Source organism: Natator depressus, chromosome 17 (genome assembly GCF_965152275.1).
Source record: "Natator depressus isolate rNatDep1 chromosome 17, rNatDep2.hap1, whole genome shotgun sequence".
Taxonomy (NCBI): Eukaryota; Metazoa; Chordata; order Testudines; family Cheloniidae; genus Natator; species Natator depressus.
This window is the reverse complement of record NC_134250.1, coordinates 1,731,508-1,966,224: the sequence shown is the minus strand read 5'-3', so window position 1 is coordinate 1,966,224 and position 234,717 is coordinate 1,731,508. Positions and strand designations below refer to the sequence as shown.

Here is a 234,717-nt window from a genome sequence, read left to right as displayed (position 1 = left end):
GACGACAGGAACATGGTCTAAAACAGAGCTTGCAGGTGCAGAGAACAGGACCCCTCAGCTGGGTCCATTTTGGAGGGCAGTGAGCCAGACAACCACGTCTGCACTTCACTCCATGTCCTAGCCAGCCTCCAAACTGAAAACTCCCTCCAGCCCCTCCTCCTCTGGGCTTTGTTCCTTTCCCAGGCCAGGAGGTCACCTGATTCCTTTGTTCTCCAACCCTTTAGCTCTCACCTTGCAGGGGGGAAGGGTCCAGGCCATCAGTTGCCAGGAAACAGGGTGTCGGCCATTCTCTGTGTCCAGACCCCTGCACACACCTGCCCTCTAGGGCTCTGCAGTGATCATACACCCTTACCCCACCACCTAGATACTTAAGAACTGCATAAGGGAAATTGAGGCACCCCCACAATATTCGGAGGAACCATTAAGAACAGTCCCACTTCATCACAGCCTGTGAGGCGTGGAAGGGTGAACATGAAGAAATCTAGTGAGTCCCATGCAGGGCCCTGGGACAGCGGGGAGGGAATTAGTATGAGCCCCGGCAGCCCGCCCAGGCTCGCGCTCTGAAACAATTTGATTTATTTAGATCTCGCCGATATTCTAGGCTGCATTTATAAACGTCAACACAGAAAATGAAAGGGCCGGCTCCCACTCCTGGCTGAGGAGATTCCTCCATCCTCAGCAGCAGATAAAGTTTTCTCCTGGTCTTGATTTATAGGGGCTGATACCATCGAGACGTGCGGGAAAGCCAGGAAAAAACTAAAGCCAAGGCAGAAAAAACCCTAAACAAGCGAGAGCAAGAGGGAGATTTATGAGAAAGGTTGGGAAATATATTTAAAAGAACCCCCCAGCCATGAGTCTGCGTGGCCGGAAGCCCTGCACTAACTGTGCAAGAAATGAATCCAGCCCAGCGCCCTCCCAAACAGTCCCGGGCTCACCGAGGTGCAGGGAAGAGCCACAAGCCTCCAGCGTTTGGGAACCGAGCCACTAGAGCACTGGCGATTTACTCCTGGCCAGCACGCGGGGGTGTTTTGGGCCAGACTCTCAGCCTGCAGCTTGCTAGCACCAGGGCAGAAGTAGGTAATGTGTGGCTTGGCACACCCTGTTTCTCGCTGGGGCAGTGGGGTCTGAAGGGAAAAGTGCAGAGTGTGTGAACCTGAGTCCCTGCGGTGTGTAGCCGGCTGCACCTGTGTGAGTGAGTGTGAAATGCTGCTGCAGCGAATTCCCCATTGCTCACACAGGGTGAGATGTTGTACCCTGGGGGCAGGCAGTGTTACCCAGGCCAGGTGCAGGACAGTGGGGAGGAAGCATGGGCCACTGGTTAGGGCCCTAGCCTAGGGAGACCTAGCTTCAATTTCCTGCTCTGCCACAGACTCCCTATGCGCCCTTGGGCTAGTCACTTAGCCTCCCTGTGCCTCAGTTTCCCCTCTGTACAATGGGGATGATTGCCTGGCTGTGCCTCACAGGGGTGTTGGAGTTGCTTTGATACCGTGGTGCTGGGGGCCAGAGAAATACAACACCTCACCTGCTGGGGTTGTGCCGGTAAGGAAGGTGTGCCACACTGGGCAGGAGGCTGCAGCTCTCCAGCCTAGATCACAAGCCCAGGGGGCCTGACTTTGCCAGAGTCTGTCTCCCCAGTGAAATTCCCATGCGCCCTGGACAGAGCCTGCCCATCAGCCCTGCTCCTCCCACCCCCAAACAGACCTGGTGTCACAGCTTCTGGGGCTGAGGCAGGCACATGCCTGCAGAGAGACACCCCCGAGGGAAGCCCAGGGCCGGGGTTACCAACACCAATGGGAATCAAGGCCCAAACTCCTGCCAAGGTCCGACGAGCCCTGGCTGGCTTCTCGCCCACCTCCACGGCCAATCTAAACTCCCTCCAGACAGAGAGAATACTGACATTAGTAGGAGCGTTGCCAGCAGATTGAGGGACGTGATTATTCCCCTCTATTCGGCATTGGTGAGGCCACATCTGGACTATTGCATCCAGTTTTGGGGCCCCCACTTCAGAAAGGATGTGGACAAATTGGAGAGAGTCCAGCGGAGGGCAACAAAAATGATCAGGGGGCTGGGGCACATGACTTATGAGAAGAGGCTGAGGGAACTGGGATTGTTTCGTCTGCAGAAGAGAAGAATGAGGGGGGATTTGATAGCTGCTTTCAACTACCTGAGAGGTGGTTCCAAAGAGGATGGTTCTAGACTATTCTCAGTGGTAGAAGATGACAGGACAAGGAGTAATGGTCTCAAGTTGCAGTGGGGGAGGTCTAGGTTGGATATTAGGAAACACTATTTCACTAGGAGGGTGGTGAAGCCCTGGAATGCGTTACCTAGGGAGGTGGTGGGATCTCCTTCCTGAGAGGTCTTTAAGGCCCAGCTTGACAAAGTCCTGGCTGGGATGATTTCGTTGGGGTTGGTCCTGCTTTGAGCAGGGGGTTGGACTAGGTGACCTCCTGAGGTCTCTTCCAACCCTGATCGTCTACGATTCTATGACTGTCCTGTAAATCTCCAGAAAGGGCTGGAGTCAGGGCCCTGTCCAGCTACCCAAACAGGGCAGTTCCTGGGGCCAGAGCCGATCTCTGTCGAAACGGGTTGGATCCGCGGCTCCACTCAGGTACTCCTGACAGTCTGCTGCCCTGTCCCATGCCTGGGTTCTGCCCACTGGCTATAACTGGCCTTAGCGCTAGCCTGTGCCTGGCCCAGGGCCAGCTCCACTGTGAGCTGGCTGGCCCGGCACATGCAGACGTTTAATACTTCTGAACACGTAATAACTGTGATTGCCTTTATTAGAGAATTTAATGAAAAATGGAGGGGGGGCGGGGAGTTTGAAACCCTGGCCTGTGAAAAGCAGCTAATAAGATTTGCCCGAAGTGTGGAGAAGAGAGAAAGAAAAGGGGGAGAAAGCACATTAGGAACCAGATAATGAGATAAATGAAAGACCGCGGGGAGGATAATTTCTGCAGATGACTTGCTGGGTGGTTGTAAAAATGTTAATTTGCTGATCTCTCCCCCACTCCCGCTGCCTGACGCTGGGTGGTTCCTCCGGTTCCTGGCCTTGCCTCTTGTCCGGGATCCAGCTGCTTTCAGCCAGAGGCTCCAGATGTGATGAGCCCGGGATCCTCCTGGTGCTATATTAAGGAGTCCCCTAAAAACAGCCTGGCACCTGCTGCCCCGTGGGAACTTGCTGATTTCAGTGGATTTGTGCCGATGGCATCAGTGCGCGGGCCTGAGGCTGGACTCGCCTTGCTCCAGGAGCTGCGGGGGGGTCCGCAGGCAGGGAGCCCCGTCCACTGCCCTTGCCTGTGGATTACGTGAGGCTCTGAAACGCCCGTCTGTGGCTTCCTGCGGCCAGCTCTGGCAGAAGGGCTGTGGGGACGCGGTGGGCAGGGTCCCGGGCGGCTGCGCCAAGCTGCCTCCAGGAGGATCTGGCTCAGAAGACCCGGGCTGGGCAGTGAGTGTGACCAAAGCTTTGGGGAAGGGGCCGGAGCAGATTCCTGAGGTACAAAGTGGGGGCGGGGAGAAGAGAGCTGCAGCCTGGCGGTCGCTGGGACCAAAGGGAAGAGCCTGGTGCCCTGCCATGGAGAGTCACAGCAGCCAGGTGGGGCCTCCTCCCCCGACGCCGCCTCCTGTGGGGACAGGGGAGCCCTGAGGACCCGGCTCCCCACCAAGCGGGTACAGGGCAGGCAGTCGCAGGCCGGCTCCCGCCCCAAGGCTGCGCAGCAGCTGGGAATTGCAGCTCTGCGGCCCCCCAGCTCAAGCCGCCAGCCGGGGGCCCCTCAGCAGCACCTTTGTGCGGAGCAGAGACCGACCCAGCTCAGTGCACACAGAGCCTGGCTCTGGCTGCTGTCCGCACCCAGCTGGGCGCCCTGGGGGGGTGTGGCTCACTCCTGCCTGCCAGGGGGCTGCCCCCCAAGCAGGGCCACGCCTGGGCTGCATGACACGGAGGCCTCGCGCTTAATTTGCAGGGCACTTGCTAACGCCTGTGAACGTGCGCCACGGAGAACCCCTTGTGCAGTCTCCTTAGTGGGCGACCCCCCAAACCCACCAGGCCCCAGCATGCCCTGAGCCTGGCTCCCTGGAGCAGGGCATGTTGGGAGCTGTAGTTCCTGCAAGCTGCACATCGAGGACAGGCTCAAGGCCCTGCGCAGCCCGTGGGGCGCGACCAATCTGGGGTGTCCCTGCAGAGGCTGTGCTCTCCCCGAGTTGCTCCTGGTCACCCTGGGGCTGCCAGGCTCCTGGGGGAGACGCTGCAAATCGCCAAGTGGATTTTAATTTTGTTCCTGGTGGTTTAATTGTAGGAAGGAAGAGGGGGGGGTGAGGAAAGTCATTTTCCCTGTGTTTACACATCAACATCTTAATAACCACCCATTCCAAGGAGTCAGCTAGGAAACATAATTGAACAGCAAATGAACGGCTGTTTACCCCGCGCCGGCGTGGCTTGCGAGATGTTTTACTGTGTTCAGAAATTTGCCTTTAAGTAATTTTCCAATTTGTATTGCTGACCATGTGCGGGTTTAATTGCCAAGAGGGGAGAGGGAGTTCTGCTCTGTGCAAAGGCATCGGCTCCTCGCACTTGTGCTGAATCCCTGATCGGAGAATCCCCACACGCCCGGGAGCCGGAGGTGCGCGGGCGTATTGCCAACGACACACTTTTAGCATGGGCCTCAGTAGTTTTTGCATTTCTTCAGGTCCCACCTATTGGGCTCAGGGGACTGAGGTCAGGCTCTCAGCTGGTCTTAAGGCATGTTTCTAGCCCGCGTGGTTGCGGAGAGAAGCTGCGAACCCTAAAGGCTCTGAAACACGGACAATGACAAAGCGCTCCCCCGTCCCCCATCTATTCGCTTTTAAAAATCTCTTGATACTTAGCTAATCTGGCGGGTTTTGAGGCCTGCCTCCAGAGCGCATGTCTGGGCAGGAAAGGACGTTTGCCTCTGAGGAGCTCTCCAGGCCACACGCCCGCCGGGCGGGAGCGGGACGAAGGCTGATGGTGCTTGGGGCCAGCCCAGCGCAGAGGGTCGGTGTCACCGGCTGTGTGGTGCAGCGTGTGTACATCTCGCGCACACACACGCAGGTTCGTGAGGGGGGCAGTGCAGGGGCCAGCCGCGTGCTGGGGTGTGAGGCCGGTGGGGGCGTCCCCTCGTGGCCCGGGGGAGTGGAGGCAATGCCCCTTAGTGCGGGTTCTTGCCCTGCCTACAGTGAAGGGGTGAGCACACCTGGGTGTGGTGCGAGGGTGCTGCCTTGTGCGCTGTGCTTTGCCCCAGAACACACCCTGACAGCTGATCCTCCCAGCTGCCGCCCACAGCCCCGCCTCCCGGCCCACCAGCGGGGCACGTGCAGCCGAGTGACCGCTGGGCGCGGGTGCTGGTGCGGCTCTGAAGGAGCTGGGCTGTGATGCAGGATGGAGGAGGAAGGGGGAGGAAGAAGCTGATCCCCAGGAAGCCTCTGCCTCTTCCCAGCCACCCGGCACCCTAAAGCCCCCCTCGGCAGCCACGCGCCACTCCCCTTCCTGCGCTGATTGTATTTACACGTGGCTCGGAGGCTGCGAACTCCTCAGTGGGCCCCGACCAGCCGCCCCGGGCCGCGCTGGCGTTCTGGTTACAGCGCCTGTCGGCCGCGGGTACTTTGCCGCTTTCTCTTTGCGCCCTTGAAACTGAACAGCTAATTGAGCCCCAGTTTTCTCTGCTTTGATGTGAGCTGAGCGGGGCCCGCTTGGGACCTTCCGCCGCACGAGGGGTGAAATTCCAGCTCCGAGCGCGCAGGCTCCCGTGCGAGCGTGTGCGTGTGTGTTCACGTGTGTGTGTGTGCATGCCATGGCATTCTGCTCCCCGAGGCAGGCCACCTGGCCCGGGTGTTTGGCGCCTACGGGCTGAAGACTCTCCCGCCAAGCTGGCTCTTTGCCTTCCTCTGCCTGCCCCCAGGTTTGCAGTAACACTTGCAAATGAGGCCACTCTGGTCTCTCCTCGGCAAGGCAGCTGATTTGATCCTAATGGCATTCTGGCGCCCTTCCCCTGCATCACCTGCTTTGCAGCTGTGGTATTTTTAGCTTGGCTCTGCCCTAGCCCTCTCCAGCCCCTCCGAATGGCCTCCAAAGAGGTGCCAGAGGGATAACCGGCGACCCTGGAAATATCTGCTTCTGGGGGCCATCCCCATTCTGGCAGGCTGTGTTTGCTCCCTGTGAGATGGATGGGCTGTCTGCAGCACAGGGACGTGCGTTGCCTAGCCACACCGGCTGTGATGGACAGGCCCAGCAGTGCATGTTAGTACTGCGGAGTGCAGCACTGCGGGTGCTGGTGTCCCCTGGGTGCAGGCCACAGGCCGTGCTGGACCTGCCTGGGGTCTTGGTCCCACTCTGGGGGGTTTGCTGAATACGCCTGGCACTGAGCAGCCTGAGGGGGTGTAGGAGGAAGAGAGCCTGAGACATTAGCCCTTGTATCAAAGGCCTGGTATGAGGCTGGACCTCCTCACAGAATGTGGCAAGAACAGGGCTGACATTGCAGAAATGCAGATTCCTAAGAAGTGCTAGTCACAGAGCACTCACGCAAACACATCCCGCTAGCCAGGATGATACAGACACATTCCCCAAGGATAACAGGAACACACTGACCCCTCCTCAAAGATAAGATCAGGATGACAGTATGTAATAGAGATGTTTTGATTGAACCAGCATGTACAAGATGACGGGTGATAACTAGCCACCCCAGGGGGCAGTAACTAACTATGTCAGAGGGGTAGTACTAGCTTGTTTGTATTGGGGTATAAAGAGGTATTTCAGAGGGAGTATCTTTGGCCTTAGGGAGGAACGGAAAGTCCCGCCGTTCACTGAGCTGGTCCATTGCTTTCGGCATACATGTATTAGTGGTCTGGTAGAGTCTGTGGGATACTAGTACTGTGCTTTGTCGACAGTAAAGCTGGCTGGGTGCCTTCGTCCCTTAACGGATCTTGTGGTCATTGGGCGGTTCGCTCGAGGTCTGCTGTTCCAGCTGTTTGCGCAGGGCCGGGGCGGCACACAGAAGGAACACATACATGCAGCCAAACATCAATCAACATCTACCCCCAGCAGGCATGCTGGCCAGAGGACCTGGCACGTGCAGGCCCCTTCTCAGCCAGCCTTGGAGCCCTTGGGGAGCCAGCAGTGTGTTCTTGGGCAGCTCACATCTCCCCATGCAACAGCCCTGCTCAGATCCAATTCGGAGAACACCACAAACACCTGCTGGCTTCTCCTCGCCAGCCTCTACCCAGCAAGGAGCACACTCCCAGTTACACCCAGGGAAACTGAGGCACAGAGACACCAAGTTACTTGCAGAGGGTATAGAGATTCATAGATTCCAAGACCAGAAGGGCCCACTCTGATCATCCCATCTGAGCCCCTGTGTAGTACAGAGACCTGCCTGCGATAATTCCCAGCTCTCTTTGAACAGCAGTCGGTCTGGATTTAAAGCTTGCCAGGGATGCAGATTTCCCCCACAGCCCTTGATCAGTTGTTCCAATGGTTAATTACCTGCGCTGTTAACAATTTACACCTTCATTTCTGTCTGAATTTGTCTAGCATCAGGTTCCAGCCGCTGGTTCGAGTCAGACCTGTCTCTGCTGGGCTAAAGAACCCGTTATTAAATCTTTGTCTCCCAGTAGGCACTTGTAGGCTGGGATCAGGTCACAGCCCTTTGCTATGAGCTCCCTGCATCTGTCACCATATGGCAGGGCTGCTAATCCTTCACTCATTCTCATGGCTCTTCTCCAACCCCTCTCAAATTTACCCACTGCCCCCTTGAATCATGGACACTGGACCTGGGCACAGGATTCCAGCAGCGGGTGCGCCAGTGCCATGTGCGAAAATAACCTCCCCTGCTCCTACTCGAAATTCCCCTGTTTACGCACCCTGGTGTCGCACCGGGGCTCCGGGTTGGCAGCTTGGCGCACCTGGCTCCCAGCTCTGGGCTCAGACCACAGGCCAGGGCTCGTCCTCGTGTGTCTGAGGAGCTGCTGTGTGAGGGGACGAGCCGCACGAGAGCCATGTGGCAGCAGGTATGTCTGCATGGCAGGAAAGCCCTGCAGCAATGAGTCGCCAGCCCAGGCTCCAGCCCCGGGCTCCCGCTAACGAGCGCTATGTAGGTGTTTGGGCTCAGGCTGGAAATCGGGCTCTGAAAGCCCCCGCCCGAGCCTGAGCATCTACACAGGTATTTTTAGCCCCAGGCTGCAGCCCCAGACGTGGCACCTTGCTGCCTTCTTTTGCTGGTTGGACATGCCCAGAGCCAAGAAGGAAGATTCCACGTCTACCGTATCTCCTGCCATCTCCCACAGCCACTTCAAACCTCTTCTTCCACGACCAACTCCATCCGATTAGCCGAGGGCCGGGATTACAGCGCTTGAGCCGCAGCATCTCCCACCTCTGCTCTGTCACCGCTCTGGTGAGGGAGGAACAGGCTTGCTTGGGTTCTGGGTCGCTTGATGTGCTGTTGGCTGCTGGGCTAGACTGTGCCACAGGTCCCTGGCACTAGCTTTTCCAGAGGGAGCCCAGGTGCCGGGGCTAGGGCAGGACTGGGTGCTAGCCTGCCTGGGTTCTGTTCATAGCCTTGCCACTGATTCATTGCATGTGGAAATCGCTCATGTCTCTGCAGGATGATGAGGCCGAGACTCTGGCCTTGGGCTAACCATCTTCACCAGGGAAAGGACCCTAAAGGCACTTTGCAAATGCTACTCAGCCAGGGCAAGTCCCAGCTCACTGGGTTTTTTGAGAAGCTCCTTGCTTTCCCATGGGGATAAAGACTGGGCCAGTTGATTCTGAGCCTGGCTGGGAAATGGTGCTATTTTATTTGTATTGGGTTCATTTATTTATCTGTTTGTTTGCAAGGTTCTAGCCACTGACACCAATTGATGTTCAAAGCAGCTCACATTTGTGCTTCAGTTCTGGCCTTATTCTGTCACCTGAATTATGTTGCATTCAAAGGGAACGGGGCGGGGTAAAAACCCCCTGGGTGAGCTTGCAAATGGAAAGGTGACTGATAATCTAGCGATGAAAAGAATAATGAAAGATTAGAGCGAGTGGGTGGTATAAATGTAACGGAAAATTGTTTTCAATAAATTTTCCCTTTCCCTCCCCACTGTTTTGTTGTCTGCTCTTGTTAGGGCCCTTACAAGGGGCTGCTTGTAACTCTCACATTTTATCTATGAAAGCACATTTGTCTGCAGATTAGCAAAGCATGCAGTTTGTTTCACGGGAAGCATTTTTTTCTGTTGCAATTTATTATGTCCATAAAATATTTTGTAGCCCTTTTTTTTTTCCTTCCAGGAGCAAACAGTTTGATTTAGGGCCCTACAGAGTTTAAAGTAACTTTATGTGGTTAGCTATGACACTATAATTTGGGGGGTAGTAAGAACTGTTTAATTTTGCAGACACACAAATCCGGAGGTCCTTGAAGCCAAGCGCTTTGGCGTCTGTGCAGTGTACGTGTGGGGGTTGTTCTTTCTTTTTGATTTAAAAAAATGAAAAGATTGCATCTCATTGGTGCAATGAATAATACATTTAAAGGGTTTTGCAAGCTGTGTTTGATCCCCAGCATATTCCCCTGTGCCAGAGAGAGGGCTTCAGCATGCAGCTGTCAACAGTTTGCTTTGTGAATGATTCTTTTTTATTTTGCAAATAACAGTAATAATAATATAGAAATACAGAAGAGTCAGAGTAAGCAAAGGCCTCCGGGGAGGTGCAGGCATGGTGGCCAGCGCTCAGAGGGGTTTAAAGAACGGAGAAGAGAGCAGCTCCGGGAACGGATCATTGGCTCACAACCCCTGCTCCCCTGACTGATAGATCTGGTGTTTTGGAAAACTGCCCCCAAATGGCTGTTGATGTGAGAGTTTGGTGGTGGAGGGGAAGGAGCTGAGTGGCTGGAGGGGGAGGCAGTCGATGTGCAGCTAAGAGGGAAGCCATGAGAGCGGGTGCAAATGTGCAAGAGAAGCTTTGAGTGCGGGTGGAAGACTCCCGTGTCCAAGGCGCCAGATCCTAGCCTTGTACTGTGGGCACCTCTGCACAGCGAGTGCTGGAGTGAGTGCCGCACAGGTAAGCACACCTGGGCTAGCTTTACTGTAGCTGGCGTGGCAGTGAGGACATGGCCTCGCCCCCCAGTACAAGCCTGTCAGGGATCCTTTGTTCTTGACAAATCCATGCTGCCTGTTACTTATCACCATACCGTCTTCTAGGTGCTTGCAAATTGATTGCTTAATTATTTGTCCATTATCTTTCCGGGTACTGAAGTTACAGTGGCCTCTGCAAATCAAGGTTACGCTTTTCTCTGAGCAAAGCTTGTACTCCACCATGTCTTCCAGAGAAGTTTGCAGCTTCATCAAATGCACAAGCAGCCACCTCTTTGGGGTTCAATTTACAAGCATTTAACTCTTCTAAACTGAGGGCTGGGGAAAAGCCAAGAAGTGCAGAGGAGCACGTGGTTCAGGCAGAGACATCCCTTGGGGGAGGATCAAATGAAAAAAAAATCCCATTCAATTACATCATGTAATGGCAGACAGCTAAAAAGTGACAAGTTTTTAAAGTGTTTATATACCAATGCTAGAAGTCTAAATAATAAGATGGGTGAACTAGAGTGCCTCGTATTAAATGAGGATATGGATGTAATAGGCATTGGTGAAACTTGGTGGAATGAGGATAATCAATGGGACACAGTAATACCAGGGTACAAAATCTATCAGAAGGACAGAACTGGTTGTGCTGGTGGGAGAGTGGCACTAGATGTGAAAGAAAGCGTAGAATCAAATGAAGTAAAAATCTTAAATGAACCAAACTGTACCATAGAATCTCTACGGACAGTAATTCCGTGCTCGGATAATAAGAATATAGCAGTAGGGACATATTACCGACCACCTGACCAGGATGGTGCTAGTGACTGTGAAATGCTCAGGGAGATTAGAGAGGCTCTAAAAATAAAAAACTCAATAATAATGGGGGATTTGGACTATCCCCATATTGACTGGTGTCACGGAGTCCCCGGGCGATGCTCTGGAACTGCTCCCTACGAAGCCAGGCAGGACTCTGGGGAAGTCTCCTCTCTGGGAGCAGCCTGTCTGCAGGACACACAGCTCACCCAGCTTCCACCTTCCTGGGTCTGACCTCGGAGCATTCAGCATCCTCCGTGCACCTCCCACAGCCGGTCCGCCCAGGCAGGGTCCTGGGGAAGCCAGAGGGTCCTGCCCCCCAACTCCGCAGTCAGACGGGACTCTCAGCCAGCCAGGAAAACAGAGGTTTATTAGACGACAGGAACATGGTCTAACACAGAGCTTGTAGGTGCAGAGAACAGGACCTCTCAGCTGGGTCCATTTTGGGGGGCAGTGAGCCAGACAACCACGTCTGCCCTTCACTCCATGTCTCCAGCCAGCCCCAAACTGAAACTCCCTCCAGCCCCTCCTCCTCTGGGCTTTGTCCCTTTCCTGGGCCAGGAGGTCACCGGATTCCTTTGTTCTCTAACCCTTTAGCTCTCACCTTGCAGGGGGGAAGGGCCAGGCCATCAGTTGCCAGGAGACAGAGTGCCGGTCATTCTCTGTGTCCAGACCCCTGCACGCACCTGCCCTCTAGGGCTCTGCAAGGATCATACACCCTTATCCCATCACCTAGATACTTAAGAACTGCCTAGGGGAAACTGAGGCACCCCCGCACTATTCAGAGGAAACATTAAGAACAGTCCCACTTTGTCACAACTGGGTACGTCACCTCAGGACAGGATGCAGAGATAAAGTTTCTTGACACCTTAAATGCCTGCTTCTCGGAGCAGCTAGTCCTGGAACCCACAAGAGGAGAGGCAATTCTTGATTTAGTCCTAAGTGGGGCACAGGATCTGTTCCAAGAGGTGATTATAGCTGGATCCCTCGGTAATAGTGAACATAATATAATTCAATTTAACAACCCTGTGGCAGGGAAAACACCCCAGCGGCCCAACACTGTCAGATTTAATTTCAGAAACGGGGAACTACACAAAAATGAGGAGTTTCAGAGTAGCAGCCGTGTTAGTCTGTATCCGCAAAAAGAAAAGGAGGACTTGTGGCACCTTCGAGACTAACGTTTATTTGAGCATAAGCTTTTGTGAGCTACAGGTCACTTCATCGGATGCATTCAGTGGAAAATACAGTGGGGAGATTTATATACAGAGAGAACATGAAACAATGGGTGTGACCATACACACTGTAAGGAGAGTGATCACTTCAGGTGAGCTATTACCAGCAGGAGAGCGGGGGTGGGGGAACCTTTTGTAGTGATAATCAAGGTGGGCCATTTCCAGCAGTTGACAAGAACGTCTGAGGAACAGTGAGGGGTGGGGAGGGAAAATAAACATGGGGAAATAGTTTTACTTTGTGTAATGACCCATCCACTCCCAGTCTCTATTCAAGCCTAAGTTAATTGTATCCAGTTTGCAAATTAATTCCAATTCAGCAGTCTCTCATTCGAGTCTGTTTCTGAAGTTTTTTTGCTGAAGAATTGCAACTTTTAGGTCTGTAAGCGAGTGACCAGAGAGATTGAAGTGTTCTCCGACTGGTTTTTGAATGTTATAATTCTTGACATCTGATTTGTGTCCATTCATTCTTTTACGTAGAGACTGTCCAGTTTGGCCAATGTACATGGCAGAGGGGCATTGCTGGCACGTGATGGCATATATCACATTGGTAGATGTGCAGGTGAACGAGCCTCTGATAGTGTGGCTGATGTGATTAGGCCCTATGATGGTGTCCCCTGAATAGATATGTGGACACAGTTGGCAACAGACTTTGTTGCAAGGATAGGTTCCTGGGTTAGTGGTTCTGTTGTGTGGTGTGTGGTTGCTGGTGAGTATTTGCTTGTGATGGGTCGTCCTTCAGGATAGGTTGTAGATCATTGTAGATCACTCTCACAGATCTTGGGAGACAGGCCAGTCCTTGCTTACAGACAGCCCCCCAACCTGAAACAAGTACTCACCAGCAATCACACAACAAAAACACTAACCCAGGAACCTATCCTTGCAACAAAGCCCATTGCCAACTGTGTCCACATATCTATTCAGGGGACACCATCATATGGCCTAATCACATCAGCCACAGTATCAGAGGCTCCTTCACCTGCACATCTACCAATGTGATCTATGCCATCATGTGCCAGCAATGCCCCTCTGCCATGTACATTGGTCAAACTGGACAGTCTCTACGTAAAAGAATAAATGGACACAAATCAGACGTCAAGAATTATAACATTCAAAAACCAGTCGGAGAACACTTCAATCTCTCTGGTCACTCGCTTATAGACCTAAAAGTTGCAATTCTTCAGCAAAAAAACTTCAGAAACAGACTCGAATGAGAGACTGCTGAATTGGAATTAATTTGCAAACTGGATACAATTAACTTAGGCTTGAATAGAGACTGGGAGTGGATGGGTCATTACACAAAGTAAAACTATTTCCCCATGTTTATTTTCCCTCCCCACCCCCCACTGTTCCTCAGATGTTCTTGTCAACTGCTGGAAATGGCCCACCTTGATTATCACTACAAAAGGTTCCCCCACCCCCGCTCTCCTGCTGGTAATAGCTCATCTTAACTGATCACTCTCCTTACAGTGTGTATGGTGACACCCATTTTTTCATGTTCTGTGTGTATGTAAATCTCCCCACTGTATTTTCCACTGCATGCATCCGATGAAGTGGGTTTTAGCCCACGAAAGCTTATGCTCAAATACATTGGTTAGTCTCTAAGGTGCCACAAGTCCTCCTGTTCTTTTTGAAAAATGAGGAGGTTAGTTAAAGAGAAGTTAAAAGGTTCAGCACCAGAAGTGAAATCCCTGCAAGCTGCATGGAAGTTTTTTAAAGACCCCATAATAGAGGCTCAACTTAAATGTATACCCCAAATTTAAAAACATAGTACAAACCGAAAAAGAGCCACCATGGCTAAACAACAAAGTAAAAGAAGCAATGAGAGGCAAAAAGGTATCCTTTAAAAAGTGAAAGTTAAATCCTAGTGAGGAAAATAGAAAGGAGCATAAACTCTGACAAATGAAGTGTAAAAATACAATCAGGAAGGCCAAAAATGAATGTGAAGAACAGCTAGCCAAAGACTCAAAAAGAATAGCAAAAAAATTGTTACATACATCAGAAGCAGGAAGCCAGCTAAACAACCAATGGGGCCACTGGACGATCGAGATGCTAAAGGAGCACTCAAGGGTGATAAGACCATTGGAGAGAAACTAAATGAATTCTTTGCATCAGTCTTCACAGCTGAGGATGTGAGGGAGATTCCCAAACCTGAGCTATTCTTTTTAGGTGACAAATCTGAGGAACTGTCCCACATTTGAGGTGTCATTAGAGGAGGTTTTGGAACAAATTGATAAACTAAACAGTAATAAGTCACCAGGACCAGATGGCACTCACCCAAGAGTTCTGAAGGAACTCAGATGTGAAATTGCAGAACGACTAACTGTAGTCTGTAATCTATCATTTAAATCAGCTTCTGTACCAAACGACTGGAGGATAGCTAATGTGACGCCAAGTTATAAAAAGGGCTCCAGAGGTGATCCCGGCAATTACAGGCCAGTAGGCTGACTTTAGTACCAGGCAGACTGGTTGAAACTATACTCAAGAACGAAATTGTCAGACACATACATGAACATAATTTGTTGGGGAAGAGTCAACATGGATTGTGTAAAGAGAAATCAGGCCTCACCAATCTGCTAGAATTCTTTGAGGGGGTCAGCAAGCATGTGGACAAGGGGGACCCAGTGGATATAGCGTACTTAGATTTTCAGAAAGCCTTTGACAAGATCCCTCACCAAAGGCTCTTAAGCAAAGTAAGCTGTCACGGGATAAGAGGGAAGGTGCTCTCATGCATTGGTAACTGGTTTAAAGACAGGCATCAAAGGGTAGGAATAAATGGTCAGTTTTCAGAATGGAGAGAGGTAAATAGTGGTGTCCCCCAGGGGTTTGTACTGGGACCAGTCCTAGTCAACATATTCATAAATGATCTGGAAAAAGGGGTAACCAGTGAGGTGGCAAAATTTGCAGATGATATAAAACTACTCAAGATAGTTAGACTGCGAAGAGCTACAAAAGGATCTCACAAAACTGAGTGACTGGGCAACCAAATGGCAGATGAAATTCAAAGTTGATAAATGCAAAATAATGCACATTGGAAAACATAATCCCAACTATACATATAAAATGATGGGGTCTAAATTAGCTGTTACTCCAAGATCTCTTTCTTGAGTGGTCATCGTGGAGAGTTCTCTGAAAACATCCACTCAATGTGCAAAATATCCTATTGCCTCTGTATAAATCCATGGAACGTCCACACCTTGAATACTGTGTGTAGATGTGGTCGCTCCATCTCAAAAAAGATAGATTGGAATTGGAAAAGGTTCAGAAAAGGGCAACAAAAATGATTAGGGGTATGGAACAGCTGCCATATGAGGAGAGATTAATAAGACTGGGACTTTTCAGCTTGGAAAAGAGATGACTAAGGGGAGATATGATAGGTCTATAAAATCATGACTGGTGTGGAGAAAGTAAATAAGGAAGTGTTATTTACTTCTCATAACACAAGAACTAGGGGTCACCAAATGAAATTAACAGGCAGCAGGTTTAAAACAAACAAAAGGAAGTATTTCTTCACACAACACACAGTCAACCTGTGGAACTCCTTGCCAGAGGATGTTGTGAAGGCCAAGACTATAACAGGGTTTAAAAAAGAACTAGATAAGTTCATGGAGAATAGGTCCATCAATGGCTATTAGTCAGGAAGGGCAGGGATGGTGTCCCTCGCCTCTGTTTGCCAGAGCTGGGAATGGGCAACAGGGGATGGATCACTGGATGATTCCCTCTTCTGCTCATTCCCTCTGGGGCACCTAGCACTGGCCACTGTCGGAAGATAGGATACTGGGCAAGATGAACCTTTGGTCTGACCTGTTCTTATGTGGGTGTGAGAGATGCAGCCAATGTGTCTTCTATAACCTGAACATCTAGAAATTCATCTGCTGGCCTACCACTGACATCAAGATAACGTACGCAACGACTTAATTTTCTGAATGCGGTGAGAGAGTTCTGCACTTTTTCAGCGGCAGAGTTGTCGCACCGCATGCTTCCCACCAGGCAGCTGAGTTTCTTGCAGAAAGAGAGCGAGCGTTTGCTGGTCTTGGTTGGAACCAGTGTCCAACTTCAGCATTAGCAGATGACAATGCGCTTACCATTGGCCTCCAGTTTCTAGCATGTGGGCTCTCTTGCTTAAATAGGAAGTATGATGCCGCTGCCGTGTTTGTTCACGTAAATTATGCTGGGTCTCCAGCATTCTTAACAGCCTCATCAAGTACTTCTAAAATGGGCTTGGACAGTGACTGGTTTACAAGGCTTTCTGCATGTTGAAGCAGTCCAGAGGCTTGGTGTTTCGCAGCCTTTTCACATAGTTTGTCAGCATTGGCTTTGCTGCTCGGTCTGGCCAACGAAGCTCCTCCAGCATAGCAGTGGGAAGCTTTCCTTCTTCATAAGCTTTTTTTGGAAGAAGTGCACCAGTTGCCATCTTTGTAACTTCAATAAATGGAAGGCATTTGACCAGCAAACGTAGGAAACGGCCTTCCGGTTGTAGTAGGTAGCTGTATTTGTGCGTCAATTCCGTGAACCTTCAGATGACACGTTGGTTTCCTCTTGGCCCTTGGTATGTTCTTCATCTTGGTTGGTTTGACCATGGGCGAGTCGGGGGGAATGAGAGACTTCAGGGGGGTGTAGGGAAATCCCTGGTCCTGCTGGAGTATTGTGGGCACCACACTTTGGGACACGTGGATAAATTGGAGAAAGTCCAGAGACGAGCAAGAAAAATGATAAAAGGTCTAGAAAACATGACCCATGAGGCCAGAGTGAAAAACCTGGGTTTGTTTAGTCTGGAGAAGAGAAGACTGAGGAGGCACATAAGTTTTCAAGTACATAAATTAATTGTTGTTCTTAACCTCTGAGGACAGGACAAGAAGCAATGGGCTTAAATTGCAGCAAGGGAGGTTTAGGTTGGACATTAGGAAAAACTTCCTAACTGTCAGGGTGGTTAAGCACTGGAACAAACTACCTAGGGAGGCTGTGAATTCTCCATCATTGAGGATTTTTAAGAGCAGGTTAGATAAACACTGGTCAGGGATGGTCTAGATAATACTTAGTCCTGCCATGAGTGCAGGGGACTGGACTAGATGACCTCTCGAGGTCCCTTCCAGTTCTATCGTTCTATGATTCTGTGACCGGCAGCAGTGCCAGCTGTCGGTGGGGTGGGGTGGGGGGGCACACGGGTGGCTTCGCTCTAGGAGTGGCTTTGCTCTTTAGGCTGGGGTTTGCCAAGCCACCAACAGAATTTGGGTGCTGTGTTCTCAGCACCAGCCCCTGTGCTCAGAGAGGGAACAGGCCCCCAAAATCATGAGATTTACACTGTAAGGCTTTGTAAATTACTACTGGCAAGCTAAAAGAAAAGGAGGACTTGTGGCACCTTAGAGACTAACGAATTTATTTCAGCATAAGCTTTCGTGAGCTACAGCCCACTTCATCGGATGCATGCAGTGGAAAATACAGTGGGGAGATTTTATATACACAGAAAGAAAAGGAGTACTTGTGGCACCTTAGAGACTAACCAATTTATTTGAGCATAAGCTGTAGCTCACGAAAGCTCATGCTCAAATATGTAGGAAAAGGAAATACGAGCATTATTGACAGGGTTAAAGCAGGTAAATCTACAGACACAAATGGTTACAATCTTAAGTTTCAAAAGGTAATTGAAGCTTCTGTGATAAGCAAGCTCTACGTGCCCCTTGGGGCTTACCCAGGCTGAGCATTGGGGGTCAGTTGCTTACGCCTAGTAATCTTTGCTCCCCAGAGTCCAAGCTGCATAAAGATTCAGTTTCTCCTTATTAGAGGGTTTTTTATTCCCTTCCCCCCTTCTTCTCTGAGCAGCAAACAGAGCTGATGAGAGGAATTCCCTTGCAAGACTCATCTTCCTGTGCGAGGGAGGGGAGGGATGACAAAGTCTTTTGTTCTCTTTAACGTTCCGCTCTAGCCCGTCTGGTGTCAATGGCCTTTCCTTGTCTGGCCAGCACTTCACACTAGTTAATGGCTCCCCCCGCCTGGTGATTCACACACAGAGGCTTGCAAGGCAAGTGCTCCAGTATTACCTGGCAGCCTGGGATGCAGCTGCTGTAAGTGAGGGGAATGCGCACCGCAGCTGACAGTCTAAACACTCAGCACACTCCGAGCATCCTACATCCTACTGCAACAGCACTAATGCACAGGTGAGCCAGCCTGATTCCAGCTCTTGAAGGGGGCTGTAGCTCACGAAGGCTTATGCTCAAATAAATTGGTTAGTCTCTAAGGTGCCACAAGGCCTCCTTTTCTTTTTGCGAATACAGACTAACACGGCTGTTACTCTGAAACCTGAGCTCTGTAGGTGTCCGTGTTCAGCTGAGACACGGGCACCTTGGCATGAGCCGGCACCTGGCTGCCAGCATCACAACTGCCACAGTTGTTGGTTGGTTACCCACCTGGTACGTAATTTTGTCGGTGTGGGGGTGTTCTTTTATTAAAACACTATTTATTGTTTGGCACTCAAGTGCTCCTGCAGAAGGTTACTTTGTGATGATGACGATTTTATAATAAATTTATTTACAATCCGTGTCGGGTTCTTTTTGTTTGGCTATGGCTGGTGGAGATTTTCACATTTTCAAGCTTCTCTGCAGCCATGAAAGCTAGAAACTTTCTCTTTTTTCAATGCAAGCCAAGTTTCTCAGGTAATACCATGATTCCAGCCACCGGGGCCTTTAAGAACACCCCAAAAAATCACTACACACAGGAAAAAGTCACAAGAGTCAGCAGCAGGGGTTCTCATTTAAAACAGACGGTAACAGAGAGCCCAGGTCCGCCTCCCCTTCCCCACCGTCTTGGCAATCTTCTCCTTGATATTAGAGCTGATGATAACCCCCCCGGGATTTATCACCTCGGGGGGGGGGGAAGTCACTGAACGTTCCCACGGCACATTAGGTCAGCGGAAAACAATTGTTTGATCTTTTTTTTAAATGGAGTTTTTATTTAAAAAAACCCACTGGATAAATGAGTCAAAAATGAGAGCAGTTCGGTTTTGGATAAAAAGCTGGCATGTGGTCCATGTCCAAAGCTATATTTTTTCTTTTGTCCAAAAAGCCCCTCTCCCAGCTCTGTTTACTAGATGAGAGGGTGCGTGGGCGGAAGGCATTTACCTAAGTGCAGACCTACAGCACAAGACCTAGGCTTTAGCCCTCTGGGATCCAACTTAGTTGGTGCCTAGGCCTTGTGGGACTTAATTATTGCCGGGGTCTTGGCACAAGGGGGAATTTCCCCCTGGACAACTGGGACGATGGGGAGCAGAACCGCGCTGGTCAAAAGGCGGTCGCACGGCCTGGGAAAGCGACTGTCAAGGCCCAAGGCAGGACAGAAGGGATTGTTCCTGACCCGGATCCATGCCAGTAACCAACCTCTGGCCACCCCAGGCGTGGGCTACCTGCGTGGGATCCCACGGGACTTGTCTACCATTTATTTGCGGGTCCCTTGTTTGGCTCCATCTCATGCCTGTCCTCTCACATTTCTTATTGAGGATGTGTTTGGTGGTGGCACCTCAGAGCCCCAGTCCTGTGCCAGGAGCCTGCTGGGCAAGGCACTGGCTAAACACAAAGGCACCTGGTCTCTTCTTTACCTGTGTTTCCAGGGTTGAAATTCCCCGGCCGGCTTCTGCCAGCCTCCAGTCCTCCTTTACCAAGAGGGTGGGCCAGTCCATTTTGCTGGGGCAATGCTGTTGCTAACGGAGGTTTGGGCTTGCGGGCAATTGGCAGCAGCTGTGGTCTTTCTCTCCCCTACCCCCTCGCTACCTGAAGCCTTGTGGGGAATCCAGTGCAGCCACCGGGAGGGACCTTCCTGCGGCCGGGGTTACTTAGGGAAGGAGCTGATGCTCACGGGGAATAGCTTAGGGGCGACGGGGGCTGGGGAAGGCAAGGTGCCTCTCATGCCGTCTCGAGGGGTGTTCATGCCTCGTGGGCCCTGGGCTGTCCGTATGGCACGCCCAGCAGCCTTTGCTCACGCTCTGGGTGCAGCTGTGTTGGCTACAAGCTGCTGGAGCAAGGGTGGCGGGGAAGGCAGTCCCTCCAAAGCAAGCAGCTGCCCTGGGCTCTGGCTCAGCCTACGGAAGGTGGCTTCCACCTGGGTGGGACAGGCAGGGCAGATCTCGCTCCGTGCGGTTCCTCCCAGCCCTCTGGCAAGGGGGTTCGGCATGGTGCTGTCTGCAGGCTCTGAGGGTCCAGCTCCCCATGTCTGCGGGATGCCCCACGCTTCGGCCTGGTCTGGGCACTCTGCCAGTCACCTGAGGGCCGGGCCAGGACACGTCTTGGTGACTCTCCTGTGGGACATCAGCGCCACTCGGGAATCCAGGGCTGATCCTGTGGGGCCCAGGCTCCCTGCACTCCCGGGGGCCAGGTAGAGCTGCGGGGGGGGGGAGGGGGGGCGGGTGCTTGCCCAATCTGAACTCCGTTTGATTCAGTCCTTTCCTTGGGCCCCTGCCTTCCCCCGACCACCCTTTGGGGCAGGTCGAGAAGCAGAGCTCCCTCCAAGCCAGGTTTCTGCACAGAGTCAGACACGTGACGCTCAGCCATAGCAGTGAGGTGTTCCCAGAGAAGACCCGACTGTCGGAGTTTGGGGCAGGGGGGAAAAGGTGTCAAGCCTCAGCCGAGGAGCGACAGGGAAGTGGGCTCTTCACACCACTCAGCACATACCCTTCCCTGTGTTTCCCTTCCCTTCTTTTCCCCCCCTCTCTCGGTCTCCTTTTCATCAGGCTGTTTCCCTGCTTTGCGCTGATTTATTTTACAATCAGCCTGTGTCTGTAAATGCACTGCCCCATGTCACAAATATAAAATTTAATGAGCACTTGAGAACATAACGCTTTCTCCTTGCTTGGCAAAGGCACTATGTCAAATCAATGAAAGGGCTGCTTGTAAGAAGCTGAACTTTGCCCTTGATTAAGGTCCAGGAGATGAGGATGATTTCACTGCACCAGCCGAGGAGCTGCACTGCACTGGACAGCCGGCACTTCACTTTTCATCTTGCCTTTAATCAGCCACTAATCTTTTCATTCAGCCACTGGAGGAACCTTCCAGCCGTTGAGACGTTCCCCGCTCCCTTGTGTTCCTTATTCAGGGTTTGTGCTTCTTGGTGTAAAAGGTGCTTTGTCTCGGGCCTTGCAGGCAGCTAGCCCCTCCCTGCATCACAGGGCACTGGCAGGTTGTAATGGGCCAGTGGCACCCCGCCCTGCTATGGGTGCTGATCACATTGGGGAGTGTCCTGTGGGGGCGCCTCAGGCAGGGGGCTTGGTATAAGGGAGAGGATCCAGATGGTGGGCTGAGCAGTCTGGAGGGAGGAGCTCGGGGAGCAGCGTTCCTGGGGCGAGAGCTTGGGTTGGATCCTGTGTATCATTCGGCACACTGAGCCACGGGCCGGGGGTAAGTGCTGATCTGCTGCAGGGGAGCCACCGGCTCGGGTGGCTCTGGGAACTCCTTGCCTCAGGTTTCCTGGGCCCTCTGTGGCCCCTGAAGTTGGGGGGTGATGAGGGTGGGGCCCTCATGGGGCTGCCCCCAGAGACCAGCCAGCTTTCCTGGATGCTTCCTGGAGTGCTGCTTAAGATGCCGCCCCTCCACAGCAGCAGGGTGGCCGTGGCACCCCTGGCCGCACGTGTGAGGGAGGGTCAGGCCCGCTTGCCCGTGAGCTGGCTGTCACAGCTGGGGGGAGCCCTTGCTCTGGAAATCCCTTCAGCTAGCACGTGTCTCCCCACCCGCCAGTCACCATGGGGGAGGGGGCCCCAGCACACCTGCCGGGGCCAGGGGACACTGCTTTTATCCTCACTATAATTCTTCAGTGGCTTAACTGGCAGCTGGATTTAAGGCTTTTCATCGCTCGCCGGAATAAAATCGCCACCTCTGGGCAGCCCAGGGCGCGGGATATTTATGCCTCTCTCCTGCGCTGCTCCCATAAAAACTGACTCCCCACGGGAGGGGAGAAATGCTGGGTGGTCTCCTCCCCATTTGTCACAGCTGGAGCCATTCCCTCTGCTCCCAGGGTTCACCCCGATTGCAGCAAGTCAGGGAGCGTCTCTCCGCTCAACCCGCTCCGGGCACGGCAGCTGCCAGCTGCAGCCTGGCAGGGTATTTTAGCAGCTGGCTGACCTGGGGGGCACAGAGCCGTGTAGCCCAGCTCTGTTGGCAGGGAGCCCCCCTTTTTCTCCCTCCTGCCTGCAGCATGCGACGCACCCGCCTGGGTCAGGGCTGCAGCGAGGTGCGTGGCTCAGCCGTGGCACGGGGAACCGGCTAGCTGTCTGCATGAGCGGGGAGGAGACAGCGATGGGCAGAGACAGCGAACTGGAGGAGGGGAAAAGGGCAGCGAGAGGAAATGGAGCACAAGGAAGGCGACAGCACGAAGGTGTGGGGGCAGGTGGGAAGCAGGCCAAGGCAGTGCAGGCTAGAGAGAGATGAGAGAGAGCACAGGAGGAGGGGCTGAGGATGCCAGGCCTGGCCCTTCTCCTTCACCCGCCCGAAGCTGGGGCAGGAGTGAGCTGAGATCATGTCTCTTGCTGGGGCTCTCACTTCCCTGCCAAGGCTGCACTGCCCAGGGGCCCAGCCTAGACGATGCAGACCCCCAGAAGAGCTGGACGGTGAGCCAGGCCAGGCAGCAAGACCCCTGCTGTCCTGCCCCCCCACTCCCAGTGCGCTTGGCTCCCTCACACCCTGGGCCCATTGTGCCAAAGCTAACTGGCAGGGGCTTGTTGCCCAGGGTGCCGGCCGACCCGTCGATTCCAAGGCCAGAAGGGAGCACTGTGATCACCTTGTCCGACCCCCCTGGATAGCAGGGGCCAGAGACCTGCCCCGACGGCATTCCTAGGGCAGAGCTGTTAGACCAACATCCAGGCTGGGCTGAGAGATTGTCCGGGATGGAGACTCCACCACGGCCCTTGATCAATGGTCCCAGTACTTAATTACTCCTAAGGTTAAAAATGTCCGTCTTCCTTCCAGGCTGAATGTCTTCAGCGTCCAGCCACTGGGTCCTGTCAGACCTCTCTCTGCTGGGCTGATGAGCCCAGTAGCAAATATCTGCTCCCCAGGTTGGTACTTACAGATGGGGATCAAGCCACCCTGTAACCTGCTCTGTGTCCAGCTCAATAGACTGAGCTCCTGGAGTCTCTCACGGGAAGGCCCAGGCCTGCCCAGCCGCACCACACGAGGGCAGCCGGCTGCCTGGGTCCCTCAGACCCTCCAGCAGCTCCCTCAGATGGTGAAACGAGGCAGCGGGCTGACTGGAGCGCTGGGCTTGAAGGCCATGCCCAGGCGTGATGGTGGCGGAGGCGGCCTGCGTTGTGCATTGTGTTCTAGCAGGGTGTCCCTCGTCACTAGCCGCACCAAGGGGGTTCCAAGGCAACTGGGGCAGAACCATAGTTCGTGAGTCGGTGCCTCCCTCCAATCCCACCCAGCCTTGGGCACGGACGCAGGCTGCCCTGGTGGGCTGCCCTCCCCTGCATGGGGTACAGACAGTGCAGCCCCGTGCTGTGAGCCCGGCAGCCCTTGTGAACGGAGCATTGCACCGTCTCGCTCTCATCGCCTCGTGGCTCCCTTCGGAACTCCGGGGCCCGGGCGACGCTGCCACGGGAGTTACCGGCCTCGCTGAGCTTCGCTTTCCTCTTGCCTGTGACTCGGAAAGGGGGCCGCCGATAAGCTGACGGCCCGGGGGGCATGCGGCGTGCATCCATAGACAGCTGGGGTCTGGGGCTGGAGCCCTCCCCTCTCTGCAGCAGCCAGGGAATGTGCTTCGGGCCCAGGACAGCTCAGTGCGGGGAGGTCTGCGAAGGTCGGGAGCAGTTCTGGAATTCAGCGGAAGTCAGTGCTAGGGATTAGCCAGCCTCGTTTGCTAAACCTCGCTGCCCTCCCCAGTCCCTTACCCTGCATGGCACCAGCCCGAGGTCATGGCACCCGGAGTCCCAGCTGGGGCTGCCCAGGCTGGGCAGCGGGGGGCATGCGATGCCTGGGCTTTCTGGACACAGCCAGCCGCTGTGCCCTGCTCAGCACAAGCTGGGGTTTGCAATGGCGCACTTTGCAACCGTGCTAGAGACAGGGCCGTGCTGCACAACTCCCAGGTCTTGGTGCCTGGGGGCATGGGAGCCAGGGTCGGGTTTGTCTCGTTGTTGAGGGTGGCCAGTCACAGCGCTGGGATCCAGCTCGCAGGGCCCGCAGAGCTGGGGCAGGTTTGGAGCAGGGGTGGGGGGTGGACGTGATCAGGCCAAGGGCATGGGCCACATGTGGTCTCTGCACCCATGGGCCCCCTCCCCTCATCCACTGAGCAGCAATGGGGGGCTGTGTGGTGTGGGGGGGGCTGCTGCCGGGTAGCTCTGTGCCCACGGGGTGAGGACAGGCTGCTGACCCGCGTGGGGCAGAACGGGGCTGCTGGCTTTAAAGTCCCAGCAGGTGCCAGCGAGAGTGGAAGTGTTTAAGGCTGGTGCTGACGAGAGCCGTGCGCCGTGGCAGCAGGTGGCTGATACATGATACGGGGAGCGGGAGAGTTGCCAAAAACGACATTTATTGGGAGGTTTTTAAAAAAGCCCCAACCTCCAGCACGGACAGTTATTCCCTAAGAAAGGGAGCTGGAGCAAGGCAACGAACGCGCGCTCGGAGCCGCTGCTTGGCAGGAACCGTACTGGGCCGCAATTTGGGCCAGTTGTGTTCTTTCAGCAGCTGGGTATGTATATTTCTGTGCATCCTCTGTGTGTGTGGGTACGTAGGAGTGTGCGTGCAGTGCCTGCGTGTGTGACTCTGTGCACATGCAGTGTATGCACGTCTACACACATGTGTGCATGGGCTGTGTCTGGGTGTGTGTGTGCAGCAGTGTGTACGAATGCCTGTGTGCATGTGTGTGCTGTATCTGTGTGTGCGTGGCTGTGTGCACACGTGTGCATGGGCTGTGTCTGGGTGTGTGTGCGCGTGTGTGCTGGGTCTACGTGTGCACGCAGCGGTGTGTGTGTGTGTGACTGTGTTAACTACGTGCCGTGTGACTGGAGAACACAGAGCCTAAAGCGCTGATTAGCAGTGAACGGGGCAAGCCAGCCAGTGCAGAGGGCTCCCTTGTAATGAGATTGGGAGGCTGGAGGGGAGCTTTGCCCGGATTTGGGAGATGCCGACAATAACACACAGAACCTGCAGGTTGTTTTTTTTTATTACTTGACAGCTAATTAGAAGAATTAATTTGCTTGGGCTTTTGCAGTTTAAAAGACATTATTTACTGGTTAATTGTTGTTATTACAAAATGTTAAATATCATTTATTTTGCCCCCCTGACTGCTAATCTCCCGGTAATTTATTAGGTAGCACGGAGCCTTAATCACGTTCGTAAGGCAGGGAAAGTCCCGAACCATGACGGGAGGAGGCGGGAATTACCAGCCCCGCCAGGCACAGAGCTGGGCCCTGCTGCAGGCAGGGAATGGAATTTGTGCGAATGCTTAAAATAAAAAGATTCCGATAAGATAAAAGGAAAGCGAGAGAGGAAGCACAGGGGAACTCGAGAGCATCAGCTTGAAGAGCTGCCTGAGGAATGCAGCCCTTGCCAGCATGGCGGGCACAGGGTCCTGCCTCTGCCAGCAGCTGGCAGGAGGTTCTCGGAGGAATCCGCCAGTGGCAAATGTGGGCTAATCTGCCCCCCACATGCGATCCTATCCTGATCTCTGATAGTTATTAGCTATTTAGAGCCGCTTGCAGCCCCAGCCATGGCCTAGGCCCAGTGTGCACGGTGCTGTACACACACAGGACCAAGAGTCCGGGGAGCCTGAGGACGCTCCCAGGACAACAGGGAGCCTGAGGAAGCAATGAGCCAATTCCACTCAGCACGATGGGTGGTGTCGCAGCGCCCCAGCTGCCGAGGCAGAGATGGGCGTATGTCCGGATGCAGGAGGTTTCATGTGTATGTTAGCAGTAACTGTGAGAACTCTGCCTGTCCTTGCTCTCCACCTCCCTTGGAACTGTGCTTGGCCTCGCGCCGTGTGGATTTGCTTACTCCTCCGCCGAGAGAGCGCAGGGGGTGACCGCCCCGATCCCCCCAGGAGCCCAGCCATTGGGTGCTGCTGAGCTCGCAGTGTCCCGGTGGGAGCGGCTGGGCGCAGAGCCGTTGAAAATCTGGCCCTGTTCCTTTTGCACCTGCTCTGCACAGGTGTCGCCGACCCCACCGGGCCGGGCTGAATCAGGGCTCTTGACTGTCTTGCCGACTACAGCCGTCCTTGGCCTTTGACGACATGGAAAGTCCTTAACCGTCGCATTGATGGTGGCTCCTGGCAGCTGCAGCTTCACCTTCTGCGCCTCTCCCCGTCGGCTCGGGACCCATATGTCCCAGCTCGTTCCCGGGACTTTGCTCAGGCCCAGGGCTCTGCATCTGGGACAGCAAAGGGTTCGTTCACTTGCTGACTGAAACCTCCTTCCAGTGCAGCTACTTTCACAGCAGGGTCACCGCACCGGGCTGCTGGCTGTGGAAAAGCAGGCAGTGAGCTGGGCTGGGTCAGAGGGAGGCGACTCCCAGCTGAGACCCACTCAGCCCAGGGGCCGCCTGGGCATCACCCATGGAGACGCTAGCTACGGCCTGCAACGGTGCCTGTCTTGGGGCCTGGTGGCAGTAACGGGGGACACACACGCACACAGGCAGCGAGCCCAGGGCCTGTGTGGAGATGCCAGATGCAGGTCAAGCCCCCGCGACTGTTGGGTCCCCAGCAAACTGACTCGGGAAGGGTGGGTGGTGCAGGGCAGAGGGGAGGGGGTATCAGGAGGGGCAGCATTAGAGCACCTGAACCTTATAGCCTCCCCTATGCCACAGGCTGCTGCAGTCAACTGGCCACGTGCCGGGGAGAGCGGCCAGGTAGCCGGCCGGCTCTGCCCTGCGGGTCCCACGCGCCTGCACCAGTTCAGTGACATTGGAAGTGGGGTGCATCTACACTGCACAGCACTGATGTAAGTGCCTGTAACGATGCTGCCTCTGGGAGTATCAATTCAGGACAAATTCCTCAGAGCAGGGCAGTCACAGCCCAAAGCTGGGCTTCCTTTACTGTTAAGGCAAACCAAACCAGCCAGACAGAGAGGACTTCGGTCTCACCCCACTGGCTAACCACAAGTCACACAAGCAATTCCCACAGACACCCCAGTTTCCCAGTATCACCACCAGGGCCACTCGTTGTGGGGACAAATGGTTATGAAAACCAATACCCCAGTAAAAGAAAAATGGTTCTCTCCACCCCAAAGGACCGAGCCCCAGACCCAGGTCAATATACAAACAGATCTTACCCACAAATCACACTGTTGCCAATCCTTTAGAATCTAAAAATCTAAAGGTTTATTCATAAAAAGAAAGAAATAGAGATGAGAGCTAAAACTGGTGAAATGGAATCACTGACACAGAGCAATGGCAAAGTTCTTGGTTCAGGCTTGTAGCAGTGATGGAATAAACGGCAGGTTCAAATCAAGTCTTTGGAGAACATCCCCAGCTGGGATGGGTCTGTCAGTCCTTTGTGTAGAGCTTCCATTTGTAGCAAAGTCCCTCCAGAGATAAGAAGCAGGATTGAAGACAAAATGGAGGGGTTTCGAGGGCCTTTTGTATCCTCTGCCATGTGGAAGGAGACCCCCCTTGTTCTTACTGTGGAAAATCACAGTAGCAGGATGGAGTTTGGAGTCACAGGGGCAAGTCACATGTCCATGCATGACTCAGTTCCTTACAGGAAGCGCAGCCGTTGCTCACCTGCTACCTTGAACGTTCCCAGGAAGACTGGATTGGAGTCTCCCAAGGTCCATTGTCAGTTAAGTGTTTCTTGATTAGGCACTTCATCTGCAAATTCCTTTCTCAAGAAGCTGACCAAATGCTTCACTTTCCTACCCCCGTCCCCCCCTTCCTCAGACCTTCTTGTTAAACCCTGGATTTGTGCTGGAAATGTCCCACCTTGATTATCATACACATTGTAAGGAGAGTGGTCACTTTAGATAAGCTATTACCAGCAGGAGAGTGGGGTGGGGGGAGAGAAAACCTTTTGTAGTGATAAACACCCATTTTTTCATGATTTGTGTGCATAAAAATAAACATCTTCTGTATTTTCCACAGTGTGCGTCCGAGGAAGTGAGCTGTAGCTCACGAAAGCTCATGCTCCAATACATTGGTTAGTCTCTAAGGTGCCACAAGTCCTCCTTTTCTTTTTGCGAATACAGACTAACACGGCTGCTACTCTGATACTTGGAATCAAACACATTGAGATACAAGTACATAGCAAATATTCATAATTTCAACTACAAAATTGATACCTGCACACAGGCAGGATAATCACAACCAGCAGACCCTGACCTTTCCATAGACACCTCACGGGACCTCCTTCGTACAAGATTTGGTGCAACTATAGGACCTTGGTTGCCACAGTGATCTATACGGTCACAGTTCATGGCAGTACTGTCACAGTGCCACCACTGGGAGTTATTTCCATCAAGGAAGGTCTGGAGACCCATGCGTGGACACATGGCGCGTTCTCGTCGACATAAGGGTCAGACTGGTGCAAATCTGGGATGGAAGCTGGGATCTGAGGATAAAAGCTGGGATCGCCGCAAGAGCCGATTTTGCTGCCTTTGCTGGGCTGCCAGTGCGGTGTGAGTCCTGCAGACACAAGGCACTTTAGTCCCATGATCAGTCTCCTTGGACACAATGGGCCGGCTAGCATGTCTAATGCCAGGCACGTGGGAGTGTGGGCAGGCCTCAGGCCGTCTTTGTTCCTTTGCAAAGGGCCCTGGATGCACTCGGGAATCAGCCCCAGCATGAGAGGAGAACACAGGGACATTTTTCAAATTTACATCTCTACACACACTCTTTAAAACCTCTTTCTATTCCCCCAGCCCCCGCAGCGCGGCTCATGATTCACGACCTCCTGGTTTATCAACACATTTTATGCTAAAGAATTGCTTTCAAGCTGAAGCTGCTCTCCAGCTCCCACTGGGTTTACAGGCTTTTACTAAAAAAGTTTTTAGGTATTTAAAACGCAGTTTATAATTGATCAGACAGTGCCGCTGCAGCCCCCAGCCCCCACGGAAGCTTGCCTGTGGGCACAGGTGGGCAGTCCCTCTGGAAGCCCAAGGCAGGAGGTGTTCTGCTGGGGCAGAGGGCAGGAAGGGGAGAGCAGAGAGAAGAGGGGGTTTCTAAGTGAGAAATCAGTTCTCCCTTCAGATGAAGAAACTCATTTCAAATCCCACTGCTCTGGGAATCAGGAGAATTGTGCTGGAAGTGAATGCAACAGGAGTTGCTGCTAAATACTCGGAGTCAAATGCTTCGATTGTACCAGGCACAAACGAGAACGGGGCGGGGCACCTTCTCTCCCTTGCTGCGTCTGAGCAGAGCGCCTGGCTGGCTAGCTGAAGGTATGGTCTTAGTAGGCGCACACGGGTCCCGACGCATCCCAGCTTTGCCCCATCCTCTCCCAGCACCGCCAGCCACACAGAGTCAGCTGGACTCGGGCACGATCCTGGGCCTGGGCATGAAGGGGCTTTTCCCGGATCAAGGCTCATCTGTTCCGCCTAGGCTGGTGCCTCTCAGGCCATCAGGCTGCTTGGTCTGTGTGTGAGGCGGCAGAGGGGCTCGAACAGTGCTGGATCCGTCTGCCCTTCGTCTCCAAAGCAATTAACGAGAAGACACACATGGCTGCTGTTCCCTGCTGTCCCCCACCTGCCCCCTGTATCGCTTGCGAGCCCGAGACACGGCTTCCTTTCCCCAGTGGTCAGCCTTTTCCTTCCCTTTTAATTAACTGAGCTCTGCGCCCTGGACAACAAAACGTTGCCTGGAAATTTAATCTCTGCAGCGTTCAGCTGGTTACCTAGAAAATAGGCAAGAATGTGCAATTACCACAGCTGTTGCGGACAAGATGTGCTGGTCTCACGGCTCCTTTCATCCCATCTCCCGCCCGGAGAGGGATTGCTGCCTGGCCAGAGTGCGGCTCTGCTCCCCCGGGTGAGGAAGCTGCATAGCCTGTGAGCCGGGCCACCAGAAATCAGCGGGGTGGGCTTCAAGGCCCTTCTCTCTGATAGCACGTGGCCTCCTTCTCCCAGCTCTGACAGGCCAAGTGATGCTAATCAGTGCATTTCTGTGCCGACACCTGCAGTGCTGGAGTGCTGAGAAGGGCGGCCGCCCAGTGGGCAGGCCCCGGGTACTGGGGCTCCTACCAGCCCCTCCTGTCTGCGGAGCACGGACAGTGCAGCAAAGCACCTCTGTTACGGCTGCACCATTGCAAACCCTGAGCTGCAAGCATGGCGCCCTGGCCATAGGAAGTTGCGGCTGGGGAGATCAAGTGGGTGAGGAGCTGCAAGGGGCAAGGACCCTGGGGAGGAGGTGGGAGGTCTGACCCCACATTGCACTGAGATCTAGGATCTGATCTCTACTAGTCGACCAGCGCATGGCTGCTGGCTGGAGGCCCCTAGATGCCAGATCCCCAGGTGTATGGGGGCAGTTAGTTGCATGTGCGTTGCAGGGGGCTCGGTAGCACACAGGCCGTGGGATGTTACTGGGGGGTGTCTTCAGTGGAATGTGTCACAGCATCAGCCCCCAGAGCCCTGGGGCCCGTCATGCTAGCAGCTCAATACACGTGCAATCAGCAAGCAGGCCCCCACTCAGCTAAGTCTCCGTTTGCACCTGCTGATTGCACGCGTATTCATCGCCAAGGAAGGGCCCTGGGAACCGACAACCGCTCTCCACACACCGTGGGCAGCGGCAGCGAGAACTATCCCAGGGCTTAGGGGGAGAGGCCTCCCTCGGGTCCCCCGGTAGGAGCCACACTGAGCTGCTTTCTCTTTGGGGCTGGCCCTGGGCTGGGCTCAGCACCCTGCACAAGCCGTCCCGCTCCATTAAGGCGAGTGCCTTCCCTGCGTTCGACGGTGTGAATAATTCACCGGTTTCCCTGGGTTTGATCATGCTTCTTGCGGGAGCCAGCTCTTTGAACGGCCTGTACCTGCTACAGCTTTTCACTTGGAGCATGAAGAATAATTAATTATCCATGAAATGTTAAATGACAAAAATGAATCCTCTGCACACAATAGATTGTGCCCGGAAAGCCCAGCTTCGCTGCCTCTGACTAATTCAGGGGGAGCTGGGTGCCCCGTGCACCCCTGAGCCCTGCGTGGGGCTGGGGGTGGAGGGGGCTGTGTCATGGCGCTCGGTGCACACACCGGCTAACACACTAGAAGATATGAAATTAACATGGCCCACGTTAAATGGCTTAAAAGCTGGCTAACCGGTATAGGCGTGTAAACGGGACTCATCACGGAGAGGGAGTGTTTCTATCGGGGTCCTGCAGGGATCGGCTCTTGGCCCTTTGCCATTTAACCATTTTATCAAAGACCTGGAAGAAAACATAAAATTGTCACTGATCCAGTTTGCAGATGACACAGAAATTGGGGGAGTGGTAACAATGAAGAGGACAGGTCACTGATAAGGAGAGCTGGACCACTGCGTAAACTGGGTGCAAACAAACCATATGCTTTTAATACAGCTAAATGCAAGTGTTCCCATCTAGGACCAAAGAAGGCAGGCCGGGCTTACAGGGTGCGGGACTCTAGCCTGGGACTGGAGAAGCTTTGGGGGTCATGAGATACTCAGCTGAACGTGAGCTCCCGGTGCAACATTGTGACCAAAAAAGTGAATGTGATCCTGGGCTGTAGAAAGAGGGGAAGCTCGGGTAGGAGCAGAGAGGTGTGGCCCTGCTGCGACCGCTGCTGGAATCCTGGGTCCACCTGCCTTTGAGTGATCGATTCAGCTCTTTGCGTCTATTTAGCTTAACACAGAGAAGGTTCAGGGGTGACTTGATCCCTGTCTAGAAGTACCCGTATGGGGAGCAGATATTTGATACTGGGCTCTGCAATCCAGCAGAGAGAGCTCGAACCCGATCCCGTGGCTGGAAGTTGAAGTGAGACACATTCAGACTGGCAATAAGATGTGCATCACCCACCGGAACAGCTTACCCAGGGCCAGGGTGGATTCTCCACCGCTGACACTCTGTGCAGTGAAGATTGACTGCTGTTTCAGAGACCTGCTCTAGGGATTACATGGGGCAGGTCTCTGACCCGTGCTACACAGGGGGGCAGAGTAGGTGGTCACCGTGCTCCTTCTGGCCTGGAATCCAGGAATCTCTGCATGGAGCCAGGCTCTCCCTCTCCCCCGGGGCCTTGGTTAGCAGCTCGCACCCCGCTGCGGTTAACCATGTAAGACCGGCCTGAGCCAGACACCTCGCCTCCCCCACGCTGCTGTCGGGTGCTCTGCTGAAGTAGCCGGAAGGCTGGGCACACCAGGCAGGGTGCTTGCTGGTGCTAGCCCACGGCCCAGCTGCCTCCCCACTGGCATCCCAGAAGTCTCTGCCCAAAGAAAACCAACCTCCTCCGAAGGAAACTTTGTCTGGGAAGCCAGTTCTCGCGCTCCTGGAGGGCTGACAGTAACGAACGAGCCGCGCTCCCAGCGGCAGCTGCAATCTGCTCGGGTTTATTTCTTTCCTTAGTCCTCTCTGCAGCCCTGGCTGGGACGGGCGTCCTGGGCTAGCCCTGCCGAACAGCTGGGGGCCAAAAGCTGCAGCGTGAGAGGCAGGACTCGGTCGGAGGAAGGGGGGCGGGTGGGAGGGGATAGGGGATGTGGGGAGGACCAGGCCCCTAACCGCAAAGGTTTGTGAGTGAGCCTGTACCTGTTCGCTGTGTGTGAGTGATACGGGGTGAGCTTGGGTTACTACGCCCCTCTGGCAGGGGGGAAACGGAGGCACAGAGCCTGTTGGCCAGTAGCCCTGCTAGCGCCCGGCAGGTGACATTGGAAATGATTCCAGACCTGGCGACCAACCGGCTGCATATCAGAGCCATGCCAGGCCCCGGCGAGCTGGCTTGTACGTAGGCTGCCTGCCTCTCCTCCTCCCCCCAACCCCCCCAAGCATGGGGCTAGGGGTGTGTGCTGCACCCCAGCTGGGGAAGTGGCTTTGCTGAGTGGAGCAAGGGCCTTTCAGGGCAGCCGCGTGCAAACCAGGGCACGCTGGAGATGGGGACTGAGCCAGGAGCTCGGTACACAAGGGCTAGCAGAGCAGGAGGGAGCAGCCCCCCACCAGTAACACCGCAGGCCTCACCCCCTGCCCTGCCTCACCCTAAGGCCAGCCTGGCAGCCTGCACCCCTGAGCTAGAGGGCTCTGGCACTGAACCTGCTTCCTTAGGTGAAGGTGCCAGCTGGCTGGGCACCTTGTGGCTCCAGGGGAGGCTGCGGCTGGCATTGCGGAGGCAACGTGACCATGCCTCGATGCTGTTAGCAGGCCTTGGCATGACTTGAAGGGGCATTTTGCCTTCTCATATGGAGACTTCGCTGCCTGTCACGGACTCACAGGATCGGGGCTATGCCCCAGCTTTTAAACAGTCAAAACTTTGGAGGAACCCTTCAGCGTGCCAGAAGAGGAAGACTTTCTGAAGAGGAAGGCATCTGTAACCGCTCCAGTCCTGGCTGGTGGCTTGGCGAGGCGGGTGCTGAGAGACGAGCACGTTGGCAGGGACACGGTGAATGTGTCTGCAGTGTGCAGGAGAAGGTCAGTGACAGGGCTGCGTGGGGGGGGGTTAATGAGGCTGTTCCATGCCCAAGTCGCTATGAAGCATCTCCTGCCCACCAAGCCCCCTCTGCAGTGCTGCACCCGATGCTGGGGGAGAGACCCCGGCACCTGCCAGCTACCTCCAGAGAAGCAGAATGGGAGAAAGCTGGGGAGCCCCGCAGCTCCCTGGTCAGCCCAAGGCCCTCGCTGCACAGCCCCCTCCTCAGATGGCAGATCTCTGGGGCCGGCCTTGGGAATGACAGTCAGGGTGTTTGAGATCAGATGGGCACTCCTACAAGGCAGAGGTGGGAGCCCCTCTCCCCAGGGGATGTGCCCCTCCCTGTAACCTCAGAGAAAGAGGCTGTTAGGGACCAGCTCCCTGGCCGGCAGTGAGCTCTGAACCCCATCTCCTTTCTCCTGCTGTGCCCCATGCCCACGGCGCTGCCCGCAGCCCTCTGTGCCAGCCTCAAGTCCCAGCCTCTTTGCTAGCAACTGGGCATGGCTGCCGATAAATTCAGAGAGCGAGAGAGAGACAAGCTGGAGGGGAAAAAAACCCTGGCCTCCTTTGTCCCCGCGTGTTCCTCTTGACCCTGGTTTAAATTAACTGGAAGTGATTTTCATGGCAGCAAGAAATCAGTTTCCTAAAGAAGCGTGTGAGGGTCAGGAGAGGCCTGCCATGCTGCACTGTAAAAATGAAATACTCGCAGCGCTGGCCCAGCCAGATTGATGGCCCTGTCTGAGCTGGGAGGAAAACAGCGCTGGGCTGAACGTCCCGGCTCTGGAGAGATTCAAAACTAGGATATAGGGAGAGCCTGTGTGTGTTTGTGTTGAGTGCTGTGTGTGTCTTTGTATGTTGGTGCAGGCTGTGTGTGTTGGTGCAGGTGTGTGTCTGTGTCTTGGTGCAGGCTGTGTGTGTTTCTGTGTGTTGGTGTTATCTAGGTGTGTTGGTGCAAGCTGTGTGTGTTGGTGTTTGGGTGTGTTGATGCAGGCTGTGTGTGTGTGTGTGTGTGTGTTGGTGCAGGCTGTGTGTTGGTGTTGTCTGCCGTGTGCATGTATGGGTGTTGATGCAGGGGGTGGGTGTGTGTGATGCAGGGGGTGTGTGTGTGTGCGTGTGTGATGCAGGGAGTGTGTGTGTGTAATATTTGATAAAAATTCTAGTTCCATCTACTCTCTGCCCCGTTTGGAAGCATTTCCCTCCGTGGCCGGCTCAGCCGTGATGTCACAAGTACCCTGGGGCGGCTCTCAGCGCCCGCTCGGGCATTGCATTGTGTCAGCCAGCAACGGGGGAGGAACTCAAAGCGGTAGAATGATGGTGCCTGGCAGCGAGGGAAGCATGTGCCCTGCAATTCTGTTCATTTCATGATCAGCAAACATGGGGCTACCTGCTGAATGTTTCCAAGAACAGCTGCTGGAGCCCTGATATTTATCGGAAAGTGGCTCTGAGACGCTGGCATTGTGCAGTTCCACGTCCATTATCCCTCAGCGGCTCCTGCTCAAATTTGCCCAAATTACAAGCAAAAAGCTGTTTCTTTCTCTAGCTGCCAGCCCTTCAGGCTCCTCCCAGATCTGTGGGAGCTCACGCTGGGCACTGGCTGGCTCACGCCTCATCACCAGGAAGGAAGATTTTGCAACTGAAGCTTAATTAACAATTCTCCCAGTGATGAGCGAGCTAGAGCCAGCCCAGCCCAGGACCTTCTCCCTCAGCTGGGCTGGCTCCGTAGGGCCACCAGGAGAGAGAAGGAGAAAACCCTGAATTCGGTCACTGGGGAAAGCAGATCTGACTCCGGACACACACAACAGCTGTGGGTCAGCTGCCTTGCCCCCGTGTGCTCATTTAAACTTGCGCAATGTCGGTGCCAAGTGCCAGAAGGGAGAATTCATTGACTGTGTGGGGTGGGCCTCAGAGACTGGTTTGCTCAGGGTTTGCATATTGCACCAAGGATCTTAATTAGCAACAGCTCCAGTGGAGAGGGAAGGGGTGTGGCCAGCGGTGGGGCATGGAGTCAGGCCCTGTGTGCAGCCCTGCCCAGGCCTTGCTGCCTGTGGGAAAGGGCTCCCTCCCGGCCGGGCCGCAGAGCTGAGCTGCACTTGGGGATGCCAGCTCCCGTACTGCTGCCCCCAGGCACTCAGCAATCAGGAGCTGGGACTCCCCCAGATCAGGTGAGTTTTAAATTATTCCTTGGCCTTGCGGTTTGTGAGCTGGGCAGGGCCACATTTCCAGCATATCCCGCAGCGGCAGGGCTAGATGTGAAATGGCTTCTTAGAAGCTGTTTCTCCTGCGGTCCCAGGGCTCCAGGAGCTGGGGCTTTCGGCAGGCATCAGCTGTCACGAGGCTCCCAGTACAGCTGTGTGAGTTGGCAACACTGACCACGTGCCTTCGGAAGAGCTCCCACCCTGCACTGGGCTGTGCAAAACTCAGGGGGCAGGGAACTGCAAAATGAATTCTTGGGCCAGATCCCCGGCTGGTGTAAACTGGAGTAACTCCACTGACGTCAAAGAGCCAGGTCTTTGGCTGCTGCTAAGCAGCATTACTGAGGCCAGGGGAGAGAGAAGGTAATTGCTTTTACTGGCCTGGCTTCAGCTGGTGAGAGACGAGCTTTGGAGGCATGCAGAGCTCTTCCCTGAGGCTGGGCATGGGGGTCCAAGGTGGAGCAGATTGGGTAGCCAGGAGTTCACACATGTTGCCCGAGCCCATTCAAGGTTAACACTCAGCCGGCATAGGAGAAAGGGGGGTCAGAGGGCTAAGATTGTTGTAATGAGCCATAAATCCAGGGGCTTTACTGAGGCCCTGCTTTTTAGTGTCTAGCTGAGCTATGAATCCCAGCGCCCCGGCCTGTCTTTGGCAGGGTTCCTCTGAGGACGAGGATAAATTGGCCCCGGAGTCCCAGGCTGACTTACACCCCTAGGGGTTCCAGCGAGCTGCACACACGGGCTAATCAAAACAGCCTGATGACGGAAGGAAACTACGCCAGAACTGCCAAAATTCGAAGCCGCTCGCTGGCCTGGCGTGCTCACATCACTCCAAACAAGGGCTGGCCTCCTCTGGAACTTACATGGCATAGCTAGGTTTCTCGGGGCGTGAAAAATCCAAATCCCAAGAGCCGTGGCTAGACTGACCTAACCCTGGTGTAGACAGTGCTAGGTCAGCAGAAGAATTCCTCCACAAACCTCGCTGCTGCCTCTCGTGGGGGTGGATTAACTGCAGCGACAGGAGACCCCTCCCATCGGCCTAGGTAGTGTCTACACTGACATCTGCAGCGTGCCAGCTCGTGGGGACAAGCCTGTAAACCAAGATCGATTTCCCCTGCTCGGTGCGACTTGTCGTGTATTTACATTGATTGTCCGGATTGCAGGAGGGCTGTCTACCGGGGGTGTCTGCTACTGATCCGCACAAGCCTTTGATTCCCCCCAAATACATTGATGTATCCAGCTGCAGAGCCCCCAGGTTTGAGAGTCAGTGAGGGGGAGGAGTTGTGCGAGTTGGTTCACATGTCACTGCTGCTTAATGTGATGCTGGGTTTTCCCGGATGTCTGTGAACGTCCCACTTTGAGCCCCATTAGCGTTCCCGGGCTCTGCCCGTCACTGGGAGCCGCTGGGTGACCTGTGGCCCATGGGCAGCGCCTGGCAGCTTGGTCCACTGGACTCCCTTTTCCTTCCCAGGGGTGCTGGGACAGCCCTAGGGAGATGGCCCGGGGCATGGCAGGTCTGCTACTCCCCACGCCCACTGAGCTGGCATGATGGGGGAAGGGAGCAGTAGCTTATTCCCCATGGGAGGGGATTGGGTGGGACCTGGCACACTTCTCTGGGGCTCCCCTGTGGCAACACCCTTTACACAGAGCCAGGGGGCAGGCTCCAGCTAGCCCCTAATGAGCCATTGAGCCGCTGACTCGGTTGCTTGTGCCATGGGTCCCGTGTGTGTGTGTGTGTGTGTTCGGGCTGCTGCAAACTGGTGCAGTTCTGCAAAGTCAGTGCTGGGGAGCGGCCCCACAGACTGTTGCCTCTGTGTGTGTGCGCGTGTGCGTTTGCGTGTGTGTGTGTGTGTGTGTGTGCGGGTGACACCCTGCCAGCATGTTCCCTAGCCGGACTCGAAGCTCTAGGTGCTCCTGTGGTGCACACAATGAACGGACCTGGCAAAATGAATCATTGTACCAGCCAGACAAGACGGAGGGGCCAAACGGGCTGCCCTCCCAAGGCCTGGGTGCACACAGAACCCACCAGTAACTGCCAGGCAAAACCAGGGCCTTGGGTCCCACTTACGCCATTCCTGGCCGCTTAGGAAGTCAGACCCTGCGTCACTCAGAAAAGCCCTGGCATTTCCAGAGTTCGTCCTGCCCTCAGGAGCTGCATCTGGAGGGGCTTAGGGCATTACATTACCGTCTGAGCTTGACTTTAAACAGAAGCAAAATAATAATATTTAACCACCCGATGCACTGGGAGTTCCCAAGCTGAGTCCTGTGTGCTCAGCGTCTCTTTCCGTCCAACCTGATAACCAAGGTAACTGAGATCGTCTCTCTGACGAGGTCTCAGCTTCCAGTTCCTGCACTGTCTTTCTGGGTCTGCTCAGCAAGCCTGCTCTGATCTGTGGTTTTGGCTACCTATCTGCAGTGCTCCGAGCCCCTGTGGCATCAGAAATAAACTGCCTAATCCATGTGGAGGAGAAGCATCTCAGGACATTTATTAGCAAACAAATATGCAGCAGGTGAGCTGATGGATTTTTCTCATGCTCCCTCATACAGGCAGCATGGTTCCTGCCACCTTTATAGGGCCAGAGTTGAAGCAGTAAATAAAAGGATTGTTTCCCATTTCCACGTGCTTCTCTAATGAGTTAAGACCTCAGCGAGCTTTGGAAGAGTTGAAGCCAAGCACAGGATGCTCAATGTCTGTTTTGGGGACTGGGGCGGAGGGGAGTTGGTTGATCACCAGTTTGATGATGATTTGACAAGAGGAGAATTTGAATTTTCTGTCCCTTTCTCTGCACGTTTCCCCCCGGCCCTGGCTGCCGAGGAAGGGGGAAGTTTGCAGATGAGTGAGGCTAGCTTGACGTCAGTGGGCGGTGCTGGACAGTACAGGGGCTGTGACTCAACGGGCTGTAATTATCCAGGAGGGGGGAGTACTAAAAGACCCATCGGGAAGCCTTTTCGACAGCTGCTTATTATGCCCGCAAGAGACGAGAGAGCTCTTCCTTTGCTGGAGCTGCTGGGCCAGCAAACGTGTTTCGGAGCCTGGCAGAGCTCCCATCTCCACATGGCTCGGCTTCCGCCTCGCTCCCCTCCTCGCTCTCGAGCACACAAAGAGCAACAGGGCACGTTCGCTCCAAATTACTTGTATTTAGTCTGCTCGAAGCCAGCCGACGCGAAGCCCCCCGTGCCCCCACGGCCGGTCTGTGCTGCTGCCCGGGGTAGCACGGGGGAAGCAAAGCAGAGCAGCGAGCTTGCCAGACAGGGCCCAGCTCTGACAGGAACCCGGGCCTTTGGCTATGAACCGGGCTCCAGCTCCTCGGGTTCCTCCATTGCAGCCCCTGTCTGGCATCTCCGACTTCACTGCTGGCTGCCGCAGGAATGCTCTCTGCTGGCACAAACCCGGACTGGAGGAGGAGGAACCCGCTGCTCCTGCCAGGCCCCAGGCCCTGAGTGGCCATGCGGGTGGTGCCTTGCTTGGCAGAGCTGAGCGCTAACCCCGGCGGCTGGCCCTCGATGCTCCCGTCCCCACAAACCTGGGCTGGCTCAAACGGCGCACGGCACGGCTGCATGAGGCCTGGCAGGGCCGCCTGGACACTGTGCTTCTTGGCGTCTGTTGGATGAAGCTGGAGGAGCCGTGCTGCCGGACCGTAGTGCTGGTTCAATTCAGAGCAGCCGGCTGCGTGGGATCCCCATGGAGACAGAAAGGGCTGACACGTCGTAGGTTAGTGCTACTAAGCGGCTGGTGGCACAGACGTTCATGCGACAGGCAGGCAGCTGCTCCCCTGTGGCTAGGACGGCTCCGGCAAGAGCCTGCTCAGTGGCTGGAATGGGCACCGATCCGCCGCAGCAGCCTGGACCATCGTGCCATGCCCTAGGAATTCACAGACTTGGGGGGCCAGCTGCCCTTCTCCGGGCTTGCCTGGGGACAGGTCCTGCAATGCTGCGGGATGCAGCCAGCCCTGCAGTGAGCTACCCCGGCACTCCCTGTGGGCTGTGCTCGCACCTGGGGCCTGACTAAAACTCACCCAAGCGGAGGCAGCTGCAGGCCTTGGTGGCTGGATCCTGGGGCAGAGGAGGCAGGAGTTTGTGTAGCCGTCAGCAGCTGGGAAGAAATCCAGCCGGGTCAGACCCCCTGACTGGGCATGAAGAGACAGGGGAAGGGGTCTGCTCTGCTGCACCGCCCTGGAGGCCATAAGGAGCATCATGCGGTTGCTCTGGCCAGTCCAGACTCACACAAGGCAATGCTAGCTAGGGCTGCCATGTGCCCCGCTTCTCCCAGGATTGTCCCTTCTTTGAGTAGCTGTCCTGGGACGGTGCTCAGGTGCTCACAACACATGGCCAGCTGGCCACTGCTGTGGGCTCCGGATCATCCCGCATGGCCCCTTGTTTGGACCTCAAGGGGTGGCAGCCCTTGCACTAGATCAGTGGCAGAGAGACAATCCAAGCCGATCGGCTCAGCGTTTATCTCCTTCCTGATTGCGTCCTTGCCCACCTTCACCCGGCTTCGGGGTGACGTGGGCGGTGCTTGGCTCCCCAACGCCCTGGATGGCATCTCTGCTCAGAATTAAATCTGCACAGCTGATAACTCGCTGAGCCTGGGTTAGTGCTTGAAAGGGCATTTTTCAGAGCTGCAATTTCCCCTCGTATCTCTGGGATGGGAACGAGAATTATACTGGATGGCTCGGATTGAGGTCAGCCCCGGCAGCTTGCTGAAGCACTGACAATATCCCTCTCATCTGCACCAGAGCAAATGCTCTGCACAGAAAGTTGTCAGCAAAGGAGGGGAGATGACGGGAGAACTGCTGCCAATCTGAGCTGTGAATGCCAGGAGAAGAGCGGTCATGACAACAGCCTCTCTCACATCCAATCAAGTGTCAGCCCAGAGATGTGGGACTTTGAGGCTCCTGGAAAGCTCTAATGATCTGAGCTGAGCCCCTTGGCGAGGCCCATTATTCCGTGAGAGGGACGGGGGATTGGATTTCATATCTTTTAACAAGATTGCTTGAATCCGTAACACTTGACAACTTGGTAGAAATAGCCATGTACTTCAGAACCCTGAAATTACCTTTCAGATTTAGCTCCTCAGAGCAGCTGGCATTCCAGCCCGTGGACCCAGCCCTGGGCTTGGGCTTTTCTGCCTCCCATGGTTTCGCAGGAGGAGGTCCCTCGAGCAGCAGCTTTCTCATTTTCCTAAGAGCACTGGGGCCCAGGCATCAGGCCCTTTGTCTCTTGACACGTAACACGAGTGGAAGAAGTTTTTTAGCTGGCTGGATTACCTAAACCCCTTCTCTGATGCTGACCTGCCATCCTGAAAGCTCTCCCGCTCCTAAGTTAATGGGCCCTCTTCCCTTTCCCTAAGTATTTTGCAGATATTGACACGCCTGTGAAGCAGGGAGGACTATTAGCTGGAGTTTATGGACAGGGAAACTGAGGCACATAAGGGTTCTGACTTGCCCAAGATCCTATAGCAGGCAGGGCTGAGATCAGAATGCAGGAATTCTTGGCACTCTGTCCCTACTTCCTGCCAAAGGCACCCAGAGGCAACTGAAATAAATCATGAACATACATTAATTGTCCAGGTCCACTCCTCCTCTGCGTCTGCCCTTCGACATCTGGCTTAGCTCACCAGTTCTCCACAGCAGGCACATTGTGTGTCTGTTCATTGTGTCTTGTCAGCACTTATTCAATAATAATTAATAATAATAGAGTACCCTGGCTTCATCTGTTTTGTGTCACTGACAAACTCCAGCCCTGCATGGCTCTTCCTCTGGATCATTGATTTCCTTCGTGGGTCAGACCAGCTCCAATGCAGATCCTGGTGAGACACCAGCACTCAGCTCCCTCTAACCCAATCTACTGCCTCTGACAGATGTCTTCTATCTTTGGTACCCATGGCAGGTCCCTATTGATTGCAGCAGCCTGCCTGTCTGATACTTAGTGACCTTGTAGATTACCTTTATTCTGTGGTGCTGCGAAGTGCACGACAATGAATGTTTTCCTGCCTCCCAGAAGCTCTTTGCTCCTGTGTTTCTAAATATTCTGCCATGAATGTCTTACTTGTTAATGGTGACATGCAAAGGGAATACACAGCTGGGCTAAAAGGCGGCCAGCGGGGTGGGGATGGGGAATTTCTGCTTCTTTTCACATTACACACTCAGGTCAAGCTGGTGCCTGGACTCACAAGAGCTTGCTGCCTGTTACGGTGACTGAATGGTGAGTAGCTGAGAGAGGAGGTAATGTTGAAACCTCTTGGCTTTTAAACATGTGTTCAACTCTGAGGCCTAATGAACACTTCAGAAAAATGATTTCTTTGCTAACGATTCATCTTCCAGCCCGGCCCCTGAACTGCCAGAACTTGCACACACACAGAGACCCGTAGGCACCCGCCAGCAACACGAGGGACCAGTTTAGCCTCCCTGGTATTTCAAAGGTTAAAAGAAGGTTTGAGGCCGAAAGGGAGGAACCTTTCGGGGTGTTTTAAATGATACTCAAAGGAGGCCATAAGTCCTTTGCAGGGCTTCTTTTAGCAGAGCCTCCTCCCCGCCCTGTGACTCGGCTGTAAATTTCTGGGTCTGTCCCTTGCTCCTGCCCCATTTCCCACCTGCATTCAGGCTGACCCAGCTGCTGTTTCCAGGATGGAAGGGAAGGAGGGAAATTAAAATCTCTCGGCATCTGTTAAACCTGTGGGCCCGGTTCTCTCTCGTCCTGTGCCTTGTACAGCCATTGACTCCAGTGCAAAGCACGTGGGACTCACCTTGCATGAGCCAGTGATGGTGTGAAGTGCAAGGCGTGGAGAGTCAGGCCCTGTGTTTTGGCTAAAGCTCCCCCTCTGTCCCCACTGATGGCCGTGGACACGTGAATGCACCCAATGGCCTGATTTTGGGACGAGCCACCCACTCCCCCTCTCTGCGCTGCCTGGATCCTGCTGGGCACAGGGCCCCCGCAGAGGGTCCAGCTCCGCCCCCTCCTGTCCCAAGGCGACTTGACTTCCAGCCGCGCCTCGTCTCTTTTGCCAGGGCTGGGAGCCCCGGGTGTCACTTCTGCAGCATCTCCGGATGCACCTGAAGTGCCTTTGCAGTTTGCCCTTTGGTTCCCCCCCCCCCGCCTCCGCCCGGGTGTTTCGGGGCTCACCAGGGCTGCCCTCCTGCACGCACTGTGGCCAGCCGTCATGGAGGCTTCAGCGGGCAGCCAAGCAGCAGCCCTGAGACCCTCCCCTGGCTGCATCTTTTTTTTCGGATCCATTGTAAACCAGGCTTCCTAATCTGGCATTTTCCACCCTGAGGGGGCCCCCCTACCTCCCTTCTCGCCCTTGGCCAGCTCCTTTGATGTACCCCCTACGCTCAGTTGGTGCTTGGTGCTTGGCAGCCCCTCCTGGGCCCGGTGTTCTAACAGCACAGCTGGGCCCCGCCTTACATTTTCCATTTGCCCAAAGGTCAAAAATCGCCCAAGCAAGAACCTCCTGCCAGCTTCTGCCTGAGTCTCGGGTCAGCAGGCTTACACTGGCATTTGAAAGAATGAGGCTGAAGTGAAGAACCACCCGCCAAAAGGAGCCTTCGATACCTGTTGGGACCCAGAACTCTGGGGCTGCCTGAGCGCATGCAGCTGTGTGAGACAAGCCATGGGGAAAGGATGCGGTTTTCAATTAAATTCAGTCCTCAGCTTGTCATGCACTTCAGATAAATGCAAACACACGGAGACACTGTCTCACATCCACACACCTCCAGCAGGCTCCAAAGGGGCTGATTATTCGTCTGCGAGTTTATTTGCTGCTTTGTTTGTTGAGCTGTATTTGCATTCAGCTATCATTTCTCTTCCCATCCTTCCCTTCAATAAAGCTTTGACAGTACCTGCAAATCAGGTGTTTGCTTTATTTTAAAATCAACATCTATTTTTAAAGGAGTCCCCCCCTCATTAAGAGGCCAAGTATGTGCCTTGCAAAGTGCCAAGCATCTTAAAGTTATTTGAATATCATAATATTAGAAAGTTCAATTTGGCTTCAAACTGCACATCTTCTGAGTCCTTTCAGAAGCGTTACTGCATTAAACATTTATAGAGCGACTGAGGATCAAAGTTTCAAATTTAGCATTGAAAGTGCTTTGCAGATGTGTGCTGGGTGCCTAGCCTGCAATGAAAAGAAGCAGAAACTCAGCTGTCCATGGAGGCTCCCGCATCTAAGCTGGTTGGGGCTTTCAAGACAGTTGCTTTTTTGTCACTTAAAATGGTAACTGAGAATCCAGTGTTACGTGGAGCCCTGGTCTGCTCTCCCCTCACCTATTGTAGGCTTACTGCAAATGGCTCGGCATTGCCTAGGCGAGCAAGAGCTAGCGTTGTCTTGTCTGTACGTGTATTTCAAAAACAGAGGCTACTTCCTCTCACTCCGAATCAGGTGTGATTTAGAACTGCCCCAGGCTAGAGCAGTGTTCTCCTGCTCTCACTGGGAACATGTGTGTACCAGCAATGTCAGAGCGGGAGTGGAAATAAGTGGCCAGAGCCAAGTGTGTATGCCACTACGAATGAGGTGCAGGAATCCAGTGGGGGGGAATTCCCCTGGTGCCAAAGCCAGGAGGGTTCAAGCAGTGCAAAGCGGGAGCTCAGTGCCTTCAGGGCCGTCATGCTGACATACACCGGGAGCAAGAGGGTCAGTCTTCCTAGGGAGCTCTAAATGCCCTCCGAGTCCTAGCCATCCGAGGGGCAAGTGCTAGGCAAGGATGTTGGAAAGAATCGTTTCCCTTTCATCCCAGCGTTTCTAGCCCATGCTCAGCGGGGACAGGGGAGGGACGGGCAGGCCCTGCCTACTGGGCAAGGCTGCTCTGCTTCTTAAGAGACTCATGCTTTGCAGCAAGCGGATTCCGCCCTAGGATCTCGCAGCTTAGGGCGCCCCGCGGAGGGCTGGCAGCAGCCGGGTGCGTAGGCTTTGGTCGCAGCAGCAGGTTCCAGTGTGGAAGTGCAGCCTCTGTGGGCGAAAGGCCAGTGCAGTGCTCCTCATGAAGGCCCATGGCCCACCTCCCCCCGGCCACGCTGCTGCAGGACCAAGCCCTGGCCCCAGGTACATGGAACGGCTCCTTCCCCGGCCTATCGCTGTGTTCCTGGGGGCAGGGACAGGCCAGAGGGCACAGAGGACGTCCCCCCGGGGTTTCGGAGCCTGCACAAAGACAAGGCCGGCTGGACTCTGGCTAAGGGGGTATTTCCCTAAACAAACAGCTGGCTCTTGATTTTAATGATTTTATTTACTACATTCAAAAATGTCCAGCTAGCAGCCCGGAGCAGCTCTGGGCTAACTCCAAACGCCATCTGTCTGCTGCCGGCAGTTCCTTCTGTCCCCTTCACATCCCGGCTCTCCCCACAGCAGGAGGCCCGCATGCACTGGGAGAGAGGAGAAAGCCCCAGCCGGGGCCAAGAGGCCGGACCCAGGCTGTCTCTGAATGGAGTAAACATTCAATCTCCCGGCTCTCCAGGGGCGGGCCCGGCGGCTGGTTTTGCCCCAGGAGAAGGCAGGGCTGACAGATGGGGGCGGGGGGGCCAAGCACGGGGCTGCCCTTCCTCCGGGCTAGAAAATGACACCTGGGCAACTCTTTGGAGCCACATAAAGACTATTTAGGGATGGGTGGGGGAGGGGCCATCCTCGTCCATCTGCTTGACTGGCACCCAGAGCAATGAACCTTGTGCGGGTCTCAGGTCAGCAGGAAGGAGACGTGGGCTGGGGGGGGACAGGGAGCCCGGGAAGGGCTGACCCCCCCGAAGGAGCCCGGCTCTCTGCGGTCCCTCGCTGAAATCCCTGTCCCGGGCCGGCAGCTCGGGCCGGGCGCGGGGCTCGGGGCGGAGGCGGCTGCCTGCAGCCGCGGCGTCTCCCCAGCGCGAAGTGACCGGCCGCGTCACCCCGCGGCGGGAGTCCGCAGCAGCCTCCCCGCGCCGCCCGGGCGTGCGCCCCGCAACTCGCCGCCAACTTTGCCGGGTGTGCGGGACGCGGGGGCTGGCAGCGCCCTGTGACGCCGGGGGGCAGGTCCGGGGCCGGCGCGCTGCCCCCGCCCCCCCCAGCCCGGCGCAGCGGGGAGGAACCAGCCCCCCTCCCCCGGAGCGGAGGCCGGGCGTCCCCGCAGGATTGGCGGGGCGCGCTACTCGCAGCGTTACGGTAGGAGCCGCTCGCCGGAGCCGACGCCGGGCGCTCTCCGCGGTGCTGACGGGCAGCGCCGGGTGCGGGCGCCGCGCCAGGACCGGAGCCGCCCGGCTGCCTCCGCCGCAGCTGAGCGCGGGGAGCGCGGATTGCAGCGCCGAGCGACCGGCCATGGGCGCCGCGCCGGGGGCTCCAGCCCGCGGGCTCGCCGGCTGCCTGCTGCTCGCCGCGCTGCTCCAGGGCCAGGCTCGAGGTAAGAGCTCGCTCCGCGCCCGGCCCGCGGCGGGAGGGGGCCCCCAACTCTCCGCGGGGCCCCGCTGCCCCCCGTCCCGGGCCGCCGGCCTGGGGCTCGCCCCGGGTCCCCCGCAGCCCGGGCGGCCGGTCCCAGCCCCGGCTCTGCTGCCTGGCGCCCGCCGCTGGGCTCGGGGCTCCGCGCGGCGCGGCCCGGCCGGGGCTGCGGATCCGCCCGAGCCGGAGGGGTCCCCGCGGGCCCGGCCACTCCCGGCCAGCGCGGCGCCTTGCGCCAAACTTTGCCAAGTTGCGCTCTCCCGTCAACGCGGCTGCCGGGCTCCCCGGGAAGCCTCTGCCCCGCGGAGCCCGCTGGCCAGGAGCAGCCGCTCCGCTCCCCGGCGGCAGGGCAGCCGGGCCCCCTGGCACGGACTAATCCCGCCCAGGCGCTGCCGAGGAGCCGGCCCGGGCTGGGGGCGCCGGGGCTGGGGTCCGTGCACCGGGCCGGGCTTCACTCTGGGGACGCCCGGCTCTGGGGCCCCCGGTCCTGGCGGGGGCGGGTAAGACCCGGCGGAAGTTCGGAGACTGGCGTGTTTGAGGGGCTAGACCCACCAGCTCGCTCGCGGGGCTCTGGGGTGGGGAGCGGGCGGGGGACTTCGCCTCCCTACCGGGACGCAGCCGCGCCCGGCTCGGGAAGAGGCGTCAGGGGAGCGGCTCTGGCAGCCCGCTGCCCGCCCGCCTGTGTGCGGCTCTCTCGGGCGCCGGGTGCATGGGGCAGGGGGTCTCGGGCACGGAGCCGCCGGAGCGCGGGGCTGGGCTTAGCGGATCCTTTGGGCGTCAGTTGCCGAGGGTCTGTAATTCCTACGCGGGGTCCCGCCTCGGCTGCGACCCCCCTGGCCCGAGCCGTGGGGGGATGAGGCGGGCCCGGCGCCCCTGCCCATCGGTTTCCAGTCTCTCTCCCCAGCAGCCCCGCCGTTCCCTACAGAGCCCGGCGCGGCTGCTCTAGCGCCCGCTCCGAATGACTGGAGCTGCCCGTGTAAACGCGTGTGAGTCTGCTCTGCCTTTGGCCGCCCCGTTACCCCTCCTGGCACGACGCTCGCTGCTGGCTGAAGCGCTTTGGTAGCGCTGCAAACGGGAGTAGCCTGCCCGGGGGAGGGACGGAGCTGGTTTACACCGAGCCTCCTCCGACCAGGGGGAAACCGGCTTCCGCACGAACCGCCTCGCTGAAGCGGGTGTTTCTGGACGCGGTTCCCGCAGCACCGCCCGCCCTCTGCTAACCGCGGGGCTGCCAGGCACCCACTGCTGCCGCCTTCGCCGCCTCCTTTGCTTCGGCTTCCTTCGACTGTCGCCGAAGGACGGGTCCTGCTGCGCCCCTGGCCGGTGCGCTCTGGTGCCCCGGTGCCTGCGCCCGCCCGGCTCTGCGCTCCCCACCGCTCCGGGTGCGCCTCAGCCCAAGGGCAGCCGCGGGCCCAGGGCCGGGAGGGGGCGAAGCCGCAGTAGTGTTTTGTACGGACCAGCCGCTGACCTAAGATGCTTGTTTGCCCCCCAGAGCCACCCCCATGCGCTGCTTCGTGCCGGTTTGCCTGGCCTGGCTGATTAGCTGGCCCTGTAGGTAACCTGGGCAAGGGCTGGGTGGCTGGTGCACCAGGCAGTGGCTGATTGAGAGGAAGCCTGGCTCTGTTCTGTGCCTGGCCTGGCTCTTCCCAATCCCTGGTATTAATAGAATCACAAGCTCCCATGCTAGGGACGATCAAAAGAAAAATCCCCACCAGAGCCGGTAATACACCTTCCCTGGAGCCTTTTCCTCCCGGGGGGAGCTCTCCTGAAGGAGCCTCCCCTGGCTGCCCCTGCTGCTTAGATGTTCGCTAGCTTTTTTCTTTTCACATCCATTTATGCCCACTAGGGTTAGGGCAAGGGACAGCCCCCCCCAACCCCCGGGTGCTGCTGTGACGCCCTTGGGTGCCAGTGGTGCTTCTGGGGCATCAGAAGCATGTGGGAATCCCCCATCCTGTGGGAATCTCCCCCATCCTGCTGCAATGGCCCCTTGCTCTGTGGCCTCCGTGTCCCAGGAGGCCAAGCACAGCCCAGGCCATTGCAAACGTCACTGGGGGCACAGAGCTTTGATTAACGCCAGGCGTCCCAGTCGCCCTCCCATCTCCTCTCTGCTCGCAGGCTCTGGCTCCTCTCCAGAGGATGGACATGCAGCGCTGTGGGGAAGGCAGACCCATAGACTGGTTACCAATCGCCCTGCGTTGCTCACTGCTGATTCTCCGAGCAGCTGGACTGGTCCCAAGTCTGAGGCCTGGCCGGGGCTCCTTTCCCAGGGAGCCACGCTGGGCCGGTCGCACACGGGGCCGGATGTCACTGGGGAGGCCGGAGTTACCGTTTTGGCAAGGACAGGCAAGAGGGAGGAAGGAAGGCCGTATTTCCTTCAACAGGCTGCACCGGTGTCGTGGCACATGGTCAGGTCTCTCTGGGTAGCTCACCAAGGGAAACACTTCTAGCTCGCTGGGCCTGATCCAAAGCCCAGGGAAGCAATCAGAGTCTCTCCACGGGCCCTTGTTCGTGTGGTGAGCCACGTCATCTGACTCGAATGGTGAGCTGGCCCCGTGTTTCCCCACTGCCCCCGCCTAGAGCAGAGGGCACCCAGGGCCATGGGAGAATGCTGCTGGGGTTGGACCTGCTTCATGCTGGCTGCAGCGTGCTCTCCCAATTGCTTGGGAAGGCTCTCTCCCCTACCCTGCCTGCATCTCCAGCGAGCTGACAGGCCCCTGGGGTTTTCCTTAATTGCCACATTGTCTGACATGCCCTTAAATCTGCAGTGCTCCTGTAGGCTCATTGCTCTGGGTATTTCTGGATTGATTTCTCTGTGACTTGGAGATTTGCTTCTCTCCTTGCTCGGGGACTGATCTCATAGCGCACATGAGTCAGAACACTTGTTTGCTAGAGAGAGCCTTGGCTCAATAATTCTCCCCAAATACTCCCCTATTAGGCTGATATTAGGCTGGCATTACTCAGAGTGCTCCAGTGCTTCCCTGCATGGAAATGCAGAAGCCATCTTGAAAAACATGTCAAGCTTTTTGCTGGTGCTTTAATTGCAAGCTACAGGCCAAGGAGCTGAGTGTCTCGGGCTCCTCACGCTCCTGCGTCCAGGTGGGAGGAGGCAGGGGAGCCTGAGGGCAGCAGTGGGCCATCCTTGGGGAGCGAGGGTGACTGCCAGGTGAACCTCTTTGTTAACCAGAGGTCGCTGCGAGCTAGCCAGAGGAAAAGCAAACAGCAGCCAGCTTCCCTTGGGTGCTGGAGGTAGAGGGAACATGAGCTGCTAAGTGTCAAACTCTTTTTTTTTCCCCCTTCCAAAACCGGTGGTGCATGTCCTGAACTCTCCCTGAAATGGAGATGCCTGGGGAAAAACCAGCCCACCTTAGCTGAGCCGGCCGTGTTTGCTCCATCTCTGCTTTGCTGGGCTGGAGGCAGCCAGATGGCAATAGGAATGACACCCTGAGCGGGAGAGGGATGCTCTAAGGGGGAGTCCTCCGTGTCAGGCAGGAGGATTTCAGCGGAAAGGAGGTTCTCGGCGCCCGTTGGATGGCAGGGGGAGGGAGGCTAGGCTTTCAGGCTGCATCGCTCTGCACACCGAGTGCAGGGAAATTACAGTTTTCCAAATATATGCGGTTTAGCTGAGGCTGCGGGAGGCTGTAATTAAACTTGCTGAGGGCTGGATGAGCGTGTTTGCACCTCCCCTGTGGAGGAGGATTTGTATGTGAGTGATGGACCTTCCTCTGCATCACTGGCAGGGCTGGGGGGTGGGCCCGGGGTGCCTCAAACAACGGGGGCTGGGGGAACGTGGACACCGTTGGAATTGTGCTGAGGAGCTGGGCCCGGGGCGGAAGACCCGAGGGCTGCGGCAGCTAATGGTTCAACCCGGAGCAGGGCTGGCACAGCCTTTCCTGCAGCCCGGATGCTGTGCACCCCACTCAGTGCAGGGGCCCTGGAGGGCGCTCTGTTAGTGGGGCCCAGTTAATGGAGTTTGTACTGTGGGATGTTCCCACTCTGCATATGCTGTGAGCAGCTCCTCCGAAGAGTAGAAATGGGATATTTGGGTCCCACTGGCTTCTTAGGGTCTTTTTTTTTTTTTTTTTTTTTTTAATGATGGTGACTGGTGCTGAGGTCCTGGCAGGAACGTGGGCTGCGATTTCTAACTCCCATCCCGCTGATCTCTGGAGGGCAGTTGTGTTTCCCAGCGACCTCGAGCGGCATGGCAGGGAGCTGCCGGGGCCCCGTTGGCTTGGTGGGTAATTGCTTGCAGAGAGCAAGCTATTTCCGTAGTGCAGTACAATCGCTTACAGTACATCTCTCCCCTCGGATTTATGGGTAGAGGGGCTCCGTTGTCACTTTAAGACTTGTTTGCATTGTTCAGGGCCTCCCTGCCCCAGCAGAGCTCGCTGGTGGAGGGCAAGGCATTGAGCAAGTGTGGTTAATAGTGGAGGGGCACGGAGAAGCCGTATCGAGCAGTTACATAAAGCGCCATATGTTGTCGGCAGTAATTCAGCCTCGTAAGCAATGCGAAGACGTCGACGTTGCTGGCTGGCAAACATGCAGCTGTTGCCCACAATGCTTTGCATGGTGGTGTTCTGGGGGAATGTCGTCATCGCTGGAGTTCGCAGCCGGGGAGTGTTCGCTGGAGCTGGGAGGTTAATTCATTTCCCATCTGTAGTTGGGTGCCTCAAATCTGCCTCCTCAAGCAGCTGGGGGGAATGGGGGAGATGGGCTGAGTTTCAGAACCGTCTGAAGCACTTGGCTGGGTCAATATTGAAATGTTAGGCCTGTCCCGGTGTGTCTCTGGAGCACCTCCATGGGAATCAGTGCGGTTTCAAAGCTGGTTTAAGACTCCGGGACCATAGGCCTAGGGCCCCAGCCCCTGGAGTCAGGTGAGCAGCACAGGGCCTCAGCTTCCTTTTTTTAAATAACAAGCTCTTGTGGTTGTGGAGAAAAGCTCAAACCCATGTGCTGCATGTAACCGACACAGCAAGGTCTGCCAGTGTCTGCAGAGAGCCTGAACCAATTGCTCTGAGAGGCGTCGCCCACTCCATTCAGTTCAGTGGGAATCCACGCCAAGAGCTGCTGTTCTGGGGGGCCTCAGCAGCATGATCCCAGCTGTGGCCCAGCCCCCATCCATGCAGCTAAATCCAGCAGCCAGGGTCAGTACTGGGGAACGCTCTGACTGCCACTCCTAGGCCTTAGGAGGGGGGCCCATGCTGCTGCCCCAGCCACCACCCTGAAGGTTGGACTCTCCCTGCACCGCGCTGGGAGCCTGGCGGGTAAAGGGTGCAGCATGCTCTGGGCTGCAGAGGGGATGGGGAGACCAGCACTGAACCTGGCTGGGGCCTGGCATCCCCCCTCTGACCCTGGGCTCCCCAGCTTAGTGCTCTGCCCTGGCCCAGCTCGCCTACAGCCAGTGGCCACTGCCTGTGGGAGGCTCAGCCATGCCGCATGGCCAGAGGGGAAATGGTTCCTTAATCCTTTCCCAGCTGAGAGGGAGGAGCTGCTGTGTGAGGTGCCAGCAAGGAGATGCCACATCCCGCTCTTTTAGGCTCGGCAGTGGGGGCATCTCTCCTTTGGAGCGGGCCAGGCTGGTTTCTGGGGCGCGGTCTAAGAGGATGGTGCTGCATGGGCTAGACTGGAACCATCCCCAAGCTAGAGCCAGCTCCCCACACCCTAAGGCTGGGATCTGGGGAGAGGCCCTGCAGCTCCCTGCTCTGGCCTGGCCCAGCTTCTCTGGGCCCCTCTCTTGCGTGGTGGCGGAGGAGGCCGGGCTGGGGGCACCGTGGTGCTCTGGCACTGGGGAGCTGGTAAAGGCCAGGCTGATCATTCAGCTGTGCCCCATTTCCATGGCTCAGCACTTGCGACCACATTCCCTGTAGCCAGCGAGATCCTGCACCGGTGCAGCGCCAGCCCGGCGGCAGGGGCCTGGGCAGGCCTCAGCAACGCTCTTGCCATAATTGCAAGGCAGGAGGCTGCCTCACTGTGCCTGCTGTGTCAGTGTAATGATTTTTAATGAGCAATTACCTTTAGTCATTCTCCTAATTTCTGAATATCAATAAAGTTAATTAAACTCTGCATGTGTGTTTCTTCTGAGCAGCAAGCAGATGAAAGGTAGGGAGGCGCACCGGCGAGAGGCGCCTCCGGCTCCAGGGCTGACAGCCTCTTCCTGAGCAGGACGGGGGTGGGATTGGAGTGGAGAGGGGGGCAGCCCTCCTGCTCCCCTCCCTGTGCTGCGGCCCCAGCGGGAGCTGAGCAGTGCTTAGTTTGTAAGGAAAGAGGCGCACATTAAGCACTGGGACTCAGCAAGGGGGCTCGCGCTGGGGACGGAGCGCCCTCCAAGTCATGCATCGCTTGGAGCTGGCTTCACGGCAGCGTGGCCATGACCGGCTGTTGGGTCCCCCCTGCCGTCTCCTTGCCTGGGCTGAGGGGGCACGAGGCTGGCACAGGAAGAGCAAAGCTGGGAGCTGCTGGTGCTGAGTTTGAATGGTGCCCCCCCGGGCTGTGTCTCTACTCGTGTGGGCTGCTCCTCGGGGTACGCGCTGCTCTTCAGGGCCCCCTGCTCGCTTGCCTAGGGCCGCGCCATTGCCCCAGCAGAGAGCAGGGCAAGAAACGCTGCCCCATTGTGGTGACACGCCAGCCCCAGGCCTGCAGAGGCACCATGTGGCGGGAGCATGGAGGAGGGGGTCAAGTGTCCCCCCCCCCAATTGGTCTGCCAGGGCTGGGGAGGGAGAGGGACTGTGTCCTTCTCTCCCTGCGCCTCCCCCTGGCACGTTCACCGCTCTCCTGGCAGCCAGGTGGGGAGCAGGATAGAGCCAAGGCTCTACCCTAGAGTGGGGTCTTGGGGCACCAGCTGGGCTGTGGCTTCCGTCAGACTCTGACCCCGGGGTGCCCTGGTGATGGCCCGGAGCTGACGGTGGCCACAGGCTCCTTACATCAGAAAGGCCATTGGTGCTTGCTGAATAATCCCAGAGGATTAGGGTGGATCAGTTTTGGGGGAGGGGAAGGCTGGGTGTGCAGGGGGTGGCAGGCTGGGATTGGGGGCGCTGGCAGAGCTGTGTGAGGGAGGAGCTTAGGGCTGGGCTAGCAGGGGCTGTGGGTCAGGACTGAGGGGCACCGGCAGAGCTGGGGTGGGAGCCCAGGGCTGGGCTAGCAGGGGGTTGCGGGTGGCTGTAAATCAGAAGCTTATGGGAAAGGAAGGGATAAGCTCAGTGCTGCAACCTCCACCCCCACTCCCCTGCACTGTCCCTGAGGCACCTTTCCTGGCTGGGATTCTGCTCCAACAGAGGCTGCCCCTTCTGGGCATCCTGGAGCAGGTGACTCCTGCTCCAGCCAGGCTCCTCTCGATCAGGAGGTTCCCAGTGTCCCCGGGAGACGGTCAGGCCCAGCCCGTGCTGTAGCCAGCAGGGATGAGGAGGATCTCTGATCTGCAGCCTGGATCTGAGGCTGCTCGTGTCTGGGCCAGTGCGTGCAGCTCTAGCCCGGCCTTGCTGTTCTCCGGCCCACAGGGACCCTGTGCTTCTGAAGGAATCGCGTCCAACCTGGGGCAGCCGCCAGTGAAATGTGACCCCTGGCGAGGCCTTGCAGAGCCGCCTTCAGACCTGCTGGCCCTGCCACGGTTCCTGGAGAGCCCTGGAGCAGAGCCCACCCAGGGAGCGTGAGGCCGGTGCCTCCCAGAGCACACAGGGCCGAGCGCTCCCCTTCTCTGGCTCAGGGGTACCGATGTTGACATGCGAGAAGGGTAGAGCCCAGCTGGCCTCTCCCTGCCAGTTGGCAAAAGCCAGCTCTGACCCGGGAGCCCCGCTGGCCCTGGCTGGAGCCGCTGTGGACCCAGCAGCACCTCCTCTGCGCCATTACGGGGAGGGACACAGATGCCCAAGACATGGGGAGGCATGGTCAGGCCCATCCCCGAGGGTGAGCTGTGGCATGTGCCCTCCCTCTGAGCAGGGTGCGGCGCTGGGGGGCATCCTGCCAAGCGAGCGGGGCTGTCTGTGATTTTTCAGCACTGCTGGCCCCGGGGCATGGTCTGGGCCTGCACTCCGGTGTCTGGCTCTCCCGGGGGCAGAGATGCAGGTGGTGGGAGCATGAACTCCCCCTCGGTCCCCGGTTCCAAAAGCAGCGCTAACGGCATCCCACCTCCCTCAGGGGGGCGAGACGAGGCACAAGGGCCCCAGCACCGGGCCCAGGCCACACTGGCCAGCGCAGAGCCGGGGCTGGAGGCAAGCCTGGGTGTAATGGATGGGGAGAAAGTTCCCTCTCCTGGAGCCAGGAGAAGAGGATAATTTAGCCTCCAATCAATTCTTTAAATGCACACAATTGAAAGATTGCCTTTGAAAGCTGCCTATAAACAGTGCGGTAATGGATTCCTCTCGAGTAACAGGCAGCCGACACGTAAACTTACCATGCAAGGGTCCCTGGGCAGCCTTCACAGCTGAGCTTCTGAAATAAAAGCAATGAAGTGAAGCTGGGCTCGCGGCCCCAGCCCTGGCAGGCTGAGCAAAGCGAGCGAGGGAGCCCTCGCAATGAGCTGTGGAGCTGCACGCCAGCCCCGGGTCTGTGGCAGCCTGGTTGGGGTCCCTCAAAGGGCCTGGCCCTGCTGGCCTCGGCAGAGCTCCCCAGCTCACCCCAGGATGGACAGCAGCTGGCTTTGGCTAGTGGCCTCTGCACTTGCAGCCATGGGCTGCCCTCCATCCAGCCCCTCTGCGGGGAGATCTCAAAGCCCTTTAAACACTGGACACAGCAGCCACCTGATACTCTGGTGCAGCCACCCAGAATCCTTCAGATGGAAGCAAATTGCAAGGATCCTGCAGGTTGTCCCTGCCGGCCTTCTCCATTGGCACCTGCCCACTGGGGGGCGAGTGACTGGCAGCTAACTATGCCAGTAGGCTGGAGCCCCTATGGGAGCGACACATGGGTAGGGGGGTGCAGTTGTCACCTGGGTCAGGATGAAGGGGGAGATGCGATGAGCCCTCTGAGTGGGGGGACGCAGTGGGAAGTTGTCCAGTTGACAGTAAATTGCATAGGAGCTTGAGGCAAAATTCTTACGTGGTCTAAACCCTACTGCTCAGTAGTGGGCGTGGACTGGGGGAGTGGCAGTGCCAGGGGGCTCCAGGGGCACTCGTGTTTCCCCTCAGTGGATCGGCAAGGGCATCTGCTCTTTGCTTCCCACGCTCCGGCCGTTGCCTCTCTGGGCAGACCCACTGACCGGGGCAGTTTCCTGCCTTCACTGTATTTCCCGGCATCGTTTGCCCAAGGACACAGGCCGGCTTTCACCTTGGAGACGGGTAGCAGGTGTAATTGCGACAGTTAGAAGGTACATGCTGCTCTTCCAGTGAAGCCTGCTTTGTTCTGAAGATAAAAGTACCAGAGAGACAATATATTACAACAGCGAAAGAGCCTCCCCACATGCTAATGACCTTACCGGAGATCCCCCCACCCCTAACACGGAGCCGTCTGTTCAAATCCCCTCCCAAGGGTCCCTTGTGGGGGTTACAAGTTTATCGCAGCTTCAGCTCAGAGCTAGCCCACTCATCACCTGTTAGGTCCACCCTTTAGACAGGTGGGGGTCTCTGGGCTAGATTTCCAGGTGCAGGTAATTTGTAGCTAATGGGTTTTTTCTCCCCTGGGGGTAGCTTGAAAAGGGAGGATTGTAAGTGGAAATCGACTTCAGGGGTATTGTTCCCAAAAGTCCTTTGAAGTTCCTAATCCAGGCAGAGATTGCATTAGCCAGTCTCCTAGAACAGGTACATCCAGCCAGCGCCACCCAAGAGACACATCGGTTGCTCCGATGCTGCACTCTATTGAATTAAATTCCTTCGGACATGCAGGTTATTGTCAGTCTGTCCCTGGAGGCACAGTGAGGCTCGTTCCGTCGCCTCTGAAACCCCCAGCCCAGACTAAGTTGAGCAGGCCCAATTCCAGCGCAGGGCGTTGGAGAGCTTGCTCCAGGGCTGCCAGATCTAACCCCCCACGCAGGGATCTCCTGTACCATCGCAGCAAACCCATCGCCCCGCCCCTGTCACGTCTCCCAAAGTGCACAGAGCCCAGGGCTGGGGCAGTTCCTGGCACAGTGTGATGTGCTTCCCCAGGGTGCAACCTGGAGCTGGGGTACCGCTGAGCCCTCTGTCTCACCCGCCTGGGCTCAGCAATAGCCCAGTTCCCGGTGGCACCTGGGGAGGTCCATCACACGGAGTCACTCCTTTCCTTCCGGCCCATTGCCTCGTGCTCTCCGCATGAGGCTGGGCTCCAAAGGGGTCAGCCCACGCAGTGCTGGTGAAATGGCCCAGACTTACAGTCCCGCAGAATAGGAACAAGGTGAGGTTCCCCACCACCTGTGAATGTCTCAGCTCCTCTCCCGGAGCGACCTCTTCTACTGGCCAGCTGGGAGCTAGGGACTCACTCGGTCCTTGCCCTTCCTGTTCCTCCGGGCATCCTGAGAGCTGGTACAGATCCCCCAGGCAGCCACCCCATGCTGCTCTGGGGGAGCGGCTGGGGCAGGAGGAGCTGGTGAGCTAGCGGTGAAAGGGTCCCCAGTCCCCGAGCTGCAGCAAGTCCCCCATCTCCACTCTCTGCTCAGCACACAGAGGTGAAGCGGTAGGGGGGGCCGGGCACCTGCTGTCACAGGGTCCCCGGGCGATGCTCTGGGACTGCTCCCCACGAAACCAGGCAGGACTCTGGGGAAGTCTCTCTTGTCTCCCGGGCAAGAAGCTCGCACAGCTTCCACCTTTCTGGGTCTGACCTCGGAGCATTCAGCATCCTCTGCCCCTCCGTGCACTTCCCACAGCGAGTCCGCCCAGGCGGGGTCCTGGGGAAGCCAGAGGGTCCTGCCCCCCAACTCCGCAGTCAGATGGGACTCTCAGCCAGGCAGTAAAACAGCGGTTTATTAGATGACAGGAACATGGTCTAAAACAGAGCTTGTAGGTGCAGAGAACAGGACCTCTCAGCCGGGTCCATTTTGGGGGGTAGTGAGCCAGACAACCACATCTGCACTTCACTCCATGTCCCCAGCCAGCCCCAAACTGACTCCCCCTCCAGCCCCTCCTCCTCTGGGCTTTGTCCCTTTCCCGGGCCAGGAGGTCAGCTGATTCCTTTGTTCTCCAACCCTTTGGCTCTCACCTTGCAGGGGAAGGGCCCAGGCCATCAGTTGCCAGAAGACCGAGTGTCGGCCATTTATGTACACTGGCCTTTTGCTCTGCAACAATTACACCCCCTTATCCCACCACCTAGAGACTTAAGAAATGCATAGGGGAAACTGAGGCACCCCTACAGTATTCCGAGGAAACATTAAGAACAGTCCCACTTCGTCACACCGCCGGCCCCGTGCCTGGGAAGTGAGAATGCCCGCTCTGCAGCTCCCCCGTGGCTGGTGGGTGGGTCTCGGGAAAGCAGCTGGGGGCGCAGGCGAGGTCTCTGTTTGTTTAGATTAAGGCTGCATTCAATTGCAGGCCCACTGAAGGAGCATTAAGACCCGGCCTACATGCTGCAAGTTCCAGTGGGCATTCTGGCATATATAATTTAAATCTAGTAATGAGATGTGCTGAAGGTTTAAAATATTAATCAGCAGCGAGATGGCTGTGACCCAGGGAAAATGGAGTGAGATTGTTGAAATTCAAGATCAGATGTAGCTGGGTGACCTCTCCATAGTGAATTCTTCTCTTCCCTCACTCTGCCTGTGATAAGGATTTCTCTGCCCGGGCTGCCTCCTGCCCGCCCAGGTGCTGTGTTTTGGGAAGCCCTGGGCTAGAGCTGCGAGGCGAGCTGGACAGCCGAGGGGAAGGCGCTCGGCGAAATGCAGCTGCTCTTCCTTCCCTCGGTTCTCCGCGGCCTCTCGGGCTGGGCCTGCAGCGGGGAATGGCGTCCCTTGGCCCAGCCTGGCCGAGTCAGTGCGCTTGCACCAGCCCTGCTGCACCCAGCTGAGGATGGTGGCACGTCTGCCCCGCAGCCGCTCCAGCGCGCTCCTCCCCCCTCCCCACTGCAGTGGCCTCTGGCGACCCTCCCCGGCTCCAGGAGCGCTGCACTGTGGGGCTAGCTGCCCAGGCCCTGGGAGCGTAAGCCAAGCCTGGCACGCGGCGTAGGCCATGCGGGGGGTTACGGGCACTGTCGGGCGCGAACAGGAAACATCTCTCCTCTCTCGTGTAGACGAGGCCTTCCCAGCCACTGGCTGGCCGTGCGGCTTTGTCTAGGAGCCAGGAGCACCTGCTGTAAACCGAGTGTCCCTGCAGCAGGCAGTGTGCCCTGGTGGTGAGAGCCTGTGTTCGTGCTCCGCCGCTGACTGGCTGGGTGACCTTGAGCAAGTCTCCCCTTGCGGCCAGGGGTGAGGAGCAATCGCTGTCTGTCATGGACTCACCCATCTCTGGTGTTCCCGGTGCAAGGGGTGCGTGGCAGGAGGGGGCAGAGCTGTGCTGTGTACTCTGCATATTCAGTTGTTCCTTCGAGATGAGGTCCTCTTCCCAAGAGCACTTCAGGGGCGTTTCTGTCCTGTCCCGGCTCGTCGTTTGCTTTCAGTTGAATCCAAAACAGACTTGAATTGATCCCGGAGGGCACGGGAGGTCAGGGGATTTTAGCCAGCAAGGGAGGAGGCTTCCAGTGGCCAACGCCAGGCAGGGGGAATCCCAACGTGGGTCTGGTTCCCCGGTGCACTGAGCTGAGCCTGTGGGGCTGCTGGGTCCCAAACGAAACACCTCCATTCCCGCTCTGCTGTTGTAGGGCTCTGGCCCACACCCCAGCAGCGCCCCAAGGTGAGAGTTCGCCAGGTGCAGGGATCTAATATCCGTTTAAAACTCCTTGCACGCGACTGCCTGAACTCAAGGAATAGATAATCCCCACTTGCAAATGAAATATCGAAGATTCTGGCAGCTGCTGCTTGCGCTGCCCGTCCAGGCACGCTCAGACAGCACGGGTGCCAGATGGAGCCTGCCAGGCCAGCTCGGGGGCAGCAGAGGGCACAGGGATGCCAGGGGAGGGGAGAGATGACTTTAACGTGTACGTCTATTGCTAGGGCTCCTGCAGAATATGGGTGTTTAATGGCTCCAGAATCAAACTGACTGAGTGGTCCTTTAATGTACGTCCTATACAAATAGAAAGTGGGGATCCTGGACTGCGCAGGGTGCTGTGTTTGCAATCAGTAGGCAAGTGACTCAGACTCCGGATTGAGGCTGGAACGGGAAGTACGTTTGGATCTGTGGTCTCGTTTCCTTTCCCGAGCACAGAATGCCCTGCCCCATATCTGCCCCTGTGCACCATGGCACACCAGGCTGGTGCCCACCGAGCCCAGCTTCCCCAGCTCTCCATGGAGGTGCCAGGCCCTGGGTGTGTCTTTTCCTTCCCCTGCTGGCTCCTGCGGGTGGCTGAGCAGGGCTCCGGAGCTGCCTCCCAAGGACTGGGTTACCCCATGGTGCTGGGAAAGGGCACCGGACTGATGGAAGGGCCTACAGGGAGAGGCAGGGAACGTGCAGCTGCATGGACTCCCCCAGAGCCCCAAACCCTTCCCGCGTGCCGAGCTGGTCAGGGCAGGCTCTTGCTCCATGCCAGCTACCTGGGAGCCTCTCCTCGCTCTGCCAGCTCCCGTGTCTCTGCTTTAAGACAGGGGTCACTTCTTAATTGCCTGAAGCCAAGTAAGGGCACAGCATCCAAATCCCAGTTAGTGCTGAGGGCCAAGTCCTACCGTGCTGGTTACAGGCCCCTGGCAGCAGGGGCAGGGGCTGGCAGGTGTCCCCCTAGCTCTGCAGCCCCCTCCTGAGAGCAAAGGGAACCCCCCTCCTGCACTCTGCAGGGGGAGGCCGTGGAGCGGGGGGCTTGGATGTGCTGGCAGGGGAGGCTGGGTTCTGACTCCCAGGCCATGTGAGTAACTTGCCACACACGGCGAAGGAGTCGCGGCTGCAGGGGAAGAGGACAGCTGAGCAGCCGAACATGGAAAGGGAACAAGCAGATCTCACACGCTTAACACAACTGGATTTCAATTATTGTGAGTGTCACAGAGAGAGCAGGGGGGCGGGGAGCCTGCTAAAGGGCAAAACGGCTTTGCTCTCGTCCTTGCTGGCTGGCGAGGCGCTAAGAGCGGGCGAGTCTGCAGTTGCGACATGCGCTGGATCCTACCCCAGCCGCCGGGGATGGCAGCTTGACATGCCCTGCAGGCAGCCAGGCGCCCAGCTCGAGGCTGGCTGACTGCCAGCTCCCCTGCCGTGCTGGCAATGAAGGGCACCGTGCCCCTTGCAGAATCGCAGCTGCTGGCCATGCGCCTGGGGGCAGGTAGGGGGTGAGCTGCCCCCGGAGCTGGGGTACAGGTGGGGCTCCAGGCTGGCTGCCTCTGGAGGCTCCCCGTGCGCTGCCCCCCTGCGGATTATCCCTGGGCTGCCGTTCCCATGGAGACCGGCTCCCTCCATGCGCCGTCTCCCCATCCAAGGCCAGCCTGGGCTCCGCGCCACGAGGCAACAGCCAAGTGCCAAGTCAGCGGGTGCCTGGCTGGGCAGGGAGCGTGCTGGGCCTCACTTCTCGCCCTGGGCTCCTCGGCCGTGCCTGGCCAGGGCCCTGCGCCGCCCAGCTCGGGCTCTCCACAGCACCACACGCGCTCGCTAGGCAGGGTGAGCGAACCCCAGGCTGGGCATGCCCTGGGCGGGCTCCCCGCGAACGCTGGCCTGCCAGCGTGTGGCCCATCTTTCCTCCTGCCCTGACCAAGCATCTCCCTCCCCTCAGCCCTGCTGGGCCAGGCCTGGCCGCGGGGCAGGGGTTGGCCAGTTGGAGCCTGCAGCACCGCCAGGGCATGGTGGCACAGAGCTGGTGGTATGTCCCTTGCATGTTACCCAGAGGTGCTAATGCTTTCTCCGCTCCTGTGGCTGCTTGGGCAGGGCCCCCTTGCACAGACAGACGCTGTGATCGTGTGGCCCTGCCCTCCCGCCAGAGTCTTCCTCATAGCCACCCTGCCCCCATCTCCTTCCCTTGTGCACCCCCCAAATGCTGCCACGTCTGCACGGAGATCCCCTCTGGCTGCCAGCCAGCGGCTCGGGGTCTGCAGCGCAGCGGGCGCTGGCAGTGATCTATCGCCTTCTTGACCAGCCTAAAGTAAATCAGCAGCATCTGCAAGTGGAGGGTGGCGCAAACCCCCGGTGGGCTCAACCCACTCCTCGGTGGGGACCCAGCCGGAGCGGCCCCGGTGGCGGCTCTGCGTTGGAGCCTCTCTTTAGACATGGCTCCTGCCCAGGAGAACTGGATCGGATTGTACCAGCCCTGATTGTGCCCCCAGCCAGCTCCAGGAGCCCCCCATCATGGGGGCAAGCAGCACGGCCGCAACTCAGACGTCATGTTCACCACTCCACAGCCCGGGGGAGCTGAGTCAGGCAGGAGATGGGGAGCAGCCAGGAGGGGGCATCCGACAGGGCACGGAGCCCACCCGGCTGGGTACCAACCGCGGGACAGACCGGGCACGATGCCTCAACAGGCGCCGGAGTCATGCCTTCAACATAAATAGCTTGGGACCAGGTTGAGTCCTGGTGTAAAGGGGGTGCAGCTCTAGCCTCCCCAGTGGGGCTCAGGGCTTGGCTGGCACCATTGCCCCGAGTTGGGTGTGCGTACTGGACCTGGTGCCATGGGGCCCTGAGCCCACACTGCCAACACCCTGGTCTCTGAATTCAGGGGCAGTGGGAGACCCCCCAAGGCTGGTGAGGCTGGAATGGTGCTGGGGGAGCCCGGGGGTGTGGAATTGTGACTCCCCCCTGGCCTGGGGGAAGCAGGAACAGCCAGCGGATGAGGGCAAACCAAACCTGCCCCAAACCACAGGTCCTTGGAGGGCCTGGAGAGCTTGCCTTCCAGCCCCCATGCGTGGGTCCCTGCTTCCTGCACAGCCTGCATGCTAAGCCCAGGGCACCGCAGGGACTGCGGCTACAGCAGCCCTGTGAATGCTGGGCGTGGCGTGGCCCCGGAGGGGAAGGGGGCCAGCGCAGTGGTCTGGAAGCCACTCTCCCCGCTTGCTGGCTCCGTATGCTCCCCGGCTGCTGGGCCACCAAAAGGGGGGGGAGGGAATGATCCAGGCTTTCTCCGGAAACTCTTGGATGCTTTGGAAGCAGAGTTACTGGGGAGTCTAAATTCTCTTCCCTGCTTGACAGGCCTTGTTCAGCTGTGGACAGGAGGGCAGGAACCCCCGGCACAGCAGCCCAGGAGCTGGGATGAGAGGCTCTCCTGAGTGCGGCTGGGTTTGCCAAGGAGTTGCATGCGTGTGTGTGTGTACATGGGTCCAGGGCACAATGGGGCCCTGATCCCATACTGGGGCCCCCAGGTGCTCGGCAAAGAATAACAGTGATTGGGGCATATTGCCGGGAGGCCGTTATCTGATGGATTAAACCAAGAGCCTGGACCCAGCTGCCTGAGCAGGCCAAGGCGCTGACGGAGAAGGATGGGCCCAGCTGGGAGCAGGGGGGGTTCTAACCCGCCATACTGTGTGGAGTGAGACCCCCCCGGGCCATGCCACGCGGCTGTGTGGCGTCCCCGCACGCTCGGCTCCAGGGCCACGCTGGCACGCCTCGGGGGGGCATGGGCCTTGCAGGGCAGGGCGGTGGCTGCTGTGTGGAAGGGAGGCTAGGCACAGCTGATGACCAACTGTGGTCTCTTGCTGCGTGGCAGAGGGCGAGTGGCAGCTGAGTGCCCTCAGGCAGAGGGGGAATGGTGCCTGGCCAGGCCTGCTCCCGCTCTGCAGCCCCTGGTATCTTTGGTTTCTCTCCATCCACCCACCTGGGCTCTTTCGACAGCCCACGGGCCTTGTGGACGGTTGCTTTGCCCCTGGCTGGAGACAGCTTTCTCCTGCAGGTGAGCCCCATGGGCCCCTGCACATGTCCTCGCCCCTCTGTGTCATAGGGCCCCGGGGAGTGCAGTCACAAGCGCTGGGACAGGAGGTGCTGGGGTGTGCCCAGCATTACCCAGCCCCGGTGACGCACGTGGCTAGGTACAGGATGGGAGGCATGGCAGAGCGGCCGGGCCTCGGCTCCAAGGAAATCTTGACCCTAGGGAACCACCCCAGCTGGCTGCTGGGCTGGGGCTGGCCAGGGAGGGCCGTTGCATGGGGTGGCGTGGAAGCACCAGAGCTGGGGTCTCGGGTCTCCTTGGCAGACGAGGGTTGGTGAAGTGGCGGGGCAGAGCAGAATCGCCCTGGAGCCCCAGCCGCGCTCAGTGCTGCCTGTCTCTCTGCGTCAGGCCACGCTGCAGGGCACCCCCCTTCCCCTCTCCTGCTTTGCCACCGTGTTTGCAAACAGTGGGGCCCCGGGGAGTGCTCGCCGCGCTCGCAATCCACTGCAGTGAGCCAGTTAGCGACGGCAGCAGCTCTGGTGGCTCGTCACACACACACCTTGGGGAACATGATACGGATCCCGCGCTGCCAGCAGCCGTCCTGACACCCGCCGGGCCTTCCCGTGCCCCGTCCGCATCCCGGGCACCTGGCCACACGGGCAGCAGGGGCTGCTTGTTGTTAGAGCACCCAGCCGGCAACTGGGGGGAAGAAACTTCCTGCCCACCCCAGCTGGGGAAACTGAGGCCCAGGATGGCCATGCTGTGAGCTTGTGGCGGAGCTGGGAGTAGAGCCCAGGAGCCCTCAACCCCCCTCCCCTCATTCTAGCCCAGCACAGCTGAGACTAGAAACCATGTCCCTTGTTCCACCCACTACTGAGCAGTCCCCCACTCCGCTTTTCCAACAGCCCCTTCCCATGCAGCGAGGTTCTCTGTGCTCGTGGCACCACGTGGGCTGCCCCCAGGGCTCACCCTGGCCAGCAAACATCTCCAGCTCCCCGGCCACACTGCTAGTGTGCTCGCTCACACCTTTCCAGCATCCCCTCATGCAGACAAGCCGCTGGCACGGCTCTAGCATCTCCTGCCTGGCTGCCAGCCTCCCGCCTTGGGCACTGCAGTAAAGGCCACTGAGCTCTGAGCAGAGCCCACACGGGGGGAGAGCTCAACCAGCTGCTGCCCATGGGCACAGAGCCCGCCCAGTAACCTGCCCTCTTGTGTGCCTCCCCTGCTAGATGGCTTCTAACTTCACGCACTGGTGTCTGCAAGCTGCCCCCTAACCTGCGGGGCCGTGGGGGCCTGCAACCCACACTGCAGCTCGCCCCGCGTGTCCGGCCTGTGCCTCTCCCCTTGCAAGGGCAGGCAGGAGCCATCGCTGCTGCTCATGCCCAGCCTCAGCTGCCAGTCAGCTCCGACGTGAAATGAGATGTGATCGCAGCAAGCGAGCGGGGAAGAAAGCTGCTTTTGTTCCCCGTAGCAGGGCTTTGGGTGCTGAACGCTGCAGGATTTCAGCCAAGGCGCAGGCTCAGCAAGCCCCCCGCTCCGCTTGCTGCTGCGTGCTCGGGAGATCAGATGCGCTAGGGAAGCAGATCGGATGGGGCAGCTCTGTGCTGCCTGCCTGGCCCTGCTTCCCCCAGGGGGAGGTCATGCTGGGTTCCAGGGCTCCGGTGCCTGGGGAGGTTGGAGCGGGAGTGTGGCTGCAAATATAAATATTCGGCATCTGAGCTCCCATCTGTTCTCCTGGCACTGGGAGCTGGCCAGATGCTGTGCAAAGGTGTCTCAGAACAGGCATGGGCATGAGCCCAACTCCTTCCCAGGCCCCCTTCCTGGCAGTTCGACCCTTCTGTCTGGCAGGGACCTGCGCAGGCCGCTGCTGAGGGGAGCTCCTGTTTGGCATGTGGGTACGTGGTGCCGGGAAATGATACGCTAGCCAGCCAATCAGGGAACCGAAATATTGCCATGTGACTCTGGCAGCCAATTGCCCACCTCGCTCAGCGAATGACCAGGCATGAACAGCTGTTTGGGAGCGACCCCTCCCTCACGACAGACGTTGTATTTTCATGACACACCGGCCAAGCGAGCGTGAGCGAGCGGGTCCGTCCGGGCCCTGCCAGGCCACGCGCGCCGAGGGACCCTTGGGTGCTGGGTAGCTGGACTCACTTCACCACCACGGGGCCCTGAGGCTTGGCAGCTGCCAGAGAGTCCTTCTGCCCTGGGCACTCTCAGGGAGCGGTGGTTTTGTGCTAGGCGGGCAGCGTAGAGCCAGCCTGGGCGTCCTCCCCACTCCTAGGGCGCGGGAGTGAGGGATCCCCACCAATGGACTCTGCTTGGCCTCCCACGTGGTTCATGGGCCCCGGGGCAGTTGCCCTGTGTCTCTTACGGGATAGGCACCCTAATGCTCTGAGGAATGGCAGAGACCTGCACTGCGCTGGCAGGCCGCCTGGTCCCCCTCGCTGGCTAATGCAGGCTCCTTTCTCACGCCAGTGTCTCCACCGCTTTGGTCGACTCTGCCGATCGGGTTCCATCCCCTCTCGCAGTGTGGGACGCAGTGCTCTGCCAGGCGCCCAGCCCCGCGGCTCGCTCTGCTCGCGGGAGCTCTCCTGCCTGCCAGCCCCAGCCAGTGCACGGGGTCTCCGGGTCTGAGCACTAATCCCCATGGAGCAGAGCCGGGGGTGGCTTTTCCAGCTGTGGCTGGACCGTGTCAGGCTGGAAAGTTGCGTGGAAGCCCCTTGGCGGGGTTATCAGCTGGCGTCTCCCACGTGGGTGCGAAGAGGATTGCATTAGGTCGCCGTTCAGCCATGCCGCGCACTCCTTTGTTTTAATGTCTCTTGTAGCTGCTTATTTTCCCCTTCCCCAAATCCAATCAGGCGCTGGCTCCAGCTCATCCCGAGCACAAATTGCAGGAGGTCACGGCCGCGCTGCCTGCAATGAGAAGAGAGAGGGGTTGTTTCAAGTGACGCTGGTCTGGGGAGAAAATGCCACTGCAAGCCTGGCTGGCTCCTTTTGTGTGCGCCTGGTGATGACTCCCGGGTCTGAAATAGCAGCCGGCATGTCATTTATCATCCCCGCTGCTCAGGGAAATTGCTGTACAAATGCATTAGCTCCGGCGGGAGAGCGGGGAATCAGGATTAGACGGACACAGGGTGGGGCCACCGGGGGAGCTGGGAATGGGGGTGGGGGGAGCCACTGCGGCTGGTGCTTTGGGGGTCTAGGCCTGAGGTTCTGGCATGAGCAGGATCTGCCAGGCAGGCTGGGCATGGGCAGCCTAGGACAGCGGTGGGGGAGGGACGTGGAGAAAGGCAGCTAGGTGAATGCTGCTTTCATAGGAGCTGGCCCTGCCCAGCACCCCTGCCCCTCCGTACTGCCAGCCCCTCAGCCCCCGGAGGGGGCGCAGGACAAGCCCAGCAGGCCTCTCCCATTCTCCAGGTGCCCTCGGGTAGCAAATCGCCTGCCCTGGGCTGCGCCCCCGGCACGTCAGGCTGAGACAGCAGCAAGGCAAGGGCACAGCTGGGCTGGGAGAAGGTGGCAGGGTGAAGTCTTGCCCCCTCCCCCTCCCATGGCCTCTCCTAGGGGGATGCTCCCTGGGGCTCAGCCCTGTCAAGCAGGTTGTAGCTGGGGTTGGGGGAGGCATTCCCAACCTACCCTGGCCAAGTGCCAGCGTCCTCTGCCCAGCCAGGCTGCACTGGTGCACTAGTTGCAAACGGCTCTGAGCTGAGCCAGCCCATGGGGCCGTGGAGGTCGGGGCTTTCCCAGGAATGGCCGGGGCCCATGGGGTCACTGGGCTGGCTGGAGGCAGGCATGGGGTCACTGGGCAGGGCTGGAGCGCTGTGTCGCCCCTGGGTTCCGATGCTCCCTGTCACAGCGGCAGTTCCCGGCAGCCCCCCCCCCACTGCCTGGCCCCCCATCTGCTGGGAGTCACTCGGCTCCTCCCGGTTTTTATTTGCCGAGTGACCCAGAAAGTTCAGTCCCCTCCTGTCCCCCACTCGGTGGTGGCAGCCCCTCCCCAGTGGGCGTCTCGGAGGGGGTCTGCAGGCGCCCCGGCGTGGCGTGGGCGCGGGCGCGGGCGGCTGTAACAGGACAGCTCCATTACGGCTACATGGCTGTAATTTCCAAACATTGCAGCGGGTATGTCAGCCGTCATTTGTCATCGCTGTAGTTCTCCTCGATGCTCGAGGGAGCCTATTGAGACGACATGTGACACGTGTCAGTGGGTAAGTGACTGTTCAATTCAAGGAGAATCGCAAGACACACAAGGGCAAACGCTTCCTTGCGCGCGCCGGAAGGAATATTAAACCGGCGCGGCCTCCCGGAGCTCCGGCGCTGGAGGCGATGCCAGGCCAGCCCCTGGGTACCACCCCCAGGCCCCCTCCCTGCACGGGGCTGGGCGGGAGTGGCACGTGGATTGCTCCCTCCATGAGTGCGGGATCGCAGTGCCAGGCTCCCCGCTGGGACCAGAACAGTGCTGCAAAGAGGAGCTGTGGCAAGGGGCTGAGACCGGGGCGGGGGCAGCTCCGGGCATCTGACCCAAGGGACAGGCTCAGCAGAGGGCAGACCCAGGAGAGCTGCCTCGCACCCAGAGCAGCTGGCAGGAACCCCCGGCGGCAGCAGGGTATGTGTCCGAGGGGGGATCACTGCTAAACAGGAGCTGCCACATTCCCAGAACCCACCCCAGCTACCTGCTGGCACACTGCCCCACCCGGCAGCACCCCGGCAGGGTCCGTGGGCACTGCTCCCTAGGGCACAGGCATGCAGGGGAGGGAGGCACAGAATATGGGGGCAGAGTCCTCTGTGCAGGACGGGATCTAGGCCCAAGCTAGCTCCCTCCAGCCCCAAGAGCCCAAGGTGCTGCCTGGCTTTGTGTGACCCAGCCCTGCGGGGAGGGGGCAGCCCCCAGCATGGCCCAGAGAGGCAGGGAGGGGACTGGCCCACGTGGGGACATCCCAGAGGGGTGGGGCTGAGCCTGCCTGGCACCAGCCCTGCCTGCTGGTGCCCCCAGCCCTCGTGCCAGACACTGCAGGCTGTCTGCTTGAGTAAGACCAGCTTCTCCAAACTTGTTGCAAGAATTAAAGCTTCGTCGTTCCTGTCCTGTCCTGTCTCTCGTTAGCTCCCGTTGCTGGAGGGCTCCTGTCTGTTCTCATTAGTGCGCCGAATGCTCCTCCATCGCCTGGCAGGGTTGGGCCCCCTGTGCTTGTCCTGCTGTTGGGCCCGTTGATGCCAGTCCTGCTGCCCTGCAGCAGCCAGCACCGGGCACAATTTTGCATAAATTGTAATTAGGGATTTGTTTGGGTCTTTTTCTTTATGACGTGTCTCTACAGCATGACATGGACCTTGCAGAGAGCGGCACCGGCCTGGGGCGCTGGGAGCAGCCGGGGTGGGGGGGCATGGAGGGGAGCAGCGTGGCCATGTTTTATTTATAGTGACCTTTTTCAGGGCCCAGCTTCACCGCCCGCTCCCCACCTGGATTCATCAGCCCATCAGGCTGCTGCACTCGCAGCTTGCCTGATGGAAGCCAGGTGTGACAGAGCAGCCATGAGGGGCAAGCACCAGCCAGGTGGGGCTGGGGAGTGACAGCTCGGTGGGCCTGTGATCCCGGCTGCCCAGGCCCCCTCACTGCACGCCGCGGGCACCAAGACCACATCCCTCCTCCTGCCTCTTTTGCTACCCTCGACAGAGATGCCAGCCAGCCACCAGTGCTGGCTCTGGGGATTGACCCGGCAGCCCCAGAACAGGAAACAGGAGGTGCCGTGGTGCGTGTGGAGGGAGGGGCTCAGATCTGTGTTTGCCCAGCCAGCCCCTCGCCCAGTAGCTGTGTTGGTTTCCACCTTGCTCTCCCAGCGCACTCTGCACCTTGCTGCTCCTGGAGTGTATAAAGCAGAGTCCCTGTGCTCTGGCCTGGGGCTTCACCCTACCCTGCCCTCTCTGCCTCTCCTTGCGCAGGGCCAGGACCAGCTGGGTGCAGATGATGTGAACTGGCTCCCTGGATCCCCAAGAGAGGGGAGTGGGGCCGTCTCCCCAGGGCCAGGGCAGAGAGAACACGTGTAGCCCCTGAGGGGCAGGATGTGGTGGAAGGTGTCATCGGGAGCAGGCAGTGGGGGACACGGAGAGCGACTCTCCTGCTCACAGGAGCGGCCTGAAGCACAGAAACCCCAGGGGCCCAGGCTGCAGCCGTAACCACATCCCCGCATGCTTCCGGGCCTGGGGTGCAGGGGCCGGGCCTGGGGGTGCAGTGGCCAGGCCAGTGCGCTGTGCAGAGGCAGCCCCTTGTGCTGCATGTCGGCTCCCCATGCATTGAGCACGTAGAGCTTTCAGTGCTGACCGGCGGTAGCGGGTGTGAGCTGCGGGGGCACCTGCCCGCGGAACCAGCTCCTTTCCTGGCACAGCAAAGTCCAGTTTGCGGCCATTCCTTGCAGGATTAATTTGCATACTGTGGCTGTGACGAAGTGGGACTGTTCTTAATGTTTCCTCTGCACACTATAGGGGTGCCTCAGTTTCCCCTATGCATCTCTTAAGTCTCTAGGTGGTGGGATAAGGGGGTGTAATTGTTGCAGAGCAAAGGGTCAGGGTACATAAATGGCCGACACTGTCTCCTGGCAACTGATGGCCTGGGCCCTTCCCCCCTGCAAGGTGAGAGCTAAAGGGTTGGAGAACAAAGGAATCCGGTGACCTCCTGGCCCGGGAAAGGGACAAAGCCCAGAGGAGGAGGGGCTGGAGAGAGTTTCAGTTTGGGGCTGGCTGGGGACATGGAGTGAAGGGCAGACATGGTTGTCTGGTTCACTGCCCCCCAAAATGGATCCAGCTGAGGGGTCCTGTTCTCTGTACCTACAAGCTCTGGTTTAGACCATGTTCCTGTCGTCTAATAAACCTTCTGTTTTACTGGCTGGCTGAGAGTCCCGTCTGACTGTGGAGTTGGGGGGCAGGACCCTCTGGCTTCCCCAGGACCCCGCCTGGGCAGACTCGCTGTGGGAAGCGCACGGAGAGGCAGAGGAAGCTGAATGCTCCGAGGCCAGACCCAGGAAGGTGGAAGCCGTGTGAGCTGTGTGTCCTGCAGACAGGCTGCTCACAGAAAGGAGACTTCCCCAGAGTCCTGCCTGGCTTCGTATGGAGCACCTCCAGGGCATCGCCCAGGGACTCTGGGACAGTGGCCCATAATGCATTGCTAACTTGGCACCATGGTTCACTCCAGCTGGGGGGCCAGACCCATGGTGCTGCCTGGAGGCGCCCCAGTGCGTGCAGCAGGGACAGAGGCTTTCCAGCCGGGGCAACCAGCCCCCTGCCCCTGCTCTCAGCTCCATGCTGGTTCTGGCCACACAACGTGTCCGTGCTGATGGAGAACAAGAGCTGACCCAGAACACGACTCACTGTCACATTCCCATCATGTCTCTCCGCTGTCAGCCTTCCCGGCCCCAGGGGCCGTGGCGCATGCAGGACGGACCTTGGTGGCTGGCAGTGGGGGGTGGGGGGAGGCTCTCCATCCCCAGCTTGACTCTGTTCCTGAGAACTTCTCAAACCTCAGAAATTCTCACCCTTCCCAAAGTCAGGCTGCGGGTTGTGGGCAGGGCAGTATCTCACCAGGCCCATAAAGCAAACAACCCGGGCGTGCGATAGCCCCCGTGCACCACCGACTGTGCCCCTCCAAGCGAGCTCTCCGTGCCTCCATGGGCCACCCGCCTGCATCCCCAGCCTCCTTGCTCTGAGCTTTGCAGCCAACACAGTGAAAGGTCATTCCAGACATTGGAGCCGGGGGATAGACCAAGGAGCGTCCTCCCCCATCCGATCACACAGGCTTCCCTGCAGGATGGGACAGCTGTGTGGGGATTGGGGTGGGGGTGCCCCATGGAGGTGTCCGGCATGGGTCCTCCACGGGCTCTGCAGGGGGTTGGTGCATCTTGCAGGTGTTTGCTGGTCCTGGGGGCTGTTGCCATGGTCCTGAGGTTGATTGACCGGAGCAGGGGGGCTCTGATCTGCAGAGTGATGGCTGGCATGGTCCTGGCCAGGCTGCAGGGAGTTGCTTTGGCAGCCGACCAGCCAGCCCACTCTCTGTGCCTGCCCTCTGCCCAGGGCCGCTTGCTCACTCTAATTGCCTCATTTTCATGGCAGCCAGCGCCCGGCCTCCTGCACAGACAGGGGCTGTTCGTGGGGAGGTTAATGAGTGAGGATTGGGCAAGGCTCCTGCCAGCCAGGGCTTTAGACAATTACAAAGAAAACCAAAGGTCCCCTCTGCTGGCTGGGGTCGCGGGTGGCACAGAGAGCTCAGCCAGCACTGAGTGACAGCACGTCCCTCCTCCCCACATGTCACGGAGTCCCTGGGCGATGCTCTGGAACTGCTCCCCATGAAGCCAGTCAGGACTCTGGGGCAGTCGCCTTTCCGTGAGCAGCCTGTCTGCAGGACACACAGCTCACACAGCTTCCACCTTCCTGGGTCTGACCTCGGAGCATTCAGCATCCTCTGCCCCTCCGTGTGCTTCCCACAGCGAGTCCGCCCAGGCGGGGCTCCTGGGGAAGCCAGAGGGTCCTGCACCCCAAATTCGCAGACAGACGTGACTCTCAGCCAGCCAGTAAAACAGAGGTTTATTAGACGACAGGAACATGGTCTAAAACAGAGCTTGCAGGTGCAGAGAACAAGACCCCTCAGCTGGGTCCATTCTGGGGGGCAGTGAGCCAGACAACCACGTCTGCCCTTCACTCCATGTCCCAGCCAGCCCCAAACTGAAACTCCCTCCAGCCCCTCCTCCTCTGGGCTTTGTTCCTTTCCCGGGCCAGGAGGTCACCTGATTCCTTTGTTCTCCAACCCTTTAGCTCTCACCTTGCAGGGGGGAAGGGCCAGGCCATCAGTGGCCAGGAAACAGGGTGTCGGCCATTCTCTGTGTCCAGACTCCTGCACACACATGCCCTCTAGGGCTCTGCAATGATCATACACCCTTATCGCACCACCTAGATACTTAAGAACTGCCTAGGGGAAACTGAGGCACCCCCACACTATTCAGAGGAAACATTAAGAACAGTCCCACTTCGTCACACCACAGCATGTGGGAGAGGCCCCAGGATTGCTGCAATGCAGCCACCTCTGGGGCACAGCACAGCAGCCAGCGTAGGGCAGGGAGCAATGTGCAGAGGGAGCTCGTGCCAGAGAGATGCTGAAGGTCAAACCAACCCTGGGGCTCAGTCGAGCCTTCTTCCCCCTGGCCCCCCCCAGGGCTGCCTGCTCCAGCAGGCCCCAGGAGTGCAGAGCAACAGTCGCTGGGCCCCGGCTGGCACGCACGCTGCCCGGGGTGGCATGCAGCCCCTGTCTCTCTCGCTTTGCCAGGCACTAGGTTATTGCTTTGTGCATGGCACGATGTCGATTGATCACGATCCCAGCTGCTGTTTGTTTATTTTTTACACTAGACACTATTGATTTCTGCTGGGAACCCCCCGGCTTGCCTGCCCACGCCCCGCTGCACCCTCCCTTCACCTGCTGCACACAGCACAGAGAGGCTCATGCTCCAGCAGCCCCAGCGTCGTGTGTTGTTGAGAGACTGGCGCTCGGGAAGTTTGCTGGGAGGGATTAGGCCCCCAGACCAGCTGCTCCGCTGGCAGCATGTGGTGTGTGCCAAGCGCCGGACAGGCTGCTGACAGCCAGGCTGCAGTGCCCTCCCCAGGAGCCTGCCCCTCCGCACAGCTCCCCTGTGGGCTCACCAGGGTGGGCGTTTCCTGGGGCCATGCCCAGCGCCGGGGGCGGGCTCAGCTCCAGGATGCCCCTTGCAATCCAGGGCCAGCCCAGGAGAGCCCCGCCAGCAGGGAGCCAACTCCCAGCCCCGCGTGAGGTGCCTGTCCGGCCCAGGGGAGGGGGAGCTGTCAGGGACCTGTGTGCGAACGTGCCCTGTAGTAGCCTGCACACACGCACCACGGGGTTCTGCTGGTGGGCTGAGTCCTCCTTCGCGCTTGTCCCATGACAGCACAAGCAAGGGGAGCTGGGCCAGCTAGTGGTTAGCAAAATGGACAGGGAGTCAGGACTCCTGGGTTCTCTCTCTGGCTCCCTGTGTGACCTAAGGCTGGTCCCGTCCCCGCGCTGTGCTCAGGGTGTGGGCGGCGATGGTGCGGCCTGTGGGATCAGCAGTGAGGGCACTGGCTGTGAAGCTGGCACTAGAGGAAGGGGAAGGCAACGGGCTCTGGGCGGTGTCAGTATAAACGCCCACTGTCGGCAGCGGGGATGTGCCCGGGTGGGAAGAGGCTTTCTGGGCCTGGTAGGAATTTCCTTTTAGCAGCATTTGCACTGGCCCCTACAACACCTCCGCCTGGCACTTAGCTGGCGCCGCCCTCCACAGGACGTCAGTTGCCCTGGATGGTAGCTGGAGAGAGCATCGTCTTTACCCCTTTGAGTTGAATCCCACCTGACTGCTTGGGTGCCGGGTGTGGGGCTGGCTGCCAGGCACCTCATAGGGCCAGCATCCATTGGGCCGGGAGGGGGGGACCTGGCTCATGGCTGGCATATCACATGGCACCCCACCTTGCCACTGCTGCCTGGAGCCCTGGGCGGTGCAGCCATTGTCCCCTGGTGAGTGTGGCCAAGTGCCTCAATGATTTGTTTCAGAGTAGCAGCCGTGTTAGTCTGTATCCGCAAAAAGAAAAGGCCCCGAGAACTCCCCACCGGTGGGCAGGACTCCCTGTGCGTGGCCAGAAGGCAGTTCGTTCCCACCCTCTCTGTGCAGCTGCTGGCCCCAGGCCGGGGTTCAGGGGTCCCGGCACTCCAGCAAGCCCGGGGTTTTCCTGGGGCGCGTGGGAGCTGAGCCCTCTGCCAGGCTCAGTGGCGAGCAGCGTGGCGTCAGCTCTGGGGGTGCTGGCACTGCCATGTTGCCGCAGCACCAGGTCTGCACGCAGGAGGCAGCTGCCACCTCCCCTGGCACTGCCGGCTGTGCCCAGCCTGGGGAGCGAACAGGGTGGGTGGTGGCCGTGCCGCAGCCTGGGAGAGAATGGGGGGAGCATCCAAAGTGAGTGCTGCATTGCAGGGGAGCAGCTGCTGGTTGCACAGGGGGCAGATATCCCTCCTCTTCCGGAGCCAGGCGCAGGAGCCGGGCTGGGGGCTCTGAGCCCCTCCCGTGCTCCGCTGGGGGGCACCGCTTTGGGAGCTTCCGCGGCCTCGTAACCATCTCTTGTGCTGTGAAGGTGCTGAGCCCCTGCATCCCCAGCCCAGCCCCCAGCTGCTTATTCCTGGGCTGGTAATAGGAGCACGGCGGGAGTGTTTCCAATGTGCCCAGCACAGCTTCAGGAGCGGCACCTGGCAGCGCTAGGCCCATCGTTCTCGGGGACCTGGCTCCTGCAGAGCCTTCCCCTCGGCCCCAGACCTCCCCTGCTTGGCCCGGGGCAGCGTCGCACCCAGCCCCATGGCAGGTGTGCTGGGAGCCCCCCTGGAGCCCAGGGCACTGGGGGCACCACAGCCTGGCAGAGGCGATCCCTCTCGCTCTCTCTCCTGGCTTTGCCGAGCAGACGAGCCTCCTTCAGCAGAAGCCAGAGTGCTGACTTATGTGCGATTAGCTGCCGTGCAGGGCTGATCTGCCAGTGCTTGTTACCAGCTCAGTGCCTAATCCCGCAGTCTAAAGGGCCTTCCGCTAACAAGCAGCCGCGCTGCCGGATCCCTGTCTCCAGCAGCTCCGCATCTGATCTGTTTTCCTGAGGCAGAATCTCTTCCACCCCCTGCCCCACCACCCACTCGCCCCGCTGCTGGCGTGGTCTCTCCTTCCACTCACTTGTTCCCCAGCCAGGGGGGTGCAGAGCCGAATGGGGGGAGTGTGGAGCTCAGGGCCTGGCTCAGGTTCTGTCCCCAGCTCTGGGGAGGGAGCAGAGTCTGGTGGGGTGGAGCAGGGGGGTTGGGAGCAGGACTCCTGGGTTCTATCCCCTGCTCCGGGTGGGGAATGGGGTCTGGTGGGTTGGAGCAGGGGGGTTGGGAGCAGGACTCCTGGGTTCTGTCCCCCGCTCCGGGTGGGGAATGGGGTCTGGTGGGTTGGAGCAGGGGGGTTGGGAGCAGGACTCCTGGTTTCTATCCCCCGCTCCGGGTGGGGAATGGGGTCTGGTGGGTTGGAGCAGGGGGGTTGGGAGCAGGACTCCTGGGTTCCGTACCACCGACTCGCTACGCGGTGTCAGGCACATGACTCCTCTGTGCCTGTTTCGTCACCGTGGGATCCCACAGCTTTGCGCATGAGGTTTATTCTGTGCTGAGGCACAGCGCTCTCCCTGGAGCCGCTGGCAGGGGGACGTTAGCCCAGCCAGCCCCACCCCGGCACAGCACTCTCCACCCGCCTGGCAGACCCGGGCACCAGGCGCCTCCTGCGGCTCATGGCTGTTCTCAGTGGTAGGTGGGAAGATGAGTGTGGAAGGCTCATGGTGCCCAGCAAACCTCCGGGGGAGAGACACGCCACTGGGCAAAGAGGGTGCCTTTAGCCCAGCCCCCTGGCTGTGCGGAGACCCAGCGCTGGATCGCCCCCCAGCTTCCCCCTTCCAGCTAGTGCTGTGTCCGGCCCAGGGCGTGTGGGGCGCTGTCACGGAGTCCCCGGGCGATGCTCTGGAACTGCTCCCCATGAAGCCAGTCAGGACTCTGGGGAAGTCTCCTTTCTGTGAGCAGCCTGTCTGCAGGACACACAGCTCACACAGCTTCCACCTTCCTGGGTCTGACCTCGGAGCATTCAGCATCCTCTGCCCCTCCGTGCGCTTCCCCCAGCGAGTCCGCTCAGGCGGGGCTCCTGGGGAAGCCAGAGGGTCCTGCACCCCAACTCCCCAGTCAGACGTGACTCTCAGCCAGCCAGTAAAACAGAGGTTTATTAGACGACAGGAACATGGTCTAAACCAGAGCTTGCAGGTGCAGAGAACAGGACCCCTCAGCTGGGTCCATTTTGGAGGGCAGTGAGCCAGACAACCACGTCTGCCCTTCACTCCATGTCCTAGCCAGCCCCAAACTGAAACTCCCTCCAGCCCCCCCTCCTCTGGGCTTTGTTCCTTTCCCAGGCCAGGAGGTCACCTGACTCCTTTGTTCTCCAACCCTTTAGCTCTCACCTTGCAGGGGGGAAGGGTCCAGGCCATCAGTTGCCAGGAAACAGGGTGTCGGCCATTCTCTGTGTCCAGACCCCTGCACACACCTGCCCTCTAGGGCTCTGCAGTGATCATACACCCTTACCCCACCACCTAGATACTTAAGAACTGCATAAGGGAAATTGAGGCACCCCCACAATATTCGGAGGAACCATTACGAACAGTCCCACTTCGTCACATCTCTCCCCCCTTCGAGATCGAACTGAGTTGGGTCACTTTAGGCGGTGACCTGGGGAAGTTCGAAGCCACCAACGTTCCCATGGATGCCCCAGCGTCTCTGCCATTCCTTGGTAGGAGTTACACCAGGCCCTTCCAGTTTCACGCCCTCCCGTAGGTCGGGGGTGGTCGATAGCACTCGCAGGCCGCATGTGGGAAGGTTTCTGCGGCCCGCCCTTTGGCCACCCCAAAACCCCAGGGGGTCAAACTTGGATTGGGTCTTCTCCCCAACAAGCTGGCCAAACACAGCCACTTGGTTATAGGACTGTTTAAGTTTCTTAACAGCTTTCACTCCATCTGAGACCTTCTCAAAGCTCTCCACACTGGGTCTTTCAACAGGACAGTCAGTGGATCCATTCACAACAGAAAATTTCTGGCTGTTAGGAACTGAAACTTTCTTGATTAAATCACTTTCACACCCTTCAGTTGCAGTAAACTGCTTGCAAAGACTCCATGAGGATTCCTTTCCCTAGGGCTTTTCTATGCAACAATTCACCCCTCCCAGAAATTCTGCTCTTACCCTCTTTACCTAGGGCTTGCTCTAGAGGAACACATTCCTGAGCAACAACAGACTCTTTCTGGGTCTCCCTTACATCCAGAATTACCTATGGCCCGTCCGGTGGATTCCTACACAATCCCCTTTCAGGCAAACTGACAGACTTCCTAGATAAATGGTCAGAAGCCTTCTCCTTCCCTTTGCCACACACAAGTTCAGGAATCTTTTCCTTCTTGCTACAGGTTTCCACACCCTCCATAGGTAACACAATCACATCACCTTCACGCTCTCCTTGTGCCCTGGCTAGGATCTCACCCTGATTAGACAGAGTTGCGACACCCTTTCCCACAACACACTAGCAACAGACAAAATACAAGCACCAGAATTGTCTGGTCTCTGGGATTCTACATAGACCCTAACTGGATGCGACCTAGTTACAGGGCCATTTTCCTGAGCAGACCCAAACTTAGGACCCTTCCCTTCCTGGGCTTTAGCTGAATCCAGAACCAACTCTGAGACAACTGCACGACCCTCAACCAGCACAGGCTGAAAGGCCCCTTCTGTCTGCTCCACAGACAAAGAAGAGCCGGACACACTTTCTCCCTTCCCAGACACACAGCTTGGGACCTCTCTCCCCTTGTCCCAGCACACAAGGCTGGTCACAGACACCTGCTTGGAGATCAGGGTAGCTCCCTCCATAGGCAAGTCAATACCCCTGGCAGACACAGGCACATTTCCTTCCCTGTCCAAATTCTCCACCCAGCTAACAGGTAAGGTCCAGGGACACTCATCTTCCACTCTCCTCTCCTTCTCGCCCTGCTGACTAGACACAGCCATCAGCTCACAAGGCTGCCTAGGCTCATCCAAACTTTCCTTACCGAGCACCTTGCCACTCCCCACAGATCCCCTGCCCTGCCTGTGTCTCCCCCCACTCAGCTGGGGTCTCAGCTCCCACTGTGCTCAGCGCTGCCCTTGCTGTGCCAGTGGGGGTAGGCAGCGAGCTCCCTGCTTTCCTCACAGCATCAGAGCCAACGTGAGCCCCCTTTCCGGTGTGCAAGGGGGGCGGGGAGCATCTCTCTGTCCCACCCAGCCCCAGGGGTCTGGTTACAGGCAGGCAGGTAGCCTGAGCCTAGCCGCTCCTCCCTGCTGCCAGCCAGGTCATCTGCATTTTCACTGACCATTTCCCTCTCCGCCGATTGGTTCCCTGGATTCAAATTCAAACCCTTGGCAGTTACAGGAGCAGGGCCTGGATCCTGCCCCAAAGAGACACAGTCACCCCACAACAGGGTCTCGCAGCTGGTATCCTGGAGAACCCCAACAACCAGCCAGCCCCACCCCTCCTGGGTCTGCCCAGGGATATGGGCCATAGGCAGGGCGAGGGGCTTCGTCCCTGGGACCCTCACCCAGCTCACACAGCCCCTCAGCATCTGAGGCTGCACCACCAGGAGCCTGACAACAGTTCTCTCTGTCCCAGGATCTCGCCCCCCCCAGGAATGTCTCCCCATTGACCATCACCTTCCGCTCCCACTGGGGGTCCGAGGGGCCGGGCCCCAGGAAACTCCACACAGACATATAGGCTGGGGTCAGGAGTGGGAGCCTGTCCACCTCCCCACCCATCTGGCTGATGGAGTCTATGGCCTTGGGACCCAGCAAGGGAGCTAGACACCGGGGCTTTTCCGCAGGGTCCCCCTGGTTCAAATCTCCAGCCTGCTCAAAGGCAGTGAGGTGGCATCCACATCCCCCCCTCCTTAACCAGGGGCAGCAATTGAGTCTCGAGGTTCCCTGGCCAGTTCTGCAGCTGCTGCTTCTGCAGCTCTTTCTCGGACTCTCGCTGTCTCTCACAGTCCTCTTGCTCTCTCGGACTCAGCTCCAATCCCGTCCGTCTCCGATCCCCCGATGGGGAACCTGATCATGAAGACCCTCGTCTGGTCGGGGACAGGAGTCTTGGCGATGCCTGGCTACTACTCCAGCTGCTCCCAGATCCTGCTATAGCCCCATTTGGGGTCAGGAATCTGTCCCTTAGAGCGGTCACCCTCCTCCAGCTGCACGATGAACTGTGCTTTGGTGAACTTTCCAATGCTCAACCCTCTCTTTCTGCACAGGGTTACAATGTCCTTCTTAAGGAGATGGTGACAGGCCATCACTCTGCTCTTCCCAAGTTGTTGTGGACTCACAGGCCTGTGTGCTCTCAGCTCCCCACGGTTTCCAGGGAGAACCCCTAGTGTGCCAGCCCTTCTCGAGGTCACCACCTCTTTGCCAGGGTCGAGCTGCAGACTCCTCCGCCCCTGGGACCACTCGCTGCAATCCCCAGGGGGACCCTGTTACTGCAGAAGTCCTTCTCTCTGGTCACACACTTCCAGGAGTTAACCGCCCCCTGAAACCGTCTCTCTCTGAATCTTCAGCACGCCTGGTCCCCGTCAATCCCCCTTCCTTTTACTGCTCCCCCGTCACTTACTGCAGGAAGCGCCGTCCATGGGGTGCAGTACATCCCACCGCTGCCACCAGTTGTCACGGAGTCCCCGGGCGATGCTCTGGAACTGCTCCCCATGAAGCCAGTCAGGACTCTGGGGAAGTCTCCTTTCTGTGAGCAGCCTGTCTGCAGGACACACAGCTCACACAGCTTCCACCTTCCTGGGTCTGACCTCGGAGCATTCAGCATCCTCTGCCCCTCCGTGCGCTTCCCCCAGCGAGTCCGCTCAGGCGGGGCTCCTGGGGAAGCCAGAGGGTCCTGCACCCCAACTCCCCAGTCAGACGTGACTCTCAGCCAGCCAGTAAAACAGAGGTTTATTAGACGACAGGAACATGGTCTAAACCAGAGCTTGCAGGTGCAGAGAACAGGACCCCTCAGCTGGGTCCATTTTGGAGGGCAGTGAGCCAGACAACCACGTCTGCCCTTCACTCCATGTCCTAGCCAGCCCCAAACTGAAACTCCCTCCAGCCCCCCCTCCTCTGGGCTTTGTTCCTTTCCCAGGCCAGGAGGTCACCTGACTCCTTTGTTCTCCAACCCTTTAGCTCTCACCTTGCAGGGGGGAAGGGTCCAGGCCATCAGTTGCCAGGAAACAGGGTGTCGGCCATTCTCTGTGTCCAGACCCCTGCACACACCTGCCCTCTAGGGCTCTGCAGTGATCATACACCCTTACCCCACCACCTAGATACTTAAGAACTGCATAAGGGAAATTGAGGCACCCCCACAATATTCGGAGGAACCATTACGAACAGTCCCACTTCGTCACAGGCGCCCTGTGGGGCGCTGAGCCCAGGAGCTGCACTGGGCAACGTTGCAGGCAGGTGAGCATCAGGGCAGAGACCAGGCCTCTCCTTTCTGCTCAGCGCCCGCAGGGTTACCCGCGGGCCGGGTTGCACTGACTCCAGTGGGATGCAAGCATGTGCCCAGCTGCGGCAGAAGGGGCGTGGGAGGGGGCTGGGACCCAGCCTGCGCCGGGCATGAGGGTGGGGGCAGGGCAGGCCAGTCGGTGCCCAGGGGCCTTCTGCATTGACAGCACCCGCAGGGTACCTGGTGCAGCCCGGTGCAGCCCCACTCTCTGGTCTTGCCTTGCCTGAGCCCAGCGTGTTGCTCCGGGCGTGGTGGGAAACGGGGGCGTTTCTCAGGGCTGCGTGGAAGCGTTTGGTACTCGCTCCAGGACTGCCCAGCAATCCACGGGCAGCGGGAGCGGAGCAGGGGCGCTACCGAGCGATGGCTCTTCCTGCAGAGCCTTCTTTGGTATTAACCAAAATATTCGGCTGCCTACGTCCCACCCCCGCAGGGGCTCCCCCAGCCCAGCGTTACATAATCGGCGCCTGGCTGGCCCCGTGTCTCTGCGGCAGCCTCTGGTACACAGGAGCCGGCGCGATGAGGTTGCAGGGGTCGCGGAGTGAATCTCTCCTGATGGGGTATTATTAGCATTTCAATTTATTTACACGTTTTGCTGGAGCACAAAACACCCATTGAGAAGTTATATCTCATTATCAGAGCCAGCCAGCGAGCAGCAGGAGCAGAGTGATCGCAGCCGTTTAGAGCGGTGAGGAGAAATAACCCACTCGGAGAGAGCTGAGCCGAGCAGCCAGCTGGTTCCGGAGCCGGGGGCAGCATCCGCGGGGTGGAGCACCAGAGCCCTCTCCCTCCCTAGGGCTGGCACCGCCAGGACAGCACCAGTGCACCCTGCTGCCCGCTCTGCCAGTCTGTCCCCTGCCCTGGGGAGATGGGCCATGCAGCTGGCACCCCTCTGTTGGCACTGGTCTCTGCACAGCCGCTCCATGGCTGCTGCTGGGCTCCAAGACCCCAAGGGACACGGCCTTGTTTTCTGCCCATCTCCCCCGGGTTTGGTGATACCCCGTGCAGGGCTGTGGCCACACAGCTCTCTGAGCCTGGGGTCACTGCTGGATGCCCGGCCCGGGACAGGCAAGTTCCCAGAAGCTTTTGCAGGTGGCTGAGTCCCGTGGGGCCACTCAGGGCCCGGTGACAAAGGGGAATCTGCGTTGGCAGGCTGTGTTCACGAGCACGCCAGGCCAGGGGGCTGAGGGCATCTCTTCCCCATAGATCCCACCCCCTGGAGAGGGGAGCCGTTGCAGGCAGCAGTTAATGAGCCGGTGTAGGGCTTGGGCTGGAGTGCTAATCCCCTATTAAAACCTAAAAGGGATTCTGGCGCCCTTCAGTATAAACTCATTAACTTTTATGGTATAATAAATGGATCCTATTAAAAAATAATTCCAGTCGTGCTGGGTACAAGTTAACCTCTTAGAACTTCTGCAGCGAGGCGTATTTCTCCCTGCTCAGGCGGGGAGGCGGGGAGCAGGCCCTCTCCCGTCCACTACTGTGCAGCGAGGCTCCTCTGGCGCTTTGGGGACACGCCCGTAGGGCCGCCTGCCGGCCCCAGGGGCGCGTCCCCGCCCCCCCGTCCTGGAGGCTGCAGGTCAGGGCTCCCTCCAGCTGCTACCCAGCCCTGCTCTACGTGCACATGGTGCTGGGGGCCAGCGTGCCAGCAGGTGGCCTCCGGACACCTGGGTTCATAGGGGGCCTTGCCATGGGTAAGGAGAACACCTGGTGCCATCCAGTGGGTTAATGATAAAGTAGGAAGGGACGTAAATCTGGCTGTACCAGGGCAGGAAATGGCCCTGCACCGGCTGCTCCTCATGTCTCCTCTGACAGAACTGGCTGTGTCAGGGCCGGGGCTGGGTGGGGCTGGCGAGTCCTGTGATTCCCAGAAGGGCCTGGAATAACAAATGAAAACGGGGACCTGGGGGGACCTTGACGCGCCCTGGCCTAGGGAGACGTTCTCCACAGCCAGCATCTCCTGCAAGTCCTGAGTACTGTGGGTTGAGGGGCGTTAGCTGGGGTGAGGGAGAGTGGGATTAAGATAGCACGAGGTGCTGAAGGACGGCATTGGGCGGGGGGGCCTGGGGCTGTGATAGTGGGGATGGGGTTGTGGGTCAGGAGTAAGGGGCACATGCAAAGCTTCGGGGCGGGGAGCCTTTTGCTGGCAGCCCCCACCCACCCTCTGAGCACCAAATTCAGCAGGACTCAGGAACTGGAGCAGTAACCTTTTCCCCAATCTTTGAAGCTCAAGCCTCTTCCTAGTCCCTTCAACAGTCACCTGGGGATTCATCCTTGAAGGGCCCTGCCCTTGGTAGCGTTCAGTATAATTACCTGCTAATTGGCATTTTCGTGTCATCAGTGCGGGGCGGAAGCACTCCGCCAGGGCGTGCCCTGTGCCGTGCGCCGCGTGCCGGGCCCAGAGCAAGGGGGCACCTGAGCCTGCGGCAGGGCCCTCGGAACATGGCTGATCCCTGCTGGGCACGTCCTTGGCTCTCTCCGTCCCACCTAGGGATGCCCTCCCCGGGAGCTGAACTCTGCTGCAGCCGTTAGCTGGCATCTCCTGCTCCCCTCTGGCACGTGGCACAATGGCTCCCCGCCACGCCCACCCTGGTGTGCATCTGCCGCGTCCCTGGTGCTGCCAGGCCTGAGGGAGCTGCGCTGGGCAGTGAGGGGGCAGGAAGTGGCTGAAGGCTGCCTGCTCACTCTGGCCTGGGGGTGAAGGGTGCGGGAGCTCCCCCCGACGTGGCGCCAGGAGCTCCCAGCACCAGCGTTAGCTCCTCTAGCAAGCCTCTTCATCCTCCCGGAGTTGGCATTCAACGCTCCCGACCGGTGTTAACACCCTCACTGGTGTGCCTCAGTCACTGCCCCGCACCGGGGACCTGAGCGCCACAGCGCGCCACCCTGCATCCCTACTGCCGCCCTGAGCAGGGCAGCTGCACTCCCCTCCGAACGACCCAACCCAGGCGGGCCCAAGGGGCAGGCGAGAGATCGCTGAAGACAGGCCCTGAGGCCTGGCGAGGGCCCATCTCACCCCGAGCCGCTGGCCCTGTGTGAGAGGGGCCGGGCTGACCTGGGGCTCAGGCAGACAGTGCAATGTGGTTGTGACCCCCTTTAGCGCGTGAGGAATGCCCTTCCTGTTGGGAAAATCAAGTGTTCTCCACTCCCCAAACCAATCTCCCTCCTTGTCTGGAAAGAGGAAACAATTCAGCCACCGTTTACGTAGGCCCTACAATAAGTCTAGTGTTGGGTGCTCTCCGGGCAGCACTGGTGTCGCCAGTGACCACACGGCTGAGCTGTGATGTCTTCTGTAACGGGGGAAGGGGCATTCTGAGAGCTCTGCCCCCCCACCCCTGGTAAGGTGGGGGAGGGCATGTGTGGGAGCCGTCCCCAGGAAATGGGGTCACACGGCAGCTCTTGGGGCACAAGCGGTGGTGGGGAGGAGACGCAGGGAGAGCGAATTCGCCAGGGAGCCATGTTCAATGGCTCATTAGGACTGATGAAAGCCTTTTCTCATTTAGTCTAAATACTTTAAATGGCTTCACACATAGGTTATTTGCATAGCTTAGGAGATAATGTGCAGGGAGGGCCGGTAATGAGGCTGCGGTGCTGGCAGGAGGGGAGCGCGCCTGCCACAGAGCCGTACGGGCTGCCCTGCCCACCCTGCCCCCTGCGGCTGGCCCGGAGCGCAGGCCTGCTCTCCTAAGGTCCCAGCTCCTGGAGTCAGGTGACGGGGGGAAACCTCGGCTGGCATTTCGGAAAAGAGTGCGTTTCCAGCCCTAGTGCTGGAGGACAGCTGCTGGGAACAGGCCCTGAGGCACCAACCCAGGAGCAAAGAACCAGATGTGGTTAGAGTTAAAATCTCCTGACATCAGGGCCTAGCTCAGGATCTGTGCAGGTGAGGGCTGGTGGTGCCGGGTAGGAGCGGAGGGCAGGTCAGCCCATTAAGAGCCCCAGCTGCTGGAATAGGCTATTTGAAGACATGGGCATAGTTTGGGGAGGGCAGGGGGCGTTGACCCCCCCAACTGCAAGCGTTGGGCACATGTGGAATTTGCTCCCCCATGTGTGGCCCCATTGGCCGGACTGGAGCTGCCCCCGCAAATATAGAAGTCAAATGAGGCCTATGTTTGAAGGCCGCTGCTCCCCTGGGGCTCCTCTGGAGGGGTCGGAGGGGAGCGAGGTAGAAAGCCCTGTGTGAAGTGTCGGCCCAGCTGCGTTCCAGCGGCCCAGAGCTGTGTGTGTGTCCATGTGTCCCAGTCTGTGCCGGGGTCCACCGAGCTGCACCAGACCCAGCTCTGCCCACAACAGATGCCCTGGACATCAAGCTGGAGGGTGGCTGGGCTGTGGCGGGGCTGCGAGCGAGCAGGAGGGTGGTGGGGCCATGGCGGGGGCTGGGAGCGAGCAGGGGGGCGGCGGGACCATGGCGGGGCTGGGAGCGAGCAGGAGGGTGACTGTCACCCTGGCGTGGCTGCAAGCGAGCAGGAGGGCGGCGGGGCCGTGGCAGGGCTGGGAGCGAGCAGGAGGACGGCGCGGCCGTGGCGGGGGCTGGGAGCGGGCAGGAGGGCGGCGGGGCCGTGGCGGGAGCTGGGAGCGAGCAGGAGGGCGGCGCAGCCGTGGCGGGGGCTGCGAGCGAGCAGGAGGGCGGCGGGGCCGTGGCGGGGGCTGGGAGCGAGCAGGAGGGCGGCGGGGCCGTGGCGGGGGCTGCAAGCGAGCAGGAGGGCGGCGGGGCCGTGGCAGGGCTGGGAGCGAGCAGGAGGGCGGCGGGGCCGTGGCGGGGGCTGGGAGCGAGCAGGAGGGCGGCGGGGCCGTGGCGGGGGCTGCAGGCAGTCAGGTAGCACCCCCAAGTTGGCTCCACATTCTGGCAGGCACAGGCGTGAGTGCATCCCGCTCCGGCACCGGTGGGCAGCAGGAGGGAGGGTCTCACTGCTGCGTTAGATGTAGGTCTCCGCTCGGAGGCTGGGCCAGTGCATTTGTTAGCTCCCGGGCCCAGCCCCAGCTGTGACATGGGCTGCTTCACACTCCCCTGCCTGCAGGCTGCAGGCCCCTCTCCAGAGCAGCCTGCCTGGCATCCGACTTTCCCGGCACTGGCGTCTCCGTGGCCCCCTGCGCTGCCTGGCAGGTCCTTGGGACGGGGGGATTCTCTCTCACACCCCTCCCAGCACAGGTCAGCAGGCTCCCTGTGGGGACACTCAACCCTGGAGCCTTCCCAGCACGGGCATGGTGCTCTCTTCTCTTTCTCCACCTGCGCTGGGCACGCTCTGTGCTCCCTCTGCCTGCAGCGGTGAGGCTCGCCCCAGGCCGGGGTGAGGAGCAGGACCCTTGGGAGAGGAGTTCCTGCCCCAGGCTGGGGGTTGGGCTGCAGAGCTCTGCCCCGCCTTGCCCAGCTGCAGGGCCGCTGGCTGCACCTTGGGGTCGGCCCTGCCCCCCCTCTGGAGCTCCCGGGGGCCCGACCTGTAGTGGGTGCGACAGGCAGGACTCAGCCCCTACAGGGCCCCCAGCTGTTGTGTAGTGATGCACTGGGCTTGATCCTGCCGGGCACTGCAGCTGGGAGTAGGGGGAACCTCGTGGCCCATGAGCAGCCGCTGGGCCCGGGGAGCTCCGGCTGAGTCACCCCCGGTTGCCCTGGGCTGGCTGTGCGGGGCTGGTCTTGGCCGGGAGCCCCCTCCGTAAGCCAGTAGTGCTCTCCTGCCCCTCTTTGCTCTAACTTTCAGCACAGCAGGGCGGGTGGGGGATGGGAAACACCCGTGCCCCTCAATGTGAAACAAGCTGCAGCGTCCCATCCATTAGCACGTGTTGCATTGCTGGGCATGCCCCCCCGGAGCAGCCACATGCAGGGTAAGGGCCCCGTAATGCTGGCCAGAAGCGCCATCTCCCCAGAGCCGTGGCAGCGCCCATTGGCCGCGTGGCAGGGCTGCCGAGCCAGCTGCCGATTACACAGTCAATGATGTTCCGGCTCCAGCTCTCTTTACCCAAGAACACACGTCCCCCGATAAAGTCGTCAGCTTTATTGAAAGCGATTGGCGCCTCCTCTTAGATACCGTTCTGCCTCGCTGCTCCCGCTCCTCTGCCGGCTGCCAGCCCCTCCTCGCAGGAAATGGGGAGGGGGTCTTCACAGTGCCCCTGGCTTGCCTGCGTGGGGAAGGGGCTGGCTTGCAGCTGGGCTTGTCTCAGTCACGGGGGTCAGCTCAGCTCCCGTCCCTGGCCCCTGCAGCTGGCCTGGGACGGTAAGGCCTGGAGCCTGTCTTGGGTAGGAGAAGGAGTGGGGTGGGCGCAGTTCTGGGGCAGTTACTCAGCTGCCTGTCCTCTGTTGCCAGTGTCCTGTCCCCTCCATTCTCCAGGTCCGGGCTCAGGACACCAGCCCCATGTAGGGCCCCCAGCCTGGCTGCGCGATGGAGCTGCTTGCTGTGTCCCCGCACCAGGGCGATAGTTTGGGTCTGCAGGATACTGGTGCCAGGGCTAAGGGCTGAGCACCCGAGGGCCCCTGGCACCATTGCAATGTGTGGGGCACTGGCTTTGGGCTGGCCCAGCTTCAGAGACCAGGCTGGGCAGGGCACGCGGCCAGCAGGAGAGTGAATTCTGGGGAGCCTTCAGGAGCCTCACTCGGGGCCTGCTAGCGGGGGGAGCTGAGATCCAGGCTCCTGTCGGGCTCCAGCTGCCCAGGAAAGGGGTGCGCTGTCTCTTAGAGAAGCTGGGGCCTTTGGTGTTCCCCGCAGGGCTCCAGTTCCCCTCCCCAGAGGCCCTGGGCACAGTGCAGAGGCCAGTAGCTCAGTTTGTTTTGAGGTCGGCGGCCCAGGGCATGTGGTGTTGAAGCCGTGACTGCAGGCAGGAGCAGGGCAGTGCAGGGCCTTTTGGTGGCCAGGGGGCAGCTCTGCAGACCCCCCCCCCATGCCTCTGGGAAGGGGAGCAGCGAGGCAGAACGGTATCTAAGAGGAGGCGCCAATCGCTTTCGATAAAGCTGACGACTTTATCGGGGGATGTGTGTTCTTGGGTAAAGAGAACTGGAGCCAGAACATCATTGACTCTGCAATCGGGTGCTGCTCTGAGGGTGCTGCGCTGGGGGGGACCTGTCCCCCTCCGCACATGGCGTCTGTCCCCCCACAAGCTTGGCGGAGGCTTGTGGCTGTCGGCAGCTGCTGAGGGAATTGGCAGCTGGTCTGAGAGCAGCACCCAGGCCAGCCTGGGGGCCTGGAGGGCTGGGTGCTGCCTTAGGTGGCAGCCAGCATCCTGGGGGTCTCCTGCTGGCTGGGTGGGGGTGTTCTGAGCATCTGGGTGCCTCCGAAGCACCTGCCACCACCCTGTGACTTGCCACGATTGAGCCCCTTGGGGGTGGCGGGGCACGATGCCAAGGTTCATATTGCCAGGCCTCTGACAGCCCAGCTCCCCGCCCCTCCCTAGCCCCTTCCCTCTTGGCCACCCCTGTTCTCAGCCACCTCTCTCCTCCTTCCAGACTTTGCCTCGGAGGAGCCGAACGTGGTGGGCCGGAGGGCAGCGGGGAGCTCTGAGGCTGAGGGGGACCAGACAGTGCCCCCCACTCCGGACGAGCTGGAGGGCAAGGTCCACTTTGTCACCACGGCCCCCACGCTGACGCTGCTCAACCATCACCCGCTGCTGGAGGAGTTCCTGCACGAGGCCCTGGTGAAGAAGGACTATCTGAGGCAGGTGCCCTTTCTCACATGGGGCCTGCGGGGGCCAGGCCCGGTCCTGCCCGATGCGCCAGGGCGGATCACCCAGACCCCGAGGGCCAACCTGCCAAACCAAGATGACCTTCCGGTGTTTTCTGACCTGACTACATCCCTCACGGTGCCAGCCACAGCCCCCGTGACCATGACCAGCCCCACGGCCCTAGTGGGAGAGAAGGCCAAGGCCAGAGACGCGGAGAGGACCCCAGCAATGGTCAAGCCGGCGTTCACTGAGGAGCTGCTGACCACAGCTGCAGGCCACGTGGCCCCATGGGCAGAGCCCCAGCCAGCTGGCCCAGAGACCAACTCCGCCTCTGTCCTTACGGAGCCTCCCATCACCCCCACGCCTGCCATCTCCCAAGCCGCCCTGACCAACCCAGGTCAAGCCACCACCGACATGGTGGTCAGCAACACCACAACCGCTATCACCCCCACAGCCTGGTTTGTCTCGCCACAGGTGCCCGGCCCAGCACTGCCACGGGCCAAGGAGCCCGAGCCGGAGGCTGCCGCCACAGCCACGGTTTCTGGGGATGACGAGGAAACCACCACAACCACCATCATCACCACGACTACCATCACCACGGTGCAGGTACCAGGTGAGGGCACTCCCACCCCAGCGGTGACCAGGGGCACCAGGCCAGGCCGCCTGCTAAAGCGGGGGTGGGAGTGGCCGCAGGGTCTTCGGAGAGAGCTGGACCCGCTTTTGGGGTGAGGCTAAAAGGGGGCTGTTGGCAGTGGGCCGTCCGCGCAGGGCAGTCGCGATACGTTGGCGACACAAGGGAAGCCGGGGAGGAGTTGGGCACAGGTCTGACTGGCGGCATCGTTCCACGCCCAGCGCGTGGCAGGCACACAGCAAGTGTGTCACCACATGGCGGGGAGATGGTCACGGGCTGCCGGAGACACCAGCTGCCTCGGTTGGGAGCCGGCTCCCACTGGGACTGGGCTGGTGGGCACCCATAGCCTGAGCTGGCGAGCACCCCATTGCAGCAGCCAGGACAGCTGCTGTCCAGGTATGGAACGGCTCTAAGGATCGAGCTCAGCTGCTTTGAGCTCTCCGCCAGCAACACTCATCCCCCAGGTTCCCAGGGTGCGCGGCCCAGTGGGAGGGGGCTGCTGTTGCTGTGGCGTGCAGCCCCTCCTGGGGTGGGGGGCCTGTGGCCGTGGCCCCACCAGGAAGGGGGCAGTGGGAGCTGTACTGGAGATGGGCCCCACAGCAAAGCAGGGTTAGACGAGACCTGTGCCCGGTCCATGCTAGCACTCCCGCCTTTGCACCCCTGCTAGAGCTGGGCCCAGTGTAGACGCACTCTAGATGGAGGCTGGTTTAGCCCATGGCCTCTGGCCCAGCGCAACAGCGTGAGTGTGAAATGGGGCATGATGGCAGCAAACCCAGAAGCCGGGGGCTTGTCCTGGGAAAACTCTTATCTAAGGAGATGGGGCTGGTGCGGGAGGGAGGGTACAGGCTGCTTCTGGCCCTTGGTGGGGTACTGGGGATGAGGCTAACCAGGGCTTTCCACTTCCCTGGCTGGGGGTGAAACCATGAGCCACCCTCTCATCAGCACCAGGTGTCCCAGAGACCGGGCTAGCAAGAGGAGGGGGTGAGGATGCTAGACCCTGTCTGGGAGAGGAGGGGTGCAATAGGCTGGCGGGGCAGGGAGCAGGCGTGAAGCCTGTCTGATCCCATGGTTTCCTCTTGTCCCCAGCTCCGTGCAACTGGAACCTCACTGGCCCTGAGGGTTCCTTGGAGTCTCCGGAGCCGGTCAGTTCTCCCTATGACAGCCTGGACTGCACTTACACCATCTCCGGGTACCCTGGCTACGGCGTGGAGATCAAGGTCGGTAACGTGGGCTCCTGAATGCCGCATCGCCAGCTGGGGCAGCCGGGGGGGACCCTGCAGCCCCCAAGTCCCTGAGTGGGGAAAAACACCCACGGGCTCGAGGCCGGGCCATGCAGGGGACGGGAGGGGTTTCTGGGCCGTGTGCGTCTCACGGCGCGAATGGAATCCTAGCGAAGTGCCTGCAAACCGCCAACCCCCCAACCCCCACCGCCGCCTTTCACCCCACTGAGCTTTGTGCTGGGAGCGCCCCGGCGGAGCCCGCACTGAGCACCCTGCAGCTCTCCTCCCCCACAACAGATGGCACTGGTGGTACCGGGCAACACTCAATATGCAAATCTTTCTGCGCAAAGCATGCTGGGCCTTCCTCCTTACTACCTGGCAGGGGGCATCTCCAGCTGTGGGACAGGGAATTGGGCCATGGTGCCTGGTTGGAGGGGCAGGGCAGGCCCTGCCGTGGCTGCAGGAGTGAGTAGCATGGGCACCACTGCAGGAACCATGGTCACCCAAGGCTGTGTGGGTGTATGGAGTATGGGCACTCTGGACCTGGAGCCCTACTTCTTGACTGCGGCCCCTGGGCCCAGCGGTGTCCCTTCTTGGTGGACTCCCATCCAGTTGACACCCCGTGGGTTCTGCTTGGCTGCCATTTCCTTCATCTTCAGGTATTATGCCACCTTGTGTCCCTTTTGGTCACAGTCATTACATTTCAGGTCCCTCAAGTCCCACGAGGGGAGTCGGCCCGCCCCGGCATTCCCGGGCACCCGTGAGTTGGGCTTCCTAAAGTCCCACCTTGGAGAGGGCTCTGGGTGACTCCCCTTCTGAGTCCCTGATGTGGGTCTCCCTCCTGCCCGCGATCTGCTGTCAACAAACTCTTCTGCCAGTGCCCCCGTACTGCGCAGATCTTTGGGCTTCCGGTCCACTAACCACATCTTAAGATCTGGAGGGCAGATGTCGCACAGCTGCTCCAACCCCACCAGGTTATACACGTCCTGTGCGATCGTGGCCCCTGCGCCCTTCCCCCACTTGAGGAGATATTCCCCCAGCAGGTTGGCGACCTCCTTGTAGGTGACACCTGAGGTCTTGCGTACACCCCGGAATCGTTTCCTGTTCGCCTTGGGGGTCAGTTCAAACTTCTGCAGCAAAGCCTGTTAGAACAGGTCATAGTCCCCGTCTCAATACCATCCCTTGGGCTGAATGCCTCTATTGCCGTGGGACCCAGCAGGGGGGTCAGAGAGCGGAGCCTGTCTGCAGGGTCAATCTGTTTCAGCTCACTAGCCTTCTCAAAGGCTGTGAGATAGGCATCAATAGTCCCCCCTCTCCTTAAACCGGGGCAGCAGTTCGGTGTCTAGATTCCCCACAACACTGGCATCTCGGGCCCTTCCCCACTTACCCCCGGCAGCCCCTCTTAGCCTGCCGCTCCTCCAACGCCAACTGGTGCTTCTGCTGTTCTGCACGGTCCTCTTGTTCTCTCTTTCTGTCCGCCAGCCTCCGCTCCTCCAGCTCCAGCTCCTTCGCTTTCAGCGCCAGCTCCAGTCTCCGCAGCTCCTCCAGGGAGGAATCCGACTGGGGTCCCCCTGCGCTGCCTGGGGAGTCGGGTCTGATAGGTTCCTGGTTGCTACCCAGACTGCCCCCACGGCTACTCCCCGGCTCTCCGGGCACCCCAGGAGCCCCCCTGGGGTCTGGAGCCTGTTCCTCAGACTGGTCATTCTCTACAAGCTGAGCCATCAGCTGCTCCTTAGTGAGCCTCCCCACGCTCAGCCCTCTCTGCCTGCACAGACGTGCCAGGTCCCTCGTACAGAGCTGGTTATAGGCCATTTCCAGGCCGGTCCCTTTCAATACCCTTGTTCTATCGCTGGCAGCCACTCACTGCCAGGCGCCTGTGCTCGCAGCCCACCGTCTACAGGGTGCATCCGCGAGCCACCCTCTGCTACCACGTTGTCACGGACTTGGCCCCATGCGGTCCGTAAGGGGTGCCCCTTTCAGTGCGACAGCCCTTCTCCCGGGGGTCCACTCTCTCTCGGAGTTAAGCCCCTCCACCTCCTGGAGCCACACCTCTCTGAGCCTTAGCACACCCGTTTCTCGCCATGGGCCCCCACAGGGAGTCCACTCACTCTGGCCCCCCGGGGCCTCCACCCCCACCCCTACCCCTCCCCTAAGGGGATGATGCAACCCTGTTCTCTAGACTGGAGCGACTCTCAGCCAGTGTAAAACAGGAGGGTTTATTGAGCATTGAACACAGCACAGGAAACTCTCAGGGCCTTAGGCCTGGCCTCCCCCAGCACAGCATATCCAAGTCTCCCCTGCATCCAGGTGGGCTCTGCCTGCTCCCTCCCTCCAGCCCAGAGCCCCCCTGCTTCCCAGCTGGGCATCTGATAGCACCAGCTCCAAGCCCCGCCTCTGTCCATTGTCTTCTCTGCAGGTAAACAGGGTCGTCTACAGGGTCGCCTGGGCCCCTTCTCCTTTCTTCGCAGCCCATTGTCCTCCCACTGGCCAGACCCGGCTTGGCCTCCTGAGCTGGGCCTCCGGGTCACCAGGTCACCTGGCTGGGGTCTCCATTCTCCACGCCAGTGGTTGGGGTCCCAAGTTCCCTCTCCGGTCCTCTGTAACAACGAACTCCCTCTCCCATCACGTTGTTAAACCCATAGCACCTAGGGAAACTGAGTCACACTGTCTCTGCATGCAAATCCTAGGAAAACCAAGAAAATCCCCCATAGGAAACAAGGAAAAGCAAGAAACTCCCCCACTCCGTCACAAGGCCGTTACGCCGCCGCAGTGCTGTGGAATGGAGACAGCAGCAAAGGCCAGCCCTGCTCTGATGGGGTCTGTGGTGGGCCCATGGCCCAGCACTCCAGGACTTTCTCTCTTGGCTACACAGAACCACCTGGGAAGGAAACCCTGGCTGGCGAGCAGGAAGGGACCCCCAGGGGGAAGAGCAGGGGACCTGGGGTGCAATTGAGGAGCCCGTCCAGCTGCAGGGGGGCTGGAAATGCCACTGAGGAGCAAACCCAACCCTCTACCGAGGGGCATGTGAATGCTGAAAGGGCAGCAGCTGTGCTGCAGAATGTCAAATCAATGCACGTGGTATTTGGCGACATTTGAACAATGTGCCCCAGCCCCCAGCCAGTCCCTCTCCTGGGGCCTAATTAGACCTCAGCAACAGCAGAGCCTTCAAACTCCGTATTAATAAATAAATAACCCTGCCGCCTCCACCAGCCGCACAGGCTCCATCCATTGAGCCAGGGTGGGTGCCGCGCCGGCTGGCCAGGCTGAGCGGGCAGGGTGGCAGCACCCGGAGGAGAACAAGGCAGGCTCTGCTTGCCCGGGGCTGGGCATTGTGGGCCTGTGTCGCGCTCCAGCTCTAAGCCAAGCTCTGGTTTCACATCCCCCAGACCCAGGCTGGGTCGGCCCACGATCAGCCAGCATCCTGAGGGGCTGGGGAGGGAGATCAACTCACGGTCTGGCCCTGGCCCGTTATGGCAGGGTGAGCCCAGCGCGGCACTGGGGCTAGCTACAGGGTGGGGAAGCTGATCGCCATGGAGCCAAGCAAGGAGTTTCCCACCTCCCCGTGGTTCTCCATCCCGCCACAGTTTAACAGCCCGGCAAGGAGCTCGGCACGGTGCTGGCCTGCACGCAGCTGCCCAAACCCCTGCCACCCGGCAGGTACCTCACAGTAATTAGCGTCACAGGGCGAGAATGTGCATGCCGGCACTGCTCTCCATTACCGTGTAGCGTTGCTTAATTAACATCATTAATATCCAATCACCTCCTAATGAGACAGGGCAACAGCTTGGGGTTTCTCAGGATAAGTGATGATGTCGTCGCAGCAGAGAGCTGCCGGGAGCCAGGCCTCGGGGATGGACACTAGGGACTGGGGGCTGGTCCTTGAAATGTGTGTGCCGGGCTACATGGCTGCTCCCCAGCCACAGGGCCTCGGGGCTTTCCGTGGCTACTGAACGGGACCCCTACTCCCCAGCCACCTGCGCCCCACCCCCAGGCCCTACCGGGGGGGTGTGTGTCCCAAACGGGCGGGGGTTGTTATATTTTATAACGATCCATTAAAATATAAACTGTAGCCAGGCAACCTCAAGGTTAAACCTTCCCAGGATTCCCAGCAAGCTGGGAGCCCGAGCCCCCACCCCTGTGAGTGTGCGGATGCCCGCTCACCTCCAGCAGCAAGCGAGCAGCTCAGAGCTGGGCCGGGTGGGACTTAGGATGCCTGAGCCTAATTCCTAGCTCTGGGAGACCTTGGCTGAGTCTCTCTGAGCTGTGGTGCCCCCCTGTAAAGCAGGGGTGATCCTGACTCCCAGAGCAGGGGGCGTGAGGCTTAGAGACTGCGGCCATGGGGCTATGGGGGCACGCGGAGTGGGCATGTGGCACAGAAGAGGGGCAGTGGGGACTGCTCTGCTCTCGCTGCTGGCTGGAACAGCTGCAGATGTAAAGGCCCAGGGATGCTGAAACCAGTAAAGGGAGAGTGGGGCAGTTACCTGCGTTCGCTCGGACGAGGCCGGAGGCGGTAGCGCTCCACCTGTGTCTGCCCCAAAGCTTGCCTATGTGTGTGGCGGGTTGGCTGCTGCCCAGGGCCCCTGTCCAGGTCACCGCCCACCCCAGCTGGAGTTTCTGAATTTGCAGAACAATCACGGGAGAGAACTCCATTTCCTCGCCTGTGCTGGGCAATCTGTCTGCATTTCCACACTGCGTGGCTGAGTAGCAGCCATGACTGCGCCCGCCGTGGGAATCCATGGTTGCTCTAAGTGAATGCGATGCAGCTTGACTGAGAGCGCTGGGCAGGGCCCGGTTTGTTCTGCCTGGGAGGGCAGCCACGTTCTCGCTCTCTTGGGAGGACCGGGGCCGCCTTAGCCCTTGGAACTGGGATGGGGAGGTACACGGAGACTCAACGGGATCGCACTGGCCCAGAGGCAGCTATGAAACCCAGGCTGAGGCTCTCTGTGCCCTCTGTGTGCCCTGCCCCCAAAGGTGGGCAGCCGCTTGCGGGGAAGGCATCACATGCACTAAACCAGCGTGAGCTTGTGCCCTGGCCTGCACCCAGCTCCCATTGCACAAACCAGCTTCCAGCTGTCCTCCCATCCGGGCCGCCTCTGCACCAAACGGTGCCCAGCATGATCCAGACCGGTGTGAAAGCAGTTCAGTTAAAGCTGGGCTTAGCCCGCTGTGGGAACACCCCATGTGGGTGGGCTGCAGGCTCTAGCCCGGTAGCAGCCCCCTGGGGCCGGGGGTGAGCTGCTCCGCTTTGACTGCTGCTGAGTCACGTGGCACTGCACGGCACCGCTGGGGTTGGCAAGCAAGAGCCCTGCAGCAACCTGCAGACGCGCAGCCAAACCCAGCCTGGCCTGCGGCTGCAGCATCCTACCACGGAACCCTCTCCTGGGCTCCTCTCGCTGCTGCTGAGTGTGTGGGTGTGCACATGCATGGGGGAGTGTGTATGAGTGTGCGGGGGGGATCTATGAGTATGTGTGTTTGCGTGTGCATGGGGGTTTATGAGTATGCGTGTGCCCCTGCCTGGGGGGTCTCTGCGTGTGTGTGCACACGGGGGAGGGGGTGTATGCGTGGTGACCATGCATGGGGGAGTGTCTGTGTGCTGTGTGGATCCTGCTGGAGGCTCCCTGCTCCGCTAGCTCGGTGGCTGGGCCCCTCTCTCCAGCTGGCTGCGTCTCTTCGCCATCTGGAGCTCATGCTGGCGGTTCTCCATCTCCTGCTGGCCAGGATCCATCGGGCCGTGCCCAGAGCCTCTTCCCTGGTTCCCATTGGCTCTCGAGCCTGCCTGTTAAGGCCAAGGGAGTGAATGTGCATGCCCGCCATGAGCCGTGTGAGGCTGACACGTGCCATTCCCAGGGCTCCCTTCCTGCCTGGCATCTGAGCTGCTGCCCGCAGAGCCCCCTATACCTGGGAGCACCTGCGGGGGCTCCTCTGGGCTCTGCCTGCCCTCTGTCCCTGCATGCTGGCTGTGGGGTCCCCTGTACTGCTGGCACCAGCAGGCGTTGTCCCTGGGAGCAGGGGCTGCAGGCACCAGCTCCACTCCCGGCCTTGGCCTCCCTGGGGTTCCAGTCTCTGGTGCTGCTGCCCCAGGAACCAGTGTCGGAGATGTGGTTTGCACCCGGGCAGCTCTCCCTGCTTTCACTGGGCCCGTGCAAATGGTGTCTCCACGAGGGGTTTGCAGCAGGCGGGTACCATCTGTGACCCGTACCTGCCTCGCATGCGGGCACCATTGCAGCCCCAGTGCCTGCCCTCTCCCAGGGCCAGGCCCAGCACGAGCCACTGCGTGTTTTGTCTTCAGGAGCTGCATGCTGTGGCTGCGCCGGGTGCAGGCCGTTCCGTGCCCCGGGGGATGGGCCCCGCGGCCTCGGCAGCCCGCAGAAGGGACTGGAACCGCTGTGCCCCCTTCCAGGGGTGGCCTGGAGTCTCCAGAGGGACAAGCCGCCCTCCTGTCCCTCCAGCCACGCCCCTGGGCCTGGGGCGCCCAGCAGTTCCCTTTGGGTCCTGTCCCTTCACCCCTCCCCCAGCTGCCATGCTGGCTTAGGCCCCGATCGGGGAGATCCTAACCCCGCCTTCCCAGGACAATGTCCGAGGCCAGTCCCCAAGGGCTTCCTGGAGGGGCAGGGTAATGGAGGGGCCCATAGTGCCGCCCCCTTGCGTGGCCAAGCAGAGGGAGCCCTCGGAGGCTGGGGCCCCACGCGCTGGCAGCGCTGGCAGCTCCAAAGCTCTCGGCTGGGACAGCCGCCAGTTACCATGGCAATGGAGCGAGGGCGTATTGCCACTGAGCGGCTGCTTGGGGGAGCTGGCGCGTGTGCCCCTGGGGAAGCGAATGGCAGCGTGGGCAGCACCAGCCAGGGAGCAGCACCCACGTCCTCCTGGCCAGGGTCTACTGCGGCAACAGAGCCATGACGGGGCCTAGCCAGGGCTGGGCCAGCTCCAGCCCTGCCGGCGGGGGGTTGGGAGAAACAGCCTGGGGGTGGCATGGCCCAGCGTGGAGCGGGATCCAGGGGGTTAGAGTCGGGGTGGGGGAACCGGGAGCCAGGACTCCTGGGTTCTGTCCCCAGCTCTGCTTCTGCCTGACACTGTGTGGCCTTGGTGAGTCCCTGGCCTCTGTGCACTGGGATGGTGGTGCTGACCCTGTGGTGGGGCAGGAGGCCCCAGAGGTCTCCAGCACTCTGAGACCCCGCAATTAAAGACGGCTCTGTCTCTCCCCACCCCCCCAGGGCCACGTGGCAGGGCCGTTCTGTCCTGGCTCCCTGCCAGGCATCTCTCTGGCCCGTAAGCCCTGGGAGTCACTCGCCGTGCTGCCACGGGTCTCTGCCCCCGCGCTGCCATGGATACCGATGGCTCTTCTCAATCGCGGGAGCTTCGCCATGGTGCCGCTGGAGCGTTGCCCACTGACCTGGCCCAGTCAGAGCCCAGCGTCGGGGCCGGGGCCCGCTCAGCATCGGAGCAGGGCACAGCGGGCGGCTCTCTGCGGGCTCTGCCCCCTGCCCGCGGGCCCGGTTCCAGCCCGCGCAGGAGCAGCACGCCGAGCGCCGCCTGTCCAAGGCATCTCCCAGCACCGAGATTTACCGGGCTGCTAAGTATGTTTGAAAGCTGCTGCTGCCATTGGCCCTGCGCAGACCGGCCTCACCGCTCGCTTACTGACTGTGGGAAAAGGTGCTGAGAGAGACGTGCCCGCCTGGCACTGGGGCTCTGGGAGGCAGCAGGGGCAGGGGGGTGTGTCGGGGAGGATCTGGGTGGGGATAGGCACATCCCCTTCCAGAAGAGGAGACAGGCCCCCTGGGCGTGAGTGCCGGCCCCTCTTGGGGGCAGTCTGGGTGACTGCCCACCCCATGGAGCTGGCAGGCCTGGCGCAGGAGAGCTGTGGGCTGTCTCTGGAGCCTGGCAGGTGTGGGGCAGCTGGCCAGGTGACTCCCCCCAGGCTCTCAGATTTAGCTGGGGGGGGGGGAAGCCAGCCCCCTGCTGTGCCAGTCGCCCAGGCGGGACCAGGGGAAAGGCCAACGGGGGAAGTGCCCCTGCTCTGCCCTTGGGCCAAGCGCATAGGCTGGCAATAACCTGGTGCCCCACTGACAATGCCCCTTCTTCCCACAGGTCCTGAACATCAGCCTGTCGGAAGGGGAGACGGTCACCATGGAGACCTTTGGGGGCGCGGAGCCTGTCGTCCTGGCCAACGAGTCCTTCCTCATGAGGGGCCAGGTGATCCGCAGCCCGACCAACCGGGTCAGCGTGCGGTTCCGGAGCCCCCAGCCCGCCAGCCCCGGCACCTTCCGCTTCCGCTTCCAAGGTACAGGCACGGCCTGCGGAGCCCTGCAGAGCCACGGTCCCTGTGCCTTCCTGCCCCCCACACGTGCCATCCAGACATGGCCCCGCCCTTGGTGCCCTCCTGCAGCCAGAGGGCCCGTCGTGCTCGCCTCGTCCCTTGGTGGGGTGCAGCAGGTCACACAGAGCTCTGGTGCTGCAGCAGGGCTGGGGGGCATGATGTGGTGCCCTGCGCCCTAGACCCAGTGCCCCACGAGGCAGCCCCACCCCCGGGAGAGGAGTGCTGCCCCACAGCAGTGTGGGGGCTGCTCCCAGGAGCTGATGGGCCTGGCAGGTTTGGGAAGGGGACTGGCAGCCAGTGTCTGGCGGCTTGTGGCTAAGAATCCTTCATCTCCAGGCCATGTGCTGGGGCCAGAGGCCACCTGGCTTAGCAATGGGGCCAGGCATGCCCCTGCCCCTGGCGAAAGGGGCCCTGGCAGCTGAGGCTGGGGAGGGGCCCTTTCCCCTCCCATGGAGCCAACCTAGAGTCCCTTTGTAATATGGGCGCACTGGACATGTAGCACGGCACCCCCCGTGGGCGCGTGTCTGCACAGAGCACAGCCTGGCATCCCACCTGGACCCTTGGCACTTCACCTTGGCTGGGAGCGGCCAGGCTAAGTGTGGGTCATATACACCCCCACACCTGTCCCTCCGAGAGCCCCCTCCTCCTCCCAGGCCACCACGTCACCCCTTTTCCCCCACAGCCTGGGGCACCCAACAGCGTCTCCCTCCCAGGATTTGGGGAGTTAGGCTCAGCCCTGGGTTAGAGCGCGCACCCATCTCGCCCCAGTGCACAGCATGGCACCATCCTGCCAAGAGTGTGTCCGCAGGGTGGCCTCGCCCACTCCCCTGCAGGTGAACCCCTGTTTCCCTGGCACAGCTGCAGCCAGCCAGGGCCAATTAGCCTGTTTAAAGCTCTGGAATTGTCGGCGGAGTTAATCTGCGACATCGCCAGGTTAAACGGGCACCAACCAGAGAGACGCGCTAATGGAGAGATAATTGGTGTGAGCAATTACGGGCTCATTTAACATAATTACCGGCAAAGTTAGGCCCCTTGTCGCTGATAGCAGGGCGGAGCCGCTCCTCCCGCACGGCGCCCACGTGCCACAGGGCCAGCCGAGGGACGTGCCTCCGGGGAACCTCCTGTGGGGCTCTGCCAAGGCGCTTGTTGGCGGGGGGAGCCAGCCACACACCTACAGGCCGGCCTGGAGCTCAGGGACTTTCTCCCCTGCTCCACACCCCAGGCTTGGAGCCCGGCAGTGCCACTATCCTGCCCTGAGCTCCTGTCTCCTCCCTCGCCCTGACCCCTCTGCCTGCAGTGCCCACATCGAGCCCCCAGTGTGAATCCCACCCCACACACCATATGCAGCCCCCTCGTCCCCAGGCTCAGCATTGCTCCCCGCCCACCAGCTGCTCCATGTCTCGCCCCCACCTGGCTGATGGCAGAGGTGGGCTGTAGAGCCCGAGGGAGCCAGCGCTGAGACAGCCGATGAGGTGGGAGGCTCCAAGGAACATGGGCTGAAGGCTTACCAGGGGTTCCCGTCTGGAGGGCCAAGGGGCCACTGAAATGGTGCCCTGGCCTGGATGGTTGCCACGCGGGGGCCTAAGGGAGGAGCTTGGGGGCTCTCAGCCCTGGCCCTCACGTCACAATCCCCTGACTGCCCCCTCGCTGCAGGCTGGCACTGAGGCCGTGGCCAAGGGAGCGTAGAGGGGTCATGCCCTTCAGCACCAGGCTCCCGGCACCTCTCACCAGAGCAGTGTTCCCATGGGGGTGCCACCCCGCAGCCCTCCTGGAGCTGGACCCCAGCAGCAGGGATGAGTCAAACGTGCCAGCATTGGCTGGGGGACGAGGGCAGTCGTGGGGTAGGCCGTGGGGCATTGCAGGGCAGAGGGGTGGGAGGAGGGTAGGGCAGGCTTGGGGCAGAGTCTCTGCTGTTTGAGCTCAGCCCCCCAAGAGCAGCCAGCCCCCAGGCGGAGATGCTGTAGTGTCATGGGGTTGGAGCTGTGGTCACGCAGGAGTCATGCAGGAGGCTCTTTCTCTGGGTTCAGGCAGTGCAAACGCTGGGCAGCACGACAGGGGCAGGGTCTGGCAGAGAGGGGGGGTGCTGGAGTCCAGACCCCTGGGACGTGAAGCTTGTTGGATCTGGGGGGAGCCCAGGGCTGGGCTATCAGGGGGCTGAGGGTCGGGATTGAGGGGCACTGGCAGAGCTCGGTGGGTTTCGGGGATGGGGGGAGGCCAGGGCTGGGCTATCAGGGGGCTGAGGGTCGGGATTGAGGGGCACTGGCAGAGCTCGATGGGTTTCGGGGATGGGGGGTGCCTGCTTTCCCATTTCCCATGGTCCTTTGTCTCCTTAACCTGCCCAAGGTTCCTCAGCAAAGCAATACCCCCAAGGGGCGCTCAGCACCGGGCTGGGGGGTCTCTGTCTGCACCAGAATCTCCTGGAGGGATGTGCTGCCCCCGCAACCTGCCCTCACTCACCCACATGCCTGGTGCCGCCCTGACGCTATTAATGGGAAAATAACGACAGATTGTGCCGAGTGCGTCCCTCGGCCGGGGTCGCCATGGCAACGTGCAGCAAATTAATGGGAAAAGCTGCACTTCACGCTCCTTTATATTCTTGTCTGATGGGCCCAGCCCCCTCCCCACCCCGGATTCAGGGGGATTCTGGGTACAGGTAGGGGCTGGGCATGACTCAGTCACTCCCACCGGCCAGGCTGTGGTACCGCCAGCCAGATGCCCGGGTACCCCAGCCCCCCTCCACAGGTGCTTATGGCCGCGATGGGCCCGGGGCATTTCCCACCAGGGCAGAGACTCTATGAGCTGAGAGTCACCCTCAGCTCCCTGACAGCAGGGTCAGGCCCTCGGCTACTGAGAGCCCTGGGCTGGCTACCACTGGCCATCGCGCCCATCCCTGCTCCCCTCCCCTGCTGATTCCCACGTGGGGAGCTCCTAGGGAAGGCGCTGGACTGCTTGTGACCCCCCACAACAGTATGGTCTCACCCCCCCGTCACCCACAGACACTGCACAGTCAGCTGCAGCCCCTGAGTGCGGGAGTCTGGGCTCTGCTGGGCTCAGTCTTCACCTCTGCTGGCTGCCAGGGTGTGCAAAGGGGCACGGGGTCCTGGCAGGGTATCACGCTGGTGTGCAAAGGGGCCCTGGCAGGGCATCACGCTGGTGTGCACAAGGGCCCTGGGGGGGGCATCATGCTGGTGTGCAAAGGGGTCCTGGGGGGCATCACGCTGGTGTGCAAAGGGGCCCAGGGCCCTGCCCTTCCTCTGCACTATAACTAGACTTTGCTCTGCCTGGCGCTGGTGCTGGCTTGGTGGAAGAGGTCAGTGCTCTGAGCGCCGTGGCTGCTCTTCCTGGAGTGCCCCCGGGATCCTTCGCTCGTCCAAATCCCTCCTCCGCCCCAGCTGAGGTCAGGCTCACCTCTTTGTGACATCACAGCGTGCTGCTGCGGAGATGGAGTGACCTCGCAAGCAGAGGCTGTGAGCTCACACAGCCAGTGTGTAGCCCTGAGCCGCAGAGGCTGGTCTGGGAAGCAGCCACTGCCTGTGGCAGGAAGGTTTATGAGCAGTGTCCCCTCTGTTGCACTGTGGCTGTGCCCGGGTGTGTGGGCAAAGTGAGCCGGGTACCAGAGGGGGAGGGGCGCTGCATCCCCAGCCACGTTTGCGGTCCCCCAGGGCACCAGCGTGTTCCCTCACTGTCAGCTGCCCTTCGCACCCCGCTTGTCCAGCACCCTTCGGCCAGCGTGGAGATGTGAAGGTGCTGCCAGCCCCCCTCCGGCTCCTGGCCCAGTCATTCCCCGAGCACCCCCGGCCTGCACAGAGCCAGGGGCTGGGTTCCCCTCTGAGACCCAGTGTGACCTGGGCAGATTTCACCTGCATCCCCCCACCCCCGCCCACGCCCTGCAGCGCCACCTGCCCTGGGGCAGCAGGGACTCTGGCGATGCCAGCAGCCAGGCTGTGCAGCCCCATGGGAGCAGCCCACTTAGTCTGGACCCATGGCTCCTGGGGTTCCCAAGGCATCAGCAGGGGCAAAGGACTCCTGGCGGGGTGGGGAACACCAGCTCCCCTGGCAGAGGGGCAGCGAGGAGTCTGGCTCCCCGCCTGCAGCCTGGCAGAGCGGTGTCCCTGGGTGGGCAGCACCTGTAGGCAGGGTGGAGCCTGGGGGGGCTGCACCCCTCCGGCCAGCTGCCTGGCCATACAGAAGGATTTGCTGCCACCTGCCGGCTGGGATCAGGGACAACACCCGTGTCCGACCCATGTCTCTGTAACTGCGCCCACTGGGTGCTGCCTGGGCAGATGGGGCAGGCTGTGTTTCCAGAGGCTCTGGGTCTCCATGCAATGCGGGGAGAGGAGAGAAAACCGCTCAGCAGCTGGGTATTCCAGGAGGGAAAGCCGACCTCCTTCCACCCCGAGTTCCTGCCTGTGGTTCTCAGAGGGAGGGCGTGACATCCACGCTGTGGGGCAGGATCCCTCTGATGCCCAGCTTGGCATAGGTGCAGGAACTAGCGGTGTGGGGGGTGCTGCTGCACCCCCAGGTTTTACGCGAGGCTCCACTTCTGGCCCCCCACCCAGGGTCCTGGCTGCCGGCCGCACACCCGGGGGCTCCGCTCCTGGTCCTGCGCCCATCCCCAGCTGTGGTCCTGGCCTCGGCCCCCTTACTCCTGTCCAGGTCCCCCCCTCCCAAAGACATGGCCCTGCTCCTGGACCCAGCTCGGGGTGGGAGGATTTGCGGACGGTAAGGGGTCTGGCTTTTAGCACGCCCACGCTTAAAAGTGTTCCAGTGTCACTGCAGCCTGGCATGGCCATGTGCTGCAAAACACCCAGGTGCTGCGGTGGCACCCTCTGCCCTGGGTCAGTGCTGTGTGGGGCAGTGAGGGGGTGACAGCCTGGTGCCCTGGGGGGACTGGGGCCAGCGGGGTGCAACCATGAAGCAGGGACATGGTCGAGTCCATCCCTCCCCACAGGCACCAGGCGCCCGCCCCCACGGGCACCGGACACCCACCCCCCGGGCACCAGGCATGCCAAGCCAGGGAGCACATCGCTCCAGCCATTCAGCCTGCCAGGCCCGGCCATTCAATGCCCCTCTCTCTCCCTTCCTCCCTCCCAGCCTATCTGCTGAGCTGCAGCTTCCCCTCCCGACCAGCCTACGGCGACATCTCCATCACCAGCCTGCACCCTGGGGGCAGCGCTCACTTCTACTGCACCACAGGGTATCAGCTGCGGGGCCCGCCTGTGCTGACCTGCCTCAATGCCACCTGGCCCTTCTGGAGCAGCCGGGAGCCCATCTGCCTGGGTGAGTTGGGGGGAGGGGCTGCCCAGTGCTGCCGGATGCCCCACTGGCTGGGCACAGGCCTTGCCAGAGCAGACCTCAGCTGCTCACAAAGGACGTGAGTTCGGCCTTCTCAGCCTGAGCCTGGCCCCAGACGCCAGCTCCTGATTGGCTGTCTCCTCCTAAGAGAGGGTTCAGCACCCCAGCACCTTCCCACAGGCTATGGGGTGCCCCCTAAGCACTGGGCACGCTCCAACCACTGCCCTGCAGCTGCAGCCCGGCTCCAGGCACTGCCCTCTGCCCACTGCTGCAAGACCGGGCAGTATCTGGCCAAGGGCGTTCTGATGGGGGCGGCCCCATCTCCGATGCCCCCGCCTGGGCAAGCCGCTGCCTGGCGGCCATCCCCCCAGTGCTCCTAACCCTCGGCCTGCCCTTGCAGCGGCCTGCGGAGGCGTGATCAGAAATGCCACCGTCGGACGCATCATCTCGCCCGGCTTCCCAAACAACTACAGCAGTAACCTGACTTGCCAATGGCTGCTGGAGGCCCCCAGGGGCCAGCGCCTGCACCTGCACTTCGAGAAGGTCGCGCTGGCTGAGGATGATGACAGGTGCGGGGCAGGGAGCGGGGCCCGTACAAGGGAAGGGCCTATGAGGGTGCAGCCTCAGGGGAGCAGGGTGGACGTGTCTGTGAGGCCTGGGGGGCTAGAGCTCCCCTGCCACACTGTGTAGGACTTGCAACATGTGTTTGCAAATGGATGTTGGCTCTGAAACCCACCGATGGCACATGCCAGAGCAGCTGTGCCATTGAGGCTGCCCTGCTCTCTGGTCAGGGCTCTAGCCAGCCCTGATGGACAGTGACAGGTGTTGGGGCTCCCCCCCCAACCAGGGGCTCCCCTCCGACTCTCCATGCCTGAGCCGGCCTTCCCACTGAGCCCCCTCTAGGAGAGGGGACAGAGGAGATAACCCAGGGCACCACAGCTCCCCTGTGTGATGGGTTACCCACCCTCCAGGGTGCCACCTGATGTACTGGGGTACCACTGAGCCCGTCTGTTCCACCAGCCTGGGCTCCCTTACACTGTCCTGCTGAGCCAGGCCCTCAAGCTTCCTCCAGCACACCCAGGTAGGGACACACCCAGCTGCAGAAGGACGCAGACGCTGAAATCAGCACAGCTAGGGAATTGCCCAGCACTCCCGTGCACACCCCCTCTGGAGCGCAAACCCAAACCTATAGCGTCTTGTGCAGCTCAGAGAACTGTGAAGCGTAAGCTCATGAAATTTGCTCCCCTCCTCGGGGTGGAGGGAGATATTCAACAGCTTTCCCCCACCCCCAGTTATGAATTCCACAAACTGGTTTTAGAGAAAACCAAAACAAGTTTAGTAACTACAAAAGATCGATTTTAAGTGATTATAAGGAGTAGCAAACAGATCAAAGCAGATTATCCAGCAAATAAAACAAAAACGAAGATAAGCTTAAAATACTAAAGAAGCTGGTTACAAGTAATAATTTCTCACCCTAAATGTTGATTTAGGCAGTCTGCAGAGGTTCTTGAAGGCAAGCTGCTCTTACTTGCAGTTTAAAACTCTAGGTATCCCTTTCACAGGCCAAACACCTTCCCTGCCTGCGTTCAGTCCTTCTCCCCCCTGTGTCTTTGTTGCTTAGATGTATGCAGCAGTCATGCTGGGCACAGATTCAGTGAAAATGACCCTGATTATCTCTCCCCTGCCTTAAATAGGTGTTTTGTATGGCAGGAATCCTTTATTTTCCTGCCCTGCCCCATCCCGTCCAGTCCCCTCCAGTGGGAAAATACTGGTATTGTATCATGGAGTCCAGTACCAGGTGACTTAATCACAGGACCCTGCAGTGTCAGAGCAGCCAGGAGTCAGAGGTTGTTTGTAGCATCCCGGGAAGGTGGGAGATTAGCATCTTCAAAGACCTATTGTTCTCCCAATGGTCCACTGACGTCCGCAGCTAGCCAGCCAGACTGATTGCATTCTGTCTGGTGGGCGTTCCCTAGGTGTAAACATTTTTGTAGTACAGATGTATAGTCAATATTCCTAACTTTAGATACAAAAATGCTCCATGCATACAAATAGGATAATCATACTCAGCAAATCATAACTTCCAATGACACCTCACATGCCTTATCTTGCACAAACCATATCTTAGTAATGCTATAATCCTACGATAACAATATTTCTATGAAGAATATGGGGTGTAGTGTCACCCCTGCACCTGTGGTTTTTGCCCTCCTGCCCCCAGGCATCAGCCGTGCCCCTCGTCTCCCCGCATTCTCCCGATGCACACAGGGGCCTCCAGCAGGCCGAGCCACAGACCCCTAGAACCCAGCGGCCACACCGCAGGGATCTTCCAAGGCCTGTGCCCCCCCAGCTGGTTGTGTGACCATTGCTGTGCAGGCTCATCATCCGGAACGGGAACAGCACGGAGGCGGCGCCGGTGTACGACTCGTACGAGGTGGAGTACCTGCCCATCGAGGGGCTGCTCAGCACCGCCCGCCACTTCTTCCTCGAGCTCACCACCGACAGCAACGGCGCCTCCACCGGCGTGGCGCTCCGCTACGAAGGTAAGGCCTGAGACCCCCGCAGGGAGCGTGGAGAGACACCTGGCCCAGGGCCCCGGAGAACGAGCCCTGTGCTGCTGGGGAGCCGCGGACACCGTCATCCCGGCCCCCTTTGGGTGGCAACGCTAACCCTCTGCCCCTCCGCCCCCAGCGTTCGAGCAGGGGCACTGCTATGAGCCCTTCGTCAAGTACGGGAACTTCACCACCAGCGACGCCACCTATGCCGTGGGCACCTCGGTGGAGTTCAGCTGCGACCCTGGCTACACTCTGGAGCAGGGCTCCATCATCATTGAGTGCGTGGACCCCAGCGACCCCCAGTGGAACGAGACGGAGCCGGCGTGCCGAGGTCTGTCTGCTGAGGCCAAGCCAGGCTGCAGGGGAGGGGGCAGGCAGGTGCCTGGGGGGACAGACCAGCTGAGCCAGGGCAGGGGCCCGCCCAGCCAGAGCAGACAGGGCGCTGTTCCCCTGGGCTCCCAGGCCTGTGCAGAGCTGGGGCCCAGGCCCTCCATTGAGAGCCCCCTGTGCTGCTCGCTGAGACAGGAAGGGGGGCTGCTGTGAGGCTTCCCGCCCCGCAGCTCTGGGCTGCAGGGGGTAGATGGGGCAGGAGCTCAGTGTCGTCTGTCCCTGCAGCCGTGTGCAGCGGGGAGATCACAGACTCAGCGGGCGTGGTGCTGTCCCCCAACTGGCCGGAGGCCTATGGCAAGGGCCAGGACTGCATCTGGGGCCTGCACGTGGAGGAGGACAAGCGCATCATGCTGGACATCCAAGTGTGAGTGTCAGGGAGGCACCGAGCCAGGCATGAGGGGGAGCAAGGGCCTATGGATTGCCCCCGGGCGATCACTGGGTGCCCTGGGGATGGCTGGCAGAGCTGCGAGCCCTGTGGGGAACCCCTCATCCCCTGAGTCTGCAGCCAATTCTCCACTGCTCACCGTGAGAGTCTGTGGCTGCAAAGGGGCCAGGGCCGGGGCTGGGCTCCCTTTGCCCCAGGATGGTCTTGGCTGAAACCCTCCTAAGTGCAGTCCACACCCACACAGCCTCACTCAACCAAGGGGGAGAGTCCCCTCTAGGGCCAGGGCCAGGACCAGCTAAGCCGGGCTCTACAGGTCCCCTCCGCAGGGCGTCTGCCCCAGCCCCCTCTCTCTCCCCAGGCTGCACATTGGGAAGGGTGACGTCCTCACATTCTACGACGGGGATGACCTGACAGCCCGGATCCTGGGCCAGTACACGGGCACCCACCGCCGCTTCAAGCTCTACACGGCCATGGCCGACGTCACCATCCAGTTCCAGTCAGACCCTGGCGGCGCTGTCTTTGGCTACCAGCAGGGCTTCGTCATCCACTTCTTCGGTGAGGGACCCCCACCAGCACTGGGGAGAGAACCCAGGAATCCTGCCTCCCAGTCCCCCCTCCCATAACCACCAGTGCCCCCTCCCCCCCAGAGCTGGGGTTAGAACCCAGGAGTCCTGCCTCCCAGCCCCCCTGCTCTAACCCCCAACCCCTCAGAGCTCTGAGCACCTCTAGCTGTGCCCCCCGCCATGCCCTGCGGCCAGCCTGTGGGGCCAGGCTCCTGAGCTGGCAGTGGTCTCACTTGGCTCTCCCTGCAGAGGTTCCACGCAATGACACGTGCCCCGAGCTGCCCGAGATCCCCAACGGCTGGAAGACCACATCCCACCCCGAGCTGATCCACGGCACCATGGTGAACTACCACTGCTACCCCGGCTTTGAGCTCGTGGGCACGGACCTGCTCATGTGCCACTGGGACCTGACCTGGAGCGGGGACCTGCCCACCTGTGAGAGGGGTGAGCTCGGGCCACTGCTGGGGCAGGCTGCCCCGCACACCCCAGAGACTGCCCCGGGGTTCCCTTCCCCGCCTGCCCTGCCCTCTGGGGCTGCCCCCCAGCGCATGCTGGAGTTCTGGCCCCTTTGCACCAGTGTTGGCTGGTCGGGCCCCCTGCCATCCGGGGGACAATCAGCTGGCCCGGCCCGGGTCTCCCTCAAGCACTGGCTGCTGCTGCTGGAGCACGGGTTGGGAGGGACCCTCAGGGACCCTCCCTCTTTCCCAGTGACAGCGCCTTGCCTACCCCGTCAGCTCCGAACCGGGCTCCCAGCTGGGAGGGGTGGGTGGGGCTGCCCCCCAGGCGGCAGGCACTCAGCAGGGTGGGGCTGCGTACAAGATCCCCCAGACCGGAGCCCTGCCAGGACGCCAACAGTCGCCTCCCCCAAACAACCCTGCACCCCTTTGTGCCCAGGCTGCCTTGCTCAGGCTGGCCGGGGCAGGCAGGCTTTGCTGTGCCGAGAGCTCCCCCTGCTGGAGCTCCGTGCCCCCAATGCCAGCCCCAGAGGGCCGGACTCTCACCTGCCCATTGCAGCCCTGGGGGCAGGGGCTCCGGGCGCCCGGGGGTCTGGCTGTGTCCCTCTCTGCGGTGCAGAGGGGCTGGAGGCCTCGCCCTGCCAGGCATGGGTGGCAATGCTGGGAAGAGACTCTCGGCATTTGTGCTTCGACCACTAGCCACGCTGCCTGCCACGGCATAGCTGGGCAGGATGCGGGGGCTGCAGCCTTGCCCCCCCGCACTCCGAGCAGGAGCAGTAACCAGTTCTGGGCTCCCCCCCCCCCCCCGGAGCAGCTTCCCTTCCCCTCCCCCCACACCTGCAGAGCTAAGGGCCACAGCCCCACTTGGCTCCAGCCCTCCTAAGGCCTTGAGCCGTGCGGGGAGGCGTCTCCCCCTTGCCCCTCAGCTTGATGTGAGTCTCGCTGCCTTCCCTCCCCTGTACAGTGACCTCCTGCAAGGACCCCGGGGACGTGGACCACAGCCGCAGGATCATCTCCAGCTCCAAGTTCCCCGTGGGCTCCACCGTGCAGTTCGTCTGCGACAAGGGCTACGTCCTGACAGGGGGCAGCCTGCTGACCTGCCGGGACCGCCAGGCCGGAGGCCCCAAGTGGAGCGACCGCCTCCCCAAGTGCACCCGTGAGTCCGAGCTCAGCCAGGTGCTTCCGTGGGGTCCTGCTGCTCCAGCTGGCTGTCTGGGAACCTCCCCACAAAACTGGTCACGGTGCACCTGGCTGCTTGTCTCCAGGGTGGGGGAGAGCCCTGGCCCTGCAGCCTGGGCTGGCACCCTGAAGCATGGGATGCTCGGGAGGGGGCACCGCATCCCATTGGGCTGTCCCCCAGGGCCTGGGCCGCAGCCTGGCAAGGAGCTGCCCGCCTCCCAGCCCTGGCAAGAGTCCCCCAGCAGTTGGGCCGGGCTGAGCCCCCTGAGGGAGGCTCCCCACAGCACCCAAAGGAAGCACCAGCCCCACACCGAGCCCCTCTGCCCGCGGTTGAGCTGCAGGTGTGTGTCTCAGCCCAGCTCCATTCCACGTTCGCAGCGGAAGTATATGAGCCTTGTCACAACCCGGGCGTCCCGGAGAATGGCATCCAGACCCCGGAGAAGAGGCTGTACCAGGCCGGGGCCACCCTGCGCTTCTCATGTGCCACGGGCTACGTGCTGCTGGGGGAGGGGAGCCTCCGCTGTGTGCCCGGCCACCCCTCACAGTGGAACAGCTCTCCTCCCATCTGCAAGGCTGGTGAGTCTGCCCTGGGACTAGCAAACAGTGTGTGCGGCCCAGCCAGTCCCCGGGCCCCTGGCCTCTGGCATCTCACCTTCCCTGCAGGGCCCTCCGCTGTGGGGGGGCAGAATGGCCCTCTCCGGCGGGATTGCCTTGTGGTCACTGTGCCCTGGGCATGCCAGCTCCACCCCCGCCCCTTCCATGACTGAATGGTGAGTGTGCAAGGGACACCCCCTGCCACTGCCAGCGCTAGCGTCTCCCTGGCATTGCAAAGCTGCCTGCCCCTTCTCCAGCCTGACTCTAATGCTCCCGCCCCACGGCGCAAGGAGCATATGCCCACGTCAGCCCCAAGGCAGGGGGGCCACACTGGGCCAAGCCGTTAGCAAAGCACTGGCCACAGGCTCGCACTTAATAACCACTCTGAGCTTCAGCTGCCCTGCCTGGGGCCAGCACGTGATGGGGCCCTTGGCTCTGCCCTGGTCCCCAGCAGCCCATGCACTGGACTCCTGCCGCCCTTGCTCGACCCAGCTGCTGGCTCTCCTTCCCACCTTTCATTCTTGCCTCTCTTCTTCCAGCTGCTTATGATGAATTTTACAGCAACCGCAACCTGGATGGTAAGAACACGGCGTGCAGCCCCCTCTGGCCAGCCTGCAGCCGGGGTCCTGGTACCCTCAAGCCCTCAGCCTGGCTCTCAGGCTGCCATGCAGGAGGGCCGGGGGGTCCCTCTGGGGCAGAGGCCTGGAGGGGGGTGGCCTGGGAGCCACTGGGGCTGGGAGACTGGTGGGGAGAGCAGATGACACTGAACCATCGGGCCATGCAGAAACACAGGGAGTGACGGCCCTGGGTGCGGGGGGCAGCTGGGTTGGGCTCACTGCTGGCTCACTGGCCGACCCAGGGAGACTCGGCAAAGGAGGGATCAAAGAGGGGGTTTGGGTTTGGGTGTGGGTGGGCTTGCGGGTGGGGGTGCCGGTGGGAGTGGGTGTCCATGGGGGTGTGGGTGGGGGTGCCAGTGGGAGTGGGTGCACATGGGGGTGCTGGTAGGAGTAGGTGCCCATGGGGATGGGGTGGGAGTGGGTTTCCATGGGGGTGTGGGTGGGGATGCGGGTGGGGGTGGGTTTCCATGGGGGTGCTGGTGGGAGTAGATGCCCATGGGGATGCGGGGGGGGGTGGGTTTCCATGGGGGTGTGGGTGGGGGTGCCCGTGGGGGTGGGTTTCCATGGGGGTGCCGGTGGGAGTGGTTTTCCATGGGGGTGCCCATGGGGGTGGGGGTGGGTGTCCATGGCGGTGCTGGTGGGAGTAGGTGCCCATGGGGATGCGGGTGGGGGTGGGTTTCCATAGGGGCGGGGATGCAGGTGGGGGCGCCGGTGGGGGTAGGTGCCCATGGGGGCGGGGGCGGGGGGGCTATCTGGGGAGCTGGGCTGGGCTTCGCAGCGAGCGCAGAGCCAGGATGTGGCTGCCCAGCAGGAGGCGCCGTTTCCCCTGTGAGCGGGGAGGAGGCACTGCAGGCTGGGTCCCATGTCCGCGCAAGGCACCTGTCACTGAAGCACATGGAGGGGCGGAACCCCAGTGCCCTGAGAAGGGGGGTGCAGGATCTCCACCGAGTTGCCCCAAGCGTCTGATTTCATCCCCGGTAAATTCTCTTCTTCCCCTGCCCGCTGCCCTGGTCTCTGTACCCCTCCCCGCTCCCTCTCCCCGGCTCTCCGGCAGTTGCAAAGGTCTTGCCCTCGGGGAACCCGCAGGAGGGCCCCAACGTTGCCATCGCCATCTTCCTGCCAGTGCTGGTCGTGGCACTGCTCATCGGAGGCATTTACCTCTACTTCTCCAAGTGAGTGCCTGGGGGGGGGGGGCGGGGGATGTCTGCCTCCTGCCTGGCCCCATCTGCCCAGCCCTGTCTGCCCCTGGTCCCTCTACCCCCTGTCCAGCCCCATCTGCCCTCTGTCCGGCCCCTCTGCTCCCGTCTCTGGCCCCGACTGCCCCTCACCCAACCCTGTCTGCCTCCTGCCCAGCCCTGTTTGCTCCTGCCCGGCCTCATCTGCCCCACACCCAATTGCATCTGCCTCCTGCCCGGCCCCATCTGTCCCCCAGCCCTGTCTGCCCCTGCCCCCCAGCCTGGGTCCCATGTTCTCTTGTCTGCCCCCTGCCCAGCCCTGTCTGCCCCCTGCCCTGGCAGCTTGGGTCACTGTCTGCTCGTCTCTTTCCCCTGCAGGCTCCAGGGGAAACCGTCCCTGCAGCTGCCCCTGTCTGGTTCTCACCCCTATGATCACATCACCGTGGAATCGGCCTTTGACAACACCGCCTATGAGACAGGAGTAAGTACTGAGCCCCGTTCACTCGGGCCCCTCCAGCCCTCGGGCCACACAGGGCTGTTGGCAGCTTGGCCCCAGGTAAACCCAGGTGCTTGGGGCACTGCCGGGAGCTGGGGGCTGGCTTGGATTAGAGGGCTGAGAGCAGCTGTGCGAAGGGGCAGCCCCATGCACCTCTGCTGGGGAGTGCCCTGGGCCCTTGCTGGAACTGCCCCCAGCCCCCCAGTGTAGGTGTGGAGCCGGAGAGGGGTCATTCTGTGCAGCAATGTCCAATCCCAGGAGGGGGCTGCAAAGGGAGCCCCAAGGGTGGGGCGGAAAGGTGGGGGGAGAGGAGGGTCGCTGCCCCCCAGGAAGGGGGCGGGAGGAAGGGAAGGCGTGAGGGGGATGGGGGGGAACGAGTGTGGGGACGCTGCCCCCTAGTGGGGTTGGGTGGAGAATGCCCTGGCAGTGCTGGCAAGCGTCCAACCCCCTGCAGTCTGTTTCCTTTCCAGGACACCAGGGAATATGAGGTTTCCATCTAGGCCGAGCTGAGCTGAGCCGGGAGGAGGGGCAGCCCCAGCAGCACTGTCCTCGGCCCCCCCACGCCGACTGGCCCCTCTGGACACCCCACCAGCATCCTGCGGGACGGGACTGTAAATATTGTCCCCAGGAGACTCTGCCCAAGCAGGAGCCAGCAGCCCTACTTCCCTCCCTGGCCTGGCCCCTTCCTGCCGGCGCAGCCCCACCCAGCCCCAGTCGCCAGCCCAGCAGGGTCTGTGCACAGAGAAACTGGGGGGCTCTGGGCTCCACATGGGTGTGATGGGCCCCGGACTCGCGGTCACACTGCATGGAGCTGTGCACAGGACCGGCCAGGCCAAGCCAGACGCAGCCACACAGCCTCCTGCTCCTGCCCACTGTGGCCGGGGATAACGCCGCGGCCTCCCTCCCATCGCCAGCCTGGCCCAGCCCAAGGAGACACTTCCTTCCCATGAGCCTGTTCAGCCCCTCGTGGCCCAGGCGCTGAGCTGTAGCTCGTGGGGTTTGAACCGGGCCTGGCGTACTCCAGGTGTGAGGAGCCCGCTGCCGAGTCGGCTCTAGGGCCTCAGCTTCGCCCTCATGCTTGTGGAGAAAACTGAAAATCAGAGCGAGTGTCAGCACCGCAGCATCACCTCCCTGAGTGTGCAGCCAGCCTGAGCCAGCTGCGGGCAGAGCTGTGCGCTGCCCCATGGTCTCTGCCATGGCCTAGGACTTCCCAGCTGGCAGCATGCATGCCGTGGCATTGGACGTTTTGCAGTCACTGTCTCCTGCTCCTCAGACGGGGAGTGACTGGATTCCAGCACCTGCTCCCCGTACCGCTCCCTGGAGCCAGAGCCGAATCCTGCCTGCAGCCAGGGAGCTGGGGCAGCTAGCCAGCCTGGATAACAGTGCAGCAACCCAGGTCTGCCAAGCCAGGGAGATGAGCTGCTGAAGCCAAATGCAAGTTTGCCCTCCTCTGGCACATACTGGATGGTGCAGCAGAAGGAGGCTCTGAGCCTGGCACATGGGAGCAAAACACCCAGCCCTGGAACTACTCAGAGACACATTGTACCTCAATGAGTATTTGCAACTCCCCACCCTCCCTCTGTGTGCGTAGCAGGGGTAGCAGAATGCAGGGTATTCCATTAGCTCATGGTCGTAGGCTAGAGGAATGCTGGCATGGCACTGTGCCCCCGGGCACACGGCACCCTGAATATCAAGCACTGTGTCTCGCTGTGTGAGACACCTAAGTCACCCCCCAGGAACACAGCCCGCCCCTGCTGCCAGCCTCCAGGGCCAGGGTAAAACCGACATTAAAATTAGAATTTTGTAAAATCAACCCGGCCCACTTCCCGTGGACTAAAAGCTGGTAGGTAATAGCTCTCCAGATGTCACTGTAGGTGGGGAATCGTCATCAAGCAGGTGTGTCCAGTGGGGCAGTTCTTGGCCCTGCGCTATTTAACATCATCAATAGACAACATCAAATCATCACCAATGATGTTTGCAGATGACACACAGCTGGGGTGTGGTACACAATGAAGAGGCCAGGTCACTGCTACAGAGCAGTGTGGTGTGCTTGGTAAACTGTGTGTGAATACGGCTACATGTCAGCATAGAGGGACAGAGACTGCAGGCCATGTTACAGGCTGGGGGACTTGTCATGCCAAGCAGTGACTGAAAAAAGCGTTTACCTCTGTGTGTGGCCCTGGTGTGATTGCTGCTGGAATCCTGGGTCCAGTTCTGGGGCCCGCAATTCAAGAAGGATGGTGATAGATTGGGAGGGGCTCAGAGAAGAGCCCCAAGAACGTGGAAAGGATTAGAAAACCTGCTTCATAGAGAGAGACTCACAGAGCTCAGACTATTTAGCTCCGCAAAGCGAAGGTTCTGGGTGACTTGCTCCCCGTCTATAGGTATCTATGTGAAGAACAAACATTAGATAGTGCGCTGGCTCTTCTGTGTAGCGGAGGGGTGTCTAACTCGGGCCAGTGGCTGGAAGCTGAAGCTAGGAAGTTCAGACTGGCACAAATAAGGTGTAAATCGTTAGCAGTGAGAGGAATTACTCATTGGAACAACTGACCCAGAGCTGGGGCGGATTCTCCATCACTGACCGTTTTTAAATTAGGACAGGCTGTTTTTCTAACAGCTCTGCCCAAGGGATTACTGGGGCGGGTCTCAGGCCTGTGCTATACGGAGCTCAGACTGGGTGGTCACAAGGGACCCTTGTGGCCTTGGGATGTAGGAGAAAGCTCATAGGGCAGGGCCCAGACGCCCCTGCACTCCCTTTGCGTGAGCAGCAGCAGGCCTGCATCTTAGCTGAAGTGTGCAACAAGCTGCCATTGCAGCGGGGTTCGTGGAGGAACTGTACATGGCTTAGAGTGGGGGCATCCCCAGCCCAGGGAGCAAGCCCCCTGCCTGCCCCCCCGGTTTAAAGGGGAGGCCTGAGCCAAGCAGGCAGTGGCTGCAGCCCATATTCCTGTGGCCCTGGCTAGGGCCCAGCCTGGACAGAGATGGGGCCCAGCACAGTGCAGCATGTGCAGGTGCCAGCCATCCTCTGGGCACAACGGCTGCACTGCTCCTGCCACGCAGGTCACAGACGAAGTGGCGGTAACGTGGGCCTGGGCCAAGGACCCAGCAGCTGGGGCAGGGACAGCTCGAACGTGCTCTGGCCTAGCTGTCCTGGGGTCTGGGGAGGGCATAAAGCCTCAGCGAATGCTGACCAGCAAGGGGGTGGCCCAGGTGGGTTTGAGTGGGCAAGCACAGGGCGGGTCTCTTGGCCTGGCACAGAGAGAGACGAGGGGTCTTGCACTCTATGGGAACTGCAAGACTACAAGGCTCAGGGCCTGCAGAGGGGGCACCAGCAACCCCAGGCTGCGGCTCAGCCCCACAGCCAGGTTTCATTGGGGGGAGCCCCCAGCTGCCCAGCAGGTGGGGGGCACTGGAGAAGCGTCTCCCCCAAGGGCGGCCCAGGCTAAGCCCAAGCCTCTCCCAGGTTGTGAGTGGCAGGCAGGGTGTAAACCCTCCCGCCCAGCCCCAGAGGGGGCGTGTGATTCCAGGGGCTAAGCAGCGGGCTGGGAACTGACAGCCCCACCCTGAGGTGGCACCTCCATGCGGCTGGGCTCCACCGTTGGTGTTGGTCTGCCAGCCCCCAGCGGGTCACTCTGCTTCCCCTGCTCACACCAGCGCCTGCCCCCACCTAGAGCGGCTGGGGACGGTCACAGACGAGGGCAGGTCACTCAGCATGCGTGTGGCTGCTGTGAGCATGCTGCAGTAGCCAGGCCCGTGGCCCTGCGGTGGCACTGTCCAGCTGCATGGGCAGCCATCCTGCCTGGGCGTGAATCCTGCTCCGTGGGCTTCGGGGCACCTTGGGTGCCCACGTGAGGCAGCCTGAGGGGACCCCCCCCCCAAGCCTGCCACTAAGCCCCCAGGACGGTAACCTCCGGCCCCACACGTTGTCGGGTCACTCCCTCCCCTGCCTGGCTTGGGCAGGGCTGCCTGGGGCATGGGAAGCAGTGAGGGCAGGCATTGAATATTGAGCTCCCCAGAGCCAGCTCACACCCCTGCCAGCTAGCCGGACTCTGGCTGTGTGCACAACGAGCCTTGGGCTCCGCCAGCCACTGCCAGCCTTTCTCCAGCCAAATGCCCGGCAGGAGGCAGATGGGGGGTGGACACCAGCTCGGTCCCATGTGGCCCAAGGAGACCCCTGGGGAGGTCTGTGCATGGGCTGGGGCAGGCGCTGGTGTGGCAGTGCGGTCTCTGGATCCAGGCCCAGACCCTGCAGGAGGCTGGGGCAGGGAGACATTTTCTCCCACCCAGGTGCACCTGCCCAGGGTCCAGCTCCCATTACTGCCAGGCCCCTGTGCCCAAGATGCCATTCTCCCTGAGGTGGTGGCCATAAGCCTCAACCAGCTTCAGCCAGAAGCCTCCTGGCCCCCCGGGTATCTAGCCCAGCCCACCCTGTTCTGCCTCACGGGCCCTTCTGAGTCGCCGTCCCACTGCTGCAAAGATCCTCCCGTGGCGCCAGGACAGGAGGGAGTGTTTGGCTGCAGCGGCTGCTTCCCAGAGAGCCCTGATGGGGCTTTGAGAGAGACGCCAGCCCAAGTGGCTCCCATCCCCCGTTTGCCAGGGTCCCTTGCCCGCCAGCCCAGCCGCGGGGCGTGCCATGCTGTTCTCTGTGAGAAGGGAGTGAGAAGCAGCAGGCTAGGCTGGGGAGACGGACAGGACAGGGCGTCCCACCAGCAAGGGGCACTGGTGCTGGAGGGATGGGGAGCCCCGCACGGTCTCCATGAGGGGCAAGAGTGCTTGTGCAGGGCAGTGAGGTCTCGCCCCTTGCTAGGGAAAGGGGGGCTTAGTGCTGCTGCCCCCCGACCCAGCCAGAGCCCCTGAGCCTGGCGAGCCCCAGCCTGGGCAGGAAGCTTTTCACGTGTAAAATGTCATGTAGAGTCACAGCTTTCTGCTGCCCGGTCCATCTTGGGGAGAAGAGCCAGGCTTTTCTTTCAGTTGTTTCCTTAATAAACTGGTGTTTTAGAAGAACCTGCTCTGTGTGGTGGTGCCGTGTTCCTGGGGCCTGCAATCCCTGAGCACAGGGAACCTCCTCGCATCTTCCTCCCCTGGAACGAGAGCAGCAGGCGGCCTGAATTTTCTGCCTGAGCTGGGGCGTCCTCTCCTCACCCGTCAGTGCACCCCCATCCCAAAGAACCACCTGTGTGCAGTGAGGGCAACCCCACTGAAACCCCCCAGGGCGATGTCTAAACCTTACTCCCTGCTGCAGACGTACTCAGGGTCCCACCATACCAATGGGGAAGTTGGGCACTGTCCTGGATGGAGCGGGACGGTGCGAGCCAAGCTCCGGGGGGAGGGAATGGGAGGACACAGGAGAAGGGCAGCCCCATGGGACCTTCCCGGACCCCCTTGTGTCCCTGTAGAACATGCACTGGACTCAGCTGGGAGTGCAGCCGCCTGCTTCCACTATGGTCAGGGCTGCCGTGAGCGTGTCAGGCCCGTGCTCCAGCTCTTCACTGGCGCCCAGTCAGCTGCCGATGCCAGGGAAGGCTGCCCCAGCTCCGTCCACCTGGAGCTGTATTTCAGGCTATGAACCACGTGCCAGCAGTACACCTCTGGGAGCATGCAGATCCCAAAGGCCGGGGGAAGCGCGTGAGTGCTGGGGACCTGGGTACGGACAATCTTTCAGAGGGGATCAGGCGAATCCAAGCCTGTCTGCAGGAAACGCTGCAGAGCATTCCTTGTCGAAAAGCCCTTTCCACCGACTTAAAAAGGCCCCTGGCAGCCCCCCCTCATCTACCAAATTAAATAAACCACCCCCAAACACCCTCCCCCAAGCAGAGGGTTTTCTCCAAAAAGGCCAGTGTACCAGAGACTCCATGGAGTCCAGGGGGTCAGTTCTATGGACCGGAGCTTGTACCACGGGCTGGGCTGCAGGAGAAAGGCCAAAGACAGCTAGCTACGGCCAGGCCCCTGAATCGGGCAGGGCCTGCTCAGCACCTGGACGAGCCCAGCTGGGATGGCCAGAGGGGTGCTTACCGGGTTCCCACTGCTCCAGGACCAAGTGGCTGCCCTGTAGCCCGAGGCAGTGGGAAGCTGAGCCGAACCTGCCAGGAGAAGCCAAGCTGATGTGTGGGATGGGGGGGGTCTGTTTGATCCCGCACTCTCCTCTTGGCCATTTGCCCCGCTACACCGCTGCCCCCATCCAGCTGCCAGGTAGGTAACACTGCTCCACCCCCATTTCACACCAGCCTGTGACTTGCCCCACCTTCGCCCTCCACCACCCTGGACTTGGCCCAGAGCCTCCCACAGGACTGGCCCAAGATTTCTCCAGGGTCCACCTGGCTCCTGAGCTGTTTGAGCAGCTGCTGGCTGAGCGCCTGCCCTGCTTGGCCTTGGCAAGGGTGCCACTCCCGTGGCGCCCATCAGCGTCAGAGAGAGCTGAGCAGCTCATGGGCGTTGACTCCCCGTTGGCAAGCACACGGGCCTCCACGCACAGGTCGCTGAATTGCCTCGCTGCTGCCTGCCAGTGAGTTACTGGGGATGCTCAAGAGCACAGACCCCCGGGTCGTCCTCTCGGTCCCCAGAGCTTTGCCTGAGGTGGGTGTGTGGTGCGGGGGCTGCTTCATTTGATTTCTCGTGCCTGGAGAACTGAAACCGCACGCTGAGGAAGAAAAGCAGGTGCAAGCACTCCTCGATCCTCCCTGGCGCCATCACAGAAGCCAGCGGCCAGGCTGTTTGAGTTCAAACAATAACAGGGGGGTGGAGCCTTCTCACCAATTCATCCCTTTCAGGGAGATAGCAACTGGCCCAGTGCTAACCACTAAGAGCTTCCTGATAACCATGGGGAAGGGCAGCCCTAGCCCACCTCTCGCCCCTAGCCTAGCTGTAGCAGCCAGGTGCTCGGAGCGGGATGTGGCCTGTATTCCTGCAGTCCAGGCCCACACTGTGCAGTGCAGCACCCGGGGAGGTCACACCCCACAGCAGGCCCAGACACAAGCATGTACCAGGAAACCTGCTGCACGCAAGCACAGCTGGGCTGTGGCCACCCACAGCCACACTTCCTGCTCAGACTGCTCCACTCCATAGGTTGCATTTCTTTGGGCACAGGCAGAAAGGCGATGAACCCACCACAGCGGAAGCCCCCACAGTGACCGCCCCGGGGTGACAGCCCTGTATGCAGCAGCGGGAAGGAGGAGGCCAGTGGAAAGAAGCGAGATTCTGCTTATACCTACGGATACTGGTGCTTGGCATGCTGGGAAGTTAAATGGGCTTGTGAGACAATATTGCACTGTACAGTCTCCCTGCTGGAGTGTGACAGTGGCTCAGTAATGCTGACGCCCCGGCACTCAGTCGAAGTGACAGCCCAAGGGAATTCGGAGGCCACAAAGCACAGCATTCCAAGGGCTTTTTGGCCCATAAGAATTTTAATCTGGGGAATCTTCAGAGCAATGACATCCGTAGCGCTTAGCACAGAAATCACAAGCATGTTGTGCAAACGCTGCGAGCAGCACCTGGCTCCAAAAAGGCAGCAATTCCCCAACATGTGGTGTGGGGCGCAGCTACAACTGTGTGGCATTTAACTCATCACGGCTGCAAGCAACACAACCTGAAGCTACTGCTGCTGCTACTGTTAGTCAGTGGAAGCCACTTCCTCCTGCAGGCACGCAGGGACAGGAAGCCATGCAGGGCTCAGAGCCCAGGCCTGCCGCTGAAACTCATCAGAGCTGACAGTGGAAGAAAGTAGGACAGCAAGACCAGGGGGCCATTCCCCAGCAGCTCCCCTGGACATGACATTCCATGCCTGGCACGCTGAGATCACTGCATGTGGTTGCGGGTAGGCGAATGATGAAACCAGGACGCAGCCAAGGGAGAGGGATTACACACACACACCAGGCCGCGCAGCTCATTCATGCTTTATCCACACGCTGTCGGTTGGTGGGCGGGAGGAAGCATGAACCCACATTAAAAAGGAATACGGCAAAGGGCCGGGCTGTAGCCAGCTGGCTGTGGCTGGCTCAGCCCAGGGCTATGTATCGGTGCCACGGCTGATGTCACTGCCCGGACTTGGGCCTGCCAGAAATGGCATTATTCTCCTGCACACACCACGTGGTGTGAGGCGCGCCCCCCCAGAAGAAGCTCATTCCTGGCTAACCCTTCTGGTACTGGCCGCTGCTGCTGGCATCAGCCCCCGGGAAGGGTGAGTAGCCTCCTAAGAGCTGTGCTTTGCAGAGGGGCCAAATGGGGCCAAAGACTGGGCCTTTCATAGCTAGTGCAGCCATTCAAATCCAGCCCAGGTCAAGAGTGACTAGACATTGTGCCAGGTGGGCTGGGGGGTCTCAGTGCCGTTCTGTCTCCCCACCCAACCCACAAGCATCAAGCACTCTTGATGGCAGGCTCCAAGAGGCCAAGGACTGACTGGGCACGGCAACTCACCTGCCCTCCCCGCTACAGACGGGGTCTCAAGCACAGAGCAAGGTTGCTCATGATACAGGCTTGCTGCCCACACTGGAGCGGTTCTGGGATAAAAAGACGGTTTCAGACTCTCTCCCCCTTCCCTGGCATGTTTCTATTCCACCTTGAACCCCCTCCCCTTGGACACCAGCCCATCTGCACTAGTCAGTGTTGGGGTACCCCAGGCCAGCGCCTGATGGGCAAGGGGGGCAGTGAATACAGACAGGAGTGGTCCCTACTTGCACCATTCTCCCCAGTGCTGCCAGGCTGGCAAAGCCAAGGGCACCCCAGCCCCAGGGCACTGCTGCCATTTGTGCCAGCTGCCCGGGCTGCGGTTTTCAGACACGGTCCCCGTAGGGTGAAGGATGGGACCGGGCACCCCCCCAGAAGAGAGAGGCCGGGTGCGATGAGACAGCAGGGAGGCAGGAACACAGCTTTATGCTTCGCCTGTGGCTCCACCCTGAGAGCTGGCTGGGCCCCTCTTTGTACAGCGCCGAGCACAGCGCTCCGCCCCCTGCCGCCCTGCGGAGCGCGCCGCCTGTCGGCACGCCAGACCCATTACAGCTGGGCCGAGCTTGCCCACAAACGGAGAATTTGCGCATGCGCATGGAATGCATGGGCAGTCTGAACTGCGCTTGCGCGGGGATAGAGCGGGGGCGAGGAGGGGTTCCCGGCCGGGCCGGTCAGACTGAGTCTGCGCCGGAACTGGGCTGGAGGGCGTCCGGTGTGCGCCTGCGCGGGAATGGCGCCTCACTGCGTCGCTCCTGGGCGGACGGGGGCGCCTATGCCACCTGGGATGCGCCTGCGTGGTGGTGTCCGAGCCAAGCTTGGCTGCGCCTGCGCGTGGGGTGGCGAGGTTCCGGAGCCCGACCCGGGCGGGCTGCGCCTGCGCGCCGATGTCCTGGCCCGGGTGGGCTGCGCCTGCGCGGCGGGGGTGTCCGGGCCCGGGCGGGCTGCGCCTGCGCGGGGTGCGCGGTGGCGGGGCCCTAAGCAGCCAGCGGCGCCTCCTGTGTGTCTGAGGCGGAGGGAGCGGAGCCCAGCCGAGCCCGGAGCCCCTGCGCAGGTCCCGCCCGCCCCCCGCCCCTCCCTTCCCCGGCATGGCACTGGGCGCGGGGCCCCCCGCGGCCTCCCCCGGGCCCGGCAGGAGGAGGAGGACGGGGAAGCAGCAGCGGCCCGTGGGATAGGCCGAGCGCCGCCGCCGCCGCCGCCTCCCCCGGGGCGAGGGGCCCCCGCCCGCGCGCGCCGAGCCGCCCCCCCGCCGGGACCGGCCTGAGGCCCCGCCCGCCCGCCTGCCCCCGGAGAGCGCGCGAGGAGCCGCCGCTGCCGCCCCCGCGGAGGGGCCGGGGCCCGTGGGGCTGGGCCCCCCGCCGCGCCCGGACTGGATGAATGTGGGGCAAGATGGAGACCAAGACGATCGTGTACGACCTGGACACCTCCGGGGGGCTGATGGAGGTGAGCCCCCGGGAGCCGCCCCCCCGCGGGGCCGGGAGCCCCCGCGGCCCCTGCACGGACGCGTGGAGGGACCGGGCCGGCCCGCCATGCCCCGCAGCAGCCGCGGGGGCTCGGGCGGGGTGGGGGGCCGCGTCCCCGGGCTGGGCCCAGCCCCTCACCGCCCCTCTGTTTGTGTGTGCAGCAAATCCAAGCCCTGCTGGCGCCCCCGAAGAGCGAGGACGGGGAGAAGCGGAGCCGCAGGCCCGAGAAGGAGGCCCGGCGCAGCGGCCGGGCCACGAACCACGATAGCTGCGATAGCTGCAAGGAAGGAGGGGATCTGCTGTGCTGCGATCACTGCCCGGCCGCTTTCCACCTCCAGTGCTGGTAAGGCCCGGCCGGCTCGCCGGAGCCCTGCCCGCTAGCTTGGCGCAGCGTCTGCGGGAACAAAACCCGGCGAGGGCTGGGCCCGCGGCCGCCAGCTAACCCGGAGCCGCCGAGGCGAAAAGCCCCCGAGCGCCCTTTCCACGGGGCTCGGCGGCTCGCTCGGGTGCCCGGGGGAGGCTCCTCTTCTTCTTGGGTGAAGCGCTGAGGCGCTGCGGAGCCGAGGAGAGGCGAGAGGAGAAGCCGAGCTGTCGGTCTGCGATTTGCATTGCCGTTATTGCATGCCCCCGGGGCTTCAGCCGGGAAGTTTCTCCTCTTCCCGCTCCATCTTCAGGGCTGCCTTGCCTGGGGATCCCTTCGGGGCTGCGGTGGGTGGGAAGTCGCCTCTGCTTCTCTTGGGCTGGCCTGACATCGCTGAGCGCCTCGGTGCTGCTGGGAATAATGGAGGTTGCTGTCTCTGTCTCTCTCCCTGCTTCACTGTTTACAATATGGCGACCTTCCTTTAAATTATATTTTTATTCTCAGCGCCATTTTGGCTGCATATAGCACTTCCAAACCCTTGCACCGTTACTGTAGTATTTTGAATACAGAAGTATCTTCCCAGCGTTGATCCAGAACTCTGAACTTGAAAATTGACACCCCCCCTCCCCCCCTTATTCCTTTTTCCTTCCTCCTGTCCGTTAGACCTGCCTGTTCCATCTTGTAGGAGTGACCAATACGAATTCAGGGACAGCTTGCCAGTAGTTTTGTGCTCTTGTTGCTAATCCTCGGTGGTTGTTTGGAAATGTGTCCTTTAGAGCATAGTGGCTGCTGTTTGTGGGGGACACTGGACCTTTGGTGCGTTACCGGGAAGCCTCCCAAGCTAGTAACAAAAAGCAAACTAGCAAAGTCAAGAGATGTCTGAACTTCAGTTTCTGCCCTGAGAAGTTATTTTTTGCTTCTGTGTAAGGAGCCCAGGTGCATCGAAAGCGAATTTGCATATATCTGTTCAGCAGTTGACTCTGGCTCATGTGAAATTCAGACAGCCAAAGTGAATAATGGGATGGGGGAGGGAGCAGGGCAAGTCAGAGCAATGAAGTTCTGGTGAATCGGTATTCTTCCTTGGAGAGAGATTTTTAACCACATTCCTTATTGTCTTTCATGCCTCGGATCTTTGTTTGCTACTCGGCTACAGTTGTCTCTTTGTGACTTTAGCTGAATGGTTGTACTTTTTTATATAGTAATTGCAGGTCTTAGAGCGCTTATTACAGTGATTACTGATACGGGGGAAATTAACCGTCTGGTCAGAATTCTGTAGGGAGTGTCCTGTTACCATTCTATAGACCTGTTTACCCAAGACAGGAAGCTCCATTTTTATAATCCATGATACCATCATTTCTACCTGGAAGAAGTTCCCCAGGTAGTTTTATTATATTGAGCACTTAAAATCTGCTGGACAACATTGGTTTTGGTTTTTTGTTTTAATCTATTTAGTAATTTAAACAAGGTAGGTGAGGTAATCTTTTATTGGGCCAACTTCACTTGGTGAAAGAGACAAACTTGGGAGCTTACACAGCTCTCCTTCAGATAGCTGTTGTTTTAGGATGGGATTGTTTTATAATGTAGGGCTCAGTAGTTCAACACAAACAAGTTAATGTTTTACGATAGGATGCTGTTGATATAAACTGAACCTGGTAAAATCGAATGAAGTGCCTAAAATGTTAAGTCTCCATACAGTTTTGAGTCTATTTGTTGAAGCAGGATAGTTGCTAGAAGCCTTGAGAATATTTGGGAGAGAAAATGGTCCACACACAGTTTCTCACTTACTTAAAAGCTGGTCTCTCTATCATAAGTCAATGTCCACTTTATAGTCGTGGAGATATTAGCTATGCATATACTTCATGATTTAATTTGGCAACAGTTTGGGGTTTTTTTAATCTGCATGGAGAAACCATGGTAATTTTATTCAATTTAGAGACTTTTGTGAAGTGACCTTTTTCCTAAAATTGACAGAACTAAATTACCCCCAACTGATTAGCTACTGTTTTCATGATACGAATACGGGGCCCTATCCCTTAAGCCTTTTCTCACTTAAGTAGTCCCGGTGACCTCAATGAGACTGCTCTCCAGGGTAAGGGGTTTGTAAGGTCAACCCCACAGTTTATGCAGCCACAGTATTCAAATAATTCTTTGGCTTAAATTTGCTTTAACTGGCTTTTTCTTCAGCAGAAGTAAAGGATGGGCTGCTTTCCTGTTCTCATTTCTAAAGGCTTGCATACCACTTGGTGAATGCATGCAAATGAGACAAGTTGCCTCAAAAGAACACTTGGGTGTTGTCTTTACCTCATACATCTTGCTTAAAGTAGACTTCCATTCCATTGGGCATGAATGCAGTACATGCATTTCTCTGTTCTGCAATGTTTCAGTAATGCTTCCTTTGGTATATTTAAGTTTATATTCACTGTTTAAATTTACTTAATCTATAGCCAACTTGTGAATTCTGCTGTTTGAGGCATCTTCCAGGCATTTCCCTCAATACTGTTTTCACTGTTCTAAAACTTTCTTTTGTGACAGTGAGGAAAACAATATTTGACAATACCTAGTTTTTATTTAGAGCTCTTCAACAGTGCACCCTGAAGCACTTCACCAAAGAGGTCAGTACCATCTGTAAAGGATAGGGAGGGGAAGTGGCATAGCTGAGAATTGAAGCTGTCTCCCTAATTCCAGTCCAGTGCACTATCTGCTAGGTCACACTGCCTCCCACTTATACAATACTTGTAACTTACTTGCTACATTATTGTACCTTGATTAGGTAAATACGTGTATATCTCCAAAGCAACAATCTGCATGTTTTAACTTAAAAAGGAAACAACCACACTGCATAATTTTTGTTTATCTGTTTCCATAGTCCATGTTAGTCTGGCGGGTGAATTCTTACCCATGTTTATTGAAATTCATTCTGTAATCTATTGTGTGCACTTCGAAGATACGGTCCAGTAAGCAAGTCTTGAAATATAATCCAGGCAGGTATTGGGGTTCCATTTTTGGTTTGGTTTACAGTGTCTGGGTGTTCACTGGAGTAGTCCAGGAGAGAAAAGTCCTTTGTTTTGTTCTTAAGCATATCTTGACTTCTATAGTATTTCCACACATTTGGAAGCCAGCTGAAAAAAGATGATTGCTTTGAATATTTCCAGGTCGAATTACAGTATATTTACCTGCCAAAAAAGAGCAGTTTTACCCAGTTCTTTATAGTTACAAGTGGATTGTCAGCCCCAGAATGACTTCATGTGGATGGAACAGATTTCTGATTTATCTATTATGAATTTGACCACTCTTGTAATCTTGTCCAAGAAAGATTATAGTTTTGTGGAAAAACCAGATAAAAGCCGTATTTTCTTTACTTACATCGGAGTTCATCAGCGTTGTTCCAAATAATTTGGACGGGGTAATAGTTATGGAAAATTTTGTAGTACCCTTTTCGCTAGATTACCTATGACACTGCGTCTGCTGTATTCAGATATGTTGACTATTCTTCAGATTTAAATTTTGCATAGAATGCTTTTTCCACTTACCAGCTTTTTCCAAGGAAGTTTTATTGGCTTTTAGCTTTTAAAACTCTGGTTTTGGTTAGGAAGCTTGCATATTAATTTGTCACACACTAATGTGATTACTATGAATGCAAGTTATTGAACAGTTCTAGAAATAATGCAGGAGAGTCTTTTCTTGAATTTTATCTCACAGTTCGATTCCAAGGGGGCTTTTGAGCTGGGATAAACTATTTTAAAATGATCCAAAAGCAGTTTTCTTGTTTAGTAACTTTCTGTACTTTTCTCTTACCCCCTTGTTTTAGATGCGTGTAGCTATTATAGTTTTTTCAGTCTCCTTTTTCCTGCCTGATCCGTCAGTAAACTCATGATCCTGTGCTTGAGATCAGTCCACAGAAATGATTGTGATGTCAAAAATTCCATATGGCTTTTCTGAAGGATTAAGCAGAAAGTGATTGAGAGGAAAAGCGCAGTTTTAAAATAGATAACTAGTAAAAATGGCAATAGAGGTTACAAAACAAAGCAGGTGAACTGACTTTTTAAAGCAGTGCTATTAATTTTTCCTAGTGTGAAAGGTGCTCTCAAATTACTGAGCCATAGCATTCAGTTAGATTCTCATTTACAATTGCCTGTTTGTCTGGCTCCTGAGTACAAGGGTTAATATACTGAAGCAACTTAAGTTGTCTTAAATTAGTCAACTTCCTTTTGAAGTGAATATGGCTCTTTACGTGACAAAACTGACACACCAAAATTGTGAATCTCTTGTGCCCCCTCCCAAGATTTCCCTTCATTGACTATTGTTCTGAACCAGATGAATTTTGTGGCTGTCACAGGGTAAGAGCACTGTCTGCTAGTTCCATCAAACATCTTTGCAACACTTGCCTCCCCATGTTTACATTTGGAGTGTTTGGCTCCATTTCCCCTTTCTGACTTGGCAGTCCTCTGGCTTGCTGTTGTTGAAGAATTGGAGTAACAGAGCTTGCTAAGAGAGGCAGATGAAACTAAACTAGCCTCAGTTTTGCATATTTTATTTTCTGAGTCACATCAGTTGACAATTTTTTCCATTCTACATGTGAAATCTTTGTTCAAATGCTATGACATGAATAACTTTCTATACCTCATTCAGATTTAGAATTCTCTTGGCCTATCCCAAGCTAGCATTCAATCTAGTTAATCATTTAGGGGTTAATTTTGATTTTTCACTTTTGTGTCTGATTCCTCCCCTTCTCTTGTTTTGTTTTTGACTGAAGAAATCTTTGAGGCATCCAGATTCTGAGCTGCTGCCTTAATTTCAGTGATTTAGTCTTTTAATGGCCATAAAAATAGGTGCTGTGGACATCCTGCCGTGAGATAACTAACTCTCAGCTAGGTAATAGTGAATTGGACAAAGTTTAAATACACTTCAACGCTCCATGTAAGTGAATGAAACGTCATACTGAAATTACTGATAACTTTAAAAAGGCTTACTCATTGGCTCTTCGTAGGTTTAAAAGAACTTAAAATTTAGGTTTGAATGTTTACTATCAAAACTAGATCCTCCTTTTATGTGAACAATATACTGGCAAAATCCATCGTTTAAAAGGCCCTTGAAGTAAGCCTGGAGTACAGAGACTTTAATTTAAGCTTCTTTTTGAGCTCATAACTGTTAGAAGAGACCATAATATTTTAAAGTTATGTAAGAAAACAACTCATGCTATTAACACCTGTTTATCTTTAAGTTAATAAAATATTTTAAATTAATTCGCTGCTTGCCAAATTTTATGCTTTAATTGCATTTGGTATTTGGGTGGTGTCAGAAGCAAAGTGGAATCTGAGATATTAAAGTTAATGAAAGAAGCAATTGCACTGGTCTGGTTACTTAATTAAAAAAAAGTCATTCTTTATGTGCCTTTAGACACAGTAACATGATCAGCCATAGCAGCTCTGTTAAGCTCCCTTGTTCAACTTTTGGTTTTGCTTTTTTAGTTTACACTGAGGCTCTGAAATGCAAAGCCATAAAAGTTCAACTGTAGGAATAATGCTGTGCGCAGAACTTAGAATTTTCTGGAGTTTGGTTTGTCACAACTTAATAAGCTGAATTTTTGTAATGTGTAATTCAGGACCCTTAAGGTATCATTCTCTTCAGTATGTGGGTGCATGCTCTTGTAAAATCTTATGGTTGATTTAACATGTACACAGTGAAGTGTGCCTGCCAACCCAACCACTGGTTGCTGCTACTCTCAGAACTGGACCATAGTAATCGGGTTTCCCAGTCATCAGTGGGACTCTGTCGAAATCAACAAGATGTGCTATAATAGCTGAACTTAAACATGCTTCCTTCACCCTCCTCTGTATCAAATGGACTAAACTTTTTAGAAAAGGTATCGAAATTACAAGTAAAGTTGTTTGAAAGGTACAGGATAAGATCACTGATAAAAACTAACAAGGCCTGTTACCCTGCCTAGGGAAAAATATGCTTTGATGTTGAACTGTAACTCTTAAACATTTTGAAAATTGTGATCATCCGTTTTTACTGCTGCAGTGAAATCTGTGTTTTAAAGATGCTGCATCTTGCTGAACTATTCGGTTTAGTGAAGTTTTTTTAAAGTAACTCTGTGACTTAGTTTGAATCCATTGTTCTGCTCAGTAGTTACCCATTATGGTTTTACTTTCTAGCTGCTGTCTTCCAGCATGTTATCGCATCTGTAGGTGTGGCTCATGGGAGCGTTTCAGAATGTGGAAACATCCTCCCAAAGGATTTCTACTACCTAGAGGCACTTGCTTTAGCAAGGAGATTTTAATTGGATTTGATTTCTGATGGATAATGTTCATTGGTTAATGACGGCTCTGCAGATCTTAAATATTACCTGTAAAAGTTCTTTGACCTTAATTTTTGTTACCTTATGTTCTATCTGCTAGACTATATACCTAGGCTCAACACTGCTGGGGGAAAAAAATCAAGAAGGTACAGTTACCTGCAAGTTTTATATGGCTTGTTTTACACCCCACTCTCTTCCCCCCACCCCCGCAAAAAGGAGGGAGGACAACTGGTTACGGCCCTATGCAAATTCATGGAGGCCACAGAAATCATGAAAATGCCCCCAAACTATGATCTTTTAAATATTTTTTTAAATGGAAAATGTCTACAATTAAGTCTTTAATACAAAAAGAAAAAAAGTACCCTAGCTAGTCAATTTCAAGGACAGAATGAATTTTCCTAACACTTCTAAAATTCATGCTGGCCTATAAATTGACTAAATTAAGATGTAAAATTAATTGCATGGAAACCGTGTGAAATCCAATACTTTGCCATTTATACTCATGAATTTTTTAAAGTTTTTTATACAGGGCCTTAGTTATACGATAAAGGTGTGTGTTCCTCTGGTACTGATTAGTAAGGGAGAAAATGGGAAAAAACATCATTTGCTTTCTTTAGAGGTGGGATAAATACATCAGAAGTTTTAATTCTAGGCACTTTTAACAAAATATGCATGGTGCTATCACTAACCAATTTATTTGATTTATTTGTAGCTCAGCTTATTTATCTGTAGCTCACGAAAGCTTATGCTCAATTAAATTGGTTAGTCTCTAAGGTGCCACAAGTCCTCCTTTTCTTTTTGCGAATACAGACTAACACGGCTGCTACTCTGAAACCGATGCTATCACTGTTACAGTCTGTACTGGGGAGCATCTCAGTTTGGGGAACCTGATAGGGTTGTGACTGAGCCTGTTACACCAGTGCGTGCCTCAGGCCTCTATAAGTGAATTGTAATTAAGAAACTATAGTTGTGTTGACTAGAGCAGAAGACAGGATATTGGGCTAGATGGACCATTGGTCTGACCCAGTATGGCTGTTCTTACGTTCCTATCTGTGTGTAATACCCTACACCTCATTTGCAAGGTGCCAGGCATGTGTGTAAATTACAAGAAAAGCATATTGTCAGCCTTCAGTTGTAAGACCCATTCAGCACAGGTATTGACGTAATAAAGGCAGCAGAGTTGGTATTGCTGCCCTTCAAGACACCCCCTAAGCGCACACACATCTTGGAGTTCCTTTGTTTCTAGACTGAGTCAGTATGTGATGCTTTCTTGACTTTTCCTGTGTTCTGGTCCTTAATCCTTAAGTCAATAATGACTAGCAGAAACCTACTGTGAAGAAAGCGGGCAATAATTTCCAGAGTAGGAAGGAAAGTGTATCTTTTGAAACAGAGTCCTCAGTGCATTAGGAACCTTGTGGTAGCAAGGGATCATAAGAACGGCCATACTGGGTCAGACCAAGCTCCATCTAGCTCAGGATCCTTATTCCGACAGTGGCCAATGGCAGATGCTTCAAAAGAAATGAGCAGAACAGGGCAATTATCAAATGTTCCATCCCCTGTCGCCCAGTTCCAGCATCTGGCGGTCAGAGGCTTTACGCAATAGTACAATAGAAATCCGTGTAAGATCTAGCAGTTTAAAAGATCAATCCAGGAAGCAAGTTTAGGCGTGTGAAAACATTAAAGTAATTCAGAATATAATGTGGCTTTGTTCTGGGGATGTGAAATTCTTGATCTGGCCTATGTTTACACTTACAAACACTACAGTGGCACAGCTACAGCTACGCCACTGTAGCGTAGACACTTACTGCAGCTACGGAAGGGATTTTTCCATCGCTGTAGTAAATCCACCCCCTTGAGAGGCAGTAACTAGTTTGACAAAAGAATTCTTCCATCAACATAGTGGTGTCGACACCAGGGCTTAGTCTGGCTTAACTATGTCCTGGGGATGTGAAGTTTTCACAGCCCTGAGTCACATATGTAGGTCGACCTAAGTTTTACGTGTAGATCCAGGCCCAGAATAAGAAAGCGTAAGCAAGCATCTTGCCACAGTGGCTAAACTGTATATGACTGATTCTGGAGTACTTGGCACAGTCAACCTTCAAAGAGCTTCTTGTGTTCTTCCCCAACCAGTAGTTCTCACCATGGCTTTTGCCCAACTTCCCTTGTAGACTGCTGTGTGATGCCGAGGGGCTGTAGAATTAAACACGACTTAGAGAGAAAACTACCTTGCATGTCACCATGGATCATAATCTTGTCAGCACACTTGAATGCAGTTGTAGCCGTGCAGGTTTGTGTCTTTGCTGTGTATAACTAGTTCTGGTGGTTTTTTTCCACCCTTAACATACTTTTTACAAATTGCCTTTCCTGAGAGGTGTTCAGTATATCGTCTCGAGTATAAAAGGCAAATATTTTAACAGCAGGTTGGGAGGAAATCTAGTGCCTGAACCTGACTTGAGCCTTTTCCACTGATGTCTGCTGTGCATGAGTCACTTTTTGAAATAAACTAGAATGAGCTAGAGATTGCTCTCTGCGGGGTTTGAATTTAGCAGTGGCCTGAGGACACAACAGGCCAAAAAAACCTTCCCTGAGCAAGTAGCCCTAATCATTATAAAATATGTGCCTATACAGGCTATGACTTTCTGCTGTGGATTTTTTTTTTTTGGCGGGGGGAGGGAGGATACTGTGTTAACTACCCCTAGGATTTCCTTCCACCAGGAATAGTAACAGGAGCAGGATGTGAAAGGGGGTAGGAGGAGGAGGTTTGTGCCTATGTTTGTATCTTTTTGTTCTTTTAAAAAAAAAAAAAATCTGAAAACGTATGGGTGGATTTTCAGTTTTGCTTTTTTTAATCTGCTTAAGTTTTTTTAATCTAGTATTTCTACCTGGAAAAATTCTGTGGCCAGCTGAAGGTCTGAAAGAACATAAGAATGGCCATACTGGGTCAGACCGAAGGTCCATGTAGCCCAGTATCCTGTCTTCCGACAGTGGCCAGTGCCAGGTGCCCCCAGAGGGAATGAACAGAACCGGTAATCATCAAGTGATCCATCCCCTGTCGCCCATTCCCAGCTTCTGGCACCAGAGGCTAGGGACACCATCCCTGCCCATCCTGGCGAATAGCCATTGATGGTCCTATCCTCCATGAACTTACCTAGTTCTTTTTTGAACCCTCTTAGGCCTGGTCTACACTGTGTGGGGGGGGATAGATCTACGATACGCAACTTCAGCTACAAGAATAGCATAGCTGAAGTCGATGTATCTTAGGTTGACTTAGAATCACTTACTTTGCGTCCTCACAGCGCGGGATTGACGGCCGCTGCTCCCCCGTCGACTCCACTTCCGCCTCTCGCCGTGATGGAGTTCTGGAGTCAACAGCAGAGCGATCGGGGATTGATCACTCCCCACTCATCCAGCGGCTAGTGTAGACGTGGCCTTATAGTCTTGGCCTTCACAACATCCTCTGGCAAAGAGTTCCACAGGCTGACTGTGCGTTGTGTGAAAAAATACTTCCTTTTGGTTGTTTTAAACCTGCTGCCTGTTAATGTCATTTGGTGACCCCTAGCTCTTGTGTTATGAGAGAGAGTAAATAACACTTTCTTCTTTACTTTCTCCACACTAGCCATGATTTTATAGACTTCTATCATATCCCCCCCCTTAGTCGTCTCTTTTCCAAGCTGAAGTCTTATTATTCTCTCCTCATATGGCAGCCGTTCCATACCCCTAATCATTTTTGTTGCCCTTTTCTGAATCTTTTCCAATTCCAATCTTTTTTGAGATGGGTTGACCACATCTGCACACAGTATTCAAGATGTCGGCTTACCATGGATTTATATAGAGGCAATATATTTTCTGTTCTATTATTTATCCCTTTCTTAAATATTCCTAGCATTCTGTTCGCTTTTTTGACTGCCACTGCACATTGAGCGGATGTTTTCAGAGAACTATCCACAATGACTCCAAGATCTTTCTTGAGTGGTAACAGCTAATTTATATATATGTTGGGATTATGTTTTCCAATGTGCATTACTTTGCATTTATCAACATTGAATTTCATCTGCCATTTGGTTGCCCAAGTCTGCCTGGGACTTACAAAACTACTCAAGCTAGTTATCATCTGCAAATTTTGCCACCTCACTGGTTACCCCTTTTTCCAGCTCACTTATGAATATGTTGACTAGGACTGGTCCCAGTACAGACCCCTGGGGGACACTACTATTTACCTCTCTCCATTCTGAAAACTGACCATTTATTCCTACCCTTTGTTTCCTATCATTTAACTAGTTACCAGTCCATGAGAGGACCTTCCCTCTTATCCCATGACAGCTTACTTTGCTTAAGAGCCTTTGTTGAGGGACCTTGTCAAAAGCTTTCTGAAAATCTAAGTACACTCTATCCACTGAATCCCTCTTGTCCACATGCTTGTTGACCCCCTCAGAGAATTCTAGTGGATTGATAAGACATGATTTCCCTTTACAAAAACCATGTTAATATGGATTGTGACATGTTGTGGTGACACCTGAGAGAATGTTGCTTTTATTCAGGTTTAAATAAAATAAAACAAGTTCTAAACATCTAGCTAACTAAAATACTTTGGAGAAAAGCTCTCTATTAAAATTCAACATGTCCACTTCATTGTAAGGGCTCAGAACACTCAATATACACTTCTGTCTTGTTAGCAAAACAGAAGTTCAGACTTGACATTCCTGGTATTTCTAAGGCTAAAAATCCTCAAGCAAATTAAAATATTCCCACCTTGAAGATGTATTCAGTTGATCATCTGAGAAATGTTGAGCAGATATAGAGGCCCAGAGATGAGCAACAAAATACTAGAGAGATGGAAAGGCTTCTGTGTGCGGAGAGATTGAAAGTTAGACTAAATAATTTTAAATGTAAATTAATAATCTCTTCTAGAGATGAGGCGAGGGAATATAACTTGAGGTATGTAAAACAACAAATGGTTTAGAGAAAGCTAAACAAACACAGCTGTTTACCTTCTCTCCTTGATTAAGAACAAGGGAACATACTTAAAAGCAAACAAATTTGACTGGTAAAAAAATTTTTTTTACATAATAAACCTGTGGAATTCACTTCAGTAAGAGATCATCATGTGCTTTGTAGTTTTCCCAAATGTCCTTGATATGTATATGGGTAACCAGAGCATCCACAGTTACATTGGCTAGGATAGCCATAGTCTCATGCCTCACAATATAAGCCATCAACCAGAAAGCCATTTCATAGGAATGGCGATAGTGGACAGACCAATGGTCTACTTAGCTCAGTATCCTGTCTTCCAAAAGTGGGCAGTGCTAGATGTTTCTGAGGGAGCGAACAGAATAGGGCAATTTGGGTGATCCATCCTGTCACCAGTCCCAGCTTCTAGCAGTCAGGGGTTTAGGGGACACCCAAAGCATAGGATTGCATCCCTGACCATTTTGGCTAATAGCCATTGATAAACCTATACTCCATTAACTTAGCTAATTCTTTTTTGGACCCAGTAATATTTTTGTCCTTCACAACATTTCCTGGCAACGAGTTCTACAGGTTGACAGCGTTGTGTGAAGAAATATTGTTTGTGTTGTGCTGAATTTGTAGATTAGATACTGTCCTGTCATTTTGGAGTTTGGCAATTTTTTAGTGTTTTTTTTCCAATCTGTGCAATATTGATGGGCGTTGTCTTTTCTTTCTTTTCAATAAGTCTAAAAGTGACTTGACTGTTGTGCTCTTTCCCCTAAAGAGGTTTTTATCACGCTGTGTGGAGTTTTAAGTTCATCACAAACATTGAGAATCTTATGAAACAGCGCATTTATTTGCATGTGATTCTGTAGGCCTGATCTGCACACTGTGTAGCCTTCTATATACGTATGCAATATTGTATATGATATTACATTACATCTGTGTATCACTTTTCATCCCAAAGGATTTCAGATCACTTTGAAAATTGTGTAGTGATAGCTTCATATAACACGCAAGTGCACCCTACTCTGATAATATTAAACACTAAACAACACTTCAGGACAAGCGGAGAAGAACACTCCATGTCTCTGAAACAGCAGAGTGAATTTTACATAGCCAGAATGTAACTACCTAAGTCGGAATTTTCCTGAAGTAACCCTGTAAGTTTATTTTTGCAATAAGGCGTTCCTGAGGCTTAACCTCTGGAGTGCCTATCCCCTAGGTGCTTTTCCAGACTTTGTCACAGGGAGTTTGACCATGAGCATTAGCTGAGAGTTTAAATCCTTGGAAGGCCTGCACCAATCCAAACTCTGCTAATAACTCAAGGTGAGCAATGGGGGGAAGCAAGGTGTTCGCCGCTTCTGTCATTGAAAACCTTGCATTCATATTTTCACAAATGAAATTATTTTTGGACCATACTCCAGTGGATATCTGTCCACACCAAATATTTATCAGACTATCTGATATTAACAGTTACTCCCAGGAGCGGAAGGATCCAAGGAAGGATTGAGATGTTTGGTTAAAGCAAGAGCTCATGTTATGCCAGTAGTTAGCCAGCACTAGTAGTCCCTTGCTTTCATGAGCACAGGAATTACAATATCAGATCAGACCAGCAGATGGTGTCGTATTTTGCTCTGTGACAGTGGCAAGTGTTGGATATTTCAGAGGAATTTGCAAGAAACCCCATAGTAACCAGTTATGGAACCATGTGTGCATAGTGAAACTTCCTCCTAAACCCTTACGTTCGCCCTCTGAACTAAATGGTCCGACTCTTCTTTCTGGTCACATGGAAGTGACCCAAGGGTTCTGATCTTTATCCATCTCTGAATCCTTTATTTCTGCTGTACCTTGCAACTGTGTGACCCAATTGAAAGCAGGACTCCAGGGAAGGGGGTAATCTGTGTAATATTTTTAGTCTTCCTTATACGACTCTCTTAACTGCCATTGTCATTGAGCAGAAGTTTTCATTGATCTATCCCCAGTGATGCTCAAGTCTCCTTACTAACTGGTATTGATTTAGAGCCAGCAATGTGTACAAAGAGTTTAAATTTATTCCTTCAAATTATTCCTTCCAATACATATTACCTTACACTTGTCACGATTGAGCTTTTTAATTTTCCCCAAAGTATTGAGGGAAATATGCAGCTTTCCTACAGAGGAAAGTACCCAGCCTCTCCAGTGGCTGTCCTTAAAATCCTGTCAAATAAAACATGTTGAAAAATGTGGTGGTTGCATATGAATCTTACAGACTTTACCATATCACGTTTGATACAAAAACATCCACTTAAAGTCTGATCAGGCCCAAAGAATACCTTGTTCCTGAACCTGTTAGAGGAAAGATGTGTTGGAGCTCTGATAATTCTTAGGAGGAAATCGGTCCTGTGTGTTTTATCCAAAATTTGGGATGCGCTCTACATTCTGACATTTTGTTTGTGGGAATTTTGGATTCACTATAAACATCAGGAAGCTGACCGTTTAAAGAGAGCCCAAACTTAGATCCTACATGCCAAACGTTATCTGTGTTAAAAAACAGGTGGATCTCCATAGCGGGGTTGGAATAGCTTAGATATGCTGTTTAATAGCTCGATGTAACACTTATATTGCTGAATCATCTCCTCTTATACTTCCTGTTGGAGAGATTCTGGCATTATTGGGGTGGAGGGGAGGAAGGGGTTGCAATATTTCCTAACTATGTCTTAAAGATACACGGTCTCCATTTCCTTTTTTTCCCACAGAAGATAAATCAGCAAACTGTTCCTTGGCACAGAAGGTCTATAGTAGAGTGGTAAGAGAGTTAAGACAGGCAGGGATTTTGACTAGCTGCAGTTGTTGACTTGTTTGTTCTTTGTGTAATGTATTGGCTTCAAACACTTTGTTCCAGGTGTCCTTTCCCTGGAGGGCTTTGGGGAGCAGCTGTGAATAGAAGTGTGTAACTTGGGCACAGTAAAACTGTTTCAAAGAATTGCAAATTTGTAAATGATGCAACTTTCTACATTTCTCAATGGGGCGTTTGTAATACGCTGGCACTCTGGCTAGTTTCCTTGTTAGAGTTTTAGTTATGGCCATACACTGGGAAGCCAATAAACCTTGTTCTCTATGATGTTCGTAGAACAGCTGTAGCTGCATCCGTCATTAGAATAAGTCAGAGTCCACATAAAGGCTTTTCACTCGTCTGCCTTTTATCTTGCTGGCAAACCTACCCACCAGTGTCTTCCAATATAAGCCTGTCAGTAAATCCTGCTATATAACTGGGAGGTTTTAGGAAGTGACATGAGTGAGCTGAATGAAGGGGCTGCTGTAAATTTTTTCCTTTTGTGCCCAGTTGTTTCTGTTAAGTTCTGACTTTTCCTCTGCACAAGAGAAAACTCCAAGTATGTCTTTACACAATTCATCAACATAAAAGTCTTACAAGAAAATTTATTCAGACATTGAATTCCAAAGTTCTCCACTCCATTATTAAAGCATGATGGAAACTGGCATCTGTTCTCTGCCATCAGCAGGCAGGGAGCACCCTCACTGCAGATTTCACAAATGGTCTTTTTCAGCAAGGTGCCCACCAGGAATGCCAATTATAATTAACTTGCATTTCTAATGCAGTCACAATTGGTTCCTTTTGAACCATGCATCTTGCACCGTTGAAATGGCAGATCAGAGAGGGTGCCATTCCTCCGAGTATTTGTTTTCTTTACTTTGCTGACCTCAGGAAGTGACAGTAAGCATAATTACAGGATTTAGTCTAATACCAACATCAGATATATGTGAGCTCCAGAGTGTGAAATTGAAAAATAAAACAGCTTCATTGCTTGATGAAAACTCCTAATATACAGATCACTTTGGGGGTTTGTTTGATTTCATGATATCCATTTAAATAATGATTTCACCTTCCTAAGTGAGGGTTTGCGTAATGTATGGTATATGGGAGATAGTTCCAGAGACTTGTAAAATGATTCTTGTATAAACCTTATATTGTGAAAATGGGTTTAAAAAAAGATACTTAGTATAGAAAAACCATGAGATTACTGTCCGTATAAACAATATTTAACACCATTTTCTGTGGCTTGTGTAATCTGTTCTTTGCAAAGGTAGAGCCATGAAAATCTTTTAATTAGTTCTCTGTGGGATTGACCTTTTCAGGTGTGTTTAGTCTTTTAACTTTGAAAGTCAGATTTTATATTTCTCAGGGCTGTCTTTCTTTTGTCTTAAGTTCTAAAATGTACATGTTACACTGAGCAGACAGATGCAGGTCGCACATCAGTAACCTTCCACGTTATGTCAGTGTTGCTGCACCATTTTGCTTGCATGTCATGATAAAAAGGAAAAGTCTCTGAAATGGAGGGCAGGCTCTTGTATAACTATATGTGGTACAATTCCATATTGAAAAGCAAATATATTATGTGTAATTGATAATTAAGTTGGTGCTGTTGAGCAACAGTTCCTGCTGGCAGCGGCTTCATCTGTAACAAATATTAATGCTCTTGAGGTTTGTGTTAATAAGTCTATGAAAAATAGAAGGTAGAAAGCAGCCATGCTGTGCACAGCTCAAAGTAGAGTTTGGTGATATGGCAAGAACACTGACTGCTGTCTTGCTTAAAGATCTTACTTCTAGTATGCCTGCTGTAGAGGGGTGGGGAATGTGGTCATAACTAGTTAATTAAAATTGCGCACTTAACTAAGGCACATTTCCTTTGTGTTAACCTGGGATAGTGGCTTTTTCCTGGCTCAGAATACAGCAGTGCAAGAACAGTATTCATCCATCTTGGTTAGTATAGTGTTCTGTCTTGATGAGCAGCAGTTCATTAACCTCCAGGACCAGAATCCGGCTTTGCGCATTGATTGCAGTAGCTGGGCCCCGTTGGAGGGTGAAGTAAATTCAGGAGTAGAGTTTGATATTGAAATGTTGCAGTTGATCTGAAATGGCAGCTTTGTTCAGAGCTCCTTAAAATGAGCATTCTGTTCTAAAGTATTTTTAAAACTAGGGGTTTTACAGACTAATGCAAGAGAGATGTATTAAGTGACTTTTTAAACAAAAAATCTTGTATATCCATATTCATAAATACATGAAATATTTTGGTTTTTGAAAAATCGTAAAATGAAATCTCTTCAAAATCATTTGTCCTTTTTATCACTTCCTGGGATCCATTGCACTATTCACTGTTCCATTGTAAAAATATCTAAGATCAGGATAATGAGTTAAAATAGCCTGAAGTGTGTCTGGCAAAATGTGTATTTCTGAGTTGGCATACAAAACATATCTTAAAATGGGGACAGGCTTGTTCTGTGGCAGAGTTGGGCATGTCTGTAGGAGTGAGCTTTTTACCACCTTGTAGTTTTGGAACTGCTAATTTCTTTAGTTTTGTTCTTTTTTTGGGGGGGGGGGGCAGGGAATCAGCAAGATGCCCCAAAATAAATCAGTGGCTTCTAGCTATGTTTTTTAAAGAACTCTTAAGCCAGTGGAAATAAAGGATCTGAAGCTATTGCTGAGGTCACTTCAGGACTTGCAATTAATCCAAATGTTAAGAAGCATATTTGAGATTGTTGCTGTTACTAAGGTTTCTGTTAACAAAATGTTAGTTTATTTTGTAAAAAACTCCTAATTTCAGCCACACGTCTGACACTCTATCACATTATCTGTAGTTGAAAGAGAGGTTTTGGTGCTTTGTGTCTTCCAAGGAGCTTGATCATCTGTTCGCCTGAGACCTCCAGGAAATGGAAAAACAAGGTCTAGGTGTGTTTCAGTGTGCATTCTAGAAATATAGTACTCTAGATACCTGAAGCATAGGCCGCTAGAAATGCTCAACTTTTGTTTCTCAAAATGGCTGCCAGATGTGTTGCCTCTACTGAATCCCCCTGTGTTTTTGAGACCAGAAATGGTGGTTACCACCACTCTGGAAGACTGAAGGAAAAAGGCAGTAAAAACCATTCTTAGAACCTGTGCAACTCAACATACAGAATGTGAACCTGACAGCGTCAATGCCTGTGGACGACTGTGTGTCAGGATGTTTGTAAGCCTTACCCAATGTATGCTACGTCATTGTTTGAAAAGAGGAAGTCTGTTTTATAGGTTAAACTTAGAAGTTGAGGCCGGACCCTGTGCCTGGGACCCGCTGCTAGCATTGGGGTTCTCTATGGAGAAAATACCTACAGCTTCAGAACATATGGTGGCAGACTCACTGAAGAAGCTGCTATCCGAGACATCTTTAAAAATATTTGTTTGCAAAGACTAATTTACAGTAGAACATCTGTGACTTTTGCTAGCTTTATATTGGCTTGTCTAAGTGATGTCACTGAGCCTTGTAGTAAAAAGGACTTTCATGAATTATAGAAGAACACTTGACTAGCAGTCACTTATTTCAGGCCTCTGCTATTTAGTGTTTGGTATTTAAAGGCTAGTTAATACTAATGTAGTAATTGACTCTTCTGTATTACCTTGTATCAAAAGCTCTCAAAGCACTTGACAAAATAAGGCCTCAGTCCCTTAAGTTCAGGTACTTATATGGCCCCCATTACTGCAGTAGCTGAGCTCCTCAGCCTTTTCATGGGTTTATCCTCACCAGACCCTGGAAGGCAGGGAGGTGCTGTTCTCCTCATTGTACAGATGCAGAACAGACACAGAGGCTAGGAGACTTGCCCAAGTCTCCCACTTCCTATGCTAGTGCCCTAACCAGTGGATTTACTCTCTGCAGGAAAGAGGGATCCCTGGGCTGAAGTATGTATTGCATCATTGAATTTTGGCTAACAACTACAGTAAATTTATACAGAGTTAAAATACAAATAAATACACTTTGAAAACAAACTACATGGAAACAGAGTCCTCTGTTTATCTGACAGCAGTTCTGTTTCCTCCATGACAGTTAGTGACCTGATTAAACCATAACTTGTGCAAGAAAAAAGATCTCAGTTGAAAATTACCTTTTTAAAAACATTTAAAAAAACCCAAAACCCCTCAGATATCTCTTATGCTGTTGTAACATTGAGAGAAGGCTGGAGAAGGGCCAGATTTCAAAATCCCACTGTCCTGGGGGTCGTGGTGAACTTTGTCCCCATCACCCCTTGAACTGGTTTAGTTTAACTTGAGTTTCTCATTTAGATGTTTTTTTCTTCTATGCCTGCTTATGCTGATTTTTGTCAACAAATCTTGCAAGGGCAACTTTTAATTCAGTTCAGTTTTGGTATGTATTTGTAATTTATAAGTTTGTTCACATTTATTACTGATGTGAGACTAACTTCCACGCCCCTAAAATCTTCGCAGTTTTCCAAATTCTCTGCCACGTTTCCTGCTTCAGCCAGCCTGTCTGCTGGTTGTTCTGTATGCTTTCTACTGGAGCTGCTCATGGCCACAGTCCAGGATCCTAGCAAATATTTTTATACAGTTCTGTTGCTTCCAGAAAACTGAAAGAATTGTAGTTAAGCCATATGAAAAGGGTTTCCACCCTTCCCAATCTGTGATCAAGCGGTAACTTTGTAATTCTTTCACCCATGGCCTTATCACATAGACTGGAAGGAGGAGTGGACGAAGGAGATTAAAATATAGTGGGAAGGAAGGCACAGAAAATGCTATTCCAAGGAGTATAGACTTATACTGCATACATGAGTCAAACATCTCTCAGTTTGGGAGATATTCTTGTTGACATGGTACAGTATCTGTTCATTAATGGCCAAGGGCTGATTCTTTGGGGTCAGACAAATCTTAAGCTCATATCTTCAAGTCAAACTGCATATCTCATGCGTTGGTGGAATACCAGGCCTTATTATGATTGATAGTAACTAATGCAGAAAATGAATGTGTTTTGCTGCCTCTTAGCTGATTCGAATGTACTGGTAGGTATAATGCATTGCCTCTTCCCTTCCTGGGCAGGTGAGTTTCATGGCAACAGCTCACAACTGCACGGGAGCTGGAGGTGTACTTTCCCAGTTATGTAAATGTACACACTAGCTCTTATTGAGTTTGTGCACTAAAAATAGAAGTGGATCCCAGAGGCAGGGTGGGCTAGCGATTCCAAGCCCAGTCCTGTCAAGGACCCTAGGCGTGTACAGTAGTTGGGACAGGGAGTCCATCCCACTGCTCACACTACGTTACCCACACTAGCTTTGATTGAGATATGTCTCCTCAAGCTGGAAATTACACCTCCATCTCCAGTGTAGACACCCTCAGTTGAAGAGGGATCATGGCTGTAAACTAGAAGACAAATTCTGTCACTTGTTTTGGGGACTTTTGATGTAGTTCTTTCTTGGACAAGAATCTGATCCAGTCTTATGGCAGGCTCTAAATGAACTTTAAGACCCCACTGTTCGAATTATAAAGGTGCGTAGGTGTATATATTTAAGGGCAGTGAAACTGGCATCTATTAATGCAATGACTTACATGGCACCAAAGTGTAGTCTGTTTTCTTGATGCAAAGGATGGGGTAAGCACCACAGTTGTGGAGAATAAGTGCTTAATATGGAGGGCTGATTTTCACAGCAGAATATTTTAAGGTGGAAGTGAGTGTTTTATAATTAGATTATAAGATTTTATAATTTGCTTCATTGGTGATAGGTTTATTACAAAGAACTGCCTACAGAGGGAGCACAGTCCATGAACCTGAATAAAATAGAGAAGACTCCTGGCAATGGAAACTCTCAGAATTATTCTGGGCCAGCTTGAAATGTTCTCAGTGTTGCAAGCTGAAATCTGAAAGTAAACTGTGTCTTGTATTCCTCTTGTAGTAACCCTCCGTTGAGTGAGGAAATGTTGCCTCCAGGGGAGTGGATGTGTCATCGCTGCACTGTGCGCCGAAAGGTAAAACCTCTTGACCAAACAAACTCAGTTCTTTGTGTCCCTCTTCTAAAATGTTCACTCTGTGTTATTTTCCAAACGTTTCACTCATATTTGAGTCTTTCTGCCCTTTTTCCCTCCCACCAACCTTTCTTTTCCCATCCCCACAGACACAGATACAAAACCTTGGAGAGTTCTGCTCCAGTGTGTGTGAGATCGTGGAATTGCAGAAAGTAAAGTGAAGGTTAGACAGCTTGGCAGAGCAGAGAGGTTTTGATTACGAATAGGTGCACAGAAAACTCTAAGGAAGTCCCAAATTCCTGTACTGACTTTTACTATTAGAAATCACAAAACTGAACTTAAATCCAGACTTACAAACATTAATTTAGTAACATACCCTCAGCAAACAGCAATTTTCCACATTAAATCTTGGACAGGAAAAAACAAACTGCACTAAAAAATCCCAGAGGGAATAATTCTGCATGGGCAAAGGAGATGGACTAGTTGTGCCTTAATGTGGCTTCCCATCTTTAGTGTCTGATGCTTTTATGGCAGTGCCTCCTGATTCTGGCTAGTAAAAACAAAACAAAACTCTGACCCCCACAACAGTTTCCATAGCAACAGACTGAAATTGCTGTGAATTATGACTTCCTTATTTGTAAGAACAGGATGGAGAGATGATTGGGCAAGATTGTGGCTTGGTTTTTTGACATGCTATTTCCCAGGAAGCTCTCCTTGCTAAATGTAAACATGATTTTGCAGCAATGACGTCTTCAGACTGTGTACCCAAGTGTTTAAAGAGATTCTGCACCAAATTATCCAGGAAACCATTCATATGACGTGCCACACAAATTCCCCTCTAACATGTTGCTTTCTCCAACTTGACACCTTTTATCATGGTCTCTTGCTCCTGGCAAATCACTTGTGATGCTGTTGTACCCTGAAGACAGTAACGCTTCAGAAACTTGTCTCAACAATAAAAAGGTCAGCTTAAAAAGAGCAATGGCTTTGCTTTCTCTACCTCTTTTCCTTACCTTGAATGGCTTAGCCCTCAATTTTTGCTCATTCCAGCACCTCACACAAAAGAGAAATGCTGCTTCCGAAAAACCTGTATCGGACAAAAGTCTCTCTTTCTGGTGGCTCAATTTCTTTTTTTTCTCTGCTCCTGTTTTTCCCTGTGGTTTGGTTTTTGTTGTTGCTGGCTTTTCGTTTTTTGATTTTTTTTGATTTTTTTTTTTTTTTTTTTTTTTTTTTTAAAGCGGGATTCCCCTCCTTTCCTATGTTCAACTGTCTTTACCCATTTTCTCCCTTGGAGGTTCATATGCTGCACGTCTCACAGCTTTCATGTAGATTGATGTGAATGCTAAATCCTTAAACTGTGCTGATGCTGCCCCTTGTGACTCGTAATAAATTATGCCCATTGCTCCTTCCAAACTAGGAGCACCAAGAAGGCTGGCTGGCTGGCTAGAGACTTCAAAATTAGGGTTGTCAAGCGATTTTAAAGAAGTAATCGCAATTAAAAAAAATACCATTCAAGTATTTTTGGATGTTTTCTACGTTTACAAATATATTGATTTCAATTACAACACAGAATATAAAGTTTACAGTGCTCACTTTCTATTTTTGATTACAAACATTTGTGCTGTAAAAACACAAAAGAAATTGTATTTTTCAATTCACCTCATACTGTAGTGCAGTCTGTTTATAATGAAAGTTGAACTTACAAATGTAAACATGTACAAAAAAATTGCATTAAAAAACAAAACAATGTAAAACTTTAGAGCCTACAAGTCCACTCAGTCCTACTTCTTGTTCTGCCACTCACTCAGACAAGCAAGTTTGTTTACATTTGCAGGAGATAATGCTGCCCGCTTCTTGTTTACAGTGTCACCTGAAAGTGAGAATAGACATTTGCATGGCACTGTTGTAGCCGGCGTTGCAAGATATTTACATGCCAGATGCACTAAAGATTCATATGTCCCTTCATGCTTCATCCACCGTTCTAGGGGACATGCGTCCATGCTGATGATGGGTTCTGCTCGATAACAATCCAAAGCAGTGCAGACCAATGCATGTTCACTTTCATCATCTGAGTCAGATGCCGCCAGAAGAAAGCATACTCCACACCTCGTCCCTCTCAGATTTTGGAAGGCACTTCAGATGCTTAAACCTTGGGTCGAGTGCTGTAGCTATCTTCAGAAATCTCACATTGGTACCTTCTTTGCGTTTTGTCAGATCTGCAGTGAAAGTGTTCTTAAAACGAATAACGTGCATAGTCATCATCTGAGACTGCTATAACATGAAATAAGTGGCAGAATGCAGGTACAACAGAGCAGGAGATGTACAATTCTCCCCCAAGGAGTTGTCAAAATTTAATTAACGCATTAATTGTTTAACAAGCATCTGTGACGAAGTGGGACTGTTCTTAATGTTTCTTCGGAATACTGTAGGGGTGCCTCAGTTTCCCCTATGCATTTCTTAAGTCTCTAGGTGGTGGGATAAGGGGGTGTAATTGTTGCAGAGCAAAGAGGCAGTGTATGTAAATGGCCGACTCTCTCTCTCTCCTGGCAGCTGATGGCCTGGGCCCTTCCCCCCTGCAAGGTGATACCTAAAGGTGTTGGAGAACAAAGGAGTCAGGTGACCTCCTGGCCCGGGGAAAGGGACAAAGCCCAGAGGAGGAGGGGGTGGAGAGTGAGTCAGTTGGGGGCTGGCTGGGGATGAGGCGTGAAGTGCAGATGTGGTTGTCTGGCTCACTGCTCCCGAAAATGGACCCGGCTGAGAGGTCTTGTTCTCTGTACTTACGAGCTCTGTTTTAGACCGTGTTCCTGTCATCTAATAAACCTCTGTTTTACTGGCTGGCTGAGAGTCATGTCTGACTGCGAAGTTGGGGTGCAGGACTCTCTAGCTTCCCCAGGAGCCCACCTGGGCGGACTCCCTGTGGGAAGCACACGGAGGGGCAGAGGATGCTGAATGCTCCAAGGTCAGACCCAGGAAGGTGGAAGCTGTGTGAGCTTCTTGCCCTGAAGACAGTCTGCTCACAGAGAGGAGGCTCCACCAGAATCCTGCCTGGCTTCGTAGGGAGCAGTTCCAGATCATTGCCCGGGGACCCCATGACAGCATCATCAGCATGGAAACATGTCCTCTGGAATGGTAGCCAAAGCATGAAGGGGCATACGAATGTTTAGCATATCTGACACATAAATACCTTGGAAAAGAAAAGGAGTACTTGTGGCACCTTTAGAGACTAACCAATTTATTTGAGCATAAGCTTTCGTGAGCTACAGCTCATCCGATGAAGTGAGCTGTAGCTCACGAAAGCTTATGCTCAAATAAATTGGTTAGTCTCTAAGGTGCCACAAGTACTCCTTTTCTTTTTATGTATTCCATGTTCCTTTCCATACTCCCCCACTTTATTATGGTGGCTTTTAATTACTTTTACTCCCAGCGGCTGATTCTTCGTACTAGGCATAGTGTGGGCAAATACTCTGCATGCTGCTTCGAACACTTCTGCGAATGTACTTGAACCCTTCTGTGCACCAGCCTCTGCTATTCCAGTCCTTAGCTTCCAGCGTTGATTTCCTTCCTTACCTTCAACTCCCCATAGACTCTCCTGAGCAGAAGTGGCCAGTTCGTGTTAAGTTGGCACATTGCAGTTTTTACTTTTTATGTGCTCTCAAGTCATCGTTCTAATTCTTTTCTCGTTTTTGAGTAGTCCTGCTATGAATGGACTCAAACGCTGCAAACCCTGCTGCACTGTATTAGGCAGCAGAATGGTCCACTGTGTATTGTTTTAAGATCGTGGTTCTCAAACTTTGGTACTGGTGACCCCTTTCACAAAGCAAGCCTCTGAGTGCGGGCCCCCCCTCCTTATAAATGAAAAACACTTTTAATTATATTTAACACCATTATAAATGCTGGAGGCAGAACAGGGTTTGGGGTGGAGGCTGGCAGCTCGCAAGCCGCCCATGTAATAACCTGGCGACCCCCAGTTTGAGAACGCATGGTTTAAGAGGTGTCATTGGTAAATATCGTCCCCAAATACATGGGTTGGTTGACCTCAAGTATTAATTTGGAATCTGATGCCACTAAACATGTTACTCATGTCCAGACTGGATTTGAATCCAAGTCTCCAGAGGCGAAAGGCAAGTAGGTTAACCTCCTCCCACACCTGGCCGCTCTAACTGCTTTGGTAGTAGTGTGACTTAGTCACACTAGCAATAACCAAATTGCTTTTACTGGCTTAAGGCTAAATGTCATGGTGAGAAACTGTTGCAATAAATGTCTTGAGCTTTTGTTCATATAGCATTTCTGAAACGTGTTCAATCTTTACTTACGTATGTATCAGGGCCAATGTACTTATTTATATGGCACGAGTGGTAAGTGTGGCTCTTCATGTTATGCAGAAGCGAGAACAGAAGAAGGAGCTGGGGCAGGTAAATGGATTGGTGGACAAATCTGGGAAAAGGACCACCTCCCCCACAAGTGACACAGACCTGTTGGACAGGTCTAGCACCAGCATCAGGGCAATTGCACATGCCAGGATCTTGGAACGGAGAGCAAGTCGGCCTGGCACTCCTACATCTAATGCCAGCACTGAGACTCCCAATTCAGAGCAGAATGATGTAGACGAGGACATAATTGATGTGGATGATGACTCTGCCATTGCGGAAATGGACTGTGGGCAGCCCCAGCTGAAGCGACCCTTTGAGCTTCTTATTGCAGCTGCCATGGAAAGAAACCCAACCCAGTTCCAGTTGCCGAATGAACTGACCTGCACCACAGCACTTCCAGGTGAGTAAATATTGTTTACTTGCATAGCTTACAGGTCAGACATGCAACTGGTGGTTGCAGAAGTGCTCTCTGCCTTCTCTGTGCTCTTGTTTGTCCAGTTTATGCAAGTTTCTACTGACATGTTTTTCTAATTCTGGCTTTGATGCCCCCTCCGCAAGTAGATGGTGCGGGTGTACACTCTCCTCCAGCTCCTCTTCAGATGTGGCTGCTTCACTAGAACAATAGATGAGTTTTTTATTTCGCTCCAGGGCACGCAGCAGGACTTGGAAACCTGTTTAATAGCAAAATGCCGGACTGGCCGGAACTTCAGTAGAGTTTAACAGAGTAGTGTACGGCTGCTCTCGGACGCCCTCTGCCAGACCAAATGACACTGGCCAGAGGATTTTACCGGCCAGAGGATTTTACCAGCCAGAGGAAGTCTCCTTGTATTTTGTTAGGATTGTTAATTGCCGAACTTTTATTCACTGCCATTGTATTCTTGGAATAGACTTTCAGACTAAGTAAGTAACAAGTTGATAATTTGAAAACTCAGTTTAGCCTAGATATTGTCTCTGACTAAATCTAGATGGCTGCTTGCTTTTTTGGCTCATGTCTACAAATAACAGGCCTGCCTTCATTTTATTTTTGTATTCCTCATCTCCCCTTCTTTTAAATTGATACCAGATTTAAGTCAGGGCTGTGGTGCCCTAAGTAGCTTTGCTAGCCTCTTCCTAGATAAGTGTGTGTGTTTCTGCTAGAGATGGATGTGTATATCCGTTTGCTCCAGTTACAGTGATCAGAATAGGATCTGTTACACACAAGTAATGCAAAACCTTTTAATTTACTTTTTAGGGACTAGTAAGAGGAGGAGGAAGGAGGAAACCACGGGAAAGAATGTCAAGAAAGCACAACATGAGTTAGACCATAATGGTCTGGTTCCCTTGCCGGTGAAAGTCTGCTTCACATGCAACAGGTACCCAAGTCTCTCACTTCTGGGAGTTTCACTTGGTGTGGATGAAATTCTATTGTTTGTGAAAAGTTTGGCATCCTCTGCTTAAATACCAGTTTTGATCTTAAAAGGCATTGGATGAGTAAAAATTGTGTAGTAGTGAGTGTAATTTATGGTGCATATAGAGGGCGTTAGGAGAAAATAACGCTCAGAAACAAAAGGCAGAAAATCGCTGACAAAGATGCATGCCACCAGATTATGCAAGGGACACTCAGAAATGGTTAATCACAGAACCACAGAGCTAAATATTTACACAATCTTGGGTTGCTGGAATAGTGATCCATATCCATGAATTTACATCCCAGCCCAAAAAGTCAGTTTAACTGATAGTCTAAATCATATTATTGTGGAAACCGAATCACAGTACAGCTATGCTCAGTGTCTTTTCACTCTAAGTGAGCTGTGGGAAGTGAGGAGGAGCTTCAGGTAAGCTTTAAAAAAAGAAACCTACGATGAAGCTGATGGCTTCATTAAATGAATTGTGTGTGGCTAGGAAGAACAAGCATATTTGAAAGAGACCCCCTCTCATGTCCAGTTTGTTTTGATGGCCTCTTCCGTCTCTCTGAAGTAAAAGTTCTCGGTGCAACATAATATACCTCTCTGAGGAGTGGAGTAGTTGGGAATAATTTAACTCCCTGGAGGTCGCTCTTAGGGTCCATGAGTTTCCTTGGTAATGGGCCTACTGGCCAAAGCAGTAGTGAATGAGAGCAGCTTGTTCAGAACTGTTTATACAGCTTCTATGGAGTGCCTGGGGAACAAAGGACACTGCTCCAGTCCTACCCAAAGGATTTTACAATCCAAGGCCCCCATCCTGCATTTGGATTTGCATGGGCAGATCTTTGTGCCCATTTGACTTCAGTCCAGTAGGACTCCACACAGATCAAATTACCCCATTGTTGCCTAATTTTAGACAATAGCAACAAATAATTCAGGGGAAAGGGAGGATGAGAGCTACAGTAACTTTATTAGGTTACATAAATTGTGTGGCTGGGGCCACTTCGGTCTCTTTCTAATTATTGGCTACAAGTGATCCCTCCCCTCCCACTTGTAGCATAGGAAGGTGGTGAGCAACATTAATTTTGGTTTTCTAGGAAATAATAAAAATAGCAGCTGTTTCCCTGTTTCTTTGCAGGAGTTGCAGAGTGGCACCTCTTATTCAGTGTGATTACTGCCCCCTCCTGTTCCACATGGATTGTCTTGAGCCCCCTCTTACTGCCATGCCCCTGGGCAGATGGATGTGTCCAAATCATATTGAACACGTGGTGGTAAGTTTATAATAGTAAATGGATGTTAAAAGGACACGGTCAGATTCAATTTTATTAATGGACTAATTTTAAAAAAACTTTGAAAAGAGTTTATTGCTTCTCCCTTAGTATTTCTAAGGATGTTTTCAACAAGCAGTAAACTGACTATACACAATGTAAACAAACTGAAGAAGTAGAATGTTGATTTTGCTAATTTTCTTTGTTATAGTAATTGGTGTTTATGACTCTGAGAAGCTTGATTTTTAGACAAAAATGTGATCAAGTTGGCAACCTCTGGACAGAAGAAAAGCAGTAGATGAAATGCTTATATAGAGAAGTTATTTCTCCATAGATCTCAGCTTTTTCATTCCAAAGTTCTAGAACTATCCCCCCAAAACCCCTACCCTTTCCTGAATAAGGAGTTCCTGTGTGAATCAGCCGTCTGTTCCCTCTGCCTCAAGTTGGTGGGGACTATTTTATAGTCAAATATTCATATCCACTGATGGCTGGTATCTAAATACTTGTCTCAGGAGACCCACTGTTGGTGAGATTAGACAAGCAGACGTTAATTTATTGGGCCACTGAAATATTTTCTTTCGATTTTTGGAGTTGTTCCCTCTAGCAGAAACAATTTTATATTTTTTTATTCATAAACATAGAGCACTAACGCTGAGCTGATGGCACTGGTGGTACAGTACCAACTGACTGTGAAAGAGGCAGATATTTTTTGGAACAGGTATTGGGATCTGTCATCCTAACTGCGCCAGTATTCTGTCTGCTCTTCCAGCTGAACCAGAAGAACATGACTCTGAGCAATCGGTGCCGAGTTTTTGATCGGTTCCAAGACACCATATCTCAGCATGTTGTCAAGGTGGATTTCCTGAACCGAATCCACAAGAAACACCCTCCCAACCGCAGAGTTCTTCAGTCAGTGAGGAGAAGAGGTTTGAAGGTAAGTGAAAACAGGAAACATTCTGGAGAACCTTGCTTACATGTTTTAGCATAATAAAAAGGCAAGTAACAGGCATGCCCTAGTGTGATGGATTATCAAGGCTTTCTCTAGTCTTTGGTGTGTCCCAAGCAGGGCTAGGAAGAAGTGACGACAGCACCTGATCTCAAACTTGGGAGTGGAGCACGGCTGCTTTCTGGGAGCTACATTTAGCTATCCAGCCTCCCAATTAAGTAGCATTACACAGTTTTGCCACTTGGTGGCAACTACACATCTTTCAAATGCAACTTTAAGAAATGCTCTTGCCTTTCCCGTGAGTTGCCCTCATGCTTCAAAATTGGAAGGTTTTTAAGTTGCTAAGAGCTCCCCATATTACTGATTTGTATATGAGACGGAAGCAAGCATACACCATACAACCCATCCTGTTTTTATATGCTCTAGAATGTGCAAATATTTTTCTGCAATCACAACACGTCAGCTAGCTTAACACCATACTGTTCAAGAGTCACTGCGGCAATTTAAAGTTAGTAAGGTTTATAAATTAAACTCCTTTTGAGTAGTAAATTTAAATACATTCTTGGAACAAGTTGGGAAGATAGAACAAAATGTGAGGGAATCTTTACTAGAACCTCCAGGCTAAGACTAGATACTTATTTGTCTGTGGGGGATGGATAAAGGATTAATGGAATCAAAGTTGCCAGGGCAGAGGGTATCCTACTAAATGTGTGGCTCAGAGCCCCAGAGTTGAACACATTGCTTTTTGTCATCTACTAATTTAGAGAAACTGAAAAGTTCTTTAACCTACCAAGCATGGGGTGCAGGCTTTGGTTTTCTCCTGCAATGTTGGAGGTGGCTAACTTCTAAAAGAGAGCAGAGAGATGGAGGACCTGCTTCTGTAGCAGGTGCTGCAGTCGGAAGAACTAGCACTGCTTCACGTGTTCTAATTTGTCAGTGAAATACCTCACCCAATCTAAATGAGGCAGAATAACTCCATATAATGGGCATTTGATGCTAAATAAATGCATTTTCCCCGCTCTTTTTATTTTGTTTGAATGGATGCATTCATGCTACAACCAGTTCACTAAGGGCTCAAGTTCAGACCTGGTATAAGCAGGTGAAATTCCATTGACTTCAGCAGAGTTGTGTCAACTTAAACCAAGTCTGCATATAGCCCTGAAACTTTCCTATTTTCTGGTGTCCCCCTTTCGTATTCCACCCTGCCACAGTGCTGACGGGTGTTGGCACAATCTCTGGTTTCTTTGGCCTGGAAACCATCGGCTAGTAGTAAATTTGGACAATACTTGTTAAGAATGACTGTAGTTTAATGGCACGCACCTGTAATTATTCTAATGTCTCATCTTCCGTCCTGACAATTCAGGTTCCTGATGCGATAAAATCTCAGTACCGGTTTCCACCCCCCTTACTTGCACCTGCAGCAATTCGGGATGGTGAGCTCATCTGTAATGGGGTCCCTGAGGAATCCTCACAGAAGCACCTTTTGAACTCTGAGCACTTAGCCAGCCAGTCAGAACAACAAGAGGTAAACGATGGCAAACGTTTTGAATCTATCGCTTCTCTGTGGTGCAAGGACCTCTTTGCTGTGCATTTCAGTTAGATATGATCAAAGTATCTTTTTGAGTAGCAAGTCTAGAATATATGTGCAGTGGTGACTGTTTCTTCTCTCTCCTCCCATGACCTATCGCAGCTCTCGTTGAACGCTTCCTCTTGTCTGCTCCTCAGACAGCTGTGAGGGGATCCAGCTGCTGGATTGTGTGTTAAGCCTCAAGTCTGAATGGAGCCCATGCAGTGTTCTTATCTCAGCACCTCTAGGCACACTTCTAGGGTACAGTCTGTCCCCACCACCACCACCAGGTTGCTTTGTTCTGCTGCTGGCACCTTTCCACTCTCCAAATCCCAGCCCCCTACCGACAAGCTGGGGGAAGTGATGTCCCCCAGCTCCAGCCTCCTTAGTATAGCTATTGGACGGTCAGAGTACCAGTGTCAAAGTCCGTTGTCCATAGACTGGTGTCTATATCCTTCATCTCCTGTCAGCTGATGGTGGATACCCTATATCATGCAATGCTCCGTGTCTGTGTATCAGCCAGCATTCCTAAGTTGTGCAGACATGTTCCCCTCATTGTCACACCTCCCACGCACAGAGAGAAGGCTGTTTTTGACTGGGTCTGGGGAAGAGTGATGAGGGTATAATGCTTGGTGTGATTTGAGTGTTTACATTTTTGTTATGTGGCAGAGGGAAATTGTGTTCTCCATTTGGTTGTGTAAGGCTGGTGGAGATAACTAACTTGTATGTTAACATTAATGTTGCTGGGTGGCTTTTGTAAGACTAATGTGAGGACACTCGGAAGCTTTGTGTGGGCATATTTTTAATGTCAAATCTGAATGTTATACCTCCTATGAGTTCTCTTGCTGAGTTACAGTATTGTAAGCCACAAATCCCTTCGCAAATAGCGGTTGACTCTCTAAGCCACTCTGTCATCTGTTACAAGATTGTGACAAGATGAGCTGGTCCCACAGTGTGAGTGGTGTAAACTTCAGTGGAAGGCAATTGCTGCCTCTGTGTATGAGTCTAATGTAGGGACTCCATTCTGTTCTGGAAGAGAAGGATGCATGGTGATGTGCCTTTGGCCAATACCCATCCTTGTTCAGAAAGTGCCTCCGAAGCTGCTGATGTCTGCACGCTGCCTTCGGAAGCCTTGAGGGAATTCAGAGTGCAAATTTTCTCCTCCCCCAGTCTTTGTTGTTTAAATAGGTTCTCTGCCCTGTCCCTAAAAAAGCTTCTGTACAGGAAGCCAAAGTATTTCTGCAGTCTGTTCCAGCTTTCTCTACAGAGTCATTTGGCTGGATGCACTCTAAGATTGAGAGAAACCCATTTTATGGAAAGGCCAGTACTGTGTTAAAGTAGAATCTGTTTGAATCTTGTAGCAAGATGGAGGTAGAATTTTGGGCATAAAGCAGACTCTCACTGTAACTAGCTTGGATTTGGGCAAAATGTTTGTCTTGAATATCAACATGATTGATATATATTCTGGAATAGATGTAAATCCTATGTGGCAGAGGTATAGTGCTCTTAACCACGTGATACTGCATTTGTATCAGAACAGCTACCATGGTTCCATAATATACCTATATTTAGTTGGCTTGCTATGGTGGTGAACTGCCTTTCCAGGAGTGGGCAGAGCGATGCCGGGTAAATTGACCTGCTTATTTGGGTGGTTGAAGCGGGCGTGCTGCATGAGTGACCAACCTGTAGTTGTAGCCTGTGAAGCTTACCGATGTTTTCTTTCTTTTTTCAGTGGCTCTGTAGTGTTGTTGCACTCCAGTGCAGCATTTTGAGACATTTATCTGCTAAGCAGATGCCTTCGCTTTGGGACTCTGAACAGACAGAGAAGGCTGATATTAAGCCTGTTATTGTGGCAGACGGCTCAATCACCAACCCTTACCAGGCAGCTGACAAGGCACTCACACCTTCCCTTTATTCCGTGTCGTGCACCTCAGGGATTACCACCCAGAATTCCTTGAGCTCTTCTCCATCCCAGCAGGCTTTATCACAGGAAGATGTCAATTGCAGCTCTTGTATGGATAAGTCAAAGAAAGTATCTTGTGGGACTTCTAATGGGCCAACAGCCTCTGATGTTAAAGTAAATGGTCCTCATTTGTATGGTGTTTCCTCTGAACCTTCGGCACACTTGACTGAGTCTCAGAGGCTAATTGGCCCAGGTAATACAATACCTGGGCTGTCTCATCGGCAAACATGGGCGAGGCCCCTCACACCCCCAGCAGCTTGTGGACTTCTGAATCACACAGTTGGAACTGTCGTGAAGACGGAGAACACAGCAGGACCCGTTTCTTGTGCACAAAGGGGTTCTGCGCCAGTCACAAGTATGCCTGCTTCCATACCAAGCTCTTGTGCCAGCCTAGAGACCACCAGCACTTTGCAAAGAAAGAATGTCCAGACACAGATAGGCCCCCCACTGACGACAGAACTGCGATCTATTGGTTCCCCTTTGACTGCCACTAGGGCTCTTACTCCTCCACAGGCAACGGGAGATGGGATCTCTGCCATCGGATCCACACACAGATTCTGTTCACCAGCACCACCTTCAGGTGAGCATCTGATGGGGAGGTCTGGGCCTTCCAGCTGGGAAGTGAGTGTTTAAAAATCTTTCTTTCAGAGCATGAAGTTTAGTAAGTGCAAGGAAGCAAGGCTTCCCGCAGACATGGCACAATGGAGAACAAGTTAGGGTTAGCATTGCCCACAGGTCCTGAAGCAGAAATTGGGCCCTGTGCTGCGTGTTGCCAGTTGAATGCATCTCTGAAGAGGGGGAGCACTGTGCTGCTTTCTGAAACAGCTGATCCATCAGAGGTTCAGAAGGAACTGGGAATTCTGGAAACGCACTGTAATTTAAACTCTTCAGTTGCTGTGTTCCTGTCACAGTTCCAATTTGACAACTGTAACAGTAAATTTCCTTTAAGAAGGTGGCTGGAGTTTCCAAATGGATTACTTCAAATGTCTGCTTTAATGCTCTGTTAGAAGCAGGCACTCAAGGCTGTGAAGATCATAATGTGTGACCCCTTTCGTTTGTTTGCAAAGGCTGTATACAAAAAAAAAAAAACCCTAAATCCCGAGTGTTAGTCAGGAAATGCCACAGTTAAGATTTCATGTACAACCTCAGCTCCACCCTGGTTCCTATGAATTACAGTAGTCTTCTGTCTGCTTTTTGCACAACCTTCGATGTGTTTAGCATCTTGTAACTTTGTCCTTCTGGATGTATACCCAAATATGAAAGTTATTCACAGGACAATTCTGTTTAACACTGGGTTTCCTGTATATGCTCTACTTCTCAAATATAAAGTTTACAACAGTAATAGTGAAAGTTGGCTGGCATAATACATGCTGTTCAGTGAGCTTTGTGGTTAACAGCCTCCACCCCGAATTGCACCAGTAATGTCTGTGCTGCTAATTGAAAAAGAAATCTACAATACTATGGACACTGACAAATGTACTAAAATGTATTCCTTAGGAGCAGATAACATAAAAACTTAAGTCCGAGATATGCAGACCCATTATGGCAATGCAAATAGTGAATCTCCTTTTTGAATGGTAGAGCTGTTCAGAAAATTGTAATTTTTTTATAACTAAGGAATGGGATATTTTCTTTCTTGTACAGAGGAACAACTGAATCAGTTTTTCTCAAGCTTCAAAACAAGTAAACCAACACCTTCACACTCATTTAAGCCCAGAAAATCAGTGTACAACATAAAGATTCAAAAAGCCATGTGCAACTGAAATGAGGCCATTAAGGACATGTAACACTCACAATGCAAATTGTAGAGGTGGCAGTGTTCCCAGTACAGTTCTATGGGGCGGGGTGGGTTCAGAGTCCAAGTTTAAGGCCAGAAGGACCACCAGATCATCAAGTCTGACCTCAGTGTCACAAGCCACCCAGCACCTGAACACGAAACTCAACAACCAAAATGAGACCCAAGCATTACAGCCCCCAGGCAGAGAATAGGAGGGGTCGAGGTGCACCAGTGGCCGAGCCCTCTGTAATGGCAGGGAAGTGATTGAGATACCCACATAAGTTTGGTTTGTTAAAGTAAATTTTTTTTTTTTTTTTTAGCTAGTGAGCATCCAAACAGTTAGTACACACAGTGGGGAGAGCGAGCGCTTAGCTGGCTTGAGTATTATCTTAAAAATCCCTGGTATGAGTGACAGATTTTCCTCTGAAGTAGCATTAATGTAGAATCTATGCCCATGGCTGCTGACCATCTTAACCGCACTTGTGCACAAAGGAGAAAGCAAACATGCAGCTGCTGGCTTGGCTGTTGCTTCAGCTGGAAGCACAGGGATGGGGAGGAGGGAAATTTTACCAGGTGGAAAAGGGACCATATTGATATGGAGAAACATTATGTTCAAGCTTCTAAGAGTTCGGCAAAGCATGGATAATCCTGAAGATTCTTCTTAAAGGGATGATGTCAGGTCAGTTTGGGCCCAAACTTTAGATTTTATAAAATGCAAACCAAAGCCCCACTCAGCTACCAAGAGAGCGTAATTAAAATTAAAAAAATCCTATGATAACAAATGTTAGTGGAATGTAGGTTTCCCCTCCAGTATTTTTTATTCAACTCATGCTGCATCATGCTAGAGAACAAGTGAATGAGCCTAAACTAAAGAGAATCTGACATTGGAAGTGAAAAATAAATCAGATTTTAATTCTTGGTTCTAGTAATGGAAGGTTATGGGAATCTAGGTAAGGAAAAATTAATGTCCCTTTTAAACTCAGTTAGTATTTCTCATCTCATTCTAAATAGATTATCAGGGAGAGGCAGGAGAGTTGGGTATCTGAGGCATGGGGGTGTGATTTCCTTCACTGCTATGTAGTTCTGAAGCAGACATTTTACAAATGTCACAATATTTTAAGCAGTAGGATTGCAGTTTGTGAATGAGCTAAAGTCACGTGTGTGCGTATTGTTTTTTTGTTACATTCTCACCACCCAGGAAGGAGCTTTCAGACTTCCACAGTACATATGGCACTCGTGTTGGCAGTAGCAGATCTCTAAAACAAGTTACAGAAACATTCATCTTGTTTCTGGTTAACAAAACATTTCTTACCCAAAATTCTGCAAATGTATAAAACCCAACACACACAAACTGCTCACAAGATTTCTCCCCTCTGGGTCCAGTGAGATTTGGGTTTCAAGCTGTTCCCCAAACACCTTACAGCTCTGCTCCACAGGTCATACTTCCAGGATAATGTGAATTCCGTCAGCAGATGGTAGAGGTCCAGGAGCCCGTGGAACGGAACTCAGTTAAGCCGGCTAGAACTGCTTTGGGAAAAGGTGTGGTGCTATTTAGAGCTCCTTTCAGGAGGTGTGTTGGGTCATGAGAGGAGTTACTCCTCTTTTCAAAGCATGGCTACTAGCAAAATTAGCCAAAAATTGTGTGCAGTTTGTAAATTAGAAGTAGAAGTTGAGGGCTCATTAGTAGCTCAGAAGTGACTGTGCATATTGACGTTGCTCTTCTCTCATGTCTCTCTAGATGGTAAGGTCAGTCCCACCACCGTATCCATAGGAAGCTCTTTAATTGTCCCCTCATCTTTCACTTTAAACTCTGCGGCTATATTGGACCTCACCAGCTCTGTGAAAGCATTAATGGATGGCAACGGTGGTGAGTAGTCTTTGTTTCTTTTTCTGTCCAGAGTTGCTGTGTATACCGGCCGAGAGGGAAATGGTCCTTTCCTTAAAGCATTCACTCCCCTGCTAAAGGGGAGAGTGACTTTGGTAAAGGGGGCTTGGGGTGTGGACATGTGTTACCCTGGGTGAACAGGGGAGTGCCCCATCCCTGTCAAAATCGTGGGTCTCATTCACTTCCACACCTTGGTACTTGGACTGTTTCACCTCGTAAGCTTTGGGGGTGTCTGTCCAGAATGTTGGTGTCCAGACCTGTTACTCGGTGGAATTCATATGCTCAGACCCCCAGCTTGTCCATGTCATGATTTTAGCTGTGATCCAAGGACACTTCCCTCACCTTTTCTGAGGCCAGTTATTGCGTATTCTTTGTAGGGTCACCAGTCATTTGGGCTGCAATATTGTTATGGGTTTGCCTTCAGTTACATCTTTCTACAGCTACGTTTTCTGCCTTTGTCCCAGAGCCTGGTACGTCTTCCTCTCCTTTTCAGTGGGATAGCAGGAAACCTGGACTCTCATTAGGGTGACTTACTGAGGAACCAGAGGACTGCTGTACAGTTCTCAACTTCATTATCAGTCTGTTGCTTGTGACCCTTCTCTGTAGCCTTTCTTGCACTGTTATTTTGACCCTCTTCCCTTTGGCAAACACCTGGCTGCTTGTCTTGGCCTCCTGTGTTTGCAGCGGGACTCTCACTAGCCACCATGGCTCTGCTGCTTTTACTCGCTCTTTTACCAGTGACATTGATGTTGAGACGGCTCTTGCAAGAGGTTAACTAACTTGTTCATGAGCACAATGCAGATCTTTGCAGGTCCTGATTAACTGTCGTCCTTGCTGCTCGTTTATCAGCAACAGTGATCTGTTTTGAGATTTACTTTTTACCCAAATAGAGATTTGTATGAATTTCCCCTCTTTCTTAACAATTTTAAGTTGAACCTGCCATGAAAGACTGCGACCCTGAAAATGACAGTACCGCTCCTAAGGAGTTGTCGTTTATCTGTGGGATAGATCTAGTCAAGCTTCTTTCCAACCAGGGTGTAAATTTGAGTCTCACAAGAAGCACGCCCCATCCCTGCTGCCCAAAAGAGCCTGAAATACACATGGCCTTTCTGTGTCTCTGCCCACATGTAGAGTCTTCAGCTTTTTCCTAGCCAAAAAAACGCAAATGTCCCTTTCCTGTCTAGACTGCAGCTCTCCAAGATTACAAGTCTTGCTGTCCATACGTGCTGCTAGGGAGGAGAATGCACTTAGACAGTAATAGAGCACCCTGTACTTTTGACTCTTGAGGCTGCAGAGTTTTCCCTGACGGAGTTGCTGCTGACAGAAGCAAATGGCAAAATGTAGGAACAGAACAGTTAAGCCCTCAGCAGATCAAATGACGCCCTCTCTGTGAGTAACTTACTAATTGCTTTTTATTTATTAACAGAGATTGAGATAAATATGCTGGATGAGAAGCTAATCAAGTTTCTGGCCTTGCAGAGAATACAACAGCTCTTTCCTTCCAAAGTTCAATCCGTAGCGAGCAGTGTCAGTTCCCATCAGTCGTCTCCTTTGGCAAATCACATAGAAGGTAAGAGCAGCCCTAGAATAGTCTATTTGCATTGAGCTGTGGTTTTTCTCAGCATAACCATGCCATCAGACTGTCATCCAGAGAGATTCTCTCTCTTCTGGTATTTGGGAGACACCCATTTCATCTCCTTCCTTCCTCTTGCCCCTCCTCTCTTCGATCAGAAACATTCCTCCACTTCCCCTTGTTGAGCTTTTGGCAAATGTGGTAGGAAAAGGAGCTTGCTCTCTCCCTGCTGCATCACAGCAGCTCGCAACCATGGATGTTCTGTTTCCTGTAATTGTGGGGCTAAGCCAAGTTGTACCAGTCTGATCTAGCAAGGAAGGGAAAGGCCCAGCTTCCTTCTCTGGCATGTTTGCAAGAGGCTCAGGGATCTGGGAAGCAAATGAACAAGTGTGTTTGAAGTCCTGCTGCCTTCTTTTTGGAGATGGAGAAAACTGGTTTGTGGGCTTGAAAGAGAAACCGAGACGTGAGCTGGAAAAGCAGGGGCATAGAGTGAGGGTGTTACCTCTTAAAATCCATGGATTTCTTCAGTCCACATTGGCAACTGCAGAGCTAAAATTGCAGATATGTTCCAACACTAAATAGTTGGAAACGGTTACCTCCTTCACTTATAAAATCTGCCAGGGCCTGAGGTCAGGGTTCTGCTTCCTTTGCTATAGTCAGTAGTATCACTAATCCTTAGAAGTGCGCCAGGTATGCAGCTTCCTATTCTGCTGTTAGGTTGTCATCAGCTGTTAGGAAGAAGTATAGGTTCCCTGAACCGTATCCATTTACCTTCAGGAGTAAACAAGAGTTGTCCTGTGGGAGCTGTGTCCTGCTCTCAGTCGGTCTAGGCCTGCGGAGGGGTACAATAGGAGCAGAGAGATGAGCTCTGTGGTGGTGCACTGTTGGCTGTATCGCAAACTTGACTTGTCCTTGGCTCAGCTCGCCTGGTGGCTTCAGGCCGTGGCCTCGCAGCATGGATTCTGAAGGTCTGTCAGGAGCTGTCTCTTTCTTCTAACGCTCTTGGAGCTAGAGGCAGCTGTGGGACTGCACAGGGCCAGCACTGGGATTAAGTGGTGTGGCCAGCAGACACGTGTAGAACTGAACCTTCGGTCATTGGCCCCGACCAGCCTAGGGGAGATCAATGGCTGTGTTCCCTACCTGCTTTCTGACCCATGAGACTTCAGATGCTTCCCCCTGTGCTAATTTAGACTTTTATTTTGTTTGTTGATGGGACACTTGAGACACAACTTTTGAGACAAGCCCCGCTGGCTGATCTGTACTAAGCAGGCCCTAGTAACTGTCATCCAAAGCAGCCAAATGCAGAAGTGATGTGTTGGGAACAAGGAAGCTTTTTGGCATGTTCCATGCTGAAGGTGCCACATAATCCCATGGAGAGTGTTCTTGACATCAGTGGTGAATTCCAGACACACAGATTCTAATTTTTTGTTGTTTTTTAACCACTCTTTACTCAGTTTGTAATCTGCATGCTTTGTCAGTTTCACATCTTTTCTTGATGTGAAACTGTCCTGGAGATGCGTGTGGTGGGGAGTTAGGTTAGACTGTGTGTGGGTTTGCATGGACAGGAAGAGGGCAGGTACTGAGCCAGTCAAACCTAGACCAGGTTGCCATTTGACTGCTATGTGAATGACCCTTATGTGAAACAAGATGGTGGTCTGCCTGTTCCTGGTGCAATGGGGATGTGATCTCTGTGTCCATGCAACCACTGGGTCTTTGTCGGCAGCCTCAGTAGTAGGAGGATCCAGGATTGACTGAGCTGTGGAGACTGAACTAAGATTAAACTAGTTGGAGAGAGAATCCTCCTCCGACCCCAACCTTCCAGTTGTAGGAATTTTAAATTGATCCCTGGAAAAGCTTGTTCTGCATCTACCTGTGCTTTTCTCAGGGGTTAACTAGCAGTTTTGTCTCTAGGGCTGTTGAGTTGGCAGCTTTTGCTAGCTCCAAATTCAGTTTAAAGAGGCACCATCTTAAAGGAACTGGAGGACAATAATTCAGAAGACGTGTGCTTTAACACTTCATGGTCCTGGAACTGGAGGAGATGAGAGAGGGGAAATAATGTCTCCTCAGTTTGTTTCCTTTGTCCATGCCCAGTGTCATTTCCCCTTTGTAGTCACGTGGCTTATGTGGGTCTTTCACATAGCAGTGGGGGAGAGAAAAATTCTAAAAAGTAGCAAGATGTGACTGTAAAACCACAACAATTGGTCGGGGGTAAGAGGTGAAACTATTTCCGATTTTTGTCCAGATTTCAAGTTGATAGTTTCCTTTAAAAATTATGCATGAGCCCCGGAAAGCCCAGTAGGGGGAATACTTAAAACTGGTAACTTTATATTATTGTAGGCAATTTATTCAGTAATATTCAGATCTCACTTTTGTCTTACAGTGCAAAGAAAGGAAGTGCAAGCTCGGGCAGTGTTCTACCCCCTCATGGGCATAGGCAGTGCAGTCAACATGTGCTACAGAACCCTCTACATCGGGACAGGTAAGTGACTTCTCCTAGCTGGGGGCTTGCAGAATCCCAGTGAAAAAATAACTTTCCATTTGTTTTTTCAGCTTTTATTTTGTTTGCACATAGACAATCCAAGCCATAATGCACTAAAGTCACCCCAGTGGAAGTGAATGCAGCTCTTTGGAGAATGCCGTGTTGGGGCCAGTCATTTTATCCTGGGATTCTGGAATTATGTTTCTCTTGTGTATTATCAGGCAACATGTGCGAGAAAGCTCGCTCAGATGTCAGGACACTGTGTGACTGGCATAGTTAAGTGCCTGTAGCCCAGATTTGATAGCCATTGTTTTAGGATGGGAGTATTAACTCTTGATACCACACAGTCTAAGAGATTTGGCATTAAAAAGTCACCGCTATCCTAGGCTCCCCAAGTCGGTTTCTATCTGGTAACTGCTAAGAAGGGAGGTTAATGATCATTCTGGGCATTTGCCACTCTTGCCTGAGCCTGGAGCCCCCTAGCACACTGGAAGGGCACAATTATGCTGAAATGGTTTCCCACCTTCTCCTGCTTAATGTTACAGCCAGAACCCTGAGGAAACCTTGTTCTGTGGCTTATCTCAGCACTGTTCACCAAGCTGTGAGAGCAGATACTAAGGAAGCAAGCCCCCTGCTGTTTAATTCTCTTGCTCTGTGCTGCCTTGCCAGCTCTTCTGAATTCAGTTGAATTTTGTCTTCCCGTCCGTTGCAGGAGCTGACATGGATGTGTGCCTTACAAGCTATGGTCACTGTAACTATGTGTCTGGCAAACATGCCTGCATATTCTATGATGAGGTGAGTGCCTGGGCCTTTGGTTTGCCACTTGCTCAGAGATGGAGGTGAAGGCAGCTGGTTGTCTTTGTTGTGGGGAGCTCCTTTGTGGGCTGCAGAGTGAGAGCCAGGCTTGTACTAGAGTTAAAGTGGGGTCAGCATTCACTGGTAACCCTCTTTCTGAGGCAGAGAGATCTGCTGACAAGTTCCCTCAGGGCAAACTCTCTGGGCTGAGTCCCTGCACATCCTTAATCTGTTTTCAGTGTCAACATCCTTTCTGAAGCGTGGACACCAGAACTGGATACACTAGTCCAGTAGTGGTCTCACTATTGCCCTGTAGAGTGGGAACACCTCCCTACTCCTCAGTATACGTCTATGCTTATACATCCAAGAATCCCCCTCTTAGCCACCGTGTCAAACGGGGAGCACGTATTCAGCCAAGTCCTCTTCAGAGTCGCTGCTTTCCGAAATGGTTCCCTGTCCTCGACGTGAGACCTGTGTTCTTTGTCCCCAGATGTAGGACTTTGCCTTTGGCTGTGTTACACATGCTGTTCACATGAGCTTGGCTCACGCTCTAGAATTGACATGTCCCTGTCATTATTTACTACTACCTGAGCAGATTATTTGGTAATTACTACATGAGCACATCCTTGCAGGAGCCCACCAGAAACACCCATCGGGCGGAGAATTCCCCATTGACAATGACTTCGCTATCCCTGTTAGCTAGGTTTTAGTCCATGTAATGTGGGCTAACAAAACACGGTACTTTTCGTGTAATAGCAATTTCATAACTTGATCCTACTCCGCCGTGACAAGATCTGATCAATCCGCTTCCCCCCACTGTCGGGCTGTGTGCTGGGGGTAGGGACTCACTCACTCCTGAGGGTCTCTAGAATGCCAGGCACGCCAGAGGCAGTGTGTTTAATCTCGGGGCAGTGCCTTGTGCCTGGAGTTAGTGCTCACAGCTGTGCTGTTGACCCCCTGTGAAGGGAGGGCTGAGGCCTGCTGTTTCTCCAGCACTGTGAATATGCTCCGTGGTTTGGGAATGAAGCGCAGACGCTCCTTTCTGGTTAGACCCCTTGGTAGTGTGGTGAGCAGCACACAGTGGCTAACGTGAGGGGTCTGGCCGAGGATTAGCAGGTGGGGAATTGGGTCCTGTGCAGTACAGCATGTTCCCAACTCTAGGAATCTCATTCAGAGGGTTGACGAGCCCACAACGGTGTGAGCAGTTTTCATTTGCTCGTTTTGCATTCTGTGCAAGATCAGCATGCAAAGCATTCTGGGTAACATGCATGCAGCCAGATGCCATGAAGTCTGACTTGCTGCCAATGCCTGAAACGGCGTGTTTAGCTCGGTAGGTCCCTCTGTCTGAGCAGGAACACAGTACAGAGCCTTGCCGGGGTTACATGTGAAGTTTCTCTTCCTTCCTAGAATACAAAACATTACGAGCTGTTGAACTACAGTGAGCATGGGACGACTGTGGACAATGTTCTGTATTCATGTGACTTCTCTGAGAAGACTACACCCATTCCTCCCAGCAGCATTGTTGCCAAAGTGCAGAGTGTGATCAGTAAGTTATGCAAGAACATGTTCTCTAAAGGGAGATGGTGCCCTGGCCTCGTGCTGCTAGAGGAGCCAGCAGTGGGGGGAGCAGAAACTCCAGCTTGTGCTGAAGTACCATATACAGAAAAAGGGGGTCTCCCCAAAGCCCAGACTTGTCCATCAGCTACACAGTATAACCCTTCCCTCTGAGCCCAGCCGCTTGGGACAGCGAGTGCTTTGAACTGCAAATACCTGCTTCCTCTAATTACAGTTAATTCAGACTTAGAGGCCCTTTCCTGACACCTGTCCCTCTCTTGAAAGCGATCAGTTCTGAGCTGGAATCAGATGGTCTCCATAGACTTGATCTGTAGATTTGCCTCTGACCAATGTTCCCTCTAATTTTTTCCACCCATGTATGGAATAAATTTTGGTAGGTGCACCGAGGTATGTGCAGATGTGTGCCACGAGTAGAAACAAAAAACCTAGATATAACTATTTTTAAAAAGTTACCATAGGGACAGTTACTCCCACCAGGACAGGTTAGGCATTTTAGAACTCACTACTCAAAGAATTAAATTTAAGTATAAGAGAAATAAAAATTGTGAAATGCATAGACCAGTCAAAACACTAAAACAACACACTTTGAAAGAATAAAATTACAGAAAATATATGTGCATTGCAGGAAGTACCAAGTAGTAACAACAATAATACAAGTATGTGTTGGAGGTGAGTGTGAAAGAGACTGTGTGTGTGTGCGCGCGCGTGAGAGAGAGAGTGAGTGAGAGAGAGAGATAGACGGCTGCTGGGGAAAGCTGTGCGTTGTCTCTTTAAGACACTCACTGAAAGCTCTCCTGCTCTGTGCTGTGTCTCCCCTCCCCGGCTCTGCGGAGATGGGGTATGTGGGCAGGGGGAGGAGGAGATTGTGATTGTGTGTGTGTGCGCGCGCGCGAGAGAGACTGTGTGTGTGAGCTGGCTGCTGAGGAAATCTCAAACAGTGCACTGTCTCTTTAAGAAAGGCACTCCACCACTCAGACCACAGCAGCTCTGTGTCCTTCCTGAGCTAAGCTGTCCCCTCTGCCCTGCACTGTGGAGATGGGGTACAGTGGGAGGGGGACACCTAGACAGCACCCTCTCCCCCCCCTGGTTCTGCACAGCCAGCAGGAGGGTCCCGGGAGCAGCTTCAGGATGGAGCAATGTGCGGGAAGGGGCACCTGAACACATGCTGCCGGCTGTGCTCTCTAATCAGCTGGGTGACGTTTGACTCTCTCCTACCTGGCCGCCCAAGCGCGCAGCTTGCAGGGAACACAGCCTCTGACCTGGTCCTGTCAGGGGCTACACTGTAAGCATCATTATCCACCTCTTTATCCTCCCATTGCTTCACTCCTACTGCCCACCTGACCTCGGGGCCTACGTACAGGCCGCTGAGAGATCCCTGCACCCAGGGGCTGGCCGCGCTCTGAAGTTGCCGGTGATCATGTGACTGCAGCACTTAGTGTTGTATAGAAACAAGCTGCTGCACTTGAGTGTGACGCTCTCTGGATGGGACGCTTGCCCCGGCCTGTTTCGCATATGTGTTTCTTTTCCAGAATGCCACAAAGGCAGAAAACAGGACGAGGAGCCGCACGAAGAAGCGGTCGTGATGAATTCCCAGGCACAAGGGCAACACCGGAAACCCTGCAATTGCAAAGCCAGCAGCTCTAGTTTAATAGGAGGCAGTGGGGCGGGGTGGGAAGGAACAGCCCTGCTCCACCACGGCAGTTACATCAAACTGGGTTGCCTGCAGTTTGTCTTCAGCATCACTGACTTTGCGACCAAACAGCCCAAAGGGGACGCTGCCTTAGTACAAGACATGGACTTGGAGGAAAAGCTCTCTCTGAAACCCCACCAGGTGCCCGTGCTGCGGTCCAACTCTGTTCCCTAGGAGCTGAGGCAGAGCCATGGGGGAAGAAAAGCCCTGTCCTGAGACTCCTGCAATGCAAAATGTACAAACCAAGTTGGGATTTTCTGTCGGCCCAGAAACTGTTCACGCGCCGTTTGCATGAAATGAAGAACGTTTCACTTTTTTAATTATTTTCTTCTTTTGCTCAAGTTTTAGGGGCATTTGCACATATATTTGTACTATACATTTCATTTTAAAAGGCAAGCTGCAGCAAGAGGAGGACGTGTCAGAGCGAGGAGGGGGAGGGGCGGGGGCTGGCTGACTTGGACGCTCTCTCTGACAGATCGTTCCCATGCAGTTGTAAAATAATCAGAAACTTGTTCTATTTTGTGCCAGTGACAATAGTTTTATATTAAAAGAGAAAAATACAGTTTTCATACGGCAAATCTATACAATATCATTGTTTTATTTAATGTAAAGAAGTGCTCTCCTCCCCCCCCCCCCCCCCCGTTATTTTACCCCTCCCCTCCCTGCTCTGGTTGCACTACAGGTAGCTACTGTGTATTCTGGGCAACGAGAATGAGTTCCGTTCCTGCGGCCCGCCCGGTGTTGTCTCGAAGGAGGAGGCGTCTCGGCTCTGTGTAAATACGCCCGCGATGGCATTGTCGGTGTGTTAAAGCTGTGTACAGTGCTACATGTGGTATGACGTTGCCTCAGACTGTCTCTTGTAGCAAATCGTTTGTCGTAAACCTGTTTGTCTTTTTTGTTCTATGCCACCTCCCCGCCCTCCAGGACAGCCAGTTCCGATGTACATAGTCATTGTAATGTTTTAGACTTTGCAGAAAGTTTCCTGTATTCTGTATATAAAAAACAAAATACGTCACCTCCTGCTTTCGACTGTCTGTCCTGACTCTGTAAACACAAGCAAAAACCCAACCTCTGTGAGAAGGGCTTCCAGGCTGTGCCCAGGAACAGCCCTGGTCCGCTCTTCTCCCCCTGCTCTGCCCCAGGCCTCCAGGACCAGGGTGGCTGGGGACAAAGTGAGCTCCCAGGGGGAATGAGGCTTCTCCGGAAGAATGGAAGGTTCGAATACAGGGTGTATCTGTGATGGCCTCTGTGGCTCCTCCTTTGTTCTTGACCACATCAGTGCCATGCACTGGCCGTGTGCATCCCCTCCCCCACTCTGTACAGGGTATGTTCTTAGGGCATCGTGCTGCACAGCAGACTCGCTCTGTTGGCACTCAAGGTTTGTAGCTATTACAGGGCGGGAAGCTGCTCCCATTCAGCAGCCTTCCCCTTCACTCCTGGCTCTCCTGCCCTAGAGCCGCTCTCTGCTGTATTTTTACTGTTTTATACTCTGTGTTCTGATCTGGAAATACTAACTCTTTTTGTACAAAGACGGAAGGATTTGCGATCTGTTCCAATGGCATTAAGTCTGTATTAATAAACTCTCATAATACTATTGAAAACAGAGCAAGAACCACACTTGCACCCTTCTTTTTTCCCCTCCCACCTGCAGTTTGGGGCTCAGATAGCTTCTCACCCTCTCCAGACAGGGAACCTCCTTGGGCAGGTTGTGAGGCCTGGTGTGACGGGAGTGTTCTCCCAGCTTTTCCCTCTCCCGTCAGCCACGTCCCCGCTGCAGGAAGGCTCCTGGGCCATGACTTCACTTGTACCTTAGGGTTACACCTGTGCTCACCTCCTGAGACCTGAGAGAGATTGGATCGGCTAATTGCTAGCCGCAGGGAACATGCTCCTGTGTTGAGTAAGTTCTGGTATTTTGGCACAGCCTTTAACGTGTTGGCTCTGGTTTCTTGTAGTCCTCGGGTGCAAAGCATTTTAAAGGCTTGCATGGATTTAGCCTTGGGTACTGGGAGATGAGGGTTTGTTTAATCATCTTCAGCCACAACCTGGGGCGGGTGGTAAAGTAAGTGCCAAGACTGTAATGATTTGCCCTGGTACCCTCCAGCCATTGATCTCAGTGCTTGGCAAATGACATTTCAGCCAAACAGTCCTTCAGCAGGGGAACTTCTCCTGGAGCTGGTGAATGTTCCTGAGGGAGGCTGGTGTATATGCCCATGGGATGCACCCCTTCTACCTGTCCAAATGCCCCCCTGAAGCAGCATTTTCTGCCCTCTGTCCCTTTACCCTGCCCCCCCTCATTTATTCCACTTAAAATCCTAGGGGGCTGGCCACAACTCCCCCCAGAGCCTGGCAAGGAGGTTCCTGGAACTGGCTTGCTCAGGTCCGTGCCGGCTGCTGTGCACCCCTTCTCTGCCGCCCCTGGCTTCTGCTAGCCCAGCATGCAGGAACCGAAGGTAAACACTCTTCCTCCCCCCCGTGGGCTCACCCCCTTCTCTGCTTGTACTGCCCGGTGGTGCAGTTGAGCTGTTTTCTCTAGTCCAGTGTTGGCCAGGCCTGGGATTCCAGTGTCATTCCACTGCCAGCGAGCGGTGCCTACGCACATGGGAGACCTTCCAGGTGAGTAACTCCTGTCGCTGCCACAGAGCTATTGTGTGGCCATGAATGGGGGGGCCCTGCATGATTGGGAACAGGAGTCGTTTGTCCAATTGTCTGTTAGGAGGGGCTGGGGGACAATTTTGTGGTCTTGGATACAGAGAATATAGGGCTCCTAGGTCTGTAAAGTGAAATGCACGTCTATGGGGCTAGATAACTGTTTCAAGCCCCCGTGCCTGCCCTGTTATTTTAGTTCTTTCATATTAGGGTTTTGTCCCACTGCTGGGGTCTTAGTTCTCTAGCAGACTCCGTACTCGGCATCTCTTTGATGGAAAACCATGAACTAAACTTATAGTTCAGAAAGTGAATGGTGGTTCTAAGCCTGTTGAAACCGGTCTGTGCACCTGTCAATGGCGAATACTGACACTACAGCTTATGGCCCTGCCCCAAGCCACCTGGGAGCACGAATTGGTTAATGTTTGTTAAAGTGCTGCTGCGGGGTGCCGATAATCAGGTTTTCAAAGGTGCTGAGCCTCCACCATGCCCACTGCAATCATGGGTTGTTGGAGAAAACAAACACACCATCCTTGCTGAGCCAGGTGACAAACAGGTTTCCTGTCTGGGGGGAAATTTTGAGATTTCAAAACAATTTTCCGTCCCAAATCAGGACAAAACTTCAATCTGAACCAGCTTTCGGACTGGGCCAATCGAAAGGTTTCTTTATCTACATGTAAATGAATGTATGTATCAAGAGGGCTGCAGCCTTGTAGCACTGACAAGGCTACAACACTATTGATATTAGTGTTGGATATTAGACCCGCAAGGTGATATCTTTTATTGGACCAGCTTCTGGCAGTGCAAGAGACGAGCTCTCGAGCTTACGCAGAGCTCTATGGAAGCTTGTGTGTCTCACCAACAGAAGTAGGTCCAATAAAAGATAATACCTCGCCCACCTTGTCGCTCATCTACCAAGTCATTTAAATCAAAACCTGCAACGGCTTTGTTTAGAAAATGCTGACACAGGAAGTTTGAGAGCTTTGACACGTCTGTCAGCGCTTGTTTGAACTGGGGGCCGCGGTTTTGACAAACTGGCTTTTTCAGACAAAAAATGTTGATCAGAAATTTCCCGGCCATCTCTAGCTCCTTGGGCAAAGCCGAATTCGTGCCCTGCAGGCTATGGATCTGCAGGTGGCAGTGTTGCCAGCAGATTGGCTGAAATACAGCCAATCTCACGCTATAAAGCAGAGGGCCCAGGCCGAGCGGCCTGAAGCCGTGCCTGGATCAGAGCCAGCTTCAGAACCGCACATCCTGGGCGTGAACTTGCAGAGGTTTGGCCCAGGAGGCTTGCCATAGCTTTGCTGCATGCAGAGAACAGCCCAGGAGAGCTTTTATGCAATGTGAAGCAAGTGACCTTTGTCCTGGTCCTTCTCTGACGCAGGTTCTGGCTCCGGCCCGCCCAGGAGCGCAGCTCGGCCTGAAAAGTGAATCTTGCAGCTGGAGGCGCCTGTGAATTGGCTGCAGCCAAGGGAAACCTGCTGCTGACCCTGTTCGCTGCGCCCCAGGAAGCCATGGCCACAGTGCTGCTAGTGCTTGGGCTGCTCCTGGGCCTCTACGCCCTCCTCTATTACAACTGCATCAAAGGGGCCAAGTGTAGGGCCCAAACCAGCCTCCGAGGGAAGACCGTGGTCATCACAGGTGAGGGGGAGAGGGACAGGTGCCTCCAGGGGCTACCTGGGCTCTGGTAGAGAGTCTCTCTTTAAAAGTGGGAAACCCCCTGCCCTCAGCTCAGGACAAGGACTCTGATTCCCACGCAGCACGTTGTCTCCTGTTGGAAGAGCACACGCTGGGTGCCAGGCCCAGCTCTGCCTTCTCCCTCTATGCCACAAATGTGAGCTCAGTGCATCCAGCTGGAGCTCCCAAGGCTCCTGCAGGCTGGGATCCCAACCCTTGACGACTTGACTCCGCTAATTGAGACAGATCAGAATCACCTGGTGTCCACCTTTAGTCCAGTGACCAGGGCTGGATATGTGAGATGAATGTGCAGGCAGCCCCACAGCTGGGTTATGGGATAACCTGCCCGCCAGTGAAGTCTCCTAGCCTGGAAGAGTTTGAGCTTTGCTGTGTGCTGAGTTGCTCTTTCCCTCCCCAAACTCTTGTCTAGTATTTACTAGTCTAATTCTGGATACGCATGATAACCATAGAAACAGCCAATCCCTCATTGCTGAAGCCAAAAGGTAGCCACAGCCAATGTGCTGTGGCAATGAGTTCCAGAGTCTATTCATAGTAAGAAAAAGGATTTCTCTGTAGCATTTCCACACAGAACATTGCGTATGGATCAGTGAGAGGAGGTTTGGACCCTGGTGTCCTCTCTTCTCCTGGTTTGTTGTGCGGAGGTTGTGTGCTGGCTGCGCCCTCCTCATAAGAACGGCCAGACTGGGTCAGATCAAAGGTCCATCTAGTCCAGTATCCTGTCTTCCAACAGTGGCCAGTGCCAGGTGCCCCAGAGGGCATGAACAGAACAGGGAATCATCCAGTGATCCAGCCTGTCGCTCATTCCCAGCTTCTCTCAAACAGGGGCTAGGGCCACCGTTCCTCCCTAGAGGCGGCTGGATTTCAGGCAGGCTCTATGAATTGTTTTGAGAGGGAACACAGTGCTACCACAACACAGAGCTAGGCTGCTCTTGGTCATCTCCTTGTGCCCAGCTCCTTGTTCTGCTTTTCCAGGGGGAAACACTGGGATTGGGAAGATGACGGCCCTGGATCTGGCCCGGAGAAGAGCTCGCGTCATCCTGGCCTGTCGCAGCAGAGCGAGAGGAGAAGCGGCTGTCTATGACATCAGGCGGGTGCGGGCTCTGCGCTCCTATTGCCTCACTCAGATGGATGCTGTCTGAGCCCCAGAGATGAGCAGTCCCTGCTGTATGGCAGGCCTGCACCGTCATGGGACGCTGCTGAACTTTGAGGGTCCACCAAGGCTTAGGATGGAGCATACCCAGGGAGGTGCAGAGGGCAGTGGTACCAGCTTGGGGAAGGTTTAGGAGCCCTGGCAGATAAGCAATAAAAGAGTTCCCTTATTCCCAGGAGAGGAAGCAGCATTTAAGGGCTCTGTTACTCCCCAGTGAGGTGAGGGGCGCAGATGCCAGCACTGGGTGGGGAGTGGAGGGCTGCAGAGGTACTTGCCTACAGAGAATGCTGGCAAGGGGGTTGTGCACATTCCATGGGCACGGTGGGCCCCATTTCTATATGCAGGGAGCTAACCAAGATGACAGCATCCCCCAGGCTGGATTCTCTGACTGCCCCACAGATGCCTGAATTCCCCGTTTACCTGCCCAACTGCCAAATTAAACACCCAGTGAGGCCTTTCTCCATCCTGCTCAGGTGTCTCAATGTGGGCTGGCTGGCTGCATGGTGTCGAACAGTGAGCCACTGCAGAGCCTGCAAAAAAAAAGTGCACGCAGACTCTGGGGCTGGGTGCTCTGAAGGGCAAGCAGCTCCCTCTGCTAGTTCCTGTTTGCAGTTTGCCCCGTGCTTCAAGGTGGAAACGGGACATCACCTTCCGTGTCGCTGTCACTGGTCTGGAGCCTAACGCCCCATGCACCACTGTGGCCTGCAATGAGTGCCTCCCCCTCTTTCTCCAGGAGAGCGGGAACAATGAGGTTCTCTTCATGAGTCTGGACCTGGCCAGCCTGGACTCAGTGCGAGCATTTGCAGAGACTTTCCTGAGATCTGAGCCTCGTCTCGACATCCTGATCAACAACGCAGGTGGGAATCTCATTACCGAGCCTGCCACCCAGCTCCTGGTGGGACAGGGATAGGTAGGTCAGGCCCTGAGGCTGTGCTGAGGAGGTTCTGGGGGAGATTCCTGGATGCTGATGTTGGGGTGATGACTCTCTGACGTGGGGAATAACACAGTGTAGCCTGGTTTTGGCTTGCAGGACCCTGTCGAGTGGAGAAAGTCCTGGACCAGAGATCATGGCTGTATACTGGAGCTTATTTTTCTCTACAGGGGTTGGAGCAGGTGGCAGGAAGAAGGATGGCTTTAACCTGGTGTTTCAGGTCAACCACCTTGGTCACTTCCTTCTGACTCACCTCCTCCTAGAGCGGCTGAAGCTCAGCGCACCGAGCCGCGTGGTGATTGTGGCCTCCAATGCACATCGATCGGGGAAGATAGACTTTGAGACCCTCCAAAAGCCGGTGGAAGGGATACTGCAGAACTTCCAGGCTTACTGCACCAGCAAACTGGCCAACATCTTGTATGCCCGAGAGCTGGCAAACAAACTGGAGGGAACCGATGTAACCTGCTATGCTGTTCACCCAGGTGAGCATGGGCCCAGCCTTTCTCTGGGGATGTGGCTTCCAAATCCCACTAAAGTTCCTGAGAGCTATAGATCAGAGCCTCGCTACTCAAGAGGTGAAGTTCAATCCAGTCCTGTTTGAGACCTGTCTCACGACAAACTGGCTACTAAGGACGATAATTTCTGATTTGGGTTAATCTCAGATCTCCCCTAAGACGGGTACTCAAGCCCCTGGACTCCTGTGGCTCTTCCCTTTCACACTGAGCCTCCCACCCAGTCAAGGAGGACTGGTCAGCAATCTTAATAAGAGAGGCAGCCTTCTAATGAACCAAAGTTACTCTTTACCCCCAAGGCTGTGATCCCTCATTCTGCATTTCGCCCTGCCTGCAATGAAATTCTCTTTCCTACCTCTCCAGCACTGGTTGGAATTTGGGTGGGAGGGAGGCCAGAAAATGGAACTGCTATTTGGAGGAAGCATGACGTACAGATTAGAAACTATTCCACACCCTACTGGGCAAGTCACTTTCTTTGAACTGTCCATATACTTAACCCCTCTTTGCAGTCAAGTTCCTGTCGAGTGAGTTCTAAGAGAACATAAGAACGGCCATACTGGGTCAGACCAAAGGTCTGTGGATGGTTCTCAGTGAAATGTACTAAGAACCAAACCCAGTGTGCCTGCATGCGTCTCATGTAGTTTTTGCCTTCTCTCTCTCCGTCTTCACTGGCACCATTGCTGTTTATGCCTCCTGAGTAAGACACCCTCCTCCCAGATGAGGGATGTTTCCTGTACATTCCAGTCTAACTGCAGCTGCTGCTTTATTTTGCTTTCAGGGGTCGTTAACACTGAACTATTCCGCTACATTCCGATCTGGCTGTGGCCATTCTTTGTTCCGATCTCCTGGCTCTTCTTCCGAGACCCCACTGATGGAGCCCAGACCTCTATCTACTGTGCCACGCAGGAGGGGATTGAGATGTTCAGCGGACGGTACTTTGTGGACTGCCGGGTACAAGATCCCAGGCCCCAGGCCCGTGATGATGCTGTTGCCAAGAAGCTGTGGGAAGTCAGTGAGAGGATGGTGGGTTTGGCTTCTTAGAACGTGCTATCCCCTGACCCGGAGAGCTATGTAGGGACCATAGACTGGAATAGCAGTGGCTGCTGTAGGGGTAGGATTAACGTGCATTAGGAAACTGAGAGGGCCTCAGACTGGCAAGAGAGAGGCAGAGCTGAAAGCGAGGCCTCAGATACATTAGAAGTTACATGGTGGAAGCTTCCATGGCATCTAGGCTATACTAGACGATCCAACACTGTAATATGAACATGTACCCATCTTTTTAACAAGCAGGATTTTCTTTACACTGCATCTAACAAATAAGATTGTGGGAGCTGGGATTACCACTCTGAATGTAGGTGCCTTACTGTGCCCCAGTGTGTAAGGATGATGATGATGTGGGTTCTGCTGGTGCTATCCACGCTCTCATTTCTCTCACCTCAAGCCCTGTTTCATACCCGAACATTTTCAATAGCATTTTCTATAATTGTATCAATTAAAACACAATGAAAATAACTGTTTTAAAAGGTGAATTAAAACATCTCCTAGAGCATGTATCATTTTCTCCATCCCACTTTGTCACAGTAGCCCAAATCCTTGCCTTTCAAGAATAGCACTGACGCCTAACACTAAAAAAGTTTCCACTGGGGCAATTGCCTAATTCTATGGAATCCCCAGTGCAACGGTTTTGTGAGGATGTTTCTGTATGTAACTGGCCAGCTGTGGTCTACGTTCTAGACCTGCAGAAAATTCCTGGGTAGCAGGTATATGTTCGCCAAGAAGTTTTGGGAAGGCTGACATTCAAAGGAAGTCTAAAGATGTTCTGGGCAGGATGCTAGTGGTAACAGCTATGTGCACAAAGAGACAAAATGCTGGTAAGTCCTCGCTGCACAGTGGCAAACGGGTGCCTCCTTCACTGAACTAGCTGCTGAGTCTCTCTGAAAGTGTCTTGGCTGCAGCAGGCAAGTTATGAGAGTCATTTCAATTCTGTCTAGACTGGGAGGAAAGTGCTTGCTTAAAACTGGGTGAATTAACATGATTAGAAACCCCCTTTAACACTGAATGGAGATAGCGTTTAACACTTTTACAGGTGTTAGCTGGTCACAGAATTGGGGATTGATAGAAAAGGCCACAACTGTGACAATTATAAGAACAGGGGCAGCTGACCACTACTTCATCAGATGTACAGCCCTGCATACAATGATCATTCCCCCCCCCCCCAAACATGTTCTCTACTAGCTCCTCACCAAACCCATAGAGCAGCTGGTGACAGACACAACATCCAGTCCAGACTGAGGACAGACACCCCCTGCCCCCCGCGCACCTCCACCCTATCCCACCCAGTGTGGCACCACCTGACAGACACCCCCCCCACACACACACCCCCAGCATGGCGGTGCCTGACACCCCCCCACACACACACCCCCCCAGCACGGTGCTGCCTGACAGACACCCCACACACACACACACACACCCCCAGAGTGGTGACACCTGACAGACACCCCACACACACACACACACACACACACCCAGAGCGGCGACACCTGACAGACACCCCACACACACACAGACACACCCCCAGCACGGTGCCGCCTGACAGACACCCCACACACACACACCCCCAGAGCGGCGACACCCCACACACACACACACCCCCAGAGTAGCGACACCTGACAGACACCCCCCCCACACACACACCCCCAGAGTAGCGACACCTGACAGACACCCCCCACACACACACCCAGCGCGACGCTGCCTGACAGACACCCCACACACACCCAGTGCGACGCCGCCTGACAGACACCCCCCCCCCCCACACACACACACCCAGCGCGGTGCCGCCTGACAGACACCCCACACACACACACCCAGCGCGGTGCCGCCTGACAGACACCCCACACACACACACACCCAGCGCGATGCCGCCTGACACCCCCCCACGCACACACACACAGCCAGCGCGATGCCGCCTGACAGACACCCCACACACACACACACACACACAGCCAGCGCGATGCCGCCTGACAGACACCCCACACACACACACACACACACACCCAGCGCGACGCCGCCTGACAGACACCCCCCCACACACACACACCCAGCGCGGCACCGCCTAACGGACCCCCCCCCCACACACACACACACCCAGCGCGACGCCGCCTGACAGACACCCCCCCCCCACACACACACACACAGCCAGCGCAGTGCCGCCTGACGGACCCACACACACCCCCACACACACATACCCAGCGCGGCACCGCCTAACGGACCCCTCCCCCACCCCTCCAATCCAACATGGCGGCTGCTCCATTTCTGCCCCCCCCCCCCCCCGCCCTCAGTCCAACATGGCGGCCGGGGTCCGCCGGGCGCCCCTCCCAACATGGCGACTGCCCCGAGCGAGTCTCCCCCCCCCGGTGACGCGCTTCCGCTGGCGGGCGCGGGCGCGGGGGCGGGGGCGGGGCGGGGCGTCGTGGGTGTGGCTGGGCGCGGCGGGCGCTGCGGCGGAGAGTCGGGCGGGGAGGTGCCGTTGCTGCCGGCGCCATGGGCAATTGCCACACGGTGGGGCCTAACGAGGCGCTGGTGGTGTCAGGTAGGGGCGGCGGCGGCGGCGGCGGCCGGGGGGGCCCCTACTGAGGTGGTGGGGGAGGGGCTTCGGCGGGAGCCCCCCAGCACTGAGGGGGGGGGCCCCTGCAGGGGGAAGGAGGCGGGGCTGGGGGGCTCCTGTCGTGCGGGGGGGATGGGCCCCCGCAGGGGTGGGGGGGGCCCCCCCCAGCTCTGCAGCTCAGGGCTGGGCGCCAGGTACCCGCCAGCGGGGCGGGGGGGCCCAGGGGAGCGCGGGGGGGGCCGGACTCTTGGCTGCCCCGGGGCAGGGCCAAGGCGCCGGGTGTGAAATGTCTGGGGAGGGGTCGGAGCCTCGATGGCAGGGACTCGGGGCGAAAGACGCCTCGGCTCGTCCGGAGGGCAGCTCGGGCCCCCTGTCCTCTGGGGCACGGGTGGGGGCGGAGGGGGCATGTGAGCTCTTTCCCGCTGCCCCCCGGGAGCCGCAAGGGCTGTGGCTGCCCTTGCGCATTCCTTGCTCCCCATGCGCCCATTTCCCGTTGCTTGGCTAGTGAGCCTTGTTTCTGTAATTCCCCGGCCGTGCCAGCACCAGCAGAAGCAGCAGGTGCCTTTCCCCTGCGTCCCCGTAGAGGAGGGGTCGCCCGGGTGGCGATTGTCCCTTTCCCTGATTCATGCTACTGTTGCAACTGCAAAGGGTGCACAGTGGATCTGGGGCCCGGCTCCATCAAAATGTGGAGTTGTGTTAAACACCAGTACGTGATGCTGCATCCTGTAGGTATGACTGGATCCGTGGTGGTTAGGCGGAATGGGTGGGCTGTGGGCAAGAGAAAGTTCAGGGCATCTACAAATAATGTACAAAAAGAACAGGAGGACTTGTGGCACCTCTAGGGACTAACCAATTTATTTGAGCATCAGTTTTCGTGAGCTACATGCATCCGATGAAGTGAGCTGTAGCTCACGAAAGCTTATGCTCAAATAAATTAGTTAGTGTCTAAGGTGCCACAAGTCCTCCTGTTCTTTTTGCGGATACGGACTAACACGGCTGCTACTCTGAAATAATGTTCAGTTGCTCAATACGTTCCCAGTCTACATAAATCCTCTTTGTCAACACTGGGTTCGTGATAGTTGATGGCTAGGTTTGGTGATTGGGACTCTGACCCTCAAATCTTAACCACCTTTCCTCATGCCTTGGAGGAAACAAACGTTTGGGGTTACAAAGTGATTATACGGCTGCTTCACTCCCATTGCTGTGTATCTGAAACTACGTCATCATGTTTTGCAAGCCAATTAAATCAGTCCCTTTGGCTGAAATCTCCTGCAGGCAGTGGCAATCACTTCCAGTTGGTCTATTAAGCAATCTGTAAATCTTTCTCAGAGGACAGGCCTGTTACAGAGCCTAATGAGTTGGTCTTAATGGGTGGTTCAGACATGTTCTAAAACCTGCTTACAGGGTACAAGAATAGTATTTTACAAATAGCAAAGGAATGGGAATTATCCTCTGTTTTTTTAGATTTGGCCATTAAACAAGTTTATTTTAACCCCTGATTAGTTGCTGTTTTTTTTTAAAAGCACAATATAATTATGAAAGCAGCAGTGTATAAACTCTGAATCACAAGGCATGGCAACAAAAATCTGTGGTATTCATTAACACCCCCCAAACTATGTATTTTCCCATAGCTCGGCCCCAGTGTGCCCAAGATAACCCATCAAATGCAATCGCATGCTGAGAATTTTGGGGGGGGGGTCAAAAAAGAATAGATATTCTTGTGGAGGAAGGGTACAGCAATGACTATTAGCCAAGATGGTCAGGGACGCAACCACATGCTCTAGGTGTCCCTAAACCTCTGACTGCCAGAAGCTGGAACTGGATGACAGGATGGATCACTCAATAATTACTCTGTTCTGTTCATTCCCTCTGAAGCATCTGGCATCGACCACTGTTGGAAGACAGCGTATTGGGTTAGATAGGCCACGGGTCTGACCCAGTAGTATGACCATTGCCGTGTTCTTATATATGAATACATCAATCCTGGCTATAAAGGTCTGTTCTGTAGTCCATACCGTCACCAAAGATGGCCTTTGTATTTCACTATCCAGCATGCTATGTGCTATGCAAACACCTGCCTGTTTCCTAAGAGCACTGGTTCTGTGCTCAGGGAACAGGCTGAAAGAGTCGGGGGTGCTTATGGATGCCTCATTCTTTCCTGGGTGCTTTGCAACAGGTGTTCAGTCTGGGCCCTGGCTGCACGGTTGTGACTGTGCTAATAACCCTTTGTTTATCTGGGTGTTGAGTGGCTGGTGGGTTATTAGCATGCTAGGGCGGAGCATTCAACAGTTAGGCTTCCATGGATGTTGAGCAAGCTCTGGGGCAGAGGTAAAATGTCTGTAAATGCAGAACTTTGTGTCCGTTTTGGTTTTCATCCTTGCTGTGTGTAGTTATTAAGATCACAGTCAAGAAGTTTTTGTGTGTGATAAACCAATATTAGAACATGTTATTAACAGAGTTATGTTCTGCAGTATTGGGTTCCTTTACTAATACTGGTAAAAGAGGTCACTTACTAGGGAGATGGTTCAAATATTTTAATTGAAAAGCTTTTTCAGAATAAATTCTTGACTCTGTTAAGGAGGGAGTCTCACCATATGCCACTTCAGTGGTGTGGCTTTCTTTCAGTGCTTTTTATAGTGACATACAGTACCCCAACAAGCAGTCAGCTCTCTATAACTTCTGTTTGACCAATACAACCCTCTGCTTGATGGCCTTATTTGGAAATCTGATTCCAAGGGCACAGGTCAATGGTGAGTGTTAGTGCTTTTTTTCCAACTCTCTGGTAATTTCTCTGGGTTCCTGTTAAGCCACATATTGGTTATAAAATTACTTCTGGGAACTTTTAAACCCAGACTTGAAGTTCTTGTGTTCCACATTTGAAAAACTATTCAGGATTTTCTGTGGTTAGGTTCTAATTTAACCTAAGGACAGCAGTGTGCTATGGGACACGTCCGTGTGAAATCTATCCCAGAACCGGGTGTCCAGCACTCTCCATGCTGGCCATTACTGAGGCTATGGCTTCTCTCCCAGGGCACTGGTGCCATTGAAGGTTTTCAGGAAAATGCAAAAGGTACTTTATCTAGACAATCAGACCGCAGTTCCCATTGTGTAAACAAACGATACTGACTGCACTGTTGATGTTGGGTTTATTTGGCTGGCTTATTTCACTTCCCTGAATTTACACTATGCGTGGTTCTCCCGCACTCTGCCAGTCATGAATTGTGATCCTGTAATACTTACACATAAACTACATACCCTTATTGTTACTAGATATCATACATGAGCAATCTTTAAGGTGTGATTGCAGTCAGCAAATAACATCAAATGTATCCGCTTACCTTACTGACATGTCTTTACTCTGCTTGTCTCTTGAGTAATCTGGATTCTATTCAGTAACAAAATGGTCACCTATGTTTGGTGGCAGACCCTTTCTTGTATGTGTTGATGTAAGACACAGAAGGATCAGCCCAGTTTTCCTTGAGAAAAAAAAATCACCTTTTTGATTTGTAAACAGCATTATGATATGCAGGTCACAGAACAAAGATGGACTCCCATGATCTTCTGACTAACCATGCTTTAATTCCCTAGCTTTGTAGACAGATTAAAAGTTTGTAGGCATGGTATAACAGTAAGGGGGAACAGGCAGCTCTGGCTGTCTTCTCTGCATGGGAGAGGTTTTACCCTTGTCTGTTTTGCCTTTGGAATCAGATTTCCATATTTGTATTCAGAATATGTGTGTTCCTGAGAGTGAAGTTCTTACACACCTCATGCAGGGTTAGCTGTTTAAAAGGTCTTTAAAGAAATGGGTTTCCATTTTCCCCTAAAATCAGAGTACCATGATCTGTTTAGTTTCATAAATGTGATTAGCCAAGAATCTTGAACTGTGACTGGATACAGTACTGTTCTTTCCCTGAAACCTCTTTATTTGTTACTGTCCAGTATGCAGCCTCACAGCCTGTCAAGGTGGATTGCAGTGTGACACTAGCCTAAGCCAATCTTTAATACTGTTATTCAGTAATTACATAGAATTGGGTAATCTGCATTCTTCAGAGACATTGCCCTTCCCAGGAGGCAGCACTGTAGCCTTTTGCAACAGATGGAACCCAAGGTTTCCTTTGTCAAGTGCTTGTTAAGTCTCCAAAAGAGTTGGAATAGCTTCTCTGCACGTGTGGTTTGCTTCACATTGCCTTAGGGCAGGGGTAGGCAACCTATGGCATGCGCACCGAAGGCGGCATGCGAGCTGATAGTCAGTGGCACTCACACTGCCTGGGTCCTGGCCACCGCTCCGGGGAGCTCTGCATTTAATTTAATTTTAAATGAAGCTTCTTAAACATTTTAAAAACCTTACTTACTTTACATACAATAGTTTAGTTATATATTATAGACTTCTGGAAAGAGACCTAAAAACGTTCAACTGTCTTACTGGCATGTGAGACCTTAAATTAGAGTGAATAAATGAAGACTCGGCACACTACTTCTGAAAGGTTGCCAACCCCTGCCTTAGGGGTTTTCCCTTTAGTTTCCAGGAAGAATTTAGTGTAAGCTTTTCATGGTGTAATGTTGCACACCTTTGTTATGGCTTGTAAAATTCAAGCCATATGTTGGGTTGGTTTTTTTTAACAAGGCTTGATCTATACACTGAGTTGCACCAGTTCATTGAAAGGTGTGTTTTGAACTCAATTTAGTTAACCCAGTGCAAATGCTGTGCAGACACTGTATAGATCAGTTTAAAACTGTCATCAGCTTACCTTGTTCCTGGTGCTAGCTAAGCTAGTATAGCCAGTTTTTGATTAATAAGTGTCCAAACAGGAGTTTGCATTGGTTTAACTAAGTCCATTTAAATTAATTTTGGTTAAGTTGATACAACTTGTGTATAGACAAGGCTTAACTCAGATTCACACTAGTGTCTGAGATTCTGACCCTGATTTATGCCTAGACTCTGACTTCACTGCACATGAGTTTCTTTATGCATCTGTTGTCCAGTTTCATTTTTTCTCCTCCCCATCATTTAATGGTTTAAACTGCAGAAGGGACCTCTACCTTTGGGCCTCAGTGGGTTTGTCTGCTCTGCAGCTGGGAGTGTGCTATGTTTAGCTCACTAGCTCAAGCCTTGCTGGCATAAGTCTGTCAACAACTTATGTGGGGAATATTTCTTTTCAGCCACAGGCACACAGCCCAGCAGGAACGGCCACCTTTGAATGTCCCCTTAATAAAATTACCCTATTTCAACGACGAGTGACCATCCAGGAGAGCTTTATGGAGATGTCCCTGGAGAATTTCCGCTCCATCCCCAGGCACGTTAACAGACTTTTCCAGTAGCTGTAATGGCCACAAATGCATCCCAAGTCTTCAGGACAAATTAATCATGAAACATGCTTGCTTTTAAACCATGTATTTTATTTACAAAAGTACACTCACCAGAGGTCCCTACTCCGCCTGGCGGGTCCGGGAGCCCGCCTTGGGTGGGTTCGGGGGGTACTGGCTCCAGGTCCAGGGTGAGAAATAGTTCCTGGCTCTCAGGGGAAAACGGTTTCTCCGCTTGCTTGCTGTGCGCTATCTTCAACCTCCTCATCATCTTCCTAATCCTCAAAATGCGCATCCCTGTTGCATGATAATCCATTGACGAAGTCAAAGCACAGGGGTGGGTTAGTGGTGGCTGCACCCCCTAGAATGTCATGCAGCTCATCATAGAAGCGGCATGTCTGGGGCTCTGACCCCGAGTGGCCGTTTGCCTCTCTGGTTTTTTGGTAGGCTTGCCTGAGCTCCTTAAGTTTCACGTGGCACCGCTGTGGGTCCCTGTTATAACCTCTGTCCTTCATGCCCTTGAAGATTTTTTCAAATGTTTGGGCATTTTGTCTTTTGGAACGGAGTTCTGATAGCACGGATTCGTCTCCCCATACAGCAATCAGATACCGTACCTCCCGTTCAGTCCACGCTGGAGCTCTTTTGCAGTTCTGGGACTCCATCATGGTCACCTCTGCTGTTGAGATCTGCACTCACCTGCAGCTTGCCACGCTGGCCAAACAGGAAATGAAATTCAAAAGTTCACGGGCCTTTTCCTGTCTACTTGGCCAGTGCATCTGAGTTGAGAGCGCTGTCCAGAGCGGTCACAATGGAGCACTCTGGGATAGCTCCCGGAGGCCAATACCGTCGAATTGCGACCACGCTACCCCAAATTCAACCCGGCAAGGTCAATTTCAGCACTAATCCCCTTCGGGCAAGGAGTACAGAAGTCGATTTTAAGAGCCCTTTAAGTTGGAAAAAATGGCTTAACCGTGTGGACGGGTGCAGGGTTAAATTGATCTAACGCTGCTAAATTCGACCTCAACTCGTCGTGTAGACCAGGGCTTAGAGCAGCAGCGCAAAGGGCCTTTTTGGTTCTGCTGGAGGCATTTTCTGTATGTAGACCTGGAACTAATCATAAATCCTAATTTGGTTCATCTAATCTCATAAGAAACAGGCCATCTAGTTTTGTTGTTTCTGGGAACACTTCTGACTTTAATGCAGGATCACTTCCCTCTGCAGGCTCCAAGCCGGAATACTGCTGTCTGGCATGAATCCTCCCGTGGTAGTATAGCTGGCTGTATTCTATTGTGCTGGAAAAGGCATGGTGGATGTCTGTAAATTGTAGCCAAGTAGCTGTGAGACCCAGACTTGAAGAGAAGAGGGGATGTGCTAGCTGAAATAGGAGGTTTCTCTGCCAAATCTCATTGTGCTGGGGTTTGTTTTCCAGATTTGCAAAGTTTTTCACATTGGTGATTTGTTTCTGTTTTTTCACTTGATCTTTGGGACCTGGGAAGCAGATGGCAAGATTGTAAATAGGAAATTAGTGTTTAAAGCAATTAGTTCATGCAGCTCATTCTTTTACCACCAGAGTATTCTACTGTGCCCGGATGTACAACTTGTATAAAAGAACATATTTGGCAATTCACTCCCATTAGTAAATTCAGATTGAATCTTTCTAGAAGAACTTTTTCCGTATTTTCTTTCTGCTTTGGACACTATTAAAAATGATTTTACTAAACAGCACTACATGGCACCAAATCTGGTGTGCACAGATGTAACTTTCTGTGCTTTCTGGTGAGAATTAGTAAGGATGCTGCTGCTCAGTTTGGAGAAGATTCGAAGTAAGATATTTTCTTACATTGTGTGTGAAAGAAAGTAACAACTGTTTGAAGGGACGCATGCTGCCATGTCTGCTCAGTGATAAGTGTGGGCTGGGAAGCAGAATCTATCCAGAACGTTGTGCTATACAGATAACCAACAGAAAAGGAGGTGAGGAAGTGGCAGACAGCGTACGAGTCTGGCTAATGAACTGAGCAAGCCAGTCTCCTATCCCCCAAGAGATATTAAATGACATTACTTTGAATCTGTTTTAGGAGCTGTCACACCAATCAGCTTCTCTGAGGGCTTGTCTTCGCTACAGCGGTACAGCTTGGACACTCCCTACTTCCACAGAAGGGGTTTTTCTAATCCGTCTCTCGCAGCCCCAGTAGCTAGGTCGACAGACGAATTCTTTCATCAACCTAGCCGCCTCTTCATGGGTGGTTAGGTGAATCTAACTGCGGCACTCAGGATACACAGTGCTTCACAGCCCCAAGTGACATAACTAGGGTTGATCTAATTTTTAAGTGCAGACCAGGCCTAAGCTTTCCCCCTGATTCGGAGGAATAGTCTTCTAGCTGCCATGCAAGTTGGCAGGGAGCTGTTGTCTTGGAGGTGGGAGAATAATGCACATACAAGTAGTGATCAAAACAAATATCTAAGCTAGTGGCTCTTAAGCTCACTGGTTTCAGGTCTTAAACCTGAGCATGGCAAAAAGAGTTACTGGAAAAAACACAAAGTTAAACAACTTGCAAGCAATTGAGTCTGTGTTTTACCTTCAAAGCATGGGATGTCCTAATAATCCTGAGCCAAAAGCAGCAGGTATTGTCCACAGCTTGGGGGATTCCCTCTTCAAGAACTCAACTTTTCAGCTTGTTTTTTTTCAACTGCGTTGCTTTAGAAGCCTGAAGCATAAGGTGCTTTTGAGATAACACTGTCTGTGTCAAAAAGCCAAGTTTGTTATAATAAATTACCCTGCTTTTGAAACGGACACCTTCTGCCCATTGGATTTCAATATGGCAAACAACAAACATTGTGTAGTACATTTAATAGGATTTATATTGAAAAGTTGCCTTCAGAAAATAACCTTGTGAAAAGAGCTTTGAGCAGAGGGAGAGGGGCACTAGCTTCCTGATTCTACAAAGAGAAGGAATTCATATCATATTTACTGTAAAATGTTATCTGTGGTTCTGTACAGGAAACAGGGTATCCAGCTAACCCACTATGAGCCCTGGCAGGATTTCTTTGCCCCCCCGTATCTTGGAAAGGATTTTTAATTTTTATTTAGTACTGCAAATATACGTGGCTTTTTACAGGACCTGCCCTGAAAATCCCTCTGAGGGGTTTTCTCTAGCACCCTTTGCTGCAATACAAGTGCCAAGGCATTACAGTCTAACTCAGGGGTGGGCAAACTTTTTGGCCCGAAGGCCACATCTGGGTATGGAAATTGTTTGGCGGGCCATGAATGCTCATGAAATTGGGGGGTCGGGGGGGTGAGGGCTCCAGCTGGGGGTGCAGGTTGTGAGGTGGGGCCAGAAATGAGGAGTTCAGGGTGCCGAGGGGGCTCCGGGCTGGGGCAGGGGGTGGGGTGGGGGATGAGGGCTCCGGCTAGGGGTGCAGGTTTTGGGGGTGGGGCTGGGGAGGAGGGATTGGGGGTGCAGAAGGGTGCTCCAGGCTGGAACCAAGGGGTTTGGAGGGCGGGAGGGGGATCAGGGCTGGTGCAGGGGCCTGGGAGTGGGACGGGTGCAGGCTCTGGGCAGCGCTTACCTCAAGCAGCTCCTGGAAGCAGCAGCATGTCCCCTCTCCAGCTCCTGTACAGAGGCATGTCCAGGCGGCTCTGCACGTTGTCCCATCCTCAGGTGCCGCCCCTGCAGCTCCCACTGGCTGTGGTTCTCAGCCAATGGGAGCTGCGTGGGGGGGGCGGGGCATGCTGCTGCTTCCGGGAGCTGCGTGGAGTGGGGCCAACCCCTGACCCCGCTCCCCAGCTGGAGCACCGGAGCAGGGCACGCCCTGGACTCTGCTCCCTGGCGGGAACTCGAGGGCCAGATTAAAAGGTCTGAAGGGCCAGATGTGGCCCCCGGGCCGTATTTTGCCCACCCCGGTCTAACTCTTGCAAATAGTGTAGTTGGGTCAGCACTGAATGAACAACGACGTCAGTGGTGAGGAAAGCAACATATAAGGGGGCTTCAGGAAAGATGTTCTTCATGTCCTGTGGAGTAGCATGCGTTTAGCTCACCTCTCCCAGTGCAGCAGTCACATGTTGTGTCGTTACATCAACATCCCTGTGGTTTCAGAAAGATTGGGGGGAACTAGCAGAATTAATTCACTCAGCCTGTTCTTCAGCCTCTGGGGGCAGAAAGGCCAGTATTACAGAAGGCTGCTGTTTGTCAGAGAGCTGCTCTCTGCCTTTGCTTTCCCAGGAATTGAGCATGCATTTTCTGCAATCTTGCGGGTCGCTATTGTGGCTCGTCATTGAGTGGAGAGCTATTTGGAAGCAAGTTTTTATTTTTAACTTGCCTGGGGGAGATGGCTCTGTGTGTGTAACTGTAACATACTTGTGCTTTCTGCTTGTGCTGCAGGTGGCTGCTGTGGCTCTGATCTAAAGCAGTATGTGTTCGGAGGCTGGGCCTGGGCTTGGTGGTGCATTTCTGACACACAAAGGTAAGGAGACCTCTCTCCTCTTGTTTGTGTCTTTTGGGTAGGTAAACCTTCAGGCTGTCAGCAGTACCTTTAGGAACATAGAATTGGCCAAACAAGATCAAACCATTGGTCCCTGTCAAGCCCAGTACCCTGCCTCCAGCCATGACCAATATTTGGTGTTTCAAAGGAAAGCTCCACGCCTCCCTATGGTGCCTCTAAACAGTTGTGCAGTGTTGTAGTAGGTGAAGTGGTGGGAAGGAGCTGAAGATCCTTTTTGGCCCTTGAGGAATGTCCTGAAGCATGAGATCTAATTACACTCATTTAATGATGGCCTTTTAGGCCGCTCACACCTGCACAGCCCTCTTTAAATCCAGCTGTGGGATTCAGCCTCTGACCATCTTGCAGCTGGGAATTCCAAGGAATGAAGGTCTTTGTGGTACTTCAAGAAATATTTCCTGCTGTTTCAAATGTACTATCTATTAGTGTCGTCCTATTCAAAATAGGACCCACATAACCTGTAGTCTCAGGACAGTCTGGCTCTAGCTGCGTTCTCTGTGTAGATTATTTGCACAGAGATGCCCAGATACCATGGTGAATGATAGAGAAAGTCTGCTTTCAGCTGAAGTATTCTTCAGACAGATATTGTGTGTCTGCATGCCTCCCCCTTAAAATTGATTTTATTTTTTCCAGATACCTCAAAATCAAAGCAAATTGAGGGCCCATGTCTATGTTTAATGTTAATGAATTTATTTTTCTTCCCACATTGCTAAAATCAGTCAGTTTGGGGGAACTCAAGAACTTTCAGTTGCTATTCCCCTTGAGGGAATAGCAGTAACAGGGGAACAGCTGCTGCTTTACTAAGAGGGTGTAACAGAGGTGCTCTGTAGTGGGGGCTGGTTTTCCTGTGGCCAGTTTGGTTTGTCTGTCAGTAAGTATTGAAGCTCTGTTGGGAGAGCCATATGTCTGACTGCTATTGCCAAGCCAGTCTTTCTGATAAGGGTGCTGGTGATTTGCCGGTGGCACTGAACATACAGGGGGAGGGATGGAGTGAGGAGCAATTTTCTTCTCCTCTTACTCAAGTCTATTTTCCTAAAGGTATGCAGCCCTCTGTAGTTTCAAAAACTAACCGTTACTTTGGGATTGGGCCCAAATTTCTGTTTAAAACCAAGGGATTTCCTCTCTCTCCCCAATCCCAGCCATGCGTTTTGCTTGCTGTTTGTTATTGCTTCAGTCTCTGAACTAACATGCTGTGATAGTAACTGCTTAGTCTGCAGGTCCATGGGAATGTCACAATAAGTAACACAGTCGTAACATCCAACTGACTTGTGTGGGGTTCCTCCGCACTTATAAGAATTAATAGGGAAAAGGAGAAAGACGAGACTTTTTGGTTTTGCAATAAGAGTGAAGGCCAAATGGTTATAGTTAACCTGCACTGGCTGGCCTCATCACTTGTTCTCTCTTTTGATGTTTTGCCACTGTCAGATGTAGTTAGCATGTTGCTGTCCTCACTGTGCACCTCCATCGTAATAGAAATGACACATTATCTTAGATGCCCTTCGCTTCGGGATAGCCCCGGGCCACTTGGCTTGTGGGCATAGCAAGCTCTCATTTGATGCTGTTTGCAGATGATTCACACCACCTGTACAGGTCTCCCTTTTGGTGGCTGCCACACTAGGCTGTTACAGTACCAGGGCACTGTACCACTCCAACCGCATGTTGACTAATGCTTGCGTTTTAACAGACTTTCTAGTAGCGCTCGTGTCGGTTGGGAGAATGAAGAAAAGCCCAGCTGTGGTATGCAGCACAGGAGAACTGATGCTTATGGTATGGTGGTTTTTCAGTGGTGTCAGGCTTCTCCCCTACACCGCTTCAGAAGCCTGACACCATGTGAGAGTTGGGAGAATAGTTACACTTTGAACAGATGGCTCCTGTCCTTTGTGTTTAAATGGTTCCCTTTTTAAGTTGCTTGAGAAAGCCCAAAGAGAAGGTCTGACACATCATTTGCAGAAGGAATAGACTTATTCAAGAGGTCTGAGAATTTGTCTAAAGAGTTAAAATGTGGGGTGGCTGGAGGGCAGGGAGAGATGGTAATTTACTAAATGTTTGTACGCTAGTTAGTACAATGGGGCCTTTTGGTGTTGCCACAATATAAATGTTAATCAAAAGTCTGGGCTACCAGGTCATTCATTACAAGAGGTGCCTAGGCTTAGGCTATGTCAACACTGCACTCTCATCAGTAAAACTTTTGTCGGTCAAGGGTGTGAAAAAAACACACCCCTGCCCAATGAAAAGCACAGGTGTGGACAGCGCTCGCCGACAAGGGTACCCCTCCTAATTGGAGGTGGTTTTATTTTGTTGGCAGGAGAGCTCTCTCCTGGTGACAAAGACCAGCTACGCTGCATACCTTACAGCTGCACCGCTGTAATGTGTGCAGTGTAGACATAGCTTTAATTACACACATAATAGAGAGCTCAGAGGCACCTTACCAGGCATGCCAAGACCTGAGTGCAGGATTTGATTCTTCTTTCAAGAGCCAGTGACCTCCTGAGTAACTCTTAAGTGCAGTGTAAGTAATGAAGCTTCCTGCATTCCCATTTGCCCAAGAGAATGAGACTTTCCTTCTCTTGAACTAGAAAATCTCCCCAGGAGGACCAGTCAGAAGGGAAAGCCAGAACAGCTGCAGATATTGCACAGTTGTCTGAGTGAAGCCCTGCTGGTTCTGAACGGGGAAGATGAAGTAATATTTAGTGCTGGTCAGAAAACAGAATGTCCATCCCATAGAAAATTTTAAGGTTTCATAAAACATTTCATCCTGATTCAGGACACAAATTAACAGCCTCGGAAATATTCTGTGGACAGAAATTCTGAAATTTCAAATGTGGAGGCCTGGAATGGAATGTTTCAGCACATTGGGGGCAGGCTGTTGTCAATTTCACTTTCTCCTGGCAGGCAGAAAATGACACTGACAAGAGCCTTCCAGGTGGGGACTGTCACTTCGTGTTCATAGTGGAAAATTGAATTTTTTGGCAAAATTGAAAATTCCCTGAAAAAAAGAATTGATTTTGCAAAAAGGGCACTGACAGAAAATTCCTGAACAGCTGTAACAGCAATGTCCAGGTGGCAGGAAGCTTTTGTTTTGCAGAATATCTAAATGCAGGGTTCACAGCCAAAATTACAGAGCAAACCATGTTGCGTTTATACAATCTAAATAAAGCTACTAGGCAGTGGCAATGCCCCCGCCCCCAGGCAGAGAGAGACTGGGCTGTCTCTCTGCCCCGCAGTGTTAGCAACTCAGGAGTGGGCAGCGGGAGACGTGGAAAGTGATGGGGGAAAATTAAAACCTGAAAGTCCCGTCTGTCCTTTGCGTTGTGTCGATTATTCTCTGGTAACTGCTTTGTGTATTTGCTATCCTACCCTTATTTATCGCTGCTCAGACTGTCTTTGGAGGTTATGACCATCCTCTGTCGCTGTGAGAATATTGAGACGTCGGAGGGGGTCCCACTGTACGTAACAGGGGTTGCACAGGTAATAACCCACCAGCTTCCTAACATTGTGTCTAACCACCTTCTCTCCCTTCCATTTTGTGCAACAGCAGCAGCAGGATAACATAAACACTAACTTTTCCTCCAGTGGGACAACTACTACATCTCAACACCCTCCTCTTTTGCCCCCTTCTCTGGTGTTTGCCTTCTGGTGCACTCCATAGCTCTGTAGGTAATGTAGAGAGATGCTGCTGACGTATTCCAAATTCAGGGCCAGGCTGGCTCCTTTCAATAATGCTGCAGACATTCCCTCTTTCCTATGAGGGCACTGTCCTGATCGTGTGCCATGTGAGAACACGGGCCTCCAACACTACATGTCAATCGCAAACCAAACCCAGGTCAGGCTTATTTGAGATGGGAGAGGCAAATTGTGATGTAGGGTTTTTTTTGTTCAAGTTAAAGCTGTGTGTGGAAAATTCCTAATGTGACCGGCTCATTGACTTGTTCCCAAACTTGTGCTGTGAGATTAAACCAAGTCCTTCTATTCCCCACATGGCGGTAATACCCATCTTGAATGTTGTTGTGTTTTAAAAGCACAGTATGGAAAGAGCCCATCTTGTTTTGCTTCACATTTGACTGATGTTTTTATGGCGTCTAAAGCATCTGTGTAAGTGCTTATTATTCATCAGTGAGTTTCCTTCCACTGGGCTGAATCTTGGTCCGCTCCAAGGGCTCCTGTACGCTAGAGCTACAGCAGAATCGGGGACTCATTACCGTATTTGTTACAGTTCATAGCGTAGATAGGACAATTAAGTGTTCCCTAACACAACCACAGCCCTGTATTAGCTGTTAAGTGTAGCTATAAACTTGCCTGGCAGAGATACCCAGTTGTATGTACTGTACAGCAGGATCTGTGTAATCAGCTCCCATGCCTGCATGCCAGTTTAATTAGGGTGATTGCAGAGCGCAGACTCGGTGCAGTACATTTGAATGATTTCACAGAATGGTAAAGTGGCTTGTTCAGTGGATACTGCTGCCTACTCATATCTCATGCTTGTGAACTGATGTTCGCTGACATAAACCCTCTGACCTGTGCCTCTTTGATTTGATTCAGAGCTGGTTTGTAGTGGCTGCTAGCCAAGTCACACTTACTCTCCTATAATTGTTTCAAAATTCCAATGCCTTTTATTATATGTATCTGGATAGGAGTCTGGGGCGTGCACACAGCTCTATGGTTCTATCTAACTCCTGACAGGCAGCGTCCTCTGTTCTTCCAATCACTGACCTTCACCCTCCTACGCACAGGGCTCTGCCAGTGTACTTTGGTCCTAACTAGCAGGACTCCAATGCAAGGAATGAAGAGGAAAAAGGATCGGATTGATACACCCCAATAGCTTAAAATTCCTGTTTGTTTAGCTGATACTGAAAAGTAGCCGTGGCCCTAGAGGGCCAAGGGCTCTCCATTTCCATAAGCTTTGAGTCACTGAGGAAATGGGAGACTGCTGGGATGCCTGGAGCTGCCCCGAAGCAACAACCTACATCTGGATTAGAATTCCCAAGCTCATACACCCAAAGTGGGGTGGCTCTCAGTCCTGGGTTTCATATCCTGATTACCAGGACATTAGTTATTTAAAAAATCAACTCCTGTCTTGGACAGTGAGACTGGGAAGGATGACTACAGGCCAGGATGTGTTTAAAATGTACTTGTGACTCTTCTCTGAGCTCTTTTCCTAGAGTACTTCTTGATGAATGTCTGAGCCTATGGGGTCTGCACAGGTATTGTGGTATCTGTGTAGCTACTCCAGTTAGAGAGATGAAATCTGGCCTAGTGTTCTCAATCTGATACTGTACTTTTAAAACTAGTGACACTGACCAAGCAGATCATATGCTGCCTTTTTATTGGGCAATTTGTAATATACAAACTTTCAGATAGAGGGGTCTTTGCGGGTTAGCCTGTAACCTGCTAGTTAACTCAGTAAAAGGGAGGGGGTCACATTATCTTGTTCAGTCTGGCTTCCCGGCCTTTCTCTGTTTAGAAGATGTCTAAGCATTATTTGAAAATCTTACTTCCTTGGCCAAAATGACCTCTCTAATTATGAACCGCGTCACTGGACAGCATCCTTTACATTACCTATAAGGAGTGTGGCAGGTAGCCTAGGGCAGGAGGTAGAGGGGAAACGCTGACAGTGTGTTACCTGGAAACGTGCAAATGTTCTACGTTTTTTGGCAGGATTTCCCTAGAGATAATGACGTTACAGCCCAGGTGCGAGGACGTAGAGACGGCGGAGGGGGTAGCTTTAACTGTCACAGGTGTGGCACAGGTACAGTAACTCCAAAACATCATTTCAGGAATGCATGCCTCTAACCTACCTCCTAATTTTTTCCTCTTAAAAGGTTGCTGTAGTCCAGGAACAGAGGTTATCTGCTCTGAAATGAATTCTTGTATGACAACAACACTGTCCCTGTTGTCAGTTCATACGACAGCATGTCCATGGAGTGAGGGAGGGATGTGACTTCTCCCACCCTCCACAGAATCATTGCTTTTTTTCCAATGTTCTGTCTCATTCATTCATACAGCATGAGGTGTATATTGATGACGTGACCTACTTCTAAAAGCTGTAACGTACCACAGTGCCCCTTGAGCTCTGTCATTTCCCAGAACTGAACCATTTTGTTCTGAAATCACATCCTATTGCTTTGCATTTCCTAGAAATGTAAGTAGCAAATGGCCTTAAACCCGTGAAAGTCTACTGCCTTGTTCTAAAGTGGGAGTGCAGAATGTTGTCTTTATAACAAACATGAGCGCACTGGCATTTCCAGACTGTCATGCGCAGCAGAATGCGTGTATGCAAGCCCCAGTCATCAAACGATAACCTGTATCCACACTGATGCTTCAGAGAGTATAGTCGTGGTTAGAACACAGGACTGGGGGTCAGCAGATCTCTTCCAGGCGTTCTGTATGGCAGGCCAGTTAACCACTATGTGGCTGTCTCTCTAAAATAGGAATGGTACTGAGCTACCTTTCAGGGGACAGCAAATTAATTCATTAACATCTGGAAAAACTCTGAGAACTTCAGATGGAAAGTGCTAACACAATGTAAACTGTTGTTGTTGGTTCTTATATGTCAGTCTTAGCAAATCATTAATTTCCACTTGACTGCTAACATGTTCACATAACCACAAAAGTTCTTGCATATTGGGCCAAAGTGAGGACCAAATGCAGGTAGTTGTGCACTTCACGTTGTGGTTTCATACATCCAGAGACTCTCTTCTGTTTTAATAACGCTGTCTAAGTAGCCAGCTCTCACTCTGATCTAATTCTGCAGCATTCTTTCCTAGGAAACCCTGATTGCCAGGGGCTTTACTGTGGCAATAGTATAATGGAGAGCTGACTATGATACCAACTGATTCAGCGTTTGCTATGACACGTGCTGCTGAATGTCCCATTTTAAAATCCAATGCAGAGCTCACTTGATTTATTTTGTATCCTCTCATAGCACTCATTGCTCTTTGCTGCCAAAAACAAGAACCCCAATAACAAATGTGTTGCTGTCCTCTGGATCAAGAATTAATTTTAAGGATTTTTAACTGTTTGGGGTATAATTGTAAAGGAATCCACTGGTCACAGGTAGCTCATATAGGTTTTAAGCATGGGGTGGGGAGACCTACAAAATAAGACAAATATTTCCATAACTTTATGAAGTTCCATTAGAAAGGCTTTTAAGGTAAATCAACTTTTTTCCTTTGTGTTGCATTGTTCCACTGTGGTATTGTACTAGTGCATGAAGATAGAAAATGACACTGACAAGAAACCAAAGTGGAACTGACTAGTTTGTTTGCCTTCTCCAAGGCATGCAGCAAGCAAGCAAAGGATCTTACTCCGGAAAAGTTTGATGCTTTGTTTTGATACTCTAAAGTGTTTGTAACATAAATAAGGACACGCTTCAAAAAGAATGTCCCTGGGCAGTGACCCTTTAACACTTGGTAGCACATCACTTTCTGTGTCAGTGAGGTGCTTTGGGAAACACTGGTATTGGCAGTATTGCTCTGTACCTCTACACTAAACCCTGCAGCTGGCTGGCTTGTGCCTTTGCTCGTTTAATGCCAGTTTGACCTGGGTCTGGGCAATACTGATTGGCTAAAATGGGACTCTTTTTGCAGAGGCATTTCGACTTCATGCCTGCTGAAAATTCCTTTAATTGTTTGAATGGTATTTGAAAAAAATCACGTGCTATGGCTGTGCCCTATGTGACAGGCTGGAGGCATGTGGGGGTCAAATCGTAAACTCCGTTTGGTGTTATGATGCCATTTGGACTGTAAACTTCCTGTCACTTATGTATTTTGACCTCCATCCAAGACATGCTGGGAAAACGAGTCTGGTCCTGACAGGGGCAGTTTTTTCTGGGCACCGTGCTTTGCTAGGGGGTGGGACACCTCCTAGAGGGTCCTCCGCTCTAAATGGTGGTTCTGTACAGGAACAATAGGTTTGCTGCCAGGAGGACTCACTACACACCAACCTAAACAGGCAGCTGGGACAGCTGCAGTTTCTCCACTTGACCAGTTAAGAGGAGAGACTTCAGTTAAGGAGGGGGTTCTGTGAGCTCAGAGGCCTTGTGACCGTTGCATTCAAAAGACAAGGCCAAGCTGGCAGGAAGAGGTGCCTGGCCTAAGGATGCTAACACCAAAGCCAGGCCGCACAGGAGTGGTGAGATCGAACTGGGGGGTTGAATATAGGAGTGTTTCCATAAATCTGTAACCCTTCGCGTTTTAAGAATCCACTGTTAGTGGTTACAGAGATTCTTTGGTTGAGCTGGTGTTCCTTGCTTTACTGCCACGTCATCCCTGCAACCAGAGCTTCCACAGCCAGGTGGACCCTGGGGAAACGTGTCTAAGCAGGGGCTGAGGCACTGGTTCCAGGGTCAAGGCAGCTGGACTGCAGGGTCCCTCTACCCAAGAGGGGTGTCAGATATGATGTCCATCTCTGGGAGTGCACCTGAGATCCAGAGCTAAGAGCACTGTCCCAGTGCTGAAGCACAAGGGATTCAGTGACTCGATTGCACTGAAATGGCTCTTTTATGAAGGGAAGCTGTTGGAAGACACACAGCGGCAGTTGATCTTGGTTCGTGCTGTGCATTCTGCTGCCGAGTCTATACAACTGTTTGTGGTATTTGCAAGACTCCTGGTCTGAAGCCCAGGCTGAATGCGCTAAGACAGCTGACTTGTGCAGGGACTCTGCATTGCATGGCCCTTGCGACCCCCTCTTGTGTGACAACCACAGATTGCTCTCTTGGAAAAAAGGCAATCTCACAGCTGGAGTACTGCATGCAGGTCTGGGCAGTCCATCTCAAAAAGGATATATTAAACTTGGAAAAGGTACAGAGAAGAGCAACAAAAATGATTAAGGGTATGGAACAACTTCTATATGAGGAAATTAAAAAGACTTGGACTGGTCAGTTTAGAAAAGAGACGACCAATGGGGAGTATGATCGAGTCTATACAGTCATTAATGATGTGGAGAAAGTAAACAAGGAATTGTTGTTTTACCCCTTCATGTAACAGAAGAACCAGGGGTCACCCAATGAAATTAATAGTTGGTGGGTGTAAAACAAACACAAGGAAGTATTTCTTCACACAATCACAGTTTCCCTATGGAACTTGTTGCCAGGGGATGTTGTGAAGGCCAAAAGTATAACTGGGTTCAAAAAAGAATGTCATTCAGGACAGGTCGGTCAATGACTGTTAGCCGAGATGGTCAGAGACACAACCCAGGCTCCAGTTGCCACTAAACCTCCAATTGCCAGAAGTTGGGACTGGACAACAAAGGATGGATCACTCAATAATTGCCTTGTTGTGTTCGTTCCCTCTGAAGCATCCAGCACTGGCCACTGATGGAAGACAGGATACTGATCTAGATGGACCATTGGTCCAACTCAGTATGTCATTTTCATATTCTTATGACTCCAAGATCACTTTCTTGAGTGGTATCAGCTAATTTAGACCCCATCATTTTGTACATGCAGTTGGAATTGTTTTCCAACATGCATTACTTTTCACTTCTCAACGTTGAATTTCATCTGCCGTTTTCTTGCCCGGTCGCCCAGTGTAGTGAGATCTCTTTGTAACTCTTCACAGTCAGCTTTGGACTTAACTATCCTGAGTAATTTAGAACTGTCTGCAAACTTTGCCACCTCCCTACTTACCCCCTTTTCCAGATCATTTATGATTAGATGTAAGGGTCGTTTCAGAGCACTGCAATGCCCTTTCCTCTCCCAGCACTAAGTCTGCACCCTCTGCCTGGGCAGTGTGCTTGTTATACAGACAGAACTGCACAGGATCGTTTCAGGGGACAAGACAAGATGTCACGTTTATTATAACACAATTTGATTTATGACCAATAACTAATATCTAATACCTATGTATATACACCGCCTCCCCCCGCCCCCCCAAAATGTTCTGCAGCTGCTGTATAGTTACCAGTCCTGAATGTAGCTTGGGTTCGTAGCTTGTGGTGGCTCACTGGCCAGGAAAGCCGGGCACAAGGAAGGGCTGGGTCTCTGTTGGGCGCGCACCGATGCCCTTCCATGTTGGCAGCAGAGTGTCACCCTCCAAAGTCTTCCATCTCACCCATCCTTTTTGTAGGCTTTAGTTTGAATCCAGAGTCTATAGGTCTTGCTGTGTCACGCTGCCTCTGGGTCTGGTGTGATTGATCACCCGTCTATTGCAGACATGACTTTCAGCCTGGGACCTGGCTTTGATGTTTCTTCAGTTGTACTTTTGTTCTTTTCTTTTGAGGGTGGACTCTTCTTGCTTTGTCAGGGCTGTTGTCTGCACCTTCAGCCGTTGGTGTTTACACTTTATTTCATCAGGACAGGCTGGGGCTGGAGGTTGAGTCCATCATCCATACATACCTTATTCACACGTCTAAACTACACTAACAAGATTACAGCAGGATTTTGCAAAAATGGAGTTAGCATTTTAAAATGGAGTTTGGGAGAAGTTAAAATGGAGTTTGGGTTACAACATGGGCAAGTGTAAGGAATGGCAAACAGCAAACAGAAGTTACAATATAGATAAGTACAACGAATGACCGTGAGCAGAAGTTACAATGTTGAAGCAGTGCAAGTTTCAGTGATTTAAGCAGCAATTGGATTGAAAGTGAAACTCAATTAGCCAGTTATTAGGGTACCTGGCTTTATGAATGAATGTAGTTTCATTCATAAAACTTTACTTATGAAGTTATATCAATTGAGTGAACAATTAAAAACAATTTCATTGGTCAGTTCTACATGCTGAAGCCCTGAACGTTGCTCCCCTAGGTGGTAGGGTGAGACGTCTAGGAAAACACATCCGAGAACTTCTGCAGCTGCGCCCCGGAAGTGCTTCGTGCAGTGCTTTGAAGTTGTTGGAGGACTCTCAGCCTCAGGGCAGTGTCAGAATCTTAGCCAGTGGTAGCCGAATCCATCCTCCTTGCGGTGCTGTGAATGTGGCAGCGCTGCCGAGAGACACGGCCCAGCAGGGTTTTGTTTCTCTTAATGGAATGAGGCCCTCCACCACAAGATGGCTCAATTCAAGGAGCCCAGAGCAACTTGCCAGCTGCTCAAGAGTCACCTCTAAGTAGCATGAGAAGGTGCAGATGGCACGAGCTGTCCTCTGTGCAGTGGCAGCCTGTGACGCATCCCGGGGTACCCAGGGCTGCGAGGCACCTTGCTACCACCTGCCCTTGGCGTGAGGAAGCCTTGTCTGTGTGGTTGTGGATCAGCTCCCTGACTCCACCAGCCAGGCCTCACTATGTGCAGGTTAGCAGTAGGCACACACCATCCCCGGAGCGCCCAGAGGGGGAGCACCCAGCCCCTGATCCACTGAAACTCCGAGTCCCTACTCCCAAAGGAACAGTACACACCACTTACTACTGTTCACCCAGGATCACTGGTCCCCTTAACACATAGCACATAGATCTCTTCATAGTGAACACAACACGGTTATTATGGAAGAGCAGAGATTCAAATGATAGAAAGTAATTACACTAGAGACATGGTTACATATACAAGAGAATCATAACAGGCTTGCTAGTGTGGAAACGTAACTCACAAGACATTTCCCGGTCTCCCACAGGACAGCTCGCTCCACGTCCTTTTCCCAGCGTTTTCAGCCAGGATGGCTGTGATTCCCACCCTGCCCTTCATAAGATCAAGCTCACTGGCAACTTGTCTTCACTGCCTGAAGGATGGAAGAGCATCTCTCTGCATCCCCCAGATATACCAGCCCAGACTTTTGATCTTCACCTGAAAAGAGCATCCCCCCACCCTCCATTTACCGCTTCCTGTTTATTTCCTTCTGAAATCTCCACAAGCTCTTCATTAACATTTGACTCGGTGTGCTAATAGACCTGTTTTGTAAGACACACAATGGTCCTCTGGGAGAGATGGCTCCCCCTCCGCCCTGCAGAAGCCTGTTTCCAGGCACACTGCCTTTGCGTGACCTGCCTTTAACTAGCAGGCCTAGAGAACATCATTTTTAGAATATTACATAACTCCCGAATCTTTTTCCTACCTCCATCAGTGATTTTCGTGAGCATTTGACACAGGCTTTCAGGAGAGACCTTACCTGGCATTCTTTCAGTGAACCCCGGGGATCCCTGTACCACTGTATACCCCTGTGCCCTCTGCTAGTTGGCATCAGGAGATCCTTGGGTCACATAACCCATGGAAACTTCAGGTCACAGCATGCAATGCTTCACCTTAGTAATCAGCAGTGGGCACTCAGATTAAGATGGAGTGTAGCATGTTGGGATCTGCATTTTCCATGAGCTGCAGCTCTCTGTTAACAAAAGGCAGCTACATGCTAGATTAATAGAACTCCACAGCCACGCCGTTAGCACTGAGTGGCAGCAGCTGCAGCATGTGCCTGGGCTCTCCACAGGGTAACGTACTCCATAAGGTTTGAATTTAAACTAAGTTTATCTTAAAAGAGCATGTCCCATACCAAGAGAACCGTCTCGGAGCCCGGCGGGTATATGGATCTTGGATTATCTTAATGGAAAAGCTGCTGGGAGTTGAAAGTTGTTGTGTTTTACTGCAGAGAGATTGCAAGAGAGCTTGACCTGACCAGTGACCTTGTCATGATGATTCCTTGGTCAGACCCACTTCCCCCAGGGGCCTCCAGGGGTGACTGTACCCTTTGGGGAGATGACAGTCTCATCTCCCAGTAGTGAGCTGGACTGCCATGACAGGCTGAGCTCCCCATCTGAGCCGCTTGCAGGCTTGGCTGGCAAACTTCCTGTGATGGGCAGGGTCAGAGCCCAGCAGACCCCGTGTCTGATGGCCCGCCCCAGGTGCCGTTTCTCATTTGGAACGTGACTTGGAACGTTGATTTCCAAGTGCTCCTTGGACAAGTCTGGGTTTTTCTCATTCTCCGGCGTTTGTGTTTGTGGAAGGAGTAGCCCTAGCGAGGGAAGAGCGAGAAGCAGGAAGGTAATTAAATGTGCAATGTACGTTGCTCCTTGGGTAAACCCCTCTCTCATGTATTTTGGTATCTGCATGGTAATGGTGGCCTTGGTCAGGTCACCTCTGCAATATTTTTCACCTGTTAGGTTTGATTGGGTACTGTTGGCATGCGCACTGGACCAGCTTCTGGCATTGGCCAGTGGAGTCACCTACCATCGCTGGCACTGACGTGGAGGTAACTGCAGTGATCCACCCTGCAGAGGTCAGCTGTAGTCATGGGTTTGGAGAGGTCTCTGCCTCTGCTCTCCATCTCTGCTCACTCTGCAGCAGCCGTTCCGTAGCAGCAATGACTGCCAGTGCTCATTCAGTTGTGTGTCCTGCACTCTTGCTGTTGGTGTTAATGAAATAGCCAGGCCCCCTGGAGTGCTTGTAGCTTGGGAGGACCTGACAGCCTGGTGGCAGGGCTGCTGCTGTTGCTGAGTGCCTGTCTTCCTCTAGACTGACCTTTATCTCACTGTGTTTCCTCTCCTCTCTCCAGGTGAAAATAATGACCGAGAGCGAGCTGCTGGCTGTGGCTTGTGAGCAGTTCTTGGGGAAGAACGTCCAAGACATTAAGAACGTGGTGCTTCAAACGCTGGAGGGGCATCTGCGATCCATCCTAGGTGTGGTGCAAGTAACCCTGCCACTGACATCCCAGTAGCCAGCGCCTTGAACGGCGTTTCCGCTCTGTGTGTACAGCTCTTGGTGGCTGCTTCCCTCGCTGCCCTCTGGATACTAGAGAAACAAGCTAAGCTTTTCAGCATCACCCTGAACAACTGCTTTTCATAGTCGGAGTTTCTGGCATCTTTCTCGTCATGTGAAAGTGTGAAATTGAGATGTAGGCAGGCCTGGCGAAGCCTGGGCCGATGTTTGTGCTGTCACATCCAAACCTGACCCCCCTTTTCCCAGCTCTTGAACAGCCAGGAGATAACATGGGGCCTGTTCGTTCCCTGGTACCTCCTAGGCTTACTGCCCACCTGTTGTGCTTTTCCCATTGTTCGTGCAATAGCGCTTTGGCTTTGTTTCCTTTTCCAGGCACCCTGACAGTTGAGCAGATCTATCAGGACAGGGATCAGTTTGCCAAGCTGGTGCGGGAGGTGGCAGCTCCAGACGTGGGCCGCATGGGCATCGAGATCCTGAGCTTTACCATCAAGGTACCGACGGGCAAAGGGAACCCCACAGCTGGACAAGGAGAACCCACTGGGCCAATTGGCAGTGCTTATGGGGCAGTAACCTATCGGTCCTGACTTCTTTGGAAAGGTCTCTGTAGGATTTACAGTCTGCCTGTGCCCTGCTAGAGTTTCCATAACAGCAGCTACAGACTGGTATAAAATATGGGCCATACATTCAGTTCTCTGTATGCAAAGTGCTGGAATTCAGCGCCCCACCAGGGCCGGCTCTGTAAACATAGTTGCAGCTCCCCTATCGTGTGGGAGTCACAAGGGCATTGCACAGAGAGCTCCTCTGCCTCCTCAGCGTGGTAACCTTCCCCCTTTTGCATCTCTTCAGTTCCCAGGCGGGCTGGCAAGGCAGGTTCGCATATCCTGGAGCGAACCGGCTACTTTGTTGTTGTGAGCACTAGGTGCTCTGGGAAGGAGGGGTGGGGGTCTGGGATAGAATGACTTGCGGTAGATGATTTTGAAGTATCTCCCTCTGTCTAGGATGTGTACGATAAGGTGGAATATCTAAGCTCTCTGGGTAAGACTCAAACAGCCGTTGTTCAGAGAGATGCCGACATTGGTGTGGCAGAGGCTGAGCGAGATGCCGGCATTCGGGTACGTTCAGCAGCACTCCCCCAAAGGGAGTGTCATCCTTCAGCTGCTTGCCAAGGCTGCTGATGTCCTCGCGTGTCTGAGTGTGTGGTGTGATTCCTTCCTGCAGGAGGCCGAGTGCAAGAGGGAAATGCTGGACGTCAAGTTCATGTCAGACACTAAAACGGCCGATTCCAAACGGGCCTTTGAGATGCAGAAGGCTGCCTTCAGCCAGGAGATTAACATTAAGGTGAGAGCGTCCTGCTTCCCCCTGGCTGGACTTCTGACTTGGAGATCAATAGCAGTGGGTTCTTTCCGGCTGCCCTTCTCTGGGGTCTGTGGTTAGTCATCTTCTCTCCCTTTTTACACTGATAAATGCTGAAGATGTCGCTTGTCAACCAGATTTGTAGACTCTACATTCCAGGTTAGTTGCAGTATTGGCAAATCCTTTGAGTAAGAAACCATAGGTTCCCCAGGCCTGGCAGCTCTGCGGATGTGTTGGATGCTTAGGGCGATGTGTTCTGCCTCAGAAGGGAGGAAGAGAAATGCTCAGAGCACCTGAACTGGCTGGTTCATTAGCCACGAGGTGCAAGAAGAGGTGGGGTCAGTTTCCCAGTTAGACAAGTGCTGCCTTAGCCTGAGGTTTCCCAAGTGGAATCCAACTGGCCCTGATGTGTTCTGGTGCTTGTCAGCCACTAGCTCCTGGAAGGGAGGGGGACAAGGGGCTGGGCACATGGGGACAAAAAGCTGTGGAGAAAGTCTGAGCAAAGCTGGGCAGTCGCTGGCCCAGCAGAGTTCTGAGTGCTCCTCACAGCACGTTCTTCCCCTCCTGTATTGGGGGGCTAGCTGGGACTGGGGGAGAGCGGAGTGGAAGAGTGTTCCAAGGGACAGGACACGGGCTCCTCCACGCCCTGCTTGGGACTAGCTGGTAGGGAGAGCACCTCGCTGTGACTCCAGCTCCCAGGATGGGACAGGGAGGATTCCCTTCAGGAGAGAGGGAGCGTCTGCTTGATTTCCCAAGAGAGCAGTTACCTCTTCTCTTCTCTGCAGGCTCTTACACCTCTCAGGCCAAGGCCACTCACTCTGGGCGGTGAGGCATTTGCAGGTCATCCTGTCTCCTCTCCGCCAAGGTCCTTCTGCTTCCCTTGCTGGTGAAGGCAGCAATGTCAATCTGTCACTGGGTCAGCGGCCAATCTTTTCTGTTCAGTTAGGGTTAAGGGTGGGCACAAAGAGCCTTGTAAATGGACAAGTGGGTCAGGGCTGGAAATCCTGAAGTGACTTTGTGTTCTCAGTTGCAATAGCAAGGGAAGAACAATGCTGCTGATCTCCTCAGAGCCAGGTTCAGAGCTCCTGCTCCCACTACAGATGCAGACATCGCAAACTCCTAAAATAGCCCAGGGAGCTGTATTCCTTCCCCATATTGGGGAAAGCGAGGGCAGCAGCTGCTGCAAGGGGAAACTGTCACCTCTAGAGCTTGCTGACTGGGTGAGTGAGTGAGGTTGGGAGAAAGTCTGGAATCAGGTGACCTTTGAGAAGGGGGAGCGCTGCGCTCCAGCCATCCATTAATCCCTGGTGCTGGGGCAGTCACTTGAGCTCTGGGGTTGTCTAGATCAGGATATCCAGCGTCCTAGGAGGCAGATAGCACAAGGAGGGGTTCCCCTTCTTCATGCCTCTGAGGTCTCAGCTAGGCTTGGGCAGGCAGAACTAACAGCTTTGTAAGCTAAGCCTTTGGAGTCCTGGCTGTGCGCTGTCCCTCTCTGTGTACAGACTGCCGAAGCCCAGCTGGCCTATGAGCTGCAGGGTGCCCGGGAGCAGCAGAAGATCCGCCAGGAGGAGATTGAGATCGAGGTGGTGCAGCGCAGGAAGCAGATTGACGTTGAGGAAAAGGAGATCATCCGGATGGACAAGGAGCTGACAGCCACCATCAAGCGGCCGGCAGAGGCCGAGGCACACCGGATGCAGCAGATCGCCGAGGGCGAGAAGTGAGTGGCCCAGTGGGTACAGGTGCCCAAACTCAGTCTGACAGCATGCGAAGAGCCTGAGTTGCACGGGAGCAAATGTAGCTACCTTTGAGTTGAACCCTGCACTGGGAGCAGTGGGGGTCCCAGCATGCTGAGCCTGGCCCAGGGGGCTCTCGAGGGCCCTTCCAAGCCCTACTGTACAGAAGCCCTGCTGTCCACAGCAGCACATTGCTAAGGAGCGGGACTCTGGGCTCTTTCCAAGCAGGGGTTGTTTCCTTTCCAGGGTGAAGCAGGTTCTCATTGCACAGGCCGAAGCAGAGAAGATCCGCAAGATTGGTGAGGCAGAGGCCTCTGTCATCGAAGCCATCGGGAAAGCAGACGCAGAGAAAATGAAGCTGAAGGCAGAGGCTTACCAGCAGTACGGTGACGCGGCCAAGATGGCTTTGGTGCTAGATGCTCTGCCCCAGGTGAGAGGCTCAAGCGCCAGTCGGTGAGCCAGCCCCTCTGCAGGGAGGGGGCTGTGGGAAAGGTCAGTGAAAGTTTTGGCTCTGCTGCGCCTGTGAATCGCACCCAGCACCGTGCCAGCGCCTGGTGGCTAAGTCCTGGGCCAGATTGGGTGCTCAGAGCCTTCCTGCAGTCAAGCACCAATGGGGACATGCTTGCAGGTGCACTTTTATACCCGAACCTTTTTGAAGTCTGGCCAGCAAGTTTGCAAGCAGCCCCCTCCTGCTGGAAATGAAGGTCCCTGGTTCATTCTGATCTTCTTCCCCTGCGCCTCCACAGATCGCTGCCAAGGTGGCCGCTCCGCTGGCTAAGGTGGACGAGATTGTTATCCTCAGCGGCGACAATAATAAGGTAATAATAAGATAATAATAAGATAAGCTGTTAGCAGCAGGACAGTGGGGTGGGAGGAAGTTTTGTTTCATGGTCTCTGTGTGTATATAATGTCTTCTGCAGTTTCCACGATATGCTATGCATCCGATGAAGTGAGCTGTAGCTCACGAAAGCTCATGCTCAAATAAACTGGTTAGTCTCTAAGGTGCCACAAGTACTCCTTTTCTTTTTTCTTTTTAATAATAAGGTGACGTCTGATCTGAACCGTCTGCTGGCTGAGATCCCCGCATCTGTGCATGCCCTCACTGGCGTCGATCTGTCCAAGGTGAGCTGGGACCAGCGGGGCTGTCACATGGAGAGCTAAGGCCTCTTCCCACTTCAGGGGACCTGCCCTTAGCTTTGTTTGTGGTTTTATTACATATCCACAGCACCGGTTAGAAACCCCTTCGATCCTACCCCTCCCTACACCCTTTGAATGTTATCGGACTGAGGAAGCTTTCCACTGCTCTGACCAACATTGCTTGGGGGGTCACTGTGCAGAGTTGGTGGCCCCACACTCCTGGCCAAGTCATGGCTGCAGTTCCTGGAAGGGAACAAGGGAGATCCCTTCCCATGATGTGCTGTGGGGGCAGAAGGGGGCTTTCAATGTGCCCTCCACCTCTCAAAGCTCAAACCTATGTCCCTGATGTCTTCCCCTCTCCCTGACGGCTTTCTCCCCATCGTCCCCAGCCTTTGTTCTGGCTGCAGAGTCTCAGCCCGAGAGCCTGGGGCTGGCTCTCTCACCTTCCGCGTCCCACTGCAACGCTCTTAACAGCTTCTCTCCTCCCACCCTGCAGATCCCCCTGATCCAGAAAGCCACGGGAGCCCAGGCATGAGGCCGCCAGTCCAAAGCTAGTGACGACAACTCCCCGTTATGCACTCTTACTTCAACTGCCTTTAACACTTGGGAAATCCTTTTATATCAGAGACAATTGGAAGTTCATTTTTAAGCTCTGGTGCCTTATTTTGTAGGACCAGAATGATGCATGTTAAATTGGTGTCTTTTTCTTAAGGGGAATTTATTTTGTAAGTTTAATTGTGTGTTGTATTAGTCTGGAGTATCGATTTGAATCCTCGGTTATAATTGGCAGCTTGTCTGGTCTTGCAATCTTGGTGCCTTGAAGTTCTCTGTCTTCTGTTTGGAGCTCAGGGGCAGAGAGGTCGAGAGGGGTGAGCTGGAAGCCCGGGGGCTCAGGGATGATTCACTGGGGCAGTGAGGAGCGTGGATGGAGGGGTTTGCAAACTTCTTCCTTAGGGCAGAAGCCTGTTTCTGTAGCGCTCTCGGTGCGTGGAGCTGCTGGAAGAGAACCCTGAGCAGGACGTCCTCTTGTCTGCCCGAGTTACAAACGTGATCTAGCGAGTCCCACGTCCTTTCGCTCACAACTGCTTTTGTGGTCACCCGCTGGCTGGCCTCCCCTGTACATTACCCCCAGGGCATGCAAAGCATAGCAAGATTGCCCTGAGCCAAGCTCCCAGGACCACTCTGAGTTCTGAAGGGCCCAGTCCAGGCTAGGGGTTGAGAGAGGAGCCACCCTCGGGCGACTTCTTACTCAATGCATGAGTCCTATCAGAGCCTGCTGAGATCTGCCCAGCCAATTGCATTGTCAGGGTGTAGGTCTCAGGGCCTGCCTGTGGCCATGCCATGCTGCCGCATACGTGGGACGTAATCCGGGGGCCACGGTTCCTCCACTGCTTGATTCAGTCTCAGAACGTAGCTGCTGAGTGGCTACAGTGAGTTCTCTTGGCAGATCTCTGCTCAGGACCTGCCTGAGAGCAGCCAGAGCCCTGGGGCCAAGTGTGGGATGAGCACGGCTCTGGGAGCGCCTCTTTCTCTCCTGGCTGTTGCCTGCGGTGCACAGTGGCATGGCTGGACGCGTGGCGAGTACAGGCTCTCTAGTGTGTGTCAGGCAGCTGCCCGCTCCCGTGGGAAAACTGCTTGCAGCCCCACCAGATTGAGTCTGTCAGTCAGCGGCGTGAAGCCAGCCTACTGTCCCAGGTGTGTTGCAGACCCTGCCCTGACGCTGGGAAAGAAACTGCTCCTGTGGGAAGCCAGCTGCTGTTCTGGAAGGGCCACGGAAGTCACGGCTCTGCTGGCTCCCTTTTGTACACAGCCTCTGAACGGCTTCTCTCAGCAGCCGGCAAGGCCCAGCCCAGACACTGCAGGGGGCAGTGTAGCCCCTTGGCTTCCTTCATCTGGGCCCTGAGGTGCAGCCTGCAGGGGCACTGGGTTGCGGAAGGTTTGATCTGGCTGGAGCTGTGCATGCTGGGGCCTGTGCTCTCCAGGCTGAGGATGGCGGGTAGCCAGGGTGCCGGTGTGACCGCGGCCCGGACACTGCAGTTGTTAAAATGCCGGAGCTGCTGTCCGTCAGCACTCCGGCTGGTACAGGTGCAACAGGGACTGGCCATGTAGGCACAGCCGGGGGAACGAGGAGGGATCTGGGCGTGGTGGGGCTGTAAGCCCTCGCCCGGGTGGGGGGGTTCCGGGGCTGTAATCCAAACACTGCCTGATTGTTGGTTGTTTTAATTTTGTTGAGCACGTGGCCCAGAGTCCTAGCTCCATCTCCCGCGCTCTCCCTGCCATTCCCCCCGGCTGCCCTCCTTTGGCATGGATTGCAGGGGGCAGCTGGCTCTCACAGAAGGACTTGGTCACAGAGGCAGACTGTGCAGCTCCAGCTGTCAGGCGCTGTGGATTTCAGTCCTGGGGGTCCCCTCTGAAGCTGTGTGTAAGGGCACAAAGCACCAGTCGTGCTATGTGGTGGCCGTGGCAGCAGCAGGCGGGAAAGCAGCCGGCCCCTGCTGCAGGCACAGGATGAGTACCGTGTGAGGTGTCACTCGCGTCCCAAAGCTGTTGTAATCCTGGGCTGCTGTGTCGCAGCCTTTCCTGTCCCTTGGTGTGACTGATCCCGCTGCTGTAGGTGCCAAGCTGTGCCAACGGCCACTCTGCTGCTGCCAAAGTGTCTTCTCCTGCCAGTGGTGGCCAGGGCTTTCCTCTTCGTGTCCGTTGCAGTGCCCTCTCTTGCCAGCTCCTCTTCTCCTGGTGGTTTGTCCAGCTCAGGGTGGGCACAGCAGGGCGTGGGTCGCTCCCCCCAGCAGGAGGGCCTCATGCCAGGGCTCCTGGTGCTGCTTGACCTGCCTCGGGGTTGTCTCAGTTGTTTTATAGACAGCTAGCCTGTGCGGGTGGTGTGCTGGTCTGAGTGTTCTTGCCCTGGTTGGAGTTGATCTGCGTTATAGGGACCAATCCGGAAGCTTCACAGGCCTAAAGAGGGGTAGGGGATTAAACTAGGGGAAACTGTGCATGGCAGTAGGCCTTGAAAATGCTCTGACCTCCAGTCTCTCACGTTATCGGGTTAGCAAGGACACAGGCACCATGGCCGGCGGGCAAAGGTGCCAAGCCCATCAGCATAATAATAAAGCTGCTGGTGGTGGTGAACTGGGGGGCCCAAGGCCTAGTGCCCACAGGGCCAGTGCCCATTCTCCCCCTGCCCTCAGTCCTCACGCACAGCCCCCTGCTGCTCTGCTCCTGGGGCCTGCAGTGTGAATCCTACGCTGAAGTACAGTGCCCGCTTCTGTGACAGCCCCTGGCACATGGACACCAGTTTCTTTCCTTGCCAAAGTCAAACTCCCCAGGTCTGCAGAGGAGACGTAACTGGCTGCAGGCAGCAGTAGACGGTTTCTTCCTCCTCCCTGCCCCGGCTGGGTCAGCACGAGGGGCTCTGGCTGTCTTGTGCGTCCCGTGGAAGACCCTCCCTGCAGAGCAAACCCGTGGCTTTGACGGGGAATGCCCTGGTTTCCCACCATCTGTGTCTTTCCTCAACACTGTTCTGGCCGTGGGGTGGCTTGTGAAAAACTGTCCGAGTTGTGTGCGCTCTGGCAGGCTGCTACCCGTCTCCCTGCAGCTGGGACGGTGCCTCCCTCTTTGGGAGCTGGGGGGTGAGTTCAAGGATGTGACCGGATGTGTAATGTAGAGCTGAAACTGGGTCTGGCCGGATTTCCATGGGGAAACACGAGGAATGAAGGAATGTCCGGCCTCCTGGGGTTCTCTCAGGGCTGAGGCTAGCTCTGCATCAGGAGGGAGGAGCTAGCTGGACAACAGGAGGGGAAGGGATGGTTTTATCTGCTGGCTTGCGCATATGCCCCAGACACACTACTCTGTATATCTGGAACTAGCTTATTGCGACGGCAGGCCAGGAGCTGACTGCTCTGTAAAGGCTGTTCATATCTGCATGTAAATTGTGCATGCCACAGTGCTGCTGCTATGTTACATACTGTGTAATAAAGAGGCAGCATGACCATGCTGCACTGGCTGTCGGTCATGCCCTGCTCTGACTCCTTCCTTCTCTGTCGCAGGGCAGGTTCCACTTCCCCTCAGGGCCCCCAGCAGGCGGAGGGAAGGGTCTGCTTGTCCTGTGCCTCCCACTGAACCCCACAGCTGCTGCTGGAGTTAGCTGGAGGAGCCGGCAGACATAGGCAGTTTGCAGGGGCTGGCCTGCAGGCAGCATTCAAAGGGCCAGCCTTGCCCTGAGAACTGGCCTCATCCCAAGCCTGCTCTGGGACCCACAGCTCTTCAGCTGGGCCAGAACTCTCCCTATTTCTCTCTTATCAGGCCCAGGTGGGCAGCCTTGGGCTTCTTGCCAAGCTCACCTGTGTTTCCTACAGGGTAGCACTGCCGGTTTCAAGCTGGGAGCCCAGCCTCATACCAGCTGCTGGTAGATGGCAGGAGGAAGCCACTGTGGATGGGTGCATCACTGCACCAGAGGGGCCCCAGCTCGCATTTCGCCTCCAAGGCGACCACCTTGGCCAGCCTTGCAGAGTCCATGGCAGAGGTGAGGAGAATCCTGCCACCCTCGGGCCTGGTCCCGGCTCTGACCACTCAGCCACACTGCCCTCCATGTCCAAGTGGATTTACCAGGCTGCTGCCAACAAGCTCATCTTCCCTAGGTGAGTCAGGCAGCGGAGTCTACTGAGCCCAGGGGAAGCATCCCACAGCTCCACCTGCCCCAGGCTGGCGGTGCTGCCTGCCCTTAGCCAGGGCTTCTGCTGTCCCAAAGGGGTAGTTAATCCCTGCTCCAGGCAGCACTGCCGGAGCTCTGACACCAGACAGAGCCTGAGGCTGAAATGGGGGCAGTGCCTGGGGAGAGCTTGGCTGAGGGGCCAGTGCCTGCAGCTGCAAGAGGGCAGTAACAGCAGGGATGTCAGTCCCGCAGCTGGGCCAGGCTGGCAGGAGCCCGTCGCACAGCACACTCTGGCCTCTCCTGGGGAACATGGCTGTTCTGGGCTCTCCTCAGTGCCTAGCCATGGCACATGGAGACTGGGTCTGGCCCACACTGCTCCCTGCATCAGTGCAGCCTGGCCACAGCACATGCTGGGACCTGCTGGCTGAAGGTGAGGGTAGCTGCCACATGCTGACAAATTAGATGCAATCTCTGGGCTCTTGGTTGGGCAAACAGGCATCCAGCTGCATTGTCCCAGCCACCTACCATCTGCCTGCCCTGAGCCTCAGTCACATTCGCCCTTCCCGGGAACACATGCTCAGCCCAGTGGGGAGCTGGAGCTGGTTCACACCGGTTTTCGCGAACCAGTTGTTAAATTTTGAAGCCGGTTTAGAACCAGTTGTTAAAGGGGTGGGGAAGCTCAGGCGGGATGGACAGGATGTGGCCCGCGGGACCATCCTGTCCCTCCCGCCTGAGCTCTCGGCTGGGGAGGCTCCCGTGTGAATTTTTACTGAGCCTTTGGCGGCCCTTTGGCGGCAGGTCCTTCACTCGCTCCGGGTCTTCGGTGGCGGGTCCTTCAGTGCCACCAAAGACCCGGAGGGGCTGCAGGACGTGCTGCCGGAGACCCGGCGCGAGTGAAGGACCCGGTTCTTGAGCTTCTGGCAGCTCATCACTGGCTCAGCCCTTCTAGAAACTGGGTTTAAAGTGAGTCCCTGTCACTGTACATGGACTGGGGCAGCAGCACCTGCTGTCTGCTTACGCTTCCTGCTCTGGCCAGCTGCCAGTCCTCAAGCTGTGGCCTCTGCAGCCTCTGGGCCCCGCAGTGTCCGGCTAAAGGAGCAGCGTGTGGCAATCGGAAGCTAAAACCGGTAAGTGTTTCTGATTTTCTATCCCTGTCCATTTAGCTACTGCTCTGCCCCACAATGGGTCCTGGCTGCCCCTGCCTGCCCTGCTCCCCAACGCACCTGCCCCTGCAGCTCACCGTGGACGGTCGGCTTGGTCAGGGCATCCCAATCCTGCTAGCCTTACAGTAATGCCTGTGTAGGAGAAACCCTGAAGCAGGGCAGGCCTGGTCACCCTTCCCCCTCAGCCAGGACAGGAACATCACGGGCGTGGGGTCAGGGTTGAGAGGAGTGGGAGGAAGAGCCCGGGCTGGGTTAGCGGGGGGCACTGGCAGAGCTGCATGTGGAGATATCAGTCGTCTTACAAAACCACTGCGAGGCGTAGGAGGTAAGGACAAAACTTGGCTCCTGCTTGGAAGCCGAGCCAAGATCTGGGTGTCTGGCAGCCCCCTGACTGAGGGACCCTGTAAAGACAAACAGCTGAAGAGTGTGCGTCTGACGCCTGTGGAGCTGCAGATAGTGCAGGGTGGGGACAGTGAAAACTTCCTGAAGTCCAAGCAGAGGCTGAGAGCTGGAGGACCCCTTATCTAGGAGCAAACACATGGGCCTGGGCCCCCAGGCACATCCAGGGAGCAGGGCGTGTGTGCAGGCCAGGTCCTGGGGTCCTGCACCAGAGGCCCCGAGCCGCTCTGGCTGCAGCACCGCTGGCCGTGTGTTTTCCCCACCTTGGCCTAGCTCTGGCGCTGCAGCGAAGGGCCCAGCAGTGCCTAGTGGGATTTACAGGCAGCAGGTTTAACACAAACCAGCGGAGTGTTTTCTTCACAAAGTGCACAGTCAGCCTGTGGAACTTGCTGCCAGGGGATGTTGTGAAGGCCAAGACTACAACAGGGTCCAAAAAGAATTAGATTCGTTCCTAAAGGCTGGTCCATCAACGGCTATTGGCCGAGATGGTCAGTAACACAACCCCATGCTCCAGGGTCCCTAAACCTCTGACTGCCAGAAGCTGGGACTGGACGACCGGGCTGGTCACTCGATCATTGCCCTGTTCTGGTCATTCCCTCTGAAGCATCTGGTGCCAGTCGCTGTCAGAAGACAGGACGCTGGGCTAGCTGGAGCATGGGTCTGACCTGAGGAATTAACCCAGGGGGGTTGGGGGGCTCATTTCTTTGCACACAGAATTGGGGAGGTCAGTAAATCATCAGGTTAAAACAAAATGTTTGTGCTAAATAAAATAAGTAAATAGGTCAGTAGGCTAAAAAACCAAACTGTCTCAGCCACCTACACCCAGGAAACTATTTAATATCAACTAAAGAACAAAAATCTAAAGTTTCACAAAGGTAAAGAGGAAGAAAAGAGGAAGTCAAACCATATGCTGTGCGTGTGGCACCGGAAATGGTTCCTGCAAAGTAACCAAGCCAATCCAAACCTGTAAGATGAAACGGACAGTACACGCAATAAAACGTGTCATGTATATTTAAAGCTGTAATGAACCCTGCATCCTTCCCCCCAACCCCCCATGTTTGTCTAATCAACTCAGCATAGAACTGCTGAATGTCAAATAAAGTATGTCAGAAGCAAGAAGCCTGCCCAACAATCAGTGGGGCCCCTGGGTGATTGAGGTGCTAAAGGAAGACAAGGCCGTTGCAGAGAAGCAAAATGAATTCTTTGTGTCCATCTTCACCACAGCGAATGTGAGGGCAATTTCCCACACGAGTCCTTTTTAGGTGACAGATCAGAGGAGCTGTCCCAGATTGAGGTGTAAATAGAGGAGGTTTTGGAACAAACTGATCAATTAAACAGTAAGATGTCACCAGAACCAGATGGTATCACCCAAAAGTCCTGGAGGAACTCAGATATGAAATTCATAGAATCGTAGACTTTAAGGTCAGAAGGACCATTACGATCATCTAGTCCGACCTCCTGCACAACGCAGGCCACAGAATCTCACCCACCCACTCCTGTAACAAACCCCTAACTTATGTCTGAGCTACTGAAGTCCTCAAATCGTGGTTTAAAGACTTCAAGGTGCAGAGAATCCTCCAGCAAGTGACCCGTGCCCCACCCTGCAGAGGAAGGCGAGAACCCCCCAGAAATTGCAGAACTGCTAACTGCGTTATGCAATATATCGCTCAAAGCAGCCTCTGTGCCCGATGCCTGGTGGAAGCAAACATGATGCTGATTTTTTTTTAAAAAAGTCTCCAGCGGCGATCCTGGCAATTACAGGCCGGTAAGCCAGACTTCAGGACCAGGCAAATGGGTCGAAACTACAGTAAAGAACAAAATTATCAGACACAGAGATTAACATGATTTGTTGTGGAAGAGTCAACACAGCTTTTGTAAAGGGAAATCAGGCCTCACCAATCTATTAGAATTCTTTGAGGGGGTCAACAGCCATGTGGACAAGGGGGACCTAGTGGATACAGTGTACTTAGACTTTCAGGAAGCCTTTGACAAGGTCCCACTCTAACGTCTTTTAAGCAAAGTGAGCACTTAAGGGATAAGAGGGAATTATTTTTGTGGATCAGTAACTGGTTAAAAGATAGGAAACAAAGGGTAGGAATAAACGGTCAGTTTTCACAGTGGAGAGAGGTAAATAACAGGGTCCCCTAAGGATCTGTCCTGGGACCAGTGCTGTTCATCATAGTCATAAATGATCTGGAAAAGGGGTAAACAGTGAGATGGCAAAATTTGCAGATGGTACAAACTACTCAAGATAGTTACAAAGCAGACTGTGAAGAGCTACAAATGGATCTCACAAAACAATGACTGGGCAAAGAAACCAGATGAAATTCAATATCAATAAATGCAAAGTAATGTATGTTGCAAAGCACAATCCCAACTATACATAGAAAATGATGGGGTCTAAATTAGCTGTTATAACTCAAGAAAGATCTTGGAGTCATTGTGGAGAGTTCTCTGAAAACATCCCTCAATGTGCAGCGGCCGTCCAAGCGAACAGAGTGTTGGGAATCGCTAGGAAAGGGATACATAAGACAAAATATCATAATGCTGCTATATAAATCCATGGTACGCCCACATCCTGAATTCTGCAGGCAGTTCTGGTCACCCCATTTCAAAAAAGATGTATTGGAATTGGAAAGAGTACAAAGAAGGGCAACAAATATTATTGGGGGTCTGGAACAGCTGTCTGAGGAGAGATTAATAAGACTGGGACTCAGAGTAACAGCCGTGTTAGTCTGTATTCGCAAAAAGAAAAGGAGGACTTGTGGCACCTTAGAGACTAACCAATTTATTTGAGCATGAGCTTTCGTGCGAAGAGTGGGACTGTTCACCTTGGAGAAGAGATGGCGATGGGCGGATATGATAGAGGTCTAAAAATCATGGCTCGTGTGCAGAAAGTGAATCAGGAAGTGTTATTTATCCCTTCCATAACACACAAACCAGGGGTCTTGCAATGGAGCTGGTTTAAAACAAACACAAGGAAGTATTTCTTCACACAATCACAGTCAGTCTGTGGAACTCATTGCCAGGGGATGTTGTGAAGGCCAAAAGTAAAATTGGATTAAAAAAAATTACCTACATTCATGGAGGATGGTCCATCAATGGCTATTAGCCAAGCTGGGCAGGGACACAACCCATGCGCCGGCTGCCCCTAAAACTGACTGCCGGAAACTGGGACTGGATGCCAGGGGATGGAGCACTTGATAAATTGCCCTTTTCTGTTCATTCCCTCTGATACATCTGGCACCGGTCACTGTTAGACGACAGAACACTGGGCTATTGGTCTGACCCAGTGTGGCTGTTCTTAGGTTGCGGGGAGGCTGGACCTGCCCGGGGGCTCCTGTCCGGTAAGCTAGCACAAGCTGAAAGTCTCCTGGGTGCTGCCAGCTGGTTCCCCCAGGCCAACCCTGCGGGCTGTGGAACGCTGGGACACCTCCCACCCGTCCCAGCTCCTAGGAGAACACAGGAGCCCCAGCAGCCTCCCCACCCCTGTGTTCCCTGCCAGGATCAGAGCAGCTCCAGCCTGGGGTCCTGCTGCAACCTGGGCAGTGCCGAGATGCTGGCAGGGCTGCTAGGAGAGCATGGGCTCCCACCCAGGTGCCAGGGCAGGGCCCCTGATAAGCAGCAGGCTCTTGCCTATCAGCACCTCCTGCACAGAGCGCCCCATCCAGCCCCTTATCACAGGCCTCGCAGGCGAGCGGCTTCCAGGAACCCTGAGCCCCACCCCTCGGCCAGGCACGCAGGCCACGCACACAGTGACACCCCAGGTGAGTGCCCCACACATGTTCTACCCAGGGTTCCAGTGGAGGAGCCCCTGCCCTCAGCAGGGTTGAGGTGACACCGCCAGCCACCCTCCCTCCCCCAAGGCTGAGCCCTGCTCTGTGGCGGGGCATGTGGACACATGGACACCGGCATCTGTCCCTCCCCAACCTAGCTGCCACCAGTTATTTGGGTGCTGAGTCCCTCTGAAATAGCCACGTGTTGCTCTGCACCAAGAACAGCCTCTACCACCCCACCCCCACCCCCGTTGGCTGTGCCTAGCTTGGCTCCCTGCCTCAGTGGCTCTCCTAAGAGGCATTTGCAAAGGCCCAATGGGAGGGGGGAGCAGAGCAACCCCGGGGGTATGGTCTAATCGCACAAGCCTGGTTCTCAGGCCTGCTGAGTCTGCAGCTTCCTCAGGCAATTTCAGGGGCACACCAGGGAAATGAGCAATGCCTGGCTGGGGTGGGGGTCCCAGAGAGGCACTGCAGGTGTAGTGCTGTCACAGGATGGAGCAGGTGCCAATGCCTAGACCTGCAGGGATGGGAGCAATCCACGGCAGTGCTGTCTCAGGTACTGACCATCCCTGGATGTGCCTCTGTGGGGCTGGGATGGCCACGGTCAGGGGCAGGGATTGCATCTGGCTCAGGGGACTCTTCGGTTTGTGCTGTACATATCCTGCTAGTTAATGAAGTTTCCTTTTGGAAAAAAGCAAGACCATTTGGAAGCTGACAACCTCCAAGCTCTGGGCCAGCAGCGGGGCTCTGGTTCCTGCTCAGAGCCAAGATCAGGGCCCAGCTTTGTAGCCCTGGGCTGGTTGTTCGGTGGCCCACACATGGAATGAGTTTACAGGGTCTTAGCCCAGCTCCTAGCAGATGGGATGCCATGGCACGAACACCATGGCTATAACCAGCCCCAATTGGAGCTGGGCCCTGCTCTTGGCAGGCTGGGCAGAAAGTGGCCCCTGGGGCATGAGCATCCCTGGCCCTAGAGCTCCTCTCTCCAGGACATGTTAGCAGGGTGGGAGGAAGAGCTGCTCCTGCTGCTCGGTTTCCAGGGCCCCTCCCGCTGGTGCCCAAGTCCCCCCGCTCTCGTGATGTGCGTGTGCTAACCGTGAAGCAGGTGCCAGGCACGTGGGGTGGCCGTGGGCCCTCCTGGCCATGGGCCAGGGCACCTGGGCTGGGCTCTTTTGATGGCAGTCCTGGGGAATGTGTGTAATGACACTCGACATTCTGGTGCAGCTGTCACAGGCCATTTACAAATGGGAAGAACTTGCCCCTACATCCCAGGCCCCACCAGTACTTCTCTGACCCAGGGGAGCAAGGCAGGGGGGCAGTGCTGCTGGGCCAGGTGGTTCGTGTGGGGGTTGTGCCGGGTGCAGGGGCCTTTCGCCCCAGGGGAGTGGGCAGGGTGCTAGCTCCCCACCAAGCAGACAGGACTCAGTGGCTGTCTTCAAAGCTCTGTCATTTCCTGGAACTCCCTAGCACTGGGGCAGACTCTTCCCTGCTGCAGCTGCACCAAAGCCAGGCAGGAAAGGGTTAAAAGGGGGAGGGCAAGATATGAGCAGATACTTGATATGCAAATGAGGCCAGAGTAGGTATTATAAGTGACTCAGCTGGAGGCTCTGGCTCTGGAGTGGAAAGAAGGAGCCCACTCCCCTCCCCGGCCTGGCCCGCCCGGCCCGGCCCTAGCCAGGTAAGTGCCCAGACCCTGCTCTGCCTTCCTGAGGCTCACCAGGAGGGGCCTCGCTCTCTTTTATTCCTTAGATTCTTCTCTTTTTAATGACTTATCCATGGTCCCAAGGGGTGAACAGCTGCTCTGCTCCAGCCCACCAGGGTGAATTGGCTGCATCCTGTCCCACCCACTGGAGACTCCCGTGGGCTGGTGGGTCACATTCGAAGAGAGCCTGGACTCTGCTACATGCTACTATCCCCTGGCCTGGGTTGTAACTGCCACATGCTTGTTCAATCTTCCCAGGGTAGATTCTACCAGGGCTGGTCCCTGGAGTTCCAGAGGGAAGCTGGTTCGCCTGGTGATGGCAGCCAGGCTAAGGGAAAGGGGCTCTGGCAGTGCCGCCTTAGACTTCCCCAGAGCTGCATCAGTGGGGCAGCCCCGGCAGAGAGGCCTGGGGCCCCTTGCGCTGCTTTATTACAGGCTGGAATTTCTTTGCTTGCTCCCCTAAGTCCCAGCTCCCTCTCAGTAGCCAGCAGGGTGGCAGCAGGCACCATGACAATCTCTGCACTAGGGAACAGAGACGGGCCCCTTGCCATGAGAGGGTGAATGTCCCCAGCGATGCAAAAGACCAAACCCCAGCTCCGTGTACCCCTGACTTGTGGGGTGCCAGGCAACTAGCTCCGTGTACCCCTGACTTGTGGGGTGCCAGGCAACTGGCTCTGTGCCCGTCTCTGCGCTGTGGGCATGGAAACTTTGTTTGGAGGCTGGGGCGCTACGTGTGGAAAGGCCTGTGTTATCAGGCCCCCTTCTCCATCCCCATGGAGGGCAGGAGCACTCCCCGCTCTGCGTGTCTGAGGGGCACTGCCATTTCCAGTGCTCTGGGAAGCCCTTTGGCAGGAGGCTGGTGCTGGCTGGGGATGGTAACTGGAGTAACACGCCAGGAGGGCAGGACAAGCAAGGACAAGATCCAGGGAGTTCTGGGAGACTATTCCCCACCCCTATAAGACATCATGTGGGGTTCTGGCATCAAACTGCCTGCCCAGAAGCTGGGAGGCCCAGAGTCCAGGCCTGCCCTGGCTTTATATTGTACCCTGTGGCTTTAGGAAGTCCTAGGGCAGCTGAGAAGCTGGTGGGAGGAGGGAGTAGCGGCTGCTCTCAGGCAGGCCGGCCTGGCTTTGTGCTGTCCTGTCTCAGCAGCTCTCTGGTCTCGCCCATAACGCTGCTCTCTTGGTGTTTTTCTAGGTTCCCTTTTCCAGCCCAGGCAGCAAGAGCGTCCACCCGCCGTGGGGGCTCTGGGCAGGATATCATCGTATACTGTAAGTTTGCTATGAGACACTACAGTATAGATGATGTACTATCCTGAGCTTCACCCCTCAGCCAGGAGCTCTACTGCAGGTCCAGCCTGGCCAGCTGGGAGCAGTGGCCCAAAGCACTTCTAGCACAGCACAAGTTCCTCCCCCTCCTGCAGAGGAGTGGAGGGCTAAGCCACCCATGAAGGCCTGGCCCTGCCTGTGGCACCCTCGCCCCTTCAGCCTCTTCCTGCATTCAGTGCGCTCCTCTTCCCCGGGTTCCAGCGTGGGACGGAAACAAGCGCTATCTTCCTGCCGCTCTGGGGCACCTGCACCAACAGGCAGCAAGTGGGGCAGCAGCCAGTGGGAAAGAAAGGGTTAACAACCACTCCTCCCGCCAGGCTGGGAGGCCCGGCCCTGCCCTGCTGGGGGGGGGGATTCCACCGCGCCTGGGCAAGAAGCAGCTTTCAGGGCCGGCGAAGGCCCCTGCCAGGAGGCTGAGCCCATGGAGTGTCAATGAAACCGTTACCATTACTGACTTTAGTAATGGTAACGGTTCTACTGCCACGCCAGCATCCGGCCGGCGAGAGCAAGAGGAGCAGCACCCCACTGCCAGGTGCGGAGCAGGACCCCGCCAGGGTGCCAGCCTCTACGGGAGGCCAGCAATGAGACCCTCCCCCAGCGTCCTCTCAAAGCTGGAGAGGGGCAGGGGGAGAGCTTGGGGTACCCTGCCTGGGGGTCAGATTTCCTTGGGCCACACCCCCTCTCCCCAGTCCCTCTGCCAATCAATGAGAAATAAAGGTGTTTCCTCTGATGTCTGGATTTCTTTCCCCTATTTGTCTGATCCCAGAAAACAGCCCTCCAAAGGCAGGGCCCAGCAGTGATGCTGCCTGTGCCCCTTGCAGGGTGAGGGGCAGGGAGGTTCCCCTCCTGGAGTGGGAACAAGCAGACCAGGAGAAATCTGCCCCAGGAGCTCTGTTCTTCTCTCCTAGAACCGGCACCCAGCGTCCCCGTCTGCCGTGGTGCTGGCTACAAGCCTGCTGCGAGAACCAGCAATTCAGGCAATTAATTGAGCTGCTCAAGGGGGGGAAGGAGAAGGTGGTAGAAAAAAGTCCTCAGCAGTCTGCTCCCCTCTAGTGGGGCACCCTGCTCCTGCCATCCAGCCCCCTGCTCTTCCGTTCCTGGCCTTCTCGCTCCTTACTCCAGTGTCCCATTGCGTGTCCTCAGCTTGACGCCCGCCAGGCAGGGACTCTTGTGTCCTCATGCTGCTCGGTACCCGCTTCCTCTGGGGTTTTGGGTACCTCACGCACCTCTCCGTGCCTTCATCTGCACCCAGATGGGAGGACTGTCTCCCCTGCTCCGCGCAGGGCGGGTTGTGAGGCTGAGCAGGATTGCAGGGGTGAGAGATGGCCAAACCCCTCTGCTGGGCTCTACCTTCACAGAGAGCCGCTCTCTCCATAAAGAAAGGTGATGGGATCCCAGGGGACGCTGTCACCTGCTGCCCACCCCACGCTGGCTGTCTGGAGCGCCTGGGTGGCAGGGGCCCTGTTCTTCGAGCTGGTGCTGAGCAAGCTGGCAGTAAATCATGCCAGTGGGGCAGGAGCAGGCCAGCACATGGCAGCCAGTCCTTGGCCAGACACAAACAATGCTATGGCAGGTGGGTAAGGGAGCAGGTGGGTCAGCAGCCCGCTGGGCCTGCCAAGCCCTCGCCTGGGCCGTTCTAGGCTGGGCTTGTATCAACGCTGGTCTTGCAGAGAGAGTTTAGGGCCCTGCAGGGCAGAGGTGGGGATGCTGGGGGGGGGGGGGGGCTGGGGAGCAGCAGGGGGCTGGGGGAAGGTTAGCATCCCAGGGCCAGGGGCTACTGTACTGCAATGCAAACAGCAACACAGCAGTGGGGTGCATGTGCTGGGGAAGCATCAGTGGGTCCACCTATTGCCAGGGGCTTGGGACTGCAGGAGCTGAGGTGGGGGCTGGGGGGAGGTCAGGGGGCACTGGAGGGGAACTGAGGGGACTGCAGGGGTGTGGGGGCTGTAGGGGGCCCATGGGGGCAGTAGGAAGCTGGGGGAGCGGTGGGGGGCTGCAGGGGCTGGGGGAGCTGAGGGGATTGCGGGGCACTGGGGGGTGGGGGGCTGAGGGGCTGGGGAGATTGTGGGGCACTGCGGGCCGGGGGGATTGCCGAATCCTGAGGGGTGGGGGGCTGTGGGGATTGCGGGGCCCTGGGGGTGGGGGGTGTAGGGGCCGGGGAGGCTGAGGGGATTGCGGGGCCCTGTGGGTGGGGGGTGTAGGGGGCCCCAGGGGGCTGTAGGGGGCCCAGGGGCTGAGGGGGTTGCCAGGCCTGGTGGGGTGTGGAGGCCGGGGGGGCTGAGGGGATTGCAGGGGGGCTATAGGGGGCCCGGGGGGCTGTGGAGGCCAGGGGGGCTGAGGGGATTGCCGGACCCTGGGGGTAGGGGGCTGTAGGGGCTGAGGGGATTGTGGGGTGCTGGGGGTGTAGGGGGCTGAGGGGACTGCGGGGCACTGGGGGCCTGGGGGGCTGAGGCGATTGCGGGGGGCTGTAAGGGGCCCGGGGGGGGCTGTAGGAGGATTGCGGGGGGGCTGTGGAGGCCAGGGGGCCTGAGGCGATTGCGGGGGGCTGGAGGGGGCCCGGGGGGGCTGTGGAGGCCGGGGGGCCTGAGGCGATTGCGGGGGGGGCTGTGGAGGCCGGGGGGGCTGAGGGGATTGCGGGGGGCTGTAAGGGGCCCTGGGGGGGCTGTAGGAGGATTGCGGGGGGGCTGTGGAGGCCGGGGGGCCTGAGGCGATTGCGGGGGGGGCTGTGGAGGCCGGGGGGGCTGAGGGGATTGCGGGGGGCTGTAAGGGGCCCTGGGGGGGCTGTAGGAGGATTGCAGGGGGGCTGTGGAGGCCGGGGGGCCTGAGGCGATTGCGGGGGGGGCTGTGGAGGCCGGGGGGGCTGAGGGGATTGCGGGGGGCTGTGGAGGCCGGGGGGGCTGAGGCGATTGCGGGGGGTGTAAGGGGCCCCGGGGGGGCTGTAGGAGGATTGCGGGGGGGCTGTGGAGGCCAGGGGGCCTGAGGCGATTGCGGGGGGGGCTGTGGAGGCCGGGGGGGCTGAGGGGATTGCGGGGGGCTGTAAGGGGCCCCGGGGGGGCTGAGGGGATTGCGGGGGGCTGTAAGGGGCCCCGGGGGGGCTGTGGAGGCCGGGGGGGCTGAGGCGATTGCGGGGGGGGCTGTGGAGGCCGGGGGGGCTGAGGGGATTGCGGGGGGCTGTAAGGGGCCCCGGGGGGGCTGTAGGAGGATTGCGGGGGGGCTGTGGAGGCCGGGGGGGCTGAGGCGATTGCGGGGGGGGGGCTGTGGAGGCCGGGGGGCTGAGGGGATTGCGGGGGGCTGTGGAGGCCGGGGGGGGCTGTAGGGGGTTGCCAGGCCCGGGGGGGGGGCTGAGGGCAGGCACCCCGGGGGTTCCGGGGCCCCGGGGGGGCTCTGGCGGGCGAGTCCCTCTCCCCCAGCAGAGGGCGCCCCGCCCGGCCCGGCGCAGACTGAGTCTGGGCTGCCCCGCCCCCACGCTAGGGCCCCGCCCCTCGATGTGCTCCCAGCCAATGGGGCGAGCCCGCCGCGCCCGCTCCCACAATGCCCCGCGGCGGGTGAAGATGGCGGCGCCCGGAGCGCGAGGCGGCGGGGGTTGTAGCTGCTGAGGCCCGGGCGTGTCATGGCCGCCGTGGGCCGCGCTCTGCGCTGGGCGCTGCGGGCGGGGAGGTCGGGCCGGGCCCGCACAGGTGAGAGAGCCGGGGGGGCGGGCCTGGGGCCGGGTTGGGGGGGCCTGGCGGGGCCGTGGAAGGCCCCATTGGGCTGGTTCTGGTTCACTTAGCCCTGGTCTACACTAGGACTTTAGGTCGAATTTAGCAGCGTTAAATCGATGTAAACCTGCACCTGTCCATACGATGAAGCCCTTTATTTCGACTTAAAGGGCTCTTAAAATCGATTTCCTTATTCCACCCCTGACAAGTGGATTAGCGCTTAAATCGGCCTTGCCGGGTCGAATTTGGGGTACTGTGGACACAATTCGACAGTATTGGCCTCCGGGAGCTATCCCAGAGTGCTCCATTGTGACTGCTCTGGACAGCACTCTCAACTCAGATGCACGATTGTCTGCCGTTGCTCTGACGCAGGGAGGGGCAACTGACGACAGGGCTTACAGGGTTGGCTTCAGGGAGCTAAAATCAACAAAGGGGGTGGATTTACGTCAAGGAGTATTTCAGGCAGGACTTCACGGAGGGTTCCAATAAGAAATGGTGCACCTAAGTTATTGTTCTCATTGGAACAAGGAGGTTAGTCTGGCCTCTGATTGATACATGGCTAGATTTACCTCGCTGCACCTTCTCTGTGAGTGACTGCAGTGTGACCTAGAGGAATGAGTCCCCTAGACGGGGGCGGGGGGGGGTTTGCAAATGAGTACAAAACAAATCTGGTCTATTTCTTGTTTTGATACACTCCATCTATCTTTTACATCTTTGGCTGGCAGAAGACGGTGCAGAAGGACTGCATGCCATCCACATCTCATGGCTGCTCGGCAGAAGATGGTACAGTCCGACTGCTAGCCATCCTCATCTCTTGCCCGCCTGGCAGAAGATGGTACAGTACGACTGCTAGCAATCTATATTGCCTGCCTGCTCACCATAAGACGGTTCAATAGGACTGACTGCAGGACTAAAGAGAATGACCTGATCAAGTCACTCCAGATTTAGTCCCTGCGCCCATGTCTGCCCAGGCGCTCCTGATCGACCTCACACAGGCGACCAGGAGCACCTCGGACATGACGATGACGGCTTCCAGTCCTATTGCACCGTCTGCTGCCACAAGGCAATGGGTTGCTGCTGCTGTGTAGCAATGCAGTACCACGTCTGCCAGCACCCAGGAGACATACGGTGACGGTTACCTGAGCGGGCTCCATGCTTGCTGTGGTATGGCGTCTGCACAGGTAACTCAGGAAAAAAGGCGCGAAATGATTGTCTGCCCTTGCTTTCACGAAGGGAGGGAGAGAACGGGGGCCTGACGATATGTACCCAGAACCACCTGCGACAATGTTTTAGCCCCATCAGGCATTGGGAGCTCAACTCAGAATTCCAGTGGGCAGCGGAGACTGCGGGAACTGTGGGATAGCTACCCACAGTGCAACACTCTGGAATTCGACTCTAGCCTCGGTACTGTGGAAGCACTCTGCCGAGTTAATGCACTTAGAGCATTTTCTGTGGGGACACACACACACTCGAATATATAAAACCGACTTCTATATATTCGACCTAATTTCGTAGTGTAGACATACCCTTAGGGCGAGCTATGAGGTCGCTGTAGAGCGGTTACAGGGCTCTGGTCTGCGTGTTTGGAGCTGTCCCCGGTGCTCTGCTGCCGCCACTCACACGCTGGTCAACACCCCAGACTGCCAGCCTCGGCCACCAGGAGCCAACCTCCCTACTCCCTGCAGTGCGCAGCCCCCGTCTTCTGATCAGGGAGCTCTCCCCAGACCTGGAGAGCCACAGACCAGTGGGATGGGTCTGGGGGTGGGGGTGTTGTAACTGGCCAGTGTAGAGGAAAGCTCCGTATACAGTTGCTCAAATAAGAGTTTCTGCCTTGTAATGGTTAGGTCGCATGTTGAGAAACTCTCCCCTATGGTTACTCACCGTACCCTGACATCCGTTATAGCACCCGTGTTTCAGTTTCCTGGCAAAAGGAGCACAACCAGCTCTTCTTCCTGCTCTCGCCGTGAGAGTTCAATAGTGCTTAGGAGTCATTGTTCAGCACTTTCTTTTTCTTTTGGTATTGAGTGCAGTCACTATTTAGCTTTGTACAACCCACCTCAAGTCAGCCCATAAAGCCAGCCTCCATCTCCCAAACAAGCCTCTTTGCGCTTTCTCCCTTGCCGCCCCTCACATTTGTCAGGAGCTCCCAATGAACATCTGCAAAGCCATCTCATTAGCCTCCTTTGAATTCTTCCTTTGCTGTGATGTTTACAAAAACTTGATAGTGACTGGCCACTGGTGTGAAACCAGTGTGTCTTGCTGACTAATATCATCTCATTGTTTCTTTGCACTTGTCCATCTCTTGTTTTTTGTCTTCTACTTGGATTGTAAGCTCTTTGGGTCGGTTCCATCTTCTTGTTGTGTGTTTTTACCGCAGCTAGAACGGTGGGGTCCTGGTCCATGACTGAGGTTCCTAAGTGCTAGCATGATACAAATAGTAAATATCAATGTACAGGCATAAAGGACACGTTACCGGCCCCGAAGCATCTTGTAGAAAGTGAGAATTCTTAGCAGTCTGACAGCATTGGAGCAATGACAGAAGTACTAGTGTAGACTCAGCTCGGATGCCTTTCTCATCATGTTTATCTGAACTTGCTCATTGCTGACCTTAGTGACTTGGTGGTAAAAATGCATGTGCCCAGTCTGCACTTGTGGTTCCATTGTTAGCACCAAAGGTGGGAGAACTGGTAAAATTTCTCTCTGCACAGGTTGCTGAAGAGGCTGCTAGATATGGACAATACAATTCAGACACAATTCCCTAAATGAATGCTGAGAAATGGTGCTGACCCCTTTTCATTGTGGAAGCTGTGTGAACTGGCACATGAGAGGGCTTTCTAAGTGTAATGGGCAGCAAGGAGGGAGGCTGGGGAGAATTACAGGTAGGGGCTTCAGCCACATTGCGTGAGAGTGTTTGCTAATATCTCTTCTAATGTGATTAATCCTTTGTACATAGTTCATACCTAATGGTTTAGGAGCCTTGATTATGGAATTCTCTATGTAGTGTGTGTGCCCTTGTCATTACCATCCCAAATGTAACCTGAAAGAACCATAAGCTGTTAGTGGGATTGAGGAACCCATATTGGTAAAATCTAATTTCTCAGCTGTGTTTTGAGGCCATCTTGCTTAGAATTTCTTGTAGCATTTTCGGTCCAGCATGCAGCAGGTTTAAGTTGGTATTGCTGTGTTGGTTTTTCAGTCAGTGGTGCCTGTTTCCTGGAGAACAGAGCCCAGAGGGTCAACATTTTCCCTGCTTGCTTTTATGGAAACATTTCTGCCCTGGATACCATCCTAGGAATTTCCAGAGAGAAGACAGAATGTGCACTGGGTCAACATCCACCATCGGTGTCTTACTGCAAAGGTAAACTCTGCTGCCTGCATGATTTTTCTAGGGAGGTGGTGAACAATAGCAATAAAGGCAGCCTCTAAAGAGGGCATAGCGGAAAGTTGGAAAACAGCCTTGGAAGGACTGACTTGCAAAAGATGTTCCAGCAGTTGTAAATAGCTGGGTACCCCATGAGGTGGGGATTAAAGGCTGTACATTCTTGTAGTCTCTCAGGATTAATCTCGTCAGCCACTTAATATTTTGTTTTGTGCGGTGATATCTTTTGAGTCTCTGGTGGACTAATACATTAAATGTGTGCAGTCTGGTGTGACTGCAGTGTTCTTACTTGAACACCTTATTTCTCTCTCTGCAGCTGAGCAAGATAACTTGTTGGTGCACCAACCAGATGAGCCAGAGAACCCCAAGGTTCTGAGAGTTGCCATCATTGGAGCACCAAATGCTGGGAAATCTACCCTCTCGAATAAACTCTTGGGCAGAAAGGTAAAGCTTTGCAGCATCTGAGAACCAGGTTACAGATTGTTTTTGTCTACGTTTCTTAGATGTTGTACACATCTGACTTGTTTCCTGCAGGTTTTCCCAGTATCTAAGAAGGTGCACACCACACGATGCAATGCCCGTGGGGTCATCACAGAAGAAGACACTCAGCTGGTAGGTATTCCACATGTGATAAGGTAACTCTCAGCAATAGACATTTGTGATCCATAGCATTTTGCTTACATCTTGCAGTCTACTTCAGTTGCACAAACATGAGTTTTAGCTTCCTGTCAGTAATTACAGGAAGATCCTTATTGGTTTGGCTTTCTCTTTCTAGATCATCCTGGACACACCTGGCCTCATCAGCCACACGAAAGCCAAAAGGTATCTCTCTCAATGTGGGTAGATGAAAAATCCAGCTGGGCAAAGTTTGAGGAGACCAGAGCATGAGTTCTGTTGTAGGAGCTTGTAGAGCAGATTGAAAGGGGTGTAATGGGTATTTACTTGGGATAGAGGTGTGTTGTTCATAGAATGTGAAGGTCTTTGAGCCCAGTTCTTGTCTCTGAACTACCTTAAAATTACCAGCAATACAGTAGCACCTAGAGTCCACAGTCTCTGTTGAGATCACATTGTGCTAGGCACTGCACTCTCAGTGAGAGATGATGTAGGCCAAAAGGTGGCACTGCACTAGCTGGGTACTAAAAGGGAATGTGAAATGGACTGTCTTTTGTTTTAAGAGGAAATTCTTCCACTCTGCCATGGGATGGAAAAGGAGGCAGTTTATGATCAGATGCATGTGTAGTTCCATAATAGGTATTTGTCTTTCAGGCATAATCTGGAGAAATCCCTGATACGTGATCCATGGGACAGCATGAAACATGCAGACTTAGGTGGGAACCCAATTCTCATACTATATGAAGTCAAATCCTGATCTGTCTGCGGTGGGTACTTGTATGACTCCCAATGGCTGCTCCATTGCCCATGGGCACTTGTATCCGAGTGCCCATGTACTGAGTGGAGCAGCAATGGCAGCTCCTGGGTGTGCGGGGATAGAGTGGAGGGGAACTACATACAGGAACTCTCCACATATGTAACTGGGGAAAAGTATAGTATACCTGTACAACGCTTAAGGAGGAAGTGTGGATGATTGGACTGGGCTGGGTTGTTGAGGATTAGTTAGTATGGCACTGGGAAGATGTAGAAAAGTGCATTATTTTATCATATTAGGAACCTCTACACGCACACTCAGACGTACACATTCTGTTGTGGAAGTAAGAAAGGCGGTGATATGAACAAAGAGTCCACAAGTTGAGGGGCATTAAAGGCTGATGTCTGCCATGAGGGGATTCAAATGTATCTCTCTGTTTGGCAGTTCTGGTTTTGGTGGATGTGTCAGAACGTTGGACACAGAACCGTCTGAGTCCCCAGGTGCTGCAGTGTCTTTCTCAGTTCCCACAGATTCCCAGCATCCTGGTCATGAACAAGGTAAATAAGAGAGGGATCCAAGTCCTCTGTTTTATACAGTGAGTTAGCGCTTGGGCATTACATACAGGGCCTCTTTCCTTTATACTTCTGTTGAAGGTTAAACTAAGTGTTGTTTTCTTGGCAAGTGCCACAGAAGAGATCAATTTATTTGAAGGTTTCCAGTGTCTTGTAACTTACTAGGGGGTGACGTAGGCCTGCAGCAAATAGTGCAGACCTTACATCTGTGATTCATCCCTCTTTCACCTCAAGATTTGGATTATTACATGAGACAGTTACATTTGTCCCAGTTCCATCTGGAACAAATTCCTGATCAGTCTCTCTATTTCAGGTGGATCTGCTGAAGAGAAAGGCCCTTCTGCTGGACCTGGTCACTGAGCTCACAGAAGGAGTTGTAAATGGAAAGAAAGTGAAATCTATGTCTAAGATACATTCGGACTCCACCAGAAACAATCCCCTTCAAAGCATCCAAACTTGTCTGTCTGAAAGTACATCCAAACAGTCTGGTTATCTCCAGGATGCCAGCGAAGTCCAGAGGGGCTCTAGCTCAGATACCAGTTGTAACATGAGGACATCAAACTCTAATCATATGTTGGAAGGCACAGAGAAAGTACAAATTGCAAACCACCAAGTATCTAGAGACTTAAAGAACAAGAAAGGCTGGCCACACTTCCAGGAGATCTTCATGCTAGCAGCTATTAATGGAGAGGCAGTGGAAACGCTGAAGGTAAATTAGCCTGAAATAATTGCATTCTACCTTGTGACTTGCACCCTCTCACTCTTGTCGTTTGAGCCTCATATCATATGAGGAAATAGCCAACCTTTATTTGTCTGACCTGTCCCCTTTCTCTTGGCCTGCGGTCTGCAGCTCCCTGAGGAGTCCCTGGTATGCTGGTGATGGGGTGCCATCTGACCAAGGGAACTGTACCATGTCAGACTACTAAAGAGTGCCATCTTTGATTTATTTCCACCTAGGACTTTTACTGGTGACTTTGGGTCCCCTTTAACTGCCCTTGTTCTTTGTGTTGACAGAAGTACCTCCTGATGCAAGCCAAGCCAGGTCGGTGGGAGTACCACAGCAGGGTTTTGACAAGCCAGTCCCCCCAGGAGATCTGTGATGATATAATTAGGGGGAAGCTACTGGAGTATCTGCCACAAGAAGTGCCCTACACTGTGCTTCAGGTAGGAAGCAGCTCAGTGAGAGCAGCTTTTCGTAAGTGTCCATATGATGAGCGAGATCCTTCCTGGTAATCTCTAAAGGTTTGGGTTTAATGTTTGAGGGCATGTGGCACTGCATTATTCCCAAGTCCTTCACTGGGGAGTAGGGCCCTCATGATGCCTGTTGTGCATGTGTGCTTGGCCACGAGAGGGACAGGCAGCAGAATAGGAGTCTCTGGGGCCTGGAGGCAGGGGACTTTGCTCTTCGGAGGGGTTTACTGAGTGGCTGGGTTTGTGCCCTAATGTTGCAGAAGACAGAGATGTGGGAGGAAGGGCCGAGTGGGGAGCTCATCATCGTGCAGAACCTGCTGGTCCCAAAGGAGACCCATGTGGTGAGTATTGTCGGAGAATCTCTATGCTCTTTCGCTGCTGATTGGGGGAGTCCATGGGGCAGAAGAAAGGAGGGTCTGCAGACCCAGTGCGGGAATAGGATCGTTCGTGCATCCATGGAGTTCAGTCACATTTGTATGGAGCATACTAGACATCCTGTTTCTTAGCCAGTTCTCTGCTATAGGCTAATGCGTCCTGCACTAGGCTTGCACTACAGACCTGTGGGCTGTGAATTGCAGGTCAGGCACAGTGTAAAGTGCATTAAATATCTGTAGCCCTGTGGTACGTCTAGACAGAGAGTGAGGCCAAATCGCCCATTATGTACTAGGTGGATCATAGCAGTGACAGGGTCTACTCTGTACCTTCCTTACCCTCTGACTAGAGCATGAAGGCACAGCATGCGCCAGCCTCATGTGTGAGTTGGCCGGCCAGTCACTCGAGGTACCTATCTCCCCTTTGGCACAGACCATGCTGTCTGTGTCTGAGGTAGAGAGTACAGGCCCTCCCAGTGTCAAGCAGCTGGTTTTTCAGTTTCTCTGCAAACGGGGCAAGAGCCTGCACTGTTCTGTGGTGACAGATATCCCATAGGCAGGGTTCAGGGATGCTTCAAATCAGTGTTTCTCAACGATCGGTCCGTGGACTGGCACCAGTCCCTGAGATCTCCCTGACGCAGTTTAGGAAGGCAGCAAGCCGGTGTCTGGTATCAAAAAGTTTGAGAGACACTGAAATGAAACATCCTCTTTATCTGCTTCCCCAGTCACCATGTTGCTCTCTCGGGCTGTCTCTCCCTGCAGTTAGGTGGCACTGCCAGAAGTCAGGGAGGTGAATGTGATAATCCTCTGTCTCTGTTTGTGGTACAGAAGATGCTGATCGGTGTGGGAGGCCAGCTGATCAGCAAGATTGCTCAGGAGGCCGGTGAGGACCTGATGAACATATTCCTGTGCGACATCCGCTTGAAGCTCTGTGTGAAGCTGAAGAAATGAGCTGCTTGTTTAGATGTTACCAACTCTTGTTGTCTGACCACTAATGAAGAGATGGACATGCTGAAGAAGATGGAGCCACCCCTTTATGGTGGGGCTGATGCCCGCTGGCAATATCAGGGCACTGAGATTCCCCCCCCGGGTACAGTGAGGGATGCCGAGTAAACCAAAGAACTAAAGTAGAATGTTCTTTGAAGGGTCTGAACTGCAATGAGTTTAATGGTGGAACGTGGTGAAATCTTCAGACATTGACCTACCCCCAACAGATTATCCAGTGAGAACTTGGAGTGGATGTTGGGGAAACCACCCCGCCCCCGCCCCCAACCCAGTTTTAGTGCTGCATTTACAGAGCCATCTGTCTTTGCTTCCTCTACTGCTTCTTGGCTTTCGCGTCCTTTGGAGGACTAGCCTGCTATCTGTACTGCCAAAAGCAAAAACCTGTGGCTGGAAGTTGTGCTGAAAATGATGATTCTGCAGTGGCAGAATACGGGGTGGAGAGAGGAGGCAAGAGCACAAATTGAATCTCTAAGACCAGGGTCATTTCTGAAGGGCTCAAACAGGTGTCACCTGCATGCATGTCCAGATGCATGCATTGTATTTGCACCTCAGTGGGCATGAGTGATATGAGCACTGGTCTGTCAAATACTCTCCAGACCATTAATGTCCACTGTGAAGAAGTAACTCTAGTCTCCCTCAGGCAAGAGCTTAAAACGCTTCTACAGTAATTGGTGTTCTAGGAAAACTGCAGACTCGGCTATGAGTAGGCTGAGTGAGTACTGTAAAGTGAAATGCTGCCTGCATGGTGCTTGGGGGTCCTTTGGCCTGAAAGTGGCTTTGTAAATATAACTGTCCTTTAAAGTTCAAAAGGACTGCTGTCTTCTGGCAAAGAAAGGGTTATCAGGTGTATTCCCCTCATCTCGTGTCTTCAGTGCTGCAAGGCCACGTAGCTGTACAACTAGAAATGGTGGTGGTCCAGCTGAAAAGGCTGCACCAGCCCAGCCCAGCTCACATGCTGATCTTCCTTGTGATTGCAGCACCTCGTGCTGTCTGCCTGGTGCTTCTTCTGTAGGCTGTGGAAGTCTAATGAATGAGGAATCATAGAAATTGGGCCTTTGGGAGCCAGATGTTTGCTGATGGGGGCTGGAGCAGGGGATGTTGCTTGCAAATAGAGCCACTCATTCCTTTTTAGTGTAGCTGGGATAGCAGGTGGGTATTGCTGAGGGAATCACTCTATTGGTTGCAGTCAAAGAGGGACATGTTGACTAAGCAGTGGTTCCCAACTAGAGTGCACCTGCAATAGGGTGGTGCATGGATACGGTCTCCCTTCCCTATGCAGTTGGCACCCTGGCCTCTTTCCATTCTCCTCTTTCCTATTTTGCAAGCATTTTTGTTGTCTTGTTTTCTGTCCCTTATCCTTTTCTCTCACTCGCCAGAAGGCTGTGAGGGAGGGGCCAGGCTGCACATGCTGCTGTGACTGAGCTGAGTATCAGGAGAGCAGAGAAGGAGAGCGTGGGTCAGTGGGCTGCTGTCTGAACATGAAGCTCTGTATACCTGAGGGGCTGCTGCAGGAGGCTGGGGGAAAGGGAAGTGCCTCCCAAGGAGCTGCCTGATTTTAGAAGCGGCAATTCGAGAAAATTGCCATGGGGTGGAAAGTGGATCCATTGAAAGGCTTTCTCTACTCCCATTGCTCCTTATCTCCTTTGCACTGCCCCAGGGGATTCTAGGTGTGCCCCGGGTTGGAGAAGCAGGGATGTCGCAGGTCAGGCTTGAGGTTCATTGCAGAGCTGGCAGGGACGTTCGCCTTGACTGGTAGCGGGTGACACGGGTCAGGACTGAACGCCGTGGAGATTGAGAAGACTAAAATCTGGGCTGCATGGCAGCCGATAGGCTTGTGTTGCTCTTGCAATAGCTATGTTGGTGTTGGCACGGACTGGCACAGCCTCTGGAGACAAAGATGAGATGAGCTGTTTACTGGCACCAAGATGCATTAACTGGCATATTATAGATATGTATCTAGACCAGTGTTTCTCAAATGTGGTCATCATGGCTGCATGTGGCCACCAGGGAATTTTCTTGCAGCCACAGCCTCCTGGACAGGGATGGGGGAGAAAGCAGCGGCCCCCTCCCCCAAGGCCGCCAGCAATGGTTGGGTCCTGCCCACCTCCGGGGAAGACAAGCTAGAGGAGCAGGCAGCCAGTAAGTGCCCCACCTTCCCAGGGCTGGTGGGGGCAGGCTTCAGCCCTCAGGTGGCAGGCTCCAGCCACAGGGCTTCAGCTCCGTTTCCCGGCTATACGGTGGCGGGCTCTGCCCCAAAGTCACTCCCCCCTCCAGTGCACCTGGCCCCTGCTGCCTCCCTATCCATCTCCCCATCCAGGGCTTAATTTGTCCCCAGGCTTGCTGGGGCTGAGTAAGCCTGCTGGGAAAAGTGGTATTTGTATGTTTAATATCACTTTTCACAGCAGACTTAGTAACTAACATGTCTTTTTTAAATTAAAAAAAAAGGGCAACCAAAAAAAGCAAAAGACATAAGAAAAAATACAAGAACTTACCAAGCACCTTATTTGTTTCTATTCTGTTTAGGCCCAGTAAAGAATAGAGACAACTGTATATTATTTTTATTGAGTCTTTGGAAAAAATCCCAAATAAATTACAATGATTTGGACATGTATATGTGCATATTTCTTTTTCCTAAAGTTAATTAAGTATTTAGGAAAAATTGTCAGTGGCCACCACCATCACTCTGAGGCCACCAAAAAAATTGTGAGAACCCCTGATCTAGATTCATCATTCCCCTGCCGTGTGGGTTTGCTATATAAATCAGGTGATTGACTCCCTTATTCAGATCACAAGCCACAGACTCTCCATGTTCCCAGAGCTAGGCTTGCTAAAGGATCTTGCATATGGTAGGAGATCTCTTGAGACATCAAGCTACATTTCCCATTCTGTGGTGTTTACAAGCAGCCCTGAGTGAGGAGGCACTTAAGGTGCTGCCCAGGCAATTAAAATAAGGATACCTTCAGGTCCCCCAGGCACTCCCAGCTCCTGTTTGGAACCCAAACCTCTCATGAAATCCAGTGCCAGTTTCTTCCTTTCCAGAGAAAAGGGGAGGCTTCGGTGGCACTGACAAAACCCACTGAGCCATTAAAGACTCTGCCATGGAGAAGATAAGAGCATCTCTAAGCGACAATGAGCTGCCTTCAGATAGTAAGGGGATACCCTGACTTCTTTCTCTCAATGTGGGGGATATTTTGGTGCCCTGAATGTTTCTAATTGACTTCTGTTCCACTGACAATAAAATGAGGTCCCCGCTCAAGCAGTCGTTTCTCCTCTCCTTTCTGTCAGACGGCAGCGGCTACCTGGGATCTGTTTTACTCTTACTAAAATCAGGACACTTACATGAATCTTCTTTCTTCCCAGCTGAGCTTAGATCACCTTTCCATAGCAGTGGATTGTTCACAGGTGCTTCTGAAGTTGACACCTTGCAGGGAAGAGAGACAGGTAAAGGAGCTTTGAGGATTCAAACGGTTGTTTCATTTGGTGTCCGATACAATGAGGAAACCATTCCTTTGTGGAGTGTTGACAGACAAAGTCAGTCTCAAGCTGCCACAAAGCATATTTCAGTGATTTTTCCAGGCTGAAGATCAGAGCCCAGTGCCTGGAGCAGCTGGTCCCTAGGAGTGAGAGGTGATGGAAAATCAATGCAAAATATATTTCCTTGAAATGGAAATACTGTGTGTGAAAATGCTTAGTTGCCTAACTACCCGACTGACTCAGTGAGAGGCTGTGCTTAGGGCCTGCTCAGTCTGAAATGTGAGGCAGTAGCTCATTAATAAGGCTTAGCAAATAGATTAATTAGACATCAGCCAATCAGTTCTCATATGAAAGGTACTGTTAGCATTTGTCTGAAGGCCCAGACTATGGAAGGTGCTATCTTCCTGGAGCACAGATATATTTTAATTCTTCCTGATTTTGGGAAGGCAACATGGGCATGGAGGGGGCTAGTCAGGGCTCTTCATATTGTACTAAGCTAACAAATGCCATTGTAGTAGTTAGGATGAAATGATAATGGGGTTAGGCAGCCATGTGATCAGGTGTCCATGGGGTTGGGAACATGGAGGTCAGGTGACAATGCAGTTAGATGACAGGAATAGTAACCTGTGGAGTGAGATGCTACTGGGCTAAGGAGTAATGCCTGGCATCTAGATGCTGCGCTGATAATCTTCAGAAAAAGCTTAGGAGTCTTGTTTGTCTCTTGGAAAACGCTGACATGTTGCAGACTGAGGTTTGATTTCAGTTATTGGTGAGGTTCTGAAAGGGGGGAAACTTTCTAACTGACCTTGTTTTACAGTAAGTGATTGCACCTAATGTTTGTGGTGGTGTATTGAGAGCCCTGTGTCACACTGGGCTCTACAAATGCTAGGCGTTCTCACTTAAATAGTGTGAAAATACCACTGGGCTGAGAGCAGAGATGACAGTGTTGCAAGCTGCATCCTCCTCCTGCAGCCAGATATGGCTTAACCTATGGTTGCAAAGATGCAACTAAAATTGGGCAGGATCTTACATCATTAACAGTCAGTGGCTGGCATGTCTGTGGTCTCTTCCTGGGTGCCAGCAGCCTGAGAGGAATCTGTATCATGGTACAAAGGGGATCAGTAAATCATCATTCATGAAATAAAACCAAAAATGATGGGGTGGCAGGTTTGTGCTCTACGCTGGCTGGCAAGTGCATGTGCCATTCCTCCCTCTTGGACAAGAATGTGGACGCTTTCTTGGACTGAAGCCCAAACTTCACCATGTCTGAGCAGAACCTTCTAGGGAGGATGCACCTGTTTAACTGATCGTGCAACTGACTTCAAGGCATGGAGAGTGGACAAATGCCCCATATATCATTGCTGGTAACTAACCTCCATGGGCATCTGCTTTGCAGCCAATTATAGGGACAGAGATGAGAAAGTAAGGCATAATTATTTATGATATGCGAGAAACTGCCATGTCAGCTAAACAGAGCAGAGTCCTGGCTTTCCCTGGCACAGAAACATGAGTGACCCCCTGTAAAGTGCAGTTACAATTACCTGTACTGCAAGTGCAGCATGTGAAATAAGCCTTTAATAGGAAGTCCAGCCTCATCTCACTGCTAGGTAGGAAGAGCATTCACTTGCCTCAGTGGGAACGAGGCAAGTGAAACGGCCAGGGAGAGCAGTAGACAAGCCACCTTGGAAGGAAGCAAAGAACTGCAGCTCCCCCTGGGTGTAAGGAATGAATTCTGAGGGCTGGTTGGGAGGGAGGTGTGCTGTCAAGGAGAGTCCCAACAAAGTGTGGACAAGATTGCTAACTTTTAATGCTGACCAAATTCCCTGGCTCCTAGTAACAGTTGTGGCAGCAATCTGCATCCTTCTGGCTGCCAGTGCATTCTCAGGCTAGGCTGCCCTTACTTTCTCTACAAGATGCCCTCCCTTTCCTCTTCCTTCCAAAGGTGTGAACTGTCCCTCTTTCCAGATGGGCTGCACCTGCTCCATTCTTTGATGGCATGTGGTGTAGCAATTTGTTAGCTGTCTAAAGTGATGAATGCTGCTCCCAAGCCCTCAATTTAGCTGAAGCAAGATATTCTGCTTAATTTATCCGCCACCTTTTTTTTTTTTTCTACACAGGGCTAAAAACCCTTCAGCGTCATGTAAGAGTGGTTCTGTCACCTTAATATTGTCCGAAAGGTTAATCCCACTGCCTATATAGGCCTAGTAGCATATTAGGAAACGGGATTTAAATAAGCTTTTAAACTCTCTCAGTGCCACTTGGGTCTGTGACAAAAATGTCAAACTGCCAAGGGCCAAAAAAGCTGTGTTTTGTAAACTCTATGCAACAGATACAAACCTGCGGTAACCGAAAAGGGAGGTGAAACTTTCTCCATTTTACATTTGGGGAAACAGACACAAACAGGTTTAATTAGCCTGTTGCTAGTAGAGGGGAGATTATCCGGTTTATGGTAGTGCCTACTGCCCATGGCACATTCCAGACAGAATAGAGTACAATTCTGTCCTGAGCTGTTAGCTCTGAAAGGATGGAGGTGGAAGTTATGATAAAGTGGTATAGCACAACTGGACTGGAGAAGCAAGTCCCTGCTGTCTTTTGAAGGATGTATGGTCCCTTCATGCACCGCACAGGAGAATAGCTTTCACTTCTGTTCCCCCTCCCCCTCATGCTAATTATTATTCTGCAGCAATGCCCAGCAGGTCTGGGTACCAAGCCTTGGCTATGGATTATTGTACTTCTATTACAGTAGTGCCTTTTGGTGGTCCTCCTGCGTGAGGCCTATGTGTACAGAGGGGTGTATGTGCATAGCTGACAGAATTTATAATCTAAGGTAAAGGGGACCTTAGGGCCTGTGTAGGGTCTGACGGCTGGGTAGTTCCTATGCATTTTGAAAGAAGTATTTGAAATACCAAAAAGAAATTTTAAAGCCCCTGTTGCTTTATCAGCCCTAGAGCAGAGAAGCGGTTTATTTACAGCACAGACAAGGGACTCTCGCCAAGCAGCACCTTGCTGCTCACCGTGTCTCCCCTTGCGCTGGGACAGAATGAGGCCACGGGCCAACCTGGGCGGCCCTAGGCACTCAGCACCAGCTCCCCCCAGCCCCCCGCTTCCCTCTGCGCCAGTTCTGAGGCCGAGTCCGCGCTAGACGCTTGTGCAGCCAGAGGCCGAGCAGGGCGTGAAGCGGGGTGACCCCGCCTACTGCGGTCGTGCTTGGAGGCCCTAGTGTAGACGCTCCCAACGCTGCGGTTTTGCGGGCGGGGGGGGGGTCGCTCGCTTTACCCTACGGCCAGACAGCGCAGCGCGGCTGTGAAGGCCGCGTCCCTCCCGGGAGCCCTGGCCCCTACAGGGCGCTGGGGGGCGAGGGGGCGCAAAGCCAGAGGGCGGCGTCGTTCCCTGCCGCCAGGGCTGCT

General features: G+C 54.3%; 5 protein-coding genes across 9 annotated transcripts; all 5 read left to right on the top strand.

The window, feature by feature from the left end:
- The first annotated feature begins 46,046 nt into the window (after positions 1 to 46,046).
- Positions 46,047 to 116,549, top strand: SEZ6 (seizure related 6 homolog). Of its 2 annotated transcripts, none has more exons than XM_074974925.1 (17): positions 46,047 to 46,156; positions 87,463 to 88,290; positions 89,395 to 89,525; positions 97,614 to 97,806; positions 102,937 to 103,122; positions 103,538 to 103,706; positions 105,514 to 105,680; positions 105,829 to 106,023; positions 106,308 to 106,446; positions 106,826 to 107,022; positions 107,280 to 107,474; positions 108,450 to 108,641; positions 109,043 to 109,240; positions 109,798 to 109,836; positions 110,930 to 111,047; positions 111,429 to 111,531; positions 112,017 to 116,549. In XM_074974925.1, the coding sequence occupies exons 1-17, from the start codon at positions 46,075 to 46,077 to the stop codon at positions 112,044 to 112,046; spliced, it is 3,162 nt and encodes a 1,053-aa protein (XP_074831026.1). In that variant the 5' UTR covers positions 46,047 to 46,074; the 3' UTR covers positions 112,047 to 116,549. The 2 variants fall into 2 exon arrangements, with proteins under 2 accessions (XP_074831026.1, XP_074831025.1); XM_074974924.1 differs by having other exon boundaries at positions 112,001 to 116,549.
- Positions 116,550 to 121,290: 4,741 nt separating this feature from the next.
- Positions 121,291 to 165,645, top strand: PHF12 (PHD finger protein 12). Its single transcript, XM_074974566.1, has 15 exons — positions 121,291 to 121,425; positions 121,607 to 121,788; positions 141,764 to 141,836; positions 146,216 to 146,603; positions 147,435 to 147,555; positions 148,724 to 148,856; positions 149,623 to 149,787; positions 151,163 to 151,324; positions 153,099 to 153,909; positions 156,845 to 156,973; positions 158,418 to 158,561; positions 160,945 to 161,043; positions 161,756 to 161,838; positions 163,246 to 163,384; positions 164,943 to 165,645. Exons 1-15 carry the CDS (start codon positions 121,360 to 121,362, stop codon positions 165,275 to 165,277), a joined length of 3,030 nt encoding a protein of 1,009 aa, XP_074830667.1. The 5' UTR covers positions 121,291 to 121,359; the 3' UTR covers positions 165,278 to 165,645.
- Positions 165,646 to 169,037: 3,392 nt separating this feature from the next.
- On the top strand, positions 169,038 to 173,565 carry DHRS13 (dehydrogenase/reductase 13). The gene is made up of 5 exons (XM_074974237.1): positions 169,038 to 169,387; positions 170,417 to 170,535; positions 171,328 to 171,451; positions 171,696 to 172,007; positions 172,816 to 173,565. Exons 1-5 carry the CDS (start codon positions 169,261 to 169,263, stop codon positions 173,076 to 173,078), a joined length of 945 nt encoding a protein of 314 aa, XP_074830338.1. The 5' UTR covers positions 169,038 to 169,260; the 3' UTR covers positions 173,079 to 173,565.
- Positions 173,566 to 175,505: 1,940 nt separating this feature from the next.
- FLOT2 (flotillin 2) lies at positions 175,506 to 207,241 on the top strand. Of its 2 annotated transcripts, none has more exons than XM_074974765.1 (12): positions 175,506 to 175,626; positions 185,325 to 185,406; positions 191,098 to 191,188; positions 198,849 to 198,972; positions 199,385 to 199,503; positions 200,011 to 200,124; positions 200,231 to 200,350; positions 201,868 to 202,082; positions 202,345 to 202,528; positions 202,845 to 202,916; positions 203,143 to 203,220; positions 203,732 to 207,241. In XM_074974765.1, the coding sequence occupies exons 1-12, from the start codon at positions 175,578 to 175,580 to the stop codon at positions 203,768 to 203,770; spliced, it is 1,287 nt and encodes a 428-aa protein (XP_074830866.1). In that variant the 5' UTR covers positions 175,506 to 175,577; the 3' UTR covers positions 203,771 to 207,241. The 2 variants fall into 2 exon arrangements, with proteins under 2 accessions (XP_074830866.1, XP_074830867.1); XM_074974766.1 differs by lacking the exon at positions 191,098 to 191,188 and adding an exon at positions 188,820 to 188,910.
- An 8,194-nt stretch (positions 207,242 to 215,435) lies between these two features.
- ERAL1 (Era like 12S mitochondrial rRNA chaperone 1) lies at positions 215,436 to 230,295 on the top strand. Of its 3 annotated transcripts, none has more exons than XM_074974392.1 (11): positions 215,436 to 216,786; positions 223,149 to 223,310; positions 223,648 to 223,775; positions 223,866 to 223,943; positions 224,107 to 224,153; positions 224,598 to 224,659; positions 225,142 to 225,254; positions 225,583 to 225,978; positions 226,284 to 226,433; positions 226,721 to 226,801; positions 227,660 to 230,295. In XM_074974392.1, the coding sequence occupies exons 1-11, from the start codon at positions 216,687 to 216,689 to the stop codon at positions 227,780 to 227,782; spliced, it is 1,440 nt and encodes a 479-aa protein (XP_074830493.1). In that variant the 5' UTR covers positions 215,436 to 216,686; the 3' UTR covers positions 227,783 to 230,295. The 3 variants fall into 3 exon arrangements, with proteins under 3 accessions (XP_074830493.1, XP_074830494.1, XP_074830492.1); XM_074974393.1 differs by lacking the exon at positions 215,436 to 216,786 and adding an exon at positions 219,785 to 219,931; XM_074974391.1 differs by lacking the exon at positions 215,436 to 216,786 and adding an exon at positions 222,759 to 222,831.
- The last annotated feature ends 4,422 nt before the right edge of the window (positions 230,296 to 234,717 follow it).

Coding starts and splice junctions, on each gene's coding strand:
- FLOT2 (XM_074974765.1), top strand. CDS start 175,578: ATGGGCAATTGCCACACGGTGGGGCCTAACGAGGCGCTGGTGGTGTCA. Junction 200,125..200,230: donor AGCGAGATGCCGGCATTCGG/GTACGTTCAGCA, acceptor TCCTTCCTGCAG/GAGGCCGAGTGCAAGAGGGA. Junction 202,083..202,344: donor CAGATCGCCGAGGGCGAGAA/GTGAGTGGCCCA, acceptor TTTCCTTTCCAG/GGTGAAGCAGGTTCTCATTG.
- ERAL1 (XM_074974392.1), top strand. CDS start 216,687: ATGAAACCGTTACCATTACTGACTTTAGTAATGGTAACGGTTCTACTG. Junction 216,787..223,148: donor GAGCAGCACCCCACTGCCAG/GTGCGGAGCAGG, acceptor TTGGTTTTTCAG/TCAGTGGTGCCTGTTTCCTG. Junction 224,660..225,141: donor CATGAAACATGCAGACTTAG/GTGGGAACCCAA, acceptor TCTGTTTGGCAG/TTCTGGTTTTGGTGGATGTG.
- SEZ6 (XM_074974924.1), top strand. CDS start 46,075: ATGGGCGCCGCGCCGGGGGCTCCAGCCCGCGGGCTCGCCGGCTGCCTG. Junction 106,024..106,307: donor GACGGAGCCGGCGTGCCGAG/GTCTGTCTGCTG, acceptor CTGTCCCTGCAG/CCGTGTGCAGCGGGGAGATC. Junction 111,048..111,428: donor ATTTACCTCTACTTCTCCAA/GTGAGTGCCTGG, acceptor TTTCCCCTGCAG/GCTCCAGGGGAAACCGTCCC.
- DHRS13 (XM_074974237.1), top strand. CDS start 169,261: ATGGCCACAGTGCTGCTAGTGCTTGGGCTGCTCCTGGGCCTCTACGCC. Junction 169,388..170,416: donor GAAGACCGTGGTCATCACAG/GTGAGGGGGAGA, acceptor CTGCTTTTCCAG/GGGGAAACACTGGGATTGGG. Junction 171,452..171,695: donor CATCCTGATCAACAACGCAG/GTGGGAATCTCA, acceptor TTTTCTCTACAG/GGGTTGGAGCAGGTGGCAGG.
- PHF12 (XM_074974566.1), top strand. CDS start 121,360: ATGTGGGGCAAGATGGAGACCAAGACGATCGTGTACGACCTGGACACC. Junction 149,788..151,162: donor TGAGGAGAAGAGGTTTGAAG/GTAAGTGAAAAC, acceptor CTGACAATTCAG/GTTCCTGATGCGATAAAATC. Junction 158,562..160,944: donor TTTGGCAAATCACATAGAAG/GTAAGAGCAGCC, acceptor TTTGTCTTACAG/TGCAAAGAAAGGAAGTGCAA.